Source organism: Rana temporaria, chromosome 2, assembly GCF_905171775.1.
Source record: "Rana temporaria chromosome 2, aRanTem1.1, whole genome shotgun sequence".
NCBI lineage: Eukaryota > Metazoa > Chordata > Amphibia > Anura > Ranidae > Rana > Rana temporaria.
The window spans coordinates 521,302,076-521,555,832 of record NC_053490.1 but is presented as its reverse complement, the minus strand read 5'-3'; the positions used below and the strand labels follow the sequence as shown (position 1 = coordinate 521,555,832).

General features: G+C 44.7%; 1 protein-coding gene across 2 annotated transcripts; it reads right to left on the bottom strand.

Moving 5' to 3' along the window:
• Positions 1-19,306: 19,306 nt before the first annotated feature.
• On the bottom strand, positions 19,307-232,239 carry CD247 (CD247 molecule). Of its 2 annotated transcripts, none has more exons than XM_040339079.1 (8): positions 232,071-232,239; positions 76,375-76,478; positions 73,932-73,976; positions 70,008-70,076; positions 59,031-59,063; positions 54,396-54,446; positions 27,761-27,805; positions 19,307-19,754 (listed from the first exon to the last, which is right to left on the bottom strand). In XM_040339079.1, the coding sequence occupies exons 1-8, from the start codon at positions 232,126-232,128 to the stop codon at positions 19,692-19,694; spliced, it is 468 nt and encodes a 155-aa protein (XP_040195013.1). In that variant the 5' UTR covers positions 232,129-232,239; the 3' UTR covers positions 19,307-19,691. The 2 variants fall into 2 exon arrangements, with proteins under 2 accessions (XP_040195013.1, XP_040195014.1); XM_040339080.1 differs by having other exon boundaries at positions 27,761-27,802.
• Between the last annotated feature and the right edge of the window lie 21,518 nt (positions 232,240-253,757).

Below are 253,757 nucleotides of genomic sequence, written 5' to 3'. Positions count from 1 at the left end.
CCACTGGGCCAAGCTTCAGTATCTTGCTAGTCGGCCCCGCTGGCTCTCGACCTAAACAATGCCTGCACCCAATCAGAATGTTCAGGTATTGTGAGAGCCGCGGGGCCAACTAGCAAGATATGGAAGCTTGTGGGCCAGTGGGTGATTCTTCCATCCACACAGTTCAGTGTAGATGGAGGAATCTTGTTTCACTTTTTCCATCTGACCATAGAAAATTTGCAGATAATCTATAGGTGTATGGCCAGTCTTCGTCCGTTGGGTTCAATATTGAGTTGGCCCACCCTTTGCAGCTATAACAGCTTCTGGGAAGGCCGTCCACAAGGTTTAGGAGTGTGTCTATGGTCCAAATCATATGTTGTAGGGTTATTTTTCAGGGGTTGGGCTTGGTTAGTTCCAGTGAAGGGAACTCTTAAAGCAGGGGTGCCCAAACAGTGGCCCCGGGGGCCACATGTGGCCTGCGGAACCCTCCGATGTGGCCCGCGACTACCTGCTCTGGAAAGGCTGGTTGGTAAGCCCATATTGCAGGTTGCCGACCTGCTATCCCAGAGCATCAGTGTTTTGAATGAAGCCGGCGGTAGAGGAAGAAAGCGGCTTTTCAGAAAGTGCACCACACCTGCAGAATATAATAGATGTCTATGGCAAAGTGCAACTAACCGGCGGGAAAACCACAGGTACACTGCGCCGCACCCATGGTGTGGGTAGACCGCAGACCATCAGTATAAAAGCAGCCTTAGGCCCCTTTCACACGATCAGTCCAACCCAACCGGATCCACCATTCACCTCTATGGAGTGGAAGATGTAAACAGACTTTTGTCCGTCCGTTTACACCTGCCTACCTCCAATCCGATCTTCTAAAAAAAAAACAGAAGCGGATTTGTCTCCTTCCATCGGATTGGATCAGAGGGTAGAGTAGATTGGGCTGTGTCTGTGTCTGCTTTACATATGTAGACTGGACACAGACCTGTCATCTTCCCACCCCGTTCATTGTGGCTCGCGACTAATTACTGAGTCGCTTAAGTGGCCCCTGGCCTTCGAAAGGTTGGGCACCCCTGTCTTGAAGCGTCAGAATACCAAGACATTTTGGACGATTTCATGCTCCCAACCTTGTGGGAACAGTTTGGGGTTGGCCCCTTCCTGTTCCAACATAACAGCTCGGATGAATTAGAGCGGAGACTGCAAGGCAGGCCCTCTCTGACCGCACAAATTGCGCTTCTGGGAGAATGGTCCAACACTGAACCCTACGGACTAATGCCCTGTACACACGATCACTTTTTGTGATGAAATAAAATGAAATTTTTAAAAATGTCATTTAAAATGATTGTGTGTGGGCAAAATGTCATTTTATGTCTTCTGAAAAATGACAAAAAAAAAATTCGAACATGCTTGAATTTTTCATGTCATTTTTTAAAATTTCATTTTTTGTGTCATAAAAAATGATCGTGTGTGGGCAAAAATGACGTTTTAAACCCGCACATGCCCAGAAGCAAGTTTTGAGACGGGAGGTAAAACTACCATTCATAATGGAGTAAGCACATTCATCACGCTGTAACAGACAAAAAAGCACGAATCGTCTTTTACTAACAAGAAACCAGCTAAAAGCAGCCTCAAGATAAATAGAACTTCCCCTTTAGAGTGTCGTCACTTTGTTCATCATTTTTCAAAAATGATGGTGTGTGGGCAACATCATTTTTAATGATGAAGTTGGAAAAATTACATTTTTTTCAAGATAAAAAATTACATTTTTTTCCATCACAAAAAGTGATCGGGTGTACAGGGCATTAGAGTGGGATGCCATTAAAGTTCATATGTGTGTAAAGGCAGCCGTCCCAATACTTTTGACAATATAGCGTATGTAAGGGTTTACAACCACTTTAAGCCTGATACCTATTCTCGAACACCAAAATGTTATTCAGTGTAACTGTTACAGAATTAGAGTGATACGGAGTTGATGTATCTTTAGTCGAAACTGAGAGCAACAAATGGAAGAGGTTCCTGGTTTTTATGCCCTTGTTTGTTTTTTTAGGTTCAAATATTTTACCAGATCATTATGTAGCGTTGGAGGAAAAAAAATAAATCTCTCCTTTCTGTAAAACATACGGCTGTCGTTACCAAAAAAAAAAAAACTAGAAGGGAAATAAACCTAATTTCCCCACATTGCACCTGACCTTTGTCGCCAAGAATCCAAATACTGTGAGAGTCCTACTATGGACTATTGTTGTTTTTTTTTTTTTTTTTTTTTTTTTTTCGTTCTTTTTTTTTTTTTTTTGTGTGTTTTTTTTTTTAAGTCTGGAGGCATGGAGGTACAGGAGGGTATGCTTTCCATAGCACAAGTCTACTTGTCGACTCTCTGCCAGTGTAGTGTATATTTTTGCTGTGACGACTTGACAGTGGCCAGTTGTGAATATGTAAAACCTTAAAAAAAAAAAAGGGTGGGGGGGGGGGGCTTGCAAATACCACTTTGTGCGTGATTGGTACTCGAGGGTCTAGTCTTCTGTAGATAGTGTTTGCCTCAATACACTGAAAAAAAAACTGCATAGATGTGTGGAAATCTTGCTATTCTTAAGATGTATACTTTTCCAGACCTTCAATATTTCCTTCAGGAACTGCAATTCCAAAGATCGTGTAACTATTCCTGCGTGTTGTGTTTTTTTGTTTTTTTTTTATAAATTTTTCTTCTTTGGTATAGTTCTTTTAAATGTCGTGTCTGTCGAACATGGTAACAATAAAATGCTTAAGACCAAATTATAAATTGTAGGGCTACCTGATGACTGAAGTTTAGTTTTTTTTTTTGCTGCATAGAGAATCAGTATTTTAAAGAAGAAGCACTCCAACAGCCTTAGCCGGCATGCAGAGAAATGGTCCGTTTGAGTAGGACACTTGACTCCTAAATAAAAATTTTATCGGTGACATACCACCTGCAGCAATATAGCCAGAAAATGGCCTAAAGACAAAAAAAAACTGACTGATTCAGGCAGGAAAATCTCTTGGTTTTGTTACAGAATTTTTCACTTGAAAGCTTTACTAACCCGTTTCCTCTGTGAACGTGGTGTAAGTGGTATTAATTCATGTTGTATGACTTGACAAAGAGCTAAATAGGGGATGTTTGGGGTATTCTGTGTGTGGGGTTGAGGGCACCTGCAGCTGAGAATGCCGGGAGGATTTACTAAAAACGTGGGAAAGCAGGAAAGGAAAAAACATCCTTGTGTGCAACTTTTTCCAAAAATTCTACATGCCTTTTCTTATCTGGCTTTGATTTGCAGCACGGAATAGGAATCCAAATGCATTCCCAACATTACAAATTGCACTTGAGACCCTGTACTGATCAGCTCACAAACAAGCAAGCTAAACCCCACATCCAAACTTAGTCCAGCCAAGTGACAACAGAAGGGCCTCTTCTTTTCTCCCTCCTTGTGCTCCTACAATGAGGAAAAACATGTCTTTGATGTTATGGTGTCAGCACCATACTTGGCATCATTGTACTGTGCAAGGTAATACACCTCTGCAGGGGATGACCCTTCAGAAAGGGGGTTGAACAACCCTGGGTGCTAATCAACCAAGAATAGGACTGGAACAGGGTTGAATGACCTTGGGTGGTATTCAAATGAGAAGCGGGCTGGCGCTGGGTTGAATGACCTTGGGTGGTATTCAAATGAGAAGCTGGCTGGCACTGGGTTGAATGACCTTGGGCGCTATTTAACCAAGAGGTTTGGCACTGGGACAAATGACCCTTGGCGCTATTTAACCAAGCAGAGGTCTGGCACTGGGTCGAATGACCCTTGGCGCTTATCAACCAAGCAGAGGTCTGGCACTGGGTCGAATGACCCTTGGTGCTTATCAACCAAGCAGAGGTCTGGCACTGGGTCGAATGACCCTTGGTGCTTATCAACCAAGCAGAGGTCTGGCACTGGGTCGAATGACCCTTGGCGCTATTCAACCAAGCAGAGGTCTGGCACTGGGTCGAATGACCCTGGGTGCTATTCAACCATAAAGAGGAGTGGCCCTGGGCACTATTCAACCAAGAAGAGGACTGGTACTGGGTTGTATGACCCTGGGTGCTATTCAGCCAAGAAGTGGATATGCACTGGGTGCTATTCAACGGCTGGGGGCGCTATTGGACAATAGAACAAGAGTTGGTCTTTCAACATGGTTTTAAGACAACCTGAAAACTATAGGGCAGGGGATTCCAAATTGTAGCCCTTTGCTTGTCTTTATCCGGCCCTTGGGGCACTATTTGTTCCACTGATATAGGCACTATTCCTCCCACTAACATCAGTTATGAGGCACTATTCCTCCCACTAACACCATTTATGGAGCACTTTTCCTTCCACTGACAGCAATGATGCAACATTTTTTCACCACCAAAGCATGTGGCATTGTTTACTCCCGCTGGCCACAGTCCAGACCCCCTAAAGTTTGAAGGGCAGTAAACTGGCCCTTTGAAAAGTTTAGAGAACCCTGCTATAAGGTATTCCTAGTCTTTTCCTTTCCTCCTTTCCTTTCTGAACTAGGAAGTATTTTCATGGGGTCCTTTCCATTTTGCATACAGGGACTTTCTTATACCTCATTTGTAAACTCATAGTTAAGTGATTTGCTTTAAGTTTCACTTTAGAAACCCTTCCGAGTTCTCAGCTGCGTGTAAGGTTGACCTTCTGGCTCGTAGTATCATGTGACCGGTAATTGGCTAAGGGGTAGGGGCTTTTTCACCAAAACTATCCCAAAGTTTCTGATGTTTTATTTTTATTTTATTTTTTTTCACTTCAGTTAAGGGTATCTTGCATGTATGTTATTTACTGAAGAGGAGCTCTGTTGCCTTTTTGTTAAACGATTATCGGAGTAGACACTGCTATCCGTCTTTCACTGATTGCTTGTTAGAAAAATCAGCAGATCTCATTCTTCATGTTTTTTTTTTACTGCTTTAGTTCCAAAACTTGACCAAAAATGGTGACGATGCAAGAGTTTGTTTCTCTTTTGGACAATCTTGTCTTAACATCTGGCGGTTTGGACTCCCATGAATGTAGCAATTCCTCCTCCTCCCCCTTAATGTCTGTTTCTGCCGTGTCACTGTGCTGCTGTTAGATGCTGGGGTCAGTTTCTTTGTCTTGTTTTTGTTAACTGTTTTTTTTCAATTTCCAGCCAAAACCAAAGATTTCTCTATGATTGTACTCAAAACAAACAAAAAACCAAAAAGATAAACTGTTGGAAAGAAGATTTAATCAGTTTGTGGTTGGTTTGCCTGAAGAAGAAGAGGCAGCGGGTTAGACAAAAAGAGCGGGAAAGCTTGCCTTCCAAAGTACAAATAGCCATGGAGTTATGCGGGTCTACTGAACTCCTGTTTTTTGGGGTGAAGGCATCTCAGATGTTGAGCCAGTCCCACCAAAGGTGCTTTTAGTCTTCTCCTGCAGCCTCTCGTTCTCCTGGCAGAGCACCCTACAGACTGAAGATGCTGGTACAATATTGGCTGCTCTGAAGGAGTTTTTAGCCTTTCAGTGTGGAGGATCTTCGCTGCCTAACGAGGAATGCATGGCGAGTCCCCTCCACTCTGATGGGCCTTGAACCTTCATGGGCTGGGTGATGTTGATTAATACACGCTGAGGTGCACTTGCTTTCATGTAACTTCTTTTGTTTGTGTTCTGTGTGTGCGATCGTCCTCTACGACTACTAAGAAGTAAACCTTCCTGTGACATGACGAGAAAAAAAAACAGGATCACATCTCAATGACACAAAGCTTTTGTCCTTTTTTTCGCGTTTGCTTTCCTCTTAGCACCACGTGCAACTATGCATTGTATTTCTCAATCTTTTTTTGTGCTAGGCTAGGTAAGATGCCTGTGACTTTTTAAAAAATAAATAAAAAAATAAACTTTTTTTGGGGGGGATCACAAATGAAGGAACTTTTTACATGGATGTTTTTATTCTCAGTTGATTACGGGGTGTTTGGTCGTAAGGTCACACAAGCTCTATCCCAAAGCGAAATAAAGAAAAAAAATCCAAATGTTAATAATTTTAGCCTGATGCAGATACCAAAGATAATTTCTTTCCTGCAAAACCTTAGACTTGTGTATTAAGTACTATTACCCAGCACTTGCATTAGTCTAACCTCAGTAATTCCAAAGCTTAGATGTATATTTTGATATATTTCTGGGATATTAAAAAAAAAAAAAAGAGTTGTTGTTGAATTCTTGTTTTTGTTTCAGTGTAATGCTCTTAAGAAGTCATCGCATGGAGATTAACTGAGCTGTCTTACTCTTAGTAGTTTGAAATAATAGTATTTTTGTATGTTTTGGGTGTGTCTGTGTATGTATTAACATAACAGTTTTCACTGCCTAGATGTTCATATTAAAGTGAAAAAAAAAAACAAAAAAAAATTGAAAGTTCTAATTGTGTACATAAAATTCAGTAAGGAAACAAAAACGTCATCAACGTATCGCTTCTGGTTGTATTTTACACTGATTACCGTATCCACCTTTTGGTGGATACTCCATTTAAAGAGACAGATCCTCTTGTTTCTTTTAACGTCATTTCTTTTTTTTTAAGTGTTTGGTGCGATATAGCCACATTTCCTGCCAGATGCCTACATAAGAGATGAGAGCAGATATGTTATGAATTTTATGTGTTGTCAGCATTTGCCAAAGTCACAGCTCACATCTTAAAATGGCACTAGTCATTTTATAGGACATTAGTCTCAACCTTTGCTGGTTGATAGTCGTGTTTTTGAAAATATTAAACCAGTTTCAAAAAATCTTACCGACCACTGTGGTCACCATGTATATAGCTAAAAAGACCAAAATGTTAAATTTCTCAAAGACTTTCTGAACCTGATTTTTCTTTTTCTTTTTTTATAACTGATGTAGAAGAAACTGGGGTGACTGTCTCTTTAAAAAAATAAATAAAAAAACACCACCTAGTGTTATCCTTAATCATGCCGCCATTTGGTGTGCTAAAACCTTGGAAGATTATGTAGACTACAGTGAATCAGGAGAACTGGTAGATTTCGTGTACATGCATTTGTCTGCTGTAATTTTTTTATATATATTAAACTTTACTGTAACTGTACAGTTCATTTCTGTTGTAAACATCATTAAACCATTTTTCAAGTGTTTTAACTTTGTGAAATTATTTGCCCAGAGAAAGCTCCACATTTCAGAAAAGATTTGAGAGAGATTAATGTGATCCATTTAGTCTTCATGATAATTTTTCAGGAAAGAAAGGAACATTTTATCATTAAAAAAAAAAAGCCGTCCTTGAGCATACCCTCAACTGTCCCAGATCCCATGGGACTCTCCTTGGATTTGAGCAAAAAAATATATGTATTCCAGAACATGTCCCACTGCCAGGAGCTGGAACCCAGCAGCACCTTCATCATTAAAGTCATTGTAAAGTCTCGGTTTAAAAAAATAAATAACAAACATGTTATACTCTCCTCCTCTGTGCAGTTGGATTTGCACAGAGCAGCCCGGATCCTCTTCGTCTCGGGTCCCTCTTTGCTGCTCCTGGCCCCTCCCTCCTACCAAATGCGCCCCTCAGCCAGCAGAATTCTATGGGGGCATCTGAGGCGAGTCAGAGCTCTGTGTTTCCATTCAGACATGGAGCCCGACCTGACCCTGCCCTCTTTCTCCCCCGATTGGCTGACTTTGAGTGACACCTGAGGGAGCCAATAGCGCCATTGCTGTGTCTCAGCCAATCAGGAGGAGTGTCCCAGGTGGTTTAGACACTCGTGGACCTGGCTAGAGAGACAAGGGGCTCAGGTAAGTAATTACGGGGTGCTGGGGAGGCTGCTACATAGAGGTTTTTTATCTTAATGCATAGAATGCATGAAGATAAAAACCTTCTGCCTTTACAAACCCTTTAACACCTGCTTGCCTGTATTATATTACTGAACATTCCCCAGTATGATGCCCTGTGCTTGTGGATACAGTATGCTAATAAATGTACCTCCTTTTGAAAGCCAGCAGGAGACACTTGTGTGGCAACTGGCTCTCGATCTGAGAGCCAATCAGAGTGGTTCCTGATCATGTGTTTACTTTGGCAGCTATGACATAGTGATCACATGCAAGCTGGAGGCTTCAACAAGATCATCACCCAGCATATGAACGCTACCAACTTCAGGCCTCAACTGGGTTTGCTGTACCACCTATTTTAATAGTGTAATTTTCAGATACAATTACAATATTAAAAATGTAATTAATTCCAAAATGCAAAAAATAAGGCACTGTATCCTCTCACCTGCTCACACCCCCTGATGCGTTCGTTGTAATTTTTAATAATTGGTAAAAAGAGTGGAAAAGGTTTAGAAAAACAAAACGAGTATGTGGAAATCTCTGTCCAGGGAACAGATGACGGCTATAACTTGACAGGAGTTATAACCCCTACCAGCACTGTCCAGTACAAAAAGACACTAAGGTTGCACTCTCTATCATCAACAAAACACCTATACTGACCCTTAAATATATTGGGTTTTTTTTGCTATAGAGCAGCCTTTCTCAATTTCAATATAGAGGGACCCCTAATAGTTCCACTCTCAGGAAACCCCTGTTAAAAGTTAATATATCTACAACTCCTACATTAGTGTGATGTGATGGTCAGTGGGAAGAATGCTCCTTACAATTGTGATCATTGGGAAAAATGACCCCCTTACAGATGGCTCAAAAAGGTCAATGGTGTCGGAGGGAACCTCTGGAGGAACCCTGGTTGAGAAACTTGGCTATAGAGGGCCTTGACACTGGCCCCTTAAATTCTTGGGGGGGGGTACACATAATATATTCAATGCATGTAATTCTATGGAAGATTTGCAGACTGGGGACATGCTATAGGAGAAATTTGTGACAAGCTTCATGGAAGATGGTAAAAACTGGGGAAGTAATACAAGTAAGGGATAGGGTCAAAGACTAGGAACATGGTACAGGTGATGGTCAGATACCCAGAGACCTGCTACAAGAGATGGTGAAAGCAGGGTACATGCTACTAATGATGCTCAGAGACCAGAAACATGTTGGGGTACAGATGGTCAAAGACTGGTGGAGATGCTGCAGCAGGTGATCAAAGAATGGAGATATTCTACAGGTGATATTCCAAGGCTGGGGACATTCTACCGAAGGTGATCAAAGAATGTGGACAGGAGATGGTCAAAAACATGGGACATGCTACAGGAGATACTCAGAAATTGAGGAAAATACTATTAGTGGTTGGCTATAGACCAGAATATGGTCAAAGCCATAGTACAGGTGATGGTCGGAAACGGGGGACATGCTACACGTGATAGTAAGAGACGATAGACAATTTTTCAAAGCTGGGGATGTACTGCAGGTGATTAGAGACTGGGAACATGCTTCAGCAGATGTTTAAAGATTGGGGTTATGCTACAGAAGATGACCAAAGACTATTAACATGCTTCAAGGAGATGGTCAATGACTGAGGAAATGCTACATGAGATGGTCAGAAACTAGAGACCTGGTACAAGTAATGGCCAGAGTGGCAGGCGATGATCAGAGACTAGAGACATGGCGCAAGTGAAGGTTAGAGACTGGGGACATGCTACAGCAGATATTAAAAAGACTGGGGTTATGCTACAGTAAGTAGATGGTCAAAGACTAGGGGGCATACTTCAGGTGATGGTCAAAAGCTTGGTTCACACCTATGCAGCTTGCATATTCCAGGTGCATTTTGCAGTTTTTGATCCATTGAAGTCTATGGAACCAAAATCCAGAAGGACATCCCTGGCACTTTCCAAAAAATGTATCAATGTGAACGTGACCCATAGAAAACCAGTGTTTCTGCTAAACGCACTAAAAAATGCATAGGTGTGAACCAGGCCAAAGACTAAGGGCATGCCTCAGGTGATGGCCAGAGTGCCAGGTGATGATCAGAGACTAGAGACATGGCACAAGCGAAGGTTAGAGATTGGGAACATGCTACAGCAGATATTAAAAAGATTGACCATCTACTGTAGCATTACCCCAAAGACTAGAGGCATGCTTCAAGTGATGGTCGAAGAGTAGCGACATTCTTCAGACAGGGCATACAGCTGCCCCTTGCAGGAAGCCTGATGCATGAATTACAATGGTGGGGTGTTTGACGCCCCCCTTCTCCAAAAAAAACAAAAAACATCAGCCACCACCTTCAGATGAGGGTCAAAGACTGGTGAAATGAGATGATCAGAGATGGGACATGCTATAGGAGATAGTCGAAGACTATGGCCATTGTACAGGAGATGGCCAGAGAGTGGAGACTGTTACAGGAGATGGTCAAACTCTTAAGAGATTGCAGGAGACTGAGGACGCAATTTGAGTGTAGAAACATGTTCCATGAGACTTCCAGAGATCACTGCCAAGGAATACAAATTATGACCACATAGAAATCCACTGTCAATATATTTCTATAGTATTGAAGCTTCACGTTGATCCAGCATATACTGTATATGACAGGTAAGTGAAAACCTTTGCACATTCCTGATGAAATACAGAAAATAGTTTTACATTTATTTTTTTCAATTACTGTTTATTGGTGTCAGAAAAAAAAAATCTCACACAAGCCATACTTTACAAACTTTTTATTCCAAGTATGTTTACATAGACCATAGACTAGACAAAGCAAGGACTTCTATGAGTTCTGTTTAAAAATACAGTACAATGGTATTTACAGATTGTTATAAAATTTCAGAAAACCACCAGGGACGTGCATAGCTTCTTCAGCGAGGGTTCTGACACTGATATTGAACCGTGAAACATGAAGACCACACCAGACTTAACGGTAAGTTAAAAGCACCCCCACCAGATAGGAGTTTGTACATACCTCATGCACCTCCTTTTAGATGTATTCATCCATGCTTTTTAGCTATAATCTCCTATGTTGACTTAATGTATTTCAGTTCCATACAGTGCTTTGAAAAAGTATTCATGCGCCTTGAAATTTTCCACATTGTGTCATGTTACAACCAAAAACGTAAATGTATTTTATGTGATAGACCAACACAAAGTGGCACATAATTGTGAAGTGGAAGTCAAAATGATTTTCCAAATTTTTTACAAATAAATATGTGAAAAGTGTGGGGGGTACATTTGTATGGCGCCCCCCGGAGTCAAGACTTTGTAGAACCTCCTTTCTCTGCAATTACAGCTGCAAGTCTTTTTGGGGATGTCTTTGCACATCTAGAGAGGGACATTTCTGCCCATTCTTCTTCTTTGCAAAATATCTCAAGCTCTGTCAGATTGGATGGAGAGCGTCTGTGAATAGCAATTTTCAAGTCTTGCCACAGATTCTCAATGTGATTTAGGTCTGGACTGTGACTGAGCCATTCTAACACATGAATATGCTTTGATCTAAACCAGGGGTGGCCAAAAAATTTTCAAAGAGGGCCAGATTTGATGAAGTGAACATGCGTAAGGGCCGAACATTTTGCTGACATTCTTTGAACCATTGAAATTTGGTCTAAGTGTGTTTGCCCAAGCACTAATACAGTGCCCAACAAGAATTATCTTGCCTTTGTGGCTGTGTGTGGTAAAGAGATGAGCTCAGGCGTATTAGTCCGGGGGCTGGACTTTGGACATGCCTGATCTAAACCATTCCAATGTAGCTCTGGCTGTATGTTTCGGGTCGTTGTCCTGCTGGAAGGTGAACCTCCCCCGGTCTCAAGTCTTTTGCAGACTCTAATGCTGCGTACACACAATCAGAAATTCCATCAAGAAAAGTCCGATATGAGCTTTTGGTTGGAAATTTAGACCGTGTGTATGCTCCATCGGACTTTTGCTGTCAGAATTTCCGCCAACAAAAGATTGAGAGCAGGTTTTCTATTTTACAGACGGAAAAAGTTCCTATCGGAAATTCCGATCGTCTGTATGCAATTCTGACGCGCAAAAAACATGCATGCTCAGAATCAATTTGAAGCATGCTCGGAATCATGTTGTACGTCACCGTGTTCTTGATGGTCGGAATTTGGTGTGACCGTGTGTATACAACACAAGTTTGAGCCAACGTTCCATCGGAAAAAAAAATCCACGGCTTTCTTGTCGGATTTTCCGATCGTGTGTGCGGCATAACAGGTTTTCTTCTAAGATTGTCCTGTATTTGGCTCCATCCATCTTCCCATCAACTCTGACCAGCTTCTCTGTCCCTGCTGAAGAAAAGCATCCCCACAACACGATGCTGCCACCACCATGTTTCACGGTGGGGATGGTGTGTTCAGGGTGATGTGCAGTGTTAGTTTTCCGCCACACACAGCGTTTTGCTTTTTGTCCAAAAATTTCAAATTTGATCACATCTGAACCAGAGCACCTTCTTCCACATGTTTTCTGTGTCCCCTCCCCCACATGGCTTCTTGCAACCTGGACTTCTTATGTCTTTCTTTCACCAATGTCTTTCTTCTTGTCACTCTTCCATAAAGAGCAGATTTGTGGAGAACACCACTAATAGTTGTCCTGTGGACAGATTCTCCCCCCTGAGCTGTGGATCTCTGCAGCTCCTCCAGAGTTACCATGGACCTCTTGGCTGCTTCTCTGATGAATGCTCTCCTTGCCCGGCCGGTCAGTTTTTAGGTGGACGGCCATGTCTTGGTAGGTTTGCAGTTGTGCCATACTCTTTCCATTTTCAGATGATGGATTGAACAGAGCTCCGTGAGATGTTCAAAGCTTGGGATATTTTTTTTTTATAACCTAACCCTACTTTATACTTCTCCACAACTTTATCCCTGACCTGTCTGGTGTGTTCCTTATCCTTCATAACACTATGGTTATTTAACAATCCTCTGAGGGCTTCACAGAGCAGCTGTATTTATACTGAGATTAAATGACACATAGGTGGACTCTATTTACTAATTGGGTAACTTCTGAAGGCAATTGGTTCCACTAGATTTTAGTTAGGGGTATCAGAGTAAGCCCTGGTTCACATTGGTGCAATTTGACATGTCGAATTGCATGCCAAATCGGCGGCGATTGCTGCCAATGTCACCGTCCTAATTGGTGCAACGCCGCATCAGTTTCCAAAAGTAGTTTCTGTACTACTTTTGGCAGAAACCCGCACAGATGTCTCTGAAATCTGGACTGACATGCGGGAATGAAATTTCATTGCCGCAGTCAGTGTGAACCAGGGCTAAATACAAATGCACCCCCCACACTTTTCACATATTTATTTGTAAAAAAAAAAATTGAAAACCATTTATCATTTTCCTTCCACTTCACAATTATGTGTCACTTTGTGTTGGTCCATCACATAAAATCCCAATAAAATACATTTACGCTTTTGATTATAACATGACAAAACGTGGAACATTTCAAGGGGTATGAATACTTTTTCAAGGCACTGTATATGTATCTGTAGTATTGTCTGGGTGATCGCTATTAACCCTATGTCTGTGGGTACCGTTTTATTTTCTAAACTTTAACACATTTCTTTCAAATACTGTATAGTAATGTAAAGGACAGTAAACTACACAAAACTATTGCAAGGGACAATTGCACACAAGGAGCATGCTTGTTGATACCTGCAGCCTTGGAAAGAGCCATGGACTGCTAGTATAAGACATTATAACAATGCCTAAATCGGGTCCACGCCAGCATATGCATTGATTACTGGATTTCAAGTTCTTATCAAAGCTGCCTCTGCTACCTAGCAGCTGCCCAAGATTCTTAAGCCCCGTACACACGACCGAACATGTCCGCTGAAACTGGTCCGACGGACCAGTTTCAGCAGACATGATCGGTCGTGTGTACGGCCGACCGGACAATTTTCCGGCGGATCGGACATTTTCCAGCGGACAAATGTTTCTTAGCATGCTTAGAAACATGTCCGCTGGAAGCCTGTCCGTCGGACATGTTCGGTTGTCTGTACAGACTCACCGGACATGTCCGCTCGGCCGCAAGCCCTCGAAACATTTACCTTCCAGGGCCGCGCATGTCGCCGCCACGTCACCGCGTATTGTGTCCGCGCGGATTTCTGTTTGATGGTGTGTACACACATCAAACAGAAATCCGGCAGATGACTGTCCGCTGAAAACGGTCCGGCGGACCGTTTTCAGCGGACTGTTCGGTCGTCTGTATGCCGCCTTAGTAGGCAGGTGTAATGGCCATAACTGTTGACACCCCAGCTCTACCAGCCAACTAGCATGCAGGAGAAACACAAAGAGAGAGAAGTTAAAGTGTTACTAAACCCAGGACTCTGCATTCACTATATCTGGTCTCCCCAGGAGCCTGCATTCACTATATCTGGTCTCCCCAGGAGCCTGCATTCACTATATCTGGTCTCCCCAGGAGCCTGCATTCACTATATCTGGTCTCCCCAGGACGCTGCATTCACTATATCTGGTCTCCCCAGGACACTGCATTCACTATATCTGGTCTCCCCAGGACCCTGCATTCACTATATCTGGTCTCCCCAGGACTCTGCATTCACTATATGTGGTCTCTCCAGGACCCTGCATTCACTATATCTGGTCTCCCCAGGACTCTGCATTCACTATATCTGGTCTCCCCAGGACTCTGCATTCACTATATCTGGTCTCCCCAGGACCCTGCATTCACTATATCTGGTCTCCCCAGGACCCTGCATTCACTATATCTGGTCTCCCCAGGAGCCTGCATTCACTAGATCTGGTCTCCCCAGGACACTGCATTCACTATATCTGGTCTCCCCAGGACCCTGCATTCACTATATCTGGTCTCCCCAGGACTCTGCATTCACTATATGTGGTCTCTCCAGGACCCTGCATTCACTATATCTGGTCTCCCCAGGACTCTGCATTTACTATATCTGGTCTCCCCAGGACCCTGCATTCACTATATCTGGTCTCCCCAGGACTCTGCATTCACTATATCTGGTCTCCCCAGGACTCTGCATTCACTATATCTGGTCTCTCCAGGACTCTGCATTCACTATATCTGGTCTCTCCAGGACTCTGCATTCACTATATCTGGTCCTCCCCACAGTACACAGAACATGGAAATGCAATTATTTAAATAAACTGCTAAATACCCTTTCTCATCAGCAGTATATAGCAGTCTTGTGACTTCTATCAGTGTCTGGGTAAAACTCATTGGTGGAGTTTTTATTCTCTCACTGGCCTATGAGGCTGCATGACCCCTGACCCTCTGTCTAGACAGTGCTGATTGGCCCTGTGTTGATCAAATGCACCCCCCCCCCCCCAAAAAATAGCAATACACACCAAACTGAGCATGTGCAGAGTGCCCCCCTAGGACTCTACTATTAAAGCGGGGGTTCACCCAAAAATCTATTTTTAACATTTACATTCAGCCGAGTTGTCCTAATGACAATCGGCTGTTTTTTTCTTTTTTTTTTCCCGTACATGCCTTATTTTCATCGCCGCTTCCGGGTATGTCTTCTCCGGGACTGGTCGTTCCTATCTGATTGACAGGCTTCCGACCGTCGCATACTACGCGTCACGAGTTGCCGAAAGAAGCCGAACGTCGGTGCGGCTCTATACGGCGCCTGCGCACCGACGCTCGGCAACTCGTGACGCGTAATATGTAACGGTCGGAAGCCTGTCAATCAGATAGGAACGCCCAGTCCCAAAGAAGACATACACGGAAGCGGCGGTGAAAATAAGGTATGTACGGGAAAAAAAAAAAAAAACAGCCGATTGTCATTAGGACAACTCGGCTGAATGTAATGTTAAAAATTTATTTTTTGGGTGAACCCCTGCTTTAAGAGAAAACAGCATTTTTACACAATGTGCAGAATTAACCCCTTAGGTTCCACAGTGAGTATATCAAGCATGCGTTACTGCATACATAGACTGATTTTACTGTTGTGGGTTCAGTAACACTTTAATATAATCTGACTGAAAACCTGTCGGAGTTGCGTTTTAATTATCTGGAGGGTGTTGGAGAATTTCAATCAATAAAGCAGAAATTACATTTTTACCAAAACACTTAGGAGTAAAAGAAAAAAAAAAAACGATATATTGCATAGCCATTTGTCCAGCAAATCTGCATGTACATGTGCAAATAGGGCAAAAACTATCGAGCAAATGTTTTATTATGGGCAGGGGTAAAATACCGCTTATGGCCACTAGATGGAGCTGAGGAGCATAGGAAATATATATACGTCTTTGTAACAAGAGATACAACGTAACAATTCAAGAGAAGGCTAAGAGCCAGTTTACACAGGGGCGGCACGACTTCGGGGACGACTCGGCCAGGCGACATGAAGACGACATCTAAGGCGACTTGCAAAATGACTTCTGTATAGAAGTCAATGCAGGTCGCCCCGAGTCGCCCCCGAAGTAGTACAAGAACCTTTTTCTAAGTCGGAAGCGACTTGCGTCGCTCCTATTAGAACGGTTCTATTCACTAGAATGGGACACGACTTGTCAGGCGGCTGCGTCGTCTGACAAATCGCCCCAGTGTGAACCGGGTCTAAAGGAAATTACCAAATAAATGTAACCAATGACTTTCATGTACTGTGGAACCTTGGTTTACGAGTCATGCTGTTAACAAGCGTTTTTGAAAGACGAGCAACTTTTTAAAAAAGATCCTGACTTGGTTTGCGAAGTGTTGTCTCGCAAAACTAGCAGGATTCAAGCCTCTGCGGTGTGCAGTACCGCATTTGGCCAGAGGTGCGGGGGAGCCAGTGACACTTGGAATGGTTCGGAAATGCTCGGAAACACTCCGTTCCTTAGTGTTTTCCGAGGGTTACCGAGTTCAGCCGGGCTGTCTCAGAGTCTCTCCGCGCCCCCCCACCTCTGGCCACATGCGGTATTGCATCCAATAGAAGTCTAGGCGGAACTGATTATCTTCGTTTACATTGACTTCTATGGAGAAAACTCGCTTTGATATGCAAGTACTTCAGATTACAAGCATTCTCCTGGAACAGATTATGCTCGTAATCCAAGGTTCCACCATATCTTCTAATTCTTTCTAGTGTTCCCTAGAATTGGAACATTGTATCTCTTGTTGCATGTACTCCTGTGCTCCTCAGCCCCATCTAGTGGTCACAATGCAGTATTTTTCTACTGCCCATAGTAAAAGAACACTCACTGAGATGAAAAAATAGCCTAAAGAACATTCACAGAGAACAAATGTAAATGCAGAATAGTGGGGCAAACTAAATTTTTTATATATATATATATATATATATATATATATATATATATATATATATATATATATATATATATATATATATATATATATTATATATATATATATATATATATATGATGAACCATCTAAGAATAATAAAAATAAAAACAGGAAAAATATTAAAGTTTTATATAACAAGAAAATAGAAATATATTCTGACTTTGAATCTCAGAATTCTGACTTTGAATCTCAGAATTCTGACTTTGAGAGCCCATTCACATCTAGGCGACAAAAGCCCGACGCCGGACGCTTGTGCCGCTAGAGGGGAGAATTTCCATTGCTGTCTATGGAGATGGTTCACATCTCATAGACGCCGTACGCCTGCCGCCTGAAAAAAAGTCCCGGGCCCTTTTTTCAGGCGGCATTGGCATTCGGCCATACAAAGCAATGGCAAGGCTTTGTAAAAAAAAAAAAGTTACAAACTCGCGGCAAAATACGCCGCGTACGCGGAGTATCTTGACGCGGAGGTGTGAATGGAGCCTAAAACTCAGAATTCGCACGTTCAAACTCAGAATTCGCACGTTCAAACTCAGAATTCTATAAAAAAACAATTAAGATGGCCCCAGGGCTCTTCCATAAATATATATATTTACAGAAAATAAAGTAATAATCCTTTGCCAAACTCACAAAAAAAAAAAGAGCTAGTTATAATTGCAAAACAAAACAAAAAAATCACCTGGTAGACAACGTGTATTGCCCTTTTTGTTGGCTTTACTTTCTTGCCTATTTTTGATCTAGGATCCATAAAGGGAAGGGTCTGGCTGTTACTGCCCATTCAATCTGCCTGACCTCATGCTTAGAACAGATGTTGTCTCCTTGCTCAAGAGCATGGGTCTTCAAACTACGGCCCTCCAGTTGTTCAGGAACTACAATTCCCATCATGCCTAGTCATGTCTGTGAATGTCAGAGTTTTGCAATGCCTCATGGGATGTGTAGTTCCGCAACAGCTGTAGGGCCGTAGTTTGAGGATCCCTGCTCAAGAGTGTGCATCACACTTTCCAGCACCATATTTAAGGGGATTGTGAATGCCTATGGGGTCTTGTTATGTTAGACCAGGGGTCTCCAAACATTCTAAACAAAGGGCCGGTTTATTGTCCTTCAGACTCTTGGAGGGCCAAGACTTTGGCCAGTGGGAGTGAACATTTTCCTGGCATCAGTGGGAGTAAACATCCGGTATTAGGGGGGTGGAATAGTGCCCCATGGCTGGTATCATAGGGAGGAATAGAGCCCCGTTGCTGGTATCATAGGGAGGAATAGTGCCCCATTGCTGGTATTATAGGGAGGAATAGTGCCCCATTGCTGGTATCATAGGGAGGAATAGAGCCCCATTGCTGGTATCATAGGGAGGAATAGTGCCCCATTGCGGGTATCATAGGGAGGAATAGTGCCCCATTAGTGGTGTCAGTGGGAGAAATGGTGCTCCATTGTCGGTGTCAGATGGCAGAATAGTGTCTCATATCATTGGGAGAGATAGTGCTCCAAGGGCCAGATAAAGGCAAGCAAAGGGCCGCATCCGGCCTTTGGGCCGCAGTTTGGAGACCACTGTGTTAGACCATGGGTCTTCAAACTACGGCCCTCCAGTTGTTCAGGAACTACAATTCCCATCATGCCTAGTCATGTCTGTGAATGTCTGTGTGTTACAATGCCTCATGGGACGTGTAGTTCTACAACAGCTGGAGGGCCGCAGTTTGAGGATCCCTGTGTTAGACGGTCGGCAGGAGAGAAACCTAAGATGTCCTCTAACCCAATGATTAATGGCCGCCATACACGCCTCAGTAAATAGATTTTCTTTCTGATTGATCTCTCCTGATAGAAATTATCGATCTATAGTCAACAAGCCAATTGATCAATATGCCATAGGGCAGGGAAGGGGATAATCGTGCGTTATTGATTGCATCTCCACCATTCAGTCTCACGATCTAACAAATCAAACTATGATTGAATTCACAACCAAAGTCTCTCCATGCTGTGGATTGATGCAGGACAATCATTTTCCACCCTGACCGAGCGACTCCATTTATTGGCATCCGGCCTATATCAATCAGAAGGAAAGGTATAGCTATTGGACTGTTAACCAATTCGATCATTTTCGATTGAAATCAAATAAGCGTGTGTGGCCACCATAAGACCTAGTCAAGTCATAGCACAGTCAAGCTAAATGAAGGGGAAAGGATAAACCCTTCATAAAGTCATCATTGTTCATATAACACAGGAATGTTCCATTTTTTTTTTTTGCATAGCTCAGCCACGACTGGTCCCTTTTAAACGTTTTTACGATATTACTTATAGAATGAACCTGATGTCAGGGTTGTCATGGCAACCCCGTGTGCCATAGTCGTCATCGAGACATAACCGATCTCTACAGCCAAGCAACGTGACCTTTGCTGCTTCTATAGAGAGTCACGATTGCCCCTCGCCGTGTCAGTTACTACAGGAGAATGCGTCCGTTCCTTACAGCGTGTAAATAATAAAGACCTTAAATTACCCATTTCTCTCTTAAAAAATAAAATTAAAAATAGTATAAAAAGAAAAAAAATGGTTTGAAATGCATTTTTTTTTTTTTTTTTTTCTTAGTTGATCCAGATTTCTCAATCACTCCACCCGTCCTCAGTGTTGGAGCTTCTTCATCTGAAGGGCGTCATACGTTTCTCTACGGCCGGTATTTAACCCCTGAAATCGAAACAGAAGGAAACCAATGAATCTCCCCAATGTTGGTGGCTACAGAACCCGTCACCGCTGCCGTCCATCTCGTATCTATCTTTATCTCTCCATCTCTGTATTATTATTATTATACAGGACAGGGGCGGACTGACAACTCATGGGGCCCCCGGGCAACAGGAGATTATGGGGCCCCCTGGGCAACAGGAAATTATGGGGCCCCCTGGGCAACAGGAGATTATGGGGCCCCCAGGCAATAGATTATGGGGCCACACAGTATACACACATACAGAATACACACACACAGAATACACACACACAGAATACATACACAGTATACATACACAGTATACATACACACAGTATACACACACACAGTATACACACACACAGTATACACACACACACACACACAGTATACATACATACATACATACATACATACACACACACAGAATACACACACACAGTATACATACACACAGTATACATACATACACACACACAGTATACACACACACACAGTATACATACACACAGTATACATACACACACAGGATACATACACACACACACACACAGAATACACACACACAGTATACACACAGTATACATACTACACACACACACAGTATACATACACACAGTATACATACACACACTGAAAAGGTACTGAAGAGGCGGGGCAGCTATAATAATTTTTTTTTTAAAACACAGATTTTTACATACTGTTCGTGATTTTACTGAGGCTGGCAACCCTGATGGGCAGTGCCCGAATGGTCAGTCCGCCCCTGATACAGGATTTAAACGGTGCCAGCAGTTTAAAAGAAAAAAGCGATGAGCGCAACCTCTAAAGAAGTGCCTGTGCTAAAAGGATGAACTAACACAATAAATAACAAAACACTTAAAAAGTGACCAAGTGCATAAGTGTAAACCTGTAAGAGAGTAAAATACCCTAAATAAATCAATAAGGATAATGTGAAATCCAATAACTGTACCAAAAAAATATGACAATAGGTAAGGTAAGCATATACTGAAACAAATCAGTGGATAAATCCAATAAGGCGAATAACACAATATAAAAAGTCCTTGATTCAATGAACTTTTCGTGAATGAACAATCCTAAATGTTCCAAAACGTGGTCTTCCTTATATATGGTCTCACAGAGCGCTTACCTCACCGACCAGAAAAGAAGAGCCTTATAGCTGTATTATCCAGCATACAGTGCCACGTACAATCGTTTTCCACCGTTTCCTCGAGGACAGCAAGTAGGGAGATGCTAGCAACAGGTTCCTGTGACTCAAGGTATGCTCATGGGGATAAAGAAAAGAAAAGGGCCTCTCATCGTGAAGATGTAAAAAATTAGGAATTTATTGAAAAGCACAAATGTGCGCTTACATGCAGGGTGAAAGAACGGGCAAAATACAGATAAAACCCGTGTGTAGACGAGGATGACGTCACTTCCGGTCACACGCAATATTCCTGACGCGTTGCGTCACTCCACGTGACTTCATCAGAGGAATCTGATTGGATGTGAGCGCTTTGCTTATATATGCTCAAAATCTAAAGTGTCTCGGCGGCCATTTTGACAGAGCACATGTCTCTAGTCATGGTGGTGGCCATTTTGATGGTAGGATATTAACAGATAATGACGGCCAACATTCCGAACTTCACTACACCATGTGTCTTCACTTCTACGGCGGCCATTTTTTTGTGGACCAACACATACAAATGGCTTTGACAGGCGCTCAAATAGAACGCCTGCACTAATAAAGCAAAAACATATGCATATATACACGCTGGAAGGATAAAATTGTATGAAATACATAAAATTTCATTAATAAAATTAAATAGATAAATGGGTACCAGAAATGACTTCAAACCATACATCAGAAATATAATGGAATGTATACATATAAAATATAAAATGTATACATAAATCTCAAAAAAGACTGACATAGTCAACTCCGTGATCCCAAACATAAAACCTTACTAATAATTACTTAAAAAACAATTCAGGTCGAACTCCACATTGAGTCCATCAGGTACTAAAGTATGGAGGGAATGGATCCACTTTGATTCTTTTTGACTGACTAATGGATCTCACCACACGTGCCCCCCTACAGGGTTTGCTGCTATGACTAAGCACTAGTTTCAGTGCGAAACGCGTCAGCAGTCAGGTTTTTATTTCATTTTGCTGTGACTTGTAGTGCTGTCCTTTTATTAAAGGCTACAATTTGTTCAGAGTCTGGCTGTCCAGAGATAATTTTTTTTGCTCCCCTCCAGGGTTTGTTATGCCTATCTATCCCCCAAAAGGTTAGATGTGCAGGATCCTTGTTGTGGACCTGTGCAAAGTGCTTGCTGACATTATGTTTGGGGAAATTAAGGAATCAAGGAATTAAGGAACATATTCAGAATATCATGTGGTGAGATCCATTAGTCAAAAAGAATCAAAATGGATCCATTCCCTCCATACTTTAGTACCTGATGGACTCAATGTGGAGTTCGACCTGAATTGTTTTTTAAGTAATTATTAGTAAGGTTTTATGTTTGGGATCACGGAGTTGACTATGTCAGTCTTTTTTGAGATTTAAGTATACATTTTATATTTTATATGTATACATTCCATTATATTTCTGATGTAAGGTTTGAAGTCATTTCCGGTACCCATTTATCTATTTTTATCTATTTAATTTTATTAATGACATTTTATGTATTTTATACAATTTTATCCATCAAGCGTGTATATATGCATATCTTTTTGCTTTATTAGTGCAGGTGTTCTATTTGAGCGCCTGTCACAGCTATTTGTATGTGTTGGTCCACAAAAAAATGGCCCCCGTAGAAGTGAAGACACATGGTGTAGTGAACTTCGGAATTATGGCCGTCATTATCCATTAATGTAGAACAAGGGAATTGGGACTTTGAATGAGGTTCAAGACAGAGTGGGAATGCATGGAAGGAAAACATGTTTATTGACATGCAAAACAAGGTGTGATATACTCTCAGGTTCGCAGGGGCTGAGCATGTAGACATAACAATAAAGGACAATAGAGATACATAATAATGTCAACCCGGAACTTCATGACATATGGGTTTGCATATGAACCATGGACACAGGGACATACAATGCCATCAATGATTAATACAATATAGTATGAAAAACAAAAAACACAGCTTCCCATGAGTGAGGGAGATGGATACACCAATTTCCTTAGATGACACAGTGCGATTAAAAGACATAAGGTAAAAGTTGTAGATGGTAGTGGCTGGTAGCTCAGATATGGAGTGGGGTAGCATCCTTGAATGGCCCGACGCGTTTCGTGCTGAATGCACTCATCAGGGGCTGATGCTTCCAAATCTGGAGGATTAGATAGTGTATTAATCTACAGTGACTTGAGCATAAAAAGGGGAACATGATAAGTGGTCCTAGTTTTACGTACCTAAAGAATGGTGTTGATCAAGGGAGAGAGCATAATGCTGAGCCGTTGCCACGGCGGGGGTGTCAGTCCCGGAAGCTGGGGTGACTGCGCCAGGAGCAGCCGGGATGCAGGGCTGGAAAATTTCAGGTGGACAAATGGCCACAAACAGGGGTATGGAGCCAAACAGGTGGTCATCGGAGGGAAACTGCCAGGGATCTATATATAAATATATATGGAGATAGGGTGAGACAGCATATACCAGACTGTAAGTCTGGTAGTGACAAGCCAAACTAGCAAAAAGGTTTTTACCTGGGTGTGGAACAACCCGTTTAGGAGTCCCTCAGTGGTGTGGCATAATCCCATGGATGATAAGACAGGCTGTGAACGCAGCCTATAAATACCCCATGGTCCCAGCGTGCGGCTGATCAGAGGCGCACACCAACGTCACGCTAGCCGGATCTAGGCTGGGAGGGCCTAATGACGGGGCGGGAGGAGTCCGCACCCGAAATAGGTGATCCCCATCAGCTGTGGCCGGCAAGATGGAATCCCCGCGATCGGCGTCCTGACGTCAGGATGACGTCAGACGCGGACCAGGTGAGCGTGACGTTGATGCGCTGTTTACGCCGCCCAGTGCCCCAAGGTCCCCCCCGTCCAGAGGGCGGGAGGGGGGGCAGGAGGGAGACGTTCAGAGCGCATCACAGCTTCCGGGTGTGTGACAGAGTGCCGAGGCTGGCGGCCAATGCACAGCATCAAACCCGATCAGCCTAATGCGCCGCATCGTGTCAGGTCTGATGGACAAAAATAAAATGGTTAAATGCAGACAGCTCCACAGTTAAGCTACATGGGCACAAAGGGGAGCTGGGACTTCCCACATGGCTGGCAGGGGAATGCTGTCAGCTCAGTCAGAGAACCTCCATCCCTGGTAGATATAGTAGAGAAAAGAGGGGGTAGCTATGCAATTGCATAGATGGGACTTTGAGTGAAGCACATGTCTGCGCTTCCATCCCTGGTACGAATGTAGAACAAGGGAATTGGGACTTTGAATGAGGTTCAAGACAGAGTGGGAATGCATGGAAGGAAAACATGTTTATTGACATGCAAAACAAGGTGTGATATACTCTCAGGTTCGCAGGGGCTGAGCATGTAGACATAACAATAAAGGACAATAGAGATACATAATAATGTCAACCCGGAACTTCATGACATATGGGTTTGCATATGAACCATGGACACAGGGACATACAATGCCATCAATGATTAATACAATATAGTATGAAAAACAAAAAACACAGCTTCCCATCTACAACTTTTACCTTATGTCTTTTAATCGCACTGTGTCATCTAAGGAAATTGGTGTATCCATCTCCCTCACTCATGGGAAGCTGTGTTTTTTGTTTTTCATACTATATTGTATTAATCATTGATGGCATTGTATGTCCCTGTGTCCATGGTTCATATGCAAACCCATATGTCATGAAGTTCCGGGTTGACATTATTATGTATCTCTATTGTCCTTTATTGTTATGTCTACATGCTCAGCCCCTGCGAACCTGAGAGTATATCACACCTTGTTTTGCATGTCAATAAACATGTTTTCCTTCCATGCATTCCCACTCTGTCTTGAACCTCATTCAAAGTCCCAATTCCCTTGTTCTACATTCGTACCAGGGATGGAAGCGCAGACATGTGCTTCACTCAAAGTCCCATCTATGCAATTGCATAGCTACCCCCTCTTTTCTCATTATCCATTAATATCCTACCAACAAAATGGCCGCCACCATGACTAGAGACATGTGCTCTGTCAAAATGGCCACGAGACACTTCCGTTTTGAGCATATATAAGAAAAGCTCTCACATCCAATCAGATTCCTCTGATGAAGTCACGTGGAGTGACGCAACGTGTCAGGAATATTGCGTGTGACCGGAAGGGACGTCATCCTCGTCTACACGTCTGTATTTTTCCCGTTCGTTCACCCTGCATGTAAGCGCGCATTTGTGCTTTTCAATAAATTCCTTATTTTTTTACATCTTCACAATGAGAGGCCCTTTTTCTTTTCTTTATCCGCATGAGCATACCTTGAGTCACCGGAAACTGTTGCTAGCATCTCCCTAGTTGCTGTCCTCGAGGAAACGGTGGAAAACGATCGTACGTGGCACTATATGCTAGATAATACAGCTATAAGGCTCTTCTTTTCTGGTCGGTGAGGTAAGCGCTCTGTGAGCCCATATATAAGGAAGACCACGTTTTGGAACATTTAGGATTGTTCATTCACGAAAAGTTCATTGAATCAAGGACTTTTTATATTGTGTTATTCGCCTTATTGAATTTATCCACTGATTTGTTTCAGTATATGCTCACCTATCGTTGTCATCATTTTTTGGTACAGTTATTGGATTTCACATTATCCTTTTTGATTTATTTAGGGTATTTTACTCTCTTACAGGTTTACACTTATGCACTTGGTCACTTTTTAAGTGTTTTGTTATTTATTGTGTTAGTTCATCCTTTTAGCACAGGCACTTCTTTAGAGGTTGCGCTCATCGCTTTTTTTCTTTTATTTGCTTATTGTGTATGTTCACTTTATAGATTTGAGCAGCAACTTCATATTTCCACTTACTTTTGATACACATTCATCAAGTTTTTCTCAACGTGATTCTTGTCAAAGCCTGCCTTGCATACACACAATCGTGAAAAAAAAATGCTTGAGCAAAGCGCGGTGACGTACAACACGTACGACGGCACTATAAAGGGGAAGTTCTATTCAATTGGCGACACCCTTTGTGCTGATTATGCAAATTACCCTTCTCATAACCTGCTTCTGAGCATGGGCATTTTTTTCCCCGTCGTTAAAGCGTACACACGACCGTTTTTCACGCCGTGAAAAACAACGAGAAAAAATAGAGCAGGTTCTACATTTTTAATGGCCATTTTTCACATCGAGAAAAATGCTCTGGAGTCTACACACGATCGTTTTTAATGACCAATTTAAAAATGGCATTTTCTCGTCATGAAAAACGGTCGTGTGTACGCGGCATATGAGTTTTAGTGCCGTGTCATTTTCTCTCTCCCCCTTTTGCTCAGATTTGTCTTTATTTTCCTTTGTTTCCCTTTGTTTCCCTCTCTCTCCCCTCCCCCCTCTCTCCCCTCCCCCCTCTCTCCCCTCCCCCTCTCTCTTTCTCTCTCCCCCTCTCTTTCCCCTTTCCATCCTCCCTCTCTCTCTCTCTCTCTCTCTCTCTCTCCCCCCTCCCACTTGCTCCCTCTCTCTCTTTTCCCCCTTTCTCTTTTCTCTCTCGCTCTCTCTCTTTTCCCTCTTTCTCTTCTCTCTCTCGCCTCTCTTTCTCCCCCTCTCTCACCTCTCTCTCTCCCCCTCTCTCGCTCTCTCTCTCCGCCTCTCTCGCTCTCTCTCTCCCCTTTCTCGCTCGCTCTCTCCCTCTCCCCTCTCCTATCCCCCTTTCCCTCCCTCTTCCTCTCTCTCCCCCCTTTCCCTCCCTCTTCCTCTCTCTCTCCCCCTCCCTCTCTATCTCTTCCCCTCTCCCCTCTCTCTCCCCTCCCCCCTCTCTCTCTCTTCCCCCTCCCCCCTCTCTCTCCCCCCCTCTCTCTCTCTCTCTCTCCCCCTCTCTCTCTCTCTCTCCCCCCTCTCTCTCTCTCTCCCCCTCTCTCTCTCTCCTCCCCCTCGCTCTCTCTCCTCCCCCTCGCTCTCTCTCTCTCTCTCCTCCCCCTCTCTCTCTCTCTCTCTCTCTCCTCCCTCTCTCTCTCTCTCTCCTCCCCCTCTCTCTCTCTCTCTCCTCCCCCTCTCTCTCTCTCTCTCTCTCTCTCTCTCTCTCCTCCCCCTCTCTCTCTCTCTCTCTCTCTCTCTCCTCCCCCTCTCTCTCTCTCTCTCCTCCCCCTCTCTCTCCTCCCCCTCTCTCTCTCTCTCTCTCTCTCTCTCTCTCTCTCTCTCTCTCTCTCTCTCTCCTCCCCCTCTCTCTCTCCTCCCCATCTCTCTCTCCTCCCCATCTCTCCCTCCACTTTTCTTTTTAAATTTCTGCTGTCACAAACTTTAGTTCTGCTCTAAGGGCGGGTTCAAACTACAATGCCTGTGTGGTCCTGTGCTTTACGGTTACAATAGCCCATTCATTTCAAAGGGCTGACAAACGTACAGGAACATTCAAAAAGTAGTGCGTTCGCATTTGTGCCGTGTTTGGAGTGCCCTTAACAATTAATGGAACCTGCGTGCATCTCACAAGGGCAGCATGTGCAGGAACCACACACAGAATGCATCTTTCCTGCAACACGTTGTAGTGTGAACTGATACATTTGACTGCAGTATACAGCACTGCGTTCCCACAGTGGGACAGGGACTTCCTCAGACATTTGTGTTTTTCAGAATGAATGCAAGGCTTCCTCTAATTGGCTGAGGTGGACAGGCAGATTAAGTTGTGATCTCTTACCTAAGCCAATCAGAGGAAGCCTTGTATTGAAAGTCCCCACCCTGCTGCTTGAACACAGTGCTGAATACTGTATGGAGCTGATGCGCCATGCAGTATATACAGCTCTGACCGATCGCCCTGTTAGTAAAGGAAGGAGGCTTTTCATGTATAAATGTAGTCTGTTACCTGGTAGAGCATCTCGTTTCCTTTCCCCTTTTTCCTCGGTTGCTGCTAAAACAAAACAAGAGACAATAATTATCACATTGCCCCCCCATGACCCCCAGATCCAAGATCATTGTGATAAAAGTGTATCTGTCATCATAACACTATTAAACCTAAAAACTATTTGATGTATTGCAGTTTACCAATTCTTAGATGGGATGGCTGCATTTGTTTTATTTATTTTTTTAAGATTTTTGGGCCAGATTCACAAAAAATTGCGGCCGTGTAACGTAACCCGTTTACGTTACACCGCCGCTTTCAGTGTAAGTTTTCAGTGTAAGTGCCCGATCCTCAAAGCACTTACCTGGAAACTTGCGGCGGTGTAACGTAAAATGTCGTCCGGCGCAAGCCCGCCCAATTCAAATGGGGCGTGTACCATTTAAATTAGGCGCGCTCCCGCGCCGGACGTACTGCGCATGCTCCGTCTTGAAATTCCCGCCGTGCTTTGCGCGCAGTGACGTCATTTTTTTCGAACGGCGACGCGCGTAGGGTCCATTCGTATTCCCGGACGTCTTACGCCAAAACAAAAAAAAATTGAAATTCGACCCGGGAACGACGGCCATACTTTAACATGGCTCGACTAAAGTTAAGCCATGTTAAAGCAGGTGTAAATTTGCAACGGGAAAAAATTACTAGCGACGACGGGAAAAAACTTTGTGGATCGCCGTAAATCCTCATTTGCATTCCCGACGCTGGAATACGACGCAAACTCCCCCCAGCGGCGGCCGAGGTACTGCATCCTAAGATCCGACAGTGTAAAACAATTACACCTGTCGGATCTTAGGGCTATCTATGCGTAACTGATTCTATGAATCAGTCGCATAGATACTCTGAGAGATACGACGGCGTATCTGAGAATCTGGCCCTTTATCCTTTATTTTCACCTGGGGATCTGTGTATGTAAACAAACAGATCCCCGTTCTGACAGGGGAGGAGAGAGAGGTCTGCTGTTCCTAGTGATCAGGAACAGCGATCTCTCTCCTCCTCCAGTCATTCTCCTCCACCCACAGTTAGAAACACCTCCCTAGGGAACATTTAACCCCTTCATCGCCTCTAGTGTTAAAGTGGTTGTAAACCCAATTTTCAAAAAATAAATAAAAAAATCTAACACCTGCAAGACAAAGGCATAATGAGCTAGTATGCATAGCATACTAGCTCATTATGTAATACTCACCCGGAATCGATGCCCCCGCTGCGGTGCCCAGCACAGCACCGGCTGGCGGCATGTCATCCCGGAGTTACTTCCGGCGCTGTAATTGGCTGGAGCCGCGATGACGTCACTCCGACGCATGCACACGGGACCCACTGGTAACGGCACAGTCACTAAAAGCAACGGCACGTACGTGCCATTGCTTCAGTGCGCATGTGCCGATTAGATCGGCACATGCAAATACAGGGGATATAAGCCGTAGATTTAGGAAATATCCAGGGTAGCTACAGGTAAGCCTTATTATAGGCTTACCTGTAACATAAAGTGTGTTGTAAGGGTTTACAACCACTTTAACACCTCCCCTGCCAGTGACATTTATACAGTAATCGGTGCATTTTTATAGCACTGATCGCTGTATAAATGTCAATGGTCCCAAATAAGTGTTAAAAGTGTCCGATCTGTCCGCTGCAATGTAGCAGTCCCGCTAAAAATCGCAGATCACCGCTATTGCTAGTAAAAATAAATAATAATAATAAAAATGCCATAAATCTATTCCCTATTATGTAGACGCTATAGGGAAGATCCACAAAAGAATTACGCCGGCGTATCTATTGATACGCCGGCGTAATTTAAAATTTCCAGCGTTGTATCTTTGTTTTCTATCGACAAAACAAGATACGACAGCATTTCGGTCAATCCGACAGGCGTACGTCTTAGTACGTCTTCGGATCTAAGATGCAATTTTTCGGCGGCCGCTAGGTGGAGTTCCCGTCGAATTCCGCGTCGAGTATGCAAATTAGCTAGTGACGGCGATCCACAAACGTACGTCCGGCCGGTGCAATTTTTTACGTCGTTTGCGTTCGGCTTTTTCCGGCGTATAGTTAAAGCTGCTATATGGTGGCGTACTCAATGTTAAGTATGGCCGTCGATCCCGCGTAGAAATTTGATTTTTTTACGTTGTTTGCGTAAGTCGTTCGCCAATAGGGATTTGCATAGAATGACGTCACCGTCCTTGGCATTGGCTTGTTCCGGGTTAATTTCGAGCATGCGCACTGGGATACCCCCACGGACGGCACATGCGCAGTTAAAAAAAAAAATTTTGTTTACGTCGGGTCACAACGTATTTACATAAAACACGCCCCCATCACAGAGATTTGAATGCCGCGCCATTACGCCGCCAAAGATACACGATGCCGCCGTAACTTACGGCGCAAATTCTTTGAGGATTCTGGGAAAAAAAAGGTAAGTTACGGCGGCGTAGTGTATCTTAGATAGGCTACGCCCGGCGTAATAATGCGCCGTTGTACGTGGATCTACCCCTATTACTTTTGCGCAAACCAATCAATATACGCTATTGCGATCGGAGGTGATCGGGTCTCTTTTGCTGCTTGGAGGTTCTGAGCCTTTTATTTTTATTTTTTTAAAGCAGCGTCTGCCGCACATAATATTCCTCGGCCTGTCTCACCAAGAGGGCTACAGAGGAGGTAAATGCTGCGATAATCTTTTCCTCACTTGTCACTTTAGTGGTTTTATTATTCCGAGTTCCTCTCCTTCCCCAGATAGTTGTACATTGCAATAAATGTCTTGGATGTGTGTCTGGTGTCAGCCAGACATTGGAGAGCAATGCTCGGGACTCGGTCTGTTCTCTTCTTATAAATATATATATACGGCCAAAGCATCTGAGAGCATAGATACGCAGACCGACCAGGTATAAGGGGAATAGACAGATGTCCTTTCTAGTGGCGGCTGGTGCTCAAATTTTTTGGGGGAGGGGGCGTAAACAAACTCAATTGTAGCCACTGTGCCCATCAAACGCAGCCACTGTGCCCATCAAACGCAGCCACTGTGCCCATCAAACGCAGCCACTGTGCCCATCAATCGTAGCCACTGTGCCCATTAACCACTTCCTGACGGCCGTACGAATATGTGCGGCCGCGGGGTGGTTCTAAATCTCTGACAGGACGCATGTATGCGTCCTCCGCTCTTCCAGGCCACTGGAGGGCGCGCGCGTGCCCGCCGCATTCCTTATAAAAATGAATAATAATTCTGTCCCCTATTTTGTAAGCGCTATAACTTTTGCGCAAACCAGTCGCTTATTGCGATTTTTTTTTACCAAAAATATGTAGAAGAATACGTATCGGCCTAAACTGAGAAAAAAAATGTTAAAAAAAAAAAAAAAAAAATGGGCTATTTATTATAGTAACAAGTAAAAAATATTGACTTTTTTTCAAAATTGGCGCTTTTTTTTGTTTATAGCACAAAAAATTAAAACCGCAGAGATGATCAAATACCACCAAAAGAAAGCTCTATTTGTGGGGAAAAAAGGACGCCAATTTTGTTTGGAAGCCACGTCGCACGACCGCGCAATTGTCAGTTAAAGCGACGCAGTGCCAGAAGCTGAAATTTCACCTGGTCAGGAAGCGGTATACGTGCCCAGTAAGGAAGTGGTTAAACGCAGCCACTGTGCCCATCAAACGCAGCCACTGTGCCCATCAAACGCAGCCACTGTGCCCATCAAAAATGCAGCCACTGTGCCCATCAAAAATGCAGCCACTGTGCCCATCAAAAATGCAGCCACTGTGCCCATCAACCACAGCCACTGTGCTCATCAATTGATGCCACTACCCATCAAACGCAGCCACTGTACCTATCAAACGCAGCCACTGTACCTATAAATTGTCGCTACTGTGCCCATCAATTGCCGCTACTGTGCCCATCAATTGCTGCCAGTGTGCATCCCCCAGCATGGCGACCGCTGTTCACCTTTTTGAGCGCCTATTAGAGCCTATGGCTCTAATCAGGTGCTTCCAAAAAATACCCCGCCGCTGTAATTCAGGTGCCCAGCGCCCGAAAAGGGGCCGGGCACCTGAATAGGGGGTGGCAGTGGCGACCATAGATGGATTCATGCAATGCATGAATCCATCTATGGTGATAGAGGGACGGCAGAAGAGAGGGGGGCGGTAATCCCATCAGGGTTTACTTCCTCTTTAAACCGGTTCCCAACTGGCTCACGCAGATATACGGTGGCAGAATGGCTCTCCTGGACGAAATCCCCTACATATACAGCTTTGCCCAGGAGAGCCACCAGAGGGCACGCGAGTGGCGCCTGCTGCACAGCGGGGGAACCCGATCGCCACAGACCACGCGCGATTGCATGCAGGAGCACCAGCACAGAGATTTGTTTGTGCCCCGAGACCGCCTGGCATGTGTGACCAGGGTACATCAGGGGGCTTCGGAGCAATACTTAGGTGAGAATCCAGAAAATATGAGGAGGGTTTTTAAAGGGTTTTTAACCACTTAACGCCCGCACGTCGCTGCCTAGACGTGGGTCGGGGGTCCGATCGGGACCCCCCCCCCCGGTACATGCGGCGGTCGGAAATCGTCGGGGAGGAGGGCGCGGCTATTCGTTTCTAGCCACCCCCTCGCGATCGCTCCCCGGAGCTGAAGAATGGGGAGAGCCGTATGTAAACACGGCTTCCCCGTGCTTCACTGTGGCGGCGTATCGATCGAGTGATCCCTTTTATAGGGAGACTCGATCGATGACGTCAGACCTACAGCCACACCCCCCTACAGTTGTAAACACACACAAAGTGAACCCTAACTCCTACAGCACCCCCTGTGGTTAACTCCCAAACTGCAACTGTCATTTTCACAATAAACAATGCAATTTAAATGCATTCTTTGCTGTGAAAATGACAATGGTCCCAAAAATGTGTCAAAATTGTCCGAAGTGTCCGCCATAATGTCGCAGTCACGAAAAAAATCGCTGATCGCCGCCATTAGTAGTAAACAAAAATAAAATAATAATAAAAATGCAATAAAACGATCCCCTATTTTGTAAACGCTATAAATTTTGCGCAAACCAACCGATAAACGCTTATTGCGATTTTTTTTTTTACCAAAAATAGGTAGAAGAATACGTATCGGCCTAAACTGAGGAATACAATTTTTTTTTTATATATTTTTGGGGGATATTTATTATAGAAAAAAGTAAAAAATATTGCATTTTTTTCAAAATTGTCGCTATATTTTTGTTTATAGCGCAAAAAATAAAAACCGCAGAGGTGATCAAATACCACCAAAAGAAAGCTCTATTTGTGGGAAGAAAAGGACGCCAATTTTGTTTCGGTACAACATTTCATGACCGCGCAATTACCAGTTAAAGCAGCGCAGTGCCAAATTGTAAAAACACCTCTGGGCATTTCGCTGCATATTGGTCCGGGGCTTAAGTGGTTAAAAAATAAAACCAAAAAAGTTCCCAATAGTTAAGGGGGGGGGGGGTGACAACAGGTGGGTGGGGAGGGGGGAACGTCTGCTTTCAATGGAAACCAGTGGACTTCCCCTCTTTTCCTTCTTGTAGAAACCAATCATTGCCAAGCAGACCTCTCCAAAAACGTAATATAATACATTTTTATTTTACTTGACTCAATAAACAATTTTCACTCCAATAGATATTTTGCTATTCTCCGCTGTGAGGTTCATGCAGCAGATGACGGCAAACCCGCAATCTTCCAGGTTCTTGAGAACATTCATTTGGCTTGCAACTAGTGTTCTCTGTCCATATGGAACCCCGAAACCCCCATTAGCAGACAGATTGCTTTCAACTCCATTCTCAAGGCGAACCGTGTTTTATTCCCCGAGAGATTTTCCTCACCATTGCTCTGGAAAATTACAGGTTGCGGATTACCATGACAATACTCCAATAGCAATAATCATTTTTACAAGGGGGTAGACTTTTTTTTTTGTTGTTGCTTTTTAGTGTTTTTTTTTTTTTTTTTCTGTATCAAAGAAAAGTACTATTTTCTATTTTATTTATTGCTGTTTTTTTATCCACTTCACCCCCGGAAGATTTTACCCCCTTCCTGACCAGAGCACTTTTTACAATTTAGCACTGCATCACTTTAACTGGTAATTGCGCAATCGTGCGATGTTGTACCCAGACAAAATGTGCGTCCTTTTTTTCCCACAAATAGAGCTTTCCTTTGGTGGTAAATGATTACCTCTGCGGTTTTAATTTTTTGCGCTCTAATCCAAAACAATTGTCAATTTTGAAAAAATAATAATATTTTTAACTTTTTGCTATAACTATGCCCCCAATTTTTTAACCACTTCAGGACCACCTCCTGCAGAGATACATCGGCAGAATGGCACGGCTGGGCACAAGCACGTACCTGTACATCCTCTTTAAGTGCCCAGCCATGACCATGATCGCCGCTGGAGTCCCGCGATCGGTCCCCGGAGCTGAAGAATGGGGAGAGCTGTGTGTAAACACAGCTTCCCCGTTCTTCACTGTGTCGTTGTCATTGATCGTGTGTTCCCTAATATAAGGAACCACAATCAATGACGTCACATGTCCAGCCCCGCCCCCTACAGTTAGAAACACAGATGAGGTCACACTTAACCCCTTCAGCGCCCCCTTGTGGTTAAGTCCCAAACTGCAATTGTCATTTTCACAGTAAACAATGCATTTTTAATGCATTTTTTGCTGTGAAAATGAGAATGGTCCCAAAAATGTGTCATAATTGTCCGATGTGTCCGCCATAATGTCGCAGTCATGAAAAAAAATATTTATTATAGCAAAATAATATAATATTTATTATAGCAAAAAGTAAAAAATATTGCATTTGTTTTCAAAATTGTCGCTCTATTTTTGTTAAAAACCGCAGAGGTGATCAAATACCACCAAAAGAAAGCTCTATTTGTGGGGACAAAAAGGACGCCAATTTTGTTTGGGAACCACGTCGTACGACCGCGCAATTGTCAGTTAAAGCGACGCAGTGCCGAATCGCAAAAACTGGCCTTTACCTGCCTAAAGGTCCGGGTCTTAAGTGGTTAAAAAAAACGAATTTCTTCATCAGTTTAGGCATTGGCATATATATTCTTCTACAAATTTTTGGTAAAAAAAAAAAAAAATCGCAAGAAGCGTATATTGATTGGTTTGCGCTAAAGTTATTGCGTCGACAAACGATGGTAAAGATTTATGGCATTTTTATTTATTTATTTTTTACTAGTAATGGCAGTGATCTGTGATTTTTAGCGGTACTGTAACATTGCAACTGACAGATCGGACACTTTTGACACATTTTTCGCACCATTGACATTTATACAATCATCAGTGCTATAAATATGGACTGATTACTGTGCAAATGTCACTGGTAGGGAAGGGGTAAATACTAGGGGGCGATCAATGGGTTAAATGTGTTCCCTCAGTGTGTTCTAACTGTATGAGGATGTGACTAACTAGGGGAGGAGACCTATCGTTGTTCCTACTTAGAAACAACTATAGGTCCCCTCTCCCCTGACAGAACAGGGATTTGTGTGGCTGGCTCTCGTGCACGCGATCACGCCTATCAGCCACACACATCGGGTCCCCCGTTGTGCAGCGGGTGCGCCCTTTGGCGGCTCTTAAAGGGGACGGTTAAAGCTGAATCTGGGATAAGTAAATGTACAGTGCCTTGAAAAAGTATTCATACCCCCCATTTTAATTGTGAAGTGGAAGGAAAATGATAAATAGTTTTCAACATTTATTACAAATAAATATGTAAAAAGTGTGGCGTGCATTTGTATTCTGCCACCCCCCCCCCCCCCTCTGATACCCTTAACTACAATCTTGTGTAACTAATTGGCTTCAAAAATCACCTAATTAGTAAATAGAGTCCACCTAGAGAGGGTGAGCAAAGTGAATAAACAGCTTTATGAAGGCCAAGGGACACACCAGACAGGTCAGGGATAAAGTTGTGGAGAAGTATAAAGCAGGGTTAGGTTATAAAATAAATATCCCAAGCTTTGGGGGTTAATACCGCACCGCTATCAGCCAAATCCTGCAGCAATTCCAACGGTACAGCGCCGCTCATATAGCAGGGGTAACCTTACGCTTACGTAAACGACGTAAACGATGACGAGGCGGCGCGAAATCGTTCGGGAATCGGCGTATCAGGCTCGTTTGCATAGTCAAATGAGAAATCAACGTAAACGCCACCTAGCGGCCAGTGTAGAATTACATCTAAGATCCGACGGTGTAAGTGACTTACACCTGTCGGATCTACGCCGTATCAATGCGTAACTGATTCTAGGAATCAGACACATAGATACAAAGAGATACACCGTCGTGTATCAAAAAAAATTTAAAAACGTAGAGGTGATCAAATATCACCAAAAGAAAGCTCTATTTGTGGGGAAAAAAGGACGCCAATTTTGTTTGAGTACAACATCGCACCACCGCTCAATTTTCGGTTAAAGCGACGCAGTGCCAAATTGTAAAAAGTGCTCTGGTCAGGAAGGGGGTAAAATCTTCTGGGCTGAAGCGGTTAACCAACTATAGTTATGTAATAAAATTAGTATTTTTAGATTTAGATCGGTGTAAGTTGTGTCTCAAACATCCCGTCTACAAAAAATACATTCTTATCATTCATTTAACCACTTAACCACGATATACGTTGACAGAATGGCACGGCTGGGCACAAGGGCGTACAGGTATGTCCTCTTTAAGAACCCAGCCGTGGGTCTGAAGCTCCGTGACCGCGCCTGCGGGACCCGCGGACCTGATCGGCGCCGGTGTCCCGCGATCAGGTCATAGGAGCTGAAGAACGGGAAGAGGTGAGTGTAAACAAACCTTCCCCGTTCTTCTCTGTGGCAGTGTCAGTGATCGTCTGTTCCCTGGCATAGGGAACGACGATCACTGACGTCACACGTCCAGCCCTGCCCCCACACAGTAAGAAACACACATGAGGTCACACTTAAACCCCTACAGCACCCCCTAGTGGTTAACCCCTTCACTGCCATTGTCATTTTCACAGTAATCAGTGCATTTTTATAGCACTTTTCGCTGTGAAAATGACAATGGTCCCAAAAATGTGTCAAGTGTCTGATGTGTCCGCCACAATGTCGCAGTCCCGACAAAAATCGCTGATCGCTGCCATTAGTAGTAAAAAAAAAAATTAATTAATAAAAATGGCATAAAAAACTATCCATTATTTTATAAACGCTATAACTTTTGCGCAAACTAATCAATAAACGCTTATTGCGTTTTTTTTTTTTTTTTACCAAAACTATGTAGAAGAATACGTATCGGCCTAAACTGAGAAAAAAAAATGTATATATTTTTTGGGGATATTTATTATAGCAAAAAGTAAAAAATAGTGGGCCAGATCCACAAAGACGTTACGTCGGCGTATCTATTGATACGCCGCGTAACTTCTAGGATGCGCCGGCGTATCTTTTTTCTGTATCCAGAAAGCAAGATACGCCGGATTTGTGCTTAGATACGACTGACGTAAGTCTCTTACGCCGTCGTATCTTAATTGCATATTTACGCTGGCCGCTACGTGGCGCTTCCGTAGATTTACGCGTAGAATATGCAAATTAGGTAGATACCCTGATCCACGAAAGTACGTGCACCCGGCGTATCTAAATGCGTCGTTTGCGTAAGGCGTCGGACCGGCGTAAAAATTACCCCTGCTATAGTGAGGCATACGCAATGTTAAGTATTGACGTAGGGACAGCGTCGAATTTTCCGTCGTTTATGTAAAACGTTCGCGAATAGGGCTTTACGTAAGTTACGTTCACGTCGTCTAGGCATTGAGCAGGCGTAATTTAATTTGAAAATTTGACGTGATACTGAGCATGCGCACGCATGCGCCGTTCGAAAAAAGCGTCATTTACGTGGGGTCATGCTTAGTTTACATAAAACACGCCCCCCTGCTCCTCATTTGATTTAGGCACGCTTACGCCGGCACATTTGCGCTATGCCGCCGTAACTTTAGACGCAATTGCTTTGCGAATACAGCACTTGCCTCTCTAAGTTGTGGCGGCGTAGCGGAACTACGCTACGCTACGCTACGCCCGCTTATATTTACGCCTATCTACGTGAATCTGGGCCAGTGTTTTTATTTTTTTAATTGTCGTTCTATTTTTGTTTATAGCGCAAAAAATAAAAACCGCAGAGGTAAGCAAATACCACCAAAAGAAAGCTCTATTTGTGGGGAAAAAAGGACGCCAATTTTGTTTGGGAGGCACGTCGCACGACCGCGCAATTGTCGGTTAAAGCGGCGCAGTACCGAATCGCAAAAAGCGTACGGTATGTATATGAATATTCCTTGTTGCTAGACCTAAAAATACAATAAATGTAGATTGTTCTTTTGATTGTTGAACCCAAATTTTTTATTTCCCGTAACCTCCATGAATAATTTGGCGAGGGTAGAAATGACCCGGGAACGTGACACGGCATGTCTTGATTAGGATTGCCGTCCGCTCAGCTTGTGCTAGAATAATGAAGTTTGTATTGTTCTCCTCGGCCTTGTACACACATAATATGCTGCCATGCCTTAGGCTGTCCTGTGATCTCCCGTGATCCCGGTTTCTAAAAATATAATAGCAGGGGTGCAATGTTGTGTCTTTTGCTCTGGGGCATACATCAGCTTTTAGCTGTACCTCTGTTTTCTTTTTATAACAAGAAATCCTGTAGTATGTGATCACAAGGCAGGTTTTCCTGCTCGCTGTGTATAGAGCCCCGGCCAATGCAAAGCGGAGGAATGGAACAAAGGTGAGCCATTAGCAAATCTTTTCAATGGGGATTTTTACATTCTGGTCCACCAATGCTTCACTATTTTATTTTGTTTTCCATTTATTTATGTAGTTTTACTATTAGATTTGTTTTTGTTCCTGATTAAAAAAAATTAGAAACATAGGGGAGCGTGACATTTTTTTAAACCTAATGAGGTTAAAGCTATTTTTAATTTAAAACTCAAAATCCTGCCTAGCAGCAAAATACAGGGTTGATATGCACACATGTGAAATGTTTTACTAGCCAAAGGCTCTGAAATTCTCATTAGCTTGCACTGCGATGCAGGCGTTCCCTGTGGGATGGCAAAACCGGGTCTCTGGCCTCCACTGCAGCAGCAGCAGCGCAGTTGGGTCAAGAAAACACTGTCAGCAGTCATTGGGTCACCAGCACACTGGTCACTCATCACTCTTCTCTACCCTCTTGTCAGTACTTGTGAACTGCAGAAGGGCTTAATTGGCTGTTCAGACTCTTCCTTCTCCCAGTCTGAGTGCTGCCGTTCAGGGTTATGTAGGAAGTTGATATCAGGACTGTAACGGTCAGGGGTTAACACTGTTTACGATATTCCATTCCACCAACCCACGACAGCTCCTCGACACTCCACAATCCAGCAGACACGATCCATATGGATTTTCCCAGAATAACGAGACACAAGCTCTGTTCTCTGGTTCCAAACGAATGAACATTTTAATGGTAAACTCAGCTTGTTATATACAGTTAGAAACCAAATATGGACCCAACTCCACCCACAACATGACACAAGGAACTTCAATACACATTCCGTTAGATAATGACATTCAGATGCCTCCACTGGTTGCTAGTAAAAGACAGAATCACTTTCAAGGCACTCTGTCTAACACATAAATGTGTGCAAGGAAATGCCCCCCAATATCTATGCGAAAAACTAAAAACTCACAACTCAGATCGCGTTCGGCGAACCACCAGCCAAAATCTACTCCAGATACCCAAAGCCAGATACAAGTTCAAAGGAGAATGGAGATTTGCAGTCCAAAGACCCAGATTATGGAACGCTCTACCAACCAGCATCCTGCTGGAGGCAAACCACTTGGCCTTCAGAAGAAAGATCAAAACCCATCTCTTCTGAAAGCCCAGGGAATGGGTACCAAGCGCCCAGAGGCGATTCAGTTTGAATGTGTTGCGCTATATAAGTTTCTCACTCACTCAGATGAGCTAATTACTAATCATTACCCAGACGTTCTGACTGCGACAAGCTGTTCTCACCTGATACACAATACACAGATGTCTATATAAGTTTCTCACTCACTCAGATGAGCGAATTACTAATCATTACCCAGACGTTCTGACTCCGCGACAAGCTGTTCTCACCTGATACACAATACACAGATGTCTGACCTTTAGAGGGTGCCAAGTCACATTCCACATCTTATCATCAATAGACTTCACACAATGAAAGGTTCTTGAGAGGCAGATTTAATTAGCACAATAGAATGCAATCACAGCAAGCTTTCCTCACTACAGCCAGGTAGCTGGAGGCGATTAACATCTCAACAGTCTATGTTCCACATTGAAGGAGACACTCGCCTGTTGACCTGTTGTGGTCAGAATTAACAACTTGTAATATTTCAAGATATCCTGCAATACATGAATTATCATTACTGTCCCATCTCGTGTAATTCATGATATAATTTCTCAGTCATCCTATGCCCCTATTGGACATAGGATGACCCTATACCCAAGAGTCATTAGTGAAGCTGGCATAGGAGTACCCTGCATCCTTCAAAAGTCTCTGGGTATCACGGGCCATTCCGTTACAAGGACAAATACACATGCTTCAATTTTTTTACATTTAAAAACAAATTAAATGACTTTTAATACACATCTTCATTCAATGGAATTTTTGTATATTTCGGCCCAGAGTTCAACTTAATGACGTGTGCTTGTTTTAGGTACATAATATGTTCAACATGTTTAAATATATAAGGGGTCCATATAGTGAACTTGGTGTTGACCGTAAAGTGAATATCTCAACACCGAGGACACGGGGGCACTCTTTACGTCTAGAGGAAAAGAGATTTTATCTCCAAATACGGAAAGGTTTCTTCACAGTAAGAGCCGTGAAAATGTGTAATAGACTCCCTGCAGAGGTGGTTCTGGCCAGCTCAGTAGATTGCTTTAAGAATGGTCTGGATTCTTTCCTAAATGTACATAATATAACTGGGTACTGACATTTATAGGTAAAGTTGATCCAGGGAAAATCAAATTGCCTCTCGGGATCAGGAAGGAATTTTTTCCCCTGCTGTAGCAAATTGGATCATGCGCTGCTGTTTTTTTTTTTGCCTTCCTCTGGATCAACTGTGGGTATATAATTGTGTATATGGGATTGTACAATATTTTTTTATGGTTGAATTAGATTGACTTGTGTCTTTTTTCAACCTGACTAACTATGTAACTACGTGAATGGGATAGGCTTAAAGCGCTAGTAAATGCTACAAAAAATAAATAAATTGGCCCCCCCTGCATGTTAATGCCATAATTTCCTGTTATGCACTGCATACTTCAAACTGTGCTGCTATGACTATTTTAGTGATTTTTATAGTATAAACATAGGTAGAAGCTGGGCTTTCCAATATTCATATGTTAATGAACTTGTTGGATTGGTTTTTGAAGATCAGGACAGGCAGTGATGTAGGCAGGAAGTAGGTGGAGGGAAAAGGACTTGAACACAGCCATGTGCTCAAGACAAAGAAGTAGAAACATTTTTTTTTTTTACAGGTCTCCAAGACGCAAGGAGCAGTCTGGAGAGATCTGGGATAAAAGGAAGAAGACTCCATCACCAGGTTAAGTAACTGTTTAGTGTATACCTTGCATACATTGTCCATGCTCATTTGCTAGGAAGGATAGATAGCTTGTGCATGTGTATCTTGCTTGCATATTTTCTGATACTCTGTATGTTGTGTATTGTTTTTACTTTAGTTCTACTTTAACAGTATCTTATAACTTTAATTTTATTTATATATTTTTTTGTTCGATCTTATAGACCTGATGAAGCGGGTATTTATATATAGCATTTTTGTTTAGTAAATCAAATTAAAGGGGTTGTAAAGGTAAATGTTTTTTCACCTTAATGCATCCTATGCATTAAGGTCAAAAAACATCCGACGGTACTGGCCCCCCCCCCCCGAATCCCCGTTTTACTTACCTGACCCCTCGAAAGTCCCGCACACGTCCACGTGATCCTCTTCGGTTCCCAGCCTGCCCGTTGATTGGCTACGCTGGACGAATTGATAGCAGCGCAGCCATTGGCTGGCGCTGCTGTCAATCACAGCGGATGCCGCGCGTGGGCCGGGGCCGAGTGATACAGTCGGTGGCTATGCCCGCCGCTGTATCACGGGAGCGCGCTCGCAAAGGCTTTCCACCATGCAAGCTCGCTCGCATGAAGGTGAAAAGCTTTTGCGAGGAGGAGCCGAGACAGCCGCCGAGGGACCCCAGAAGACAGGATTAGGGGACACTCTGTGCAAAATGAGCTGCACAGTGGAGGTAAGTAAATTTTTTCTTTCTTTTTTCTTGGGGTAAACACTGATAAAGCATGAATGTTTTATGGCCATAACTATTTGGTAACATATGCCAAAGGTTATCCTTCTTGTTGTTTGGTGCAACATCCCAATTTTAGCAACCTGTTCAGTTTTGCTGTCAGGCTTTCCCAGTGTCTGTAATTGCTGTTGGCCAATTATTTGTTTACTTTACTGTACAGATACTCATTACAAAACATGTAGCTGGCTCTCTCCTAATGTAAGATGGTGTCCCACACCTGTGCCGGTAAACGTCCAAGACAAGTGGTCTTGGCTAGATTCCACAACACATCCTTCTATCAGAGTTGAAGCCTCTGGTGTATCTTCAAATGTTTCATGGGGTTCAGAAACTCTTGGACCATAAGTGCTGGATTAGGGCTTGCGAGCTGTGATACTTCCTTGGCCCTACCATCAGGACCTCCAATAGTGGGGTACCGCCAGGCCTCCTTTAGGGTACCCGGGCACACAGGGGGGCTGGACAGCAGGGGAATTGATGCAGTGGGATTAAAGGACAATCACGGAATAATGCCTTGTGTCTGTGTCTCTCCCTCCAGCAGCTAAAAGTCAGTTTCTTACCCTCTGCATCACACCGGCTTTCAGCTGTTAGAGGGAGTGACTTAGACACGGGGCATTGTTCTGTGATTGTCCCACTGCACTAATCCCCCTGCTGTCTGGGCCCTTTGTATGCTGGGGCCCCTTACAGTGGTACCCCCCCCTATTAACGGCCCTGAAAGTACACCAGTGGCTTCAAATCTGATGTGTTATGGAATCCAGTCAAGACCATTCCTCCCGTCTCGCCACACCAATCCCCCTCCCTGTGCTGCCCACATCTGAATCCCCCCTTGTCCTCTTGCAGCACCACCAGCTTCCTTCTCCCACCTGCTGCTGCGGGTGCACAGGCAGATGGAGAGTGGGGGAAGGGGCCAGAAAATATGTCATTTACTGGCCCCTTCTTTTTCTGAATTGGACACAGTAAGCGATCAGTATGGATCAATCCTGTATCTACTATTCATAACTAAGCATATTAAACTGTATTTATAATGCTTCAGTTTATGAATGAACAGGAACCTATGTCTCCTGTTCATTCATCTTCAGTGTAGCTGAGGCTCCCAGAGAAAGAAATTGAAGAGTCTGTGTCCTGAATTCCTTTCTCTGTCTCAAAGGTTAGATGTTAGGGGTTTGTTGAGACCCCTGATATTTCATCCAAATTTCCCCAACAGTGTTGTAAAAAAATAATAAAAAAAAAGTAAAAGATAAATATATTTTTTTTCAAATTGTAAAAAAAAAAAAACATTTTTAAAAATTGTAAAAAATAAATTAAAAAAATCTGTAATTTTTGTAATTCAAGGGGCCCTGTCAGGTAGGCTGTACGGGGGACCAGTGATTTCAAATGGCAGCCCTGCCTACTATCATAGGGTGGCTCTTGTTATCCTTAGTTTCTACACAAACTATATTAGGAGGAGCAGTGGGCTTTATCCACTGTTGGGCATTGCAGCGACTAGAGTGCTTCAGATTAGGGATGAGCTTCGTGTTCGAGTCGAACGTAAGTTCGACTCGAACATCGTATGTTTAGTACACGCCCCACACTATAAAAGGCCGCCTGCAGGTCGGCCTTGTGTAGTGTGTTCCGGCGCTGGTTAGAGATCAGTCAGAGAGGGAGAGAGTGTCATTTTTTCTAGGTAGATAGAGCAGGCAGGCAGGTTAGTCAGTTAATGTTACAGTGTGTAGAGGATATATATACATCCCAGGTGTTGTACATATATTTATACACTGTATAGCTTAGCTAGATCAGTTCTTCCCAATTTACTGGCAGGTAGTTGATTGTGCTAGCTGCAGTGTTCTCACGTGGTGTATTGCCTGTGTCCTCTGCAGTGTGCACTATAAAGCTACACAGGCATACTATAGACACCCAGCAGGTACAATATTTAACCACTTAAGGACCGCCTCCTGCACATATACGTCGGCAGAATGGCACGGCTGGGCACATGTACGTACAGGTACGTCCTGTACTAGTACCCAGCCGTGGGTCGCGGGCGCACGGCCCGGTCCGAAGCTCCGGGACCGCGGGTCCCGATCGCCGCTGGAGTGTGGCGATCGGTCCCCGGAGCTGAAGAACAGGGAGAGCCGTGTGTAAACACAGCTTCCCCGTTCTTCACTGTGGCGGCTGCATCGATCGTGTCATCCCTTTTATAGGGATACACGATCGATGATGTCAGACCTACAGCCACACCCCCCCTACAGTTGTAAACACACACTAGGTGAACCCTAACTCCTACAGCGCCCCCTGTGGTTAACTCCCAAACTGCAACTGTCATTTTCACAATAAACAATGCAATGTAAATGCATTTTTTGCTGTGAAAATGACAATGGTCCCAAAAATGTGTCAAAATTGTCCAGAGTGTCCGCCATAATGTCGCAGTCACGAAAAAAATCGTGATCGCCGCCATTAGTAGTAAAAAAAAAAAATGCAATAAAACTATCCCCTATTTTGTAAACGCTATAAATGTTGCGCAAACCAAACGATAAACGCTTATTGCGATTTTTTTTTACCAAAAATAGGTAGAAGAATACGTATCGGCCTAAACTGAGGAAAAAATTATGTTTTTTTATATATTTTTGGGGGATATTTATTATAGAAAAAAGTAAAAAATATAGAATTTTTTTCAAAACTGTCGCTCTATTTTTGTTTATAGCGCAAAAAATAAAAACAGCAGAGGTGATCAAATACCACCAAAAGAAAGCTCTATTTGTGGGAAAAAAAGGACGCCAATTTTGTTTGGAAGCCACATCGCACGACCGCGCAATTGTCTGTTAAAGCGACGCAGTGCCGAATCGCAAAACCTGGCCTGGGCATTTAGCTGCCTAAAGGTCCGGGGCTTAAGTGGTTAAAGGAATTTTTCATTTATTTATTTTTAATTTAAGCATCATGATGCTTAAATAAAAAAATAAAAAAATGAAAAATTCCTTTAAATATTGTACCTGCTGGGTGTCTATAGTATGCCTGTGAAAACGTCTTTGAGAACCCGGGTCTTGCCCCAGGGAACATGTATCAATGGAATTTGTTTTGTTTTTTTCCGGTTTTTCTGGAGCAGTGTTTTTAATGATGCTGCATCATTAAAATCACTGCTCCAGAAAAAAACAACAGTTTTTAAAACTTTTTTCCATTGATACATGTTCCCTGGGGCAAGACCCGGGTTCTCAAAGAAGTTTTCCGACAATAACTTGCATATGGGGCTTTAAAATGAGCACTTTTGAATTTGAACGTTCGAGTCCCATTGACGTCAACGGGGTTCTAAATGTTCGCTTTGAACGTTCGGTCCGTTCGAAGGTTCTGGTGCGAACCGAACGCTGGGGTGTTCGGCTCATCCCTACTTCAGATACCCAGGAATCAAGAAAGACCATCAGGTGGGTTCAGACAGCAAAAAATAATATTTTTGGTGAGTTCCCGAAGTTCTATATATGCCAAAAGACAATTCGGTACCCCATACAAAAAAAAGACCAGACACCCAAGGGTCCTCTCTAAATATCGCAAGCTGTGCATGAACAAAACCAGGGCAGTAAAGGCCTTGTCTACCATTTTCTAATTAACGACCTAGACACCCGAGTTGTATTTCACCGATATCTGATTTTATAACCTTCACGGCAGACGGCATGGCAGCAAGGCTATGTGAGCGAGAGACATAACCTACGCTGCACACTGAGACTTCCTGAAGCATGAGATCCTTCAGCGGCAGGATTGATGAGGCTCGCAGGAAAGGCGTGAGCGACGGCCCAGCCCTGGGAAAAAAAAAAAACGCAGAGATTTATTGATCCAGCATTTTGGCCGGACCAAGATGGCTCCTCGCAAAGGAAATCTTTGCCCACCACATCTGAGGACACGCCGGTATTTGTAAGATGTTTGTTATTTTATATATTCTGTGCTCAAAACACAATGGAACTGACTGACAGTGAAAAATGCTGTGCATGGGGTGAAAAAAAAAAAATCTATTTTTATGTTCCCTTTCCGAAAAAAAAAAATTGTTATTTATCACTGTGACTTTTGGGGCTGAAAACAGAGGAGGGATCACGGAGCGACACACCGGAACAAAAGAAATGATTTGCTGTACGGCTTTGTATAAATGTAATGGGAATCGAACCAAAGATCCAACTTTACGTTGTAAAGTGCCTTCATGAACCAAGTTTTCACATATCACTTCCCCGCCAAGAGACAATTCTCATACCTCTGTGAACAACTGGGTGGCAGAAACAGAGAGGAGCAAAATTGGGAATCTTAATTTCTTCAAATTTTGGTGAAACTTGGAGATTTCAGCTAAATGCATTATGCCCCGTACACACCATAGGATTTTCCATAAAAAAAAAAGTTGAATGTGAGCTTTTGGTTGGTTATTCCGACCGTGTGTATGCTCCATCCAACATTTTCTGTCAGAATTTCCGCCAGCAAAAGATTGAGAGCAGGTTTTCTATTTTTCCAACGAAATTCCGCTCGTCGACGCGCAAAAAAAACATGCATGCTCAGAATCAAGCAGAAGAGCCAAACTGCCTATTGAACTTCATTGATCTCGGCTCGTCGTACGTGTTGTATGTCACCACGTTCTTGACGGTCGGACGGCTGAATAACGGCAGCTAGTTGGCTGTGTGGAAGTGCCTATCAGAGCCAGCAGCTCTGATAGGCTTTTCGAATACAGCCCTGAGGCTTCCTGAATGCTTATCCTCGGGACGTAGCAGCGGTGCATTCCTTGGATAAGACTGACAGGCATCTCAGCCAATCGGTCATCTGATTCTGGTAATCGGTAACCTGATTGGCTGAAGCGTCATCGAGGGCGGGACGAGGGACCTCGAGGGACGGTAGAAGCACGGCTGACCCCAGAAAGGTAAGTGCCGGGGGGGGGGGGGGGGCATTTTACAGGTCACAGTGGCAGCATTTTACTGGGCACAGTGGCGACAATTGCGGGGCACAGTGGCGACAATTGCGGGGCACAGTGGCTACAATTGCGGGGCACAGTGGCTACAATTGCGGGGGAAACAGTGGCGACAATTGTTGCGGGGCACAGTGGCGACAATTGCGGGGCACAGTGGCGACAATTGCGGGGCACAGTGGCTACAATTGCGGGGCACAGTGGCTACAATTGCGGGGCACAGTGGCTACAATTGCGGGGCACAGTGGCGACAATTGCGGGGCACAGTGGCGACAATTGCGGGGCACAGTGGCGACAATTGCGGGGCACAGTGGCTACAATTGCGGGGCACAGTGGCTACAATTGCGGGGCACAGTGCCTACAATTGATGGACACAGTGGTAACAATTGATGGGCACAATGGTGACAATTGATGGCAAAATGTTGAGCACCAGCCGCCACTGCTGACCGGTGTGTTCTGATGGAGGGGCCAGTTCCCCTGTCAGAACACAGTAACTCAGTGGTGAGATTTCTGTACTAATGTTGCATATCTAGTACATCGAGCTCCTCATTTTTATTTATTTTTCATCCTGCTGGATTGAAAGGGAAAAAAAAAGCATAAAGTGTGTACAAGGCTCATGCTGCGTACACACGATCGGAAATTCCATCAAGAAAACCGTGGATTTTTTTCTGATGGAATGTTGGCTCAAACTTGTGTTGCTTACACACTATCACACAAAATTCCAACCGTCAAGAACACGGTGACGTACAAGACGTACGACAAGCCGAGAAAAATTAAGTTTAATAGGCAGGGGGGGTATTCTGCTTGATTCCAGGCATGCGTGGATTTTTGTGCATCGGAATTGCATACAGACGATCGGAATTTCCGTGAGAACTAGCCGTGAGAACTAGCTCTCAAATTTTTGCTGTCGGAAAAAGTCAGATGGAGCCTACACACGGTCGGAATTTCCGACCAAAAGCTCACATCCAACTTTCCTTGTCGGAAATTCTGACCGTGTCTAGAGTCATCTTTAATATTGATCGAACCCTCGGAAAACATTTTCTTTCAGTCTCTACCCCAACATCCCAAAGAAGCAAACAAACACACACATAGAAGTTCCTCCAAGTTCCTCCACACCAAACTCGCTCATCCGTGTGTTTATGGACCTTTCTATGTGCACTGGTCCAAATTATTTCGTGGGGGGGGGGGGGGGGGTTATGGTGGGGGGTTGTTTTTCAGGGGTTGGGGTTGGCCCCTTAGTTCCAGTGAAGGGAACTCTTAAGGCGTCAGCATACCAAGACATTTTGGACAATTTCATGCTCCCAACTTTGTGGGAACAGTTTGGGGACGGCCCCTTCCTGTTCCAACATGGCTGCCACCAGTGCACAAAGCAAGGATAGTCCTGTGCAGTCCTGACCTCAACCCAATAGAACACCTTTGGGATGAATTGGAGCGGAGACTGCAAGCCAGGCCTTCTCGTCCAACATCAGTGCCTGACCTCACAAATGCGTATCTGGAATGGTCAAACATTCCCATAGACACCCTCCTAAACCTTGTGGACGGCCTTCCCAGAAGCTGTTATAGCTGCAAAGGGTGGGCCAACTCAATATTGAACCCTAAGGGACTAAGACTGGCCATACACCTATAGATTATCTGCAAATTTTCTATGGTCAGATGGATAAAGTGAAACGGATTACTCCATCTGCACTGAACTGTGTGGATGGAAGAATCACCCACTGGCCCACAAGCTTCCATATCTTGCTAGTCGGCCCCGCTGGCTCTCACAATACCTGAACATTCTAAATTGGGTGCAGGCATTGTTTAGGTCCAGAGCCAGCGGGGCCGACTAGCAAGATACTGAAGCTTTGCCCTGTGGGTCAACTCAATGTTGAACCCAACGGACTGGGATGCCATTAAAGTTCATGTGCATGTAAAGGCAGGCGTCCCAATACTTTTGAGAATTTAGTGTAAATTTCATACTCTGCGGAAGTGGATGAGGTTATGCAAATGACTCCTTTACGCAACAAAACAGGGAAGACGTACAAAGTGTAGTAGTGGCTACCAGACAATTCTATTTCAGTTTACCACTTGCTCGGGGAAAGCTACATCTCTCCTGGAATTCCTAAATATTGTGTGTATTTAAAAAAAGTAAGGTAGCGCATTAAACCCTTCTTAAAACAGAAGCTATTCACATGTCTCATTCCAACCCAAAAAGGATTATTCCTCATTTTAGGACAGTGGGCCAGGCAGGGCCGTCTTTAAGGTAGGGCAAAAGGAGCAGCTGCCCTGGGCCCTCTCATTGTTGTGGGGCCCAAAGCAGCTGCCTCATACTTGCCAACTATCCCAGTTTAAATTCTCTTGTCCCTTGAAGTTTTAGTCCTTTGCTGTGTCCTGATATCTCAGTGTGAAGTGCTACTACAAATGCTGCCCAGCTCTGTCCTATTGTTGTGTAAAGATGACTCCCCTGCAGATAGTGGGCCAGATCCACGTATCGCATCGTAATTTTAGGCGGGCGTAGCGTATCGTAGTTACGCTACGCCGCCGCTACTTTGAGAGGCAAGTGCTGTATTCACAAAGCACTTGCCTCTAAAGTTACGGCGGCGTATCGTAAATCTCCCGGCGTAAGGGCGCAGAATTCAAATGATGAACAGGGGGGTGTGTTTTATGTAAAATAAGCTTGACCCCACGTAAATGACGTTTTTTCGATCGAACGACGCATGCGCTGTCTGTGGACGTATCCCAGTGCGCATGCTCCAAATGACGTCGGCAAATCGTCATGCTTTCGACGTGAACGTAAATTACGGCCAGCCCCATTCACGGACGAGTTGCGCAAACGACGTAAAATTTGTAAAATTCTACGCGGTTCCGACGTCCATACTTAACATTGGCTGCGCCATGTTTTTGGTGGTTTATCTTTATGCCTGAAAACCCCTTACGTAAACGGCGTATCTTTACTGCGACGGCCGGGCGTACGTTCGTGAATAGGCGTATCTAGCTGATTTACATATTCTAAGCGTAAATCAGCATACACGCCCGTAGCGGCCAGCGTAAATATGCAGTTAAGATACGACAGCGTAGGAGACTTACGCCGGCCGTATCTTAGCAACATTTAAGCGTATCTCAGTTTGAGCATACGCTTAAAGTTGCGACGGCGGGGATTCGGACTTACGACGGCGTATCTACTGATGCACCCGTCGTAAGTCTTCGTGGATCTGGCCCTCAGTGTTTACATGTAAATAACCATCATTCATATGTAAATAGTGTCTGTATTTATATGTAAATAGTTGAGGCCGGTGGTATTCATATGTAAATAAAGGCGACATTCATATGTATATCATGCCCCTCTGCAGTGAGGAGATAATGTGCTGTAACCTCTAGCAACCAATCAGTGAGCAGTATTACTGTACAGTAATCTCTAGCAACCAATCAACAAGAAGAAATCATGTGCTGTAACCTCTAGAAACTAATCAGTGAGCCGTAATGTGTGCTGTAACCTCTAGCAACCAGTCAGTAAGTGGTAATGATATGCTGTAACCTCTGACAACCAATCACAATCACTGCCTGATCTGATACAGTAAACTGATTTTAAGTCTAGCTGATATTTATTGTATGTCTCAGGGCAGGTGGAGAGCAAAATTGCATGGGGGGGGGGGGATTGTTGCCCAGGGTCCAATCAACATTAAAGATGTCCCTGGGGCCAAGACATGCAGATTGTTGCTTTATATGATGATTATTGCTTTACAGCTGTTTTAGGCTTTTTTCCCCATCATCAGTGCAGTGTTTGGAAACACTGGGGTGGATTCAAGAAGCAATTGCGCCTGTGTAACCATAGGTTACACAGCGCAATTGCTTACTTGCCCCGGCGTAACGAGTGCTCCTGATTCAGGAGCCTCGTTACGCCGACTGCAGCCTAAGATCTGCGCGGCATAAGGCTCTTATGCCCGCATATCTTATGCTGCATTCTTGCGGTGGACGCTAGGTGGCGTTCCCGTTGTGCTCAGTGTATAGTATGCAAATTGCATACTAACACAGATTCACAACGTTGCGCGAGCCCTGCGTACGCAATTTACGTCGTTTACGTACGGTGGTTTTCGCGCAAGGCTGCCCCTGCTATTAGCAGGGGCAGCCCATGTTACGTATACCCGTCGTTCCCGCGTCGCGAAATTAGAATTTTACGTAGTTTGCGTAAGTGAATCGTGAATGGCGCTGGACGCCATTCACGTTCACTTTGAAGCAAATGAGGTCCTTGCGACGTCATTTGCCGCAACGCACGTCGGGAAACTTTCCCGACGGAGCATGCGCTCTACGCTCCGCGCGGGAACGCGCCTGATTAAAATGATTCCCGCCCCCTACGGGATCATTTAAATTGCGTGCTCTTGCGCCGGGCATTTTGCCAGCTTATGCTCCGTGAATCGAGGGCAGCACAAAAAATTTGCGGGGGTGCAGGGCAAAATCGTTGCCCTGCGCCTCCGTAATAAATGCGCAAATCTCTTTGAATCCGGCCCAATGTCTTCTATAGAATAGGGCTTGGGACCCAATGATACAATATAGGAATATGCCACCAATTTTTGGGTTATGTGATGGAATAAGATATGTGAATACATGGATTTACTAAATAAGACAACTCTTCGGCTTTCCAGTACCAAAACAAAGAAATACTGCGTGTCTATTCCGTCTCCAGTGCGCCATCTGCTGTTTTACATTACACACGGCAAGATTCATGTAAGACGGCAAATGGGAAAAGCAATGCTAAAATTAGCCACTATTTATAAAACACATTGCCGATGTAAATGAGTTGCTGTGACCATGCAACTAAAACCTAATTTACACAGATGCACCTATCCGTACATCCGTGAGAAGAGTCGTCTTCACCCACACAGGATGCACAGGTGCATTTGCATGCAGGCAGCTCTGTTCATATCTACTGGGATGCAGTGACTGCCAGGGCCGTCTTATTGAGCGGGCACCCCTGGGCACGGCCCGGGGGCCCCAAGTGCTCATGGGGCCCCATCGGGGCCGGCTCCGATCTAGGTGGATGTAGTACTGGCAAGTTGCGGTAGCGTCCCCATGAGGGTGTGCGACGGCGGTGGGGGGCGATAGATGACACCAGGAAGAAGCTGTAGTTGGTGCTGTTGAGCGGCCCCCCCAATCATTGGTTAAGCGGGATAAAGAGAACTTAACTTGGCAGCAGCTATGTGACACAGGGGAGAGGCAGGCTGTGGGTGTATCTTACCCCCCTCCTCTCTGCCAGAACCCCCCCCTGCTCTCTGCCAGACCTCTCCTTCTCTCTGCCAGATCCCCCCTCCTCTCTGCCAGACCCCCCCCCCTGCTCTCTGCCAGATCCCCCCTTCTCTCTGCCAGATCCCCTCTTCTCTCTGTTAGATCCCCCTCCTCTCTGCCAGACCCCCCCTCCTCTCTGCCAGTCACCCCCTCTCTGCCAGTCACCCCCTCTCTGCCAGACCCCCCCTCCTCTCTGCCAGACTCCCCCTCCTCTAAGCCAGACCCTCCTCCTCTCTGCCAGACCCCCCTCCTCTCTGCCAGCCCCCCCTCCTCTCGCCAGACCCCCCCTCCTCTCGCCAGACCCCCCCCTCCTCTATGCCAGACCCCCCCTCCTCTATGCCAGACCCCCCCTCCTCTCTGCCAGACCCCCCCTCCTCTCTGCCAGACCAACCCCCTCTCTGCCAGACCCCCCCTCCTCTAAGCCAGACCCCCCTCCTCTCTGCCAGACCCCCCCCTCCTCTCTGCCAGACCCCCCCTCCTCTCTGCCAGACCCCCCTCCTCTCTGCCAGACCCCCCCCTCCTCTCTGCCAGACCCCCCCTCCTCTCTGCCAGACCAACCCCCTCTCTGCCAGACCAACCCCCTCTCTGCCAGACCAACCCCCTCTCTGCCAGACCCCCCCCCCTCCTCTCTGCCAGACCCCCCCCTCCTCTTTGCCAGACCCCCCTCCTCTCTGCCAGAACCCCCCCTGCTCTCTGCCAGACCTCCCCTTCTCTCTGCCAGATCCCCCCTCCTCTCTGCCAGACCCCCCCCTGCTCTCTGCCAGATCCCCCCTTCTCTCTGCCAGATCCCCTCTTCTCTCTGCCAGATCCCCCTCCTCTCTGCCAGACCCCCCTCCTCTCTGCCAGACCCCCCCTCCTCTCTGCCAGTCACCCCCTCTCTGCCAGTCACCCCCTCTCTGCCAGACCCCCCCTCCTCTCTGCCAGACTCCCCCTCCTCTAAGCCAGACCCTCCTCCTCTCTGCCAGACCCCCCCTCCTCTCTGCCAGACCCCCCCTCCTCTCTGCCAGACCCCCCTCCTCTCTGCCAGACCCCCCTCCTCTCGCCAGACCCCCCCTCCTCTATGCCAGACCCCCCCCTCCTCTATGCCAGACCCCCCCTCCTCTCTGCCAGACCCCCCCTCCTCTCTGCCAGACCCCCCTCCTCTCTGCCAGACCAACCCCCTCTCTGCCAGACCCCCCCTCCTCTCTGCCAGACCCCCCCTCCTCTCTGCCAGACCCCCCCTCCTCTCTGCCAGACCCCCCTCCTCTCTGCCAGACCCCCCCTCCTCTCTGACAGACCCCCCTCCTCTCTGCCAGACCCCCCCTCCTCTCTGCCAGACCCCCCCTCCTCTCTGCCAGACCCCCCTCCTTTCTGCCAGACCCCCCCTCCTTTCTGCCAGACCCCCCCTCCTCTCTGCCAGACCAACCCCCTCTCTGCCAGACCAACCCCCTCTCTGCCAGACAAACCCCCTCTCTGCCAGACCCCCCCCTCCTCTCTGCCAGACCCCGCTCCTCTCTGCCAGACCCCCCTCCTCTCTGCCAGACCAACCCCCTCTCTGCCAGACCAACCCCCTCTCTGCCAGACCAACCCCCTCTCTGCCAGACCCCCTCCTCTCTGCCAGACCCCCCCTCCTCTCTGCCAGACCCCCCCTCCTCTCTGCCAGACCTCCCTCCTCTCTGTCAGACCCCCATCTTCTCTGTCAGCTCCCCATGTGGCAAGTGACAATCCGCAACATGTGGCAGGTGACGGTGGCAAGTGACACGCTGAATCTGGAGGCAGGTGACGGTGGCAAGAGGTGGAAAGAGACATGCTGAATCTGGAGGCAGGTGAGGGTGGCAAGTGGTTTTGCACAGAGTGGCCCCAATCCTCCTCTTCTGGGGTCCCTCAGCAACGCTTCTGCTTTCTTCTCGCGTGCCCCGTTGGAGAGTTTCTCTGCTTCGGGGCACCAGTGCACATAGAAAGTCTCTCTGCAAAGATATGCCCCCTGCTGAGTCAGACTTCTGCGTAGAGACAACTGCTTCCACACAGAGAGCAGGGGTCCTTCACTTCAGTATGCTGGCAGAGGACAGACTGTTCTACTCTAAAGCTGTGGCTGCTTTCCTAAATGAACTGTAAGACTTTGAGCACATGTTGTGTTGATTTAAACTGATGATTTATTTGGGGGGGGGGGAAATGGAAATCTTACCTTCACTCCAATCGCGTTGTATGGATCATTCAGCTTTTCTTTCTCAAGACCCTGAAAAATGGCAATGTAAAAATATTCAGTTCAGTCCCCAAGACACAAATTGGCTCTGCAGATACAGGTACATATATTTAGCTTCTGTTTCTCCCATCCTCTTTAAAAGGATACAATAACAAAGTATAGTAGGCACTCATGGTTTCTCGGTCATAAGCAGCTTTTTGTCTCATAACTGGCATGGTTCAAGTCAGTTGAGTATTGTGGTGTTTAATTTGTGAATACTGTATTTATTGGCGTATAACACTCACTTTTTTACCCTGAAAATAGAGGGTAAACTGTGCCTGTGTGTTATACACAGGGGGCTGTGGACATTTTTTTTTCTGAAACTTCCCTGTTAGGCCCCGTACACACGAGAGGATCCATCCGCTGGAATTGATCCGCGGACCGGCTCCAGCGGATAGATCCCCTGGTGTGTACAATCCAGCGGATCTGTTTCTACGGATTTTTATCCCCTGGGATGGATTTCCAGCAGATAAATATTTGATGACATGCTTTCAAATCTATCCGCTTGAATCCATCCCAACGGATTGATCCGCTGGTCTGTACAGACTCACCGGATCAATCCGTCCGAATGAATCCCCCGCATGCGTCGTAATGATTCGACACATGCGTGGAATTCCTTATATGACAGCGTCGCGCACGTCGCCGCGTCATCATCGCGGCGACGGCGCGACACGTCATCGCAATGGGATTTCGGCGCGGATTTCGATCCGATGGTGAGTACACTCCATCGGATCAAAATCACAAATCCTCGAAGGTGGACCGTATCCGCGGATAAATCCTCTCGTGTGTACGGGGCCTTAAAGTTAGGGTGAGTGTTATACGCCGATAAATACGGTAATTCGATTTTCCTAATAGTGGATGGCAGAGGCTTTAGTGTTGGACAAAACTGCCTTGTATTTAAGGGCTAATCTTTTTACCTTCAGAGGAACCCACAAAAAAAGGAAAAAAATAGGTCTCAGAAAACCACTGCTAAAACCAATTCATCGGTGGCACTAGGAAGAGTACCCCTTACATTGGTTATCAATGGGAAAAGTACCCCTTACATTGGTAGTCAATGGGAAAAGTACCCCTTACATTGGTTATCAATGTGAAAAGTACCCCTTACATTGGTTATCAATGGGAAAAGTACCCCTTACATTGGTAGTCAATGGGAAAAGTACCCCTTACATTGGTAATCACTGGGAAGAAGGACCCTTACATTGATGATCACTGGGAAGAAGGACCCTTACATTGGTGGTCAGTGGGAAGAATGCCCCTTCATTGGTGGTCAGTGGGAATAAGGACAAATACATTAATGGTCACTGGAAATATTGTTGATGGGGAAATTGCATATTTCAAATTCCTTATTAATGTTGGTCTCAAAAATATCTAATAAAGCCTATAATATCCTGGTTATTCTGGCTACCATAAATGATTCATCCTATAGGAATGTGAACTACCTATATAGACAAGCCAGCACCATCTCTATCAGGAATGTGCCGTTTTCCTTAAAAGGTCATACTGCCCTGAGGGTGGGCATTTTCTTACAGTCAAGGGGCCGGATTCAGAAAAGAGAAACGACGGCGTATCTCCTGATACGCCGTCGTATCTCTGAGTGTGGTCGGTCGTATCTATGCGCCTGATTCAGAGAATCAGGTTACGCATAGATATCCCTAAGATCCGACAGGTGTAAGTGTCTTACACCGTCGTATCTTAGGCTGCATTTTCTGGCTGGCCGCTAGGTGGCGCTTCCGTTTGTTTACGCAAGGAATATGCAAATTAGTATTTAGAAACGAACGACCGCCCGACGCTTTTTTTTTACGTCGTTTGCGTTCGGCTTTTTCCGGCGTAAAGTTACCCCTGCTATATGAGGGGTATGTGCGGCGTATCCTATGTTAAGTATGGCCGTCGTTCCCGAGTCAAATTTTGAACATTTTACGTCGTTTGCGTAAGTCGTTCGCAAATAGAGCTGGACGTCATTTACGTTCACGCCGATTCCAATACGTCCTTGCCGGGGTACTTTGGCGCAATGCACACTGGGATATTTTACGGACGGCGCATGCGCCGTTCAAAAAAAACTTAAAAAACGCGGGGTCAAGATAAATTTAAATACTACACGCCCCCAACATCCCCATTTGAATTACGCGGCCTTACGCCGCAACACATACGTTACGCCGCCGTAAATAAGGGCGCAAGTTCTTTCTGAATACAGAACTTGCGCCCAAAGTTACAGCGGCGTAACGTATCTGAGATATGTTACGCCGCGCATAAAGATAGGCGTTCGTATCTGAATCCGGCCCAAGATCTATAATACCACAGCCAAAACTGGTAAGACTTTAGTCTCGTATCCAGAGCTGCATCATGCAACATGCATGCGTGTTATCTTATATCTTTAGTTAAGTATTTTTGGCATATTTTCTTTATCTATATCAGTCATTATGTTATACTTATAAGTATTTGTGTGATCTCTCTGTGCACATATCGAATAAAAACCCTAAAAAATGTAAACTATCAAGTGATCATCATACATCAGGTGCCCAGTAAGAAGAGGGACCCTTAAAATTAAGGTCAGGGGAAAGTACGCTTCTTACGTTGGTGGTCAGTGGAAAGAATGTTCCTTACATTGGTGATCAGTGGGAAGAATGTTCCTTACATTGGTGATCAGTGGGAAGAATGTTCCTTACATTGGTGATCAGTGGGAAGAATGTCCCTTACATTGGTGATCAGTGAGAAGAATGTTCCTTACATTGGTGATCAGTGAGAAGAATGTTCCTTACATTGGTGATCAGTGAGAAGAATGTTCCTTACATTGGTGATCAGTGGGAAGAATGTCCCTTACATTGGTGATCAGTGAGAAGAATGCTCCTTACATTGGTGATCAGTGGGAAGAATGTTCCTTACATTGGTGATCAGTGGGAAGAATGTTCCTTACATTGGTGATCAGTGAGGAGAATGTTCCTTACATTGGTGATCAGTGAGAAGAATGTTCCTTACATTGGTGATCAGTGGGAAGAATACTCCTTACATTGGTGATCAGTGGGAAGAATGCTCCTTACATTGGTGATCAGTGAGAAGAATGTTCCTTACATTGGTGATCAGTGGGAAGAATGTCCCTTACATTGGTGATCAGTGGGAAGAATGCTCCTTACATTGGTGATCAGTGGGAAGAATGTTCCTTACATTGGTGATCAGTGGGAAGAATACTCCTTACATTGGTGATCAGTGAGAAGAATGTTCCTTACATTGGTTGTCAGTGGGAAGAATGTTCCTTACATTGGTGATCAGTGGGAACAATACTCCTTACATTGGTGATCAGTGAGAAGAATGTTCTTTACATTGGTGATCAGTGGGAAGAATGTTCCTTACATTGGTGATCAGTGGGATGAATGCCCCTTACATTGGTGATCAGTGAGAAGAATGTTCCTTACATTGGTGATCAGTGGAAAGAATGTTCCTTACATTGGTGATCAGTGAGAAGAATGTCCCTTACATTGGTGATCAGTGGGAAGAATGTTCCTTACATTGGTGATCAGTGGGAAGAATGTCCCTTACATTGGTGATCAGTGGGAAGAATGTTCCTTACATTGGTGATCAGTGGGAAGAATGTTCCTTACATTGGTGATCAGTGGGAAGAATGTTCCTTACATTGGTGATCAGTGGGAAGAATGTTCCTTACATTGGTGATCAGTGGGAAGAATACTCCTTACATTGGTGATCAGTGGGAAGAATGTTCCTTACATTGGTGATCAGTGAGAAGAATGTTCCTTACATTGGTTGTCAGTGGGAAGAATGTCCCTTACATTGGTGATCAGTGGGAAGAATGTTCCTTACATTGGTGATCAGTGGGAAGAATGTCCCTTACATTGGTGATCAGTGGGAAGAATGTCCCTTACATTGGTGATCAGTGGGAAGAATGATCCTTACATTGGTGATCAGTGAGAAGAATGTTCCCTACATTGGTGATCAGTGGGAAGAATACTCCTTACATTGGTGATCAGTGGGAAGAATGTTCCTTACATTGGTGATCAGTGAGAAGAATGTTCCTTACATTGGTTGTCAGTGGGAAGAATGTCCCTTACATTGGTGATCAGTGGGAAGAATGTCCCTTACATTGGTGATCAGTGGGAAGAATGTCCCTTACATTGGTGATCAGTGGGAAGAATACTCCTTACATTGGTGGTCAGTGTACGGAATGTACCCACTACATTGATGGTGAGAATGCTCCCCTTACATATAGCTAAAAAGACCTTCCTAGTGGCACTGGAACTATGAAGGCGTCATCAAATAGGAGGTCAATCAGCCACAGGAACCCCTATAAACCCTGGTTAAGAATGGCTGGGCAGACCACAAGACTTCACAGGATTTTCTTGCAGGAACATCCAAAGACAAATAGCATAAGTGTTTGGCTCGCCTGTCACATTACATATTACTGAGTCAATATTCAATTAACTAGCAGTGACTTCAGTACCACATGAGGGGTTTCCTCCAACAATTATTATGCAGAGCAGTCACTGTATGTAACAGAGCTATAAAAAGATGGCTTCCTGCCCACCATGACTGTCACTGACCTGCACCATGGTCTGTGAAGAGAACACTTACCTGGTAGATAGAATTATCCGGAGACCTGTGCTTCTGTGGAAGAGAAGAGAGATAGTTACACACAAATGTAACATGTTACCCTAAGTGTTTGAAAGATATTCATATCCTACTCTGAACGACGTGCCTATACACAGGGCCGGATTTGCTCTCTCTGCCGCCCCAAGGCCAGGTTCCGCAATGTCCCCCCCCCCCCCCCAAATCAACGGAGAATGGTAACCGGATGGCAGGGGCGGCACGGTTAGTTTAAATATTTTTTGTTTCTTTTTTTTTTTTTTATTTGTAGCTTGTCGTTTACTTTTTTGTGTATACTTTTCTTTTATATATTTATATATATATATATATATATATATATATATATATATATATATATATATATATATATATTATTTTTCTTATTCTTTACTTTTTAATTACTTTTTATTTTATTAATTGAATTATTATTTCTTATTTTTTTTTCACCTAACTTTATTGCTATCACATAGGAGAAAACAATTCCCTGTGTGATAGCAATTGGAGGTGACAGGTTCTCTTTATTGACCCTGTCACCTCCAAAACAGGAGTCCTAGCACTGTGCTAGAACTCCTGTCACAGCTGAGATGGGAAGAGCACAGCTCACCCCTCTCACTGTGTACATCAGGGGTGGGACAGGAGACGGACTCGGCGGCTAGGGGGAGAACGGAGTCCCGAAGACAGAGCCAGCAGAAAGAGGTATGTGGGGGGGGGGGGGAGGGGAGGACGGACAGCAGCACAATCACTTGTTAACGAGCGAGCGGATTTGCCCACACTACATTTAGCCCTGCTAGAAAGCAACTTACCGCCCTTAACTGTATGTTCCGGCCGTCGGGGGACTCCATGACGATGCCGCCCCTCTGTGCCCTGCCGCCCCGAGGCCTGGCCTCGGTGGCCTTGTGGGAAATCCGGGCCTGCCTATACAGTAGTTGAAGCCAGTCACATAAGCAAATGCATAGGCAGCTGGTCATGTGACCTCTGCTAAACATGAGAACATAAGATCTCTGAACCTCCCTTTCGGCAGGGATCTTCTCTTCCAACGCCCAGAGAGCTTGTTGGGAAATTGCAAAGCTATGGTTTCTACATCAAAGCTTGGCATTTTAAGGCTTATATTGACTTTATTGAGTGCTATAGGTAATACTGGATTCTAGATACGTCCCCTCCGGAACTGGGTTCTTCCCAAACAGCTAAATTTCAAACTAGTGAGGAAAGTGGAAAGATGGCATTGGGTCTGTAGGGTTATCCTACTGGTATTGTTATCTTAAGGTATTGATGTTGGTATACATGATGTCACTACTTCTACATTCACTACCCCACATCTGATTACCCTTTATTATTCCTTATTGTTTAGTAAATTTTTTCCTTTTTGGAACATTTAGGAATGCCTTATCTAACATTATATTTCTGCCCTTATTCTCTTATACAAATATACATTCTAGCCATCAATTTGATAGGTCTGTTTGTAATTACTCATTCGATTATCTAAACACGGCCATTCTGGGTGTTCATTGCAGGTGGCGGCTCCTCCTCCGCCGCCGGGGTGTCACTTTTTGAGGCTCCTTGAAGACCCCTATGGGTGGACCTCTCACCCTCGGGAATGCGGGGGCTTCCCATAGGTCCCCTCGGATTACTCAGTGGCTTCAATATCTCCCATTCCACGTTTAGCGGTAAATATATCCCCTGCTAGAATCTATGTGATGTATTACTGACATGCTATTTTTATATTAATTCTATATTTTTGTGATATACCTTTTAGAAATAATTATCCCCCTGAAGAGACCCCAATTGGTCGAAACGTGTCGGGAATCAACATTGTACTACAATATGGAATACTATATCATGTGTAATGATTATGTCTAATGTACCATGGAATGTGATATTTTACCATTACATTTGTTTTTTATTGTAACTTCTATATACTGCGACATCCAAGACTTTTTCTATTCAATAAATACTATTTTTATATAGCTACCAGTATTTTACTGTTTTGACATTGCTGCCTAAAAGCCCCACAAAAAACGGGGAAACCTTTCCATTATCTTGATGTTGGTATAAATGACCCATTTCCTGGGCACGCAGCTTCAATTGGCACCCCTGAGGATCTCCAAAGTCTCATTGGCTTCTAGTGTAGCATAACAAGAATTGTACTTGAAGCTCCACACAACTTCTAAGAGGTCCAGATACAACTTTATTCCATTAAAAGTCAGGGGTAAAATCCAAAAAAGTTACCAACGCGTTTCGGGGGAGGGGGGTCTAAGTGCCCCCTTCATCAGGGCTTGACTGGCAATAATGTGCTGATGTGCCAAACAAGCTGCTGATAAGGCCTGTGCTTGTTATCCGCACTGGAAACAATACCATTGTAGGTCCAGTTCACCTCTGGCTTGTTTTCATTGTTGCCAGTCAAGCCCCAAAGCTGTAGTGTGGCACTTCAATTTCAATTCCCATTTCAAACTAGGCTATTAATCTTGGTTGGGGGTCGCCTTTCAATGTATACACCAGACTAAAAGGAATCAAGTGGAAGGAAAACTTGTATGGTGTTTTTGTTTTTTCCTCTCTGCATTTGTTGGGGCTCTATAGACCAGGGGCGGACTGACAACTCATGGGGCCCCCGGGCAATAGGAGATGATGGGGCCCCCGGGCAATAGGAGATGATTGGGGCCCCCGGGCAATAGGAGATGATTGGGGCCCCCGGGCAATAGGAGATGATGGGTCCCCCAGGCAATAGGAGATTATGGGGCCCCTAGGCAATAGATTATGGGGCCACACAGTACAGTACACACAGTATACACACACATACACACACAGTATACACACACACAGTATATACACACACAGTATACACACACACTGAGAAGGTACTGGAGAGGCGGGGCAGCTATAATCTTGGGATTTTTAGACCAAAACGATGTCGTTAAGGGACATTTCAGGGACAGATGTAAAAAAACAGATTTTTACATACTGTCCCTGGTTTTACTGAGGTTGGCAACCCTGATGGGGTCCCCTAGTGGCATGGGGCCCTCGGGCAGTGCCCGAGAGCCCGAATGGTCAGTCCGCCCCTGCTATAGACTATGGGGGTTGATTTACAAAACCTGGAGAGTGCAAAATCTGGTGCAGATGTGCATGATGGCCAATCGGCTTCTAACTTCAGCTTATTCAATTAAGCTTTGACAAAATGTTCTGCAAGCTGATTGGCTACCTTGCACAGCTCTGCCAGATTTTGCACTCTCCAGTTTTAGTAAATCTCCCCCCATATGTGTTTTGTAAAATCTTCTTCTCCACAGTAAGCCCATGTGCTGAGCACACCTTAACATGCGATTTCAGAATCTCAATGCTACCCAGCCCCCCCCCCCCCCCCCCCAGACATGTGCGGTTCATTTCGTTCCGAATTAAAATTCAGATGCATTTTTGTTTTTCGGAAATTCGGACACGTGATATTGGGACACGTGGATAATTTACAAATTTAGACTTTATGTTTTGGACTTTATTATTATTTTATAGTAAGAGCCCATTCACACAGGGGCAACACGACTTTCAGAGCGACTTTGGGAGGCAACTTGAACACGACTTGAGTATGAATCACAACGCGACTTGGGGCGACTTCAGCGCGACTTACAACGCGACTTGAAGTCACCTCCAGGAGGGGGAACTTCATGCCAAGGGGTTCCCCCTCCAAGAGCATACCAGGCTCTTAGGTCTAGTATGGATTTCAAGGGGAACCCCCTACGCCGAAAGAAACGGTGTGGGGGTCCCCCCCCAAATCCATACCAGACCCTTATCCGAACACGCAGCCCGGCCAGTCAGGAAAGGGGGTGGGGATGAGTGAGCACCCCCCCCTCCTGAACCGTTCCTAGGTGGCATGCCCTCAACGTGGCGGGATGCCCACCCCAAAGCACCGTTGTCCCCATGTTGATGGGGATAAGGGCCTCTTCCCGACAACCCTGTCCGTTGGTTGTCGGGGTCTGCGGGCGGGGGCTCGCTTGTCCCCACCCCCTTTCCTGACCGGCCGGGCTGCGTGCTCGGATAAGGGTCTGGTATGGATTTGGGGGGGACCTCCATGCCGTTATTTCGGCGTTGGGGGTTCCCCCTGAAATCCATACCAGACCTAAGGGCCTGGTGTGCTCTTGGAGGGGGAGCCTATGCCGTTTTTTTATTTAAAATTTGGTGTGGAGTTCCCCTGTGGGAGGGAGGGGTTTGCCTTAGAGCCGGTTCACACTGGGGCGACTTAAGACGACTCCATTCACTTACATTCATTTCTTCATGCAGCTCGGCTTGAGGCGACTAGGGGCGACCTGAAGTCGGATCCCAAGTCGGACCTGTGTGAATGGGCTCTAAAGGTTTGGGTTGCGTGGCATCTTTTGCTGAATTATTTACTGTATTATAGCCCATTCAGAAAAAATAGTCAGCACACTGACATAGATCAACCCCAAAACTCCAAATTATAAAGTGCATATTTACACAAATAGAGCTTTCTTTTTTGTAGTATTTAATCACTGTGTTTTTTTTTTTTTTTGCTAAACAAATGAAAAAATACCAAAAAAAATTAAAGTTTTTCTTAATTTCTGTTATAACATTTTGCAATGTTTTTTCTCCTCCACTGATGAGGCGGCACTGATGGCCGCTGATGAGGTGGCACTGAAGGCCACTGATGAGGCAAGTGTAATGGGTAAGTGTGTTTACATTGTGATCAACTGTGATTGGCCATTTACCCTGATCTGTGATCAGCTGAAGGACACAGCAATCACAGAACGAGCCGGATGTGCACCGTAGTGTGCTTGTGGTAGTAGGACGACCATAGACGCCCTCCCTGAACTGGATGACCGTGCTGTAGCTGACATTTGGCTATATCGAGGTCGGCAAGTAGTTACGTTTTGACAAAAAAAAACGTTATTTCTATGCAGAGCTGCACCAGATTTTACATGCCCCAGTTTTAGTAAATCTCCCCCATGTCTGTCATCTTGAATGAGGGTCCAGTGAGGTCTCGAGGTGGTTAAGGTTACCCTTTAAATGTACAGTGCAACCTTGGTTAACGAGTAGCGCAGTTAACGAGTGTTTTGGAAGAAGAGCAATCCTGACTCGGTTTGTGAGTGTTGTCTCGCAAAACAAGCAGGGTTCAAGCCAATAGGATGTGCAGTACCGCATTTGGCCAGAGGTGCGGGGGCGCCGGTGACATTCGGAACAGTTCGGAACTGTTTGGAAATATTTGGAAGGGGGTTTCCGAGTTTAGCCAAGCTCTCCCCAAGTATTACCGAGGCTCTCTGGTGCCCCCCCACCTCTGGTCACATGCGGTAATGCATGCCATAGAAGTCAATGCAGAACAAATTATCTTTGTTTCCATTGACTTCTATGGGGAAACTCGCTTTGATATACAAGTGCTTTGCAATACATGCATTCTCCTGGAAGGGATTATGCTCGTAATCCGAGGTTCCACTGTATACACTTTCTAATAGAACCTTAAAGCGGGGGTTCACCCTAAAAAAAAATTCTAACATTACATTAAGCTCCATTCCGACACTGACTGTACGCTGATCTTTTTTTTTTGCCGTGCATACCGTTATAACTTTATTTTCCCCCCGGCTTCCGGGTATGAATTCCGCGGGAGTGGGCGTTCCTATGCACAGGCAAATTGATTGACGTATGGCATAAGCTTCCCCCCGGCGCATACGGCCGCGTCACGAGTTGCCGAAAGAAGCAGAACGTGGGTGCGCAGGCGCCGTTTAGCTCCATATAGAGCCGACTCACAGTCCGGCTTCTTTCGGCAACTCGTGACATGGCCGTATGCGCCGGGGGGAAGCTTATGTCATACGTCAATCAATTAGCCTGTGCATAGGAACGCCCAATCCCGCGGGATTCACTACCCGGAAGTCGGGGGGGAAATAAAGATATAACGGTATGTACGGCAAAAAAAAACAAAAGATCAGCGTACCGTCAATGTCGGAATGTTTTTAGGGTGAACCCCCGCTTTAAGGCCCCTTCCACACGGGGACGGATCCGTCAGCGGCGTCCGCCAGCTCAGCGGGAGATCTCTCCCCGTTGATCTCTGCTGAGCCGGCGGATGACAGGTCCCTCTCTGCTCGCTGAGCGGGGAGGGGCTTGTCGAGCGCCGCTGTTTGCTATGGAGAGATTGGATGATCATCACAGATCTCACCAGATCCAATCCGCCAGGACGGATGGCGATGTAACGCCATCCCTCTGATTTTAGCGTATCGGATGTCAGCGGACATGTCACCGCATAGACGAGCATGGAGCGCCCGTTCAGGTCCGCCGAAAAAACTGACAGGCGCACCTGAACGGTCCGCCCGTGTGGAAGGGGTCTAATAAATTTGGACTTTTGAGGTTCATCTCGGTGTGCTGGCTGTTTTTCTGAATGAAAAAAAAGAACCTGACGGATGAGCTGACCCTTTTTTTTTTTTCTTAACATCCAAAAATCGAATACAATTTTGACTTTAGATGGACTGTAAGTAAACTTGCATTCTGATTTTTTATTTTTTTTATATATATTTTTTTATTGCTGCCTCTAGTTGATCTGTAAACAGCATCAGTAGAGGGTATACCATTCTACGCCGGCATATTTGTATTTCGGACCTGTCGCAGGCCCCCGGCAGCCGGGAATAATGTGTGGAATAGCTGCCAATTCGCGGCGCATTTTCTGCAAAACACAAAGAGATGCCTAGTTGCTCTTCAAAGCGCTCAGAAGCTTTTTTGTTGTTTGTTTCCCCTCTGTGGCTGCGGCCGTGTGATGTTTCCGTAGCCTGAACGCCGGGCTGTACCTTCGGCTCCCGTAGGCAGAGGTGGGGAGCGACAGACATCACAAGAGCAGAGCCGGTGCATGGTGGAAGCCGATGGCAATCTCCCCCGGGGGTTACCGCTACTCCCTCGCCGTCCTACTGACTATCTTTTCATCTGGATGCAGCAAATGCCGGCCAATTAAACTCATCTCTCCGGTCGCATGTACAAGCTCTGCACAATAGCACAATTTCCGGCTGCTTTTGACCGCTGCTGACCTGCCTTTGCTCGCCATTCTGATGTGTCTGAGATTTGTCACAGTGCTAAATAAATAGACTGCGTCAGTGCTTTCTGGTGCTAAGATCTTGGAGCAAATAGTTCAAGTGTATGGAGACAGTAACTCCTTTAAGTGATAAAGCGAAATCGTGCTGTTTTCTTCAATATTCTCTTTATTTATATATTATGATCGGGGGTAAAAACATTTTTTTTTTTATTGTGTACTTATTTTTAGTCCTCTAAATATAAGATATTGCACATAACAATTACCGTATATACTCGAGTATAAGCCGACCCGAATATAAGCCGAGGCACCTAATTTTACCACAAAAAATGGGAAAACTTATTGACTCGAGTATAAGCCTAGGGTGTCCATCTGCATGCCTCACTGTGCCTCACTGTGTCCATGTGCATGCCTCACTGTGTCCATGGCTCACTGTGCCCATGCCTCACTGTGTCCATGACTAGACTGACGTTTAACATGGGAGTCTATGGAAGGGGTGCTCCCCAGCCGTAGATCCTCCAGACAACAAACTTTGCCCCCTATTAGAGGGGAAATGGGGCTACATGTGTGCCAAGTTCCGGGCCCAGGGGACCTACGACCGACCGGTACCGGGTCCCCAAAATCACCAGGGAAATTACCATTTAACATAGGAGTCTATGAAAGGGGTGCCTGGCTTTGAAAAATCGGTGCACAACAAACTTTGCACAGGGACAAAGAGTGGGGCTATATGTGTGCCAAGTTTGGGGTCCAGGGGACCTACGGCCGGCCGGTCCCCAAAGTCCGGGAGATCAGGCGCAAAAAGGTAACTCGGCTTATACTTATATACGGTAAATTTTTATCACTTTTTGATAGCAGACTTCAAGTGAAAAGCTGGCCATATACGTCAACAATCTCCCACTGCAGTAGGGTTGCCACCTGTCCAGGATTCACCTGGACAGTCCAGGTTTTGAATCATGTGTCCGGGACACATTATTAAGACGGGAATGTGGCTCAGGACAGGGCTTGACAGGAGGGTGAGGGGGCACTATGTGCCCAGCATTACCATTCTCTTTGGAGTGCCCAAAGGTGTCCAAGGTCTATTACAATCCTATAGTGTATACAAATTTATTTTTTCTTGCCTTGCTAAAGAGTTCGGGTTTGGCTTGAAGAAAAAGTGCCAACCCTAGCTTCACTCCACCGTATCATGCTGCACCCATTACCAATTCACATAGGGGGGGGGGGCCTAAAGTGGTCTTCCAGATTCCGATAAGCCCCCCGCCCGCAGACCCCCACAACCACCGGGCAAGGGTTGTGGGGATAAGGCCCTTGTCCCCATCAACATGGGGACATGGTGCTTTGAGGGGTCACAGACCCCCAAAGCATCCTCCCAATGTTGAGGGCATGTGGCCTGGTATGGTTCAGGAGGGGGGGCGCTCTCTCGTCCCCCCTCTTTTCCTGCGGCCTGCCTGGTTGCGTGTTCGGATAAAGGGTCTGGTGTGGATTTTTGGGGGAACTCCACGCCATTTTTTTTTATTTGGGGGTGGGGTTCCCCTTAAAATCCACACCAGATCTGAGGTCTCGAATGGATATTTGGGGGGAACCCCCATGTCATTTTTTTTTAATTTGATGCAGGGTTCCCCTTAATATGCATACCAGACCTGAAGGGCCTGGTAATTGAATTTGGGGGGACCCCCACAAGCTTTTTTTTTTTATGAATGCCTTTTCTTTGAATTGCCGGGAGCCGACAATTCATGAATGATTTTAAATGACTTTTTTTCCTTCAGAAATTACACTTTGTGCAGAGACAGTTTTAAGTACAGGAAACATGCGCTACTTCACAGGCATACTATACACCCCCCCCCCCCCCCCGGTACGAAATTGAAAGGAATATTTCACTTTTATTGTTTCACTTTAAGCATTATTAAATTCACTGCTCCCGAAAAAACTTCAGTTTTTACAAACTTTTTTTTGCATTGATACATGTCCCCTGGGGCAGGACCCAGGTCCCCAAACACTTTTTAGGACAATAACTTGCATATTAGCCTTTAAAATTAGCACTTTAGATTTCTCCCATAGACTTTTACAGGGTATTCCGCGGCTTTTCGAATTTGCCAGGAACACCCCAAACTGTTCGCTGAACAGGCAAACAGGCTCGAACTCGAAGCTCATCCCTACTGGTGATGGACATTCTGCAAGGTATAGTCTCCTGTACAGGTGAGGGATATTTTGTGTGATAATATCTTCTGTACAGGTGATGGACATTCTGTGAGTCACTGTCTCTTGTACAGGTGATAGACTATATTTGTGGCAATATCTTCTATACTGATCAGTAGTGTATTTAGGTTTTGTGCTGCCCTAGGCCTGACTAAATCTGTGCACCCCCTAATTAAAATATGACCCACCCCTTCCTGTCAAGGCCACACCACTTTCTGTTTAAGACCCGCCCTGAATTTTTTGAGTGGGGACACTAGTTCTTAGAGCCTGGGGAGGGGAGGGCAATGGATTCCCTTAATTTGCATAGATTTCCTCTCACTTCCTGTTTGGCTATGGGGCAGGAAGTGAAGGGAAATCTCTGCAATTTGACAGGGATGGTAAAAAAAGAAATTGACAGGGGCTATAACCCTTCCTTACTCTATCCAAAATGAAAAACAAAAGTGTTGCCTATAGTTCTACTTTAACCACTTGAGATCCGCGCTATGGTCGAAAGACGTCCACAGCGCGGCTCTCAAGTGCCGGATGGAAGTCCCTGGACGTCCTGTTGTTGTTCCCTGTGCGCGCCGCTGGGGGCGCGCAGCGGGAAAACAACGTGCCCGGCGCATCGCTCGGGAGCCGATGCTAGTGCCTGGCGGGCGCGATCGTCAGTAACACAGCAGGACGTGGAGATCTGTGTGTAAACACAGAGCTCCACGTCCTGTCAGGGAGAGAGGAGACCGATCTGTGTCCCTTTACATAGGGACACAGCATCGGTCACCTCCCCCAGTCACCCCCCTCCCCCCACACAGTAAGAACACAATGAGGGAATACATTTAACCCCTTCCTCACCGTTAGTGTTAACCCCTTCACTGCCAGTCACATTTATACAGTAATTAGTGCATTTTTATAGAACTGATCGCTGTATAAATGTGAATGGTCCCAAAATTGTGTCAAGTGTCCGATACGTCCGCCGCAATATCGCAGTCCTGACGAAAAAAAAATCGCAAATCGGCGCCATTACAAGTAAAAAAAAAAAAAAATCATAAATCTATCCCCCATTTTGTAGGCGCTATAACTTTTGCGCAAACCAGTCGCTTATTGTGTTTTGTTTTGTTTTTTTTACAAAAATACGTCAAAAAATACGTATCGGCCTTAACTGAGAAAAAAAATATTTTTTTTTTAAAAAAATTCCGATATTTATTATAGCAATAAGTAAAATATATATATATATTTTTTTAAATTGTCGCTCTTTTTTTGTTTATAGCGCAAAAAATAAAAACCGCAGAGGTGATCAAATACCACCAAAATAAAGCTCTATTTGTGGGGAAAAAAGGACGTCAATTTTGTTTGGGAGCCCATTGCACGACCGCGCAAATGTCAGTTAAAGCGACGCAGTGCCGGAAACTGAAATTTCACCTGGGAACGAAGGGGGTTTATGTGCCCAGTAAGCAAGTGGTTAAGCACACATTTCTGATAATTTTATGGAGAGGACTAAGAAGATATAACCATGCCAATGGTGCAGCAGAAAACATATAGCACAGTGAGGAAGTTTTGTGTTCCAGGATGATAGGACAGTCAAAATTAGAAGCAGCTTGCGCTACACTAACAGTGTAGCGCAAGCCGGAGGGGACTTTTTCCGTGCTGCCCCCCCCCCCCTGCAATGTGCTGCCCTAGGCCTAGGCCTTGTGTGACATTATCTTCTGTGCAAGTGATAGACATTCTGTGTGTCATTTTCCTTATGTTGTAATAACAAACATTATATGAATGAAATGACTAAACATGACAATACATACCCCTCTCCTTCCTCCTAATTCTGCATCTGCTCTGCTGCTGAAAGGATCTCGTGTGTTCTGGTTGGCTTTCTGAAAACAGGAATACAAAATTATGTAACGTTTTTGTAATATCCGCTTCTACTATATATGGGAACTCAAGTGACTCCACCCAATTTCCAAGCTCTGTCCAAACGCGGTGCTCAAATCCCTACCCATGACCATTCTCATTCACTCATGCAGAATGCGGAGCTGCGAGAGAGAGTGGAGTGTGCATGCATGGGTAGGGAACATAGGGGCAGATCCACAGAGATCTGCACCCGCGCAGCGTATCAGAGATACACTACGCCGCCGTATCTTACCTGGCTTTAAATCGAATCCTGGAAAAATTTGCGCCGTAAGTTACGGCGGTGTAGTGTATCTCTGGCGGCGGAATTCAAATCGGCGATTAGGGGGCGTGATTTATTTAAATGAAGCGCGTCCCCGCACCAAATGAACTGCGCATGCTCCGTTTCTACGTCATTTTTTAAACTTAGACGTGACTTACGTACATTCCGATTCACGGACGACTTACGCAAAAAAAATTAAAAATTAAAATTTCGACGCGGGAACGACGGCCATACTTAACATGGCAAATCTAACTATACGCGACGAAATAGCAGCTTTAACTATACGCCGGAAAAAGCCGACTACAGACGAAGTAAAAAAATGCGATGGCCGCGCGTATGTTCGTGGATCGTCGGAAATAGCTAATTTGCATACCCGATGCGGAAAACGACGTGAACGCCACCCAGTGGACGCCGAAGTATTGCATCTTAGATCCGAAAGGCGTACAAGGACGTATGCCTGTCGGATCTAACCCAGAAGCCGTATCTTGTTTTGAGGATTCAAAACAAAGATACGACACAGGAAATTTGAAAGTACGCCGGTGTATCAGTAGATACGCCGGCGTACTCTGTCTGTGAATCTACCCCATAATGTTTGTGAATTTTAAGGATTGAACATCAAACACGTGGTATGCCCTGCCATCTGCAGCATGGAATCGGAAGGAGAATGTAATAGGCATCTGAAAAAGTGAGCATTATTTTACCGAACAGAGCACAGCTTGCTAATGTATTGAGGACACTTTATTTTTGGACGGCTCTGGCAAAAGTAAGGAAAGGTGAACTTTCTCTTTAAAGCGGAGTTCCCCTTCAAAAGTGGAACTTCCGCTTTAAGTACTCCTCACCCCCTTACATGCCACATTTGGCATGTCATTTTTTTGGGGGGGGAGTGGAGGCTTCGTTTGGAGTGGGACTTCCTGTTCCACTTCCTCCTACGGGCCGCCTAGGCGTCTCCTCCTCTCAACCTAGGCGGCCCCTCCCTCTAGGCGATCTTCCCAGAAGATTGCCTGTCCACTCTAACTCGCGCATGTGCAGTGCGTGCCCAGCCGTGAAGCCGAGAGCTGTCACAGCCGGGTGCCCAGAGTGTCAATGGAGGCGCCGGCGGAGAGGAGTGGGAGAGAAGCGACGCTCCAGGCGGCCGCATCGCTGGGCGTTGGAACAGGTAAGTGTCTGTTTATTAAAAGTCAGCAGCTACACTTTTTGTAGCTGCTGACTTTTAATAAACATAAAAAGCCTGGAACTCTACTTTAAGAGCAGGACCCACAGAGACATGTGTACATGCTGCTTCTAGGGTGGCACGTTCATTCCAGGACAATATGGATGGGATGAAACTCCACAGACACCCCCCCCCCCCCACATTTACACTTACGCGGCGTATCTCCAGATACATCGCCGTAAGTGTTACGTGAATCCGGGCCTATAACTTTTGCGCAAACCAATCAATATACGCTTATTGCGATTTTTGTTTTTACCAAAAATATGTAGAAGAATACGTATCGGCCTAATCTGAGAAAAAAAAAAAATGGAGATATTTGTTTTTTTTAGCAAAAAGTACAAAATATTATTTTCTTTTCAAAATTTCTTTTCAAAACGCTCTATTTTTGTTTATAGCGCAAAAAATAAAAACCGCAGAGGTGATCAAATACGACCAAAAGAAAGCTCTATTTGTGGGGAAAAAAAGGACGAAACACGACCACGCAATTGTCAGTTAAAGCGACACAGTGCCGAATCGCAAAACGTGCCCTGGTCTTTGGCCAGCCAAATGGTCCGGGGCTGAAGTGGTTAATGTCAATGCATTATTTGGAACAGAATGTCGATGTCACGCTTACCCCTAACGCAAGTGGTGAGGCACTATAGCTAGCTTCTGTGTTCTTCATCTATAGCAGCCCCCTTTCCCATAAGGCAGGTCTACAGGAACTTGGTTACACCCCCTGAGCAAGGCAAACAGGTACTTTTGGTTGGGATGCATACAGAGAAAATTAAACCAGAGAGGTTTAATAAGGGGCTTCAAATGGAACACACATTGCGGAATAGGTACAACATTTTATTGAAACAAAAATCTGAAATATAAACATATCATATGGCAAAATAGCCAGAACAATTAATCAAAACCTTCACCAATAAAATAATGAAAACTTAATAATAAAGTTATCATAATTAAAAAAACAGCCCGGGTTCATCAGCACACTCACAATCACTCTACATACACACGGGCATGGCTGATAATTCAAAGTCTGAAATAAGGCATCCAGTAGCACCAAATTGCAAGAAATATTTTGCTCAAGGTTATCTTGAATTCTTTCACACACAGTGGTTTCAAACATTGGAACAGGGCCGATCCTAGGCAGGGTGCACAGGGTGCTTTGCACCCAGGCACCTGCAGAGGTGGGGGCGCCAAAGTGGCAGAGTTCTCCCCTCCCTCCTTCTCTCTTTGTTTGTGTCCGGCCAGAACTAGTGTTCTGCGCATAGGTGTGTGTCAGTCCAGAACTGATGTGTCTCTGACCATCTCCTGTACCATGTCTGCAGTCTCTGACCGTCTCCTGTACTATGTCTGCAGTCTCTGACCATCTCCTGTACTATGTCTGCAGTCTCTGACCGTCTCCTGTACTATGTCTGCAGTCTCTGACCATCTCCTGTACCATGTCTGCAGTCTCTGACCGTCTCCTGTACTATGTCTGCAGTCTCTGACCATCTCCTGTACCATGTCTGCAGTCTCTGACTGTCTCCTGTACTATGTCTGCAGTCTCTGACCGTCTCCTGTACTATGTCTGCAGTCTCTGACCATCTCCTGTACCATGTCTGCAGTCTCTGACCGTCTCCTGTACTATGTCTGCAGTCTCTGACCGTCTCCTGTACCATGTCTGCAGTCTCTGACCGTCTCCTGTACTATGTCTGCAGTCTCTGACCGTCTCCTGTACTATGTCTGCAGTCTCTGACCATCTCCTGTATAATGTCTGTAGTATGTCTGGGGGCTCTTTCTAACAGACTCTCTAACAGAAGCCCTCTCTGTGTCCATCAGAGAGGCCCCCCCCCCCAGGTCCCAATAAAGTCCTCTGCTTCTCTTCCTGTATTTTGTTTATTGTTAAGGGATCATGTAAGGATCCCAGGGTAATGAAGACTTTGTGGGGGAGCATCTCTGTGGTTGAGTCATTGCCATAGAAACATTTGTAAAGGGGAGGGGTTAGTAAAATGACCACGCCCACATGGGGGCGCCAGAAATATTTCTGCACCCAGGCGCCCGTGACCCTAGGATCGGCCCTGCATTGGAAACTTGCAGTTGCAAGGCAGACAGAGTTTAGAGAATAGTCGATTTCCGATCCAAGGTGATAAACAGGAATCCAAACAGCAGAGCAGGGCAGACAAACCGAGAGCTTGAACATGGATACAAATGCTATCACAAGCATGAGACTGCAGGCTTGGCTCCACCCAGAGACTAGCCACATTAATCACCTTGCAGGTGGACAGACAGACAAGGAGAATACCACAGCCAAAACCAAGATGCTGTTATGAAGAGCAGGAGCGTTAGACATTGGACATTGCATTCACTGACTTTTTCTGTACTTACACTGAATGTATCATCGGTGTCTCCAACTGGTACCTTCTTAGACAGCTGCAAAAGATGTAATACTTGAATGAATTTTTTTATATAGGAAACATATAGCTAGATTCACATAGAGTTAGGTCGGCGTATCAGTAGTATTTAGGCTGGCCGCTAGGTGGCGCTTCCATTGCGGTTGGCATAGAATATGTAAATCACTAGATACACCTATTCACGAACGTACGCCCGGCCGAAGCAGTACAGATACGCCGTTTACGTAACGCTTTATCAGGCCTAAAGTTATTCCATCAACTAGTTGGAATAGTAATGTTAAAGTATGGCCGCCGTTCCTGCTTTGAAATTCGAAAATTTTACGTCGTTTGCGTAAGTCGTCCGTGAATAGGGATTTACGTAATTTACGTCCACGTCTAAATCCCAGTTGCCGCAATGCACACTGGGAAATGTAGGCGGACGGCGCTTGCGCCGTTCCAAAAAACGTCAATCACGTCAGGTCAAACAAAATTATCATAAAACACGCCCCCTCAGCCTATTTTTAATTAGGCGCGCTTGCGCCCGCCACATTTACGCTACGCCGCCGTAAGTTAGGAGGCAAGTACTTTGAGAATACAGTACTTGCCTCTCTGACTTAAGGCGGCGTAGCGTAAATACGATACGCTACGCCGCCCTAAAGTTGCGGCAAACTACCTGAATCTAGCTATCACTCTATTCTGTGCTAGAGGATTATATAGTTGATAAACAACAGAAATTTCACAAAATACAGTATGTCTGATTGGAGTGAGGTGTGAGGCGTGAGTAAGGGTAGGTATAACTTTGTGCAGCTCATGGTATTACACAGGCATCCAACATGTGGGGACATCAGCAAAGTGCAATGACAAAACACCAAACTATCCCTCCGGATGACTTCTTTTTCCACTTCAGCTACTCCTCTTTTAGGTCCATAGACCTCTTAAATTTCATCTTCAACCAAAACTTTTGATTATAGTCTTAAATTGATTGGTGAAGTGTTAAGACATCAGTTCTATGTCCCCTTGGGAATATTTCCCCTCACTCCCTGTCCCAGTGACATCCTGTGGTGTAGGATAGATAGGGCAAATCTCTGCAAATTATTGGCAAAAGGCCAGGTGCAGTCTAATTTCTCCACTGCAGGTGGCGATCATCTGCAACGGTAGTGCAGGGGAGAGGAAGTCAGGAGGAACTTGGTTCCACTATGGTTTCCTGGGTTCACTGGGGAAGTTATCCGGTTGGATGTGGCAGCCAGTGCCGATCCTGACCTCCCTGGGGCCCTAAGCAAAATTACATGTCACATTAAGGTTGAGAAGTGGGGGGGGGGGGGGGGGGGGGGGCTGCAAAAAATGACATGTCACAATAAAGTTGAGATGCAGGGGGGGGGGGGCGCTGCTGACAACAGTAACATGTCACATTAAAGATGTCGGAGATGACATCATACATTAAAGTGAGAAGCGGGGGGGGTGCTGACTTCTTACCTCTTCTCCCATGCAGCCAGTGAGTTAAGAAGCGGGGTGAGGGGTCGAAAATGACTTCTCACCAAGCGGGCCTCTAGTAATTTGGGGGGCCCTAAGTGGCTTGCATAGTGAGCCTATAGGGTGGATCGGCCCTGGTGGCAGCCTCCGGTGTCCCCTTTAACAGACCCACAGATGACTATAACTAGACACCAGAGGGTTAGCTAAAGCACAAGGTCCCCAAGAGCAGATGGAGCCCCCTTCCAATCCTCTAAGCGATGTCCTGCAGTGGTACCAAACCAATCTGTGGCAAACAGCTCCCCTTCTTCCAAGCACCTGGTTCTCAGCATTCCTCCCTCAGGTTACCCACTTGAGGCCTCCTCATGGCAGCTTGTGCCTGAGAGGGCAGCGTGTCCCCCTCAGGCTGGACTCGAGCCAGAGCTCTGTGTGCTCCCAGAATAAATACAGTCTCCCAGCATGCCTTCAGAGCCTACCATCTGCATATCTCCACACCTATCATCCAGAAACTTCTCAAGTTGCCTGGATACAGAGGGAGCTATCCAGCAGACTTGCAGCAGCGGAGCACACAGATCAGACCTGACTAAACGATTACAGCTCACTAAGTACAGTAAGCCAAACTATGCTTCTACCCACACAAAATGATGCTGCGGTACTCTCTCCATACCCTACATCCTGTCCTTGTGGCATCTTGCTCTCCCTCATTTTTTTAAATGCTCCTCCCTTAAATACTTGCGGGCTAAAACACTTGAGTGACATGGAGGGGAGAAAATCCCAGCTAACAGGGGACTCCACCCTGCCACACTTTGTTTCTCTACAAACACTAGTTTTGGATGGGCTAATTTTTATTGTTATTAGGAAAATACCTGTGATATGTTTTATCTGACAGACCTGTATGAGCGCCGGTGCTTTCTAGCATGGACTACATAACGCAAAGTCGAAACAAAATGTAAATGAGTAGCATATCTCACCTTCTCTCTGAAAAGCAAGGCGGTGATAATTATGGCGTAGATGAGTAATAAACCATCCAGGAGGTAACAGAGTCGAGGATCCGTCAGACCAAACACCTGAGCATCTGTGGATACAATAAAAAAGCTTCATGTTACATTGACTCTAATGCAATTTATTTTGTGAACATTAAACATAGCAACAGCAGAGCATTGTACCCAAGGCCAAATATTTCGGGGGGGAGTGCCGCAAGTTGAGAAGCGCGTGGAGGGGGGGGCGCCAAGAATCGAGAAGCAGGGGGGCTGCCGCTGCAAATTATGCTTGGGGGGGGCTTAGGGTGCTGAAGAAAAAAAAAAAGCGATGCCATCCGGGCTCCTGGGGAACTACCGGGCCCCCTTTTGGGTGCTGACGAAAAAAAAGGTCGATGCCATCCGGGCCCCTTACAGGTGTACTGCCTGTACCCCCCTGATGTTGCGGCCCTGGGTGACATCCACACATCATGTCGCTGGCTGTCAGTAACAAGGTGTGTAATAAAAGGTTTCAGGGTAAGGTTGGCAGCCATTTGGTTTTACGAAAGCAGTTTCGTTTTTAAAACGTCTGTCCAGTTTTTAATCTGCTCACAATGATGGACACCTTGACCATCACACCTATAGGAACTTGTTGGACACCCCATTCCAAAACCATGGACGTAATTATGGAGTTGCCTTCTTGTTTTGAATCTATAACAGTTATAGGAGCCTCTTTTGGGAAGGCTTTCTACAAGATTTTGAAGTGCGTCTGTGGGAATTTGTACTCAGCCAAAAGAACATTTGTGAGGTCAGCTACTGCTGTTGGATAAGAGGACCGGGCTCACAATCGTCATTCCAATGTTTCCCAAAGGTTTACAGTCCAGCAGACACGATCCATATGGATTTTCCCACCAGAATAACGAGACACAAGTTCTGTTCTCTGGTTCCAAACAAATGAATACATTACTGGTAAACTCAGCTGGTTATATACAGTTAGAAACCAAATCTGGACAATGCCTCACTCCACCCACAACATCACACAAAGGGGTGCTAAGGAGTCCCCCTCAATCCACATCTTAGACAGACTTTCTGACTCTGTGATAAGCTATTCCCACCTGCTACATAAAACACATCCCTTTAGTAAACATAATTGACATGCTAATCCTCTACACCTGAAAGGTCAGACATCTGACCTTTCAGACTGCCAACACATATCTATCATCATTAGAACTTTCACACAATACAGTGTCATTAGCATACACAATGAAAGGTTCTTGAGAGGCAGACTTAATTAGCACAATAGACAATAGAATGCAATCACCGCAAGCTTTTTTCATTACAGCCAGGTAGACTTGATTAGCACCTCAACAGTCTATGTGTCCCCACATGAATGAATACTGTCCTATTGACCTGTTGGGGTCAGAATAAACCACTTGTAATATTTCAAGATATCCTGCAATACATGAATTATCATTATTGTCCCATCTCATGTAATTCATGATATCATTTCTCAGTCATCCTATGCCCCTATTGGACATTGGATGACCCTAGACCCAAGAGTCATTGGTGAAGCTGCCACAGGAGTACCCCGCATCCTTCAAAAGTCTCTGGGTATCACGGGCCATACCGTTACAACCATGTTTTGCCCATCCCCTGATTCCTCCCTCCTCCATGATGCACTTTTTTTTTAAGGCGCCATTATATGTACTTTGAATCCTGACCAGTCCAGCGACTTCCTTCCCTTTTGTCTATGTGAATCCAAACTAGCGTGATGACGTGCTCTCTTCGACCTCATCATATCCTGGGCTTACAGGAAGTGCATCTAATGATGCTGGTCATTGTTTAACCTGGAAGAAAACCGTCCGTTCCTTGAACAGCTGGTACAGTGCCAGAGTAAAGATTTATTTTGCAGCTAAAATTTTCTTTTTTTTTTTTCACACATGTCTGGCATTATTTTTTATTTTAATTTTTAAAGTTGGAGCTGAGCTGTATTTCTACAGCTTTGACCAACCACTAAAATTACAGCTTTGGGCACTTTAAAGGGGTTGTACAGGTTCGTTTTTTATTTTCTAAATAGGTTCCTTTAAGCTAGTGTATTGTTGGTTCACTTACCTTTTCATTCGATTTCTCTTCGAAATGTTTTTTTTCTTTGTCTGAATTTCTCACTTCCTGTTCCTCCTCAGTAAGCTGTTCTGGCTGACTAACCCCCAGCCAGATGATGGGGGCAAGCTTACTGAGGAGGAACAGTAAGTGAGAAATTCAGACAAAGAAAAAAAAACATTTAGAAGGAAAAATCAAAGGAAAAGGTAAGTGAACCAACAATGCACTAGCTTAAAAGGAACCTATTTAGAAAATAAAAAATGAACCTTTACAACCCCTTTAAGCCTGAGCAATTCTCGGAAATATGCCCGAGCTAACGCTAAAAGCTAAAAAAAAAAATGAAAAAAAAAAAAAACAGCCCTTCTCTAGCAGAGAATTGTTGCTGTGCGGCCTCTCGTACTGACCGCTATTGTGTGGTTTGTTGTACCGGTGCTGCTTTCTCTGCTGTGAAGTGTGTGAAGTTTTGCTCTTGGCTTGACTTTTTTTTTTTTTGCTCTTTCCTCCTTCATAGTATTCTTCTTTCTTTAGGTCTACACTTGAGATACAGAACGGCGAGTGAGCATCAACAATATCTGGAAACCGCAGAGCTGGAATTCCTGACACGACACCTTGCTCTGCTACTCTGTAAAAAAAAAATTTTACAACAGTTTTGGGGATTTCGTTTTTCTTTTTTACACCTTTAACAGCCCTATCGGGGATCTTTAGGGAAATATCAGGGCTAAACCCGATCCTCTCCTCCTGTGCCCTGCAGCCAGCAGAAACGAGAGGAGGAGAGCCGGTGTCCTGCCGAAAATGTTCCCCCAGCGGATTAGGACCCCCCTTGTACTGCGCAGGCGCGGCGCTTGCGCTGCAACCGAGACTCCGCAATGACTATCACATATGCTGCACGCTCCCGATGCTAGTGCTACTTTGCAAGGGGTGGGTGTGATTTTAACAATAAAGTACACGTCTTAGCGGGGCGTGTTGATGGGCGGGTTTTGCAATGGCAATGTTGATGGGCGCATTTTGCACATTTTACTCAGATGGGTGGGTTTTGCAATGTTGATGTTGTCAACATTGCAAAATCCACCCATCAACATTGCACAACCCACAACGCGGTGACGTCAGATTGTCGTTACTTGCCTCCCTATTGGGAGGAACGACGTTCTGACGTCACCGTGTCTTGCGCCAGACCCGGAAGATACGGGCTGCTGAATCGAAGAGCCGACCAGCTCGATTGTATTTTATATGCCTTATCTCACTTCTTCGATGCAAGTGTGCATTTTTATGTTACTTATTACATTTTTAAGGGTTTTACGCTATGCCAGTCCCTTCCTTTTTTTTATGTGGTGCATCCTGAATTACTACGTTGTTTAAGACATCTGCTATGCAATATTGAACTACACTGAGGGATTTATGCTACCAATAGAGACCCCGGGCTGGGATATCAACCATATGCGCATATTGATCTCCTATAATTAGAGATCACATCCATCTGGAAAGCGGCAATGTTATTGTTTGGTGGAGGCACTATCCTGTCAGCACTTTTTCCTGGACTATTGGATTCTTGAACACTGGGGATATTTAAGTTAATATGGACATTCTGCATTAGTATTTTTTATTATTTTCAAATTTTTTACCTTTGATGCTTTTGTTAATGGTATTCCTAAGGATTTTTTTGGTTTGTTCACACGGACTGCTATTTATTCACTTGATAACTTTCAGGTTTCTATCTAATTTAGGAATTTACCCCTTCTTGTTATCTTATTGAGGTCTCACAGACCTATTTACAGATCTAATTTTGTTTTTCACTCAGTCAGTGTTTCATAATTTTAATTGATATTTATCTAGCACTTCATTGTCACTAGTGTCACATTTTAGCTTACAGAAGCGCAGCTCTTCCTTTGACCATTACCATTAGTGTTGTATAACATTTTCAGTTGCTGCTTTACTATTTATCGAATTAGCGCAGTACACCCCTCTTTTTCATATTGGTACAAGGTGACATTTCTGACCTGAGCCGGAGATCTCTGTCCCACCCTTCTGTAGGGTAGCGTCATTTCCGGGACTCTGCACTTCCTGTCAAGCAGGAGATCACTCCTGCCAGCAGTGCTACTGTTGAACAGAGCGAAATGCTGGAATAGGTGTTCCAGCAGTTGGCTGCGGGACAAGGCTCCCGACCCGCGGGACCCCGGGACTATGTTTACATTTTGGGACTGTCCCGCAGGATTCGGGACAGTTGGGGGGTATGTACAGGCAGTGTTATAGTATGAGGCCCTGCCACTATATGAGATTAGGAGGAGACACAGGATTCTCAAACTTGTGGTTTGAGTGGCTCCAGTGTGTGTATTGTGAGCATAGATAGCTGTGTTCTGAGTTTCCCCTGGGTTTTGCAATCGTAGATCGGGAGCCTGGAGTTTGAAGGTTCCACAGTGTCTTGGGTGGGACAGAACCATCAATTCTGTGTCTGGATTTTGCTAGACATCTACACCCTGTGCAAATACACAGGTGTGCAGGGTCGTTATAAACCGAGTCTGAGAGAAGCTCAAGGCAGTTGCAGATGGAGTTGCTGCCATTTGGACACACAGTCTGTGTGTGAGGATAGTGGTGTGCTCCAGCCAGGTGGGGTGACCTTGGAAGACGAGAACCTATGTTTGGCGGACCTCTTGCCCGCAGGACTGGGAGAGTCAGGACAGTTTCTCGGGTCCAGAGAGACTGAGAAAGCTGGGTGACTAGGGAGTCCACAGAGGGGGCTGGAGGGAGTCCTGTGTTCCTGAGAAGTGTGAGGAAACCCTATCTGGGGGCCAGGAATGAGGCCCGTACAGCGACAGTAGGCTGAGTGAGCCTGAAGAATCCATAGTCTGGGAGGCCAAAGAGGGCAGCAGTGCTGCTGACAAGAGCCAGGTGGCTCAGTATTTCCAGTTGATTGTTTTACTGTGAGAAGTTGAAACTCCTGCATGGGCAACTTTAGATGGAACTTTAGTTTTGGCTAATAAAAGTGGGCTGCCACGCCTTCAAACTCAAGTTTGGACTGACATGGACTCACTTAAGGGGGTTGTAAAGGTTTGTCTTTTATTTTCTATATAGGTTCCTTTAAAGTGGATGTAAACCCCCAAAAAAAAATTTTTTTATGTCACAATGTAGAGTATAAAATTTCCTATCATCTGTGCCCAGTCTTGCCACACAGAGTTAATCCAGCTCTGAGCAATCCTCTTTTATTGTTCAGTGAAATAAAACAGACTTACAGAGAAAAAACTTAGTCCGTTCCACCCTCTTGCTGTGAGTGACAGGTTATTTACATATCTTATGCACTAGCTTTAGACTTTTCTCTTTTCTGAAGTCATGTGGTTACTTTTCTGGATTTTGACTGGATGTTCGTGATCATAGCAGAATTCAGTGTAAGAAATACACAGGAAAAAAATGCATGTTGACAAGGGGAGTGTAGAGGAGGGCGGGGAGTCTACTGACATCACAACTCCACCCACCGAGCTCCAGACAACAGATCCACCCACAGAATCTGCAGTTTTTCAGGTCTCATAGCAGACAGAGGGGAGACATTTGACAGGTAAGGATACATGCAGGAGGCATCTATATCCTTATAGATCAGCACTATGGCAGTAGTTTAGAAAGGATGAGAGTGGCTTTACATCCACTTTAAACACTGAGGGTTATGGTTATACCGTTCATCCATTCCAGAAGATCTGCTACCATAGCTTCAGGTTATCACTTTGCGTACAAGCCCATTATGAAGACACCTTTACATACAGAAGTCTGTCTCTCAGGTTTATGGGAAACCTTATTTCTGGAAGCTGTAAATGTTCTGCAGGCCATAGATAACCATTCGGTGGTCGATGAGTTAAATATAACGCAGCCTGAACAGCCGTCTCCTGTGCCGTGCGGTTACCGCGAGCAGATCGGCAGCTGTGTTTTGTAGACCTCGAGGTTTCCTGTGCAGCTTCAACAAACTGGCCTGTTATCTACCTGCCATCAGCTCTGATATATACATGACGTAGGAGAGCCTATATCACAATGTATACAATGGAGTTTGAATGTCTGCAGCAAAGTGCATTGAATCTGGCTTCACTTCAAATGTCTACCGGGAGACACCCCAGTGTTTTAAAGGCCCCTGTATGGATGTTTGAAATGAATACAGGCAGGGCTTTTTTTCTCAGAGAATAGGTGCAGGAACTCCCCCCTTCTGAATCCTCCATTGTCTATGCGCCCTACACTCCTCTGAGCACCATCCCTTGGTCCTACCCCCTACCGTCCTCCCAGTACTGTCCCAAGTATCATTTTGTGGTGCTAAATAATTTGTTAGCTGCACACTTGACTTTCCTCGAAGCACACACAGGGGAGGGGAGAAGGAGCAGATCAGCTGTGTCTCCTTTCTCATCATTCTCATCAGAAAGGAAGGAGGTGGAGAAAACAATCAATGCTGGCTCTGACGTCACTGGTTGCTAGATGCGAGGCAGCTCTAGCAACCAGTGACCGGGAGTAGATTTAGGAGGTGGATGAGGAGCCGGAGCCAGCAATACAGCGGCTCATTCCATACCTTCCCGTTATCCGTTTTTTTAAATTGGGGCACAGTATAATGTTGGGGGGGGGGTCCATAGTCCCCTATGCCCCCTCTAGTGACACCACTGCAGCACACCTAATGCCCCTACATACATTTTGCGTTCCTCCACGTTCCTGCTGAAAAAAAGCCCTGAATACAGGTTTACTTTTCATTTTGCCCCCAGTCCATGGAGTGCACCTATAACAAAGGTAGGCAATTAAAAAAAAAATGGAGCTTGTTTTAAACCGTCCCCTGGAAGTCATGTCATATAAATATATCTCTAGAGCAGTGGTCTCCAAACTGTGTGTCGAATGTAGCTGTCAGAAATTAGATCACCTTCTGGTAGCATTGTGGTTCCCATGGCGGAGGATTGTAATCAGGGGCAGACTGACAACTCATGGGGCCCCCGGGCAATAGATTATGGGGCCACACAGTATACACACACACACACACACACATACAGTATACATACACAGTATACACAGACACACAATATACATACACACAGAATACACATACAGAAACACAGTACACACAAAGTATACACATACATGTACACATACATATACACATAAATATACACACAGTATACACATACATATTATTTTAGGGACAGATGTAAAAAAAAATATGATTTTTACATACTGTCCCTGGTTTTACTGAGGCTGATGGGGCCTCCTAGTGGCATGGGGCCTTCGGGCAGTGCCCGAGTGCCCAAATGGTCAGTCCGCCCCTGATTGTAATTCCAGTGTCCACCAGCAGATGTCCCCCAGCAGCCAGCAAACCCCAGTATTCAGTTTCCACCTGATGCTGCCTGCTGGGAGGGTATTTAGGTCCTCCCCTACTAAGTGCCAAACCAGTGTTTGCTGCTGTCAGATTCTGTTTGCCTAGATCCTGCTCTTGCTTCCTGCCCTGTACCCTATGCCCTATACACTTCTGCATTATACCTGCTCCCCCTGGTTCCTGATCAGTTTTATTTGTTGATCCACATTTGCTTCCTATACCTCCAGTTTCCCTTGCTTTTCAGTGTTCCCCTTTTTGTATATAGATTATTATTATTATTACTATACAGGATTTATATATCGCCAACAGTTTGCGCAGCGCTTTACATCAGGGAAGACAGTACAGTCACAATACAAATCAATACAGGAGGGATCAGAGGGCCCTGCTCATTAGAGCTTACAATCTAGAAGGGAGGGTCAAGTGAAACAAAGGGTAGTTAATTAGGCTTTTGTTTGTTAGTTATTAGTCAGGTATTCCGTTACTGGGTTTTTTGGTTCAATTATATATTTATTATTTTTTTTGCTGTGTGCTGGTGATGAATAAGCATTTAGTGTGAAACTCATTAAGGTTCCTTTGTCAACGATTCGATTCGATTCCGCGATGCATCGCGATGCATCACGATTGCAGCGCAAGTGCGCATGGCTCTCCCCCCAAAATACTAAAGGAGATGATCAGAGACTGCAGACGTGGTACTGGAGATGATCAGAGACTGTGGGCATAGTACAGGAGATGATCAGAGACTGCGGGCATAGTACAGAAGATGATCAGAGACTGCGGGCATAGTACAGGAGATGATCAGAGACTGCGGGCATAGTACAGGAGATGATCAGAGACTGCGGGCATAGTACAGGAGATGATCAGAGACTGCGGGCATAGTACAGGAGTGGATTTGATCATAGCTGTAGCGATGATCAAGATATCACCCTTACAATACACCAGTACCACAATGTACCAGTACATCGCTGGACAGGAAGTGGTTATAGGGAAGTGGTTGGGGGCACATGTTTGTTTACTGCCCCCCCCCCCCCCCAAATGCAAGTGTAAAGCAACATCTCACTGCATCTTCACCAGCATTATGAAAATCACACAGGCAGCACAGACAGCATGTGTTCTGTCATGGATCTGTCAGTGTCAAATGGCTTTTGGGTTCTGACTTTGGCTGTACTGTGCGTTACAAACTTTAACCCAGTACAGCCATAACAAAGTAAGCACCCAACAGCAATCTGACACTGTGACAGGTCATTACAGAGCACATGCTGACTATGCTGCCTGTGTAAGTATCATAATTCTAAATAAACATAATGTAACATGCCATGCTGTGTTGTGTGTAAGCCATACACAGTGAGGATTCTATCCTCTGTGCTCCACTCACTGTGTTCTCTGCAGCCACGGTGCCAGGGTTCTTTCTCCCTTGTCAGCCACAGACTTGCCTGTTGCCTCACTGATGTCTCGGCAGTCTGCACATGAGGAGTTGAGGACGCTCTGCAGTTTTCCACCATGCTCTCATGTCTCTCCTGGAGTCAGCCCCTCCCGCCTTTCTACTGATCTGATTGATACAGTCAGTGGGCGGGGCTGACGCCAGGAGAGACATGAGACGTGAGACGTAAGAGTGAGGCGGGCTGAGCAGTAACATGAGTGAGCGCGCCTTATACAAACACAAGGCAACGTCCGAACGACGGAGCACTCTCCCGGAAGGGGCGGGGCGGGGACGGGGCGTGTACGGGGCGGGGCCAGGCATCGATTAATACGGTCGCATGCATCGGGAACACCCAAATCGCGATGCACCGATGCAGCGATTAAATTTGACAGCCCTACTTCCGGGTCTGATCCCTGCGGGGAATCCAGCCTGTGACGTCACTCCCCCCGCTGTCTTCTGGGAAACACTGTTCCCAGGAGAGAGTGGGGACCAGTGACGGCGCGCCGCGATCCTCGTGCAAGCGCAGTAGGGAATCGGGCAGTGAAGCCATCAGGCTTCACTTCCTGATTCCCTCACCGAGGATGGCGGCGGAAGCAGCCGAGGACCGAGCGATTGGCATGATTAAGCACTGACCACAGTGCGAAACGCGTAGGCTGCTATCTCCACTCCCATGATTAAGCACTGACCACAGTGCAAAACGCGTAGGCTGCTATCTCCACTGTTTTGCTGTACTTTGTAGTGCATTTGCCATTTTTTTTAAATAAAGACAACCTAAGGGTTTTTTGGAAGTGCGGCTGTCCATTCTTCTAGCCTTTACAATTTGCCTTGTGCATTGCCGGCACTCCTGGTCTCCTGAGAAGCTATTGATTGTCTGGCATACCCACCTGGAGAGGTACTGTAACTCCCCTTTCCTGCTCAGCCTCGGCTGCTGACATCGCGGGGGGGCTGGACAGGTAAGTGTCCATTTTTTAAAAGTCAGCAGCTGCCGTATTTGTAGCTGCTGACTTTTGAAAGAAAAAAAAAAAACGGAGGAACCTCTGCTTTAACAGAATGCTGCAATAGTTAGGACTGCTCCTGGTGTTCTGGTGCTGTTGAGTTTGTCTGAGCTCCTCCTGCCTTCTAGAAATTAATAGAGCTTTCTGGAACATGGCTGGCAGCTAGGCAAATAGGCAGCATGAATATATCCACTTCAGCTCCAGAAGGTTTACCCCCCTTTAAGATCAGGCCAATGATTATTGCTTAGGATGCTTTAAGGTGAAAAAACACGAAGGTTTACAACTCCTTTAACTGGAGGAAGAGAGAGATCTGTGTTCCTGATTAGCAGGAACGCAAGATCTCTCTCTTCCTCACTGACACAACGGTGGTCTGCCTTGTTTACATAGGCGGACCACCATTCTGCCTCTCTTGCGAATGATCAGCAGGTCCCGGCGGCCATTGCGGCCGCCGGATCCGCTCATTGGGCCAGATTCAGATAGGTCAGCGGATCTTTAGATCTGCGTAACCTATCTGATTTACGTTAAGTTTTTGAGGCAAGTGCTTTATTCAGAAAGCACTTGCCTCTAAAGTTGCGGCGGCGTATCGTAAATCCCCCGGCGGAATTCAAATTCCGCGGCTAGGGGGTGTGTCAAATTTAAATCAGGCGCGTCCCCGCGCCGAACGAACTGCGCATGCGCCGTCCGTAAACTTTCCCAGCGTGCATTGCTCCAAATGACGTCGCAAGGACGTCACTCTTTTCTGAATCGACTTACGCAAACGACGTAAAATTTCAAAACTCGGCGCCGGAACGACGGCCATACTTAACATAGGATACCCCTCACATAGCAGGGGTAACTATACGCCGTAAAAAGCCGAACGCAAACGACGTAAAAAAATGCGCCGGGCGATCGTTCGTTTCTGAATCTGCGGAAATCCTCATTTGCATATTCATCGCGTAAAAAAACGAAACGCCACCTAGCGGCCGGCCTGGAATTGCAGCCTAAGATCCGACGGTGTAAGTCACTTACACCTGGCGGATCTTAGGGATATCTATGCGGAACCTGATTCTATGAATCAGGCGCATAGATACGACCGACGGAACTCAGAGATACGACGGCGTATCAGGAGATACGACGGCGTATCAGGAGATACGCCGTCGTATCTCTATCTGAATCTGCCCCACTGTCTCCCGATGTGTCCAATCACAGTGAGAGAGGGTCCCTGGTGGCGTGCGCACTCGAGACCCCTGAAAAGGAAACAAGGTACAGGTAGGTTGTTTTGCGCAGTCGGGCCACCCTGCCGCAGTATATGTGCGGTGGGCGGGCTGGAAGCAGTTAAGTAAAAATGCTTCTTCTGAGGTTCCTCGTGTAGCCGCTGGTTTTAGGAAGCCTGCAATTTATGTTTTCTCCTTTCTGAATTTTGCAGATAAAATATAATAATAACAACAATAATAAATAGCAAATAAAGTACCATCATTTTAAATGCATGAAAACAAGATACAATTTATAAAATGTGATGGTCACTTTCTATCCTGTATTTTTCAGTTAGGAATGCGTCTTTAGGGCTAGAGTGCTATTACTTTTATATCAAATGAAAAGACTTTGCTGCAGAATTTCCGGGAAAGCTTCTCACAGACAATGGAGGACACGTTGTAAGAGGCTGGCTGAGACGTCTTCATATTTACCCTCATTTGTGGATTTTAGGAATTTATACACCCGCAGTTTTCCAATCTTTCTGAAACTACCAATAGGTTGAATGGCAAGCAAGAAAACACACTGAACTGATTTTTTTTTAATTAACCGCTTCAGCCCCGGAAGATTTTACCCCCCTCCCTGACCAGAGCACTTTTTGCGATTCCGCACTGCGCCACTTTAACTGACAATGCAACTGACGTGCGACGTGGCTCCCAAACAAAATTTGACGTCCTTTTTCCCCACAAATAGAGCTTTCTTTTGGTGGTATTTGATCACCTCTGCGGTTTTTATTTTTTGCGCTATAAACAAAAGAAAAGCGACAATTCTGAAAAAAACCCACAAAGGCCCGGATTCACGTAGGGCTGTTTTACGTTGCGCGGGCGTAGCGTATCGTATTTACACTACGCCGCCGCAACTTAGAGAGGCAAGTGCTGTATTCACAAAGCACTTGCGTCCTAAGTTACGGCGGCGTACCGTAATTGGGCCGGCGTAAGCGAGCGTAATTCAAAGTAGGCTGGTAGGGGGCGTGTTGTATTTAAATGAGGCTTGACCCCATGTAGATGCACGGCCGAACGAACGGCGCATGCGCGCGCATGCTCAGTATCACGTCGTATTTACGTCCAAAGATACGCCGGCTCAATGCCTGTGACGTGAACGTAACTAACGCATAGCCCTATTCGCGTACGACTTACGCAAACGACGTAAAAAGATACGCTTGTTCCGACGTCCATACTTTGCATGGGCTGCGCCACCTAGAGACCAGCTTTATCTTTATGCCGGCGTATGTCTTACGTAAACGCCGTAACTAATTGCAACGGGCGTACGTACGTTCGTGAATCGGCGTATCTTGCTCATTTACATATTCAAAGCGGAAATCAAGGAAGCGCCACCTAGCGGCCAGCGTAATTATTGCACCCCAAGATACGACGGCTCCTACGCCGCTCGTATCTTGGCCAAATCTATGCGTAACTGATTCTATGAATCAGGCGCATAGATACGACGGCGGGCATTCGAACTTACGACGGCGTATCTGGAGATACGCTGTCGTAAGTCTTTGTGAATCTGGGCCAATATCTTTTAGTTTTTGCTATAATACATATCCCACATTTCCCCCCCCCCCCCCCCCAAATTTTTTTTCCTCAATTTAGGCTAATATTTATTCTTCCACATATTTTTGGTAAAAAAAAATTGCAATAAGCGTATATTGATTTGCTGGCACAAAAGTTATAGGCCCAGATTCACAAAGCACTTGCGCCGACGTATCTCGAGATACGCCGCGTAAGTGCAAATATGCACCGTCGTATCTGTGCGCCGTGCCCACAAAACCAAGATACGCCTGAAAATAGGCTTCATCCGACCGACGTAACTTGCCTACGCCGGCATAGAGTGGGCGCATATTTACGCTGGACGTATTTGGTGCTCCCATTGATTTTCTATTCACATATGCAAATGAGGGAGATACGCCGATTCACGAACGTCCGTCCGTCAGACGCAGTGCGCGTAAAGTCATACGTCCGGCATAAAGTTATGCCCCATAAAGGAGGTGTAACTCAGCAGCATCCATGCAAAGGGCTGCACCAGGGAACACAAGCCGACGTATTTTATGTAGGACGTGAATATGACTAGGCGTAGGTGATGTTCACGCCATAGGCAGTGATCCGACGTATCTTAGGCAGTTGTTCCGACGTGATTGTGAACATGCGCACTGAGATCCGCCCACGGGACGGCGCATGTGCAGTTGGCGATACGTATCTGTCTGGCGCTCAGGCCCATCATTTGCATGGGGTCACGCCTCATTAGCATGGCTCACACCCACTTCCACTTACGCCGACTTACGCCTGAGAAACCCAGCGCAGATTTGGGAGGAAGTGCTTTGTGAATACAGTGCTTGCCTCTCTGCGCTGCGTCGGCGTAGCGTAAAGTAGATACGCTACGGCGGCATAAATATGCGCCAGTGTCTGTGAATTCGGGCCATAGTGTCTACAAAATAGGGGATAGAATTATGGCATTTTTTTGTATTATTATTTTTTTACTAGTAATGGCGATCAGCAATTTTTATCGGGACTGCGACATTATGGCGGAGACATTGGACACTTTTGGGACCATTGACAATTTTAGAGCGATCAGTGCTATAAAAATGCACTGATTACTGTATAAATGTCACTGGCAGGGAAGGAGGGGGCGATCAAGGGGTTAAATGTGTTCCCTCATTGTGTTCTAACTGAAAGGGGGATGGGACTGACTAGGGGAAATGACAGATCGCTGTTCATAATCTGTATGAACACACGATCAGTCAGTTTTCCCTTGAGAGAACCGGGATCTATCCCTATATTACAATACTTTTTGACCTTGTTAAATCAACTAGATATGTTTATTTATTTTTTATTATAGATAGATACTACAGGCTTGCTCTCCTGAAAAGTGAGTGACCCAAAGTCACGAAACGCGTCGAGCTATCAGCTGCCGTATTCTATACCAATCATGTGTTGAAAAGATTTTTTATGTCATTTGTTCACATTACAATACATGTCTATATGATTATATATAAAAAATTGCTATTATAGTTACAGAATTTATTCATCAGCCATGAATTTAGTGATCGGTCTGTGAAACAATTACAGACATCCAGATTTTTGCAATTTACTACTGTGATTCCAGTCTGCCCAATCAAATGTGTCTTCAGACTGCAATGCAGAGAAAAATAAATAAAATGAACATGTTTAACCACTTCCCCCCCCGGTCAATAGTAAATTGACGTCCGGGAAGTGGTTGTGTAATCCTGACTGGACGTCTATTGATGTCCTGCAGGATAACATGCCGGCGCGAGCCTGTGGAGGTGCGCAGCGCGGCGATCAGTGATGCGGGGTGTCAGTCTGACACCCTGCATCTCCGATCTCGGTAAAGAGCCACCGGCAGAGGCTCTTTACCACGTGATCAGCCGTGTCCAATCACGGCTGATCACGATGTAAACAGGAAGAGCCGTTGATCATTGACAGACGCAAGTAGAGGAGAGCCAATCGGCGGCTCTCCTGACGGGGGGGGGGTTCGCGCTGATTGTTTATCAGCGCAGCCCCCCCTCGGATGCCGACACTGGACCACCAGGGAAGGGGGCAACAAGAAAAAAACAAGAAAAAATGAGAACAATAGATGCCAAATGGGCACTGACTGGCAACATGGGCACTGAATGGCACAATATGGGATAAACAAGTGATGCCCAGCAATGCCATCAGTGCCACCCCTCAGTGTCCATCAGTGCCACCTCTTAGTGCCCATACATGCCCAGTGCCCATCAGTGCCACCCATAAGTGCCGCCCATGAGTGCCCATCTGTGCTGCCTATGAGTGCCCAGTGCCGCCTATGAGTGCCCATAAGTGCCTCATACCAGCGCCGCCTATCAGTGCCACCTCATCGATGCCCATCAGTGCCTGTAATTGAAGAAAACTTACTTATTTACAAAAACAATTAACAGAAAAAAATAAAAAAAATAAAAAAATTTTCAAAATGTTCTGTCTATTTTTTTTGTTGTTGCGCAAAAAATAGAAATTGCAGAGGTGATCAAATACCACCAAAAGAAAGCTCTATTTGTGGGAACAAAAGTATAAAAACATTGTTTGGGTACAGTGTAGCATGACCGCGCAATTGTCATTCAAAGTGCAACAGCGCTGAAAGCTGAAAATTGGCCTGGGCAGGAAGGTGAGTAAGTGCCCTGTATGAAAGTGGTTAAGAGGAAGCCCGACTCCCAATTAACCTCAATAATTGGTGTCGGGAGAGCATTATGATCGCGTACACACGATCACTTTTTGTGATGAAAAAAAGATGTAATTTTTAAAAACGTAATTTAAAATGATCGTGTGTGGGCTTCATTTTTTGTCTTCTGAAAAACTACCAAAAATTTTTTCGAACCTGCTTCAATTTTTTGTCATTTTTTAAAATGTCATTTTTTGTGTCATAAAAAATGATCGTGTGTGGGCAAAAACAATGTTTTAAACCCGCACATGCCCAGAAGCAAGTTATGAGACGGAGGTAAAACTACCATTCGTAATGGAGATAGCACATTCGCCACGCTGTAACAGACAAAAAAGCGCGAATCGTCTTTTACTAACAAGTAACCAGCTAAAAGCAGCCTCAAGGCGACTAGACATTCCCCTGTATAGTGCCGTCGCTTTGTTCATCATTTTTCATAAACGATTGTGTGTGGGCAACATCATTTTTAATGATGAAGTTGGAAAAATGTAGGGCCAGATTCACAGAAAAAGTACGCCGGAGTATCTGCTGATACTCCGGCGTACTTTCAAATTTGCCGCGTCGTATCTTTATTTGTAATTCACAAACAAAGATACGACGGCTTTTGGCATAGATCCGACAGGCGTACGGCTTCGTACGCCTTCGGATCGTAGGTGTAATTCTCCGGCGGCCGCTGGGTGGAGTTCACGTCGTTTTCCAGCGTCGGGTATGCAAATTAGCTGTTTACGGCGATCCACAAAGGTATGTGCGTTCGTCGCATTCTCTTACGTCGTCGCTAGTCAGTTTTTCCCGTCGCAATCTTAAGCCTGCTATTTCATGGCTTAGATTTAGACAGCCCATGTTAAAGTATGGCCGTCGTTCCCGCGTCGAATTTCAATTTTTTTTTTGAGTAAGATGTCCGGGAATACGAAAGTACGTTACGCACGTCGCCGTTCAAAAAACACGTCGGGGCGCCGTAATTTTGCGCAAAGCACGGCAGGAAATTTCCTAACGGAGCATGCGCAGAACGTTCGGCGCGGGAACGCTCCTAATTTAAATGGTACACGCCCCATTTGAATTAGGCGGGCTTGCGCCGGACGGCTTTATGCTACGCCGCCGCAAGTTTACAGGCAAGTGCGCGGTGAATCAAGCACTTACGACGGAAACTTGCGGCGGAGTAACGTAAAGGGGATACGTTACGCCGCCGTAAATATTCGTGAATCTGGCCCATAGTTTTTTTTCATGATGAAAAATTACATTTTTTTTCATGCCGAAAAACGACCGTGTGTACAGGGCAAAGGAATCCTCTAATTGATCTTCAGTGCAGTGAAAGGGGCTGAATTATTATTGAGGTGTTAATACAGCTGCTTGATCTCCCTGCTAGGCTGTAATACGCCCTCCTGTTACCAAATATAGGTGGTGGCATTTTCCACAAGTATGATAGTTTTTTTTTTGTTTTTTTTTAAATCACATTCTGCTTATTAAAATATCACAATGTTTCTAAAGAAATGAAAGAATTCAGCAAATTACACAGGAAGTTTTTAAGAATTATTACTATTATTATGGTCAATCCTTCTATTAAAAACCATATTCATTTTTTAAATATAATATCGTCTATCATTGATAATGTACTGTTATGTCATTTTTTACTTAAATATAAATAATCACTTTAAGTCTACATATTTTATTATAATATACAATTAAAGTTCTTTTTTTTTTCTATATTTTTTATTGTTTGCTGGATAATTTTTACAAACAAGGATGTGTCAAATAACGCTTATATTGGAAGAATGGTAAATCTAGTATGTGCGGTTGTTTTAATTTAATAAATATTATTAATGGTTTCTAATATGTTACTTAATGTATAATTACAAAAAAATTGTTCATACGATATTATTATTTTTTTTTTACGTTTTTTTTTTTTATTATTCTAAGACAGCAATGAATGTCACAGACATAAGGTTTATGTTACAGATATAAAAAAACACAATATCACGTTGTGATAAAGTGTCATGAGTTTTTTTATTCTATTTCCAGGGCTTTTTATTTGTACAAATTTAAGTTTTATTGACTTATAATTATGTGTAAAAGGCTGTTTTTACTGTTATATAACTTTTTTCTAAAATATGAATAATCATTTTAAGTCTTCATATTTTATTATAATATACAATTAAAGTTTTTCATGTTTTAATTTACTTAATAATAATAATAATAATAATAATAATAATAATAATAATGTTTTCTAATATGTTACTTAAAGTGTAATTACAAACAAAAAAACATTAAAAATTGTTAATACGATATTATTTTTTCATTCTTTAATTTTTTTATCCTAAAACAGCAATGATTGTCACAGACATAAGGTTTATGTTACAGATATCAAAAGGTCACGATATCACGTTGTGATAAAGTTTCATGAGTTGTTTTACTATGGGCCAAATCCTCAAAAGAGATACGACGGAGTAACTGCTGTTACTCCGTCGTATCCCTGGTCCTAACTATGGAACTGATCCACAGAATCAGTTTCCCATAGTTAGGGAGAAGATCCGGCATGTGTAATTGAATTACACTGTCGGATCTTAGGATGCAGTACCGCATCCGCCGCTGGGGGCATTTCATGTCGAAATGCCGCCTCGGGTATGCAAATTAGCACTTACGGAGATCCACGAAGCTTTTCAGCTTCGTTTTTTCTCCGTAAGTATTAAGTTGCATGTGTAAAATTAGGGCTGCTTTTACAAGGTGTAAAGTTAGTACACCATGTAAAAGCCGACCCTTCTGTCTTGTGACGCGTTTTTTTTCCGAATTTGAATTTTTTTTTTGCGCCGCAACTTTATTGACCCGTCGCAATCCACAAAGCCCGGCGTAACGTAATTTTGCGCTATGCACGTCGGGAAAATGACGTCACGAGCATGCGCAGTACGGCCGGCGCGGGAGCGCGCCTCATTTAAATGGGAATCGCCCCCATGAAATGAGGAACGCCTTGCGCCAGCGGAATTTAAGTTACACGGACAGAAATTTCTAGGTAAGTGCTTTGTGGATCGGGCACTTAGGTAGAAATTTTAAGGCAGTGTAACTTAAATTTGAAATTCGCCGTTACGCCGGTTTATGTCCTGGGCTTTTTTTTTGTGCAAAATTACATTTTTATTGACTGGTAATTATGTGTCAAAGTATGGAAGAGTGGAAAAATGGATATTACCGCGCTTATCAAAGGAGGGGAAACAGAGAGGGGAAGAAAGGGGGAGGGGAAATAAAAGTGATGAGAAGTGGAGGTACAGCTGCGGCACTGGAAGGTGTATCAAACCATAAGCAATTGAAAATGGGGAGGGTAGTGCTGCGCTAATCAGTGGTGAATGGATAAGTGAATAAACAGGTGGGGGAGGGGAATGAAAGTAGGTGTAATTGAAATGAGGAGCAATATAGCCCAAATGGCATCAGCATAAAAATAAATATAAATGATCAGTGAACAATAACAGTAATGGTGCAAATCATATAACTACACAGGTTCCTCTTAATGTGATGAAATACACTATAAGTAATGGTGCAAAGAAATTCCAGGTAACTGTGCTAAGTGACACTCCTATACTGGTGATAAACAGTCCATCAACAGAGTTTGAAAAATATTAGCAAAAAATATAAGTAAAATTTCAAAAGTCCAAGAAAGCAAAAGTGCAAGTGTAGGTCCGCAATATGGAGTGAGAGGAAAATGGGTATCCAGTGATCCTTTTAGGGTAAGTAAGGATGTCCCCTTACCTTACTGCTGTAAGGTAACAGCATATAGATCCAACCACATTAGATGGTTCACTCGATGGGCTCTGATCCAACAACGGCAGGTCCTCCTTGGAGTTCTCGTCCCAGATTGGTCAGTTTCTCGCCCCAAAGAAATAAAGCATCGATGGTGTGATACCGTTTTAAAAATTTTAATTCTCAAAGAAAATAGACAGGGGTACTCACGTAATCCAAAATACAATTGAGCATGTAAAAAAGAGGGGCAATCTGTCGCCAACGTCACCTCCGATACCTCTCAGTGGACTCATGCGCATTCGTCACTATCATGTGACTTCCTCAGGAGTAGTGAGAGGCATAAATGGGATCCTTTTTATAAGGTGACTTGTTTAGTAGGCTGTAAGTAAACTCAGCTGTTTGCCATGTAAATAATGCAGCTGCAGCCATTTTCCCGTAGTCTGCTAGGCATTTAATAGTAAAATCAAAAAATCAAAAAATTTCGCCCAGCATATAAAATATTTAAATTAGTAGCATTCAGATGGTGGGTGACAGATATGACATCTCATTTATATGGTTAACAATGAAAAAAATTGAAAAAACTTAAAAGCTTCAGCCAGGGGACGGAGACCATGGGGGGGGCAAACACAGAAGTCCCATTGTACCATCATAACATTCTGTGTTGACAGTACACAGCGTTCTACAGGAAGTCTGGCAGCCGCCATTTTGTTGTAGCTCAAAAGTACCATCATAACATTCTGTGCTGACAGTACACAGCGTTCTACAGGAAGTCTGGCAGCCGCCATTTTGTTGTAGCTCAAAAGACGTCCCCAGCATCTCACAGAGCGCTGGGGATACGTCTTACAAAAGTGAGCCATTCTGTCTGATGTCTGGTCGGGGGCCTGCATGGGGCCCCCCGACCTCGGCCAGCATCACAAATAGGCTTCCATCACGTATCGGCGGCGTCTATCAAAACGAGCGCCGCCGGAAGTGGAGCTGCAGCCACCTTGCAGCCACCGGAAGTGGAGCCGCGGCCATTTTTTTGAAGCCAATGCTTGTTAAATGGTGACACACGGCATCCTCACAAGGGAGCACTCGAGGGAAACAATTAAAAACACAGGGGAGCAGGAATTTATGTGTATATACACACTCATAATGCACCGAGAAGATTGAGGCTCAATTGGTATATTAAAAAATATTGAGAGCCAGAGTAATTTGTTAAAAAATATATATATGTTAAAAAGTATAAAAAATTTAAATGAATGTATGTCGACATATTTAATTTCATTGAATGGATATGCCACATAAGGTTAAAAGACGTAGATGACGTGTGCGAACAGATCCACATATACAGATTAAAAACAATCTACGTCATCAATATTAGATAGCGAACAGGAGAGAACAGAGAGGGTAAGTGAAGCAAGAAATAAATCAAAAAATAAAGTCTTATCGGTCACTTAAAAAACAATTAAGATCAAAATCTATGTTAAGACCTCGGGGAGCAAAAGTATCCAGAGTAAATATCCAGCGAGATTCTAACTGGCTCAATGTTCTAACTTTATGCCCGCCTCGCCAGTGTCTCACATAGGGCTCTATGCCCCAAAATTTAAGATGTGTCGGATCTTTATTGTGGTGGGTAAGGAAGTGTCTTGATACACTATGTTTATCGAAACCTTTAAGGATGTTTTGGACATGTTCTTTTATACGCACTCGTAATGCTCTTTTTGTCCGGCCTATGTATTGTAGACCGCAACTGCATTCGAGTGCGTATACAACTCCCTCTGTGTTACAGCAGATAAATTCTTTTATTTCGTATACATCTCCTGTACTAGTTGCAGTAAAATCTTTCCTCTTCTGGTTCGGTTTGTGAGTTCTCAAACATGCGTAGCATCTTTTGCATGGAAAAAAACCTTTACCAGTGAAAAAAGAGAGGAAGTTGTTTTTATTTTTAGGCGGATCAGGCACATTTTTAACAATTTTGTCCCTAATAGTAGGTGCCCTTTTATATACGAACTTTGGAATCGGTGGAAGGACACCCCCCAGTTCTTTGTCAGCCAGTAGTATATTCCAATGGCGTCTAATGACTTTTTCAATGCATTTATGTTGTATACTGTAATCGAAGATGATAGGCATCAAGTCTTTATGCATTTTTTGTTTAGGCTTATCACTCATAAGAGTCTGTCTATCCATTGTTGCCACTTCTGCAATCTTCTGGTTAATAAAGGAATTGTCGTATCCTTTTTGTTTAAACCTTTCTCCCATGTCTTTTGCTTGGGTGAGAAAAGTATCTTTGTCTGTACAATTTCGTCTTAGGCGCATTAATTGCCCTTTTGGAATGTTAAAAAGCCAGTTTCTGTGATGACAACTTTCAAGCGGCAAGTAGCTATTACGATCCACATTTTTAAAATGAGTTTTAGACCGGAGTTCATTATTTTCTTGTTCCACCTCTAGGTCTAGGAATGTGATCTTTTTGTTGCTGATTTCCCAAGAAAGTTCAATGTTTCTGTCATTGGTATTTAAATCTTGTAGAAAATCTGCTAGCGTTTCTTTCTCGCCCCTCCACAGTATGAAGATATCATCAATATATCTTTTATATATGTACAGATCATCAGGAGGTTCAGAGAAGATTTTCCCTTCTTCCCATTGGGCCATAAAAAGCCCAGCTACACTAGGGGCAAATTTTGCCCCCATGGCTACGCCGGTTTTCTGGAAAAAGTAATTGCCGCCATACCAGAAGTAGCTATTTTTAAGACAAAAGTCCAAACTTTTTACCAGATATTTTCGTTGGATGCAGGGCAACTGGGAATATTTCCTGAGGCCCCATTTGACTGCTTCGCATGCTTGATGATGTAGTATGATCGTGTATAACGACGATACGTCTGCTGTTGCTAGCCAAAAGGGTCCATCATCTCTTGGTATATCATCCAGGCATTGTAACATCTGTTTTGTGTCTCTAAGATACGCTCTTGTACTCTGAACTACTGGCTGTAAATAGAAGTCAATGTATTGCCCCATTCTTGCAGTTAAGGAATCAATTCCATTTACTATAGGTCTGGGCGGTGGATTCGTGCTGTTCTTATGTATTTTGGGGAGTGAGTATACAATAGGTGTGCGACATGATGTAGGGATCAGATATTGTGCTTCTTTCTTATCCAGGATTCCTCTTTTTAGTCCTAAATGTACAATCTGTTCCAAGGCTTTTCTGCATTTAAACATGGGATTACTCAGAAGGCGGTTGTAGGTGTTGGTATCTCCTAGCATTTGTTCCATGCTCATTTTATACTGTTCCTTGGAAAGTACCACAATGCCACCACCTTTATCGGCTGGTCGAACTACTAGATCCTTTCTTTTCATCAATTTGCGTATTCCACTCCTAATATGTTTCGGTTCTTCTTGTTTTTTCACTTTCAGGTCCATTAGTTCTCCTGTGACCAATCTTTTAAAGACTTCCACACATTTATTATCTTTCACAGGCGGATTAAAAATAGATTTATTCTTCAGATTACTATGTCTAATTTCTTCATCTGGATTGGCAGTCCTAGTTTTGTAAGGGTTACTGATCATATACTTTTGAATATTTAATTTCCTTACATACTTTTGAATTCCTATATATGTCTGGAATTTATCCAGATTTTTCGCTGGTGCGTATTTGAGGCCTTTATCTAGGACGCCAATCTCTTCATGTGTAAGTGGGAGTCCACTTAAGTTGAAGATTCCCTCTCCCTTTCTGTTCTTTTTCTTTTGTGTTCTCTTTCCTCCTCGCTTTCCCCGTTTCTTTCTGGGGTTCTTCTGTAGGTTCTTATTTCCTCTGTATGTCGAGGCGGATGGTATTCTTGACCTCTCTCTAAAAAAGAAGAGGTATTGGGATTTTGATGTCTTTCCACTCTATCATCCACTGTTCGCTGTTCTAGGGGTGCATAATAATTCCGTGTAGGGATTGGACTCCTATCCTGTGGGTGATGAGTGTAATAACCTCGATCTCCCTCTCTTCGATCATTTGAACGAACAGGGCTTCTTCTTCTCTGTTCATGTGTATATCCTCTGTTCTCATGGTATTCATTTGGACGTCCCTGATAATAGTTGGTTTCCTGTGGCCGACCTCTATTCTCATAGCCTCCACCTCTATTATCTCGTTGGTTTTGGGGCTGGGGTCTATTATCCCTCTGGTCTTGTTGTGGTCTTTGTCCATAGTTATGGCCATTGTTATTATTTCTGCGTTTTTTCCAGAAGGGTTTCTTCCAACCATTCTGTGGTGTCCGCTCATTTTGGGGTGGTCTTCTCTCATTTTGGTAGGGAGTGTGTTGATTATAGTTGCCCTGTCTCTCTTCATTTCTGTACTGCCGGGGCGATTCGTGCCTATTCCTATCATGCGTTTCTTGGGTGGGCCCTATATAGTTGATCACTCTTGGGGGTGAATAGACCCTCACATTTCTCTCTGGTGTGGAATAGGTTGAGATGGGATCTGGTCGGCCCGATTGGCTCTGCCATTTAAATGTATGATCCGTTTTAAAATCATTCATATCGCGACTGTATTTTTTACTTTTCCTGTGTTGTACTTCCTTGTCTTTCTTTGTTAAATCATTATTCAGTTGTGTTGTGTATCTTACGAGATCTCCTGAATCTTTATATGCTTCTAGTTCTTCCTTGACCTCTAGGATGATCTGTTCGATCAGTTTCAGCTTTCTCTTTTTCCTGTCTAGTAGGAACATCAAAAGTTCTGACCCCTTGATGTTAAAAAATTTAAACCATTCGTCTATTGAGGCCTGATCTAATAGGCCATCATTAGGGGTTATATCCCATCGTAGACGCCGTGGGACAATGTTATCCTTAATATAGCGTTCAAAGGTGACTATGTCCCACCATAGGCTGATCTTTTTTTCCATATTATGCCCTAGCTTCCTCATGAGGCTCTCTAGGTCACTGTTTTTCTTAACAGGTGCAGAAGCATTAAAAACATCTTCAAGATTAACCTGCCTCTTATCAAGAAATGAGAAGACATCCATGATAGCTGCGGTAATGAGTGCGAGACAGTGATAAATAGTGGAAAAATGGATATTACCGCGCTTATCAAAGGAGGGGAAACAGAGAGGGGAAGAAAGGGGGAGGGGAAATAAAAGTGATGAGAAGTGGAGGTACAGCTGCGGCACTGGAAGGTGTATCAAACCATAAGCAATTGAAAATGGGGAGGGTAGTGCTGCGCTAATCAGTGGTGAATGGATAAGTGAATAAACAGGTGGGGGAGGGGAATGAAAGTAGGTGTAATTGAAATGAGGAGCAATATAGCCCAAATGGCATCAGCATAAAAATAAATATAAATGATCAGTGAACAATAACAGTAATGGTGCAAATCATATAACTACACAGGTTCCTCTTAATGTGATGAAATACACTATAAGTAATGGTGCAAAGAAATTCCAGGTAACTGTGCTAAGTGACACTCCTATACTGGTGATAAACAGTCCATCAACAGAGTTTGAAAAATATTAGCAAAAAATATAAGTAAAATTTCAAAAGTCCAAGAAAGCAAAAGTGCAAGTGTAGGTCCGCAATATGGAGTGAGAGGAAAATGGGTATCCAGTGATCCTTTTAGGGTAAGTAAGGATGTCCCCTTACCTTACTGCTGTAAGGTAACAGCATATAGATCCAACCACATTAGATGGTTCACTCGATGGGCTCTGATCCAACAACGGCAGGTCCTCCTTGGAGTTCTCGTCCCAGATTGGTCAGTTTCTCGCCCCAAAGAAATAAAGCATCGATGGTGTGATACCGTTTTAAAAATTTTAATTCTCAAAGAAAATAGACAGGGGTACTCACGTAATCCAAAATACAATTGAGCATGTAAAAAAGAGGGGCAATCTGTCGCCAACGTCACCTCCGATACCTCTCAGTGGACTCATGCGCATTCGTCACTATCATGTGACTTCCTCAGGAGTAGTGAGAGGCATAAATGGGATCCTTTTTATAAGGTGACTTGTTTAGTAGGCTGTAAGTAAACTCAGCTGTTTGCCATGTAAATAATGCAGCTGCAGCCATTTTCCCGTAGTCTGCTAGGCATTTAATAGTAAAATCAAAAAATCAAAAAATTTCGCCCAGCATATAAAATATTTAAATTAGTAGCATTCAGATGGTGGGTGACAGATATGACATCTCATTTATATGGTTAACAATGAAAAAAATTGAAAAAACTTAAAAGCTTCAGCCAGGGGACGGAGACCATGGGGGGGGCAAACACAGAAGTCCCATTGTACCATCATAACATTCTGTGTTGACAGTACACAGCGTTCTACAGGAAGTCTGGCAGCCGCCATTTTGTTGTAGCTCAAAAGTACCATCATAACATTCTGTGCTGACAGTACACAGCGTTCTACAGGAAGTCTGGCAGCCGCCATTTTGTTGTAGCTCAAAAGACGTCCCCAGCATCTCACAGAGCGCTGGGGATACGTCTTACAAAAGTGAGCCATTCTGTCTGATGTCTGGTCGGGGGCCTGCATGGGGCCCCCCGACCTCGGCCAGCATCACAAATAGGCTTCCATCACGTATCGGCGGCGTCTATCAAAACGAGCGCCGCCGGAAGTGGAGCTGCAGCCACCTTGCAGCCACCGGAAGTGGAGCCGCGGCCATTTTTTTGAAGCCAATGCTTGTTAAATGGTGACACACGGCATCCTCACAAGGGAGCACTCGAGGGAAACAATTAAAAACACAGGGGAGCAGGAATTTATGTGTATATACACACTCATAATGCACCGAGAAGATTGAGGCTCAATTGGTATATTAAAAAATATTGAGAGCCAGAGTAATTTGTTAAAAAATATATATATGTTAAAAAGTATAAAAAATTTAAATGAATGTATGTCGACATATTTAATTTCATTGAATGGATATGCCACATAAGGTTAAAAGACGTAGATGACGTGTGCGAACAGATCCACATATACAGATTAAAAACAATCTACGTCATCAATATTAGATAGCGAACAGGAGAGAACAGAGAGGGTAAGTGAAGCAAGAAATAAATCAAAAAATAAAGTCTTATCGGTCACTTAAAAAACAATTAAGATCAAAATCTATGTTAAGACCTCGGGGAGCAAAAGTATCCAGAGTAAATATCCAGCGAGATTCTAACTGGCTCAATGTTCTAACTTTATGCCCGCCTCGCCAGTGTCTCACATAGGGCTCTATGCCCCAAAATTTAAGATGTGTCGGATCTTTATTGTGGTGGGTAAGGAAGTGTCTTGATACACTATGTTTATCGAAACCTTTAAGGATGTTTTGGACATGTTCTTTCGATACGGGTTTCGATAAACATAGTGTATCAAGACACTTCCTTACCCACCACAATAAAGATCCGACACATCTTAAATTTTGGGGCATAGAGCCCTATGTGAGACACTGGCGAGGCGGGCATAAAGTTAGAACATTGAGCCAGTTAGAATCTCGCTGGATATTTACTCTGGATACTTTTGCTCCCCGAGGTCTTAACATAGATTTTGATCTTAATTGTTTTTTAAGTGACCGATAAGACTTTATTTTTTGATTTATTTCTTGCTTCACTTACCCTCTCTGTTCTCTCCTGTTCGCTATCTAATATTGATGACGTAGATTGTTTTTAATCTGTATATGTGGATCTGTTCGCACACGTCATCTACGTCTTTTAACCTTATGTGGCATATCCATTCAATGAAATTAAATATGTCGACATACATTCATTTAAATTTTTTATACTTTTTAACATATATATATTTTTTAACAAATTACTCTGGCTCTCAATATTTTTTAATATACCAATTGAGCCTCAATCTTCTCGGTGCATTATGAGTGTGTATATACACATAAATTCCTGCTCCCCTGTGTTTTTAATTGTTTCCCTCGAGTGCTCCCTTGTGAGGATGCCGTGTGTCACCATTTAACAAGCATTGGCTTCAAAAAAATGGCCGCGGCTCCACTTCCGGTGGCTGCAAGGTGGCTGCAGCTCCACTTCCGGCGGCGCTCGTTTTGATAGACGCCGCCGATACGTGATGGAAGCCTATTTGTGATGCTGGCCGAGGTCGGGGGGCCCCATGCAGGCCCCCGACCAGACATCAGACAGAATGGCTCACTTTTGTAAGACGTATCCCCAGCGCTCTGTGAGATGCTGGGGACGTCTTTTGAGCTACAACAAAATGGCGGCTGCCAGACTTCCTGTAGAACGCTGTGTACTGTCAGCACAGAATGTTATGATGGTACTTTTGAGCTACAACAAAATGGCGGCTGCCAGACTTCCTGTAGAACGCTGTGTACTGTCAACACAGAATGTTATGATGGTACAATGGGACTTCTGTGTTTGCCCCCCCCATGGTCTCCGTCCCCTGGCTGAAGCTTTTAAGTTTTTTCAATTTTTTTCATTGTTAACCATATAAATGAGATGTCATATCTGTCACCCACCATCTGAATGCTACTAATTTAAATATTTTATATGCTGGGCGAAATTTTTTGATTTTTTGATTTTACTATTAAATGCCTAGCAGACTACGGGGAAAATGGCTGCAGCTGCATTATTTACATGGCAAACAGCTGAGTTTACTTACAGCCTACTAAACAAGTCACCTTATAAAAAGGATCCCATTTATGCCTCTCACTACTCCTGAGGAAGTCACATGATAGTGACGAATGCGCATGAGTCCACTGAGAGGTATCGGAGGTGACGTTGGCGACAGATTGCCCCTCTTTTTTACATGCTCAATTGTATTTTGGATTACGTGAGTACCCCTGTCTATTTTCTTTGAGAATTAAAATTTTTAAAACGGTATCACACCATCGATGCTTTATTTCTTTGGGGCGAGAAACTGACCAATCTGGGACGAGAACTCCAAGGAGGACCTGCCGTTGTTGGATCAGAGCCCATCGAGTGAACCATCTAATGTGGTTGGATCTATATGCTGTTACCTTACAGCAGTAAGGTAAGGGGACATCCTTACTTACCCTAAAAGGATCACTGGATACCCATTTTCCTCTCACTCCATATTGCGGACCTACACTTGCACTTTTGCTTTCTTGGACTTTTGAAATTTTACTTATATTTTTTGCTAATATTTTTCAAACTCTGTTGATGGACTGTTTATCACCAGTATAGGAGTGTCACTTAGCACAGTTACCTGGAATTTCTTTGCACCATTACTTATAGTGTATTTCATCACATTAAGAGGAACCTGTGTAGTTATATGATTTGCACCATTACTGTTATTGTTCACTGATCATTTATATTTATTTTTATGCTGATGCCATTTGGGCTATATTGCTCCTCATTTCAATTACACCTACTTTCATTCCCCTCCCCCACCTGTTTATTCACTTATCCATTCACCACTGATTAGCGCAGCACTACCCTCCCCATTTTCAATTGCTTATGGTTTGATACACCTTCCAGTGCCGCAGCTGTACCTCCACTTCTCATCACTTTTATTTCCCCTCCCCCTTTCTTCCCCTCTCTGTTTCCCCTCCTTTGATAAGCGCGGTAATATCCATTTTTCCACTATTTATCACTGTCTCGCACTCATTACCGCAGCTATCATGGATGTCTTCTCATTTCTTGATAAGAGGCAGGTTAATCTTGAAGATGTTTTTAATGCTTCTGCACCTGTTAAGAAAAACAGTGACCTAGAGAGCCTCATGAGGAAGCTAGGGCATAATATGGAAAAAAAGATCAGCCTATGGTGGGACATAGTCACCTTTGAACGCTATATTAAGGATAACATTGTCCCACGGCGTCTACGATGGGATATAACCCCTAATGATGGCCTATTAGATCAGGCCTCAATAGACGAATGGTTTAAATTTTTTAACATCAAGGGGTCAGAACTTTTGATGTTCCTACTAGACAGGAAAAAGAGAAAGCTGAAACTGATCGAACAGATCATCCTAGAGGTCAAGGAAGAACTAGAAGCATATAAAGATTCAGGAGATCTCGTAAGATACACAACACAACTGAATAATGATTTAACAAAGAAAGACAAGGAAGTACAACACAGGAAAAGTAAAAAATACAGTCGCGATATGAATGATTTTAAAACGGATCATACGTTTAAATGGCAGAGCCAATCGGGCCGACCAGATCCCATCTCAACCTATTCCACACCAGAGAGAAATGTGAGGGTCTATTCACCCCCAAGAGTGATCAACTATATAGGGCCCACCCAAGAAACGCATGATAGGAATAGGCACGAATCGCCCCGGCAGTACAGAAATGAAGAGAGACAGGGCAACTATAATCAACACACTCCCTACCAAAATGAGAGAAGACCACCCCAAAATGAGCGGACACCACAGAATGGTTGGAAGAAACCCTTCTGGAAAAAACGCAGAAATAATAACAATGGCCATAACTATGGACAAAGACCACAACAAGACCAGAGGGATAATAGACCCCAGCCCCAAAACCAACGAGATAATAGAGGTGGAGGCTATGAGAATAGAGGTCGGCCACAGGAAACCAACTATTATCAGGGACGTCCAAATGAATACCATGAGAACAGAGGATATACACATGAACAGAGAAGAAGAAGCCCTGTTCGTTCAAATGATCGAAGAGAGGGAGATCGAGGTTATTACACTCATCACCCACAGGATAGGAGTCCAATCCCTACACGGAATTATTATGCACCCCTAGAACAGCGAACAGTGGATGATAGAGTGGAAAGACATCAAAATCCCAATACCTCTTCTTTTTTAGAGAGAGGTCAAGAATACCATCCGCCTCGACATACAGAGGAAATAAGAACCTACAGAAGAACCCCAGAAAGAAACGGGGAAAGCGAGGAGGAAAGAGAACACAAAAGAAAAAGAACAGAAAGGGAGAGGGAATCTTCAACTTAAGTGGACTCCCACTTACACATGAAGAGATTGGCGTCCTAGATAAAGGCCTCAAATACGCACCAGCGAAAAATCTGGATAAATTCCAGACATATATAGGAATTCAAAAGTATGTAAGGAAATTAAATATTCAAAAGTATATGATCAGTAACCCTTACAAAACTAGGACTGCCAATCCAGATGAAGAAATTAGACATAGTAATCTGAAGAATAAATCTATTTTTAATCCGCCTGTGAAAGATAATAAATGTGTGGAAGTCTTTAAAAGATTGGTCACAGGAGAACTAATGGACCTGAAAGTGAAAAAACAAGAAGAACCGAAACATATTAGGAGTGGAATACGCAAATTGATGAAAAGAAAGGATCTAGTAGTTCGACCAGCCGATAAAGGTGGTGGCATTGTGGTACTTTCCAAGGAACAGTATAAAATGAGCATGGAACAAATGCTAGGAGATACCAACACCTACAACCGCCTTCTGAGTAATCCCATGTTTAAATGCAGAAAAGCCTTGGAACAGATTGTACATTTAGGACTAAAAAGAGGAATCCTGGATAAGAAAGAAGCACAATATCTGATCCCTACATCATGTCGCACACCTATTGTATACTCACTCCCCAAAATACATAAGAACAGCACGAATCCACCGCCCAGACCTATAGTAAATGGAATTGATTCCTTAACTGCAAGAATGGGGCAATACATTGACTTCTATTTACAGCCAGTAGTTCAGAGTACAAGAGCGTATCTTAGAGACACAAAACAGATGTTACAATGCCTGGATGATATACCAAGAGATGATGGACCCTTTTGGCTAGCAACAGCAGACGTATCGTCGTTATACACGATCATACTACATCATCAAGCATGCGAAGCAGTCAAATGGGGCCTCAGGAAATATTCCCAGTTGCCCTGCATCCAACGAAAATATCTGGTAAAAAGTTTGGACTTTTGTCTTAAAAATAGCTACTTCTGGTATGGCGGCAATTACTTTTTCCAGAAAACCGGCGTAGCCATGGGGGCAAAATTTGCCCCTAGTGTAGCTGGGCTTTTTATGGCCCAATGGGAAGAAGGGAAAATCTTCTCTGAACCTCCTGATGATCTGTACATATATAAAAGATATATTGATGATATCTTCATACTGTGGAGGGGCGAGAAAGAAACGCTAGCAGATTTTCTACAAGATTTAAATACCAATGACAGAAACATTGAACTTTCTTGGGAAATCAGCAACAAAAAGATCACATTCCTAGACCTAGAGGTGGAACAAGAAAATAATGAACTCCGGTCTAAAACTCATTTTAAAAATGTGGATCGTAATAGCTACTTGCCGCTTGAAAGTTGTCATCACAGAAACTGGCTTTTTAACATTCCAAAAGGGCAATTAATGCGCCTAAGACGAAATTGTACAGACAAAGATACTTTTCTCACCCAAGCAAAAGACATGGGAGAAAGGTTTAAACAAAAAGGATACGACAATTCCTTTATTAACCAGAAGATTGCAGAAGTGGCAACAATGGATAGACAGACTCTTATGAGTGATAAGCCTAAACAAAAAATGCATAAAGACTTGATGCCTATCATCTTCGATTACAGTATACAACATAAATGCATTGAAAAAGTCATTAGACGCCATTGGAATATACTACTGGCTGACAAAGAACTGGGGGGTGTCCTTCCACCGATTCCAAAGTTCGTATATAAAAGGGCACCTACTATTAGGGACAAAATTGTTAAAAATGTGCCTGATCCGCCTAAAAATAAAAACAACTTCCTCTCTTTTTTCACTGGTAAAGGTTTTTTTCCATGCAAAAGATGCTACGCATGTTTGAGAACTCACAAACCGAACCAGAAGAGGAAAGATTTTACTGCAACTAGTACAGGAGATGTATACGAAATAAAAGAATTTATCTGCTGTAACACAGAGGGAGTTGTATACGCACTCGAATGCAGTTGCGGTCTACAATACATAGGCCGGACAAAAAGAGCATTACGAGTGCGTATAAAAGAACATGTCCAAAACATCCTTAAAGGTTTCGATAAACATAGTGTATCAAGACACTTCCTTACCCACCACAATAAAGATCCGACACATCTTAAATTTTGGGGCATAGAGCCCTATGTGAGACACTGGCGAGGCGGGCATAAAGTTAGAACATTGAGCCAGTTAGAATCTCGCTGGATATTTACTCTGGATACTTTTGCTCCCCGAGGTCTTAACATAGATTTTGATCTTAATTGTTTTTTAAGTGACCGATAAGACTTTATTTTTTTATTTATTTCTTGCTTCACTTACCCTCTCTGTTCTCTCCTGTTCGCTATCTAATATTGATGACGTAGATTGTTTTTAATCTGTATATGTGGATCTGTTCGCACACGTCATCTACGTCTTTTAACCTTATGTGGCATATCCATTCAATGAAATTAAATATGTCGACATACATTCATTTAAATTTTTTATACTTTTTAACATATATATATTTTTTAACAAATTACTCTGGCTCTCAATATTTTTTAATATACCAATTGAGCCTCAATCTTCTCGGTGCATTATGAGTGTGTATATACACATAAATTCCTGCTCCCCTGTGTTTTTAATTGTTTCCCTCGAGTGCTCCCTTGTGAGGATGCCGTGTGTCACCATTTAACAAGCATTGGCTTCAAAAAAATGGCCGCGGCTCCACTTCCGGTGGCTGCAAGGTGGCTGCAGCTCCACTTCCGGCGGCGCTCGTTTTGATAGACGCCGCCGATACGTGATGGAAGCCTATTTGTGATGCTGGCCGAGGTCGGGGGGCCCCATGCAGGCCCCCGACCAGACATCAGACAGAATGGCTCACTTTTGTAAGACGTATCCCCAGCGCTCTGTGAGATGCTGGGGACGTCTTTTGAGCTACAACAAAATGGCGGCTGCCAGACTTCCTGTAGAACGCTGTGTACTGTCAGCACAGAATGTTATGATGGTACTTTTGAGCTACAACAAAATGGCGGCTGCCAGACTTCCTGTAGAACGCTGTGTACTGTCAACACAGAATGTTATGATGGTACAATGGGACTTCTGTGTTTGCCCCCCCCATGGTCTCCGTCCCCTGGCTGAAGCTTTTAAGTTTTTTCAATTTTTTTCATTGTTAACCATATAAATGAGATGTCATATCTGTCACCCACCATCTGAATGCTACTAATTTAAATATTTTATATGCTGGGCGAAATTTTTTGATTTTTTGATTTTACTATTAAATGCCTAGCAGACTACGGGAAAATGGCTGCAGCTGCATTATTTACATGGCAAACAGCTGAGTTTACTTACAGCCTACTAAACAAGTCACCTTATAAAAAGGATCCCATTTATGCCTCTCACTACTCCTGAGGAAGTCACATGATAGTGACGAATGCGCATGAGTCCACTGAGAGGTATCGGAGGTGACGTTGGCGACAGATTGCCCCTCTTTTTTACATGCTCAATTGTATTTTGGATTACGTGAGTACCCCTGTCTATTTTCTTTGAGAATTAAAATTTTTAAAACGGTATCACACCATCGATGCTTTATTTCTTTGGGGCGAGAAACTGACCAATCTGGGACGAGAACTCCAAGGAGGACCTGCCGTTGTTGGATCAGAGCCCATCGAGTGAACCATCTAATGTGGTTGGATCTATATGCTGTTACCTTACAGCAGTAAGGTAAGGGGACATCCTTACTTACCCTAAAAGGATCACTGGATACCCATTTTCCTCTCACTCCATATTGCGGACCTACACTTGCACTTTTGCTTTCTTGGACTTTTGAAATTTTACTTATATTTTTTGCTAATATTTTTCAAACTCTGTTGATGGACTGTTTATCACCAGTATAGGAGTGTCACTTAGCACAGTTACCTGGAATTTCTTTGCACCATTACTTATAGTGTATTTCATCACATTAAGAGGAACCTGTGTAGTTATATGATTTGCACCATTACTGTTATTGTTCACTGATCATTTATATTTATTTTTATGCTGATGCCATTTGGGCTATATTGCTCCTCATTTCAATTACACCTACTTTCATTCCCCTCCCCCACCTGTTTATTCACTTATCCATTCACCACTGATTAGCGCAGCACTACCCTCCCCATTTTCAAAGTATGGAAGAGCCCTGGGGCCATCATAAAAAATTATTCATACGATACCTTAAAAATTGTTCATACGATATTATTTTTTCATTTTTTTTTTATCCTAAGACAGCAATGATTGTCACAGACATAAGGTTTATGTTACAGATATCAAAAGGACACAATATCACATTGTGATAACGTTTCATGAGTTTCTTTACTTTATTTCCTGGGCTTTTTTTTTTTTGTGCAAAATTTTATTTTTATTGACTGATAATTATGTGTAAAAGGCTGTTTTTACTGTTATGTAATTTTTTTCTAAAAATATGAATAATCATTTTAAATCTTCATATTTTATTATAATATACAATTAAAGTTATTCATGTTTTAGTTTAATTATTATTATTTATTAATAATGTTTTCTAAACTTAAAGTATAATTACAAACAAAAAAAAATGTTTTAAATTGTTCATACGATATTTAGTGTTTATTAAAAACTTTTTTTTTAGCCTTAGACGGCAATGAATATCACAGACATAAGGTTTGTGTTACAGATATCAAAAGGACACGATATCACGTTGGGATAAAGTGTCATGAGTTTTTTTTTTTTCTTCCATGGCTTCTTTTTGTGTGTAATATTTAAGTTTTATTGACTGATAATTATGTATAAAAGGCTGTTTTTACTTTTATGTAAGTTTTTTCTAAAAATATGAATAATCATTTTAAGTCTACATATTTTATTATAATATACAATTGCAGTTATTCATGTTTTAATTTACTTGATATTATTAATACTGTTTTCTAATATGTTACTTAAAGTATAATTACAAACAAAAAAGAAAAAAAAAAAATTGTTCATACAATATAATGTTTTTTTGTTTTGTTTTTTTACTTTTTTTAAATCCTAGGACAGCAATGATTGTCACAGACATAAGGTTTATGTTATTAATATCAAAAGGACACGATATCATGTTTGATACATTTTCATGAGTTTTTTTATTTTATTTCCAGGGCTTTTTTTTTTGTGCAAAATTTTTGTTTTATTGACTGATAATTATGTGTAAAAGGCTGTTTTTACTGTTATGTAATTTTTTTCTAAAATATAAATAATAATTTTAAGTCTACATATTTTATTATAATATACAATTAAAGTTGTTATTGTTTCAATTTACTTATTATTATTAATGTTTTCTAATATGTTACTTAAAGGGTCACTAAAGGAAAAAAAAATGTTTTGCTGAAATGACTGTTTATTGGGTATAGAGACATAAAAGTTAACTGATTCCTTTTAAAAATGATTAAAAATGGAATTTAATCTATCATATAATGTGCCTCTAGTTTCACTTTCGGTTTTAAAGGTACATACATGAAGTTCCGGGTGAGAGGTGAGTCGGGAAGACTCACAGAACAAAAACAAACAAATCCAGGGCAGTGTTTTGTTTTTAAAATGAATCTGATTGGTTCTGAGGAGTTTTAGACACACAGTAATGACAGCTTAGACCACCGTGAAAATCTCCCAGTACCATGGTTATAAGGAAACAGGCAACCAGGAAGTGTGGAGATCACAGCAGAATTACAGCAACTTCAAAGCAAAAACGAACAATGAGGACATGAAACCAGTACTGCAGTAAGGTAAAGGAAGCTATTTAGCTAAAAAAAAAAAATCCTTTAGTGACCCTTTAAAGTATAATTACAAACAAAAAAACATAAAAAATTGTTCATACGATAATATTTTTTGGTGTTTTTTTAAAAACTTTTCATTTAACTTTTTTTTTATCCTAAGACAACAATGAATGTCACAGGCATAGGGGCAGATCCACGTAGATTGGCGCATTATTCCGCCAGGCGTAGCGTATCTAAGATACACTACGCTGCCGTTACTTTTTTTTTTCGAATCCTCAAAGAATTTGCGCCGTAAGTTACGGCGGCGTAGTGTATCTTTGGCGGCGTAAGGGCGCGGAATTCAAATGGATGTGATGGGGGCGTGTTTTATGTAAATACGTCGTGACCCGACGTAAACGACATTTTTTTTTAACGGCGCATGCGTCGTCCGTGGGGTATCCCAGTGCGCATGCTCGAAAATAAACCGGAACAAGCCAATGCTTCCGACGGTGACGTCATTCTACGCAAATCCCTATTCGCGAACGACTTACGGAAACGACGTAAAAAAATCAAAATTCGACGCAGGTACGACGGCCATACTTAACATTGAGTACGCCTCATAATAGCAGGGGTAACTATACGGTGGAAAAAGCCGAACGCAAACGACGGAAAAAAATGCGCCGGACGTACGTTCGTGGATTGCCGTAACTAGCTAATTTGCATACTCAACGCGGAATTCGACGGAAACGCCACCTAGCGGCCGGCGGAAAAATGCATCTACGATCCAATGGTGTACTAAGACGTACGCCTGTCGGATCGACCCGAGATGCAGTCGTATCTTGTTTTGTAGATACAAAACAAAGATACGACGCGGGAAATTTAAAATTACGCGGCGTATCAATAGATACGCCGGCGTAATTCTTTTGTGGATCTGCCCCATAAGGTTTATGTTACAAATATCAAAAGGACACAATATCACGTTGTGATAAAGTTTCATGAGTTTTTTTATTTTATTTCCAGGTCTTTTTTTTTTTTTTGTGCAAAATTTTTGTTTTATTGACTGATAATTATGTGTAAAAGGCTGTTTTTATTGTTATGTAATTTTTTTCTAAAATATGAATAATAATTTTAAGTCTACATATTTTATTATAATATACAATTAAAGTTGTTATTGTTTCAATTTAATTATTATTATTAATGTTTTCTAATATGTTACTTAAAGTATAATTACAAACAAAAAAACATAAAAAATTGTTCATACGATATTATTTTTTGGTATTTTTTTAAAAACTTTTCATTTAACTTTTTTTTTTTTATCCTAAGACAACAATGAATGTCACAGACATAAGGTTTATGTTACAGATATCAAAAGTACACGATATCACGTTGTGATAAAGTTTCATGAGTTTTTGTATTTTATTTCCAGGACGCTTTTTTTGTGCAAAATGTAATTTTTATTGACTGATAATTATGTGTAAAAGGCTGTTTTTATGATTGCCATCTTAAACTAACAAACATTCTTCACAAAGTACATTTATGGACCAGAAGAGGAAAATGAACACAAGTATATTTCATTTTTTCATTTCGTTTCCATCACACTTAGATGTAAAAAATCAATACATGTGGAAAATAGGACATACAAGGTATGGCATAATTATTATTATTATTTTTTTTTTATACAGGTTACATTTTTCTGTCCTCTTTTGAAGTAAAGGGAACTACTTGTATAGTATAGAACCTGTAAGCAGGTACTTGGCCAAGCTGTATTGCACTCGAGGTTGGGAAGTGGCTATGCTCTTTATAAGGGGTGCTGGTGTCTTGACGAGAAATGCCCGCCCGGAACTGCGCCTGCACAGTACGGAGCCGGCGAGCATCGGAATTTACGATCAGCTGTAGACAGCGCCTGCGCACAATAGCCGACATTGTGACACACGCTGCCGATGCTCGTTCAAGTCGGCAAGGGGCGGAATTCTTCATGATGGGCACGTTTGAGGGGGTGGATGCCTACAGAAGGGGACGTACTTTGTAATGATGGGCAGTGCTGCTAAGATGGGGGTGGAATTTTTCACGAAACTCAAACACATCTAGCAGAGATATATTTGTTTAGGAGATGTGTTTGAGTTTCGTGAAAAATTCCGCCCCCATCTTAACAGCACTGCCCATCATTACAAAATACACCCCCTTCTGTAGGCATTTACCCCTCACACGCGCCCATCATGAAGAGATCCGCCCCTTGCAGACTTGCACGAGCATCGGGAGCGTGTGGCACAATGTTGGCTATTGTGCGCAGGCGCCGTCTATAGCTGATCGTAAATTCAGATGTCCGGAGGCTTTCGGCGGCTTCGTACTGCTCAAGAACTGCGCAAGAACTGCGCAGTACGACCGACCAGAGCAAGGAGCATCACAGTTACAGGCCTCCCCTCAGACCACCCTCCAGCACTATGCAGCATTACAGGCCTCTCAGAGTCAGACCACCGTCCAGAGCACTGTGTGCCTTACAGGCCTCCTCTGACCACTGGAATCCAGAGCACTGTACAATACAGACCATCCCTCAGACCTAAGACCACCATCCAACACTGTGCAGCATTACAGGCCTTCTCAGTCCACCATCCAAAGCACTGTGTAGCATTACAGCCACCGTCCAGAGCACTGTGCAGCATTAAAGGCCTCCTCAGATGACCATCCAGAGCACTGTGCAGCATTACAGACCTCCTCAGACAACCGTCCAAAGAACTGTGCAGCATTACAGGCCATCTCAGATGACCATCCAAAGCACTGTGCAGCATTAGAGGCCTCCTCAGACCACTGTGCAGCATTACAGGCCTCCTCAGACCACCGTCCAGAGCACTGTGCAGCATTACAGGCCTCCTCAGACCACCGTCTAGAGCACTGTGTGCCTTACAGGCCTCCTCTGACCACCAGCATCCAGAGGACTGTACATTACAGACCATCCCTTAGACCTGATACCACCATCCAGCACTGTGCAGCATTACAGGCCTCCTCAGACCACCATCCAAAGCACTGTGTAGCATTACAGACAACATCCAGAGCACTGTGCAGCATTACAGGCCATCTCAGATGACCATCCAGAGCACAGTGCAGCATTAGAGGCCTCTTTAGACCACTGTCCAGAGGTCTGAGGAGGTGTCAAGAAGAAAACCATTGTTAAAAAAAGCCACGAGTAGCCCCTTTTGCAGTTTGCAAGAAGCCATTTGGGGACCACAGCAAACATGTGGAAGATGGTGCTCTGGTCCGATGAGACCAAAATTTAACTTTTTGGCCTAAAAGCAAAACGCTATGTGTGGCGGAAAACTAACACTGCACATTACCCTGAACACACCATCCCCACCGTGAAACATGGTGGTGGCAGCATCATGTTGTGGGGATGCTTTTCTTCAGCAGGGACAGGGAGGCTGGTCAGAGTTAATGGGAAGATGAATGGAGCAAAATACAGGACAATTTTAAAAGAAAACCTGTTAGAGTCTACAAAAGAGTTGAGACTGGGGCAGAGGTTCACCTTCCAGCAGGACAACGACCCTAAACATACAGCCAGAGCTACAATGGAATGGTTTAGATCAAAGCATATTCATGTGTTAGAATGGCCCAGTCACAGTCCAGACCTAAATCACATTGAGAATCTGTGGCAAGACTTGAAAATTGCTGTTCACAGACGCTCTCCATTCAATCTGACAGAGCTTGAGATATTTTGCCAAGAAGAATGGGCAAAAATGTCCATCCAGATGTGCAAAGCTGGTAGAGACACCCCCAAAAAGACTTGCAGCTGTAATTGCAGTGAAAGGAGGTTCTACAAAGTATTGACTTCGGGGGGCGCTATACAAACGTTTGATGGGCACAGTGGCTGCAATTGATGTTTTTTTTTTCAGTTTGTTTGCGCTCCCCAAAAAAATGCAGCACCAGCCGCCAGTGTCCCCTACCTTACCACAGAGCCTCTGAGGACCCATAGTGCCATCCAATAGTGGCCCATAGTGCCATCCAGCCCCTCACAGTACCTCCTAGCTTGCTGTAGAGTCTCCTAGCACCCAAAGTGCCATCCAACCTCCAATAGTGACCCACAGTACCTCTCAACCTTTCACAGTACCCTCAGGATCCCTGAGACCCCTCAGTCCTCACAGTGCCAGCCAACATCCCACAGTGCCCCCTGCTCCCTGCAGTGCCCCCTAGCTTGCTGCAGAGCCTCCTAGCATCCATAGTGCCATCCAACCTCCCATAGTGTGCCGCAGTACCTCTCAACCTTTCACCTTACCCCCAGGCTCCCTAAAAACCCTCAGTCCCCACAGTGCCTGTTAACATCCCACAGTGCCCCCCCTGCAGCGCCCCCTAGCTTGCTGCAAAGCCTCCAAGTACCTATCGTTCCATCCAACCTCCCACAGTGCTCCCTAGCTTGCTGTAGAACCTCCAAGTACCTATAGTGCCATCCAACCTCCCACAGTGCCTTCTAGCTTGCTGTAGAGCCTCCAAGTACCTATAGTGCCATCCAACCTCCCACAGTGCTCCCTAGCTTGCTGTAGAGCCTCCAAGTACCTATAGTGTCATCCAACCTCCCACAGTGCCCCCTAGCTTGCTGTAGAGCCCCCAAGTACCTATAGTGCCATCCAACCTACGACAGGGCCTCCTAGCTTGCTACAAAGTCTTCTAGCACCCATAGTGCCATACATCCCCTATAGTGGCCCACAGCCCCTTATCTTCCTGTAGAGCTTTCAGCCCCCATAGTAACCCCCAAAAGTGGTCCACAGTGCCTCCTGTGACCCAAATGTCCTCTAGTCTACCACATGGCCTCTGAAATAACCCCAGTCCCCTCCAGAGACCCTGTCTCACACACTTCTAGTCTGCTGCAAAGTCCCCTAAGGCCCCGTACACACGACCAAACATGTATGCTGAAAGTTTCAGCATACATGTTCGGTCGTGTGTAGGCGCGAGCGGGCCGAATTCCAGCAAACATTTGCCCGCCGGGCCTTTTCCCAGCGGGCAAATATTCCTGGACGTGTTTTAAAACCGTCCGCTGTAATCCTGCCCGCTCGGACATGTACAGTCGTCAGTACAGACCTACCGTACATGTCCGAGCGCCCGCCGTCCCTCGCATGCGTCGAATGACTTCGACGCATGCGTGGAAGCCTTTAAATGGCAGGCCCGCCCACGTCTCCGCGTCATCGCCGCGGCGACGACGCGGACACGCCCCGCGTATTGTTTACGCGCGGACTTCTGTACGATGGTTAGTACAACCATCGTACAGAAGCCCTCTGGCAGGCATGTACGGTGAAAACGGTCCGACGGACCGGTTTCATCGTACATGTTTGCTCGTGTGTACCGGGCCTAACTGTCTCCAGAATCTTTATTACCCAGAGCTTTCCAGAATTTCAATACAGATTTTGTATTCCCATACTTTTACTGTATGGGTATAAACTTAATTTTTTTTCTACCTGAAGGTTTTGGAAGAATTTATCGGGCCCTGGTCTCACTGCTCTGGTCTACATGGATCTCCCAGCAGTGGTGGTCTGCACCGGCTAAAGGAAAAGCTTTTAAAGCACGCCGGGCAAGTTAATGCACAGATATTGTGAAGATAAAGTGTCAGGATTAGAGCATTTGGGAAAGCGGTCACACGAGATGGGCTGTCAAATTCTATATTTTTTTTCCGGGCAATAAAAGCAGTAACAGCTGTCAGCGCATACTAATGTACATAAAGAGGAGAGGGGACGGCGCAGAGGTTTACAATCAGGTGCAATTTTCTGAATTGTGACTGAAAATTCAGTGTGCCGCGGAGCTTGGGACTAAATATAGCTCCCTGCCATCTGATGGAAACAAAACAGCATCAGCCGCCGCAGCCCAACTTCTAGTGGAAAAAAAAAAAAATATATGACAAGACGTCCTCCTCCTGCGAGACATGAAAACCACCTATGTGAACGATCGTCACCTCCTCTTTGTAACCCCTTTGTTACCAGTGCAGACGCACTACGGGTGTCATCGAGGATCCCCCTATCTGGAGCAGTAGAGAGACAATAGCTGTAATTGCAGTGAAAGGAGGTTCTACAAAGTATTGACTCCGGGGGGCGCTATACAAACGTTTGATGGGCACAGTGGCTGCAATTGATGGTTTTTTTTTTCAGTTTGTTTGCGCTCCCCAAAAAAATTCAGCACCAGCCGCCAGTGTCCCCTACCTTACCACAGAGCCTCTGAGGACCCATAGTGCCATCAAACCTCCAATAGTGGCCCATAGTGCCACCCAGCCCCTAAACAATGGGGTAGATCCACAAAGAAAGTACGCTGGGTTAGATCCGACAGGCGTACGTCTTCGTACGCCTTCGGATCTTAGATGCAATTTTTCGACGTCCGCTAGGTGGCGTTCCCGTCGTAATCCGCGTCGAGTATGCAAATTAGCTATTTCCGACGATCCACGAACGTACGAGCGGCCGTCGCATTCTTTTACGTCGTTTCCGTTCGGCTTTTTCCGGCGTATAGTTAAAGCTGCTATCTGGTGGCGTACTCAATGTTAAGTATGGCCGTCGTTCCCGCGTATAATTTAGAAAATTTTACGTCGTTTGCGTAAGTCGTCTGTGAATGGGGCTGGACGCCATTTACGTTCACGTCGAAAACAATGACGTCCTTGTGACGTCATTTGGAGCAATGCACCCTGGGAGTTTTGACGGACGGGGCATGCGCAGTTCGTTCGGCGCGGGGACCCGCTTCATTTAAATGAAACACGCCCCCTACTCGCCGCATTTGAATTCCGTGCCCTTACGCCGCGAGAGATACCCTACGCCGCCGTAACTTACGGCGCAAATTCTTTCAGGATTCAAAGAATAGCAAAGGAAGTTACAGCGGCGTAGCGTATCTCGCATACGCTGCGCCCACGCAGATGTATGTGGATCTGCCCCATAAGCTGTAAACTAAAGTTGTAAACAATTAGGTAGATTCAGTAAGAGTTAGGCCAGCTTATCAGTAGATAAGCCGACCTAACTCAGAATCTACGCCAACTTATGTTTAAGTGTATGCTCAAACAGAGATACGCTTAAACATATCTAAGAACATATCTAAGATACGACGGCTTGCGCCGTCCTATCTTAGATTGCAATATTTCGGATGGCCGCTAGGTGGCACTTCCATTGCGGTCGACGAAGAATGTGTAAATGAGTATTCGATTCACGAACGCACGCCCGGCCAACGGAGTACTTTTACGCCGTTTACGTTAGAGATAGGCCGCCTAAAGTTAGAGCTTAGCCCTACATGGAATAGTAATGTTAAGTATGGCCGCCGTTCCCGCGTCGAAATTCGAAATTTTTACGTCGTTTGCGTAAGTCGTACGTGAATCGGGATTTACATCGTTTACGTCCACGTCAAAATCGATAGGCCCGTGCGGCATACTTGGCTGCAATGCACACTGGGAAATGTAGGCGCCAGGTGCATTCGCAGTAAAAAAAAACGTCAAAAACGTAAGGTCAAGCCTTATTAACATAAAACACGCCCCCCTTAAACACATTTGAATTCGGCGCCCTTACGCCCGCCCGATTTAGGCTACGCCGCCGTAACATAGCAGGCAAGTACTTACGGCGGTGTAGCTTAAATGCCTTAAGCTACGCCGCCGCAAAGTTGCGGCAACGTACGTGAATCTAGCTAAATGGATGTAAACGAAAGTTGGCTATACACTAGTAGAATTTTTTATTGTTTTAAAATTATTTTTTTATTAGAGATTTAAAGAATAGTACAAAATCACCCACACAGGGTCCAGCACCTGTGCAGACCACGGGGCACTAGCGGCACGCTTGCAGGTTACAAAAAGAAAACACCAATCAAAACAAAGAAAACTTAAAGCAGAGCTCCACCCTAAAATATAATTGTACTGCACTAGCTAACTTTAAATATCACTAAAACAGTTCTGTGAAAAAAAAATTTTTTAACTTCCCTGGAACACCCAGTTGCTAGGCAGAATTCCTAATCTGCCTTCTTCCTGTTTCTCCTGTCCTACCTAAGCCGCACAGACTCCTGGGAAATGAGTGTCATAATTTCCCAGGAGACTGTGCGCTCTTCCGTGCCGAAAAATCACAGGATTTCAATACATGAAATGACGCGATTGAGGCCATGTTCAAAAAGGGCATTGTGTGGATTGTGTTATCTGTGTTGTCATAACAACGGGGTGGGACGTTCCGCTGCCGCCTATTGTCATGACAACGGCACAAACAGCCTGCGCTGCGAGTGCCGCTCTACTGCGCACGCACGAGATGGAGAGGTGCATGCTGGTTACCCAGCATGCACCTCTCTGTGAAAACAAGACAAACAAAATGTATTGGGCTTCAGATGCCCACACATAGGATGGCAACGGCCACAGCATGAGCTGTAGCACATAAGGCAAGTGATAGATCGATTTACCGATTGATTGGCAATCTATTATCATCTTTAATGCGGGAGTTCACCCGAAAAACAATTTTTAACATTAGATTGAGGCTCATTTTGTGAAGGGGAATCGGGTGTTTTTTTTAAAATCGAAGCAGTACTTACCGTTTTAGAGAGCGATCTTCTCCGCCGCTTCCGGGTATGGGCTGCGGGACTGGGCGTTCCTATTTGATTGACAGGCTTCCGACGGTCACATACATCGCGTCACGAGTAGCCGAAAGAAGCCGAACGTCGGTGCGGCTCTATACGGCGCCTTCGCACCGACGTTCGGCTACTTTCGGAAAATCGTGACGCGCTGTATGCGACCGTCGGAAGCCTGTCAATCAAATAGGAATGCCCAGTCCCGCAGCCCATAACCGGAAGCGGCGGAGAAGATTGCTCTCTAAACCGGTAAGTACGGCTTCGATTTAAAAAAAAACACCCGATTCCCCTTCACAAAACGAGCCTCAATCTAATGTTAAAAATTTAGTTTTTGGGTGAACCTCCACTTTAATATCATCTTTAATGTAATTCAATTTAAATTGTAAAAAAAGAAATTATGACCGGAACCCCGCTTTAACAGTAAACTACATGTACCCGTGTGTGTGTGTGTGGCTCATACCCTATCCTCAAGGATTCGAAGGAGGATGAATTACCTGGTCAGAGACCGATTACATAGTTATATAGTCAGGTTAAAAAAATACACAAGCTGAATCAAGAAAAAAAAATACAATCCCATATACACAAACCTATATCCACGGTTGATCCAGAGGAAGGTGAAAAACCTCAGCAGAGCATGAGATCCAATTTGCTACAGCAGGGGAAAAATTCCTTCCTGATCCCCCGAGAGGCAATCGGATTTACCCTGGATCAACTTTACCTATAAATGTCAGTACCCAGTTATATTATGTACATTTAGGAAATAATCCAGACCTTTCTTAAAGCAATCTACTGATCTGACCAGAACCACCTCTGGAGGGAGTCTATTAGGCCCCGTACACACGACCGAGTTTCTCGGCAGAATTCAGCCAGAAACTCGGTCGGAGCTGAATTCTGCCGAGAAACCCGGCCGTGTTTACACTTTTGGGCCGAGGAAGCCGACGATGGGAATGGGAAATTTCGGCTCGCCGAGATCCTCGGCGGCTTTACAAGGAACTCGACGAGCAAAACGATGTGTTTTGCCCGTCTAGTTCCTCGGACGTGTGTACGGGGCCTTACACATTTTCACAGCTCTTACTGTGAAGAAACCTTTCCGTATTTGGAGATGAAATCTCTTTTCCTCTTGTCCTCAGTGTTGACCGTAAAGTGAATAACTCAACACCAAGTTCACTATATAGACCTCTTATATATTTGTACCTGTTGATCATATCCCCCCTTTAATCTCCTCTTCTCAAGAGTGAATAAATTCTGTTCCTCTAATCTTTCCTCATAGCTGAGCTCCTCCATGCCTCTTATCAGTTTGGTTGCACTTCTCTGCACTTTCTCCAGTTTCGCGGCGGCGTAACGTATCCCATTTACGTTACACCGCCGCAGGTTTACAGCGTAAGTGCCTGATTCACAAAGCTCTTAACTGTAAACTTGCGGCGGTGTAACGTAAATCCGCTCGGCGCAAGCCCGCCTAATTCAAATGTGGCGGGCACCATTTAAATTAGGCGCGTTCCCGCGCCGAACGTTCTGCGTATGCTCCATGTTAAAATTTCCCGACGTGCTTTGCGCAAAATTACGGCGCCCCAACGTTTTTTTTGAACGGCGACGTGCGTTACGTCGTTTCGTATTCCCGGACGTCTTACGCAAAAAAAAAAATTGAAATTCGACGCGGGAACGACATCCATACTTTAACATGGCTGTTCTAAAGATAAGCCATGATAAAGCAGGCCTAACTTTGCGACGGGAAAAACCGACTAGCGACGACGTAAGAGATTGCGACGAACGCGCGTATCTTCGTGGATCGCCGTAACTAGTCATTTGCATATTCTACGCCGACCGCAATGGAATCGCTGCCTAGCGGCCGGCCTAGAATTCCATCCTAAGATCCGACGGTGTAAGTCAATTACACCTGTCGGATCTTAGGGCTATCTATGCGTAACTGATTCTATGAATCAGGCGCATAGGGCCAGATCCACAAAAGGGATACGACGGCGTATCTGCTGATACGCCATCGTATCCCTGTTTCTATCTATGCGACTGATCCACAGAATCAGTTACGCATAGATAGGCAGAAGATCCGACAGGTGTAATAGTTTTACACTGTCGGATCTTAGGATGCAGTACCGCGGCCGCCGCTGGGAGCATTTCTCGTCGTAATCCAGCGTCGCGTATGCAAACTTAGTACACCATGTAAAAGTATACCCGTCTTTCCCGCCGCATCTCTTTTTTACACGTCGCGATTCGCAAAACTCGGCGCAACGTAACGTAACACAAAGCACGTCGGGAAAATAGCGTCGGGAGCATGCGCAGTACGTCCGGCGCGGGAGCGCGCCTAATTTAAATGGGACTCGCCCCATTTGAATTGGCCCGCCTTGCGCTGGACGGATTTAGGATACACCACCGCAAATTTCAAGGTAAGTGCTTTGTGGATCGGGCACTTAGCCAGAAAATTTGCGGCGGTGTAACCTAAATCGGTTACGTTCCGCTGCGCCGCCTGGCTGTGGATCTGGCCCATAGTTAGGACGGGCGGATCACATAGATACGACGGCGTATCAGGAGATACGCCGTCGTATCTCTTCTGTGAATCTGGCCCCATATTCCAGATGAGGTCTTACTAATGATTTGTACAGGGGTATATATATCATAATATACTGTGTGTGTGTATATACGAGGGGTTCTTCAAAAAGTTTCTGCACTTTTTTTTTATATGTAATAGAGTTAAAAAAAAGTGCAGAAACTCTTTGAAGAACCCTGTGCATATATATATAGATATATATATTTATTTATGGTCATTATAATGTCTCTATATATACTATAAAATATATATATCTCTATCTATATAGAGATATATATCTCTATAGATATATCGATCTATATATCTATATCTATAGATATATCTATCTATATATATATATATATATATATATATATATATATATATATATAGAGATATATATATATATATATGTATATATAGATATATATAACTTTTTTTTATCTTTATATATTATCACATTTTGATTGAGTTAACTAGATACATTAGATAACTAACGTATTTATCAATTTTATTTCGACCTTTTTTCTGATGATTACGTTTGTTGGAAATATTCTTAGTACACAATGAATCAAATAAATAAACAGCTTTATTTTGTGGCTCCCCCCCTCCCCCCCCCCCGACTCATTCCTGTGCAATCGCTGTTATCAGTCCCCTGATTGGATTTATGGTTGCTCCGGTGATTTTCTGGCTGAAAGTGAAAGGACGAAGCCTTGTTTAAATGTAATTTTCACTCCACATCTTATCAATCTAAAGGTGCCAAACTGAGTAGAATGTATAGTGCTGCTGGGCACTTATAGCTATCAGTATTAAAAAATAAGAAATCGGCGTCCCTTTCCCTTCCTCTTATCAAGCGCGCTCAGCTGCTAAATAGGCGCAAAATGTCTAAACAGTGACCTTGGCAGGAGCCTAATCCAAATTACAAAGAAAGGGAATAAAATAAGAGCGATCCTGTTAGTGTTTTGGAGGTCGGGTGTTCCTGTGTGTAAAGGGAAAATAGTAATCTAGAGCTGCACCATTCTGGCCAAAATGGGAATCACAATTTTTTTGCTTAGAATGAAGATCACGATTCTCTCACGACGTAAAATCTTTTACATTTATACAAAAAAAAAAATTGGCTAACTTTACTGGCTATTTTTTTTTTAAATTTATTAACCACTTAAGCCCCGGACCTTTAGGCAGCTAAATGCCCAGGCCAGGTTTTGCGATTCGGCACTGCGTCGCTTTAACAGACAATTGTGCGGTCGTGCGACATGGCGTGACAAAATTGGCGTCCTTTTTTCCCCACAAATAGAGCTTTCTTTTGGTGGTATTTGATCACCTCTGCGGTTTTTATTTTTTGCGCTATAAACAAAAATAGAGCGACAATTTTGCAATATTTTTTACTTTTTGCTGTAATAAATATCCCCAAAAAACATATATAAAAAAAAAATTTTTCCTCAGTTTAGGCCGATACGTATTCTTCTACCTATTTTTGGTAAAAAAATCGCAATAAGTGTTTATCGATTGGTTTGCGCAAAATTTATAGCGTGTACAAAATAGGGGATAGTTTTATTGTATTTTTATTAATTTTTTTTTTTTTACTACTAATGGCGGCGATCAGCGATTTTTTTCGTGACTGCGACATTATGGCGGACACTTCGGACAATTTTGACACATTTTTGGGACCATTGTCATTTTCACAGCAAAAAATGCATTTAAATTGCATTCTTTATTGTGAAAATGACAGTTGCAGTTTGGGAGTTAACCACAGGGGGCGCTGTAGGAGTTAGTGTTCACTTAGTGTGTGTTTACAACTGTAGGGGGGTGTGGCTGTAGGACTGACGTCATCGATCGAGTCTCCCTATAAAAGGGATCACACGATCGATGCAGCCGCCACAGTGAAGCACGGGGAAGCCGTGTTTACATATGGCTCTCCCCGTTCTTCAGCTCCGGGGAGCGATCGCGACGGAGCGGCTATAAACGAATAGCCGCGCCCTCGTCCCGGATCACTCCCCGCGGGAATCCGACCGCCGCATGTAGCGGTTGCGGGGTCCCGATCGGACCCCCCACCCGCTAGAAGGCAAGGACGTACATGTACGCCCATTTGCCTGTACGTGCCATTCTGTGGACGTACATATACATGCGGCGGTCGGGAAGTGGTTAAAGTAATTTTTTCCAAAAAAATTGCATTTAAAAAGACTGCTGCGCAAATACAGTGCAACATAAAATATTGCAACAACCGCCATTTTATTCTCTAGGGTCTCTACTAAAAAATGATATTATGTTTGGGGGTTCTAAGTAATTTTCTAGCAAAAAATAAATAAATTATGATTTTAATTTGAGCTGTCAGAAAAAGGTTTGGTGTTTAAGTGGTTAAACGTTCCTAATTTACATACAGAAGTCAATGTGATACAATGTTTAGACTTAACTTTCCACTGATAAAGAATGTTTTCAAAACTTGGCAGGCTGCCCAGACTTTGGGGCAGATCCACAAAAGAATTATCATCTATTGATACGCCGCGTAATTTTAAAGTTCCCGTGTCGTATCTTTGTTTTGTATCTACAAAACAAGATACGACAGCATCTGGGATCGATCCGACAGGCGTACGTCTCAGTACGCCGTCGGATCCTAGGTGCATTTTTTCCGCCGGCCGCTAGGTGGCGTTTCCGTCGAATTCCGCGTTGAGTATGCAAATTAGCTAGTTACGGCGATCCACGAACGTACGTCCGGCGGGCGCATTTTTTTACATCGTTTGCGTTTGGCTTTTTCCGGTGTATAGTTACCCCTGCTATTATGAGGCGTACTCAATGTTAAGTATGGCCGAATTTGCGTAGAATGACGTCACCGTCGTAAGCACTGGCTTGTTCCGGTTTAATTTCGAGCATGCGCACTGGGATACCCCCACGGACGGCGCATGCGCCTTAAAAAAAAAACGTTGTTTACGTCGGGTCACAACGTATTTACATAAAACACGCCCCCATCACATCCATTTGAATTCCGCGCCCTTACGCCGCCAAAGATACACTACGCCGCCGTAACTTACGGCGCAAATTCTTTGAGGATTCGAAAAAAAAAAAAGTTACGGTGGCGTAGTGTATCTTAGATACGTTACGCCCAACAGAGAGAAGCACCGATCTACGTGGATCTGCCCCTTTGACTTTTGGCTGGGAGCAGAGAGGAAATTCTTTGCATACCAAAGTGCAGAGAGAAAATTATTTTCATGTCAAAGATCGTGAAACCCTGTGTCAAGAATCGCAACGGTAAAAAGATCGCGATACCGATTCTTGACGATTAATCGTGCAGCTCTAACCTCACGCCATGATTTTATGACAAGTTGGTGAAAGTGCAAATATCAAAATTTTAGCTACAAACATGCAGCTGGTGCAAGTAGCAACAAAAGGCAAATAAACATATTTCTCCTTTTACATGAAGGTCAGGTTCATATAACTCAGCACAGAGTTCCCCTCTTAACAGAGTTTTTCCTTACATTAGAGTCCACAGAGTTCCCCTTTATAATCAGAGTCCACGAGTTCCCTTTTACATCAGAGTCCAACTTTACATCAGACTCCAAAATTCCCTTTCGAATCATGGTCCACAAAGTCCCCCTTTACATCAGAGTCCACTGAGTTCCATTTTACATCAGATTCCAGAGTTGCCCTTCACATCACAGTCCACAGAGTTTTTCTTACATCAGAGTCCACAGAGTTCCCCTTTATAATCAGGGTCCACCGAGTTCCACTTTTACATCAGAGTACACAGAGTTCCCTTTTATAATCAGGGTCCACCGAGTTCCCTTTTACATCAGAGTCCACAGAGTTCAACTTTACATCAGACTCCAGAGTTCCACTTCACATCACAGTCCACAGAGTTCTTCCTTTTATCAGAGTCCACAGAGTCCCCCCTTCACATCACAATCCACAAAGTTCTCCTTTACATCAGAGTCCACTGCGTTCCATTTTACATCAGAATCCAGAGTTCCCCTTCAAATCACAGTCTACAAAGTTCTTCCTTAGATCAGAGTCCACAGAGTTCCCCCTTCATATCACAATCCACAAAGTTCTCCTTTGCATTAGAGTCCACTGAGTTGCATTTTACATCAGATTCCAGAGTTTCCCTTTACATCACAGTCCACAGAGTTGCACTTTACATCACAGTCCACAGAGTTCCCCTTTACATCAGAGTCCACTGAGTTCCATTTTACATCAGAATCCAGAGTTCCCCTTCAAATCACGGTCCACAAAGTTCTTCCTTACATCAGAGTCCACAGAGTTCCCCCTTCATATCACAATCCACAAAGTTCTCCTTTGCATCAGAGTCCACTGAGTTCCATTTTACATCAGAATCCAGAGTTCCACTTCACATCACAGTCCACGGAGTTCTTCCTTACATCACAGTCCACAGAGTTCCCCCTTCACCACACAATCCACAAAGTTCTCCCTTACATCAGAGTCCACTATGTTCCATTTTACATCAGAATCCAGAGTTCCCCGTTTAATCACGGTCCACAAAGTTCTCCCTTGCATCAGAGTCCACTGAGTTCTATTTTACATCAGACTGCAGAGTTCCCCCATAACATCTGAGTCTATAGAGTTCTCCTTCTCTTCTCCTATAAATACGTGAAGATTTATCCCTCCTATTGACTGCATCTTGTGACTTAAACAAGGTGACTCCCAACGAAGGCTGCACTTTGTGCTTCAAGCCTTCAACTCATGAGAACCGACAAACCACAGAAGAGTACTGAGTGAGCCCCGCCGCCGCCGCCGCCGCACACTGCTGCTCGAGGAGGAATGACAGTACAACAGCGGCCATGTTTACTTCCAAACAGACTGGCTCGCTACGTGTTTCATTTTTAACCCCCTCATAACTGGGGGCTTTTTTTTGTCTTAGCTGATTCTCGTTTTTATCACTATTTTGTTTGTCTCTTTTTGCTTCTTGACAGTGAAAAGCGAGATGAGCAAATTTCTTATGTGACTTTCTTGTGATTTCTATGTTAAAATTCATACAAGAGACACATGAGACGGCATGATTTATTGTTTATTGTCTACTTTTTTTTCTTTTCTACTTCGGATTTCTTTGTACAATTGTGTGGTGTTTTTTTTTTTTTTTTAAATGCAATAAATATATCTTTAAAAAAGAAAGATAAGCAAAATTAACCGTTTTTTTTTTACTAAATTGTGGTGTCATTTCCAAAAAATTTTAAAAATCTTGCAAATGTGGTGAAGTGTAATAAAGTTAATATAAAAGGTGAAATTAAAATGGTTTATGGTGTTCTTGTTAAGGCTGTGATGGTCTTTAAAGGGACCTTTTTTATGTGTTTTGAGACTTTTTTTTGCTTATTTTGGTGTATCTTGTTATTTATTTTGATAGTGAAAATTATAAGCCAAGTACACAATGTAATGTGTTTTTTTCCTATTTATTTTATTGTTATTTTATGTTTTTATATATAAAAATTAAATGCACATAAGTAAAAATACATTTGATTTTTTTTCATACTGTATATTTTGTTTATTATTTTATTTTTATTTACGCGTTTACCATGTCTTTTTTTTTTCCCTATAAGTATATTTATACTGAGTATTCTCAGTTCTGATTTTTTTTTTATGCTTCTTTTGGTACATAAGTAAAAAATAAATTTAAAACGTTTTCATACTGTATATTTAGTTTTATTATTTAATTATTTACTTTTTTGCCAATCTTTTTTTTTTTTTTTTCCTACAGGTATATTTATACTGAATTTTCTCAGTTCTGAATTTTTTTTATGCTTCTTTTGGTACATAAGTAAAAATACATTTAAAACTTTTTCATACTGTGTATTTAGGGCCAGATTCACATAGGAGAGCGGCGGCGTAACGTATCGTAGATACGTTACACCGCCGCAATTTTTCATCGCAAGTGCCTGATTCATCGCAAGTGACTGACCATTGAGTCACTCGGGCACTGCCCGAGGGCCCCATGCCACTAGGGGGCCCCAACAGGGTTGCCAGGCTCAGTAAAACCAGGGACAGTATGTAAAAATCTATGTTTTTTTTTACATCTGTCCCTCATATGTCCGAAACCGACATGCTTTTGATGTGAAAATCCTGAGATTTTAGCTGCCCCGCCTCTGCACTGCCACCTGGCGTGGTGGCCATCTGTAAGCCCAGGGGCCCCATAATCTTCTATTGCCCGGGGGCCCCATGAGTTGTCAGTCCGTCCCTGGCGGTCGCAAAGCGGTTAATGTCCCATGGTGGAAAATATAATATTCGCAGGGGTTCCTTGAGACCTGATGAATATTTCTTGGGTTCCTTCATGTTCAGTGGCATTTTGTTTTTGCAGTGATGAAAACGAAACGAAGAGTACACCACATTTTCGTCCACTGACGAAAACGATGACGAAAATCGATTCCGTTTTCATGAACGAACGAAAACTAAACCAAATTGTGGGGAATGAGGGACACCTATCAGCAAAAGTATGCAGGCAAAGGACACGCCCCCTTTTGCAGCTTTGTTTGGTCATTGATAAAAATTCTGCCCCTAGCACTGCCTATCATTTAAAAATCCGCTCCCTTCATGTAAATATCCGCCCCTCACCTACATGAACGTGCCTCGGCAACGCGAGACAAAATCTCATTGTAAACTCCGCTGTTCCCGCGGCTCCGTACTGCGCATGCGCAGAAACATCACGTGACCCCGCCTCAGTATGCTCAGTTTCCAGGCAAATTAGCCAAGCCTAGCAACCAATCGCGGCGCAACGCATGGGAATGATTTCACCGTAAGGGCCCGCCTCCCTCTTCCCTCCTCTAGCTGATGCATTCACTACCCATGGACCAATGAGAGCCTAGAGCTCGGGAGCTTCGTTCGCAACCGCTGTTCAAACGCCTCCTGTGTAGGGTAACCACGTGTCCCGGATTGCCCGGGACAGTCCCGCATTTTGCAGGTCTGTCCCTGGTCCCGGGCACCTTCATTCCAGGACAATACAGTGTCCCGGAATGAAGCTGACACAGCCACCCCTCCTCCCCTCTATCTGTTGCCCCCAAAAAAGGCCACCACATAGCTGCTTTACTCACTGACAGCACTTGTCCTGACCGGGAATATCTGGAGAGGCACAATCCCCAGCCCCTGCTTGTGATTGGAGAAATCATAAATCCCACCTCTTGTGTCCAATCACAGCAGGGCAATGTAAAGCCAGCGTTGAAACAAGGTAAAATGGATCTCGGTCCGCCCTATAGGCTCACTATGCAAGCCGCTTAGGGCCCCGCAAAGCTGTGGAGGGCCCCCAAAATTACTAGAGGCCCCGCCTGGTGAGAAGTCATTTTCGGCCCCTCACCCCGCTTCTCAACTCGCTGGCTGCATGGGAGAAGAGGTAAGAAGTCAGCACCCCCGCTCCTCACTTTAATGTAAGATCATTTCCAACAGCAGAACACCCCCTCCCCCCGCTTCTCGGCAGCCCCCCCTCCCCCCCGCTTCTGAACTTTAATTAGACATGTCATTTTGCTTAGGGCCCCAGGGAGGTCAGGATCGGCACTGTCGGCCAGTCAGGACAAGTGCTGTCAATGAGTAAAGTGGCGATGCGGCTGACTTTTTTGGGGGCGTGATAAGTTCTTCTGGGTAGAGTGTACATCCGCTGCCCCAGCTGCACTGTGATTCATTACAGAACAAGCTGATTTTTGGGAAGGGGGTCCCTGAATGGCCGTTTGGGAATGTGGTCACCCTACTCCTGTGGCAGTGGGTGGCAGTGTAGGCAGGCTCAGCCGGGAGATGCGGGAGACTCCCGCGAGTTGCGGGATACTTGAGATGTCTGCACCGGTGGGGGGATCGGCACCGGCGTGAAGCGTCACCTCCCTGAAATGAGTTTTTGCAGGTTGGGATGTCTGCATATAGTGGAAATATAGGCCCGGATTCACAAAGCCGACGTATATCAAGTTACGCCGACGTAAGTGCAAATGTGCGCCGTCGTATCTGTGCGCCGGACCCACAAACTAAGATACGCCTAAAAACAGGCTTCATCCCGCCGACGTAACTTGCCTACGCCAGCGTAGGGTGGGCGCACATTTACGCTGGACGCATGGTGGCGCTGCCATTGATTAGTCATTCAAACATGCAGATGAGGGAAATACGGCGATTCACGAACCTGCGCGCGGCCGACGCAGGCTACGAGAGGCGTGCGGAAGTTGTACGTCCGGCGTAAAGTTAAGCCCCATAAAGGAGGTGTAACCCAGCAGCAGACATGTAAAGGTCTGCATCAGGAAACACAAGTCGGCCAAGCCAGTGTATTTTACGTTGGACGTGTGTCTGGATGGGCGTAGGTTACGTTCATGGCTTACGCAGTGATCCGGCGTATCTTAGGCAGTTGTTCCGACGTGGTTTTGAGCATGCGCACTGGGATGCGTCCACGTCACGATGCATGCGCAGTTCGCTAAACGTACTTGTCTGGCTCTCAAACCATCATTTGCATGGGGTCACGCCTCATCTGCATGGGTTTGCATGGGGCAAGCCCGCTTCCACCTACGCCGACCTGCGCTTTCGAAACCTACGCCATGCTTGCCTCTCTGCGCTGCGTCAGCGTAGCGTACATTGATTTGTGCTACGGCGGCGTAATGTGAGCCCGCTCTCTGTGAATCTGGGCCATAGTGTATAATAATAATATGGGAATATTGCAATGAAAGGTCTGGTGACAGGCAGGCCCGGATTTCCCACAAGGCCACTGAGGCCAGGGCAGGGCGCCAAGGGTCGGCAGTGGCATGGAGTCCCCCGACACCCGGAACATACAGTTAGGGGCGGTAAGTTATGGGGGAATCTGCTCGCTCGTTAACAAGTGATTGCGGCGATGTCGCCGAAATCACTTGTAAAATGTGTGCTCCCTTCCATCCTCCCATCTTCCCCCACCCCACATACCTCTCCCTGCTGGCTCTGCCTTCGGGACTCCGTCCTCCCCCCGACCACCGAGTCTCCCGTTCCTGCTGCCGATGTACACAGAGAGAGGGGAGAGCTGTGCTCTTCCCATCTCAGCTGTGACAGGAGTTCTAGCACAGTGCTAGGACTCCTGTTTTGGAGGTGACAGGGTCAATAAAGAGAACATGTCACCTCCAATGGCTATCACACAGGGAATTGTTTTCTCCTGAGTGATAGCAAAAAAGTTAAGTGAAAAAAAAATGATAAAAAAATAAATAAATAATAAGAAATAATATTTAAATTAATAAAATAAAAAAGTAATTAAAAAGTAAAAAATAAGAAAAATAATAAGAAAATTATACAAAAATAAAAAAAAGTAAGCGACAAGCTACAAATAAATAAAAAGAAAAAAAGTGATAAAAAAGGAAAAAAAATATGTGAACTAACCGTGCCGCCCCTGCCATCCGGTTGCCATTCTCTGTTGATTTGGGGGGATTCGGTTCGCGGGGAGGAGGTGCATTGCGGAACCTGGCCTTGGGGCGGCAGGGAGAGCAAATCCGGCCCTGGTGACAGGGTCTCTTTAGGACAACTCTAGTCTGGACTCGGCTGATAACGGGAACAAACAACACACATCACACATCACACGGACAGAGTCAAGCAATCCATTATTTATAGGTAATCGAGTAAATTGGTGGATTTCTCCTTGATGTGTAGAAAAGACGGACGGATTGGTGCCCCCTCTTCAATCCTGGGGTCATCCTGACCCCCCCCCCCCGGGACAATGGATCCATGAATAAGAAAAAGGGTGTCCCTGCACAGAAAGCATTATGGATAATTCCCTGCCCTGCCCCTACAATATCATTAAGACTATTGGTGGGTTTGGCCAGGATTCGATCGCACGCCGCTGAGATTTTGGCGTTTTGTGTTCCCGGAACAGACAGACACCTCCGTGTCCAAGCGGGGCGCGGAGCGTTTTATTTTTATTACGATTAATATTTCATGAGGTTGCCAGACGGGAATGGAGGAGGGAGGAAGGTCACACACGGAGCGCGGCCATCGCAGAGGAGGAGGAGGATTAACTGGAGGCGAAATGGGAAAAATAGACAGCGCTTTATCTTGTCACAATCAACATTTTTAACCCTCTCTCAGCCGGCTGTTTCCTCTGCAATCTCTTCCTACAGCTCAGTTTACGTCTTCGATCGGACTTGCAGACTTGCAGATTTGCAGATTTATTACTGAGGATCCTGAGCAAGACCCCGGAGTAGCCAATTAGATTTCATTTTAAAGTAGATTTAAACTCAGTAACTAAAATCTTATATAAAAATATACAAATGAACTCAGCTCTGTGATCATTAAAGTGTTACCGTGTTTCCCCGAAAATAAGCCCGGGTCTTATATTAATTTTGGCAACAAAAGACACAGTAGGGCTTATTTTCGGGGTAGGTCTTAACATGTAATTTGCTGTCTTTTCTCCCCCTCTCTCTCCCTGCCTGACAGGAATCCCCAGTGTAAACTGAGTTAAAATGCTTGTAAAATCCTATAATCCACTCTATTATCATGTATAATGTGTGTGTTTCTGTAATATAATTGTGCCATATACCTTCGTTCATCGCTTCTGTGACCCGCCGGAGCTCTCTTCCCTGCAATTATATTACAGAAACACACACATTGTACATTATATACTACTGTAATAGAGTGGATTATAGGATGTTATAAACATTTTAAACTATGGCTTATTTTCGGGTAGGGCTTATATTGCAGCCCTCCTGGAAAATAACGCTAGGTCTTATTTTCGGGGTAGGTCTTATTTTCGGGGAAACACGGTACTAAACCCACAGCAGTAAAATCAGTCTGTATATGCAGTAAAGCATGTTTGGTATAATCACTGTGGAACTTAAGGGGTTAAGTGTAAAAAGTCTGTTTGATCCTGTCTTCTCAGATCCTCCCTGTAACGGTCACCACCGTTTACGACCTTCCATCCCACCCAAGACAGCTTATCGACACTCCACAATCAGGCAAACGAACACGACCCATAAGAATTCCCCCCAGACACGAGACACACAGCTCTGTGCTTCTGGTTTCAAATGTAATGACTTTAATGGTTTCTTCTCAGTCGTATATACAGTACAAGGCATGAAAGGAACAATCAACTCCCCACCTACACATCACACCGTGGGGGGCTTCAATCACATTCTTTGAGCTAATTACTAAACATTCTAGACATGTCGGCGCCGGGCTATAATTATCATGAGCTAATCACTGCACATTCCTTCATTAACAGTATAACAAACAAAACACCATCACACACAATGATCTCTTCTTAATCCATATCCCTAGACAGACGTTCTGTCTCCGACAAGTACATTCCACACATAAACAGTATTTAGCATACATAATTAGAGGTCTGGGAGCAGACCTGGATTAACACCTTTACACAATGGACAATGAAATGTCTTCCAGAAGCCTGACTCAATTAACATGTCAACAGGCTATCCAGAGAGATGAGTCACTATTGACTGGTTGGGTCAAAATTAACCAACAACTTTCAGTATCTCAAAATCCTGCAATATGAACTATTATTAATGTCCCATCTCATGTAATACATGAATTATGATTAGCCACCCTATGCCCTATCGGACATAAGGTGACCCTAGACATAAGACTCCTTGGTGACGCCGGTATAGGAGTACCCCTCATCCTTACAAAGTCTCTGGGTGTCCCGGGTCATTCCGTTACACTCCCCTTCTTCCACTGTCCCCAAACCATCTCCTGATAGTACAGAGCCTTGGTAGGCACTCTGCACATGCTCAGTTTGGTGTGTATTTGCAAAGAGTGTTTTTTTTTTCTTGGGAGGGTGCATGTGATCAGCACTAGGGATGGTCAGTAGCAGTGGCGGCTGGTGCTCAAAGTTTTTGAAGGGGGGGGCGCAAACAAACGAAAAAAACAAACAAACATCAATTGCAGCCTCACTGTGCCCATCAATTGCCACCACTGTGCCCATCAAACGTAGCCACTGTGCCATGCCAAACGCTGCCACTGTGCCTCAAAATTGTCGCCACTGTGCCATGCCATCAAACGCAGCCACTCTGCCCATCAATTGTCGCCACTGTGCCATGCCATCAAACACAGCCACTGTGCCATCAATTGTCGCCACTGTGCCATGCAATCAAACACAGCCACTGTGCCATCAATTGTCGCCACTGTGCCATGCCATCAATTGTCACCACTGTGACATGCCATTGTTGCCACTGTACCCATCAATTGTCGCCACTGTGCCATGCCAAACGCAGCCACTGTGCCCATCAATTGTTGCCACTGTGCCATGCCAAACGCTGCCACTGTGCCATAAAATTGTCGCCACTGTGCCATGCCATCAAATGCAGCCACTGTGCCCATCAATTGTCGCCACTGTGCCATGCCATCAAACACAGCCACTGTGCCATCAATTGTCGCCACTGTGCCATGCCATCAATTGTCGCCACTGTGCCATGCCATCAATTGTCGCCACTGTGACATGCCATTGTTGCCACTGTGCCATCAATTGTCGCCACTGTGCCATGCCAAACGCAGCCACTGTGCCCATCATTTGCCGCCAGTTTTCCCCTAAAATTGCCCCCCCCCCCCCGCCTGGCACTTACCTTTCTCGGTCAGTCGTCCTCAGATCCTCCTCCACGATCCTATCGATGTAGTCCCGCCCTTGATGTCGCTTCAGCCAATCAGGTTACTGGTAACCAGATCCGGTGAACCTGATTGGCTGAGATGCATGTCAGTGTTATCCAAAGAACGCACACCCCGTGCGTCCCCTGGTTAACTATTTAGAAGCTGATTACAGCCCTCAGACACTTCCACAGCCAACCAGCTGCCATTATTCAGATGGCCGGCACTCGCCAGGGGGCCGGCCATCTGAATTGTGGGCGGCAGCGGCGACAATACATAGATTCATGCAATGCATGAATCTATGTATTGTTTTTCAGTGGCGGTGCAGGAGCGAGAGGAGGCGTCGCTCCTGTGCCCTCTATGGACGCACAGCCACTGGCCAGTAGTGTATTTAGGTTTTGTGCTGCCCTAGGCCTGACTAAACTCATGCACCCCCTAATTTAAATATGATCCACCCTTCCTGTCAAGGCCACACCCCTTGCGGTTTAAGACCCACCCTGAAATTTTCATGTGGGGATACTAGTTCTAATGGCCTGGGGGGGAATGGATTCCCTTAATTTGGATAGATTTCCTCTCACTTCCTGTTTGGCTATGGGACAGGAAGTGAAGGGAAATCTCTGCAATGGGACAGGGATGGTAAAAAAAATTAAGCGACGCCCCCCCCCCCACAGTTGCAGAATGCTAACCGCCCACATACTGGAAGCAGTGCTGCCGATTTATGGGGGCGCTAAACTAATTTGCCTAACAGTGTGGTGCAAGCCGGCGGGGACACTGTCCGTGCTGCCCCCCTGCAAAGTGCTGCCCTAGGCCTGGGTCTTGTTGGCCTAGGCCAGGATACAGCATTGGAGATGGTCACAATGTTCGACTCGAACATCAGGTGTTTGTTTGTCTGCAAACGAGTCGAACATATGGGGCGTTCGCGGCAAATTCGAGTGCCGCAGACCGCCCCATAATGCACTACGACATCGCAGTGCATTGACGGCTGCTGATGGAAAGACCCCTGATAAGATGGGGGACCTCTGTCATAGAAGGACTTCTGATGTGATGGGGGGACTTCTGATATGGTGGGGAGGACAGCTCGTATGATGAGGGGACCTCTGATGTGATGATGTGACATCTGACATGAAGGGGGACCTCAGATGTAAATGGGAAACTGATATAAAGGGAGGGTTTAATGTGATGGCAGAACCCCTGATAAGATGGGAGGACCTCTGATGTTATGGAAGGACTTCTGATATGATGATGGGGGGACTTTTGATATGAAGAGAGGATCTCCAATGTCTCATTGAGGTGGTTGTGTACATTGTCCCAGGTTCAGAATTGCTATTGATAAGTAACATTTACATTTTTTACACTTCAGACTGGGGTGCCCCAAGATTTTGCACCCTTTCAAAGGACGCTATAAATGAAAAAAGTTTGAGAAACGCTGACGTAGAGTAGGTTATATCTCAGCATTGCAGGTGCAGCTGTAAGCTGAACTATGCACACACATATGTATGCCCCTACACACATGCTATGCATCAGACCCCACACAACTAAGCACCGTATCCCAAGCAGCGGTCATATTAAGAGTCTCAATCACTCCCGCCGGCAGTAAAATCCTTGTTTTCCAATATCAGTCTATGTGGCCACGGGGACCTGGGATATGATTAGCCACTTGACATCTGTCACGTTGTAAAGCAGTCTCCGCGTAGCCACGTACGGCTCCCGGAACTATTAAGAAGATGTATTGTTTATTACTGGCAGAAAAATAAGAGAAACCCAGAAACAGACGAAAGCAGCAAATATGTTCCCATTCGCCGTTTTGGCGCACTGTGCATTTAAAGGAGCAGGTGACGCAATTCCAAATGTGTTTATAGACGCAGATATATACAAAACAGTCGTCATAAATGTTCAATTGAGATAATAGACACAAAGTGATACCTAGTGATACATGTATAAAGACTTGGGAAGAGATCCAAGTTATCCCAAATGCTTGCATCTTAATAACCATATTACAATAAATAAAGGCCAATAAAGACAATCGCTTCAACGCCAAACTTTCTCCATAAATGTTTAAGATAAGAACCCCGTCGTCTTCCGGATGTTCTTCACTAACAGCTATTCAAAGCTTACTGGATCTTCCTATGGTGGTCTGATCTGCGTACCAGATCCGTCATTTCCTGAAGGCCACCTTAGCTCCAATGAGTTCCGTGTGAGACACTACTGCTTTGGAGGACTTGCGTACCAGATCCGTAATTTCCTGAAAGCCACCTTAGCTCCAATGGGTTCCCTACGAGACACTACTGCCTTGGAGGACTTGTGTACCAGATCCATAATTTTCTAAAGGCCATCTTAGCTCCAATATCCCTATGAGACACTACTGCCTTGGAGGACTTGAGTACCAGATCCATAATTTCCTGAATGCCCCCTAAGCTCCAATGGGTTCCCTGTGGGACACTACTGTTTTAGAGGACTTGTGCACCAGATCCGTTATTTCGTAAAGGCTACCACAGCTTCTATGGGTTCCCTACAAGACATTAATGCCTTGGAGGACTTGAGTACCAGGTCCAAAATTTCCTAAAGGCTACCTTAGCTCCAATATCCCTATGAGACATGACTGCCTTGGAGGACTTGTTTACCAGATCCATCGTTTCCTGAAGGCCACCTTAGCTCTAAGGGGTTTCTGACTTGACACTACTGCCTTTGAGGACTTGTGTATGGAAGGGATCTAAGTTATCCCAAAAGCCTGCATCTTAATAACCATATTTAAATAAATAAAGGCCAATGAAGGCAATTACTTAAACACCAAACTTTCTGCATAAAAGGTTAAGATATGAACCCTGTCGTCTTCCGGATGTCTTTCACTGACAGCTATTCAAAGCTTACTGGATTCTCCTATGGATGTCTGATCTGCTTAACAGATCCGAAATTTCCTGAAGGCCACCTTAGCTTCAATGGGTTCCATGTGAGACACTACTGCTTTGGAGGACTTGTGTACCAGATTCATCATTCCCTGAAGGCAACCTTAGCTCCAATGGGTTCCCTACGAGACATTACTGCCTTTGAAAACTTGAGTACCAGATCCATAATTTCCTAAAGGCCATCTTAGCTCCAATATCCCTATGAGACACTACTGCCTTGGAGGACTTGAGTACCAGATCCATAATTTTCTAAAGGCCACCTTAGCTCCAATATCCCTACTTGACACTACTGCCTTGGAGGACTTGAGTACCAGATCCATAATTTCCTGAAGGCCCCCTTAGCTCCAATGGGTTCCCTGTGGGACACTACTGTTTTGGAGGACTTGTGCACCAGATCCGTTATTTCGTAAAGGCTACCACAGCTTCTATGGGTTCCCTACAAGACATTAATGCCTTGGAGGACTTGAGTACCAGATCCAAAATTTCCTAAAGGCTACCTTAGCTTCAATATCCCTATGAGACACGACTGCCTTGGAGGACTTGTTTACCAGATCCATAGTTTCCTGAAGGCCACCTTAGCTCTAATGGGTTTCTGACTTGACACTACTGCCTTTGAGGACTTATGTATGGAAGGGATCTAAGTTATCCCAAAAGCCTGCATTTTAATAACCATATTTAAATAAATAAAGGCCAATGAAGGCAATTACTGAAACACCAAACTTTCTGCATAAAAGGTTAAGATATGAACCCTGTCGTCTTCCGGATGTCTTTCACTGACAGCTATTTAAAGCTTACTGGATTCTCCTATGGATGTCTGATCTGCTTAACAGATCCGTAATTTCCTGAAGGCCACCTTAGCTTCAATGGGTTCCATGTGAGACACTACTGCTTTGGAGGACTTGTGTACCAGATTCATCATTCCCTGAAGGCCACCTTAGCTCCAATGGGTTCCCTACGAGACATTACTGCCTTTGAAAACTTGAGTACCAGATCCATAATTTCCTAAAGGCCATCTTAGCTCCAATATCCCTATGAGACACTACTGCCTTGGAGGACTTGTGTACCAGATCCATCATTTCCTGAAGGCCACCTTAGCTCCAATTAGTTCCCTACTTGACACTTATGCCTTTGGGGACTTGTGTCTGGAAGGAATCTAAGTTATCCCAAAAGCTTGCTTCCTAATAATCATATTAAAATAAATAAAGGCCAATAAAGGCAAGTACTTAAACGCCAAACTTTCTGCATAAAATGTTAAGATATGAACACTGTCGTCTTCCGGATGTCCTTCACTGACTGCTATTCAAAGTTTACTGGACTCTCCTATTGATGTCTGATCTGCGTACCACCTGAGACCACCTGACCACCTGAGCTCCAATGGGTTACCTACGAGACGCTACTGCCGTGGAGAACTTGTGTTTGAAAGGGATCTAAGTTATCTCAAAACCTTGCATCTTAATTATCTATTTTAATATGGTTAAGACCAATAAAAGCAATTACAATGCCAAACTTTCTGCATAAAAGGTTGAGATATGAACCCCGTCGTCTTCTGGATGTCCTTCACTGACAGCTATTCAAAGCTTACTGGACTCTCCTATGGATGTCTGATCTGCATATCAGATCCATCATCTCCTGAAGACCACCTCAGCTCCAATGGGTTCCCTACAAGACACTACTGCCGTGGAGAACTTGTGTTTGGAAGGGATCTAAGTTATTTCAAAATCTTGCATCTTAATACCCATGTTAAAATAGATAAAGGACAATAAAGGCAATTGCTTCAACGCCAAACTTTCTGCATAAAAGGTTAAGATAGGAAAACTACTTTCCTTAGGAGACACTACTGACATTTGTGTGAACATGTAATTTCCCCCCACCGGAATTTGTTCCACCCTACATAGGTAAATGGGAGGCTGACTTGCAACTTACTTTCTCTTCAGCTCAAATTGAACAGGCTATACTGTTTTCACACAAGTCTTCAATTGCTAATTGTGACGGGAGGGCCAATGGAACTAAGAATCCCTTGGAAAGGTTGGGAAACCCTTGTTTAAGGTCCCCATGAACCTATTATACCATCCTGACACAGGGTGACTGAGAAAATATATCTTGGATTACTTAAAATGGGACAGTAATATTTATCCACAATATCTCCCAGGATATATGTAAAGACTATTCTTGGTTTGTTTAATTCTGAACTCAACATGCTATTTGAGAGAGCTGATCACATTGGCCTCTGTACAATGTAGGAGACGGGCCGACTCCTGCTGGAGCTCCTGCTATTGTGTGAAGGTGTTCTGTGTTTATACTTATAATAATGTATAATCTACTGTGTGAAGCTCGGTGACAACAAGTCTGACCTGTAGTGAAATCCTGACGGGCACGGTGTCACATCGGTTGCTTTAAGGGATTAGTTAATTAGCTAATGTTAATTTATGTTTCTGGTTACAAGTGTATTATTAGAGTAATATGAGCAGGAGGTAGGAACCTCCTATTCTACTGTATATAAGACTTGTATTCTGGTTCTAATAAACAGTTCATGTTCAGCAATCAAGCAAGTATTGTCTTGTTTGTCGTTAATAGCGGTTGGAATATCTGATATCTAGATTCAGACTGGGAGGAAGTGGTATATGACGAAAGCACGCAAGCGGAGTGTGGGACGTTTCGTTACACTAATACATTTCAGGAACAGGGTTTTAAGATCCTGTCATGGTGGTACAGGTTTCCGGCAGGTTCTTCGCCAGATCTTTCCACAGATGTACAACCTCTGTTGGCGATGTCATCAGGAGGAGGGCTCCTTCCTTCCTTGATATTTTCTGGAGCTGTCCCAAGATACGCCCTTTCTGGGTAAACTAGTACATATGCTTATGGCGGTGGAACTGGGCAACCAACCCATGAGTTATTTCTTACACCTCAGTAGGGTACCATTGACCCGATATAAATCCTCACTCATGGTTCACCTTGTGCCAAAGTCAATGATATTAAATGTATGGAGCGCCCTACGGAATCCCTATAACATAGAGTAGAAAAGTTCTACAGCACATGGTAACCCTGGTCAATTTTTTCCAGGGTTTTTGTGATGTGGGGTGGCCACTCAGGAATTCTGAGCAACCTCATGACTCTTCATAATTGACCATGACATGGAGAACATTTCATGATTATCAACTCAGGGCCTTGAAGTGGCATCTTAATGCCCTTCATTTGTTGCTTTGCCCCAATGATCTGCCTGCATTGTATACAGAAGCACAAAGACCCAGGTCTAAAAGAAGATATTTAATTAAAATGGAAAGGGTTTATTTAAACATTTCATTAGAATGTTGATGAGGAGAGGAAAGAGGAACCTAGGAAAGCAAAACATGAGCTTTAAGATTTCCATCCTCCATCTTGGACTGCAGTTAAAAGGCCAGGCACAGACAGCAGTATATATTTCCTTTATGGCCGTTCTGTATATTTTAAGGGTTGACAGACAATATTCTGCTCTTTGCCTTTTCAGAGGTCTGCAGGGACCAGCCGTTCAAGTAAATAATATATACTGTGAATGTATTTAAAGAATAGCATTAGGCAATAATTTGGGAGTTGCTTCTGGGTACGTTCAAGTAATATTTCTTTGTAGAGAGCCTCGTCCCTAACCATACACGGCGACTTGACATGTCAGTGTAATGGGATGTGAGCAACCAATATTTTCAGTAATCACACAAATACCTCACATCTGAAAGCACAGAATTGTTACTATTAAAGATTAATGCAGACATACAACAGAACGGCCAACACAAAATCGGAGCTACACCTATGTATGTGGGAAAAGAGAAGTGGACATGTCTTTCATTAGTAAGCCAGCATGGTAATAACATGGTTGCTAAAACAATTAAATACATTAAGAGTTTATAATTGAGCATTTAAGAATTCAATAAAAAATAAAAAATGTTTAAATTTGAACTGAGAATGAAGCATATCCATTTATTAAAGAGCGGTGACATCATTAAGAATGTAGCCTATCCATTCATTAGAGACACGTTACATCACTAAGAATGTAGCCTATATATTAATTAGAGACCAGTGACATCACTAAGAATGCAGCCTATCCATTAGCTAGAGACCGGTGACATCAGTGAGAATGTAGCCTATCCATTCACTAGAGACCGGTGACATCACTGAGAATGTAGCCTATCCATTCACTAGAGACCGGTGACATCACTGATCTGTTCTGGAAATTTATAGCTAGGCAAATGCGATCCTCATATATTGATTAGTGCTTCCAAATTGAATTATGACTACTGCAGTAGGGAACAGACACAAAAGATACACTCAGCATCTTTCCAAATAACTTTTCTGTTTATTCGACTCATTTGAAGCTTTTTATACACACAATTACGTAGGTATCATATTAATATTATAATTTTACTTTTATGGTAACAAGGGGCGTAACATAGGTAGGCTAAAATCTAATCAGGACTCAAAAGACTGCAATATGTAATCAAAACTTTATTAGTAAGGTTTTCACAAAGAGTGCAGTGTGCAATACATAGGCAAACATACAAAATAGAATACAATTATATACAAAATTTACAATTTCTTTAACACTATCCATTTACTAGATACCAGTAACATCACTGAGAATTCAGCCTATACATTCACTAGAGACTGATGACATCACTGAGAATGTAGCCAACCATTCACTAGAGACTAGTGACATCACTGGGAATGCAGCCTATCCATTCACTACAGATTGGTGACATCACTGAGAATGTAGCCTATGCATTCACTAGAGACTGGTGACATCACTGGGAATGTAGCCTATCCATTCACTAGATAGTGGTGACATCACTGAGAATGCAGCCTATCCATTCACTAGAGACCGGTGACATCACTGAGAATGCAGCCTATCCATTCACTAGAGAGTGGTGACATCACTGAGAATGCAGCCTATCCATTCACTAGAGACTGGTGACATCAATGAGAATGCAGCCTATCCATTCACTTGAGACCAGTGACATCACAGAACATATCCCTAAACCTAAAGACTGCATAGAGAAAACACAAAAGTGAAAGCAGCTGTAGATGTGTCATGGGGGTTGCACATTTAGGTGTTACATGCCAGTTCTTGAGTTGAACACCTCCCTCCTTATGAGCCTTGTGTGAGTCATAGTGACATCCAGCAGTTTTGGGTGACATCCTCTGCCTATAGCTTTGAAGACTTAGCTTACTACCAACACGGCTTCTTCCTCTCCAGATGAGACAGAGACCCCCAACAGGAAGTCTCCACCGATCAGAGGAAATTACTGCACAGAGGCTGCATGTGATGTCGGTCTGTGATGTCTCATTGCCGCGTATTGCACAATTCTGGTCTTTTATACCAAGAACTCTACGGAACACTGCTTGTGCCTAAACTGGCCACACAAGGTAACCGCTGTAATGACAGAAATCACAGTTGTACTGATAGAACAACCAAAAACCTTTCATGAAAATTAATAAAATGAATTAGCTTCTCATCTGCCATCCACACCAGACGGCCTCTATAGCCAACCATGTCTGAGCATGCCATGGAGAAAACACCAAAGCTACCATGACCCAAAAGCACCAGCATGGCAAGGTAGATGGGTGGGCAATGACAACAAACATTGGAGCTTTTTAGATTTTTACGTTGCATATTATTGGGTTTTCAATGGAAGAAAAATCTCTCATTTAAATCTTTCCTCACCAGCTGTAACCAAAATAAAAGGTGGATGCCCACAAACAGCTAGTAATGGTTAGTCACTTCCAACTGGACCCTTTCTATAATGATGAAGAAATTTCACCGCACATCCAAGTAGCTTTCTCAGCGCACAGTTGGATGTGACTAATTACAACTAGCTGTACCATGATCTGGATAAATGTGAACCTTCATAGACCCAATGGGCCAGATTCACAAAAGAGATACGACGGCGTATCTCCTGATACGCCGTCGTATCTCCTGATACGCCGTCGTATCTCTGTTTTAGGGGCTTCCTAACTATGCGACTGATTCATAGAATCAGTTACGCATAGTTAGCCCTAAGATCCGACAGGTGTAATTGAATTACACTGTCGGATCTTAGGATGCAATACCGCGGCCGCCGCTGGGGGGAGTTTGCGTCGTAAACCAGCGTCGGGTATGCAAATTAGTACTTACGGCGATCCACGCCGGTTTTTCGCGTTCGTTACGTCGCTGCTAGTCTAGTTTCCCGTCGCAAAGTTAGTCGTCGTTTTAGCTGCCTTAACTTTACACAGCCCATGTTAAAGTATGGGCGTCGTTCCCGCGTCGAATTTCAAAAAAAAAATTTCTTGCGTAAGACGTCCGGGAATACGAAAGTACGCTACGCACGTCGCTTTTCGAAAAAATGACGTCACTTCGCGCAAGGCACAGCGGGAAATTAAAAAATGAGCATGCGCAGTAGGTCCGGCGCGGGAGCGCACCTAATTTAAATGGCACACGCCCCTTTGAATTATGCGGGCTTACGCCGGAGGCCGCCGGCGTAGGTTTTCATTGCAAGTGCTTTGTGAATCAGGCACTTGCGATGAAAACTTGCGGCGGTGTAACGTATCTACGATACCTTACACCGCCGCACTTCTACGTGAATCTGGCCCAATATCCCCAAAATTCCAGTTAAGGCATCCTAGAAAACCCAGTTAGGCCTCGTACACATGATAGGTTAACCAGAGGACAACGGTCTGAAGGACCGTTTTCATCAGTCCAAACCGATCGTGTGTGGGCCCCATAGGTTATTTAACCTTAGGTTAAAAAAATGAGAACTTGCTTTAAAATTTAACCGATGAATTGGTAACCGATAGGTCAAAACCGATCGTTAGTATGCAAAACCATTGGTTAAAAACCCGCACATGCTCAGAATCAAGTCGACGCATGCTTGGAAGCATTGAACTTCGTTTTTTTCAGCACGTCGTTGTGTTTTACGTCACCGCGTTCTGACACGATCGATTTTTTAACTGATGGTGTGTACGCACGATGGACCATCAGTCAGCTCCATAGGTTAAGGGTCCTTCAGACCGTTGTCCTCTGGTTAACCTATCGTGTGTACGAGGCCTTAGACCTTATAAGCCTCACCTATGAAGCATTGAAACTGCTGGGGAATCCCATGCTTGGGGTCTAGATATAAAAAATTATTGTTGGACGAATGACCAAATTTTACTTAACTACGCCGATATATGTTGACACAATGGCACAGCTGGGCAGAAGGGCGTACAGGTACGTGCCCTTTAAGATTGTGGGCGCGCGCCCGCCGCAAGCTCCGTAAGTTCAACCATGGATCGTCTCACGGAGAGGAAGAACTGGGAAATGCTGATGTAAAGAAGCATTTCCCAATTCTTCCTAGTGACAGGACACTGATCGCAGCTCCCTGTAATCGGGAGTTGTGATCAGTGTCGTGTCACACGTAGCCCATCCCCCTACAGTTAGAACTCATCCCTAGGACACACTTAACCCCTTCAGTGCCCCTACTGGTTAATTCCTTCACTGCCAGTGTAATTTTTACAGTAATCAGTGAATTTTTATAGCACTGATCGCTGTATCAATGACAATGGTCCCAAAATGGCGTCAAAAGTGTCCGATGTGTCCGCCATAATGTCGCAGTCACGATAAAAATCACTGATTGCTTCCATTACTAGTAAAAAAAATATTAATAAAAATGCCATGAATCTATCCCCTATTTTGTAGACGCTATAACTTTTGCGCAAACCAAACAATAAACGCTCATTATGAATTTTTTAACCAAAAATACGTAGAAAAATACGTATTGGCCTAAACTGAGGAAAAAAATTTTTTAGCAAAAAGTTAAAAATATTGATTTTTTTTCAAAATTTACGCTCTACTGTTGTTTATAGCGCAAAAAATAAAAACCGCAGAGGTGATCAAATACCACCAAAAGAAAGCTCTATTTGTGGGGAAAAAAGGACGTCAATTTTGTTTGGGAGCCACGTCGCACGACTGCGCAATTGTCAGTTTATTTCGACGCAGTGCTGAATCGCAAAAACTGGCCAGGTCCTTTACCTGCATAATGGTCCGGGGCTTAAGTGGTTAAGAGGGTGTGACAGGGGACATGTCCTATAACTTCATACATTTGCTAGTAGGTGTCCCTCATTCCCATCTCAAAATGTTGGGAGGTATGCAAGATGGCAGCATGGGACCCACTATGGGGAATTGGGTTCTCCTTTAATATCTAATGATTTCATATTATCATCAGCGCCATCTAGTGGCCATAATGCGGTGTATTCCCTGGTATTTCAAGAATATAATAAAACATTATGGCCACTAGATGGCGATGACAATCATGGGAAATCAATAGTTAATATGAATTAGAGTCAAATCTCACCAAAAAATAACGACTGAATAAACTATGTATTCTTATTATGATGCTTTTATTGTTACATAATTTAAAGCCGAGCTCCGAGATAAGCAGATATTGTCTAAATAAGTTTTCTCCAAACTGTGTTCATGGGGCCAGATGCGGCCCTTTGCTTGACGGCATTATTCCTGACACCAACATTGGGGCATAATTCTTGCCACTGACACCAACAATGGGGCATAATTCTTGCCACTCACACCAACAACGGGTCACTATTCCTTCCACTGACACCAACAATGGGTCACTATTCCTTTAACTGACACCAACAACGTGTCACTATTCCTTTAACTGACACCAACAACGGGTCACTATTCCTTCCACTGACACCAACGACGGGTCACTATTTCTTCCACTGACACCAACAAACGCAATAAGCGCTTATTGATTGGTTTGCGCAAAATTTATAGCGTTTAGAAAATAGGGGATAGTTTTATTGCATTTTTATATATTTTTTTTTTTTTTACTACTAATCATCGATTTTTTTCGTGACTGCGACATTATGGCGGACACATCGGACAATTTTGACACATTTTTGGGACCATTGTCATTTTCACAGCAAAAAGTGCTATAAAAATGCATTGTTTATTGTGAAAATGACAATTGCAGTTTAGGAGTTAACCACTAGCGGGCGCTGAAGGGGTTAAGTGTGACCTCATATGTGTTTTTTTTTATTGTAGGGGGGCGGGGCTGGACATGTGACGTCATTGATCGTCTGTTCCCTATATCAGGGAACAGACGATCAATGACACCGCCACAACGAAGAACAGGAAAGGTGTGTTTACACTCACCTCTCCCCGTTCTTCAGCTCCGGTGAATGATCACGCGACACCGGCGGCGATCGGGTCCGCGGGTCCCGTGCTTGCGACCTGTTGCTTCGGACCCTCTAACTGTAGGGGGGCGGGGCTGGACGTGTGACGTCATTGATCGTCTTTCCCTATATCAGGGAACAGACGATCAATGACACTGCCACAACGAAGAACGGGGAAGGTGTGTTTACACACAGCTCTTCCCGTGCTTCAGCTCCGGTGAACGATCACGCGACACCGGCGGCGATCGGGTCCGCGGGTCCCGTGCTCGCGACCCGTTGCTTCGGACCGGGTCTCGAGCGCGCCGGCGGCGGCCCGCGCTCACGACCCCACGGCTGGGCTTAAGGAATCACGTACGGGTACGTGATTGTGCCCAGCCGTGCCATTCTGCTGACGTATATCAGCGTGAAGGGGTCCTTAAGTGGTTAATGACATTAAAAAAAACTTTTAGCTAGATTCAGGTACAATGGAATAAAGTTATGGTGGCGTAGCTTAGCGTGTTTAGGCTACGCCCCCGTAAGTTAGCTAGGCAAGTAATGATTCTCAATGTACTTGCCTGCTAATATACGGCGGCGTAGCCTAAAGCGAGCGGGCGTAAGGGCACCGAATTCAAATCTGTGTTAGGGGGGCGTGTTTAATGGTAATAAGGCTTGACCTTACGTTTTTGACGTTTTTTTGTTACTGCGCATGCGCCGGGCGCCTACATTTCCCAGTGTGCATTGCGGCTAAGTACGCCGCACGGGCCTATTGATTTTGATGTGGACGTTAAAGACGTAAATCCCGATTCGCGGACGACTTACGCAAACAACGTAAAAATTTTGAATTTCGCGGCGGGTACGGCGGCCATACTTAACACTACTATTCCACTAGGGCCTAGCTCTAACTTTACGCGGCCTATCTCTTACGCAAACAGCGTAAAAGTACTGCGTCGGCCGGGCGTACGTTCGTGAATCGGCGTATCCCCTCATTTACATATTCTACGCCGACCGCAATGGAAGCGCCACCTAGCGGCTATTAAAAATATTGCAATCTAAGATAGGACGGCGCAAGCCGTCGTATCTTAGATATGTTTAAGCGTATCTCTGTTTGAGCATACGCTTAAACATAAGTCGGCGTAGATTCTGAGTTAGGTCGACTTATCTACTGATAAGTCGGCCTAACTCTACCTGAATCTACCCATTTGTTTTTTACACCCCTGAAAAACGGTCGCGTGTACGCGGCATTAGTGTTTGCTGGTTGGTACCCTGAGCCCCGTCCTCTAATCTTTTCCCCTATTTATGAAGCACTGGACCTTTGGTTTCCATTACGACACGGGTAAGATGTGTGATTTCCAGAGATAGCGGAGGAAGAGTCATGGAAATGATTGGGTGTAAGGGCAGACTTGTTTCTATCCAAAAACACACGGCGAGGATATCTAAATACAGGCTGAGAGCGTTATGTACAGAATGGCAGAAAATAGGCCTATTATGAAGGCAATTCTCCGCTCTGGGTGCATTATGGCGTTGAAAGCCCCTAAAATGTGTTTTATCATGCTTCCGAGGTCTCTCGTTTCTGCCGCAATTACAGTAAGTGACCGCGCAGCTGGCTTCAAAAAACCTGACCGAGACAGAGAAGGAAGATAAGAGGAGATTTAAGGAGGAGATTGAGAGTGATAATAAGGAGCGTCTTTATAAATTGGAGCTCAGCAACCTTCCTTGTGACCCTCAAACCTAACACTTCCTAATGTAAACCACAGTGGACCTGTCATCAGATATACCTTTTCATGTTACGTAAATGCAAGCTAAGTAATGTGTCAGTGTAACACTTCCAGGTATTTATTAGAGCTCGCAGAGATCACAGTACTCTCCCCTGACAAAGTCTTCATCTGCTTTCCTCTAGAGAAGAAAGGCGCCACTTTTGTTCAGGCATCACCCAGGGTCATCATCTACACGCTGGCTGGAGATGCTGGTTCAGAGATAACGCAATCGTGAAAATCCTGGTGCTTGTGCTGTTCACAAATATCTGTCGCCAGTGGAGGCTGGTGCTCAAAATTTTTGGGGGGTGCAAACAAACTGAAAAATTCTAGGAAAAAAAAACATCAAAGGCAGCCACTGTGCCCATCAAACGCAGCCACTTTGCCCATTAAACGCAGCCACTGTGCCCATAAAATGCTCCCACCGTGCCCCAAGTGCTGCCACTGTGCCCCAAATGTTGTCACTGTGCCCCAAATGTTTCCACTGTGCCCCAAGTTATGCCACTGTGCCCTAAGTGCTGCCACTGTGCCCCAAGTGATGCCACTGTGCCCCAAATGTTGCCACTGTGCCCCAAGTGTTGCCACTGTGCCCCAAGTGCTGCCACTGTGCCCCAAGTGCTGCCATGTGCTGTTACTGTGCCCCAAGTGCTGCCACTGTGCCCCAAATGTTGCCACTGTGCCCATAAAGCGCTCCCACCGTGCCCCAAGTGCTGCCACTGTGCCCCAAATGTTACCACTGTGCCCCAAATGTTTCCACTGTGCCCCAAGTCCTGCGACTGTGCCCCAAGTTATGCCACTGTGCCTCAAGTGCTGCCACTGTGCCCCAAGTGCTGCCACTGTGCCCCAAATGTTGCTACTGTGCCCCAAGTGCTGCCACTGTGCCCCAAGTGCTGCCATGTGCTGTTACTGTGCCCCAAGTGCTGCCACTGTGCCCCAAATGTTTCCACTGTGCCCCAAGTCCTGCCACTGTGCCCCAAGTGCTGCCACTGTGCCCCAAGTGCTGCCACTGTGCCCCAAGTGCTGCCACTGTGCCCCATGTGTTGCCACTGTGCCCCAAGTGTTGCCACTGTGCCCCAAGTGCTGCCACTGTGCCCCAAGTTCTGCCATGTGCTGTTACTGTGCCCCAAGTGCTGCCACTGTGCCCCAAATGTTGCCACCGTGCCCCAAGTGCTGCCACTGTCATCTACCCGGCACTTACCTTGTCTCAGGTGGGCAGCGAGTGACGGCTGCAGGCGACGAGCGGTGTCCGGTGCCTTCCATCTTCCCCGACCCCGAAGTCTTCTCCCGCCTGCTCCTCCTCTTCTCGTCCTCTGCTGTGATTAGACGCCTGATAGGTGTCCAATCACAGTGCCTGTCAGCCAATCAGGTGACAGGTTACACAGACCCAGTGCACCTGATTGGCAGTTCAATGTTAGGAAAGCAAATTCCTTGAGAAGCGAGTGAGTGAGAAGTGAACGCACAGCGTTGCGCCCGTTTCTCGCATTTTTGGGCGCCTATTAGAGCCTATGGTTCTAATCAGGTGCATCCAAAAAACACCCCTGCCGCTGTAATTCAGGTGCCCGAAAAGGGGCCGGACGCCTGAATAGGGGGTGTCAGCAGCGACCATAGATCTATGGTAATTAGAGAGTGACAGGAGATGGGGGGCGGCGCTCCTGCGCCCTTTATGGACGCACTGACGCTGTCTGTCACCTTGAGACTTTCTACAAAGATATGTAGCACCCCCCTGACACCCCAAAGCTAGGATAGCATCTACAGAGGCCAGGGGCGGGCTTGCATTTCACCCCACGGCTGAGTTCATGGCTAAAATGGGTGGAAAAAACCTTGCTGGAGACTTGGCTTCAGGGCTTACACTCATGGTTTGGTAGGTGTAATCTCCTTAAAGTTTGCATTTTGCCAAAATATCTATATCTCTTCCAAGCCCTGCATATAGTGATACCCCCTCCAATTATTTTAAGCAAGTTCACACTCTATTCATCAAATTTATTTGGGCACATAAACGCCCTTGTCTTCCTCACCGCCAACTCTCGTTAATCCAAAGAAGAGTAACGCTGCTCCAGGTGATAGATCAGGATGGGCTGGGTGCAAACATCGGCTCGCCACCAGATAGTAGAAAAGAAAGATTCGGCTGCACACCACCAAATGATCCAACATGAATTTATTGGTACATAAAAGTCATAATTGCTGCCACCAAGACAAGGACACAAGAGAGGTGACGCGTTTCACACTAGGCTAGTACTTCTTCCCGTTACCCAATCAATATGGTGGCCTGGCAGTCCCCGATGTCCTGAAATACTACCAGGCAACTCACCTCGGTTGAGTTATCAATTGGCACCGTCGTTATGATGTCAAACTCTGGGTGCAAATTGAGCAAGCTCAAACTGACATACCGTTGAAAGGGCCCCTTGGTGTTATGAAACATTGCCGCGTCCAATAAAATGACATCCTTGGATATGACCCACAACTCGTATAAGCTTCTCAAGCCTCCCTATCCAAATGAGATTTTCCTTTATTCCCAATATTGGGGAATCCACAAATTATGACAGGACTTCACGAACAGGCATTCTGGGCCCTACGTCAAGCTGGATGGCACCAAGCATCTCACTTCCTGTCGGCCGGTCGTTGGATGTGAAGACCTAGCTCACAATCAGCTTTCCAATTCATCCCTAAGGTGTTCAGTAGGGTTGAGTTCAGGACACAGGCCATTTGCATTCCTCCACACCAAACTTATCAAACCATTTTTTTTTGGATGGTGTTCAGTAGGGTTGAGGTCAAGTCTCTATGGAGGCCACTTACATTCTGTAACGGTCAGGGGTTAACACCGTTTATGATATTCCATTCCACCAACCCACGAAAGGTTATCCAACAATCCAGCAGACAGGACCCATTCCATTCCCCAGAATGACGAGACACACAGCTCTGTCTCTGGTTTAAACGAATTAATGCTTTAATGGTAACTCAGCCTTGTTATATACAGTTACAAGCATGCTACAGTAATCACAGGGACAATGAAACTCTCCACCCAAAACATCACACAATGGGTGCTTAACGAGTTCCCCCTTAATCCACATCCCAGACAGACAGTCGGGCACCGAATCTAGAGGAGTTAATTACTACAGCTGACAAGTCACATTCCACATCTATTATCAATGGTATCTTCACACAAAACAGTGTCATTAGCATACACAATGAAATATCTTAGGAGCAGACCTAATTAAGACAATACACAGCTTTCATCACTGCAGCCAGGTAGCTGGATGTGATTACCATCAATTAACATCTTAACAGTAGCAGACTTAATTAGCACCTCAACAGTCTATGTTCCACATTGAAGGCTAACTCTATAGAAGACACTCTATTGACCTGTTGGGGTCAGAATAAACCACCTGTAATGTGTCAAGATATCCTGTAATACATGAATTATCAGTTCTCAGTCATCCTATGCCCAAAAGGGACATAGGATGACCCTAGACCCAAGAGTCATTAGTGAAGCTGGCACAGGAGTACCCCACATCCTTCAAAAGTCTCTGGGTATCACGGGCCATTCCGTTACACATTCCTTCACACCAAACCCTTCACACCATGTTTTCATGGAGTTGGCTTTGTACACAGGGCACAGTCAAGCTGGAACAGAAATGGACTTTCACCAAAACTGTTAACACAATGCTGTAAGAGCACAACTGTCTAAAATATATTTTTTATAAAGCGTTTTGCCACATTCCAGATGCATTTTTTTCCCTTCTCTTGGTTGAACTGGATGGACTTGTGTCTTTTCTCAACCAAACTAACTATGTAACTTGTTTTCTATGTTCCCCGTTCACAACATACAAGTGCATTGGTGCGTGTTGCATTTTTATGCAACAATATTACAATGCAACATCACACTGTTGTGCATAGAGTTGAACGAACTGCATTTTTGTTATGCATCAATAAAGTTTAAAATAAAAAATAAACACTGTAAAGTGTTGTTACAATGCATTGCAGCACGGGTACACAATGCACATCAGCACGTGCACAGTACATCCACCATTGCACGTGACCGCGGGTGTAAATGGGCCCTAAATGGCATTTTTTTGCAGAGGTTGTGATGATGATAAACGTATATGTGAATGTTGGGACGAACTTCAGATATTTTAAGAACACATTTATATAAAAGGAATACATTTCAAAGAATTTCTGTTTTCTGTTTAGTTCACTTAGGCCCCGTACTCACGACCAAACATGTCTGCTGAAACTGGTCCGCAGACCAGTTTCAGCAGACATGTTTGGCCGTGTGTTGGCCCGAGCGGACCATTTTCGGGCGGAGCGGACAGGTTTCCAGCGGACAACTGTTTCCCGGACTTGCTTTAAAACAGTCCGCTGGAAACCTGTCCGCCCAGACATGTACGGTCGTCTGTACAGACCTACCGTACATGTCCTGCCGCCCGCCATCCCTCGCATGCGTCGAATGACTTCGACGCATGCGTGGAAGCATTTTCAAGGCAGGCCGCCCACGCCGGCGCGTCATTGTCGCGGCGACACCGCGTCATCGACGCGTCGACACCGCGGACACGCCCCGCGTATTGTTTACGCGCGGTCTTCTGTTCGATGGTGTGTATAGCCATCGGACAGAAGTCCCCGGGCAGTCCCCGGCCAGACATGTCCGATGGAAACGGTCTGCAGACCGTTTTCATCGGACATGTCCTGCCGTGAGTACTCGGCCTCATATGTAATGATGAGAGGACATGAGCATGTGACTGTCATGAGTGACATCATTTTCCACAGCAGGGACTTCACTAACGTTGGTTTGTGTCTCCTTGGCCGCCTCTTGTTGACATGAAAGTGGTGAGTCAGGGACGGAACAGAGCAGTCAGCAGAAGAGATGTATTGCCCGTGCTCAGCACTAATGATGGAACATGTAACGGACGGACAGCAGGTTCTAGGAACACGTTGGTGTCACACTGAATTCACTCTGCTCTGACTGTAAACTGTGTTAGTAATTACGAAAATAAGCAAGAAAAGTGGGCAAATTCAGTAAAAATTAACAACAATCTGGTTATTGACTGGCCTCAACTACACCCTAGACCCCTGGCACCCAACCTGTGGGCCGAGGGGCCCTAGACCCCTGGCACCCAACCTGTGAGCCAAGGGGCCCTAGAACCCTGGCACCCAACCTGTGGCCTGAGGGACCCTAGACCCCTGGCACCCAACCTGTGGGCCGAGGGGCCCTAGACCCCTGGCACCCAACCTGTGAGCCAAGGGGCCCTAGAACCCTGGCACCCAACCTGTGGCCTGAGGGACCCTAGACCCATGGCACCCAACCTGTGAGCCAAGGGGCCCTAGAACCCTGGCACCCAACCTGTGGCCTGAGGGACCCTAGACCCCTGGCACCCAACCTGTGGCCTGAGGGCCACCTGCGGCCCTTTGGTATAAGATGTGTAGCCCTTGGACCTCAGCAGTCTGTAGTGGGAACATTGATTAGGGTAATAGCATTGATCTCATGTTCCCCATTTCATATTGTGTTCTGCAGCACATCCTCATCCAAAAATGTAGCCTATCCACACTCTCTGACCCCCACAGACGTGCACACAGGGTGAGCTGGGTGTGCCTGGGTGCACCCTAATCACCCCGTGTGGTGCCAGCATCCCTCCTCTCTTCTCAGGAGCAGGGAAGGGGCTGGTAAATTCTTAATTAACCGGCCCCTTCCTTTTCTGAATGATCACAGTTAGTGTCTTCATTCTTAACTGACACATAGTAAACTATGTTGTCTGCAGAGAAAGGGAGTGGGGAATCTCCACCCTCAGTTTATTTCTCTGTCTCAAAAGTGAGACTTCAGGGGTCTGTTTAGACTTTTGATATTTCACCATAGCCCCACAATGGCTACATTTTTTAAAAAAAAACAATGTAAAAAAAAGAATTAAAAATATTGTAAAAAATTATGAAAATAAAAAATGTGTAAAAATAAAAAAACTCCACTCCACTGACTACTGCTCTGCTGATATACATGCAATAAGCTGCGCACAACACCAATGCTGGTCCTCATATCCTCTATTAAGGATGAGCCGAACACCCCCCTGTTCGGTTCGCATCAGAACTTGCGAACACACCAAATGTTGGTGTGAACTTTAGAACCCCGTTAAAGTCTATGGGACTCGGACATTTGAAATCTAAAGTGTTAATTTTAAAGGCTAATATGCAAGTTATTGTCCTAAAAAGTGTTTGGGGACCTGGGTCCTGTCCCAGGAAACATGTATCAATGCAAAAAAAGTTTTAAAAATGGCTGTTTTTTCAGGAGCAGTGAATTTAATAATGCTAAAAGTGAAACAATAAAAGTGTAATATTACTTTAAATTTCGTACCTAGGGGGGTGTAAAGTCAGCATGTGAAAAAGCGCATGCTTCCCGTACATAGAACTGTCCCTGCACAAAGTGTAATTTCTGAAAGAAAAAACGGCATTTAAAACCAGCTTTGCGGCTCTAATGAATTGTCGGCTCTGGCAATTCAGAGATGATTCATTCATAAAAAAAAAGCGTGGGGGTCCCCCCAAATTCCATTAACAGGCCCTTCAGGTCTGATATGGATATTAAGGGGAACCCCGTCGTCAATTTAAAAAAAATGACGTGGGGTTCCCCCCAAATATCCATACCAGACCCTTCAGGTCTGGTGTGGATTTTAAGGGGAACTCCACCCCAAATTTAAAAAAATTTAAAAAAAAAATGGCGTGGAGTTCCCCCCAAAAATCCACACCAGACCCTTATCCGAGCACGTTAACCTGGCCGGCCGCAGAACCGCACCAGGCCACATGCCCTCAACATGGGGAGGATGTCCCCATGTTGATGGGGACAAGGGCCTCATCCCCACAACCCTTGCCCGGTGGTTGTGGGGGTCTGCGGGCGGGGGGCTTATCAGAATCGGGAAGACCCCTTTAACAAAGGGGACCCCCAGATCCTGGCCCCCCCTATGTGAATTGGTAATGGGGTACACTGTACCTCTACCATTTCACGAAGGATGTGTAAATTGTTAAAAAAAACACACAGACACCGTAGAAAAAATTCCTTTATTAATAAAAAAAAAAAAAAAAAACAGCAGTGGTAATCCACTCTCAATGTGGCTCCCTGCTCCAACGTTGTCTCCTATCCAGCGACGGATGATCTTTCCAGCGACGGGTGATCAGCTTTGACATTTCTTATATAGGGTAAGCGGCCACCCGTCACGTGACCCCGCCCCCTCTGACGCACCCTCGTATGTCACTGGGAAAGCCTGGTCTTTCCCAGTGACGTACGAGGGTGCGTCAGAGGGGGCGGGGTCACGTGACGGGTGGCCGCTTCCCCTATGTAAGAAATGTCAAAGCTCCAGCGCGTCATTCCGCTGCTGCGCTCTGGACGGATGGATCTTCTCATCGCTGGACCGGACCGCTGATCACCCGTCGCTGGAGAGATCACCTGTCGCTGGATAGAAGACAACGTTGGAGAGGGAGCCGCATCGAGAGTGGATTACCACCGCTGGATTTTTTTTTTTTTATTAATAATGGAATTTTTTCTACGGTGTCTGTGTGTTTTTTTTAACTATTTACACTTCCTTCTTGAAAAGGTATAGGTACAGTGTACCCCATTACCAATTCACATAGGGGTCTTCCAGATTCTGATAAGCCCCCCGCCCGCAGACCCCCACAACCACTGGGCAAGGGTTGTGAGGATGAGGCCCTTGTCCCCATCAACATGGGGACATCCTCCCCATGTTGAGGGCATGTGGCCTGGTGCGGTTCAGGAGAGGGGGGGGCCGCACTCTGTCCCCCCTCTTTTCTGCGGCTGGCCAGGTTAACGTGCTCGGATAAGGGTCTGGTGTGGATTTTTGGGGAAACTCCACGCCATTTTTTTTTCAATTTGGGGTGGAGTTCCCCTTAAAATCCACACCAGACCTGAAGGGTCTGGTATGGATATTTGGGGGGAACCCCACGTCATTTTTTTTTAAATTGACGGCGAGGTTCCCCTTAATATCCATATCAGACCTGAAGGGCCTGTTAATGGAATTTGGGGGGACCCCCGAGCTTTTTTAAAAAAAAATTTATGAAGGAATCTTCTCTGAATTGCCAGAGCCGACAATTCATTAGAGCCGCAAAGCCAGTTTTAAATGCCTTTTTTTCTTTCAGAAATGACACTTTGTGCCGGGACAGTTCGGATCGACGGCCCAGATTAGGACTTACAACGGCGCACATGGCGCTGCTGCGCCGTCGTAAGTCCTTTGAGAATCTGGGCCTTAATTGTTATTTATTTTTTTCAAACAGAAAGATGGGTGGAATCCATAGACATTTTTTTAGTTTGATTTATTACAGAATCAGACATGAAAGTTTAATACGCAGGCGTTGCATTGTGGTCCGAGCAGATCATCTTCTGGATCGCTAATGTGCTAAAATATTAGATCCAATCCACACGGGGCTAGGTGTTAAAGGAAAATAAATGCTTGTTTATTGCTTTGCAGCTATAAGATGTGATGTGCGGTGCATTGTGGGAGGAAAACGGCTGAGGAGGCATAAATTGGGCCAAGCCAAGAAATGGCTTTTAAAATACTGCAGATCGCAGAGTCCGGTGTGTCAGCAGTGTATTAATATTACATTTCTCTGGGGCTGCTGGAGCAAGACAAGATACAACCTGAACAGTATCAAGTCAGCAACCTCGGACGGTGGCAGGTACGGTATGTGCCCACTATAACATATTAGTACTAATTCTTATTGATGGAATGGTGAAATTCATTGGAAAACCATCTTGGTCCTGTAAAGAGAATATACCGTATTTATCGGCGTATACCGCACACTTTTTTCCCCTTAAAATAATACCTGCTTCCCGCGCTCAGTTTGAATGCCTGCGCCGACATATACCGAGTGCAGTACACTCGGCTAAATTCGACCAGGCTCAGCTTCGCTCGTGCTCACGCATAAACGTCACAGAGCGTGAGCACGAGCGAAGCCGAGCATGGGCGAATGTAGCCGAGGGTACTGCACTCGGTATACGTCGGCGGAGGCGTTCAAACTGAGCGCGGGAAGCGGCGATTCGGCGGGGAGACAGCACGGGAGAAGCCAGGAGGACACCACCGAAGCCGCAGACGGACGCCGGACCCGACGAGGAGGACACCACCGAAACCCGCAGACGGACCCAACGAGGAGGACACCACCGAAGCCGCAGACGGACCCGACGAGGAGGACACCACTGAAGCCGCAGACGGACCCGACGAGGAGGACACCACTGAAGCCGCAGACGGACCCGATGAGGAGGACACCACTGAAGCCGCAGACGGACCCGACGAGGAGGACACCACTGAAGCCGCAGACGGACCCGACGAGGAGGACACCACCGAAGCCGCAGACGGACCCGACGAGGAGGACACCACCGAAGACGCAGACGGACCCGACGAGGAGGACACCACCGAAGCCGCAGACGGACCCGATGAGGAGGACACCACCGAAGCCGCAGACGGACCCGACGAGGAGGACACCACCGAAGCCGCAGATGGACGCTGGAACCGACGAGGCCGCCGATGGACGCCGCGCAAGACACCAAAACTGTAAGTACTAAAATTTTTTTTTTTACAGGAATGCGGGTCCACATTAGGGGTGCGCGCTATACGCCGGAGCACGCAATACCCCGATAAATACGGTAACTTAGAAGGATATTCGGTAAAATAATGGAGAAATGGTGAGGCAATGAAGTCCCCCCTCTTAGTGAAGTCCAGGGTAGTTCTGGCAACACAAATGGGCAGCTGGAGGGATCCAAGGCTCACATCGGGGGCACTGTACTGAAATTGCAGTACCCTGGTAGCAATTGGAGAGGCTCTTCCCACAGTAGATGGATCTTCCTAGGAAGCTGCTATTAGGCTCTTGCCTGGATACCCACACGCCGGTTCTTATGCCGCGTACACACGATCATTTTCGGGATGTAAAAAAACAATGTTTTTCAGGCTCTAGAAAAAACAAAGGGCTAGATTCAGGTAGAGCGACATAACTTTGTGCGGGCGTAGCGTATGTTATTTACGCTACGCCGCCGCAATTTAGAAAGGCAAGTGCAGTATTCACAAAGCACTTGCTCCGTAAGTTGCGGCGGCGTAGCGTAAATCTGCCGGCGTAAGCGCGCCGAATTCAAATTGTCAAGAGGTGGGCGTGTTTTATGTAAATAAAACATGACCCCACGTAAATGACATTTCTAACGAACGGCGCATGCGCCGGCCGTGAACGTATCCCAGTGCGCATGCTCCTAATCACGTCGCAAATACTCAATGCTTTCGACGTGAACGTAATTTACGCAAAGCCCTATTCGCGAACGACTTACGCAAACGACGCAAAATTCAACGCTGTCCCGACGTCCATACTTAACATTGGCTATGCCTCATATAGCAGGAGTAACGTTACGCCGGAAAAAGCCTTACGCAAACGACGTAAAAAAAATCCGCCGGGCGCACGTACGTTTCTGAATCAGCGTATCCAGCTCATTTGCATATTCTACGCTGAAATCGATGGAAGCGCCACCTAGCGGGCAGCGTAAATATGCACCCTAAGATACGACGGCGTAGGAGACTTACGCCGCTCGTATCTTAGCCTAATTTAAGCGTATCTGGTTTCCAGAATACGCTTAAATTTACGACGGCGTAGATTCAGAGTTACGACGGCGTATCTACTGATACGCCGGCGTAACTCTCTCTGAATCTAGCCCAAAGTTTTTTCCAACTTGATCATTAAAACGGCCTTGCCTACACGCGATCGTGAAAAAAAAATGCTCTAGCAAAGCGCGGTGACGTACGACGGCACTATAAAGGGGAAGTTCCATACGGATGACGCCACCCTTTGGGCTGCTTTAGCTGATTTTGTGTTAATAAAAGACGATTTGCGCTTTTCTGTCTGTTACAGCGTGATGAATGTGCTTACTCCATTACGAACTCTAGTTTTACCAGAACGAGCGCTCCCATCTCATAACTTGCTTCTGAGCATGCGCGGATTTTTCACGTCGTTAAAGCCCACACGCGACCATTTTTTACAACCCGAAAAAAGACAATGTTAAAAACGTTGTGAAAAAACAGAGCATGTTCGAATTTTTTTTGGCCCGTTTTTCAGAACCCGAAAAATGCTCTGAAGCCCACACACGATCGTTTTTAACCATTTCCTGACCGCCGCATGTACATTTACGTCGGCAGAATGGCATGGACAGGCACATTGGCGTACCTGTACGTCCCTGCCTAGACGTGGGTCGGGGGTCCGATCGGGACCCCGCCGTATACATGCGGCGGTTCCCGTGGCTTCAGGAGCGATCCGGGACGAGGGCGCGGCTATTCGTTTCTAGCCGCCCCCTCGCGATCGCTCCCCGGAGCTGAAGAACGGGGAGAGCCGTATGTAAACACGTGCTTCCCCGTGCTTCACTGTGGCGGCGCATCGATCGTGTGATCCCTTTTATAGGGAGACTCGATCGATGACGTCAGACCTACAGCCACACCCCCCTACAGTTGTAAACACACACTAGGTGAACCTTAACTCCTACAGCGCCCCCTGTGGTTAACTCCCAAACTGCAACTGTCATTTTCACAATAAACAATGCAATTTAAATGCATTTTTTGCTGTGAAAATGACAATGGTCCCAAAAATGTGTCAAAATTGTCCGAAGTGTCCGCCATAATGTCGCAGTCACGAAAAAAATCGCTGATCGCCGCCATTAGTAGTAAAAAAATAAAATAAATAAAACTATCCCCTATTTTGTAAACGCTATAAATTTTGCGCAAACCAATCGATAAACGCTTATTGCGATTTTTTTACCAAAAATAGGTAGAAGAATACGTATCGGCCTAAACTGAGGAAAAAATAAATTTATATATGTTTTTGGGGGATATTTATTATAGCAAAAAGTAAAAAATATTGAATTTTTTTCAAAATTGTCGCTCTATTTTTGTTTATAGCGCAAAAAATTTAAACCGCAGAGGTGATCAAATACCACCAAAAGAAAGCTCTATTTGTGGGGAAAAAAGGACGCCAATTTTGTTTGGGAGCCACGTCGCACGACAGCGCAATTGTCTGTTAAAGCGACGCAGTGCCGAATTGTAAAAACCCCTTGGGTTATTTAGCAGCATATTGGTCCGGTCCTTAAGTGGTTAATGACATTAAAATAAAAACGTAATTTTTTAGAACCCGAAAAACGGTTGTGTGTACGCGGCATAACCGTTAAGGGCCACTCACCTGGCTGAGATGACTACTGCCTCATCAGGTGTGTTCTCTCTCAGCTGCTGAGAGGAGGAAAATGGGAAACTTACCTTCCCTGGACGTGTTCAGGAACACGGGGAAGTGTGGGAAATGGAGTTCAAGGGGTCTGTGCCTGCATTGGAGCATGGTTAGCAAACGAGCACTCTGAGACATTGCATAAAGTGGTTGAAAAGGCACAAGGTTTTTTAACTTCTTGCATTGTATGCATGAAGGTAAAAAACCTTCTGTGTGCAGAAGCCCCCAAGCCCCTCTTCCTGAGCCCCGTCTCGATTCAGCAATGTCCACAAGAACCTTGGTTTCCCGGGTACTCACACTCCTGATTGGCTTTTGGCTTTTCTTCACAGCCAATGAGCCAATCAGGAGACGGAGGGGTTGGGAGGGGAAGAGGAGGATCCAGGCTGCTCTGTGCAAAACCATTACTCAGAGCAGGTAAGTATGACATGTTTGTTGTTTTAATGTAAAAAAAAAAAAAAAACAAGGGTTTAATAACACTTTAATGCTGCGTACACGCGATTGGAAATTCCGACAAGAAAAGTCCGATGTGAGCTTTTGGTCGGAAATTCCGACCGTGTGTAGGCTCCATCGGACTTATGCTGTCAGAATTTCCGCCAACAAAAGATTGAGAGCAGGTTCTCTATTTTTCCGATTTTTTCTTTCGGGAATTCCGATCGTCTTTATGCAACTCCAACGCGCAAAAAAACATGCATGCTCAGAATCAAGCAAAAAAGCGGAACTGCCTATTGAACTTCATTGATCTCGGCTCGTCGTACATGTTGTACGTCACCGCGTTCTTGACGGTCAGAATTTCCGACAAGATTTGTGTGACCGTGTGTATGCAAGACAAGTTTGAGCCAACATTCTGTCAGAAAAAATCCACGGTTTTCTTGTCAGAATTTTCAATCGTGTGTACGCGACATAAGGCTTATTGGCCTAAAAGTATTCACTTGACACCAGAAAGATTAATTTTTTTTCCTTGTCCTTAACGTTCATATTTTTTTCTGTTTTCTGTCCATTCCCTTCCTTTATTGCCCCTTTGTTCCTGTCCTTTACTTCCCTTACCTGTTATTCTCTTCCTTTAATTTTCCCCTTCCTTTCCTGTCTTTTGCCCTCCTTCCTCATACTTTCATTCATATTTATTTCTTCTTCTTTCTTTCCCTTTTTTTTTCTATTCCTTATCTTTCCTTTCCCTTTTTCCTTTCCCTTCTCTATATTTCCTTTCATTTCCTTTCCTTTCCCTTTTTACTTTCCTTTCTTTCCTTTTTCCCCCTTCTTTCCATTTTCATCTTCTTTCCCTTTCCTTTACTTTCATTTCCTCTCTTTCCTTACCACCTTTCCTTTTTATTTTTCCTTTCCTTTCCCTTTCCCTTCCTCTCCTTTCCTTTCCTTTCCTATTTTTCTTTCCCTTCCTCTCCTTTCCTTTTATTTCTTTCCATTTTCCCTCTTCTTTCCTTTTCCTTTCCCCTCTTCTTTCCATTTTCTTTCCCCAGTTCTTTCCCTTTCATTTCCCCTCTTCTTTCCCCTTTTCCTTTCCTTTTCTCTTTTCATTTCCCTTCCCTTCTTCTTTCCATTTCCTTTCCTTTCCTTTCCCTTTCTCTATTCATTTCCTTTCCCTTCTTCTTTCCTTTTCCTTTCCCCTCTTCTTTTATTTTCCTTTCCTTTTCCCTTTCTCTCTTCATTTCCTTTCCCTTCTTCTTTCCATTTCCTTTCCCTTCTTCTTTCCGTTTCCTTTCCCCTTTTCTTTGCTTTTCCTGTCCCCTCTTCTTTCCCTTTCCTTTCCCGTTTATTTCCCTTCTTCTTTCCTTCTCTTTTCCCCTCTTCTTTCCCTTTCCTTTCCCCTCTTCTTTCCCTTTCCTTTCCCCTTATCTTTCCCTTTCCTTTCCCCTCTTCTTTCCTTTCCCTTCTTCTTTTCCTTTCCCCTCTTCTTTCATGTTCCTTTCCCCTCTTCTTTCCCTTTCCTTTCCCCTCTTCTTTCCCTTTCCTTTCCCCTCTTCTTTCCCTTTGCTTTCCCCTCTTCTTTCCCTTTGCTTTCCCCTCTTCTTTCCCTTTGCTTTCCCCTCTTCTTTCCCTTTGCTTTCCCCTCTTCTTTCCCTTTGCTTTCCCCTCTTCTTTCCCTTTCCTTTCCCCTCTTCTTTCCCTTTCCTTTCCCCTCTTCTTTCCCTTTCCTTTCCCCTCTTCTTTCCCTTTCCTTTCCCCTCTTCTTTCCTTCTCATTTCCCCTCTTTTTTCCCTTTCCTTTCCCTTCTTTCTCTTTCCTTTCCCCTCTTCTTTCATTTTCCTTTCCCTTCTTTTTCCTCTTCCTTTCCTTTTCCCTTTCTCTCTTCATTTCCTTTTCCCTCTTCTTTCCCTTTTCGTCTCTCTCCTGTTTCTTTTCTTCCTTCCTTCTAACCTTCCAGCTCGCAGTCTTCTCCGTCTTATGTACTTCCAGTCTTCCTACCTCTCTCTTTACTTCCTTCCAGTCTTCCTCTTTCCACTCTCTAAGTGTCTCTGTCTCTCTTTATTTATATACCTTTATTTTTTCCCAGTGGATGAAAGGCTCATTCCGAGCAGTACAAAGCACATCCATGACAGACACTCCGTCATAGGAAAAACTCAATTTTGCTGTCTGACCCGACGGACACTTAGTTTAATTAATCTGGGCAGGAAAGATATATTCTAAAGTGGTCTTTCCCCTAATTTTGTAAAGGACAAGGTTGGCAGGCATGACTGAATGCAGAATCTGGTGTATTGTTCCGGGCTCGATCTTTGACCTCTACAACGTGATCGGTATGCAGAAGCACAGGGACACCAGCTGCGACCTCCACCGTCCCTGCAAGAGGGCCGGTGTCCTCCAGGAACCTGCCGCAACATCTCTTCATTGGTATTCATTGGAGCCTTCTGCTACAGCAGACCCATGTATATCATTACCTAGCATGTGTGTGTGTGCATTATCAGTGAAAACCCAACAGGGGTTCAAATCCTTCCCCACTTTATCTAAAAACCTTTTGGTTGGACATACACTTTAAGATGGACTCTCTTGTACCATAGGCTAGCATGGGATCAATGATAATCAATGATAATGATAATCAGTGATAATGATAATCAATCAAAATGATAATCAATCATAATGATAATCAATGATAATGATAATGATAATCAATATTAAGGAATTGAATTAAATAGACTCATAAACCACAGACTCTCTATTTGATCGATGTAATAATATTTAGATTGGTTTCAAAGCTGTGGTAGTATCTTTATTAGTGTTTTTGAACAATCGGACAAATATCTGTACGGTACAGGGGGTCCCCGACTTACGAACAAGTTAGGGACTTTAGGTTTGTTCTTAAGTCGAAAATGTTTGTAAATCGGAAATCGCATGCGAAGAATGGCAATTACGTAATTTTCCGCAAAACAAGAGATATGCTGTTTTCCGATGATATGCATAAATTATGAGCACTGATAGGTGGCACTGATATTCAGCAATGATGGGCACTGATATTTTTTCATATGGACTCATTTTTTCACTTGCTACTTGCTACTTGCTTAATAATTTTTCATTTATTGTTTTTCACTAGATTTTGGGATCATTGCTATATATGATCCTTATATACTGGTTTGTTTCACTTATTGTATGCTTTATGCATGTATGATTTATTTCACTTGCATATGTTCCATTTTAGATTATTATTTGCGCTGCACTTCTATTTGTTTTAGATGGGCACTGATAGGCCGCACTGATATGCAGCAATGATGGACAGCCTTTATTGGCACTATTTACCGGCAATGATGGGTGGCACTGATGGGGAGGGACTAGCTGGCATCACTGATGGGCACTGATAGGCGGCACTGATATGCAGCAATGATGGACACTGCTAGGCAGCACTGATATGCAAAAATGATAGGCATTGATAGGTGGCACTGATATTCAGAAATGATGGGCACTGATTGGCTACACTGATATGCAGCAATGATGAGCACTGATGGGCAGCCTTTATTGGCACTATTCACCGGCAATGATGGGTGGCACTGAAGAGGAGGGACTAACTGGCATCACTGATGGGCACTGATATACAACAATGATGGGCACTGCTAGGCTGCAATGATGGGTACTGATAGGCGGCACTGATATGCAGCAATGATGGGCACTGCTAGGTAGCACTGATATGCTGCAATGATGGGTACTGCTAGGCAGAACTGATATGCAGCAATGATGGACACTGCTAGGCAGCACTGATATGCAAAAATGATAGGCATTGAAAGGTGGCACTGATATTCCGAAATGATTTGCACTGATAGGCAGCACTGATATGCAGCAATGATGGGCAGCCTTTATTGGCACTATTCACCGGCAATGATGGGTGGCACTGATGAGGAGGGACTAACTGGCATCACTGATGGGCACTGATATGCAGCAATGATGGGCACTGCTAGGCAGCACTGATATGCAGCAATGATGGGCACTGCTAGGCAGCACTGATATGCTGCAATGATGGGCGTTGATAGGTGGCACTGATATGCAGCAATGATGGGCACTGCTAGGCAGCACTGATATGCAGCAATGATGGGCGTTGATAGGCAGGCACTGATATGCAGCAATCATGGGCATTGATAGGTGGCACTGATATGCAGCAATCATGGGCATTCATAGGTGGCACTGATATGCTGCAATGATGGGCATTGGTAGACGGCACTGATATACAGCAATGATGGGCAGTAATCACCGGCAATGATGGGTGGCACTGGTGAAGAGGCACTGACTGGCATCACTGATGGGCGCTGGAAGGGCACTGGAAGGCAGCACTGGTGAGCACTGGCAGGCATCACTGATAGGACTGCACTGATTATCAGTGCAGACCCCTCCTGTGGGGATTATGCTCTCCTCTGCTCACACGCTGTCAGCCTGAGTAGAGGAATACCGATAAAATCCATATAACGTCCAGTCAGAACAATGGGACCCCCGTCCGGGCGTCATTTTGCTATTGGCCGGGCGGGAAGGTGTTAAACACTAAAAAAGTTAAACGAAAGATAAAAGAAAGAAAAAGAAGTCAACGTTGCGCAATTTTCAGGCCGGGGAACGTGTGACGGTTGTTTTCAGGCTCTCTCACAGCTGTTGAAATCCCCTTTGAAGAGTCGTGACAAGTAGGACACAACAAGATGTGTGTGAAGGTTGGTCTCATCGTGTCAGCAATGCGAGAAACACCTCACACAATTTCCACTAGGCTGGAGGAAAAGATGGCGTCACAATACGGCACAAACAACGGGCAGACCGCGTCCTGAGCTCACCTCCCTCTCTAGACAATGCAAAGAAAACTTTGAGACCTTACAATCCCCTGATAAAGTCACTGGGTCAAAAATAAATGTAACCAAAAATTGAAAGATTTTTATATGAAATTTTCATTAGCATGTTGAGGGAGGGGGCAAAATATAAGCAGATTAAAATGCAGCTTTAAAGTGATTTGCCTGGTAAAAAAATGTTCCATTGAGTTTGAAATAGAAATGAAAGGCAACCTTTTTGTATAAAAAAAAAAAACAACAAAAAAAAAACAACAACATTATAAATACTTTTTTCCCTTTTTCACATTTTTCACATTCCCTGCATAAGAGCTGGGGGGAGGAGAAGCAGCAGCACACTGAACTTGCCAGTAAAAGGACAGGTAGACTTAAAGCGGTAGTTCACCCTCCTTTCCATCATTAGACCATTAAATTCAGCATCGTAGCGCGAGCTACGGTATGCCGGTCTTAAATTTTTAATCCCCGTACTCACTGTGGTATCGCTGATTGAAGAATCCGACTCCCGCGGGGAATGGGCGTGCCTATGGAGAGGGAGGATGATTGACGGCCGGCTCTTGCACGTCACGCTCCCCGAAGACAGCCGGAGTAGGTCTCGGCTATTCACGACGCCTGCGCACAGGCTATGCGCAGGCGCCGTGAATAGCCAAGCCTATTTCGGCTATTTCCGGAGAAGCGTGACGCGCCAGGGCCGGCCGTCAATCACCTTCTCTCACCATAGGAACGCCCATTCCCCGGATTCTTCAATCATCGATAGCACAGTGAGTACGGGCATAAAAAATGTAAGACCGGCATACCGTAGCTCGCGCTACGATGCCGAATTTAATGGTCTAATAAAAAAAAACTTTTTTTTTTTTTTTTAACAGGGCGAACCCCCGCTTTAAAAAAAAAAATAAGAATTCTTTCTATGTTTAAAGTAGTACTAAAGTCTTTTTTTTATTATTATTATTAACATTTTAGTTTATAAAAAATTTGCACAGGATAATGCTTAAATACTTTGCAAAAGCTCCAGAAACATTCACACTGAGATCCTGCCATAGTCCCAGATTCCTGCTCCCTCTGCCCCACTTCCCAAGACTTCCTGTCGAAAAGTAAACACCCACAACTTCATAACAAGTCACATGATCCCCCTCCTTGGGACTACATGTCCCATGATCCCCATTAAAAGGCTGTGCAAAGAAAAATTTTTGGTTAACCACTTCAGCCCGGACCATTTGTCTGGACAAAGACCAGAGCACTTTTTGCGATTCGGCACTGCGTCGCTTTAACTGACAATTGTGCGACGTGGCTCCCAAACAAAATTTACATCCTTTTTTTCCCTCAAATAGCGCTTTCTTTTGGTGGTATTTGATCACCTCTGCAGTTTTAATTTTTTGCGCTATAAACAAAAATAGAGCGACAATTTCGAAAAAAAATGATATATTTTTTACTTTTTGCGATAATAAATATGTCCAAAAAATATTTAAAAAAAAAGACATAATTTTTTCCTCAGTTTAGGCCGATGCGTATTCTTCTACATATTTTTGGTAAAAACAAATCACAATTTATTGATTGGTTTGCTCAAAAGTTATAGCGTCTACAAAATAGGGGATCGTTTTATGGCATTTTTATTAATAATATTTTTTTTTACTAGTCATGACGCCGATCAGCAATTTTTATCATGACTGCGACATTATCAGACACCTTTGGCGCTATTTTGGGATCATTCACATTTATAGAGCGATAAGTGCTATAAATATTCACTTATTACTGTGTAAATGTAACTGCCAGTGAAGGGGTTAACCAGAAGGGGGAGCTGAAGGGGCTAAGTGTGTTCTAGGGAGTGATTCTAACTGTAGGGGGGATGGGCTGTGTGTAACACGACACTGATCACCGCTCCCGATTACAGGAAGCTGTGATCAGTGTCCTGTCACTAGGCAGAATGGGGAAATGCCTCGTTCACATTAGCATTTCCCCCGTTCTTCCTCTCCGTGCGATGATCGCGGTTATCCCAGCGGACATCGAGTCTGCGGGACCTGCGATCACACTGACGGAGCTCGTGGCGGGCGCCCACAACGCCGTGTCTTAAAGGTGACGTACAGGTACAGTAATCTGCCTGTACGTGCATGGGCGTCCGCTGAAACTTTTTCAGGGGGGGTGCTTCGGGATCGGCGATACCCAGTCGCATTTAACACGGCCAGCTGGCAGTGTGAAATAGCTCCTGAGATAATTCAGTTTCACTCCATGCCCATATAAATATAGCCTAGAGAATGTACAGACCCCCCCTTCAGCACAGACCCCCCCATTCTGCACAGACCCCTCCATTCAGCACAGACAGACCCCCCCCCCTTCAGCACAGACCCCCCCCCATTCTGCACAGACCCCTCCATTCAGCACAGATGGACCCTTTAGCACAGACCCCACCATTCCACATAGGCCCCTTCATTCAGCACAGACGGACCCCCTTTAAGCACAGACCCCCCCTTCAGCACAGATGGACTCCCCCTTCAGCACATACCCCCCTTCAGACAGCCCACGACCGTGAGAATCTTTAACACCTTCTCGATTTTCCAGGGGGGGGGTCAATTGCCCCCCCTTGCCCTATGGAGCGGACACCCATGTGTACGTGCCATTCTGCCAACGTATATCGGCTTAAGCAGCTCAGTAAAAAAAAAAAAAAGCAGTTTCCATAATTCCGCTGCAAAATCAATGCAGCAAAATCGTTGCTCTAATTTCTAATGTAGAATAAAACACACATTATCAAAGACCCCCTAAACCATATATTTTTCTATATAAAAAAGAGGGGAAATTTGGGACTTTAAAGGAAACATGTGCTGTATTTTTCTAACAGCAGAGTGTCTTAAGAATTCATAGACAATATTTTTGTACATCTTTCTTGAGCAAATGTCGATCACACCAAACTTTCAGTAATAAAAACCACTAAGATTATTTGCATTTGATTAAAGAGATAAGGACGAGTAGACTTTAAAACAAAAAAAATAAGAATTCTTTCTAGGTTTAAAGTAGTGCTAAAATCTTTTTTTTTTTAATTAACATTTTAGTTTATAAAAATTTTGCACAAGAAAATACCTAAATACTTTGCAAAAGTTTCAGAAACATTTAGACTGAGATCCTACCATAGCCACAGATTCCTGCCCCCTCTGCCCCACTTCCCCAGACTTCCTGTCAAAGAATGACCACCCACAACTTCATAACAAGTCACATGATCCCCCCTCCTTGGGACTACATGTCCCACGATCCCTAGCACCAGTGTGAATGCCTCCAGTCATTCGCAAAATTTGGAGCCCCATCAAAGGTAGTCCTTCCTGGGACTGTGGAACGGCAGGGTGGCTCCATAGAACCCTAAAAGCAAAGAAGACCCCCCCAAAACCAGAAACGTGACCAGCAGTCATGGAAACCTGGTAAAACACCAGGACATGCAATCTTTACAAGGTGAAAGAGATGTACACAATGGGCCAGATTCACATACAAATACGTTACGCTGCGGCGGCGTAACGTATCCCATTTACGTTACACCGCCGCAAGTTTACAGCGTAAGTGCCTGATTCACAAAGCACTTACCTGTAAACTTGCGGCGGCGTAGCGTAAATCCGCTCGGCGCAAGCCCGCCTAATTCAAATGGGGCGGGCACCATTTAAATTAGGCGCGTTCCCGCGCCGAACGTACTGCGCATGCTCCGTCCGTAAAATTACCCGATGTGCATTGCGCTAAATGACGTCGCAAGGACGTCATTGGTTTTGACGTTAACGTAAAAGCGCCATTCACGTACGATCTACGCAAACGATGTGAAATTTAAAATTTCGACGCGGGAACGACGGCCATACTTAACATTGGTTACACCACCTAGAGGGCATGCTTAGTTTTACGCGACGCATCTCTACGGAAACAACGTAAATTTAGATCGACGGGCAAAGCGGACGTTCGTGAATCGGCGTAACTAGTCATTTGCATATTCTACGCCGACCGCAATGGAATCGCCACCTAGCGGCCGGCCTAGAATTGCAGCCTAAGATCCGACGGTGTAACACAGTTACACCTGCCGGATCTTAGGGCTATCTATGCGTAACCTGATTCTATGAATCAGGCGCATTGATACGACAATCGTATCTCAGAGATACGACTGCGTATCAGGAGATACGCCGTCGTATCTCTTTTGTGAATCTGGCCCACTGTAACTCTTGAGGTAAGGTGTGGAAATTAGAAAAAGTTTTCTCATTGAGGTATTTCGGGAAAACTATAGTGTATTTTGGCCATTAGATGGAGCTGACGAAATGGGCATTAATCTCTTGGAAAAATGATGGTGATACTTTATTTAGGTTGCATAAATGCTTCTGACATTCGTGCAACAAATGTTTTATAAACAGACCCCTTCGTGTTTGACAAGAAAAGGTTGGGTCTGATCTGCTTTGTCTGCAATTCAAACTTTCAATGGGAAATGTTGCATTCAAAGAAAATCAACCCAAAACAGGTCAAATACAGCCCCAGAAGTGTCATCTACATTCTACACTTCTCCGTTGAGGGGAAAAAGATGCCTGTGTACATGTGTGATGAATGTTGGAGTTCAGATAGGTAATATACTGTATCTGCTGTAAGGGCCCATTTACACGGCTGAGTTTTAACACATAAGTTCTGGCGTGCTAAAATGCGTGCATCATGCTTCCCTATTGGGAAAGCTCATAGATAATGCATTGAGAAGGCCTATAGAAGTGTGTTCGGAAGGCCCAGAGAGGTCCCGTTGGAAGGCCAATAAAAGTGTGTTGGGAAGGCCAATAAAAGTGTGTTGGGAAGGCTTTTTAGAAGTACGTTGGGAGCCCCATATAAGTGTATTGGGAAGCCCATAGAAGTGCATTGGGTAGGCCCATAGAAGGACATTAAGAAGGCCCATAGAAGTATGTTGAGCAGGCCCATAGAAGTGCATTGGGAAGTTCCATAGAAGTGTGCTCAGAAGGCCCATAAAAGTGCATTTGGAAGGCCCATAGAAGTGTGTTGAGAAGACTTGTAGAAATGCATTGGGGCAACACATTAAAATTAATTGGGAAGGCCCATAAAAGTGCATTTGGAAGCCCATAGGGGTAGGAGGCCCATAGAGTGCATTAGGAGGCCCATAGACGTGAGTTGGGTATGCCCATAGAAGTGCATCAGGAAGACCCACAGAACTGCGTTGGAAAGGCCTATACAAGTGGGCTGGGAAGGCCCACAGAAGTGCGTTTGGAAGGCCCATAGAAGTGAGTCGGGATGACCCACAGAAGTGTGTTGGGAAGGCCTATACAAGTGGGCTGGGAAGGCCCACAGAAGTGTGTTTGGAAGGCTCAAAGAAGTGCATTGAGAAGACCCACAGAAGTGCATTGGGAAGCCCATAGAGGTAGGAGGCCCATAGACATGTGTTGGGAAGGCCCATAGAAGTGAGTGGGGAAGGCCTATAGAAGTGCGTTGGGAGCCCCATATAAGTGTATTGGGAAGCCCATAGAAGTGTGTTGAGAAGGCCCATAGAAGTGCATTGAGAAGTTCCATAGAAGTGTGCTCACAAGACCCATAAAAGTGCATTTGGAAGGCCCATAAAAGTGTGTTGAGAAGACTCGTAGAAATGCATTGGGGCAACACATTAAAATTAATTGGGAAGGCCCATAAAAGTGCATTTGGAAGCCCATTGGGGTAGGAGCAGGGCCAGATTAAGAACATCATGGGCCTGGTGCTGAGGATTTTGGTGGGGCCTTTTAGGCTGCATTCACACCTCCGCGACAAGTAACGCCGCGTACGCGCATATGGCCGAACGCCAATGCCGCCTGAAAAAAAGGGTCCGGGACTTTTTTTCATGCCGCAGGTGTACGGCGTCTATGAGATGTGAACCATCTCATAGACAGCAATGGGAATTCTCCCCTCCAGCGGCACGAGCGGCCGGCGTCGGGCATTTTGTCGCGGAGGTGTGAATGGGGTGTAATAAATAATAAATAAATGCGTGGGAATGACATGAACGCAGCCCAGCCAAGGCAAGTGACCAAAGGCACAGAACCCAGAAGGAAGACCGGGTGAAGATGTAAGCGCCCGGGCCCCGCCTGATTCATCACAGCGCAGCACTGGAGGGCTCAGTCTGAAAATTGAAGTGTACACTAATGTGCTAATATGCTGTGCATACTTGTACGTTGTGGCATAACCTACCCCAGGGCCTCTAAAATGTAGTAATGTCAGGAAAGTTTACTACCGCTTTATTATCCCAGGAGCCTCTCATGGGGCCCCCTACTGACCCGGTGGACGGTGGTCCTTGGGCAGTGCCTAAGTGCACAGTTGCCAACATTTAAAAAATATTTTCAGGGCCACTTTTTTATATAAGTGCTATATTTAGAGTAGCTGAGATCCCTGATGTTCCTCTATACATCATAGTAGTAATCACAAAATTAAATGAGTACTAATAATGGGGCAGAACTAATATGAGAACTGAGATTTCCTTTAGTTGAACTAACAAAAGTGTGTCCATTCTAGAGCTGGTAACATTGAGGATATTCAGTATAATTTTAAAGAACTGTTTTTGTGGGTAAGCGACATAGGGGAGGAGTATGGACGGTATATAAGTGGGAAGTATGTGCAGGTGAGGGAGAGGAATGTGGAGGGTCTAACAGTGGGCACTATGTACAGGAGAGGAGTACAAAGGGTACGGAAAAAAGCACTATGTACAGGAGAGGAGTGTGAAGGGTATGACAATGGGCAGTATGTACAGGAAGAGTGAGGGGGTATGACAGAGGGTAGTACGTACCAGAGAGATGTGTGGCGGGTATGATGGGGCAGTATGTACAGGAGAGGAGTGTGGAGGGTATGACAGTGGGCAGTATGTACAGGAGAGGAATGTAGACGGTATGATAGTGGGCTCTATGTATAGGAGAGGAGTGTGGAGGGTATGACAGTGAACACTGTGTATAGGAGAGGAGTGTGGAGGGTATGACAGTGGGCACTATGTATAGGAGAGGAGTGTGGAGGGTATGACAGTGAGCAGTATGTACAGGAGAGGAGTGTGGAGGGTGTGACAGTGGGCACTAAGTACAGGAGAGAAGTGTATGACAGCAGGCACTATGTACAGGAGAGGAGTGTGAAGGGTATGACAGTGGGCGCTATGTATAGGAGAGGAGTGTGGAGGGTATGACAGTGGGCACTATGTACAGGAGAGGAGTGTGTATGGTATGACAGTGGGTACTATGTATAGGAGAGAAGTGTGGAGAGTATGACAGTGGGCACTATGTACAGGAGAGGAGTGTGGAGAGTATGACAGTGAGCACTATGTACAGGAGTGGAAGGATATTTAGGGACTGAGTAGTGGTTAAGCGGGTCATACATGGATTGAAATTACGCCAATTATGCAGAGACCAGCCATAGTCAATCTATGTATGGGCTAGCTGGTTTTACACAAGTCAATTTATTAATCAACTTGAGTACAACCAGCCTGTTTTTTTTTCTTAAAACAATCAGTGCTGCCAGCTAAAGTTAGCAACACTGATCATTGTACGCACTGGCAGAACACAATAACACTGCAGGAGTGATTCCCCCATCCATAGTTCAGCAGGTGAGAGGGTGTGTGGGGACAGGCTGGGGAGAGATACTAGTCAGTGGCTGGGTAGGCACTGGTAGTATCAGAGCCAGATACACACAGGTTACATACGCCACGATCGTTAGAGCGAGAACAATAATTCTAGTACTAGACCTCCTCTGTAACCAAAAAAAAATGTGCTAACTTAACTAACTAACTGTTTTTTTAATGAATGAAACATTTTTTTCCAAAAAAACATGTTTGAAAAATTGCTGCGCAAATACCGTGCTAGAGCTGCACAATTAATCGTTAAAAAAATTGTGATCTCGATTCAACCCCCCTGACGATCTTCAATGCAGAGTTTGCTGATTCTTTCATATAACAAGTGGAGAGACTTTCAGCTGTCAAAAGAAAATATCTGGGAAGTCTGCCAAGTTTTTAACAGGAAACATTGTAACTGACACTTCCTTCTTAGATCAAAGGGATACACTTGTGTGTAAAGAACAAATCTGGGCAGTCTGCGAAGTTTGTAAACAAAATGAAACATTGTAACTAACTAACATTGTAACTAAATTTAACCACTTAAAGTCCAACACTTGTTTCTTAAGTTAGAAAGCAATATTATTGGCTAGAAAATTACTTGGAACTGCCAAACATTATATATATTTTAGCAGAGACTCTAGGGAATACAATGGCTATTGCTGCAATATGTTATGTCACACTGCATTTTCCCACTTCAATGAATAATAAAAACCATAAAAACAAAACAGTAAAGTTAGCCCATTTTTTTTTTTTTTTTTAATGTGAAAGATGATGTTACGCCGCAACAATCGTGAGAGAATCGTGATCTATCTTCTAAGCAAAAAAATAGCAATTCTCATTTTAGCCAGAATCGTGCAGCTCTGTACCGTGCAACATAAAAAGTGCAAAGACCACCATAGAGTAATTTTCTAGCAAAAAACAAATGATGATTTTTACATGTAGTAGAGAAGTGTCAGAATTGGCCTGGGTGGCAAGGGGTTAATTACCATGAGTAATATACAAATAATTATTATAAGCACTGTGATCCTATCATTCTGCTGTAGTGTGTCAGCTTGTATTTATATTGGCCGCTCTGAATGTAGCTTCTGACAGGCTGTGCAAGCAGGCCCGTATCTCCGGAACCATAAATGATAGCCGCCCCATATTTTAACCAGTTGTGGGGTAGCTCTTCCCATGCCTACCCCCAAATGTGGGGTTTCTGTGACCTCTGGTCATCGAGCTACAACCCCCCAAATTCGATCTTAAAAAAAAAAAAAAAATCGTAAAAAAAAAAAAAAAAAAATATGTTTTTTTTTTTTTGGGGCAAATGGGCCTATCTTGAGAAAGGGGCCTGGAGCTGCAGCTCCATCAGCCCCATTGTTAATCCGGCCCTGGGTAGGAGGCCCATAGATGTGCTTTGGCAGGGCACAGAAGTGTGTGAGGAAGGCCCATCGAGTGCATTAGGAGGCCCATAGACGTGAGCTGGGTATGCCCATAGAAGTGCATCAGGAAGACCCACAGAACTGCGTTGGGAAGGCCTATACAAGTGGGCTGGGAAGGCCCACAGAAGTGTGTTTGGAAGGCCCATAGAAGTGAGTCAGGAAGACCCACAGAAGTGCGTTGGGAAGGCCTATACAAGTGGGTCGAGAAGGCCCACAGAAGTGCGTTTTGGAAGGGCCATATAAGTGCACTGGGAGGAAAATGGATGTGCATTGGGAGGCCCATGGAAGCCATGGCAATGCATAAAAATACATGTCAGGGTCCCTTTCAAGCTGTGGTCCAATTAAGTCCATATTCAACCCAGCTCTGGGGAAAAATGGAAAAGGTCTACATTCTTTTCCATACCTAAACATGATGGATCGAAGGTAGCCTGATAAAAATGGACGCATAAATCCAGCATGGCTGGCCCATGGATCCAGCATGGGTCTTGAAAGGCAATAGATGTTACCAAGCAGATGTCTGGTTACTCTATCCAATCCAGTTCCTAAAAAAAATTGCGCATTGATGAACGCACGTTGATGTATGTCAGCGCACCTGCCTATTGCTACAAAAAAAAGCATAATTGCGCACATGTGTAGATCCAAATGGGCCCTGAGTTTCTAGAATCCTCTTTTTGAGCTGTTGTTGACCGTTGTAATTGCGCCAAATACTTTATATTTCTGCGTTTCATTTTTTTTTCTCATTTCCCATCCCAGTAAATCAGAAATCACACAGGATGATTCACAGGAAAAAACTTTGCCTTTCTATCCTCAGACCTTCATGAAAAATAAATTGGGTCAATTTGTGACGGGGGTGGGGAGGGGGTGGAGGAGGGGTGTGGATGACCCCGCACATCTCTGTCATTGTTTACAAATTACAGTACAGCAGTTTTTTTTTTGGAGACTTCACTAGCATTGCCGCCTTAGGCAGCTGCTTCCCAGAAACGCGTTCTTCCCCTCCGGGCGCTTCTTTTATAGGGTCGCCTAAGTCACATGAACTTGGCTTTGATTTCCCCAGAGAAATATCCTGTGCCCTTTATTGAGATGCATGAACAGTCTGCTATATGGTTATTGCCTCCTCTGTCCTACTCCTATCACACCACTAGGGGAGCTGTACCCTCAAATAAAATCAGTTAACTTCCCGTACCAGCCTGGAAATGCTGTGACTGTGCATAACACAAAACATTTACTCAATATACGCTAATTTCATTTTTATACTTGAAATCCCCTAATGCCGGATTTATCATAGTCCTTTTGCATGAGACTTTTATTGCTTGTGACAACATTTTTGTACTGTGCAACCTCCCTCTCTCGCTCTAGTATGTGGGCTCTAAGAAAGGGTGGTGCTAAGAATCAAGGAACCCTGGCATTTTTTCCCCCAGGGAATTAATATAGCCCCCCAACAATCCCCCATTTAGAATCAAACCCTCAGTCCCTCTTTCCTCCTTGGTTTTCCCCTTTTTTATGTGATGCACATCCTTCTTTAAAACAAAAGTTACTATTTAACTACCCAGAATGGGTTCTATTTATAAAATGAACCCAATTATAAAAATGTGTGAATCTTTGGTGAAAGCAATGCGAATCCCATGTGAAAACATTTATAAATAGAATAATGGTTGTGCAATTTTTTAAGTTACGAATACGTTTTCCGTCAATTTTCGTTATTTTAGTTGATTCGTTAACATACGAATGAACGAACGGTTTAATAACGAATAACGATATTTTCAAAAAAACGAATATGAAAAACAACGAAGATACGAAAGATGAAAGAAACGAAAACATAGAAACAACGAAAATACCGAACCCAAAAAAAATAATAATTACGAAAAACAAAATGAACGAAAATGCAAACTTACTAATATTCGAAGACCGAAAAGAAAACAACCGAAATGCCGAACAAAGAATAAAAAATGAAAAATAAATTACGAATCTTCGGAAAACGGAAATGAAAACAGCGAAAATACGAAATAATGTAAATTAGCTTTCGTTAGTACTGAAATATTTCTGGACATTGACCAATAGCCACTGAGCGCTGTCCCTTTCCTCTGAAGAGGTTTGTTCCTTCCCCCAATGAGCTTCTTTCTCATTACCTCCTGGCTCCTTGTGTCTTTTTCTGTGTTAGACTGCAGTGCATCTACTTTCTAGATTTTTATTTGTAATATCTGACATATTTTAGTTTTCTTCTACGTCAGACTTCATTCTAGACAGGGTGTGTGTGCTAACTAAGACAAGTCAAGTCAATCACAGTAAAGTACGAATTACAAAATTACGACGAGTAGTGTGTCGAAAAAACGTAAAATGTATTCTAACAGAATTACGAATTCAATAAAATCTACAAAAGTACGTTTTTACAATCAAAGGAAATAAGACACGAAAATACGAATGATCATAAAGCAACGAAAATATATTTCTTACGAAAATACGAATGCGGCATGATGGAAAATATAATGTAAATACGAATAGCAAAACAACGAAAATTAAACCAACTTAAAAACGAAGGAACGAATAAAATCATTTTAAAAATACGAACGCGGCAGAATACAAAATATAACGAAAATACGATTCTCGATTCAATGAAAAATAAACTAACAGAAAAAAACGGAAACGGAAAAAAGAGTGTTACGAAAATACTAAAGAGTACGAATACGATAACTAACGTCTTACGAAATGACGACTCGTTACGAATCACGATAAACGAACAGAAACGAAACAGAAATAAACGAAAATTTTTGCTGTACACATGTCTAGTTATGCTACACTTAAAGGGGTTGTAAAGGTTCATGTTTTTTCACCTTAATACATCTGATGACAACCCCCCCCCCCCCTTTTTACTAACCTGAGCCCTGGAAAGTCCGCGCTCGATCGTTGCCCGGGCTTCTCGGCTCTCCCTGGCTCTTCATTGGATAGATTGATAGCAGCGGAGCCATTGGCTCACGCTGCTGTTAATCAAATCCAATGACGCGGGCACCAGGGGGCGGGGCCGAGTCCTGCTATGGACGCCGAATGCAGGACTCGGGAGCGCACCCGCAAGGTAACCCCCTTGGGAGAGCGCTTCCCAGGGGGGTTATCTGAAGCGGGGAGGAGCCGAGACAGCCCCCGAGGGACCCAGGACAGGAGGATAGGGGCCACACCGCTTTAACATATTCTAAATACATGCAAACTGACAACATTGAAACAAATAGGATTCTCCAAACGAATGTTACATTCGCCCCGTGAAAGACGACTTAAATTCATAAGAGTGGGGTAGATTCAGAGAGAATTTACGCCGGCGTATCCATAGATACGCCGCGTAAATTCAAATCTGCGCCGGCGTATCTTCTTTCTGTATTCAGAAAGCAAGATACGCCGACATTAGCCTAAGATACGACTGGCATAAGTCTCTTACGCCGTCGTATCTTGGGGTGTATTCTCACGCTGGCCGCTAGGTAGCGCTCCCGTCGTTTTCAGCATAGAGTATGCAAATTAACTAGTTACGCCGATTCACGATCGTACGTGCGCCCGGCGGTAGTTTTTTACGTCGTTTTCGTCGTAACGTTGCTCCTGCTATTAGGTGGCGCAGCCAATGTTAAGTATGGACGTCGTTCCCGCTTCGAAATTTTAATTGTTTGCGTCGTTTGCGTAAGTCGTTCGCGAATAGGGCTGGACGTAATTTACGTTCACGTCGAAACCAATACGTCGTTGCGCCGTACTTGGAAGCAATGCACACTGGGATATGTACACGGACGGCGCATGCGCCGTTCGTAAATCACGTCGGGTCATCACATATTAGCATAAAACACGCCCCCTTCCCCATTTGAATTACGCGCGCTTACGCCGGCCCCATTTACGCTACGCCGCCGCAACTTACGGAGCAAGTGCTTTGTGAATACAGCACTTGCTCCTGTAAGTTACGGCGGCGTAGTGTAAATACGATACGCTGCGCCGCCGTATCATTGCGCGCCCATACCTGAATCTACACCAGTATTTTTTGTGATTTTTCTGTAAACGATACATTGTGATTTTTTTTTATTTTTTTTATAAGTAGACGTCTACTTTTTTTATCCAACTTATAATAATTTTTTTTTTTTTTTTTTTAAAAGCGGATGTGAGGGTAAAGTATCAGTTAATAAAAGAACTTGCGTGTTTGACCAATTTTTATTTGCACATTGATAATTTATGATCAGCTTTCCTGGGGGCTTGTCGGGGGCTGGGGGGGGAGGAGATCCCTTTGCCTATGTACTTTATTCTATAGGTATCCCTTTTTCTTATCATAGAACGTTGGATGGAATTTAACATCAGTGGTGACCACATGGATAGGGAACATCAGAAGGAGAATGGAAGGATTTGGTAGGTAGCTTGTATCCTCTGAACCGGTTTAAATGTAAAATGTTCCCATTTGCCCGCCATGTACCTTTAATCTCTTATTATGCGCAGCAAACCCTTTCTTTTTATTCATTACACCAACATAACAGTTTTATATCATGTACATATATATAGATAGATAGATATATATTTATATTACAAATTCACCTCTTCTCTTCCAATTCCAGATGACAGGAATGGGGATATCCCATAAAATCCATGCTTAGTCTGCACATTTCAATGGATGGTCTTTTTTTTTTTTTATTATTATTATTCATTTTATCCGGCACTAATGTGGCAGGATTTTCAGACTGGATTTGGATTCAGCCGGCTAAATCCTGAAGCTTGAACAAAATAAATAAATAAATAAATATAAAGCCCCTTAGGATTTACATGAATATTAAGCGGAATCCTGGAACGTCCATAGAATTTGAGAACGGGAGGCGCAGAGAAGGCGTATGGCGTAGGTCTATCTATTTGTCTATCTATCCATCTGACTGTAGGACTCACTGGGCTGGATTCAGAAAGATCAGCGGATCTTTCTGCAGGCGTAACGTATCTCAGATACGTTACGCCACCGTAACTTTGGGCGCAAGTTCCGTATGCAGAAAGAACTTGCGCCCAAAGTTACGGCGGCGTAATGTATGTGTGGCGGCGTAAGCCCGCCTAATTCAAATGTGGATGTTGGGGGTGTGTTTTATTTAAATTTCACTTGACTCCGCGTATTTGACGTTTTTTGTGCGCCGTCCGAAAAAAACAAGAAGTACACCGCCTGAAAAAAGACAGTAGGGGGAGATTTACTAAACCTGGAGCGGTCAGGATCTGGTACAGCTGTGCATGGTAACCAATCAGCTTCTAACTTCAGATTGTTCAATTAACTACTTGCGGACCGCCCGCCCTCATTATATGGCGGCTGTTTAACGTGGAATACCGTTGTTATGGCAATAACCCCCGTTATCATTTTAACCACTTGCTTACTGGGCACATATACCCCCTTCCTGCCCAGGCGAAATGTTAGCTTTCAGCGCTGTCACGATTTGAATTACAATTGCGCGGTCATGCGACGTGGCTCCCAAACAAAATTGACGTCCTTTCTTTCCCACAAATAGAGCTTTATTTTGGTGGTATTTGATCACCTCTGCGGTTTTTATTTTTTGCGCTATAAACAAAAAAAAGAGCGACAATTTTGAAAAAAAAACCACAATATTTTTTACTTTTTGCTATAATAAATATCCCAATATTTTTTTTTAAAAATGTATTGAATGCATACAGGAAGCGGCCAGTAATATATGGAACAAGGGTAGGCAGCTCCAGGGGGTGTGGGGGTTCACAGACCATAGCCCAATATGGGACAACTGCTCGTATATGGAGTTGGCTAAGTTGCAACAGGGCCCCCCGGTGGAGAGCACATGGGGTGACATTGCTGTCTCGTATATTCCACAATGGTAAGCTGTTATCGTTTTCTGAACTGCAGGCTCGTTTTGACTTGCCAGCCACTATGTGGTTTTCCCGTACCTTTAGCATCGGCATGCTGTTGCGGCGCAGGGAGATGCGGGGGAGTGGACACTGTGGCCCACTCCGGTATCTCACGTGCTGCAATCTACCACTGAGACCAAAGAAATTATATCCCAATGCTACCAAATGTTACTGTCCGAACACTTGAGGGCGTACCCATGTAAGGCATTTTCTTTGTGGGAACGGGACCTCGGACAGATTACGGGTGACCAATGGGAGGAAATTGTTGTTGTTTATGTACAATAAACACCTTTTTGATTTAAATTTTTTTTTTTTTAAAAAGGAAATGTACTAAGAATTTAAATTTGCAAAATGGGGCAAAGAAGGCATTTTGTTATTATTTTCTGTCAATCTTAGAAGCGGTAGGGGAGTCCTTCACAATAGGTGGAACACAGAGTTTCACAAGTACTTTCGGTATGATAAGACCTTGCAGATTTCTGCCTGTGTGTATTGAGATGAGATAAGGGTGGTTACATGTCAGACTCACGGTAGCCTCATTATGACATCACGTCCTGTTCTGTTCCCCTGCTTGGTGGAATTTCTCTCCAGATCATTAGAGAACGGGGAGCTATGTGGTCTCAGCTTCAGACAACACTTCAGGCCACATTATAGCAAAGCTACTCATGGGAAAACCGGACCTAAGAGAAGCTTTGTGGCTGTGTTTTCAGATAGCCATATCTAACCCCCCCCCCCCCCGCCCAAACAAAACTGTAATATATTGTAACCTACCAGTCCTTAGAAGTAGTGCATTCCTTTCCTCTTTCTTAGGCTTTTTTTTCCTTAACCACTTGCCGACCAGCGCACGCACTTTTACGTCGGCAGATTGTCACGGACAGGCAAATGGGCGTACATGTACGTCCCTTTAAATTTGCCGCTGTGTGGGCGTGCACAAGCTCCGTGACTGTGCCTGTGGGACCCGCGGACTCGATGAAGTTGGCAGAAGGAGGGCACAGAATGGATGGCAGATAGAGCGGTCAGAGAAGAAGATAGAAATGGCAGAATAGGCAGAAGAAGTAGAGGATAGAGTAGGCGGGGGGTGAAGAGGAAAGAGTAGATGGGAGAAGGAGAGGACAGAGAGGGTAAGAGATTGAGGGAATGATGGAGCCATGTGATGGACACCACTTGGTAAAAGCATTTGTCAATTTTGGAGGAAAGATAAATATAAATTATATATATATATATATATATATATATATATATTTACCTGTTTTTCACAATTCTCAAGCCTTGTACACACGATCAGTCCATCCGATGAAAACGGTCTGAAGGACCGTTGTCATAGGTTAACTGATGAAGCTGACTGATGGTCCGTCACGCCTACACACCATAGGTTAAATAACCGATCGTGTCAGAACGCGGTGACGTAAAACACAACGACGTGCTGAAAAAAAAAGGGCCGGATTCAGATAGAGATACGACGGCGTATCTCCTGATACGCCGTCGTATCTCTGAGTTCTGACGGTCTGATCTATGCGGCTGATTCATAGAATCAGGTTCCGCATAGATCTCCCTAAGATCCGACAGGTGTAAGTGACTTACACCGTCGGATCTTAGGCTGCAATCTCCCGCTGGCCGCTAGGTGGCGTTTCGTTTTTTGTACGTCGCTTTTTTTTTACGTCGCTTGCATTCGGCTTTTTCCTGCGTATAGTTACCCCTGCTATGTGAGGGGTATCCTATGTTAAGTATGGCCGTTGTTCTCGCGCCGAGTTTTGAATTTTTACATCGTTTGCGTAAATCGATTCAGAATACGGCCGGACGCAAGTTTCGCTCACGCCGAAACCAATGACATCCTAGCGATGTCATTTGGAGCAATGCACGCTGGGAAATTTAGCCGGCGGCGCATACGCAGTTAAATCGGCGCGGGGACGCGCCTGATTTAAATAGTACACTCCTCCTAGCCGCGGAATTTGAATTCCGCCGGGGGATTTACGATACGCCGCCGCAAGTTTTGAGGTAAGTGCTTTCTGAATACAGCACTAGCCTCAAAAACTTGCGCCGGCGGATCGTAAATCAGATAGATTACGTGGATCTAAAGATCCGCTAATCTATCTGAATCTACCCCACGAAGTTAAATGCTTCCAAACATGCGTCGACTTGATGCGTCTACTTGATTCTGAGCATGCATGGTCGTGCCTACTACCTACTAACTTTTTTTTAACCCTTTGGCCCCACACACGATCGGTTTTGACCGATGAAAACGGTCCATCAGACCGTTGTCCTCTGGTTAACCTATCGTGTGTACGAGGCCTCACAGGGAGAGGGTAGCTTCTGCTTTTAAAGTGTAGTGTCAAGGTGTTATAGGAATGTTATAAAGTTGTCTCAACTGAAATATATCTGTGCTACTTTTACTTTGAAATAAACTCAAAACACTTCATAGATCAGCTCAGATCTTCACAACAAAGCAACTCATCACAAGTGACCCAAAAAGGCATTCGAGCACAACACTGGCTCTGAATGTTATGTAGGGCTTTTCCTGTACAGGAAACTGGTTTACTACAATGCACGTGAGAAAGATATTTTTGTGGGTGAAAGTTACACACTGGCAAAACCAAGAAAAATGTACTTTTTCATGGGTTATAGGCAACTGGTTGCTGTACAATTATAATGCTCACCCACTAGAGAAAAAGATCACTCATCATGTGGCCAGGCCACCCTAAATTTTTATTTCAGCGTTTTGCAAGATGCTGAAGGAAATGGAACACACAAAGGTTGATGAGAACACCCCGGTCTCTTAGGTGGACAGGAACAAATTTGAGGATTATGGCAGATAGATCTCACTGTTGATGTCATCCACGACATACTGTAAAAGAGGCAAAACAACCTGTACCCATAGCTAAAATATCACTTAGGTGTGATTGTGGCAAATTTACCCTTTAAGTGCTGGTGAATAGGTACCGCAGAATTTATTTTGGGCAGTATAGGAGGCTAGTGGTTGAGTCAACCCATCAATTTTTATTGTCAACCCAACAATCAGATGGGGGGTAGGGGGGGTACATTCATCCTCGAGTTGGACTTTAAAACTCATCACAGTTATGTCATTGGAGAGATTTTGCTTCCTGTCCTGTAAATACAACAGGAAAAAAGTGTCAATTGCTCCAAAGTGATGGAAATCCCCATTAACCACTTAAGCCCCCGGACCTTTAGGCAGCTAAATGCCCAGGCCAGGTTTTGCGATTCGGCACTGCGTCGCTTTAACAGACAATTGCGCGGTTGTGCGACGTGGCTCCCAAACAAAATTGACGTCCTTTTTTTCCCACAAATAGAGATTTCTTTTGGTGGTATTTGATCACCTCTGCGGTTTTTATTTTTTGCGCTATAAACAAAAATAGAGCGACAATTTTGAAAAAAATTCAATATTTTTTACTTTTTGCTATAATAAATATCCCCCAAAAACATATATAAAAAATGTTTTTTTCCTCAGTTTAGGCCGATACGTATTCTTCTACCTATTTTTGGTAAAAAAAAAATCGCAATAGATGTTTATCGATTGGTTTGCGCAAAATTTATAGCGTTTACAAAATAGGGGATAGTTTTATTGCATTTTTATTAATTTTTTTTTTTTACTACTAATGGCGGCGATCAGCGATTTTTTTTCGTGACTGCGACATTATGGCGGACACTTCGGACAATTTTGACACATTTTTGGGACCATTGTCATTTTCACAGCAAAAAATGCATTTAAATTGCATTGTTTATTGTGAAAATGACAGTTGCAGTTTGGGAGTTAACCACAGGGGGCGCTGTAGGAGTTAGGGTTCACCTAGTGTGTGTTTACAACTGTAGGGGGGTGTGGCTGTAGGAATGACGTCATCGATCGAGTCTCCCTATATAAGGGATCACTTGATCGATGCATCGCCATAGTGAAGCACGGGGAAGCCGTGTTTACATACGGCTCTCCCCGTTCTTCAGCTCCGGGGAGCGATCGCGACGGAGCGGCTATAAACGAATAGCCGCGCCGTCGTCCCGGATCGCTCCCCGAGGGAATCCGACCGCCGCATGTAGCGGGGGGGGGGGGGTCTTGATCGGACCCCCCACCCGCTAGAAGGCAAGGACGTACATGTACGCCCATTTGCCTGTACGTGCCATTCTGTGGACGTACATATACATGCGGCGGTCGGGAAGTGGTTAACTTATCATTGGTACAGATGTCCAGTCACTGAACAATATTTTTGGCTATTGTCTCTCCAATAATACAATTAAATGTAATTTAAAATTAAAACCTTCCTTGTCTCTCCCTCTTATATTGCAGCCTAACCAAGCTGCTTACATACTGTGTAGCCACAGTACAATATTTTGTGGCTATTGTCTCTGAGATAATACACTATTATTTTTTGCAAGGTAAAATCTGCCATGTATCTTTATATTTGTTGCTTACTCAAGTGCTGGCATGCTGTCCTGACTCTAGCCAGTTTCTTCTAAACACAAACCAGAAGTCCATATATTGAATAGTTTGGAAATTATTGAGTATATAGGGATGGTAGGGAGCACAAGCATTGTTGGGTTATGGTTCTGAAGTCTTTTTGCACACTCATGTATATTAACATTGTATTACATTTTTAAGACAAAGCAATGTTTTACTGTGGAAAAAGAAGCTCACAAACAAAACCATTAAACTGTTATGCCACTGGTCAATCTGCGCGAAGATGAGAGCTTTAGTTTTACTTTTGTTATAAGTAAACTTTCCTATAACTTTTAGATGAGTTGTGGCTGCTAATACCTACCCAAAATATAATTATAATATGAAATGATTTAGATTGGGATGCTGCTGCTGTATTTAAAGCCAATCTCATGTCACCAGTGGCGGTCCCTCATTAGGGGGGCACGGGGGCCTCCCTCCTAGACCATGCTCCCGACCCCCTAATTTACATGCAGAGCATGATTAGGGCCGGAGGCTTTAAATGGCTTAAAAAAAGCAGAGCACCGCACCCTGAGCCCACTCTGTTGTTTGACATTAGCAAATTAATATTTGCTAATGTCTTCCTGTTTCTCCTCTCAGCCAATCAGGAAGCGGGTCCTAAGACCCGATTGGCCCGGGGTTCTAAGACCCAATTGGCCAGGAGTCTGAAGACCTGATTGGCCGAGAGGGGAAGCGACGACTGGGACATGGAGGAGATGGAGGGGGGAAGCCGCTGCCACAGTCGTTGTCAGTGGTGTGCGGTGGCAGGCTCGAGTGACAGTTGGCCGGGTCTGTAGTCAGGTCTGTCTGCCGCCCCCTGACAGATGGAGCACCAGCCGCCACTGGATGTCACACACCGCACAGCATAGAACAGGAAGCTGAGGGTAATCTGAGACCTGAGTGGAGGAATTGGACACCACTCCTACACAGTCTCATAGGGAAGCAGGCACAGCTGAGGCTGTCAGCTACCTGCTGTGTGCTGGGGGGGGGGGCAGGGCTATTTTCCCAGGAATGTTTAGGGTCAGCATAGACTGCCAAAAGTGACTCATGCAGATAAACTATATTACTATATTATTATTGGGACACCTGCTTTTACACTCACATGAACTTTATTGGCATCCCAGTCCTAGTCCATAGGGCTCAAAATTGAGTTGGCCCACCCTTTGCAGCTATAACCACTTCAACTCTTCTGGGAAGACTGTCTACAGGGTTTGGGAATGTGTCTATGGGAATGTTTGACCATTCTTCCAGAAGAGCATTTGTGAAGTCAGGCACTAATGTTGGACGAGAAGGCCTGACTTGCAGTCTACACTCTAATTCACTCCAAATGTGTTCTATCAGGTTGAGGTCAGGACTCTGTGCAGGCCAGTCAAGTTCCTCCACCCCAAACTCACTCTCTTATTTATGTCTTTATGGACCATCCCCAAACTGTTCCCACAAAATTGAGAGCATGAAATTGTCCAAAATGTCTTGGCATGCTGATGCATTAAGTGTTCCCTTCACTGGAACTAAGGGGCCAAGACAAACCCCTGAAAAACACCCCCACACCATAATCCCCCCTCCACCAAATGATTTGGACCAGTGCACAAGGCACGGGCCATAAAGACATGGATGAGCGAGTTTGGGGTGGAGGAACATGACTGGCCTCAACCCGATAGAACACCTTTGGAATGAATTAGAGAGGAGACTGCGAGCCAGGTCTTCTCGTCCAATATCAGCGCCTGACCTCACAAATGCGCTTCTGAAAGAACGGTCAAACATTCCCATAGACACTCCTAAACCTTGTGGACGGCCTTCCCAGAATAATTAAAGCTGTTATAGCTGCAAAGAGTGGGCCAACTCAATATTGAACCCTAAGGGACTAAGACTGGGATGCCATTCATGTAAAGGCAGGCGTCCCAGTACTATTGGTAATATAGTGTATCAGAGCAATGAGGGAGCAGATAGGAGCTACAATAAGTGCTTTGGGATGGGGCAAATAAACACTATAGAAGGATATGCTTTGTTCATTTTTCATTTCAGGGATTTACAACCACTTTATGTTTGTGTTGCATGAATTTTAAACAGGATTCAACAACCCCCTACCACAAATTAAATCCAGGCATATTCGTACATCACTAGATATCAACTATTTTTGCTGGTCACTCTCAGAGGTTGTATTTCAGTAGGACACTCGGAGCCTTGTTGAGCGTGCCTGATACAAACAGCATCTAATTCTCTCCCTCTGCCTCCGCCGATCACCACAACATCTAATTCTCTCCCTCTGCCTCCGCCGATCACCACAACATCTAATTCTCTCCCTCTGCCTCCGCCGATCACCACAACATAAACCGACAGTCTCATCATCTATCATTGGCTGTAGATTACGTTCCCCCCGTACCCCTGTCCTGTACAGTTAACCTTGTTGTAGAAGCTCAATAGGAGGGTCACCCTCCTGTCTCCCCTCACCGGAGCGTTGTACGTGGCCTTGAAGGACAGCTAAGGACAGCGGCTGCCCCTGATCAATAAGACAATAACTGTAACAGACCAGCAGTGGTAATGACTCCCGTAAATGACTTCCGAGCTCAGTTCTTTACTGGAGCGTTCCTGCCTGGCCTCATTTATTTAACAAAATGGAGGTGCTGGGCAGCCGATCAGAAAATAGCTGTAGCAACAAATCGAGGTTAGCAAGTACCCATGACTAAGGTGGACATTTCATTTATATAGTCTTCTTCTAAAGGGAATCTGTCATTGTAGAGGCCAGAATCCAATGTTGTAGAGCAGACTGGCACAATGCAGAAATCACTGTCATTCTGAACATTCATGTTGCCATTGAAGAGTAATCAGTAGTAGAAAAGGTGGAAACTCTTGACACTGCTCTGTGCACAGAATCACTAAAGTGATTGTAAACGATCACCTTGCAAAACAAGCCATTCCACTTAAAACTGAAATGAAAGCAGTGGGGGCTGGTGCTCCAATTTTTTTGGGGGGGCACAAACAAACTGAAAAAAACATTAATCGCAGGCGCAGCCACTGTGCCCATAAAACGCAGCCACTGTGCCCATAAAACGCAGCCACTGTGCCCTTCAAACACAGCCACTGTGCCCATCAATTGCCACTACTGTGCCCCATCAGTTGCTGCCACTGTGCCCCATCAATTGCTGCCAGTGTGCCCATCAATTGCCGCTACTTGCCCATCAACTGCCGCTACTGTGTCCCATCAATTGCCGCTACTGTGTCCCATCAATTGCCACTACTGTGCCCCATCAATTGGCACTACTTTTTTTTTTTGTCTGCCCCCTCCACCTTTAGCAACTTTTTCGTCTGACTTTAGCAGGAGAGAGAAGAGATGACACTTCCGTTACCACAAGGGGGGTCCTGCCTAAAGCTGTGTAAGGGGCCCCAAAATTTGTGATGGCTGCCCCGATTCTGTTAGGGGGTGGAGCTACCAGTGACATGACAGAAATCACTGCTCCCGATGACAGGGAGCAGAAGATCAGTGTCCTGTCACAAGGCAGAACAGGGAGATGCCTTGTTTACACAGGCACCCCCCGTTCTGCAGCTCTGTGACACGATCACGGGACACTGGCGGACATCAAGTCTGCGGGTCCCTCGGGCATGGTCACGAACTCGTGGCAGGGGCGCGGGTGTGAATTTCAAAGAAATTTATATATACGTTGCTTTGAGCAGCCGTGCCATTCTGCCGACGTATAACTGCGTGACATGGTCGGCAAACGGTTAAAGAAGGCGTAGAAGTCCATCAAGCAGGCTGAATATTTTGCTGTTAGGATAAAGACTGACAATGAAAATGTCCAGCTTTGCAGTATTACATTTCGTGCGACGATACAGAAATACATTTGCCGTCCGCCATCAGTTGGCGGTCAACGTGCTAAAAAAGTGGTTGTATTCCGAGAAGTAAAACACGCTCTATCTGCAAAGCCACAAACTCATTAGCTGCATACAAGGTGACCTATATTTTTATCGGGGCCTTGACACGACTAGGCGGAGGGGGGAGGGGATATAAACTTCACATTTATGCCCCAGAAGTATCCCACCAGCCATCTGACACCGGATGACCGAGTTAGAGCCAATTACACTTCTGAATTGGGGTAAAGCTCATGGTACCGCAACGCACTATAACATTGCTTACAGTGTGCCATTCATTTTACATGACGAAGAAGGGTCGTGTGTGATAATTACCATGTTAGGGCGCATTGGGACACCATTTGTTTTGAGCTCCCCTAATGCGATGCATCTGTTAGCACACCGAAAATAAGTAAATGTGCTCTTATATATCATCGCTATAGCTATAGTGTGATGAAGTAAGCCGTGAGAGTCAGCGCTTCATTCTAAACTCAACTTATTGGAAAAAACTCTTTGCCAAAAGTGTTTGCTTCCATTTTTTTTTTAAAGTGTATTTTGTGCGTGTACTCGAGAGAGGAGCCGGACTGCAGGAGTTGGGAGTAGGCAGGCCTCCCCCAGAGGCAGTCTGCCACCTTTCTCCATGCCCCGGGTGGCAATGGCGGGTGTGTGAGGGGGTCCTCCCACACAGCCCGCCCTACCTGCTCCGCTTTGAAGCCCAACGGGGCAGAGCGACTCCCTATAAGGGAGTGCATGTTAACCCAATTTCGAGTGCGTGTGTAAGTGTGGTGTTTTTTTTGTGGGAGGGGGGTGAGCGTACTAAGCGCAGGCTTACCTCGCATAGCACAACCACCGGGAGCCGAGCTGAGACCACCAAACTCAATTCACATGTAGCCGAGACCGGGATCCGAAACCTTAGCTGCAGAGGTGAATGGCTTGTCAGCGCAGTGCCAATAGCGTTGAGCCACCGCAGCTCCTGCTTCCATTTTTCAATAGAGTTGGCAAGAGTCAGAGAGCACCGGAGAAGTTTTTATCCACTTCCATTTCGGGCCTATTCTGACCCTCTTCTCCTACATCTAAAAATTAGGGCTGTAGAAATTAAAGATTTATTCCTCGATTAATCGTTAATTTTTTTGATCGATCAAAATTCTTTTGATTGGTACTAGTGGTGCAACGGATCGAAAAGCATCCGTGATCCGAACGGGTCACCATATGCGGATCGGCACACCACGTGATCCGCGGAGCTCCGCTGCTGACTCGGTTATAGGAAAGGCCGCAGCTTCGGCTAAGCTCCCGGAGCGGCGGCCATCTTTGGTCCACCCGGCGGCGGCCTAGGTGAGCTGACGTCATCACCCGGCCTCAACTGCTCGTTGCAAGCACTAATCTTCCTATACAGTGGGGGAGATGTGTGTAGATATTACAGTGGGGGAGATGTCTGTGGATATTACAGTGGGGGAGATGTCTGTGGATATTACAGTGGGGGGAGATGTCTGTGGATTTTACAGTGGGGGAGATGTCTGTGGATTTTACAGTGGGGGAGATGTCTGTGGATTTTACAGTGGGGAGATGTCTGTGGATATTACAGTGGGGAGATGTCTGTGGATTTTACAGTGGGGAGATGTCTGTGGATATTACAGTGGGGGAGATGTCTGTGGATATTACAGTGGGGAGATGTCTGTAGATATTACAGTGGGGGAGATGTCTGTGGATATTACAGTGGGGGAGATGTCTGTGGATATTACAGTGGGGGGGGAGATGTCTGTGGATATTACAGTGGGGGGGAGATGTGTATGGATATTACAGTGGGGGAGATGTCTGTGGATATTACAGTGGGGGAGATGTCTGTGGATATTACAGTGGGGGAGATGTCTGTGGATATTACAGAGGGGGAGATGTCTGTGGATATTACAGTGGGGAGATGTCTGTGGATATTACAGTGGGGGAGATGTCTGTGGATATTACAGTGGGGGAGATGTCTGTGGATATTACAGTGGGGAGATGCCTGTGGATATTACAGTGGGGGAGATGTCTGTGGATATTACAGTGGGGAGATGCCTGTGGATATTACAGTGGGGGAGATGTCTGTGGATATTACAGTGGGGGAGATGTATGTGGATATTACAGTGGGGGAGATGTCTGTGGATATTACAGTGGGGGAGATGTGTTTGGATATTACAGTGGGGGAGATGTCTGTGGATATTACATTGGGGGAGATGTCTGTGGATATTACAGTGGGGGAGATGTCTGTAGATATTACAGTGGGGGAGATGTCTGTGGATATTACAGTGGGGGAGATGTCTGTGGATATTACAGTGGGGAGAGGTCTGTGGATATTACAGTGGGGAGAGGTCTGTGGATATTACAGTGGGGGAGATGTCTGTGGATATTACAGTGGGGGAGATGTATGTGGATATTACAGTGGGGGAGATGTCTGTGGATATTACAGTGGGGGAGATGTGTTTGGATATTACAGTGGGGGAGATGTCTGTGGATATTACATTGGGGGAGATGTCTGTGGATATTACAGTGGGGGAGATGTCTGTAGATATTACAGTGGGGGAGATGTCTGTGGATATTACAGTGGGGGAGATGTCTGTGGATATTACAGTGGGGAGAGGTCTGTGGATATTACAGTGGGGAGAGGTCTGTGGATATTACAGTGGGGGAGATGTCTGTGGATATTACAGTGGGGGAGATGTCTGTGGATATTACAGAGGGGGAGATGTCTGTGGATATTACAGTGGGGGGGAGATGTCTGTGGATATTACAGTGGGGGAGATGTCTGTGGATATTACAGTGGGGGAGATGTCTGTGGATATTACAGTGGGGAGATGCCTGTGGATATTACAGTGGGGGAGATGTCTGTGGATATTACAGTGGGGAGATGCCTGTGGATATTACAGTGGGGGAGATGTCTGTGGATATTACAGTGGGGGAGATGTATGTGGATATTACAGTGGGGGAGATGTCTGTGGATATTACAGTGGGGGAGATGTGTTTGGATATTACAGTGGGGGAGATGTCTGTGGATATTACATTGGGGGAGATGTCTGTGGATATTACAGTGGGGGAGATGTCTGTAGATATTACAGTGGGGGAGATGTCTGTGGATATTACAGTGGGGGAGATGTCTGTGGATATTACAGTGGGGAGAGGTCTGTGGATATTACAGTGGGGAGAGGTCTGTGGATATTACAGTGGGGGAGATGTCTGTGGATATTACAGTGGGGGAGATGTCTGTGGATATTACAGTGGGGGAGATGTTTGTGGATATTACAGTGGGGAGATGTCTGTGGATATTACAGTGGGGAGATGTCTGTGGATATTACAGTGGGGGAGATGTCTGTGGATATTACAGTGGGGGAGATGTCTGTGGATATTACAGTGGGGGAGATGTCTGTGGATATTACAGTGGAGGAGATGTGTGTGGATATTACAGTGGGAGTGGTGATCCGAAAAATGTATGTGCGTTCGAAATTAGTCGATTAAAAAAAAAACGATTAATCAAACACGAAAATTTTAATCAGTAACAGCCCTAGTAAAAATCATCATATTTTTGCTAGAAAATTACTCAGACCCATACTAGACATCTGCCGTTTGTTTCGTTACACATTTTTGTTATTCGAATAGTACCGAATTTAAACGAATACGAATTCGGACGAAATTTCAAGTTCGAATAGTTTTCGAATTCGAAAAGTCTCCACTACAAGTCGCCTGAAGCCAGACGCCTGAAGCACTTTTGGAGCTCAAATCGGGCAGATTGGTGAATTTTTTTAAACATTTTCTGTTCTACAGAAAGGCATAGAAACAGTTGATTTGCGCATTTGAGCATTTTAGCACTTTTTTCCATGCGTTTGAGCGTTTTTCTGTTCAAAACGCAATAATTAAACAAAAATGATTAATAATAATTTATAAAAAGATAATAAATAAAATACATAAATGAAAAATAATAATATTCATAAATAAATAATGATAATAAATAAATATGTAAAATAGTATTAATAATAATTTATAAAGAAATAATAAATAAAATACCTAAATTAAAAAATAATAATAATAATCATAAATAAATAAATAATAAAAATAAATAAGTACAGTAACCCTAACCCCAACCCCTAATATTAACCTGTAATAATAATACCTAGCCCTAATATTAACCCCCAACCCTAAAATTGAAGCCTAATTCTAGCCGCTAACCCTAATCTTAATATTAACCCCTAATCCTAACTCTAAACCCTAACCTAACAAAATAAATAAATAATCATAGGTTAATAAATAAAATAAATTAATTAATTAGCCTCTAACCATAAACGTTAACTTCCTACCCCTTACAAAAAAAGTTAACAAATAAATAATAAATAAATCAAAGTGGAACGGTGAAGTTTTTCTTTATTGGTTAAAAAAAAATGCTAAAGCTCAAAAACGCTATACAAACGCATGAAGAAACATCAGAAAAAGGCGTGAATGATGCCTTAACGTCCTTTTTGTTATGTGAATGGCTGGATATTCCCCTTTAATTTTAAGACAAGTAAATATTTAAACCCAGCACGAAATGCAGCGAGTGCGTCACAGTCGGTGTCCATAAGTTACGTTGCGCAGTATTTTCTGTCCAGATGCCACCATGTCCCCGAGCGCTAAACCCGCATAACGGCGGTACCAAATATATGCTGACAAATCCAGGCCGAGCGCACAAAATAATTGGCCAGGTCAGTCGGATTAGCAGAGTTCTCCGCGCTTGTTATACAAACAAACATCAGTTCTATAGTTACGGCCAGGCACGCCGGAAAGGATGATATGGGGACTGTTGGTAAAAGCCGCAACCTTAAAATACAGATTAATATTTATGTGCGATGCCGGGCGTCCTGCTGGATGTACGTCTGTTATTTAATCTCGCACCACCTGAGCCGATTCACTCCGGGGCTTAGATTCTAAAATGTTGCAAAACACCTTAAACATCCCAGAATAAAATAGTGATCATAATGATATTTATACTCCTGCAGAAGATATTCCAGTCGGAGATCTGTAAAGCTTATGGCTTCTCTGCAGCTATAAATAATTAGAGAGCGGGCAGCGACCATGCAGAGCAAAAAAAAATGGAGGAAGCAAAAATCTTCCTAGATCTTTTACTTGGCTTCGGGAATAAAGGGATACCACATCTGAGTTCTAGCTTGTTTTACATGTTAGACAAATGTCTATTCTCAACCAGGGTTCCTCCAGAGGTTCCTCCAGAGGTTCCTTGAGCTGTGGCTGATTGACCTCCCATGTGATGGTGTCTGTATAGGTCTGCAGTCAATGCCACTTGGCAGAACCAAATGCATGAACCCAATGATCATTTTAACAGCCTGTAAGGAGCATTCTTCTCACTGATCACCAATGTAAAGAACATTCTTCTCACTGATCACCAATGTAAAGAACATTCTTCTCACTGACCACCAATGTAAGGAACATCCTTCTCACTGATCACCAATGTAAGGAACATTCTTCTCACTGATCACCAATGTAAGGAACATTCTTCTCACTGATCACCAATGTAAGGAACATTCTTCTCACTGATCACCAATGTAAAGAACATTCTTCTCACTGATCACCAATGTAAAGAACATTGGGCCAGATCCACAAAAGGGATACGCCGTCGTTTCTCTGTTTCTATCTATGCGACTGATTCACAGAATCAGTTACGCATAGATATTCCTAAGATCCGACAGGTGTAATAGTTTTACACTGTCGGATCTTAGGATGCAGTACCTCGGCCGCCGCTGGGGGCATTTCTCGTTGAAATTCCGCGTCGGGTATGCAAATTAGCACTTCCCTTCGTGAAGTCTCCATAAGTTGTTCGTTTGCAAACGCAAAATTAGGGCTACTTTTACAAAGTGTAAAGTTAGTACACCATGTAAAAGTAGACCCTTCTTTCCCGCGACTATGTCAAATTTTTTTTTTTTTTTTGTTTTTCCCGCCGCATCTCTTTTTTTTCCCGACGCAACTTTTTTTACCCGGAGCGATTCACAAAACTCGGCGTAACGTAACTTCGCGCAAAGCACGTCGGGAAAATCGCGTCGGGAGCATGCGCAGTACGTCCGGCGCGGGAGCGCGCCTAATTTAAATGGGACTCGCCCCATTAGATCGGGCACGCCTTGCGCCGGACAGATTTAAGTTACACAGCCGAAAATTTCTAGGTAAGTGCTTTGTGGATCGGGCACTTAGGTAGAAATTTTGCGGCGGTGTAACTTAAATAGAAAGATTTAAGTTAAGCCCGCTGGCTGTGGATCTGGCCCTTTGGGCCTAATCCTCAAAAAAATGGCGGAACGTAACTTTTTCCATTTAAGTTACACCGCCGCAAAATCTCTAACTAAGTGCCCGATCCACAAAGCACTTACCTAGAAATTTTGAGCGGTGTAACTTAAATCGGGCCGGCGCATGGCGTTCTTCTTCTCCAGGGGGCGATTACCATTTAAATGAGGCGCGCTCCCGCGCCGGCCGTACTGCGCATGCTCGTGACGTCATTTTCCCGACGTGCATAGCGCGAAATTACGTTACGTCGGGCTTTGTGGATTGCGACGGGACAATAAAGCTATGACTAAGCATTAGTTGTTAATGCGAAACGCGTCAGCTGTCTATCCCACTGTATGCTGTTGTGTGCTGTGCATTTTTTCCTTTTTACAATAAAGAGCACGTCTTTTTTCAACAAGACTTTTTGGAGTGCGGCTGTCCATCCATTCTCCCACCTGCTTAATTCTATGCATTGCCAGCACCCGTGTGATTCCTGAGTGGACATTGATTACCTGCCTGTGCTCACCTGGAGCGGCGGTCTCCCTACCTATCCAAACAGGAAGTAAGAGGAAATCTGTGCAAATTAAGGGAATCCAATGCCCCCCCCCCCCGGCCCTAAGAACTAGTGTCCCCACTCGATAATTTCAGGGTGGATCTTAAACAGAAAGGGGTGTGGCCTAGACAGGAAGGGGTGGGTCATATTTAAATTAGGGGGTGCACGAGTTTAGTCAGGCCTAGGGCAGCACAAAACCTAAATACACTACTGCATCAGTGCCATTTATCAATGCCCAGCAGTGCTGCCTATCAGTGCCTATCAGTGCCACCCATAAGTACCCATCATTGCAGCCTTTCAGTGTCGCCTATCAGTGCCAATTAGTGCCGACCAGTGCCACCCATGAGTGCCACCTATCAATGCCCATCAGTGCTGCATATCAGTGCCACCCATCAGTGCTGCATATCAATGCCCATCGTCAGTGCCACCTCATAGGTGCCGCCTCATCGTTGCCACCTTATCAGTGCTCATCAGTGAAGGAGAAAACATACTTGTTTAAAAAACTTTATAACAGAAAAATATATATATTTTTTTTAATTTTCAGTCTTTTTTTATTTGTATAGCAAAAAATAAAAACCCCAGAGGTGATCAAATACCACCAAAATAAAGCTCTATTTGTGGGAAGAAAATGATAAAAATTCTGTTTGGGTACAGTGTAACATGACCGCGCAATTGTCATTTAAACAGCGACATCGTAGAAAGTTGAAAATTGGCTTGGGCAGGAAGGGGTGTATGGGCCAGATTCACAGAGCAGATACGACGGCGTTTCTCCTGACACGCCGTCGTATCTGTTGTTCTATCTATGCGACTGATTCATAGAATCAGTTACGCATAGATATCCATAAGATCCGACAGGTGTAATTGTTTTACACTGTCGGATCTTAAGATGCAATACCGCGGCCGCCGCTGGGGGGAGTTTGCGTCGTTAACCAGCGTCGGGTATGCAAATTAGGAGTTACGGCGATTCCCGTTCGCTACGTCGCCGCTAGTCTAGTTTCCCGTCGCAAAGTTAGTCGTTTTTTTTGGTGCCTTAACTTTACACAGCAATCGTATTGCTGTATAAAGTATGGCCGTCGTTCCCGCGTCGAAATTTAAAAAATAACGTCGTTTGCGTAAGCCGTCCGGGAATACAGAATTACGCTACGCGCGTTGCCGTTCGAAAAAATGACGTCACGGCGCGCAAAGCACGGCGGGAGTTCGGAAACGGAGCATGCGCGGTAGGTCAGGCGCGGGTGCGCGCCGAATTTAAATGGCACACGCCCATTTAAATTGGCCCGCCTTGCGCCGGAGGCCGTCGGCGTAGGTTTTCATCGCAAGTGCTTGGTGAATCAGGCACTTGCGATGAAAAATTGCGGCGGTGTAACGTATCTACGATACGTTACGCCGCCGCTGCCCTACGTGAATCTGGCCCTAAGTGCCCAGTATGGAAGTGATTACATTTATGACTCTGCAGCAGGAAGCTACTTGGAGTGGAGATCTCTGTACTATGTACTCTGCATTATAGGCACCAATTATATCTTGAGGTGTGCAGGTCATGCAATTAATAAATCCAGCCAATCAGGGTTCATTATTAGCGCGATTCTCCCCTAATCTGGATGTGCACGGCGCACAGAACATTTTCATTGCGTCAATTTCCTTTTTTTCCTTTAATTGTAACATTCCCGGAATCCTGGCAGTGGAAACATGCTACTTTAATGAGTGAACTGCTGCAAGCTTTTTTTTTTTCCCGCCTTTTAGAAGTGAAGGCGCACACTGCTAGGGTTGCCACCTCATCCCTTTAAAACAGAACACATATGAATTACACAGATTCTGAGGCTAATTTAATGCAGGTAAGGCACCAAATGAGTCTAATTACCACCTTAATTAGCCACAGAACCTGTGTAATTCATATGTGTTCTGTTTTAAAGGGATGAGGTGGCAACCCTACACACTGCTGCCGTTGCACGCATATTCTATAAGTCGTAACGCACTTTGTTCCGTGTCACCGCACGCCGAGCGCCATATCAAAGGAACACAAGTACAATGATACACTCCGCTCATCAGTGCTTTGATTGCCAGCCTGCGATGGATTCTGCCGGCAGGCAGGCCCGGCCCACCCCCTGGCTCCATGTTGGCAGCTCACCTCGCACAACAAAAAAGGGTTCCTTGTAATATTGGTGCGGGTAGCAGGTTGGCCATGGGGGTTCTCTGAGAACACACAGCATTATGGGGGTTCTCTGAACACACAGCATTATGGGGGTTCTCTGAGAACACAGCATTATGGGGGTTCTCTGAACACACAGCATTACGGGGGTTCTCTGAACAAACAGCATTATGGGGGTTCTCTGAGAACACACAGCATTATGGGGGTTCTCTGAACACACAGCATTATGGGGGTTCTCTGAACACACAGCATTATGGGGGTTCTCTGAACACACAGCATTACGGGGGTTCTCTGAACAAACAGCATTATGGGGGTTCTCTGAACACACAGCATTACGGGGGTTCTCTGAACACACAGCATTATGGGGGTTCTCTGAACACGCAGCATTATGGGGGTTCTCTGAGAACACAGCATTATGGGGGTTCTCTGAACACGCAGCATTATGGGGGTTCTCTGAACACGCAGCATTATGGGGGTTCTCTGAACACGCAGCATTATGGGGGTTCTCTGAACACACAGCATTATGGGGGTTCTCTGAACACGCAGCATTATAGGGTTTCTCTGAACACGCAGCATTATGGGGGTTCTCTGAACACACAGCATTATGGGGGTTCTCTGAGAACACAGCATTATGGGGGTTCTCTGAACACGCAGCATTATGGGGGTTCTCTGAACACACAGCATTATAGAAAAGCACTACGTGTGGTGGCTGGCAGGACGTCGATACATAAAGACACGTCTTACTGCTGTCTACGTACCATTATGTGCTTTGCAGAAATCTCCAGGTGGTCTTCTTTATGCGCCATTGTCATCGAACGTCTTGACAAGGAGTTAAATGTTTTTGTATTACAGGGCGATCGTTATATCGTATCGTAAAACTCTGTATAGAAAAGTACTCTATGGCCTAGCAGAATGGAACATGAACAGCAATTAAAAACTTGACAGGGGCTCTTTCTCTTCCCCACATTACCCAAAATCAAAGGTGAACCATACATGAAAAATGCAAGGCTTGCTAATTTGCTAGGTAAATGGAAGATTTAACGCTAAAAAGTTGAGTAAGCAATATTTAAATAATCGAATGTTGCTATACACATGAAAGTAGGGCACAAAGTGTGAAAACATAATGTAGCGCCCCCTTGCTTTCAGCATGGGCACTACGCTAAAGTTAGTGGGAATGGGAGAGTTACTTTGGGCCAGATTCAGGTAGAATTGCGGCGGCGTAATGCAATGAAAACCTACGCCAGCGGCCTCCGGCGTAAGCCCGCGTAATTTAAATGGGCGTGTGCCATTTAAATTTGGCGTGCTCCCGCGCCGGACCTACTGTGCATGCTCCATTTCGAAATTCCCGCCGTGCTTTGCGCGCAGTGACGTCATTTTTTCGAACGGCGACGCGCGTAGCGTAATTCCGTATTCCCGGACGGCGTAAGCAAACGACGTTAATTTATAAATTTCGACGCGGGAACGACGGCCATACTTTATACAGCAATACGTGTGATGTGTAAAGTTAAGGCACCAAAAACGACGACTAACTTTGCGACGGGAAACTAGACTAGCGGCGACGTAGCGAACGCGAAAATCCGTTGGGGATCCGCCGTAACTCCTAATTTGCATACCCGACGCTGTTTTACGACGCAAACTCCCCTCAGCGGCGGCCGCGGTACTGCATCCTAAGATCCAACAGTGTAAAACAATTACACCTGTCGGATCTTAGGGCTAACTATGCGTAACTGGTTCTATGAATCAGTCGCATAGATACTCTGAGAGATACGACGGAGTATCTGAGATACTTCGTCGTATCTCGGCTGTGAATCTGGCCCTTTGCTCCCATTCGTGGTTTGTCTAAATTTGGGACTTCTGTCATCCCAGAAATGTCCACTGGGTCAGTCTGTGGTCAGGGGGGTGCAATACCACCCCTTGCCGGCAGTTGGCGCCAGAGGGGTTCTGGCAGAGCAAGTTTCCCCAGCAGCCAATTGGAGGAGTTTTCCGTCGCAGGGCATGCTGGGGGAGAGTATATCTGTGACAGGGGTCATGTGTTGAAAATCTTTGCGGGGTCCCCGTTCCAGGTGCGGTATCCACCTTCAGGGTACGCGCATCCATATATATATAATGAATGGGGTAAAATGGATCGACGCGTTTCACAAAGAAGTGGCTTCCTCTGGATCCACACCTATTGACAATATGTTTGTTGTTTATTAACTAGTTTAGATAGACAAAAGGACATGATGGGCGCCTCCCCCATAGGTCAAACATCCACACATGTCTCCAAGGTTCTTGAGTTGATCAAAAAAGTATTTCATTGCCCCCATGAGAGATACCACAATCAGTCACTGATATCATTCAGTCCTGCCAAGGGGTAATGGCAGCAGCACAAAGGAGTCCTGTGCATGTGCATGGTGCAGCACCCCCCTGGACAGCAAATCTCCTTTCCAAATCTTGAATAATAATAATTATAGTAGCCTAGCCTAATTAACCACTTCAGCCCCGGAGGATTTGGCTGGCAAATGACCGGGCCACTTTTTGCGATTCGGCACTGCGTCAATTTAACCCGATAATTGCGCAGTCGTGCGACGTGGCTCCCAAACAAAATTGACGTCCTTTTTTTTCCCCACAAATAGAGCTTTCATTGGTGGTATTTGATCACCTCTGCGTTTTTTTTGTTTTTTTTGCGCTATAAACAAAAATAGAGCGACAATTTTGAAAAAAAAGCAATATGTTTTACTTTTTGCTATAATAAATATCCCCCAAAAATATATATATATATATATATATATATATATAAAAAAAATGTTTTTCCTCTGTTTAGGCCGATACGTATTCTTCTACATATTTTTGGTAAAAAAAAAACAAAAAAACGCAATAAGCGTTTATTGATTGGTTTGCGCAAACGTTATAGCATCTACAAAATACGGGACAGTTTTATGGCATTTTTATTATTATTTTTCTTTTACTAGTAATGGGGGTGATCTTCGATTTTTTTTATCGTGACTGCGACATTATAGCGGACACATCGGACACTTTTGACGCTATTTTGGGACCATTTACATTTATACAGCGAACAGTGCTAAAAAATATGCACTGATTACTGTACAAATGTGACTGGCAGGGAAGGGGTTAACCACTAGGGGGCTAGGAAGGGGTTAAGTGTGTCCTAGGGAGTGATTCTAACTGTGTGGGGGTGGGGCTTACTGTGACACGACATTGATTACTGCTCCCGATGACAGGAAGCAGACGATCAGTGTTCTGTCACTAGGCAGAACAGGGAGATACCTTGTTTACATAGGCATCACCCCTCGTTCTGCAGCTCCGTGACACGATCGCGGGACACCAGCGGACATCCAGTCCGCAGGTCCCGTGGGCACGGAGCTTGCGGTAGGGGCGCGCGCTCCCACGCGGCGTCAAATTTAAAGGGACGTACATGTACGAGTACGCCCATTTGCCTGTCCGTGCCATTCTGCCGATGTAAAAGTACGTGTGCTGGTCGGCAAGTGGTTAACAATACAAAAATGGCTGCTTTTAACCACAGGCCAATATACATTTTATAATGCCCAATAAAGACAAAATAAATCCCAAAGAGGATGTTTAACTACAAGCAGGGACTGGAAGCCCCCCCTCCCCCTCCCCCCATCATATACAGCCAGGGCCGCCATCAGGAATTATGGGGCCCCTTTCACAGCTTCAGGCATAGGCCCCCTGGAGCAGCAGAGAACCCGCCGAGGGGGGAGGGCTGCCGCGAATTGAGAAGCGGGGGGGGGGGGGGGCTTTACAAAAAAAGAAGAAATAAAGAAGAATATATATAAAAAAAGGGGGGCAGCCTTGGGGGCCCCTCGGTGCCCTTTAATAAAAAGAAATAAAAAATATCTATAAAAAATATATATATATATTTTTTTTAAAAGGGGGGTTGCCATCTGAGGCCCTGGGGACCTCTGGGCCCTATATATATATATACAAATTATTATTATTCTTTATAAAAAGAAATTACAAAAAAAAGGGGGGTTGCCATCCGGGACCTCTGGGCCCTTTAATAAGAATAAAAAAGAAACCTCTGGGCCCTTTAATAAAAAATAAATAAAAACAAATATATAAAAAAATAAAAATAAACATTTATAAAAAAAAAGGGGGAGTTTACATCTATATATATATATATATATATATATATATATATATATATATATATATATATATATATATATATATATATATATATATAAAAGAACTAAAAAGAAAAAAATAATATAAAAAATATATATTTTTTTTTATAAAAAAAAGGGGGGTTGCCATCCGAGGCCCTGGGGACCTCAGGGCCCTTTTAATAATAATAATAATAATAATAATAATAATAATATATATATATATATAAAAAATAAAAGAAATAAAAAAATATTTTATTTTTATAAAAAAAGTGGGTTGTCATCCGGGGCCCTGGGGATCTCCGGGCCCCTGGGGACGTACGGACCCTTAAAAAAAAAATTGGCCATTTAATAAAAAATAAAATAAAAAAAATATATATTTTTTTATATAAAAAATAAATAAAAAAAAGAGGGGTTGCTATCTGGGGCCCTGTGGGCCTCCGGGCCCCTTACAGGTGTACTGCCTGTACCCCCCTGATGGCGGCCCTGCATACAGCACAGTTTGCAGTGATCTATGGATTATGCAAGGATTAGAGAAGGCCAGTCGGCTAGAGGTTTAATATATGTATGGTATAAATATAAGCCCCACAGAGAAGTCCTTCATTGTAGAGTCTGTAGAGGCTCACAGGCAGAGATGTACATCATCTATTGCTTGTGTATCAGGCTAACTACACTTGGGTTGATTTTTCCGGAAATTCACCAAATATAACATTCTAAATCCAAAAACAATTGTTAACGACTCGTAATGATTTTTTTTTTAACTTGCAAGAAACTCATTCGTTGCCGACTGTCATTTACACAAGACGTCAATACAAAGTGCTTCAGAACGTTAAAATCTTTATCTGCTGGTGCTAATAGCTGAAGTCAAATAATGTCACTGCAAACCATCTGTTATTATTGATCCTTCACTTAAAGGGTCAGTCCATTCAAAAGTAATAATTCAGTGTTTGGTAAATGCCGAAGAGGTAAAGCAGCTGACTATTTCTTCTCTAGTTCAGGGACTCTGGCCCAGATTCACGTAGAATTGCGGCGGCGTAACGTATCATAGATACGTTACACCGCCGCAAGTTTTCATCGCAAGTGCCTGATTCACAAAGCACTTGCGAAAAAACTTCCGCCGCCGGCCTCCGGCGTAAGCCCGCGTAATTCAAAGGGGCGTGTGCCATTTAAATTAGGCGCGCTCCCGCGCGGGACCTACTGCGCATGCTCCCTTTTGAATTTCCCGCCGTGCTTTGCGTGAAGTGACGTAATTTTTTCGAACAGCGACGTGCGTAGCGTACTTCCGTATTCCCGGACGTCTTACGCAAGAAGGAAAAATTATTACATTTCGACGCGGGAACGACGGCCATACTTTTTACAGCACATACGTGTGCTGTGTAAAGTTAGGGCACCTAAAACGACGACTAACTTTGCGACGGGAAACTAGACTAGCAGCTACATAGTTACATAGTTACATAGTTACATAGTTAGTCAGGTTGAAAAAAGACACAAGTCCATCCAGTTCAACCACAAAAAACAAAATAAAAAAACACAGTAAAATCCTATACACCCAACTTCATACCCACAGTTGATCCAGAGGAAGGCAAAAAACCCCAGCGGAGCATGATCCAATTTGCTACAGCAGGGGAAAAAATTCCTTCCTGATCCCCCGAGAGGCAATCGGATTTACCCTGGATCAACTTTACCTACAAATCTTAGTACTCAGTTATATTCTGTACATTTAGGAAAGAATCCAGACCTTTCTTAAAGCAATCTACTGATCTGGCCAGAACCACCTCTGCAGCGACGTAGCGAATGCGAAAAACCGACGTGGATCGCCGTAACTACTAATTTGCATACCCGACTCTGGTTTACGACGCAAACTCCCCCCAGCGGCGGCCGCGGTACTGCATCCTAAGATTCGACAGTGTAAAACAATTACACCTGTCGGATCTTCTGGCTATCTATGCGTAACTGATTCTATGAATCAGTCACATAGATACTCTGAGAGATACGACGGCGTATCTGAGATACTCCGTCGTATCTCAGCTGTGAATCTGACCCTCTATTACTAAGATTTTTCCCAGTTCCCGCCGCACACCTGCTCCATTATGAAGGGTTCCCACCATCCCTTCAGGATTTTAGATTTTTTTCCTTTATATGATGCGAAATGTAACAGGAGGGTTTGGGAATACAGAAAGGTGAGCAGGGCCGATCCTAGGGTCACAGACGCCTGGGTGCAGAAATATTTCTGGCGCCCCCCACATGGGCGTGGTCATCTTACTAACTCCTCCCCTTTACAAATGTTTCTATAGCTACGACTCAAACACAGAGATGCTCCCCTAAGAAGTCTTCATTAGTGTCCCCATCAGAGCCTCCCCACAGCAGGTGTCCCCATCAGAGCCCCCCACATCAGGTGTCCCCATAGATCAGTACTTGTCCAATAGATCCATGTAGCTCGGGCGTGCTGGGAGCAGAAGCACATTACAGGGGGGCGGGGCATACGTGGCATCTTTGGTTACTTGGAGGGTGGCACTCGGGGAGCATTTCTGGGAGTGCACCGGATGATTGGCAGCAGCTCCGGCCAACCCAGAAGCCTCTCATCACACCGCCTATGGGAAAAGAGCCGACACACGCAGAGGGGGTGGGGCAGACAGGAGACTGCTCCATGCGCACCGGACAGAATTAATTAGTGGAGCCTAGCACCGGAATGTGTTTCTGCCCGGATTCTGGGGACAGTGGGAGTTATGCGCTCTTGTCAGTTGCCAGCGGAGAGAGCAAGCGGGATGGGGAACCGCAGCACCCGCTACATGCGCTCCGCCTCTGGACACAGACAAGGAGGAGGGAGGGGAGCACTTTGGAGCTTTGGCTCCCCCACCTCTGCGGCACCTGGGTGCGGAGCACCCCGTGCACCCTGCCTAGGATCGGCCCTGAAGGTGAGTGGGAACACCCAGAACTCCCAGATGGACATAAAAAGTGTCAAAGGGAGATCTCACTGTTGGAGTGTCCAAAATGTATAAGAAGTCCCAGGGACTGACTCGCCCAACCAGTCTCCACCTCTAGATGAAATATCACTTTTTGGTGGATTTTGGTAGATACAGTATATCAATTAAGTGTTGGCCAAAAAGTGTTATCGCGCTTACACGCGACCGTTTTTTCCATCGGAATAAACTCAGACGTCAAGAACGCGGTGATGTACAACACTACGACGAGCCGAGAAAAATTGAGTTCAATGCTTCTGAGCGTGCATGCGCGAAAACAATTTGACGCATGCTCAGAAGCATTGAAATTACTGTATTTATCGGTGTATAACACGCACAGGTGTATAACACGCACCCTAACTTTAAGAGGGAAGTTTCAGGAAAAAAACTTTCCACAGCCCCCTGCACACGCAGGCACAGTTTACCCTCAATTTTCAGGGTAAAAAAGTGAGTGTTATACGCTAATAAATACAGTAATTTTTCTCGTTTCGTCGTAGTGTTGTACGTCACCACGTTCTTGACGGTCGGAATTTGGTATGTCTGTGTGTATGCAAGACAGCTTGATAGGAATTCCGTCGGAAATACCCGCCTGAGTTTATTACGACAGAAAAACCGGTCGTGTGTACGCGGCATAAGTCCTAATATCTGATGAAAAAATTCCGTCTGACTTTTTTCATCAGAAATTCCGACCGTGTGTACCGGGCATAACTGATCTTCTTTTGGGCAATATCAAAGGCCAGTGGTTGGTTGATTCAACCCAACAGTTTTATGTTACATTCATAGATATATATTCAAAGTGTATCTAAATCAAAAACAGTTTTTTTAATGTTGGGTTGAGGTTAAACTCATATGTTTTATTAGGAAACTTGGGGAACATCCAAATCTCCCAGGTGGCCAGGAATAGAGACATCAGGGAGATATCGATGTTGGAACATCCAAGACAGCCAGGGGCTGACTAAGTTCACTAGCCTCTACCCATAAAGAAAATATTACTTTTATATAGGCAGCCCCCTTACAATTAATTCAAGTATTACATTTCTTTGGTCTGTACTCAAGGCTGACTATGTGGCTGGTCACTTGGTGAACGGTGTGTAAGTAAAATGGAGGACACAGTGTAGCAGTGTCTGAACGTTGTATTCATTGGACCTTCATGAGACCCTTGAAATAGTTCACTTTGGTTGTCAACCCAAGTTGGTCTTGGTCACATGGCCTTTGGACTTCGGGCTCTCCCTGCACCCTACACTTGTTCCCGGCTCCCGAACATCCTTCTGTTACATGCACCCATTGCCTTTCAATGGATACAATCTTGCTGAACTATGAAATTCGCCAAACACGACCCCACAACTGGCTCTGTTATCAGCCAATAAACCAGGTCTTACTTGGCATATTTGCAAATATGTTTATTTACAAAGCAGTCAAATTAAAATGTTGCCACGTCTGTGGTCCACTTTTTCCCACTTTATAAAAATGGAAGATCTTTTTCACTGAAATGTTTTTATTCATTTTGTTATCAGATAATATTTATGTGAAAACCTTTTAAAAAATTGTTAGCAGACTTTTTATCCTGATCTCACCTCTGAATTATAATTTTTTTTAAATAATAATCGTACCCTTCCCTCAATATACCAGTGTTAACCATATTTCCACCAATTATTGACCATTTTGCAATTTTACCACTATGTTTAACCTAACTTAATATTAATATTTTAATAATACAGTGGAAACCTTGGACTGCGATTCAAGTGGTTTATGAGCGTTTCGCAATACGAGCTGTTTTTAAAAAAAAGTCATGACTCGCTTTGTGAGTGTTGTTCTTGCAAAACGAGTAGGATTCAAGCCACAGCGATGTGCAGTACCGCATTTGGCTAGAGGTGCGGTGGCGCCGGTGAGGCTCGGAGACCCTAAAGTCTCGTACACACGATCAGTCCATCCGATGAGAACGGTCTCTGAAGGACCGTTCTCATCGGTTAACCGATAAAGCTGTCTGATGGTCCGTCGAGCCCACACACCATTGGTTAAATAACAGATCGTGTCAGAACGCGGTGACGTAAAACACAACGACGTGCTGAAAAAAATGAAGTTCAATGCTTCCAAGCATGCGTCGACTTGATTCTGAGCATGCATGGATTTTTAACCGATGGTCGTGCCTACTAACAATCGGTTTTGACCTATCGGTTAGGAATCCATCGGTTAAATTTAAAGCAAGTTGGCTTTTTTTTAACTGATGGTTAAATAACCTATGGGGCCCACACACGATCAGTTTTGCCTGATGAAAACGGTCCATCAGACCGTCGTCCTCTGTTTAACCTAGCGTGTGTACGAGGCCTCAGAGATGCTCGGTTCCGTGTTTTGGTGTTTCCAAGTGTCTCCGGCGCCCCTGCACCTCCGACCACATGCGGTATTGCATAGACCAGCAGTGGCTGTGGAACACATTATCTGAGTTTCCATTATTTCCTATGGGGAAATTCGCTTTGGAATAAATTATTCTCGTAATCCAAGGTATTACTGTAACTGAAAAAAAGAGACTTGCAAAAGCTTGCAAAAAGTGTGGCAAGGTATGGAGAGGAAAATTTTGTTTTCGGAAATCGATCCTCAATGATTCAAAATCATTGGGTCACAGGTTAGACACCCCTGCTGTACACTTATCTTATGCAATTTTTTTATTTAAATTTTAAATTATAAGTAAATCTTGGTCCCTTAGATTGTAAGCTCTATGAGCAGGGCCCTCCTATTCCTTCTGTATTGAACTGTATTGTAATGGTACTGTCCCCCTTTATATTGTAAATCGCTGCGTAAATAGTAGGCGCTATATAAATCCTGTATAATTATAATAATACCAATAAGAAGAAGAGTGTTTCCATACAGCCCCATACTATGGTGGATAACAATAGAAGCATGACAACTGTGTAGTATTTGCAGGGCTGTCTTAAAGCGGGGGTTCACCCTAAAAAAAAATTCTAACATTACATTGAGCTCACTTCCGACATTGACAGTATGCTGATCTTTTTTTTATCATTATTTCCCCCCCCCCCCCGGCGCATACGGCCGCGTCACGAGTTGCCGAAAGAAGCCGAACGTCGGTGCGCAGGCGCCGTATAGCGCCGTATAGAGCCGACTCGCAGTCCGGCTTCTTTCGGCAACTCGTGACGTGGCCGTATGCGCCGGGGGGAAGCTTTTGTCATACGTCAATCACTTAGCCTGTGCATAGGAAGGCCCACTCCCACGGGATTCGATACCCGGAAGCCGAGGGGGAAAATAACGATACAACGGTATGTACGGCAAAAAAAAAAAAGATCAGCATACTGTCAATGTCGGAAGTGAGCTCAATGTAATGTTAGAATTATTTTTTTAGGGTGAACCCCCGCTTTAATGAAAAAGGGACAAGATGCGCCAATCTAAGTGCAATAAGCCCAAATTTAATGGAGAATACAAATAAAATAAGTATACATGTGCAATGCCTACTCACAAACAGAGGTGGATAGTAGGCACAGAACCGGAATGGAGAGATGCAGATGATCGGTGATAAGATGCGTGCCTGGAGTCATTCGGTGATCTCGACTAGCGGTTATCCAAATCGCGGGCAGCAGCAGGCTGATGATGTTCGATGTCCGGGGATAGGAACACCGGAAAGGCCACAGAGATTCGGCGTGCGCTTCAACGTGGAGCGCAGCGTCCCGCCGTCGCACCGGAAGTGACGTGGGAGTCCAGGTCAGCCAATGGGATTACGCGTTTCACAGCGTCAGCTGTTTCTTCAGATCCATTGATTGATGGATCTGAAGAAACAGCTGACGCTGTGAAACGCGTAATCCCATTGGCTGGCCTGGACTCCCACGTCACTTCCGGTGCGACGGCGGGACGCTGCGCTCCACGGTGAAGCGCACGCCGAATCTCTGTGGCCTTTCCGGTGTTCCTATCCCCGGACATCGAACATCATCAGCCTGCTGCTGCCCGCGATTTGGATACCCGCTAGTCGAGATCACCGAATGACTCCAGGCACGCATCTTATCACCGATCATCTGCATCTCTCCATTCCGGTTCTGTGCCTACTATCCACCTATGTTTGTGAGTAGGCATTGCACATGTATACTTATTTTATTTGTATTCTCCATTAAATTTGGGCTTATTGCACTTAGATTGGCGCATCTTGTCCCTTTTTCTTTGAATCTTTCAGAGCATCGCTTCTGCTTTAGGTGCTGCCGCCAAGTGTCCCTTACAGCCAGTCATATTATTTTAATCCAGGACTTTGATGGACATTATTTTTGGACTTTTTTATTAGACTTTTATTAGACTCTTATATACCTCAGCCCATTGTGTTTGCTCTATTGGATCATGCGCCACATATCCTCTCTTTTCTTGCATACCCCCACTTTAATGCATGGGCACCCTTGAGCAGTGCCCAGGGCCCCCCGGGTGCATGGGGACCCCATGGTAATCTTGCATTACATCATACTTGCCAACTGTCCTGGATGTGACAGGACAGTCATGATTTTTACTAAGCTGTCCCGGGATGGCCATGTCCCGGGCAGCATCCTGAAACCTGTACTGTGCCGTTCTGATCCCAGTATTGTGCCCTCATGACTGTACAGTGTTCTTTTTGCCTCGCCCCGTACTGTTATTTGTATAGATTAGTCTTTGTTTTATGGCACGTTTTCTTATTGTTTAAATTCGATATTATTGAAAGTACTAGTAAATATATATTTAATTCTATTAACTATTTATACTTTAATTCTTAAGAGGAGGTGCGTACATTGGGGCAGGCCGGTAGGGGCCCCAGTGAATTACTTTGCTCAGGGACCCATGATGCTAAAAAGACGGCCCTGTGTATTTGAGACACCAAAAGCAGTTCCAGTTTTGGAAACTTTGATCAATAAGGTTTGGGGAGGGGGAGGGGAGTTTGTTTTCTAAACTGGCATTTATTTTCTTACCACAAAGGAACCCTTGAAAAAAATGTTCAGGTCTCAGGGAACACCCACTAAAAATGATATCTATAGCTCACAGTACATTTGCATGATCAGTAGGTTGTAGAGAGTTTCAAAAGGAATAGGATGCACTTAAACGTCATATGATATGATAATCATATGATTAAACATATTATAAATATGCACAGAAAAAACACACACAGTGAAAGTTGTAGTGGCTCCCCTTATATTAGTAGTAAGTGTAGGCAAGGGATCAATCTGCCACTGCTGTCTCCTTAAGGAACCCCCCCCCCCCCCTAGAAACCTCTGGAGGAACCCTGGGTGAGAATGCCTGCTCTATAACGATAGTATGTGCTGTAATTTTACTTTTGTAAGATATTTGTGAAAGTTGGTGTTGGTGGATGACAACTGAAGCCTGAAAAATGTGTACTTGAGACACCAAATGCACTTTGATCAATAACAGAGGCGTTGCTAGGGGGGTGTGGTCCGCACCGGGTGACATCCGCTAGAGGGGTGACACCATCCCGTTTTTTTTTTTTTTTGTTAGCTGACATGCCCAGCCTGCCATGTGCAATCCCAGCCTGCCCTGTACCACCCCAGCCTGCTCTGTGCCACCCCAGCCTGCCATGTACCACCCCAGCCTGCCCTGTATCACCCAGCATGCCCTGTACCACCCCAGCCTGCCCTGTACCACCCTAAACAGCCCTATACCGCCCTATACCACCCCAGCCTGCCCTGTACCCCCCAAACAGCCCTGTACCACCCCAGCCTGCCATGTGCCACCACAGCCTGCCCTGTACCACCCCAGCCTGCCCTGTACCACCCCAAACTTTCCCATGCCACCCTAACTTGCCCTGTGCCACCCTAACTTGCCCTGTACCACCCCAATCTGCCCTATGCCACCATAACTTGCCCTATACCACCCCAACCTGCCCAATGCCACCCTAACCTGCCCTGTACCACCCCAACCTTTCCCATGCCATCCCAACTTGCCCTTTGCCACCCTAACTTGCACTATACCACCCAACCTGCCCTGTGCAACCCTAACTTGCCCTATACCACCCCAAACTACCCTATATCACCCCAACATGCCCTATACCACCTTAACCTGTCCTATACTACCCCACGACACCAACCTACCACTATCCCACTCTATACTATACTACCCTAACCTGCCACTATACTGCCCTATACTATCATTTACAGGGGCTGGTTTGGGGTGCGCCCCGTGCCCGTGCGCTGCCTGCTTGGTGCTGGGCAGCCTAGACAGAGGGGGGTGACACCATGTTTTACCGCACCGGGTGACACCAACCCTAGTGACGCCACTGATCAATAAGGTTTGGAGGTCAGACTTTCTCTACCTTTGTACCATGAACCCTTGAACATTTGTCAGGGAACCCCAACTAAAAAATACATCTATAGCTCAGTATTTGTGAAAATTTTTATCTAGAGCTCACAGTATATCTATAGCTCACGGTATGTGAACATTTTCAAATATTTATATTCTATTTTCAGAAGAAGCCTTTACTTGGCTCTACGACTTATTTTTACTGCTTTTTGATATTTTCACTACAATTTGATCTAGTATATAGTATGATCTGATAATGTTCTCGTTGTCTTTTGTGATCTGACACGAGCAATTACTCAACGGTTTGAATAAATTATCTCTTACGCAGGGGTCAAGTCCTGGGGAAAAAAGTGTGGGAACTCCCACCCAAGATCCACTCCCCCCACCAAAAAAAAAAAATGATACACTCATATGCATAATTACTAAACCACATTTTTTTTTCGATCCACTGTACATTAGTAATCCTTTATGTTACTGGCTGCTTCCTGTATATGGATTCATCGGGTAGTGTGCGGGTATTCCGTCACTTCCTCAATGCCGCAATGTCTCCTGGGAGCTTTTGTCATTGTTCCCAGGAGACATTACGGAGGTCTGCCGCGAGTTATCGCTGGATTTAGAAAGAAGGAAGTTCGAGGAAGTGACTGAATACCCGCACACTACCCGATGAATCCATATACAGGAAGCGGCCAGTAACATAAAGGATTACTAAGGTTCGCCTGCCCCTGACAGTGACTCGAGATGGGCATCACCGCTTAGTGAAGGATTGGCTCGGGCGGCTCGGCTGCTCTAGTCCTGCAAAGGGAACTGCGTTCCTGCTGTGAAAAAAGTGAGGGAACTCCGTTCCCACGCGTTCCCGCAGGACTTGAGCCCTGCTCTTACGTCTGACTTGCGCCATTTGTGAGCTTTTGTTAAAGGAGAAGTATGGGTTTCTTTTTTACTTTAGATTCATACTTACCTCAGTGGATGGAGCATCAGACCGATGCTCCATCTGTCCCCCGCCGTCTGTGCACTGAGAACCGAGCCACCGAACATCGCCGATGGCTCGGTTCTCACAGATCCCAGAGAGGAAAGAGGCTGACTGTCAGTCAACCTGTTTCCTCTCTGCTCCTCCACGCTCATTGGAGCGCTGAGCCGCGAAGGGGCGGGGAGAGGCTGTCTTAGCGTTTCAGCGGCTCGCTGAGACTGCCATCAATCAGGGCAGCTGGCGGATCCCAACTTGGAATGTGGTGATGACGCGCTGCCCCGACTGATGGCAGTGACGTCAGCGGATAGCGGACTTCAGACCGCTCTCCGCTGAAAACAGGTCACAGGAGTGCAAAACTAATTGCACTCCTGTGACCCAGAGGAGAAGCCCAACCGAAAAAGCTAAGGCTGGACTTCTCCTTTAATCAATGGTAGAAAACTTTTTGTTTGATTAAATTATCTCCTCTTACGTCTGACTTGCACCAATTGAGAGCTTTTGTTAAATATCAAGTAAACCAAAAAAAAAAAATAGAGGTAAGATACGGGTTCATGAGACATCAACGCTTGCAATAATTATAAATGATAAAAGCTAACATAGGTACCGTATTTATCGGCGTATACCGCGCACTTTTTTGCCCTGAAAATCAGGGCAAAATCGTGGGTGCGCGGTATACGCCGATACCCGCGCCGAGTTTTGAATACTGCGCCGACATATACCGAGCGCAGTACACTCAGGTATAGTCAGGCAGTCTCGGCTCCTTCCGCACTTGCGTCCTGGACGTACAGGACGTCAGCGCGGGTAGCCGAGCATTGCCGACAATACACGAGTGTACTGCGCTCTGTATATGTCGGCGCAGTATTCAAAACTCGGTGCGGGAAACAAGCGGGGAGGACGCCAGACCCGACGAAGAGGACACCCGAAGCCGCAGAAGGACGCCGGACCCGACGAAGAGGACACCCGAAGCCGCAGACGAACGCCGGACCCGACGAGGCAGCCGATGGACGCCGCGCAAGACACCAAAACTGTAAGTACAAAAAAAACTTTTTTCCACAGGATTGGGGGCAACTTTAGGGGTGCGCGGTATACGCAGGAGCGCGTTATACCGCGATAAATACGGTATTTCATGAATAATGATTACACAACTGTGTGATATAAAGGTGCGCTGTTTGAACATTTTGAGAATTAGTAAAATAATTATTACAGAAAATAGGGAAGTTACAATAAATGCCGCGTACACGCGATCATTATTTAGGTTGTAAAAAGCGACGTTTTTCAGGCTTTTTTTTCAACTTGATCATTAAAACGATGTTGCCCACATACGATCGTGAAAAAAAAATGCTCTAACAAAGCGCGGTGACGTACAACATGTACGACGGCACTATAAAGGAGAAGTTCCATTCGGATGGCGCCACCCTTTGGGCTGCTTTAGCTGATTTTGTGTTAGTAAAAGACGATTCGCGCTTTTCTGTCTGTTACAGCGTGATGAATGTGCTTACTCCATTACGAACGCTAGTTTTACCAGAACGAGCGCTCCCGTCTCATAACTTGCTTCTGGCCATGCGCGGGTTTTTCACATCGTTAAAGCTAACACACGACCATTTTTTACGACGTTAAAAACGACAACGTTAAAAACGTAGTGAAAAATTAGAGCATGTTCGAAATTTTTAATGGCCATTTTTTACATCGTGAAAAATGCTCTGGAGACCACACACGATAGTTTTTAACCACTTAAGACCCGGACCATTATGCAGGTAGAGGACCTTGGCCCTTTTTGCGATTCGGCACTGCGTCGCTTTAACTGACAATTGCGCCATTGTGCGACGTGGCTCCCAAACAAAATTGGCGTCCTTTTTTTCCCACAAATAGAGCTTTCTTTTGGTGGTATTTGATCACCTCTGCGTTTTTTTTTTTTTTTGCACTATAAACAAAAATAGAGCGACAATTTTGAATTTTAAACGTTGTTAAAAAATAGAGCATGTTTGAAAAAAAATGTTGTTGTTTTTCAGAACCCCTGAAAAATGCTCTGAAGCCCACACACGATCGTTTTAAATTACATCTTTAAAAAAACATTGTTTTTTTACAACCCGAAAAATGATCGTGGGTACGCGGCATAACTCCTGATAAAGTGTCTAAATGGAAACCTCCACGCTACCTCACCAGCTGCTATGCCAAAATCAATAAAATAAGTTTCTTTATATTATTTTTTATTATATTATACTATATTATATTAATATTATATTGTATTAATATTATATTATATTAAAATATATCCTACAACAACCTTGGGGCAGATTCAGGTACCTGCGCGCCTAGTTACGGCGGCGCAGCGTATTGTATTTACGCTACGCCACCGCAACTTACAGGAGCAAGTGCAGTATTCACAAAGCACTTGCTCCGTAAGTTGCGGCGGCGTAGCGTAAATGGGGCCGGCGTAAGCCCGCGTAATTCAAATGTGGAAGGGGGGGCGTGTTTTATGCTAATGTGTGATCACCTGACGTGATTGACGTGTTTTACGAACGGCGCATGCGCCGTCCGTGTACATATCCCAGTGTGCATTGCTCTCAAGTACGCCGCAACGAGGTATTAGTTTCGACGTGAGCGTAAATTACGTCCAGCCCTATTCGCGAACGACTTACGCAAACGACGTAAAAAATTCAAATTTCGAAGCGGGAACGACGTTCATACTTAACATTGGCTGCGCCTCCTAATAGCAGGAGCAACGTTACGCCGAAAAAAGCCCTATGCAAACTACGTAAAAAACTACCGCCGAGCGCACGTACGTTCGTGAATCGACGGAACTAGGTAATTTGCATATTCCACGCCGAAAACAACGGAAGCGCCCCTAGCGATCAACGTAATATTGCACACAATTATACGCCGCCGCATTCAAGTTACGTCGGCGGAGGAAGCCTATTTTTTAAGCGTATCTGCCTTTGAGAATCGGCGTAACGATACGCCGGCGCAGATTTCAAATTACGGCGGCATATCTGGAGATACGCCGCCGTAAAAGCTACCTGAATCTGCCCCCTTAGGTTCAACATTTATAATTTTTTTCTTTCCCCATTTGTTTTTGTTTTTTGTCAGACAGTTTTTATTTTATTTATCCTTTTATGATATTGGCAGAATGGGAAGAACGCGCACAGCAAAAAAAAAAACAGGATGTATGTCGTCACAGAAAAGTTTATTTAATCAACCTTTCCATCGGTGTATGTGCTGCACTATAATTCTTGTAAGCACCAGGCCTTACCTCTAAAAATGAGAAATAAAAACACATCTAAAAGCCTATTGCCAACAATGTGCTGCTAGGGACGGCATGGCAGTGAACTGAATGTGTTCAGCGCAAAAGTTAATTAACCCCTTCACGACCAGAGCCTTTGTGACCACCATGGTTCTGTGTGCAAGGCTCTGACTTTTTAATTTGATGGCTGCAATGTGCTTTAGATTAAGAACATTGCTGGGGTTTGATGTGTTTGGTGATTACCAGATCTTACTGCACACAATGCACGTGAGGTGTGAAAATAGAGAAAAATTGCTATTGTAATTATAGGCTTTTGTTTAATTTTATGTTGGCTGGTGGTATTTACGGGTCAATGAGGTTGGCTCCCATGCACAGAACAAAAACGGTATGTACAGCTTTTTTTTTTGCTTTTATTTTTTATTTACTTTTGCTTTTATTTTTAATTTTTTTATTTACTTTATAATACATCTTCTTTAGCACATGCAATTTCTAACATGGTGACTGCGAATGAGACCTAAAAGTATGTGAAGCTCATTAAGTACTTTAGTTTTCATTTTCACTGCCTTGCATTCCGGGTTTGGAACTAATAATAGGAGAACTCATTAATAGTTCCCAACCGGAAAGCACAAAACTGAATATGGGAACTAAAGTACTTAACGAGCTTCATGTCCTTTAGGTCGCATTCGCAGTCACCATGTTAGAAATTGCATGTGCTAAAGAAGATGTATAATAAAGTAAATAAAAAAAATAAAAAAAAGCAAAAAAAATGCTATACATACCATTTTTGTGCTCATACTATGCAAAATAAAAGAGCAACCCGACACTGTATTATTTAGTCCTTGTAGGCTTACCTGAGCAATAAATGTCCTAATAATATACAAGATCCTGTGGTCTCTGCTAGTAGTAGTTAGCCCAGGAGCGGACTGACAACTCATGGGGCCCCCAGGCAATAAGAGATTATGGGGCCCCCAGGCAATAAGAGATTATGGGGCCCCAAGGCAATAGATTATTTGGCCACACAGTATACACACACAGGGCCAGATCCACGTACATGCGCCTATCTTTAGGCGGGTGTAGCGTATCTCAGAAACGCTACGCGGCCGTAACTTAGAAAGGCGAGTACTGTATTCACAAAGAAGTTACGCCTTTAGTTACGGCGGCGTAGCGTATATCGGGCGGCGTAAGCCCGCCTAATTCAAAAGAGGCTGGTTTGGGGCGTGTTCTATGCTAACTAATCGTGACCCCACGTATTTGACGTTTTTTACGAAAGGCGCATGCGCCGTCCGTGAAAGAATCCCAGTGCGCATGCTCCAAATTACGCCGCAAATCGTCAATGCTTTAGACGTGAACGTAACTTATGCACAGCCCTATTCGCGAATGACTTACACAAACAACGTAAAAAAAACTTCCATACTTAACATTGCGTACGCCTCATATAGCAGGGGTAACTTTACACCGGAAAAAGCCTTACGTAAACTACGTAAAAAAAATGCGCAGGGCGGACATATGTTTGTGAATCGGCATATCTACCTAATTTGCATATTCCTCGCGTAAATCTACGGAAGCGCCACCTAGCGGCCAGCGTAAATATGCAACTAAGATACAACGGCGTAAGAGGCTTACGCCAGTCGGATCTTAGCAAAATTCCGGCGTATCTTGTTTTCTGAATACAGAAAAAAGATACGCCGGAGCATCCTAGAAGTTACGCGGCGTATCAATAGATACGCCAGCGTAACTTCTTTGTGGATCTGGCCCATAGTATACATACACACAGAAGACACATATACACACTGAAAAGGTACTGGAGAGGTGGGGCAGCTATAATCTTGGGATTTTTTTTAAAACACAGATTTGTACACACTGTCCCTGGTTTTTCTGAGGCTGGCAACCCTGATGGGGCCCTCTAGTGGCATGGGGCCCTCGGGCAGTGCCCGTGTGCCCGAATGGTTAGTCCGCCCCTGAGTTAGCCCCATTCAACTGGACTTGTTCTGTATTGTTGAAGGCAATTCATAGGTTCTCCAAGACACTTCAAGTCCAGTTGAATTTGACTAACTACTACTAGCTATACCATGACCTGGATAAAGGAAAATCTTCACATATGTGCTGTCTTAGGTAGGGCTGGGGCAGGGGGTGGGCAGGAGGGGAAGCTTCCCTGGGCACAGCAGAGTAATGGGGCAGAGAATGGACACAGGGCAGCAAAACCCATTCTACGGAATGTATTAACAGTGGGGGAGGGGGTGCAGTTCCTCATCCTTGCCTTGGGCGCGAGACAAACCTGTCCCATTATTGGTCTTAGGCACCAGCCAACACAGTCGTTCCACTAAAATGGGCCTGTGTGTATTCCACTATGTGTGTTTGACATGCCACAAGTTTGGCCCTAGATTCTTAAAGTGTATCTAAACCATAGCTCACAAAAGTCCCTGATTTCGAGGGACTGTCCCTGATTTGGAGCAATGTCCCTCTGTCCCTCATTCCTCCTCATTTGTCCCTCATTCTGGTCTGATCCATATAGTTGTATAAAAAAATTCACTTTTTGTCTTTCAAAAAGTGTTTCCCAGTGCTAAACTTTTATAAATTGCTGCATTTGTAAATTTTAAAAGCCAATAGAAAGGAATAGTAGTGGTAAATAAAAAGCCCCCATGGATTTAATTAACCTTTTTTTTTTTTTTGCTTAATTCTCCTTTGTCGACATTCGTTAAAAAAATAATTTGGAACGAAACGAATTGCACATGTCTAGTTTATAGTGGGGTAGATTCAGTAAGCAATTGCGTCTGCGTATCCATAGATACGCAGCGCAAATGCTTAGTTGCGCCGGCGTATCGACTGCTCCTGATTCAGAAAGGTCGATACGCCGACTGCAGCCTAAGATATGACTGGCATAAGGCTCTTATGCCGTCGTATCGTAGGCTGCATTCTAACGATGGCCGCTAGGTGGCGTTCCCGTAGTGGTCAGCGTAGAGTATGCAAATTGCATACTCACGCCGATTCACAACCGTACGCGCGCCCTGCGTATGCATTTTACGTCGTTTGCGTTCGTCGGTTTCTGAGTAAGGCTGCCCATGCTATTAGCAGGGGCAGCCAATGCTAAGTATACCCGTCGTTCCCGCGTCACGATTTTTAAAAATTATGTTGTTTGCGTAAGTGAATCGTGAATGGCGCTGGACGCCATTTACGTTCACGTTGAAGCAAATGACGTCCTTGCGACTTCATTTACCGCAATGCACGTCGGGAAAGTTTCCCAACGGAGCATGCGCACTACACTCGGCGTGGGAACGCGCCTAATTTAAATGATTCCCGCCCCCTACGGGATCATTTAAATTGCGCGCGCTTACGCCGGGCATTTTGCCGGAGCGCCCACGCAATTTACGGAGCTACTGCTCCGTGAATCGAGGGTAGCGCAGAAAATTTGCGGGGGCGCAGGGCAAAAACGGTGCCATGCGCCTACGCAAAAAAACGCAAATGTTACTGAATCTACCCCCGTGTGATTAAACAGATACATAGGCACATATCCGGACTTACTCCAAGATGGCGGAACTGTAGCATTTCCAGCAATGGCTTTTTGAAGCACTAGAGCAGTGGTCTCCAAACTGCGGCTGGGGGAGGGGGGCAGATGTGGGCATTTGCTTGCCTTTATGGGGCCCTTGGGGCACTATTTCTCCCACTGATATAAGACACTATTCTACCAACTGACAGTGGCAACGGGGCACCTTTTCTCCTATTGACACCAACAATGGGGCACTATTCCCTTTATTGACACCAGCAATGGGGCACCATTCCTCCCATTGACACCAACAATGGGGCACTGTTTCTCCCATTGACACCAATAATAGGGCACCGTTTCTCCCATTGACACCAACGATGGGCCACCATTTCTCCCATTGACACCATCTATGGAGCACTATTGTTCCCAATGATCCCAACGATAGGACACTGTTCCACCACCTAATACCAAATGTGATGTTTGCTCCCTCTGATGCCAGGAAAATTTCCACTCACGCTGGCCACAGTTCACCCCTTCTAACGTCTGAAGGACAAAAAACTGTCTCTTTGTTTAAAAAATTTGGAGACCCCTGCACTAGAGTTATCAGCCATGAATGGACATACATAGGACAAATCTACAATGATGTTGGGCATTTGTATGTTGACCATGGGTAGCAACAGATTATATTAAGGGCACCTTTAGATTGTAAACTGTCCTCTGAACCCACTTGTACTGGATTGTAAGTATACCGTCTTAATTTTCCAAAGAGCTGCACATACTGTTGGCACTATATACATTTCGTATTATCATAATAATAATAATAGGTGGATGCCCAGAACACCAGACTCTCCATTGGAATGCTACATTTTTCCCTTTGCCATTTATAGTTCGTTAGTTTTAAGCTTTGCAAGTGTTTAAACTTTTTCCTGAAGAAAGCCATCAATGGCGCCCTTTGTAGGTCTTCTGTTTAGAATCAGGGGTGTCAAACTCAATTTCATTGTGGGCCACATCAGCACTATGATTGCCCACAAAAGGGCCGGTTGTATCCGTAAGATTAGATGTCCAGCGCATCCCCTCCCCTTACATTAGATGTCAAGAGCCCCCCCACCATCAGAAGTTGAGTCCCCCACTCTCCCTTACATCACAGTGCACCCCCCTTTCCTTGTGCTGCTGGGAAGAAGCTGGATGCATTGCTTGAAAGTAAAAAGTAAAGGTCTGGAGGAGTATCGGAGGTGGGCTGAAGCTCTCCTGCAGCTGCAGGAGAGGTTCGAGGGCCACATGAAATGGCCTGGAGGGCAGGATTGGGCCTGCGGGCCTTGTGTTTGACACCTGTGGTTTAGATCAGGGTCTCCAAACACTGGGGTAGATTCAGGTACCTTTGCGCAGTTTTTACAGAGGCGCAGGGCAACGTTTTTGCCCTGCGCCCCCGCAAATTTTCTGCGCTACCCGCGATTCACCGAGCAGTAGCTCCGTAAATTGCGTGGGCGCTCCGGCAAAATTCCCGGCGTAAGCGCGTGCAATTTAAATGATCCCGTAGGGGGCGGGAATCATTTAAATTAGGCGCGTTCCCGCGCCGATCGTAGAGCGCATGCTCCGTCGGGAAACTTTCCCGACGTGCATTGCGGCAAATGACGTCGCAAGGACGTCATTTGCTTCAAAGTTCACTTACGCAAACTATGTAAAGTTTAAATTTTGCGACGCGGGAACGACGGGTATACGTAACATTGGCTGCCCCTGCTAATAGCAGGGGCAGCCTTACGCGAAAACCGCCGTACGCAAACGACGTAAACTGCGTACGCAGGGCTCGCATAACATTGTGAATCGGCGTTAGTATGCAATTTGCATACTATACGCTGAGCACAACGGGAACGCCACCTAGCGGCCATCGCAAGAATGCAGCCTAAGATATGCGGGCATAAGAGCCTTATGCCGTGCATATCTTAGGCTGCAGTCGGCGTAACGAGGTTCCTGAATCAGGAGCATTCGTTACGCCGGCGCAAGTAAGCAATTGCGCTGCGTAACTATGGTTACGCAGGCGCAATTGCTCTCTGAATCCGGGCCATTCTAAACAAAGGGCCGGTTTATTGTCCTTCAGACTCTTGGAGGGCCAGACTTTGGTCAGCGGGAGTGGACATTTTCCTGGCATCAGTGGGAGTAAACATCTGGTATTAGGGGGAGGAATAGTGCCCCATTGCTGGTATCATAGGGAGAAATAGTGCCACATTGCTGGTATCATAGGGAGGGATAGTGCCCCATTAGTGGCGTCAGTGGGAAAAATGGTGCTCCATTGTCGGTGTCAGATGGCAGAATAGGGTCTCGTATCAGTGGGAGGGATAGTGCCCCAAGGGCCAGATAAAGGCAAGCAAAGGGCCGCATCTGGCCCTGGGGCCGCAGTTTGGAGACCCCTGGTTTAGATCATCCAATGATCATAAACAATACGTACTCACACTCCCTATACCTGGAAACATTGTTCCGATCTGCCACTATCACATATGTAATTTGCAAAGAGTACCTCTGTATACGATGCAATTCAAAATTCAAATGCTGCATTTATAATCTTCCAAAAAAAAAAAGCCCCACAAACGTAGAACATAAATGCCAGACAATATATAAGATATTATATCATATATCCATTGCCTATTGGGCTCATAAAATATAAGCAGCCCGGGGTCCAAAGTACAATTGGTCCATCGGTGACCACATCCAACTAGTTTCTAGTGTAACGTTACATCAGATATCATTATCTTCAATGGAGAACATGTTATACATACACTTACCCTGCCAAAAACAGGCCTAATCGCGTCTTGTGCGCAGACCAGGTCTGGGGTCAATTTAATCTGGGTACATCATGTAATCCTCCACCGATGATTTGATTCCACCTAACAATGATGTATATGCAGTCACGGTATCTTATGGTAGGAGATTGCACTACAAGGCTGCCGTGTGTATAGTTTAATAAAACATTCACCCATGCCCCAACTCTATTACCAAGCGGACAAACAATACTTAGTTTACAAAAATTCTAAAATAATAAAAACAACAATATTTTCTTGATATCTATCAAGTGCGCAGAGTTGATTTATTAAAGGAGAAGACAATATCCACTTGGTGAATAAGCGCACGCTACATTCACTACAATCGCCTGCAAGCACAATCTTGATTATTTTTTTTATTTCCCTTTTTTAGATGATCTGGTGTTTAAAATGAACCCAGCTTCACCGTATTCACTATGTGAACTTTACTCCTTTAGTAAATCAACCCCAAAGGTCCACAGCCATCTGTGGAATGATTTATGAGAGTGGATATATTTTTACATATATTTACATTTAAATCTTTTGTACATGATAAAAGGTCGTCATTCAACCATATTGTATCAAACCGGAAAAAAGAGACTCAACGCAACTGTGCCGCCACACAAAGACCAAGGCAAGGGAGGTGTTCATAGTACAGTGAAAGAAAAATACTCGGCAATGTAGAAAAAAGACGACTAAATATACATTATATATTGCATTTGTCAAGCTATAGAATCCAGTTTTCGGTATGGAATTTGGAACATTTGTCACTAAAAAGTAACAAATTCTAATTTGTGGGCAACTAATCCGGAAATAACAACTAACACAATATAATTTTAGAAACTGATAAGGTGAAATATCTTATTGTTTGTTGGGTTTACTATCACAGCCTCCGGTATCAAAGGACGCTCTTTGAAATTACTTTAGCATTTTTCACTTCGATGTATACTATTAGCCAGATTCAGGTACATTGTCGTATCTTTGTGCCGGCGTAGCGCATCTCATATGCGCTACGCCGACGTAACATTTAGAGGCAAGCTGAGTATTCACAAAGCACTTGCTCCCATATTTACGCCAGCGTAACGTAAATAGGCCGGCGTAAGCCCGCCTAATTCAAAGTAGGCAGGTAGTGGGCGTGTTGTATTAAAATGAGTCGTGACCCCATGTAAATGCATGGCTGTACGAACGACGCATGCGCGTGCATGCTCAGAATCACGTTGCATATACTCCCTAAGATACGACGGCTCAATGCTTTCGACGTGAACGTAACTTACGCCCAGCCCTATTCACGTACGACTTACGCAAACAACGTAAAATCCGACGGCAGTTCCGACGTCCATACCCTAGATGACTTAGACCAGCTGTTTGGTGGTTTATCTTTACGCCGGACGTACTCCTTACGTAAACGGCGTAGCTTACTGCAACGGGCGCAAGTACGTTTGTGAATCGGCATATCTAGGTCATTTGCATATTCACCGCGTAAATCAACGGAAGCACCCCTTGCAGGCCAGCGTAAATATGCACCCAAGATATGACGGCGTAGGAGACTTACGTCAGTCGTATCTTGCCACAATTCAGGCGTATCTGATTTAGAGAATTAGCGCATAGATAGCGCACATTTGGACTTACGACGGCGCATCAGTAGATACGTCGGCGTAAGTCTTTCTGAATCTGGCTCTATATGTTTTTTTCATAGTGATTCTGGAAGTACAGGGTTAACAATGAGTAAACACAAGGCCTCGATGCATGCTTGGATTTCTCTATATCTCTGGTGCCCAACATGTGGCTTGGTAGATGCATACGGCAGTTTGGCACTTTATGTGTGGCCCCTGCATCCACTGCTCTGTGTCTATGTGACTCCTGAGTATGTCCCAATCTCCAGCAACTCCTATGGCATGTTTGCAGTCTCTGACTATCCCTCGTAGCATGTCCGAAGTTTAGGACCATGTCCTGTAGCATGCCGGAAGTTTCTGATTATGTTCCCTAGCATGCCCAAAGTTTCTAACCATGTCCTGTAGCATGCCCAAAGTTTTTAACCATGTCTTGTAGCATGCCTGAAGTTTCTAACCATGTCCTGTAGCATGTCCGATGTTTCTAACCATGTCCTGTAGCATGCCTGAAGTATCTAACCATGTCCTGTAGCATGCCCGACATATCTAACCCTGTCCTGTAGCAGGGCCGAAGTTCCTAACCATGTCCTGTAGCATGCCCGAAGTTTCTGACCATGTCTTGTAACATGCCCGAAGTTTCTGCCCATGTCTTATAGCATGCCCAAAGTTTCTAACCATGTCCTGTAGCATGCCTGAAGTTTCTGCCCATGTCTTATAGCATGCTCGAAGTTTCCTGTAGCATGTCCAAAGTTTCTAACCATGTCCTGTAACATGCCTGAAGTTTCTTTCTAACCATGTCTTGTAGCATGCCTGAAGTTTCTAACCATGTCCTGTAGCATGCCTGAAGTTTCTAACCATGTCCTGTAGCATGCCTGAAGTTTCTAATCATGTCTTGTAGCATGCCTGAAATTTCTGACCATGTCCCCTAGCATGCCTGAAGTTTCTGACCATGTCCCCTAGCATGCCTGAAGTTTCTGTCCATGTCCTGTAGCATTTTGGGAGCATACTTTAACCACTTGCCGACCAGCGTACGCACTTTTACGTTGGCAGAATGGCATGGACAGGCAAATGGGCGTACAGGTATGTCCCTTTAAATTTTACGCCGTGTGGGTGCAGGTGCGCCCCTGCCACGAGCTCATAGTCCTGTAGCACTACAATAGGAATTATTTTCAGGGTAGGTCTTACCATGTAATATGCTGTCTTCTCTCCCCCTCTTCCTCCCTGCCTGTCAGGAATCTCCAGTGTGAACCAAGTTAAAATGCTTGTCAAATCCTAGAATTTACTCTATTACAGTATTATATAATGTACAATGTGTGTGCTTCTGTAATAAAACTGTACCAAATACTTTCATTATAGCTTCCGTGTCCTGCAGGAGCGGTCTTCCCAGCTCCGTGCACTGCAGGGGGGCAAGATCCCCCGCTGACAGCTGGGAGAAGAGGAGGAGAGCAGCGGGAGGTCAGCTTTTATTAAATAAACACACACATTGTACATTATATAATACTGTAATAGCGTGGATTATAGGATTTTACAAGCATTTTAAAGTAGGGCTTATTTTCAGGGTAGGGCTGAAAATAACGCTAGGTCTTATTTTCGGGGAAACGCAGTAACATTCTTAAAGTTTATGCAAAGCCAAAAGTTTTAAATAGTATAGGGAAGAGTTAAAACTTCTTCCAGTTTAATTTGTTTCATTTTTCCGTGCACCAAATTTCCCTTTACTTCCTGTTCCACAAACACAACAGGAAGTTAGAGGAAATATCCCAAAGTAAGAGGCTTCCCCCTTAGACAACTGTCCTTGGAATGGGTGTCCCCTTTAGTAGATTTGGCCTTACCTAGGGCCATATTCTGAGTATAGTTACGATGGAGTATCTCAGGATACTCCATCGTATCTCTCTTTTTTGGCCAGTGTATCTATGCGAGTGATTCTTAGAATCATTTTCGCATAGATACGCTTAAGATCCAACACGTGTAAGTCACTTACACTGTCGGATCTTAAATGTAATTACTCCGCCGGCCGCTAGGTGGCGTTTACGTTCAGGTCTCATTTGTTTATGCAAATGAGCCTGATACGCCGATTCCCGTAACCAACGCTAACGTCGTTTGCGTAGGCGTAAGGTTACCCCTGCTATATGAGGGGTAACCTTACGCCAGTCCCACGTAGGCCATGTTAAGTATGGCGTCGGGTCCGCGTCGTGTTTTCCCGTCGGGTACGTCATTTTACTAAGTCGTCTGCGAATACGACTTTACGTCAATGGAGCGGAGCATGCGCACTGGGCTATTTTAAGCCCGGCGCATGCGCTGTTCGTTAGAATCGGGGGCGCGCTTAATTTAAATAGAAGCCGCCCCCTTGGATTTACGCGGGGATACGCCGGGCCAAATACACTACGCCACCCCAAACTACGGAGCAAGTGTTTGGGGAATACAGCACTTGCTCCTGTAGGTTGGGGCGGCGTAGTGTAAATGGCTTACGCGCCGCCTGCCTACAATCTACGGGAATATGGCCCCTAGTTTTCTGGGGTTTCCACTCAATTTCCTTCTAGATAGCAGTGGTCACCAGGACATATAGAGGGGTGAATCTTCCCAACTGGAGAGAGCAATGAAAACTTTACAGAGGGTTCAACTCCTTCCCACTCTATTCAAAAATGTAAAAAAAAAAAGAAGTTTTGCCTTGACGACCAGAGGCGTACTGGTAAGTCGCTGAACTTCAAGTGGTTCTATTGCAGGCCTCATCCCAGTATTATGTTTTAAAGTGGAAGGTCAGCCCTCTCAAGCCCCGTACACACGACCAGTTTCCTCGGCAGAATTCAGCTTCCGACCGAGTTTCTGGCTGAATTCTGCCGAGAAACCCGGCCGTGTGTACAATTTCGCCGAGGAAGCCGACGAGGAGCTCGACGAGGAAATAGAGAACATGTTCTCTATTTCCTCGTTGTTCTATGGGAGCTCTCGGCCCGCCGAGCTCCTCGGCGGCTTCAGGGCTGAACTGGCCGAGGAACTCGATGTGTTTGGCACGTCGAGTTCCTCGGCCGTGTGTACGGGGCCTTATAGAAGCAATTCTAGCGGCTAACTAGCCGCTGGATTTCGTTTACAAGCAGCAGAAGGGGATGCCCCCCCCTCCTGCCGCCTTCCATGGCTTTCCCGGGATTTCTCGCCCCGATCGACCCGCTGTCACTTCCGCCAGCTGATCATAGAGGCAAACAGAGACCGGATCGGCTCTATGATATAGGAACCAGGAAGAGATGAGCATACAGTACATCACTTCCAGTTTCCTTGGATGTAAACTGCACCATTTTTTTAAATGAAAAGCTTTTGATCTCACCGATCTTGTTGTGATCAAATTCTTTTAAGGACAGAGGAGGGATTTAGGGTCTGATAGACCCCGGATCTCTCCATAAAGAGTACCTGTCACTGCCTATTGCTATCACAGGGGATATTTATATTCCATCTGAAAACAATAAAAATTATAAAAAAAAGCGACAGTGTAAAAAAAAAAAATAAAAAAAAAAAATGATTTTTTTTTAAAGTGACCGATCCCTCTGTGCCTGGGTGCAAATGCAAACGCATGCGCTAGTCTTGCACGCATGCAAACAGCGATCGTCCCACACATGTGAGACATCACTGCGAACGTCAGATCATGAGTTGTGAAAATGTGGAACAGACTCCCTCCAGAGGTGGTTCTGGGTCAGCTCAGTAGATTGCTTTAAAAAAGGTCTGGATACTTTCCTAAATGTACAAAATGTAACTGGGTACTGACATTTATAGGTAAAGTTGTTCCGGGGGAAATCTGATCGCCTCTCGGGGGATCAGGAAGGAATATTTTTCCCCTGCTGTAGCAAATTGGATCATGCTCTGCTGGGGTGTTTTTGCCTTCCTCTGGATCAACTGTGGGTATAGAATTGGGTATATGGGATTGTACGATATTTTTTTATTTTTTTTATGGTTTGAATTATGTTACTATGTAAGTAAATCTAGCACCAGACCTCCTCTGTAAATCTAAACTAGTAACCTGTAAAGGCTTTTAATGTGGCGCCTATAGTAGAATTTACGTTGTTTGTCACCAGTGCACGGATGTGCGCAATTTTAAAAAGTAACACATTTGGAATCTATTCACTTGGCGTAACATCATCTTTTTACCAAACAATTGGGTATTATATTGTGTTTTTGTGCATTAAAATTTAATATTTTACCCAAAAAATTGCGTTTGAAAAACTGCTGTGCAAATATCGAATGACATAAAAAAAAAATTTCAATACCCGCTAGTTTATTCTCTAGGGCCTCTGCATGAAAAAAATATATATAATGTTTGGAGGTTCTAAGTAATTTCGTAGCAAAAAGTGTCAGAAAAAGGCCTGGGGGTAGATCCACGTACAACGGCGCATTATTGCGCCGGGCGTAGCGTATCTAAGATACACTACGCCGCTGTAACTTACTTTTTTTGTTTCGAATCCTCAACGAATTTGCGCCGTAAGTTACGGCGGCGTAGTGTATCTCTTGCGGCGTAAGGGCGCGGAATTCAAATGGATGTAATGGGGGCGTGTTTTATGTAAATACGTCGTGACCCGACGTAAACAACGTTTTTTTTTAACTGCGCATGCGCCGTCCCTGAGGGTATCCCAGTGCGCATGCTCGAAATTTGACCGGAAGAAGCCAATGCTTACTACGCAAATTCCTATTCACGAACGACTTACGCAAACGACGTAAAAAATTCAAAATTGGACGCGGGAACGACGGCCATACTTAACATTGAGTACGCCACCATATAGCAGCTTTAACTATACGCCGGAAAAAGCCGAACGAAAACGACGTAAAAAAATGTCCCGGGCCGACATACGTTCGTGGATCGCCGTAACTAGCTAATTTGCATACTCGACGCGGATTTCGACGGGAACGCCACCTAGCGGCCGCCGAAGAATTGCAGCTTAGATCCGACGGCGTACTAAGACGTACGCCTGTCGGATCGATCCCAGATGCCGTCGTATCTTGTTTTGTGGATACAAAACAAAGATACGAAGCGGGAAATTTAAAGTTACGCCGGCGTATCAGTAGATACGCCGGCGTAATCCTTTTGTGGATCTGCCCCCTGGTCTTCAACTGGTTGTCAAGGTCAGCAATAGTAGCTCCCATGATTTTTTCACTTTAACCACTTCAATACCGGCCATAGACATATGACGTCCACAGAGGGGATCTCCCACCCTGGGTGGACGTCATAGGACGTCCTGGACTTTGTGCGGTGATATCTGAATAATGCCTGCAGCTAGAGGCATCCTTCAGATATCATTGTGTTCCGGTGCCGATCCTGCGCACCACAAGAACGATCATGGCGGCGGTTCCACCGCTTGACCGTTCTTATAGGCGGCAGGGGGGGACATCGCCCCCCTTCCGCCGCCATCCGGTGCTTCTCCGGGCTCTCCCGTGCCATCGGGGGCCCGGAGAAAGAATCGCCCAGCGCCGGATAGGAAGCATAGAGATGACTGGTGACCAGATGGTTACCAGTCATCTCTATGACCTTCGGAGGCCCGGGCGCGATGTGATGATGTCACGCCCAGTTACCGGAATGTAAACAAAGCCGCGTTTGCGGCTAGTAAGCATGAGATTGGTGAATTTTTTTTCACGATCTCATGCTTTCCAGCCTGGAGGAGAGATGTGGGGTCTTATTGACCCCGCATCTCTCCTTAAAGAGGACCTGTCACACAAATTTCATATTACAAGAGATGTTTACATCGGTGCCACACATAGGTTTAAGTGAATGTAATGCTATAAAAAGTTGACTGAGATCATAGATATGCTCCAGGAGATGGTCGGAGACTGTAGACAGATAACTGGAGATGGTCAGAGACTACAGATCTACTACAGGAGATGGTCAGAGACTGCAAATCTACTCCAGGAGATGGTCAGAGCCTGCACACATACTACAGGAGGTGGTCAGAGACTGAAAACATACTGCATGGGATGGTCAGAGATTGTAGACAGGGAACAGGAGATGGTCAGAGAGTGAAGACATGCTATAGAAGATGGTCAGAGACTGTGGACATGCTGCGAGAGATGGGCAAAGACTGCAGACATGGAGCAGGAGATGGTCAAAAACTGTAGACATCTTACAGGGGGTGCTCAGTGACTGCGGACATGCTACAGGAGATGGCCATAGCTGTAGACAGGCTGCATGGGATAGTTAGAGACTGCAGACGTGCTACAGGAGATGGCCAGAAACTGTAGACATCTTATAGGAGGTGTTCAGAAACTGTAGACTGGGAGCAGGAGAAGGTCAGAGACTGTGGACATGGACCATTGGCTGGTCAGAGATTGCAGACATGCTACAGGAGAAGTTAGAGACCGCAAACATGGAACAGGAGATGGTCAGAGAGTGTAAACATGCTATAATAAATGGTCAGAGACTGTGGACATGCTGCGAGAGATGGGCAGAGACTGCAGACAAGGAACAGGAGATGGTCAGAGAGTGTAGACATGTTACAGGAGATAGTCAGATGCTGCAGACATGGAACAAGAGATGGTCAGAGTATGTAGACTTGATATAGGAGATGGCCAGAAACTACAGACGTGAAACAGGAGATGGTCAAATAGTGTAGACATGTTATAGGAGTTAGTCAGGGAGTGTAGACATGTTACAGAAGTTAGTCAGAAGCTGAAAACATGCTACAAAAGATGGTCAGAGACTGTAGATGGGGAACAGGAGATGGTCGGAGACTGTGGACATGGAACAGTGGCTGGTCAGAGATTGCAGACATGCTACAGGAGAAGTTAGAGACTGCAGACATGGAACAGGAGATGGTCAGAGAGTGTAGACATGCTATAGTAGATGGCCAGAGACTGCAGACATGGAATAGGAGATGGTCAAAGAGTGTAGACATGTTGCAGGAGCTAGTCAGAAGCTGCAGACATGCTACAAAAGATGGTCAGAGACTGTAAATGGGGAACAGGAGATGGTCAGAGACTATGGACATGAAACAGTAGTTGGTCAGAAATGTCAGACATGCTACAATAGAAGTTAGAGACTGCAGACATGGAACAGGAGATGGTCAGAGAGTGTAGACATGCTACAGGAGACAGTTAGAGACTGCAGACATGGAACAGGAGATGGTCAGAGAGTATAGACATGCTACAGGAGACAGTTAGAGACTGCAGACATGATACAGGAGATAGAGACTGCAAACATAATACAGGAGATAGTAAGAGACTGCAGACTTAATACAGGAGATAGAGACTGCAGACATAATACAGGAGATAGTAAGAGACTGCAGACTTAATACAGGAGATAGAGACTGCAGACATAATACAGGAGATAGTAAGAGACTGCAGACTTAATACAGGAGATAGAGACTGCAGACATAATACAGGCGATAGTAAGAGACTGCAGACACAGAACATGAGATGGTCAGAGAGTGTAGAGAGTCTCTATCTATCATAAAAAAATCAGAGGGGGAAAAAAAAAACATAAAAAAAAGGAAATGTACGGCACAGAAAAAGTATGATAGTATAAAAGAAACAAACCCACCCATGTAACCACTAGAAGCCGGTCTAAAGAATATGTTTTCTTCACTGAATCGAGTCAACAAAAAAACACAGACTACTGTCTGTAAGGCCCCCAAGGAATAGATGGCAAGGGGCCACATGTGGTTCTTATGCTGTAGGGCGTACATTAGGGATCCACGATCTCGAAAAATGGACTATGGTGGATTTATAGAAAACGTGTTGATTCCAGGAATCGCCGTATTTGAAATGTGACTTTTATCTCTCCACTAAAACCTTGACCGAATTTTGTGTCTTTCAGGTTACACCTACAATACGCCATAGCTAAGCGCGGTGGGAAGGGCCCCTTTGAAGGGTCGGGGATGAAGGTCTTACCTGCCGCCAGGACATGAGCCTGAAGGAACACGGAGAGGACGATCCAGTTGGACTTCATGGTGGTTCAGGGTGGGTCCCTGCTCCTCTCTTGGAGTTGTCACCTGCTCAGAGCAGAAGCTCGGACTGTCTCAGCTCCTCCGTTGTGCTGCACAGGAAGTGGAAGATCTAAGAAAACTTTTATACGTCTCGCTGCTGAGTAACTGATACACAAACCAAACCCAACCACCACCGAGCTCCCCGTCACTGCCTCTCCTCCTCACCTCTCTCTGCAGGAAGCTCACAGCTCTTCTTGACTCTAATCATAAATTCGTCTAAAAGTGTGACTCCTTCCTAAAACAAAAAACAAAAAATATATATATATATCTCCTTAGTCTACGATAAAGACATGGATGAACGAGTTTGGGGTGGAGGAACTTGACTGGCCTGCACAGAGTCCTGACCTCAACCCGATAGAACACCTTTGGGATGAAATAAAGCGGAGAATGCGAGCCAGGCCTCCTCGTCCAACATCAGTGCCTGACCTCACAAATGCTCTTCTGGAACAATGGTCAAACATTCCCATAGACCAGGCGAGGGCAAACTCGGCCCTCCAGCTGTTTTGAAACTACAAGTCCCATGAGACATTGCAAGACCCTGACAGTCACAGGCATGACTCCTAGAGGCAGAGGCATGATGGGATTTGCAGTTTCACCACAGCCGAGATTGCCCACCCCTGCCATAGACACACTCCTAAATCTTGCGGACAGCCTTCCCAGAAGAGTTGAAGCTGTTATAGCTGCAAAGGGTGGGCCAACTCAATGGACTGGGGGGGAACCCATGACGTTTATTTTCAATGACTTTGATCTGTATTGCCGGGACCCGACAATTCATTAATAGCTGCGAGTGATTTTAAATGACTATTTTTTTACATTTTGTGCAGGGACAGTTCTGAACACAGGAAACATGTGCTACTTCACATGCATACTATAGACACCCCCCAGGTATGACATTTAAAGGAATATTTCACTTTTATTGTTTCACTTTGAGCATTATTAATATCATTGCTCTCGAAAAAACGTCAGTTTATAAAACTTTTTTTTTTGCGACAATAACTAGGACAATAACTTGCATCTTAACCTTTAATATTAGCACTTTTGATTTTTTATGTTGGTGTCCCATAGACTTCAACGGTGTTCGCGTGTTCGAACAAAGTTTTTGCCTGTTCGCATGTTCTGGTGCAAACCAAACCGGGGGGTGTTTGGCTCATCCCTACTCTTGACAGGAGTACTGAGGCAGGGTGCTGTGATGCTTTCAGGAGGCTGGCCCCTCCCACCAGCCATGATTTGCCTGCAAAGCATAGAGAAGCACATAGACCCACTGATGACATCATGGGACTAAAATAGGGTATATAATGAAAATGGAAAAGTTTTTATTAATAATGTCATTAGCAGGGCTTTTAATAGGTGCAGTAGGCATGTGCAAAAGGGAAAAATTTGTTTTGTTTTAATTCTTTATTTAATTAATTTCGTTAAGTTAGATTCGTTACATGTGTTAGATTCGTTTTCGGAATTCGTTCGTTTTCGACCGAATTTCGAAAAATCCGGTCGAATTCGAAAATATTTCAATCGGATTCGAAAACAAATTCTATTCAAATCGAATTCGAAAACAATTCCATTCGAAAACAAATTCGAATGAAAATTGAAAGCAAATTTGAATCAAAATCGAAAAAATATAAATCGATTTCTAAAAAAGAATACAATAAAATAGAATATAAAATAATAAAACAATAGAATGAAAATCAAAGAATAGTAAAGAACAGAATGGAATTTAATAGAATGTAATCAAATACAATAGAATATGACCTGGCTTCTTCTATCTATCTTCTATTTATCTTCCATTTTCTGAAATTCTAAATTCATATAGAATGAACTCAAATTCGAATAGAAAAATATTAGAATAGAGCAGAAAAATATATATATATATATATATATATATATATATATATATATATATATATATATATATATATATATATATATATATTATTATTATTCTACTCTTCTAATATTTTTCTATTTGAATTTGAGTTCATTCTATATGAATTTAGAATTTCAGAAAATGGAAGATAAATAGAAGATAGATAGAAGAAGCCAGGTCATATTCTATTGTATTTGATTACATTCTATTAAATTCCATTCTGTTCTTTACTATTCTTTGATTTTCATTCTATTGTTTTATTATTTTATATTCTATTTTATTGTATTCTTTTTCAGAAATCGATTTATATTTTTTCGATTTTGATTCAAATTTGCTTTCAATTTTCATTCGAATTTGTTTTCGAATCGTATTGTTTTCGAATTCCATTCGAATAGAATTTGTTTTCGAATTCGGTACGAATAGAATTTGTTTTCGATGTTCGATCGAATTTCGTCCGCGGGTTTTCGACGTTCGTTCGGATTCGGTAAATTCGTTAATATTACAATTCAGGAATTCGTATGCATCCGAATGTCCGAATAATGAAAAATTCATCCGAATTTCCGATTCGGGAAGGAAACGAAATGCACATGCCTAAGGTGCAGGTACTTCCCCTTTCTGAGTCACCCCTTGTCTCCATCTCCTACCCATGTCCGAGCACCACCCCTTGGTTCCACCCTAGAGAAAACAGAAAAGTATTTTTTTTTTGTTGCCAAGTAGTTTGTATGGAATTTGCTAATGAAAGGCAGCAAAATAGACCCCTCAACAACAATAAATCTCCCCAGCAACAATAGATCCCTTGCAATTCTGAATCGCTGGCAAAACACATGACGTGCATTTGGATGCCATCATTCTTAATTGCACCCCAAACGTGGTGCCATTCAAGCATGATTGCAACACAGTCTTCTTCCACGGGTTTTCTGTGTCCCCTCCCCCACATGGCTTCTCACAAACTGCAAACAGGACTTCTTATGGCTTTCTTTCAACAATGTCTTTCTTCTTGTCACTCTTCCATAAAGGGCAGATTTGTGGAGAGACGACTAATAGTTGTCCTGTGGACAGATTCTCCCCCCTGAGCTGTGGATCTCTGCAGCTCCTCCAGAGTTACCATGGGCCTCTTGGCTGCTTCTCTGATGAATGCTCTCCTTTCCTGGCCCGGTCAGTTTAGGTGGACGGCCATGTCTTGATAGGTTTGCCGTTGTGCCATACTCTTTCCATTTTCAGATGATGGTTTGAACAGAGCTCCGTGAGATGTTCAAAGCCTGGGATATTGTTTTATAACCTAATCCTGATTTATACTCCACAACTTTATCCCTGACCTGTCTGGTGTGTTCCTTGGCCTCTATGATGCGTTTTCTACACTAAGGTCCTCTAATAAACCTCTGAGGGCTTCAAAGAACAGCTTATCACAGATCGGGGTAAAGGGCCAATCACAGCGGCCCTTTACCACATGATCAGTTGTGTCCAATGGCTGCTGATCACGGATGTAAACACAAGCCGGTTATCGTCTTGTCTTTGCTCGTGCGGACAGCATGAGGAGGGGAGAAGAGAGATGATAACCAGCTTATGGTAAAGGAACATCAGTGTCAAGTCGACGCATGTTTGGAAGCATTGAACTTAGTTTTTTTCAGCACGTCGTCGTGTTTTACGTCACCGCGTTCTGACCCGATCGGTTCTCATCGGTTTGACCGATCGTGTGAACGCGGCATTAGGCCTGATTCACACCTATGGCATTTTTTTGTGCTTTTTTGCTTTTTACAGATTTGCACCACAGAAAGTGTTTCATAGGAAACCATGTTATATGGATTGTAGTACAAATCTGCAAAATGCACTAAAAATGCCATAGGCCTCGTACACACGGCCGAGGAACTCGACGTGCCAAACACATCGAGTTCCTCGGCCAGTTCAGCACTGAAGCCGCCGAGGAGCTCGGCGGGGCGAGAGCTCCCATAGAACAACGAGGAAATAGAGAACATGTTCTCTATTTCCTCGCCGAGCTCCTCGTCGGCTTCCTCGGCCGAAAGTGTACACACGGCCGGGTTTCTCGGCAGAATTCAGCCAGAAACTCGGTCGGAAGCTGAATTCTGCCGAGGAAACTGGTCGTGTGTACGGGGCCATAGATGTGAATCAGGCCTTAGGGAAGGCAGCTCTGGCCTGATATCCCCCAAATGACATAAGCAAGGATGAGAATGAGCCCCATTTGCATAGTCTGTACTAGCATAAGGTGACCAGATTTTTAAAAAGAAATCCAGGGACATATTTTTTTTTACTAGTAATAGCGGTAATCAGCGACTCTCTGCCCGTCACCACCGAAGAAACCAAGGAGATGAGCAGGCAGAAGAACATGCGACCGTAGCTGAATGGGCATACACCCGAAACTGAAATGGTCCCTCCGCCCGATCAGCACATGATCATCAGAAAGGGGCACAGATAATGGGAAAAAAAACGTAATTCCGATTTCTTTTTTTAATTCTGCACTGACTGGGCCGGATTCAGATAGGTTAGCGGATCTTTAGATCCGCGTAACCTATCTGATTTACGATTCGCCGGCGCAAGTTTTTTGAGGCGAGTGCTTAATTCAGAAAGCACTTACCTCAAAACTTGCGGCGGCATATCGTAAATCCCCCAGCGGAATTGAAATTCCGCGGCTAGGGGGAGTGTACTATTTAAATCAGTCGCGTCCCCGCGCTGATCCAACAGCGCATGCGCCGTCCGGATATTTTCCCAGCATGCATTGCTCCAAATGACGTCGCAAGGACGATGGTTACAACTTTAACGTAAATTACGTCCGGCCGTATTCGCAAACGACTTACGCAAACAACGTAAAAAATTCAAAACTCGGCGCGGGAACGACTGCCATACTTAACATAGGATACGCCACACTTACCCCTGCTATAGCAGGGGTAACTTTCCGCCGAAAAAGCCGAACGCAAACGACGTAAAAAAAAAAGCGCCGGGCGGTCGTTCGTTTCTGAATCAGCGTAAATGCTCATTTGCATATTCGACGCGTAAAAGACACGGAAGCGCCACCTAGCGGCCGGCCTGGAATTGCAGCCTAAGATCCGACGGTGTAAGTCACTTACACCTGTCGGATATTAGGGATATCTATGCGTAACTGATTCTATGAATCAGTCGCATAGATACGACCGGCCAGCCTTAGAGATACGACGGCGTATCAGGAGATAAGCCGTCGTATCTCCTATCTGAATCTGGCCCACTGTCTTTGAAATTGCCCCAGCCCCTGTTCAAATCCAATCTGGGGACAAAACTGGGGACAGACTTGGCCCGGGGACAGTGTCCTCAATCCGGGGACTGTCCCCGGAAACCAGGGATGTCTGGTCACCCTATACTAGCATGGCTCCACCAGACACCGACTATCCACAGGTACATCCTCCCTTGTACGGCTCTGACCAACTGCGCTGTCCTCCTGGTTTATTGCAGGAGCTAAAATGCGTCCCGGTACACAGCCCAAATCCCATGTGTATGTCCTTATAATATCAACTGACAGATCTCAGTGTCATTTGCAATGGCTGGGTCATGTAGGGATTAATAACGACAATGACAAGCCCTTCTGAGTGTCAAATGTCTCTTTATTACACCTTGAAAAATACAAAGATGCTAAAAATACCCACATAGGATGGCACCGAATTCCCTTTTCTAGAGGGGAAAACTAACAATCCATTCTTCTCATATAGTCTGCATTATATTGTAGGCTGAATCTGTAAAATGAAAAGGGAAAAATCTCATTGGTTGAAGTAACACAATTCTGCTACACGCTGTGCTGAATGATTTCAAATGATTTCCCCACACGTGACTGCCATCTAGTGTTCATTAAGAAGAATGCAATCAATGTTTCTTATGTACAGTGGGGTAGATTCAGGTACTTTTGCGCATTTTTTACGGAGGCGCAGCGCACCGTTTGGCCGCTGCACCTCTGTAAATTACCTGCGCTACGCTCGATTCACGGAGCAGTAGCTCCGTAAATTGTGTGGGCGCTCCTGAAAAATGCCCGGCGTAATCGTGCGTAATTTAAATGATCCCGTAGGGGGCGTGGATCATTTAAATTAGGCGCGTTCCCGCGCCGAGCGTAGTGCGCATGCTCCGTCGGGAAACTTTCCCGACGTGCATTGCGGTAAATGACGTCGCAAGGACATCATTTGCTTCAAAGTGAACGTGAATGGCGTCCAGCACCATTCACAATTCACTTACGCAAACAACGTAATTTTCAAATTTCTCGACGCGGGAACGACGGGTATACGTAGCATTGGCTGCCCCTGCTAATAGCATGGGCAGCCTTACGCAAAATCCGACGTACGCAAACGACGTAAACTGCGTACGCAGGGCGCGCGTACGGTTGTGAATCAGCGTTAGTATGCAATTTGCATACTCTACGCTGACCACAACGGGAACGCCACCTAGCCGCCTGCGTAAGAATGCAGCCTGCGATACGACGGCATAAGAGCCTTATGCCACGCATATCTTAGGCTGCAGTCGGCGTATCGAGGTTCCTGAATCAGGAGCATTCGATACGCCGGCACAAGTAAGCAATTGCGCTGCGTAACTATGGTTACGCAGACGCAATTGCTTTTTAAATCTACCCCAGTATGAATATTTAAAGCGTAACTTTTTGCTGGGGAAAAAAACGTTCCCCTCTGGGTGATCTATGTACATTGCAAGGATTATAACAACCTTTGTTGCAGATTCCTAGCTTTTGTTATTCTGAAGAAATCCATGTGTGCGTGTCTTTGAATAGTGTGTCTAATGGGAGTGGTTTCATAATTATCAGTAAGCTATGGCAGCTGCGGAGCACTAATGAGGAAATCTGCTGGGCCTGCACCCCTTTAGACGTGTTCCTATTGGGAGTATCCCCCCAAAAATGAAAGTTTTGTTGCAGGGGATGCCTGAAATCTGACTTGTATTTTAGTGTAGACTCCTGGGAAAATCAGCGAGCCAATCACACAAGCAGAATTTTATGTTTCTGGGGAGTGATCAGTACACATTCTGGGCTGGATTCAGAAAGGAGATACGCCGTCGTATCTCTGAGTTTCGGGGTTGTATCTATGCGACTATTCATAGAATCAGTTACGCATAGATTTCCCTAAGATCCGACCGGCGCAAGTGTCTTACACCGTCGTATCTTAGGCTGCATATTTACGCTGGCCGCTAGGTGGCGCTTCCATATAGTTACGCGATGAATATGCTAATTAGGTAGATACGCCGATTCAGAAACGTACGTCCGGCAGGCGCATTTTTTTATGTCAATTACGTTAGGCTTTTTCCGGCGTAAAGTTACCCCTGCTATATGAGGTGTAGCCAATGTTAAGTATGGACGTCGTTCCCGCGTCGAGTTTTGAACATTTTACGTCGTTTGCCTAAGTCGTTCGCGAATAGGGCTGTACGTAAGTTACGTTCACGTCTAAAGCAATGATGATTTGCGGCGTAATTTCGAGCATGCACACTGGGATTTTTTTCACGAACGGCGCATGCGCCGCTCGGAAAATACGTCAAGTACGCGGGGTCACCATTCATTTAAATAAAACACGCCCGCATCATCCCCATTTGAATTAAGCGGGCTTACGCCGGACCAAATACGTTACACCGCCATAACTAAGGGCGCAAGTTCTTTCTGAATACGGAACTTGCACCCTAATTTACGGCGGCGTAACGTATCTGAGATACGTTATGCCGGCCCATAGATACACAATTGTATCTGAATCTAGCCCTCTGTGTACAGACCAACTCCAGTTCGCCATATTGCATTTTCAGAAAATTACAGCGGCTGCAGATTGAAAAGAAAAGGTATTTTTTAATAACATTCAATTACAATATGACTTATATATCAGCCAACTGTATACGCTATATTATTTTTTCTTCATTTGCTATTTTTTTCCCCCCATGAAAGTGGAGTTATGCTTTAAATATGTTTAGCTATCCAAGTCAAGAGATATGTAGGCACAGTAGGCCCAATGTTGCCAACATACAATGGCCCAGATTCAAGAAGCACTTGCGCCCGCGCAACCATAGATGCGCGGCGCAAGTGCTTACTTGCTCCGGTGTAACGAGTGCTCCTGATTCAGGAACCTCGTTACACCGAATGCAGCCTAGGATGTGACAAACATAAGCCTCCTTATGCCTTCACATCCCAGGCTGCATTCTTGCGTTGGCCGCTAGGGGGCGCGGCCTTTATGATCGGCGTGTAGTATGCAAATTGCATACTACCACCGATTCACAAAAGTTGCGCGGGCCCTTCTCACGCAAGGTACGGAGTTTCCGTACGGCGCCTTTAGCATAAGGCTGCTCCTGTTAATAGCAGGCGCAGCCAATGCTAAAGTATAGCTGCGCCTCCCGCTCGCGACGTTCAAATTTCACGTCGTTTACGTAAGTGAACCGTGAATGGCGCTGGACGCCATTCACGTTCACTTACAAGCAAATGACGTCCTTGCGACGTCATTTGCCACAATGCACGTCGGGAAAGTTTCCCGACGGAGCATGCGCTGTTCGCTCGGCGCGGGAGCGCGCCTAATTTAAATGATTCCCGCCCCCGGCGGGATCATTTACATTAGGCAGCCTTGCGCCCGGCTGCTTAGCATATTGCCCGCACAATTTACGGAGCAACTGCTCTTTGCCCACGCAAATATTGCGCGATTCTACTTGAATCTGGGCCAATGTCATTTTCTTGTCAACTATATCTCTTTTCAACAGGTAATATAATAAATGATAAAAGCATACCTATTACCTACTTATAAAACAGATTCATGATATTGTTGAGAACTATTGGAGATAGGTTGTATTCGTTTTTTTGTGATAAACTCGCTGAAGGCAAAAGAAAACAAAAATAATTAGTATATCTTTGAAATGTAAATTTCCCCGTTTTTCCCCCCCCTTTAGGCATGCTACAAGTACAGGAAAAAACTGCTCATGTGTCATAATCATAGTGTGCTCCTAGCTTCTTCTTTCACACTTTGAATTCCTACGCACATGGTGTCAGCCCGACCTACTTCATTTTTGATGAAATTCAATGATTTCTCCTGATCCCCTCCTCCTCTCCTCCCTAAAACTCATCTCCATGATTCCTCCTTATTGCCATAACTCTTCCTCATCTCCTCCCTGCTTTTCATCTCCATTACTTCTCCTCCCTGCTCCTCATCTCCATAACCCCTTCTCATCTCTTTCCTTCTCCTCACCTTATCTCTATAATTTCTCATCTCCTCCCTGCTTTGCATCTCCATGACCCCTTTCTCATCTCTATTACCTCTCCCCATAGACATAATCTCTTCTCATCTCCTCCCTGCTCCTTATTTCCATAACCTCATCTCCTTGCTCCTTGTGTCCATAACCACTCCTCATCTCCATATCCCCTTCTAAATTCCTCCCCACTCCTCATTCCCATGACCCCTCTTCATCTTCTACTGATCCTCATCTCAATAACGTCTCCTCATCTACTCCCTGCTCCTCATATCTAAAACCCTTCTTCATCTCCATAACCTTACCGCATCTCCTCCCTTATACTTTTTTCCATAACCCCTCATCATCTCCTCCCTGCTCCTCATTTCCTTAACTCCTCCCCTATCTCCCTGCTCATTATCTCCATAACCTTTCCCCATCTCCTCCTGATCCTCATCTCCATAACTCCTCCTCATTGCCATAACACCTCCTCATCTACATAACCTCTTCTCATCTCCTCCCTACTCCTTATTTCCATAACCTCACCTCCACACTCCTTGTCTCCATAACCCCTCCTCATCTCCTCCCTGCTCCTCATCTCCATATACCCCCTTTAATTCTTCCCCACTCCTCATCCCCATGACCCCTATTTATCTTCTACTGATCTACTCTCTGCTCCTCATATCTATAACCCCTCTTTATCACATAACCTAGCCTCATCTCCCCCCTGATCCTTTTTTTCCATAACCCCTCATCATATCATCCCTGCTCCTCATTTTCTTAACCACCCCTCTCCCTGCTCATTATATCCCTAATCCCTCTTCACCTCCATAACCTTTCCCCATCTCCTCCCTGCTCCTCATCTCCATAACGTCGCCTCATCTCCTCCCTGCTCCTCATCTCTATAATCTCTTCCCATCTCCTCCTTGCTCCTTATTTGCATAACCTCACCTCCTTGTCTCCATAACCCCTCCTCATCTCCTCCCTGCTCCTTATCTCCATATCCTTAATTCCTCCCCACTCCTCATTCCCATGACCCCTATTCATCTTCTACTGATCCTCATCTCAATAACGTCTCCTCATCTACTCCCTGTTCCTCATATCTATAACCCCTCTTCATCTCCATAACCCCTCATAAGCTCATCCCTGCTCCTCATTTCCTTAACCCCTCCCCCTATCTCCCTGCTCATTATCTCCATAACCTTTCCCCATCTCCTCCTGCTCCTCATCTCCATAACTTCTCCTCATCTCCATAACCTCTTCCCATCTCCTACCTGCTCCTCATCTCCATATCCCCTGTCCAGGCAGGGGAGACACCATGATCATGAAGGTGGTTCTCCCAGGGCGAGGCACGGCTATTGCACACTCTAGGCCGTGCTGATCGTGGTTGTCTTCCCTGCCGCTTCTCGGCCTTTTGGCTGGGACTGGGTGTGGTATCTGTCCTTATCAGTTGTCAGCGGAGCGCTGAAGCACCTCCTACATGGGGAGGGTGGATGCAATCCAATGACGTCATTGCACCTGGAAGGATGGTTTCAGCAGGGACTACGCCGTGCTGCCCGACAGAATACTGGGGGCCGGCCCATGGTTGAGTCTGAGCCATCTGGAAGGGTGCTCCTGGTGAGGATGGGTGCTGTGCTTGGTCTTGGTCTTTTTGCCGAGTTCTAGTCTGGCCTTCTGGCTGGCTGGTGTAAGTGCTATCTCTGTCAGCGATCCGGTAGGAGGAGCTGGTAATGCCCTGGGATATGACGGGGTAGAACCATGCAAATCCGCTGGGTTGGGTGGCAGGGGTGGAGGGCTGCACTGGCCGGTCGGGGGGTCGGATATGGAACGAAAAGCCTATGGTGCATGTGCCCCTGGAGTGGCAGTCCAGGGGTATCTGAAGATCACTGTGTGTGAGGGACACATTGATTGAAGGATACCACGGTCACTGCACCAGATACACGCTTTTTTTAGCACCTGCCTCCTGGGCCGGGCCTTTTGGCTAGGACCGGAGGAATTTTTTATTCCTGGCCGGAGGGCCTGGTCATTGTTTCACCACAATGGCCACTTCTTTCACTCTCCTCTCCACTATCCCTTCCCCCACTTTATTTTATTTAAGCCTGTGTTTGTCACTTTTTTGTCTTTTTTTGTTGTGCACGTTTTGTCACTGTGTGATTAGTAGGGTGCGGGTCCTCGGGCCAGCCCTGAACGTCTTGGGAGTGGGTGGACATGGCCTTCTGGCTTAGTTCGCCTGCTCTCATGGGGTCTCCCTTCGGGGGAGCCCCACCTAGTACTGGGAGGGTTCTGTTTCGGCAGTCCCTCCGAGGAAGTTGGGTCCGTGTCGGCTTCGGTTGCTCGGACCACAGTACCTCAGTCCCCGTCTGGAGCCTAACGCCCCGGGGGATCAGGGTTATGGGTCCCTCTTCACAGGAGGACCACTTGACGTTGCACCCGTCTGCACGTTTTTGTGAACACTCTTTATGTGTGTGCACATTTTTTCTGCACCGGGTGGAGTTTTTTGGGTGTGTTCACACGCCATAGGCTTTTCAAAAAAAAAAAAAATAACCCTGTCCATCTCCATAACCTCCCCTCATCTCCTTTCTGCTCCTCATCTCCATAACAGCTCCACATATCTCCATAACCTTTTCTGATCTCCTTCCTGCTCATCTCCATAACCTTTCCTCTTCTCTATAACCTCCCCTCATCTTCTCCCTTTCCCTTTATCTCCATAACCTCTCCTCATCTCTTCCCCCTTCTTCATCCTATTTTTGCTCCTTATCTCTGTAACCCTTTCTTGTGCACAGGCACAGCACAGGAAGTCATCAATGAAATTTCTGGCAAATGCATTGTTTTTTGCACTTATATAACAAGACGTTTTCAATGGTATATTTATCAAACCAAAAGGGGCAAATAAGAAAAGTTTGTTGTTAGTGTTTACAATACACTTTAAGTGTATGGTCAGCACAAAGCTAGAGCTACAGTACAATTCTTAGTACTATTGCTTTACTAATATCATCAGCCATTATTACTAGGAGTAGCCACCGGTTGCTAAACCTATGGAACAAATGGCAGCTTATGGTATAAGCTACAGAAAAGGCATGCAGCACTGATCAATTACACATCACTGGAGCAATCATGGGAGATTACCTACTTGTGTAGCTCTGCTTAGCAACCCATACACTTATCAATTAATCTTAAGAAACACTTGTAGTACAGGTACTACAAATTTCCAGTGTGGCTTTAGCAGCTGAGCTTGTTTCAGTTTTAAATTCCCTCCCATTTAACGCCCACATAAAGTTTTGCAAATTCTTTGGTATTTTTATCCTATTGTAGCATCCTCCTAGGTAGGTGCTGGGATTAGGGTTACCGCATCATTCCTTTAATCCAGGACACATATGAATTACACAGGTTCTGTGGCTGATTAAGATGGTAATTAAACGCACTTGGTGCCTTATCCGCTTCAAATCAGCCTCTCAGAACTTGTTTAATTTATATGTATCCTGGGATTAAAGGGATGATGTGGCAACCCTATCTAGGATTAATGTAATAATTAGATTTTTTTCTTCATACTTACCTGTAAAATAATTGTTTTTGAGTACATCACGGGACACAGAGCAGCCATATACATTCCTACCTGGGTTACACGCCACCTATAGGGGAATTGACACTGGTAGAATAACCAAAACAGGAAGTCCCTTACTTATAACCCCTCCCATACAGGAAGTACTCCAGTTTTGTTGCAAGTAAGGAACTCCCAAAAAAAGAGGGGAGGGACCTCTGTGTCCCGTGATGTATTTAAAGAAATCGATTTTACAGGTAAGTATGACGAAAAAAATAAAATTTTCTTTCTCGTACATCACGGGATACCAAGTATATTACTACCTGGGACATCCCGGAGCAATAGCATTGAGAGGAGGGAGACACACTACATGAAAACCCCATCAGATTTATACAGCAGCCCGCAAGACACTACAGCCAAAAGCCAAGTCTTTTGCTGCCCTAACATCCATCTGATAAAATCATGTGAACATACAGTACAGACCAAAAGTTTGGACACACCTTCTCATTCAAAGAGTTTTCTTTATTTTCATGACTATGAAAGTTGTAGATTCACACTGAAGGCATCAAAACTAAATATAAAAATAAATAAAATATATTTCATATTCTAGGTTCTTCAAAGTAGCCACCTTTTGCTTTGATTACTGCTTTGCACATTCTTGGCATTCTCTTGATGAGCTTCAAGAGGTAGTCACCTGGCGCAGCACCCCATCACTCTCCTTCTTGGTCAAATAGCCCTTACACAGCCTGGAGGTGTGTTTGGGGTCATTGTCCTGTTGAAAAATAAATGATGGTCCAACTAAACGCAAACCGGATGGAATATCATGTCGCTGCAAGATGCTGTGGTAGCCATGCTGGTTCAGTATGCCTTCAATTTTGATTAAATCCCCAACAGTGTCACCAGCAAAGCACCCCCACACCATCACACCTCCTCCTCCATGCTTCACAGTGGGAACCAGGCATGTAGAGTCCATCCGTTCACCTTTTCTGCGTCGCACAAAGACACAGGGGTTGGAACCAAAGATCTCAAGTTTGGACTCATCAGACCAAAGCACAGATTTCCACTGGTCTAATGTCCATCCCTTGTGTTCTTTAGCCCAAACAAGTCTCTTCTGCTTGTTGCCTTTCTTTAGCAGTGGTTTCTTAGCAGATATTCTACCATGAAGGCCTGATTCACACCGTCTCCTCTTACCAGTTCTAGAGATGTGTCTGCTGCAAAAGGTGGAAGAACCTAGAATATGAAATATATTTTCAGTTGTTTCACACTTATTTGTTATGTATAATTCCACATGTGTTACTTCATAGTTTTGATGTGAATCTACAATTTTCATAGCCATGAAAATAAAGAAAACTCTTTGAATGAGAAGGTGTGTCCAAACTTTTGGTCTCTACTGTATGTGCCAAAGACCAAGTAGCGGCCCTGCAAATCTGCGCAGCTGCCGTCTGATGGCGAAAAAAGCCCAGGAGGTTCCAACACCCCTGGTAGAATGAGCTCCAACAGCAAAGGGAGGGTCCTTAACCTTCAGGCCATAGGCCTGAGAAATTAACTGGCGAATCCAAAGTGAAATGGACGCCTTAGAAGCCGCTTGACCCTACTTGGGGCCTTCCCGGAAAAAAAAACAATGAATCAGAACTTCTGATGTTGCAGACCTTTCCGAATAGGCTCTGACTGCATGCACCACATCCAAAAGGTGCAACTGCTTCTCTTCTGGCGAGCCAGGCTGAGAGAAAAAAGAAGGTAGAACAATGTCTTGATTTAAAGGAAAATCAGAAACTACCTTAGGCAAAAAAGGACAGAAGAGGACGTAGCACTACCTTATGATGCAAAATTAAATATGGCTCTTTGCAGGAAAGGGCTGCCAGTTCAGAGACCCTTCAAGTCGACGTAATTTGCAAAAAGAAAAGCCAACTTCCATGTCAAAATAACTGAAAATAACGGAATCTCGTTGATCGGTTCAAAAGGTTGCTTCTGTAGTACCGACAGAACCAAGTTAAAATCCCAAGGACAAAGAGGAATCTTCACGTCCTTGGGATGGGTCCCTCCTTGAAGAAAAGTTTGGAACAGGGAAAAGGCTTCTGGAAGTACACTGATATGGCCAAAACCTGCCCATTAACCACTTTATTACTGGGCACTTAAACCCCCTTTGTGCCCAGACCAATTTTCAGCTTTCAGCGCTGACGCATTTTGAATGACAACTGCGCGGTCATACAACACTGTACCCAAATTATATTTTTATCATTTTTTTCCCACAAATAGAGCTTTCTTTTGGTGGTATTTGATCACCTCTGCGATTTTTATTTTTTGCGATGTAAACATAAAAAAACTGAACATTTTGAAAAAAAACACAATATTTTTTACCTTTTGTTATAATAATATCCCAATTTTTTTTTAAAAAAATAAAAATTTCCCTCGGTTTAGGCCGATAAGTATTCTTCTACATATTTTTGTTAAAAAAAAATCGCAATAAGCGTATATTGATTGGTTTGCGCAAAAGTTATAGCGCCTACAAAATAGGGGATGGATTTATGATTTTTTTTTTTTTACTAGTAATGGCGGCGATTTGCGTTTTTTTTGTCAGGCCTGCGATATTGCGGCGGACGTATCGGACACTTTTGACACAATTTTGGAACCATTCACATTTATACAGCGATCAGTGCTATAAAAATGCACAAATTACTGTATAAATGTGACTGTCAGTGAAGGGGTTAACACTAGGGGGTGAGGAAGGGGTTAAATGTATTCCCTGGGTGTGTTCTTACTGTGTGGGGGGAGGGGACTGACTGGGGGAGGTGACCGATGCTGTGTCCCTATGTAAAGGGACACAGATCGGTCTCCTCTCTCCCTGACAGGACGTGGAGCTCTGTGTTTACACACAGAGCTCCACGTCCCTGCTGTCACCGACGATCGCGGGTGTCTGGCGGACATCATGGCCACCAGTCACACGCATCGGCTCCCGAGCGATGCGCCGGGCACGTTGTTTCCCCGCCGCGCGCCCCCAGCGGCGCGCACGGGGAATGACAACGATAGGACGTCCAAAGACGTCCACTCGGCACTTGAGAGCCGCGCTGTGGACGTCTTTCGTCCATAGCGCGGATCCCAAGTGGTTAATTGTTGTCAAGGCTAACTTCTTGTCTAAGCCTGACTGAAAAAAAGAGAGAATTTTCCAACCAAGTACTTGCGAGGATGCCAACTTATGGACTCACACCAAGCAATGTAGGCCTTCCACAACCTGTGATAGATCTTCCTGGTGACCGCCTTTCTGGCATTTACCAATGTAGACATCACTGGTCCTGAGATACCATGATCTCCTAGCACCCTGGCTTCAATAGCCATGCCATCAAATTCAGCAAGGAATCTTCACGGGAGGCAATAAAAGTCGCTCCTTGAAAAAAAGTTTGGATCAGGGAAAAGGCTTCTGGAAGTACATTGATGAGGCCCAAACCTTCCCTTTAATTGTTGTCAAGGCTAACTTATTGTCTAAGTCTGACTGAAGAAAAGAAAGAATTCTTCCAACCAAGTACTTGCGAGGCTGCCACGCTGTCAAATTCAGGGAATGTAAATTCAGGTGGAATATAGGCTCCTGTGACAGTAGATTGAGTCAGAGTGGAAGCGTCCAAGGCTCGCCCACTGCTAATCTCATTATCTCTGGGTACCAGGCCCTCCTGGTTCAGGCCGGAGCTACCAAGATGGCTGATGTCATCTCCTCTCGGGTCCTGCGCAAAAGTTGTGGCAGGAGAGGAATCGGGGGGAATGCATAGATCAGAAAGAACTGAGCCCAGGGAACTACCAGTGCATCTATCCTGATTGCAAGTGGATCTTTTGCCCGTGGAGGAGAATCACACAGAGCAGCATTCATATGCCCTCTAGTGGGCAAAAAAAAGCATAGCAAGCAAAAAAAATTATTTTTCAAAATATGCCAGCCTAAAACACACCGTTGGAGGGGATAAATAAGAGAGAGGAGATGATGGACAGCCGCACTCCAATAAAGTGTAAAAAATGGTGCCTTTTATTCCAGAAAAACGAAAACTACAACAGCAAAAATAAACTGCAAACAGTGGGGTAACAGAGCTGACATGTTTCACATCGATAACCGATGCTTACTCATAGCATTACACCGTTGCAGGGGAATATAGATAATAATTGGACCCTGGTTTTTCACAGGACCACTTACCGCTCCCGCTGCAGAACAATAGCCTAAGCCAGAGGTCCAGCCTTCACCCACCCACTTCACAGCCAGGTCTGTCACCACTCAATAGGACTGGCTATCCTTTTATTATGAGGGCCCACTCCCTTGGACCTGTACAGCACCATACAGGAAATTCTGAAGTGCCCAGGATTTCCACTACGCAGGATACAGCACCTGAAGGTTGCATTACAGGCAAAACCTTGTTGTTGATTCTTTAATCTTCTTTACAAGGCTTGGGTGCCATTTATCTTAGCATAGTAGCTTTTTGAAATGGATCCGATCTGGAAGAGCTGTCCCTTAATTCTCAAGAACCTGTGTGGGATTACAGCATGGAAGCTCACAGGGAGCTTAAAAGTGACCATCTACTTTTTCAGACACTGGCGGAAAAACTGGAGTACTTCCTGTATGGGAGGGGTTATATAGAGGGGGACTTCCTGTTTTGGTTATTCTACCAGTGTCCATTCACCTAAAGGTGGCGTATAACCCAGGTAGTAATGTATATGGCTGCTCTGTGTCCCGTGATGTACAAGAAATAAATAGTTTTGTTCCACTGCTTAACAGGAGAACTGCAAGGGAAATGTACCTAGCTCTTAGGTTAACAGAGAGCTGCAACTGATTAGTGCAGCCTGCTCAGTGTGCTCAGCTGCTGTTTGGTAATGCCTCTGGTCTCTTCTGTATCCAAGCAACCAGTGGCAGCTGGTGCTCAAAATTTATGAGGGAGTGCAAACAAAATAAAAAAAAATGAAAAATAAAAAAAATAAAAAAAATTGCAGCCTCACTGTGCCCATCAATTGCAGCCACTGTGCCCATCAATTTCAGACACTGTGCCAATTAATTGCAGCCACTGTGCCCATCAATTGCAGCCACTGTGCCCATCAATTGCAGCCACTGTGCCCATCAATTGCAACCTCACTGTGTCCATCAATTGCAGCCACTGTGCCCATCAAATGAAGCCACTGTGCCCATCAATTGCAGCCACTGTGCCCAAAGCAGGACAAACGTTGATTTTTGCGGCACAAACCAGCACAAACGCGTTTTTTTTTTTAATTCAGCAACATGGGGTGCAAAGTGGGCGGGATTTCAGCAACTATAAAGCACAATATCTCCGAAACCAAAGTGGCACAAATGCTTATTTTTGCGGCACAAATGAGGCACAAACGAATGGCGTGTTTATTTTTAAAATTCAGCAACATGGGGTGCAAAGTGGGCGGGGTTTCAACAACTATAACGCACAATATCTCCGCAACAAAAGCGGCACAAATGTTTATTTTTGCGGCACAAACGAATGGTGTGTTTCTTTTAAAAATTCAGCAACATGGGGTGCAAAGTGGGTGGGGCTTGCATTAAATTGAATGTTTAACTACCTCAGACCCGCGCTATAGCCGAATGACGGCTACAGCGCGGACCTGAAAATCCAACAAGACGTCAATTGACGTCCGCCCCTTTTGGCGTTCCCCGAGCGCGCAGCGGAGGGTTAAATGTCCCATTACAAGGGTCATTTTTTTAACCACTTACCTCCTGGCCTATAGCAGAATGACGGCCGGGCGGTGGTTCAGATATCCTGACTGGGCGTCATTTGATGTCCAGCAGGATAACAGCCGCTGCCCGGCTGTGGAGGTGCGCATCGCTGCGATCGGTGGTGCGGTGTATCAGTCTGGCACACCGCACCACCGATCTTAGTAAAGGCGGCGGCTCTTTACCACGTGTTCAGCCGCGTCCAATCACGGCTGATCACGATGTAAACAGTCAGAGCCGTTGATCGGCTTTTCCTCACTCGCATCTGACAGACGTGAGTAGAGGAGAGCCGATCGCTGGCTCCTGACAATCTCCTAAACAATCAGCGCAGCCCCCCCTCGGATGCCCACCCAGGACCACCAGGGAAGCCCCTAACATGTGGATGGCCAGGTACATCCCCCATGGCCATCCACATATGCCAATACATGCCCAATATGTGCCAATCAGTGCCCACAAATGGGCACTGACTTGCACCATTATGAAACAAAGGAAATCAGTGATGCCCAGCAATGCCACGCATCAGTGTCATCAGTGCCACCTATCAGTGCCCACCTATTAGTAACCATCAGTGCCCATCTTTGCGACCTATCAGTGCCACCCTTAAGTATCCATCAGTGCCGCCTATGCTTGTCTATCAGTGCTTCCTATGAGTGCCCATCAGTGCCACATACCAGTGCCACCTATCAGTGCCCATAAGTGCCGCCTATCAGTGCTCAGCATCGCCGCCTCATCAGTGGCACCCCATCAGTGGCACCCCATCAGTGCCACCTTATCAGTGCTTGTCAGTGCAGCCATATCAGTGCCCGTCATTGAAGATGAAAACGTGCTTATTTACAAAAAAATTCACAGAAACAAAGAAAAACATTATTTTTTCCAAATTTTCGGTCTTTTTTTACTTGTTGCGCAAAAAATAAAAACCCCAGAGGTGATCAAATACCACCAAAAGAAAGCTCTATTTGTGGGAACAAAATGATAAAAAAATAGTTTGGGTACAGTGTAGCATGACCGCGCAATTGTCATTCAAATTGCGACAGCGCTGAAAACTGAAAATTGGCTTGGACAGGAAGGTGTATAAGTACCTGGTATTGAAGTGGTTAAAATCCCCCCCCCCCCGCAGTTCATCTTCTAGACCCCCCCCCCCCCCCCCGGTCTAACTGTCCTGGAGATATAGTAATAATACAGGAACTTGTAGTTCCCCGTCATCTGGTGTGCCCCATAGAGCCTCACTACGGGGGAGGGTCAGCCCAGTCAGTGTGAAATAACATTTTTACAGCATTCTGCTTCCATTAAGACGAGCCCGAAAAAATTACAACGTTACACGGAAGCACACAAAGAAAATAAATACTATCCAGAGCCGCCCAATCGATACTCAGTCACCGCAAGCCACAGGAGGATTCGAAATCAATGGCCGCGATGCCACTGAGATTACACTCGCTATTGACAATTCCGTGTAGCGCTGTATTGTGTGCAGTGAAATGAAGTTTTAATAATGACAGAAAGGATACATTCCTCTTTCCAGGGGACGAGGAGATGACACATGCTCCCCAGCGGTGCCGACACGCAATCTTCACCGCCGGGAAATAGAAATAAATATTATTTTAATATCTGACAACGGCTCTTTTGGAGGAACAGGCAGGGAGGCTATTTATGGGCCCTTCGACGTGCCGTTCAAGGCAAACATGGCTAATTTAAAGCCGCTCATGTCGGACTACAAGATGTCTTATCAATTACAGTATATGGGCAAAACATAAAAATATATGACCATCACTAGATCGCCCCCAAACGACTACGTTCAGGTGTTTCCAGTGAAGGGTGCTGTTAGTGCTACAACATTTAAAGACAATGTGGACATTTGGGGTCTTCCAACTTTGTGGTGACAATTTCAAGTAGGTCCTCCCCTGTTCCAGCATGACTGTCCGCGGTGTACAAAACCAGGTCCATATAGAAATGGTTTGATGAGTTTGGTATGGAGGAACTTGGGTGGCCTTCACAGAGTCCTGATCTCAACCCTACTTAACACCATCCACAAAGACATGGTTTGATGAGTTTGGTATGGAGGAAACTGAGTATCCTTCACAGAGTCCTGACTTCAACGATACTTAACACCATCCACGAAGACATGGTTTGATGAGTTTGGTGTGGAGGAACCTGGGTGGCCTTCACAGAGACTTGACCTCAACCCTACTGATCACCTTTGGAATGCATGGGAATGCCCATTATAAGCCGGATCCTCCTGTCCAACATTAGTATCTGTCCCAAAAAAAAAAAATCCATTTGTTTGGTGTGGAGGAACCCGAGTGGCCTTCAGAGTCCTGACCTCAACTCTACTGAACACCATCCATGAAGACACGGTTTGATGAGTTTGGTGTGGAGGAACCTGAGTGGCCTTCACAGAGTCCTGACCTCAACCCTACTGATCACTATACATGAAGACATGGGCCCGGATTCAGATAGAGATACGACAGCATATCTCCTGATACGCCGTCGTATCTTTGAGTTCCGTCCGTCGTATCTATGCACCTGATTCATAGAATCAGGTTCCGCATAGATCTCCCTAAGATCCGACAGGTGTAAGTGACTTAAACCATCGGATCTTAGGCTGCAATTCCAGGCCGGCCGCTAGGTGGCGTTTCGTTTTTTGTACGCAAGGAATATGCAAATGAGGAGTTCCGCCGATTCAGAAACGAACGCCCGCCCGGGGCTTTTTTTTTACGTCGTTTGCGTTTGGCTTTTTCCGGCGGATAGTTACCCCTGCTATATGCGGCGTATCCTATGTTAAGTATGGCCGTCGTTCCCGGGTCGAATTTTGAATTTTTTACGTTGTTTGCGTAAGTCCGTCGCGAATACGGATGGACGTAATTTACGTTCACGTCGAAACCAATGACGTCCTAGCGACGTCATTTGGAGCAATGCACGCTGGGAAATTTAGCCGGCGGCGCATGCGCAGTTCGATCGGCGCGGGGACGCGCCTGATTTAAATAGTATACTCCCCCTAGCCGCGGAATTTGAATTCTGCTGGGGGATTTACGATCCGCCGGCGCAACTTTAGAGGAAAGTGCTTTCTGAATACAGCACTTGCCTCGAAAACTTGTGCGGGCGGATCGTAAATCAGATAGATTACGCAGGATCTAAAGATCCGCTAATCTATCTGAATCTAGCCCAGTGTTTGTTGAGTTTGGTGTGGAGGAACCTGAGTATCCTTCACAGAGTCCTGACCTCAACCCTACTGGTCACCATCCATGAAGACACGGTTTGATGAGTTTGGTGTGGAGGAACCTGAGTGGCCTTCACAGAGACTTGACCTCAACCCTACTGATCATCTTTGGGATGC

Excerpts from the sequence above, each read along its gene's own strand:
- CD247 (XM_040339079.1), bottom strand. The coding sequence starts at position 232,128 with ATGAAGTCCAACTGGATCGTCCTCTCCGTGTTCCTTCAGGCTCATGTC. Across the intron at positions 59,064-70,007 it reads AATTAGGAGGAAGGAGAGGG|AAGCACAGGTCTCCGGATAA; the intron begins GTATGTATTGTC and ends TCTCTTCCACAG. Across the intron at positions 27,806-54,395 it reads ACAACGCGATTGGAGTGAAG|CAGCAACCGAGGAAAAAGGG; the intron begins GTAAGATTTCCA and ends GTTTTGTTTTAG.